This window comes from Chelon labrosus (genome assembly GCF_963514085.1).
Source record: "Chelon labrosus genome assembly, chromosome: 8".
Lineage (NCBI taxonomy): Eukaryota > Metazoa > Chordata > Actinopteri > Mugiliformes > Mugilidae > Chelon > Chelon labrosus.
In genome coordinates this window covers 14,565,613-14,851,302 of record NC_140358.1, presented here as the reverse complement: position 1 = coordinate 14,851,302, position 285,690 = coordinate 14,565,613, and the positions used below count along the sequence as shown (strand labels likewise).

The 285,690-nt window shown below is 42.6% G+C and overlaps 19 protein-coding genes and 1 long non-coding RNA gene across 24 annotated transcripts; 10 read left to right on the top strand and 10 right to left on the bottom strand.

The window, feature by feature from the left end:
- The first annotated feature begins 3,079 nt into the window (after positions 1-3,079).
- On the top strand, positions 3,080-5,095 carry adra2db (adrenergic, alpha-2D-, receptor b). Its single transcript, XM_084550369.1, has one exon. The coding sequence runs from the start codon at positions 3,182-3,184 to the stop codon at positions 4,451-4,453; it is 1,272 nt and encodes a 423-aa protein (XP_084406495.1). The 5' UTR covers positions 3,080-3,181; the 3' UTR covers positions 4,454-5,095.
- Positions 5,096-48,559: 43,464 nt separating this feature from the next.
- On the bottom strand, positions 48,560-59,154 carry slc34a1b (solute carrier family 34 member 1b; the record flags this gene model as incomplete). Its single annotated transcript, XM_084550482.1, has 12 exons — positions 48,560-50,871; positions 51,356-51,480; positions 52,614-52,730; positions 53,797-53,964; positions 54,115-54,190; positions 54,371-54,466; positions 55,674-55,869; positions 56,344-56,455; positions 57,880-58,023; positions 58,298-58,444; positions 58,820-59,002; positions 59,094-59,154. 12 exons carry the CDS (start codon positions 59,152-59,154, stop codon positions 50,278-50,280), a joined length of 2,019 nt encoding a protein of 672 aa, XP_084406608.1. The 3' UTR covers positions 48,560-50,277.
- A 9,298-nt stretch (positions 59,155-68,452) lies between these two features.
- rgs14b (regulator of G protein signaling 14b) lies at positions 68,453-78,502 on the bottom strand. 3 transcript variants are annotated; one of them, XM_084550563.1, is made up of 15 exons: positions 78,180-78,502; positions 74,978-74,999; positions 74,683-74,828; positions 74,493-74,585; positions 73,727-73,870; positions 73,467-73,625; positions 73,285-73,360; positions 73,099-73,172; positions 72,677-72,895; positions 72,333-72,409; positions 71,873-71,999; positions 71,366-71,447; positions 70,621-70,673; positions 70,360-70,450; positions 68,453-69,534 (listed from the first exon to the last, which is right to left on the bottom strand). In XM_084550563.1, exons 1-15 carry the CDS (start codon positions 78,300-78,302, stop codon positions 69,266-69,268), a joined length of 1,755 nt encoding a protein of 584 aa, XP_084406689.1. In that variant the 5' UTR covers positions 78,303-78,502; the 3' UTR covers positions 68,453-69,265. The 3 variants fall into 3 exon arrangements, with proteins under 3 accessions (XP_084406689.1, XP_084406687.1, XP_084406688.1); XM_084550561.1 differs by lacking the exon at positions 78,180-78,502 and adding an exon at positions 77,468-77,760; XM_084550562.1 differs by lacking the exon at positions 78,180-78,502 and adding an exon at positions 77,468-77,759 and having other exon boundaries at positions 73,099-73,169.
- Positions 78,503-80,285: 1,783 nt separating this feature from the next.
- Positions 80,286-82,740, top strand: LOC311491520 (uncharacterized protein). Its single transcript, XM_084549455.1, has 8 exons — positions 80,286-80,326; positions 80,467-80,574; positions 80,684-80,743; positions 80,865-80,906; positions 81,173-81,205; positions 81,313-81,564; positions 81,726-81,824; positions 82,541-82,740. Exons 2-8 carry the CDS (start codon positions 80,523-80,525, stop codon positions 82,627-82,629), a joined length of 627 nt encoding a protein of 208 aa, XP_084405581.1. The 5' UTR covers positions 80,286-80,326; positions 80,467-80,522; the 3' UTR covers positions 82,630-82,740.
- An 860-nt stretch (positions 82,741-83,600) lies between these two features.
- arl3l1 (ADP ribosylation factor like GTPase 3, like 1) lies at positions 83,601-86,851 on the top strand (the record flags this gene model as incomplete). Its single annotated transcript, XM_084549590.1, has 6 exons — positions 83,601-83,618; positions 84,333-84,476; positions 85,564-85,680; positions 85,990-86,040; positions 86,130-86,315; positions 86,499-86,851. 6 exons carry the CDS (start codon positions 83,601-83,603, stop codon positions 86,544-86,546), a joined length of 564 nt encoding a protein of 187 aa, XP_084405716.1. The 3' UTR covers positions 86,547-86,851.
- Positions 86,852-90,184: 3,333 nt separating this feature from the next.
- Positions 90,185-98,179, bottom strand: LOC311491831 (soluble guanylate cyclase 88E-like; the record flags this gene model as incomplete). Its single annotated transcript, XM_084549870.1, has 18 exons — positions 90,185-90,337; positions 90,451-90,588; positions 90,696-90,854; positions 91,394-91,483; positions 91,591-91,700; positions 91,773-91,929; positions 92,025-92,171; positions 93,365-93,511; positions 93,675-93,819; positions 94,313-94,430; positions 94,875-94,961; positions 95,299-95,383; positions 95,540-95,659; positions 95,749-95,872; positions 96,917-97,051; positions 97,187-97,326; positions 97,825-97,965; positions 98,060-98,179. 18 exons carry the CDS (start codon positions 98,177-98,179, stop codon positions 90,185-90,187), a joined length of 2,316 nt encoding a protein of 771 aa, XP_084405996.1.
- A 2,068-nt stretch (positions 98,180-100,247) lies between these two features.
- Positions 100,248-104,171, top strand: LOC311491505 (myozenin-2; the record flags this gene model as incomplete). Its single annotated transcript, XM_084549440.1, is given in 6 exon segments — positions 100,248-100,266; positions 100,269-100,373; positions 101,475-101,635; positions 102,353-102,506; positions 102,901-103,084; positions 103,905-104,171. Coding segments are annotated over 6 exon segments (807 nt in total). The 3' UTR covers positions 104,089-104,171.
- A 254-nt stretch (positions 104,172-104,425) lies between these two features.
- On the bottom strand, positions 104,426-109,830 carry rbm22 (RNA binding motif protein 22). Its single transcript, XM_084549818.1, has 11 exons — positions 109,501-109,830; positions 108,174-108,227; positions 108,043-108,072; positions 107,801-107,933; positions 107,586-107,686; positions 107,259-107,431; positions 106,944-107,144; positions 106,668-106,832; positions 106,144-106,232; positions 105,195-105,323; positions 104,426-105,101 (listed from the first exon to the last, which is right to left on the bottom strand). Exons 1-11 carry the CDS (start codon positions 109,552-109,554, stop codon positions 104,947-104,949), a joined length of 1,284 nt encoding a protein of 427 aa, XP_084405944.1. The 5' UTR covers positions 109,555-109,830; the 3' UTR covers positions 104,426-104,946.
- A 1,680-nt stretch (positions 109,831-111,510) lies between these two features.
- LOC311491696 (bifunctional heparan sulfate N-deacetylase/N-sulfotransferase 1-like) lies at positions 111,511-156,520 on the top strand. Its single transcript, XM_084549697.1, has 15 exons — positions 111,511-111,678; positions 142,048-143,063; positions 145,046-145,528; positions 146,257-146,344; positions 146,723-146,877; positions 148,088-148,273; positions 149,472-149,600; positions 151,010-151,192; positions 151,387-151,483; positions 151,780-151,903; positions 152,462-152,636; positions 152,735-152,905; positions 153,375-153,484; positions 154,217-154,319; positions 154,413-156,520. The coding sequence occupies exons 2-15, from the start codon at positions 142,518-142,520 to the stop codon at positions 154,530-154,532; spliced, it is 2,670 nt and encodes an 889-aa protein (XP_084405823.1). The 5' UTR covers positions 111,511-111,678; positions 142,048-142,517; the 3' UTR covers positions 154,533-156,520.
- A 2,136-nt stretch (positions 156,521-158,656) lies between these two features.
- On the top strand, positions 158,657-164,229 carry cd74a (CD74 molecule, major histocompatibility complex, class II invariant chain a). The gene is made up of 9 exons (XM_084549698.1): positions 158,657-158,849; positions 160,489-160,661; positions 161,701-161,792; positions 161,922-161,969; positions 162,061-162,144; positions 162,242-162,320; positions 162,861-163,061; positions 163,154-163,222; positions 163,329-164,229. The coding sequence occupies exons 1-9, from the start codon at positions 158,761-158,763 to the stop codon at positions 163,334-163,336; spliced, it is 843 nt and encodes a 280-aa protein (XP_084405824.1). The 5' UTR covers positions 158,657-158,760; the 3' UTR covers positions 163,337-164,229.
- A 6,172-nt stretch (positions 164,230-170,401) lies between these two features.
- LOC311492140 (putative UDP-sugar transporter protein SLC35A4) lies at positions 170,402-172,173 on the bottom strand. The gene has a single exon (XM_084550319.1). It carries the CDS (start codon positions 172,152-172,154, stop codon positions 171,177-171,179), a length of 978 nt encoding a protein of 325 aa, XP_084406445.1. The 5' UTR covers positions 172,155-172,173; the 3' UTR covers positions 170,402-171,176.
- A 541-nt stretch (positions 172,174-172,714) lies between these two features.
- Positions 172,715-174,271, bottom strand: LOC311492141 (SLC35A4 upstream microprotein-like; the record flags this gene model as incomplete). Its single annotated transcript, XM_084550320.1, has 3 exons — positions 174,214-174,271; positions 173,767-173,865; positions 172,715-172,912 (listed from the first exon to the last, which is right to left on the bottom strand). Exons 1-3 carry the CDS (start codon positions 174,226-174,228, stop codon positions 172,715-172,717), a joined length of 312 nt encoding a protein of 103 aa, XP_084406446.1. The 5' UTR covers positions 174,229-174,271.
- A 2,574-nt stretch (positions 174,272-176,845) lies between these two features.
- Positions 176,846-203,475, top strand: hmgxb3 (HMG box domain containing 3). 3 transcript variants are annotated; one of them, XM_084549945.1, is made up of 21 exons: positions 176,846-177,239; positions 177,818-177,980; positions 178,096-178,270; positions 179,340-179,846; positions 179,938-180,045; positions 180,192-180,326; positions 180,410-180,645; positions 180,950-181,062; positions 181,149-181,229; positions 181,459-181,541; positions 181,625-181,732; positions 181,865-181,999; positions 182,436-182,743; positions 182,841-182,968; positions 183,788-183,919; positions 184,013-184,197; positions 184,322-184,544; positions 184,699-184,832; positions 200,191-200,310; positions 200,491-200,700; positions 201,079-203,475. In XM_084549945.1, exons 2-21 carry the CDS (start codon positions 177,841-177,843, stop codon positions 201,673-201,675), a joined length of 3,858 nt encoding a protein of 1,285 aa, XP_084406071.1. In that variant the 5' UTR covers positions 176,846-177,239; positions 177,818-177,840; the 3' UTR covers positions 201,676-203,475. The 3 variants fall into 3 exon arrangements, with proteins under 3 accessions (XP_084406071.1, XP_084406070.1, XP_084406069.1); XM_084549944.1 differs by having other exon boundaries at positions 176,846-177,980; positions 180,953-181,062; XM_084549943.1 differs by having other exon boundaries at positions 176,846-177,980.
- On the top strand, positions 184,850-189,009 carry LOC311491885. Its single transcript, XR_014699197.1, has 3 exons — positions 184,850-186,568; positions 187,024-187,186; positions 187,462-189,009. It is a non-coding gene; the product is annotated as an uncharacterized lncRNA (long non-coding RNA).
- On the top strand, positions 193,504-199,770 carry LOC311491884 (uncharacterized protein). The gene is made up of 6 exons (XM_084549946.1): positions 193,504-193,623; positions 193,757-195,893; positions 196,053-196,106; positions 196,669-196,806; positions 197,032-197,166; positions 198,752-199,770. Exons 2-6 carry the CDS (start codon positions 193,769-193,771, stop codon positions 198,964-198,966), a joined length of 2,667 nt encoding a protein of 888 aa, XP_084406072.1. The 5' UTR covers positions 193,504-193,623; positions 193,757-193,768; the 3' UTR covers positions 198,967-199,770.
- A 758-nt stretch (positions 203,476-204,233) lies between the features above and the next one.
- On the bottom strand, positions 204,234-214,612 carry csf1ra (colony stimulating factor 1 receptor, a). Its single transcript, XM_084549746.1, has 22 exons — positions 214,497-214,612; positions 214,094-214,211; positions 212,241-212,522; positions 211,792-212,079; positions 211,562-211,698; positions 211,305-211,470; positions 211,008-211,209; positions 210,490-210,605; positions 210,269-210,380; positions 209,953-210,152; positions 209,701-209,792; positions 209,460-209,586; positions 209,241-209,345; positions 208,952-209,062; positions 208,676-208,838; positions 208,510-208,592; positions 208,025-208,128; positions 207,601-207,723; positions 207,385-207,496; positions 207,205-207,304; positions 206,026-206,137; positions 204,234-205,716 (listed from the first exon to the last, which is right to left on the bottom strand). The coding sequence occupies exons 2-22, from the start codon at positions 214,143-214,145 to the stop codon at positions 205,567-205,569; spliced, it is 2,937 nt and encodes a 978-aa protein (XP_084405872.1). The 5' UTR covers positions 214,146-214,211; positions 214,497-214,612; the 3' UTR covers positions 204,234-205,566.
- Positions 214,613-215,181: 569 nt separating this feature from the next.
- pdgfrb (platelet-derived growth factor receptor, beta polypeptide) lies at positions 215,182-239,354 on the bottom strand. Its single transcript, XM_084549506.1, has 23 exons — positions 238,870-239,354; positions 229,475-229,549; positions 228,672-228,989; positions 228,059-228,316; positions 227,395-227,525; positions 226,834-226,999; positions 225,573-225,756; positions 224,781-224,896; positions 224,468-224,591; positions 224,075-224,286; positions 223,695-223,789; positions 223,454-223,586; positions 222,737-222,841; positions 222,314-222,424; positions 220,845-221,001; positions 220,579-220,745; positions 220,094-220,206; positions 219,702-219,824; positions 219,397-219,508; positions 218,522-218,621; positions 218,325-218,430; positions 217,801-218,093; positions 215,182-216,704 (listed from the first exon to the last, which is right to left on the bottom strand). The coding sequence occupies exons 2-23, from the start codon at positions 229,521-229,523 to the stop codon at positions 216,557-216,559; spliced, it is 3,321 nt and encodes a 1,106-aa protein (XP_084405632.1). The 5' UTR covers positions 229,524-229,549; positions 238,870-239,354; the 3' UTR covers positions 215,182-216,556.
- A 4,365-nt stretch (positions 239,355-243,719) lies between these two features.
- LOC311492282 (homeobox protein CHOX-CAD-like) lies at positions 243,720-247,774 on the top strand (the record flags this gene model as incomplete). Its single annotated transcript, XM_084550518.1, has 3 exons — positions 243,720-244,035; positions 245,157-245,305; positions 246,993-247,774. 3 exons carry the CDS (start codon positions 243,720-243,722, stop codon positions 247,176-247,178), a joined length of 651 nt encoding a protein of 216 aa, XP_084406644.1. The 3' UTR covers positions 247,179-247,774.
- A 3,735-nt stretch (positions 247,775-251,509) lies between these two features.
- Positions 251,510-254,375, bottom strand: LOC311491830 (T-cell surface antigen CD2-like; the record flags this gene model as incomplete). The annotated part of the gene is made up of 5 exons (XM_084549869.1): positions 251,510-251,694; positions 252,041-252,151; positions 252,562-252,819; positions 253,014-253,334; positions 254,327-254,375. 5 exons carry the CDS (start codon positions 254,373-254,375, stop codon positions 251,510-251,512), a joined length of 924 nt encoding a protein of 307 aa, XP_084405995.1.
- A 2,653-nt stretch (positions 254,376-257,028) lies between these two features.
- Positions 257,029-259,869, bottom strand: LOC311491829 (uncharacterized protein; the record flags this gene model as incomplete). The annotated part of the gene is made up of 4 exons (XM_084549868.1): positions 257,029-257,204; positions 258,077-258,334; positions 258,526-258,846; positions 259,821-259,869. 4 exons carry the CDS (start codon positions 259,867-259,869, stop codon positions 257,029-257,031), a joined length of 804 nt encoding a protein of 267 aa, XP_084405994.1.
- Between the last annotated feature and the right edge of the window lie 25,821 nt (positions 259,870-285,690).

Below are 285,690 nucleotides of genomic sequence, written 5' to 3'. Positions count from 1 at the left end.
CAAGTCAATTTGTTTATCTAAGAAATCTACAAATGCAGGGTCCATAAGCCACTCTGGCTGAAAGCGCCATCTTGGGGGGTCTCTTACCAACTTATCATCTTCATATATTAGGGATATTGCTGCATGGTCAGATAAAACTATGCTACCATATTGGCACTCTTTAATTTTGGAAGCAAATAATGCTGAAACTAGGAAATAATCTATACGCGAATGAGTTTTATAAGTACTAGAATAACAGGAGTATTCCACTGTATCTGGTTTTCTGAATCTCCATATATCCAATAAATTCAACTCTTTCATAAAATGGTGTATTGTCTTCCTCGACCTGGTATGAGTGTTATCAAAACCTGAGGATCTTTCTCTTGACGGATCCAGTGTGCAGTTGAAGTCACCAGCTATTACATAGTGTCCGGAAAGATTTGAAATTGTTAGGAATAAATTATTAAAGAATTTTGGGTCATCCTCTATTTTTCATATTTAGATTTCCCGAGATCAGGCAAATATGTTTCTGTGATTGCATCAAAACAGTTGTGTTCTCATCAGAGAATTGACATGAGCCTTCCGAGGGTGTCCTGTGGTGTCTGGCAACACATTGTTGTTAGTGGGGGGCCTTTGGGTCCTATGGGTTGAGGAGAGGGGCCTCTGTGGGTCAGGCTTGTTCCAGTGCATCCCACAGATACTGATTAGTTTGGGATCTAGTGAATTTGGAGGCCAGGTCAACACCTTGTGCTGTTTTTTACATTTTTTGAGTTGTTCCTAAACTGTTTTTGTGTGTGTGCCTGTGTCATGCTGCATCCTGCTGGGGATGGCTGCTGCCATCAAGGAGTGGCATTGCTATGGGGTGGGGGTGCCTGATCTGGTCCAGGTGGGTGGTACGTGTCTAAGCAACATCCACACTAATGGCACGTCCAAAAGTTTCCCAGAAGAACATTGAACTGTCACAAGATGGTCGGTGTTATTAACTTCTCCTGTCAGTGGTTTTAATGTTATGCCTGATCGGTGTAAACGTATGGTGGTTATCTTTTCATGCATACTCTACAGATAATGTGCATAGTGACTCATTTTTCCAATAACTGTGAAATGTAGAAATGTGTGCATGTGCCTCTGTGAGTGAGCCCTGTATTACCTCACAACACAAAGACTACTGAAAAGTTTGTTCAGTGATATTTCACATTACGCAACTCTAAAGTCTATACTTATCAAAAAGCATTGTTCAACAAATTCTGTTCTTTCTCTCCTGAACAACTGTCTGCAGAAAGTGAAGCCAGCGCACAGACAAGACAAAACATGAGCTTGTTTTGAGCTGTGACTGGTCTCTGTCAACATCTGCAAGCTGAAAAGAAATCACAGTCCTCGTGTAATTTCTGTATTCACCCCAGTGAAGATGGAACGTGCAGAACACATCATAACAGAAAGCATTGTAGAACCAGCTGCTGGGACTTTTTGGCTCAGCCTGTTAGTTTTGGAACAAATCCACACATTCGTTAATGACCTTTAATGTTCATAAAAGTTGCACCACAGACAACAAAAAAGTGTAATTGCATCTCCCATCACAGACCTGCTCATTTGTAGTAATTATAATTATGTGTCATTTCTGCTCTCCCCTCCAAAGCCAGACACAACAAAAGCTGTTTTTCTGCTCGTGAAGACTGAGCTTGTGGATGCCGGTTACCAAGGTCAGTGCCGTGTCCGTTTTTATGCAGCAGGGAATGTCTACAAAGCCCTGATACGGTGACACTCAACCTGCAGGTGATCCTTGCTGTTTTTTTAATGTTCATCCTGTGATATAAAAATCACGGTGAGAAACAGCGAGACAAGATAACAAGGCGGCGTGCCTGGATCCTCCTCCTCTTTCAAATGCACCGCAACTCCTTCTTTTCCCTGCAGTATATGTTTTTCCCGAGGCTCCAGATAACTCACATACCAGGGTGAACATAAATCCAAGCATATCAGCAATATTAATGATGGCATCCTAGCAGCTTTGGCTGGACTAGAAATCCCTAATCAACATGTGTCCAGAAGATGCTGTTGATTTATACATTTTTTTATCTAAACTTAGTGAAGTGCATCTGGAGATGAGAAGAAGCAAGGTCAGATTAGCTCATCTGCATTTTTATTTCGCTGTTTACTTCAGTGACCCCACACTGGCCATGTGCGTGCATCTCTCTCCGTATCACTGGTACGTTTGTAGTCTGGTAAATATCCCCTGGCTGCAGTCTGGCTGCCTAACATAGCTGCATACATGTTATATAATCAAGCTGTATGAACAATGCCCCAGTGTGTGGAGTATAAACAAGTCGAGGTCGTCCTCGATTACACATGTACAACTGTACTTTTAAATTCGATCGATCGATCAATCACTGCTGCATTAAAGCCCCTTTTATTTGGAACACTGTGCCCTCCTAATTGGTAGCCCCGTGGGGCTGATAAAGTTCAGAGAAACCCCCAACTGTGTTGTTTTATCGTCATATCCATCAGTGACTCTGAACAGACTACTGACCAGAAATGATTGAACTCCTCCTATGTTTGTATGTGCTATATAAATGACTGACTGAGTGATAAACTCTTATATGATCATTTTAATTCATAACAATGTAAAGTCACTGAAAAAGACACAGGAAAGGAAAGAAAACTACAAAGTGTGAGTGTATTAAATCAAACACTGCAAGCCCAAATACTGTCTGAAGAGACACTCTCTCTCTCTCTCTCTCTCTCTCTCTCTCTCTCTCTCCTTTAAGTTTAGAGATGGGTTGGTCTTCGCAGTGATGTCACCTCACTTCTCTGAGGACATTCAGCGTACATCTACCATTCGTCTCCAAAGAGCAGCAGCCAGAACGCAAAAGCAGCATTACGCACGGCATTGTCACATCGGAGGAGACACTCTATTCCCGGAACTTCATGGATTGTGAACTCTCTTCCCTCATTTGTGATATATTCTGAATTTGGTGTACGTGTTAGAACTGGTAAATGACCCGAGATGAAGGGTATGTTATTTCAGAGGACCCGTTTTTGCAGCCTCTGTGTCTTATGCGGGCACTATGTTTGCACTGACCAGGAGCGCTGCGCGCAACCTACCTCCATACGTTAGCGGCGCAGCTCACGGCACCCAGCCTCAGCTGTCTCGGAAAGGAAAGGGGTGCAAAACAACAAAGATGATACGAAAGGACAATTTGCAGTCAGAATGGATTTAACGCAGTTGAATCGGTTGGTGGAAAACGCTTCCAACGATGAAAACACCACCGACGCACCGCTTACTTTGCCACACACGGAGGTAGCCACAGCACTCATCATCCTGGTGGTTACTGTGATCGTTTCGGTGACGATTGTTGGCAATGTGTTAGTGATTGTAGCGGTGCTCACTAGCCGGGCTCTCCGTGCACCCCAGAACCTTTTCCTGGTCTCTTTGGCATCGGCGGACATCCTGGTGGCCACACTGGTCATCCCATTCTCCCTTGTCAACGAGGTGATGGGCTACTGGTACTTTGGAAGCACTTGGTGCGCCTTCTACTTAGCTCTGGATGTGCTTTTCTGCACCTCATCCATCGTGCACCTGTGCGCCATCAGCCTGGACCGCTACTGGTCAGTGACAAAGGCGGTCAGCTACAACCTGAAGCGGACACCAAAGCGCATCAAGTCCATGATTGCTGTGGTGTGGATAATATCTGCAATCATCTCCTTCCCTCCTCTTCTCATGACCAAACATGATGAACGGGAGTGCCTGCTGAACGATGAGACCTGGTACATCCTCTCCTCGTGCTTGGTGTCTTTCTTTGCCCCTGGTCTCATCATGATTCTGGTTTACTGTAAGATTTATAAAGTGGCCAAGCAGCGCTCCTCCACCGTGTTCGTGGCCAAGAACGGCCTGGAGAGGCAGCCGTCTCAGTCAGAGACCTGTTTTGTCAGGAAGGACCGGTTCGAGATGGAGAGCCCCAGCAGCCAAAGCTCCGGCAGCCACCCGCAGAGGCAAGGGGAGTTGGATGACATCGACTTGGAGGAGAGCTGCTGTCAGTCGGACACCAAACCGCGCCACAATCGCTTCACTAAGCGAAGGAAAGTGGAGGGATCAGACTGCTGCCCCCCACAGAACTGCCGTCTCTCCTGGGCTTCGGCCCGGGCGCTACAGCTCTACCCGGAGCAGAAGAACCCGGCTGGGCGACAACAGCTGAACGCGGTCAACAAGACCAAAGTGGCCCAGATGAGGGAGAAGCGTTTCACATTCGTACTGGCTGTAGTGATGGGAGTGTTTGTGCTCTGCTGGTTCCCCTTCTTCTTCACTTACAGCCTGCATGCTATCTGCAGAGACAGCTGTTACATCCCCGACGCACTTTTCAACCTTTTCTTTTGGATTGGCTACTGCAACAGTTCTGTGAACCCCATAATATACACTATCTTCAACAGGGATTTCAGGAAAGCCTTTAAGAAAATCATTTGCAGAACTTCAAAACGCACATAGAGGGCTCTAATCATAGATTTTGTTGGCTTCGTCACTCAACTGTACTGTGAAGGGATTGTATTATTAGAAGTCGTTGTTCTTGGCCGACTATTCTGTTAACCCACGTTGCAAAAAAGAAAAAAAAAATCCAGTGTTGTGTACACATTTAAATGTATATAAATAAAATTCATAAAGTGGAGTAAAACTAAGCAAAGATATTTTAAGTCGCAGGCCTATTTATGCCAGGTGAAATATGAGGTGTTTAGCAAACTGTTTAAGTCTTGTAAACCTGAACAGGAAATCCCTGCATTTTAATGACTCCGGGAGGAAAGCGAGACCTCAGAGTAAAATTGTATGCAGCTTGATTCCAGAGCTGGCAGGTTATTCGCAGTGAGTCTTTTGTGTAGCAGTAAACAGAGGATTAATCTCTGCCATCTTTGGGGATAAGCAGGCAACACAGTATTGCCTGTTAGTGTGTGCCATGAGGGGGAAAAAAAAAAAAGAAATGTTTATCAGCAGGTGTGGATGTGCACTGAACCCCCCAAAATTACGTAAGAGCCTAATCTCACACTCCCACCACACCATCACACCGCAACAATAGCCAAGCCGTGGACTGTTTGTGAAAAACGTATTGGATAAATATCTGTATTTCATTTGAACACGCCAGGAAAGCTCAACACTGTGTCAGTAAATATTTAAAAGGCGTGACTCTCCTGCAAAACCTGGTCGCAGTGTCGCCAGATAGGAGTTTCAATCCGTGGTATGTTGTCCCACGAATATAGTTTTTATTAAATTATTATTACTTTTATCCTCTCACATATTAAATGTTTATGAAACGGCGAGAGAAATAAATTCAAATGGATTCGCAAGGTGCCACTTATGTCCCACCAAGTGACATCCCAGCACGCAGGCAGCTATTGCAAGCAGAGCTGGACTAGAATTTAGCATCACATTTTCTTGGAAACCTTAATATCTATGAGTCAAGCCTGGAGAGAGTGTAACCCTCTGCTTTATAAAGCTGCATTATCACAGGAAACGTCTTATAAATTATTGCTACAGCTCTTCACGCTCTTCCTACTATGTTGAAATATTATGACAAAGACATGCCAGTAAGATACACACATGAAAAAATAGTGTTTTCTTTAAACGCATTCGGCCAAATTTGACGTTTGCAGCACTTTCTGCACAACTTCTGACTCTGATCTGTGCGTGATGCATGTGGGATAAAAGGGCGCGCGTTCAGTGAGATGTTAAATATATCATGAGGCTCACATGCAAAGGCACGAGCTTCCCTGGGAAAACTTTGGTTGATGAGAATAAGGCTGACCAGTTATGTATCATTCTCTATTGTCTGCATGGGGGGTGCCGAGGATAAATACACTATATATATCCTCTTAGGAATGTCTTCAAAGCACTCCTGCAGCTCACATGGCGCTTTGCCAAAGATAATCACCAGGTCGGAGGGGTGCCACGCTCAAAAACAGTTTTTGAAAGTGTTTTTTTTTTATGTGAAGTAGCCTGAGCTCATATTCATGAGGGCGCTGGTGGTTGCACATTCCTCTTGACGCACACCGCCGCTTTATTTATGAGCCGAATTAGAAGCTGTGAGAGAAGTGGGACTGGTGTGACGAAGGAAACTTTATCTCAAAGGGATTCACAAACTCTTGAAACAAATGAAATGTCTGGACAGAGTCGCGCTTGCCCGCGAGTGGCAATAAAATGAGCTTTCGCATCTCCATCTTCATCGTCTTTAGCAGAGTGGGAGTTATGTTTATTTACGTGTAACTTAATAGGATGTTATTGGATTGACGTTACAGTACGTGTAAACTAATTTCCCTGGAGGGTCAATCAATCTGCGTTTCGTTAGCCGAGGTTTACATGAACACAGTTTCCTTCCTGATAGTACCCTGATTAGTATCTGACAAGACATGAAACTCCCTTGTTAAAACACACTTCCCGATTTAATTGCCTGTGTAATCAGCTGCTGTGCTGCGGCAAGGACAGAGAACAATTCTTTTAATTATCTGTAGTGTTTTGTGTTTCTTTCGTGCGTAATTTCTCCAGGCATGTCACCTCAAGCTCATCTCTGTTGTGCATTTTGATCCGGAATACTCACCGGGCCGTATTACTCAGCTCTTTTTTTTTTAAATTTTTACTATTATTATTCAGTGAAAGAAAGAAACAAAACAAAACGTTCCACACAGTCCTCCACTGTTCATCAGCTAACTGATCTGATAATGGCCTTATTATTCCAGACAAAGCTGGTGCTGTTTCGTGCTTTGTTTTTGTGCAGGCCGGCACTCTGCACTTCCATCTACCAAGTCTTTCATTTAGTCCAGACTGTAAACAAAGCTGGAGACTAGTTCAGGAAGAGAAACGGCACAGCGGTGACCCTCCACCTCCCCGAGCCTCTTCTTAATGAGAGCAACAGACCAAGTGGACAGAGCTGAAGCATTTCCTGGTGCTGGATGCTGACAAAAAAAAAAAAAAAAAACTTTGTTCAGGCCTCTTAATAGGGGAAGAAGAGAGGGGGGTTAGAGTTGGTCAGGGTCGGCGGTGCGGGCCAAGGCTATTTGCAGTCACTATAGTCACAGGGGAGACGGCTGTCATGAGTGTTTCAAGATGGTTGCAAGAGGGAAGAAAAGAGAGTCCGTGACGAATAGAGCAGTTGCTTTTTGTCCCCTGCTACATTACCTTGTTTGTCACACAATGCCGCATCTGAGGGTAATAGCTTTTTTTTCAATTGTCTCTAACAAGGTACGAGTGGGCGGCAGGCAAGGCCAAAACTCACGTCAATCCCAGGGAAGCCGGGCATCTGGAGAGGAAGCCCCAGTTTGTCATTAGTGTAAATCAGCGAGTGTCACGTCAGAGAGAACGAGGGACTGAGCTCACCGTCTCCTGACTAATCCAGTATGTCACACTGTTTAACACAACCAGTATATGACTCCAAGGGTCAAAGTCAGATTACTCCGTGTCGTTGCACGCAAGAACAATACAGATGTAAATCCTCCAGACCCCTTGGCGGGCCGAGCAAGATGAGAATTTACTTTTTCAGCAGGATGTTTGAAGTTGTCAGAGAGTGGGTGAGCTATTGCACAATGCTCAAAATGTGCTTTTAGTTTTATTTATTTATTTATTATTTATTTATCTGCTGAGAATTTTAAAAGTGAGGTGATAAGATGTAGTTTTCCTTCATGATGACGATGAATATACTGTAAATCAATGAACACCATCCTGCTGCTGAAAATACATAATAATAATAATAATCCTCAAATAACAGCCTATTTACTCCTATTTGAATAATTTAATAAATAAATGAATAAGTGCAGACTATCTAATATACTGTAGGCTGGAAGAAATTTGCCTTTAACACTTTGCAATTAAAGTATGCTTCCCCCTTATCTGTTCTTGCAAAGAAAGAAACAACTCTGAGGTGTGATTAATGACTTGCGCTTTGCTAGAAATCTTTCAGTCCCTAAAGGTGTAACTGGGATATTTAATCTGTGGAATTATCTCCTCTTTTGGTCTGCTGGCGGCCTCATTTGTTGTTGTCCTGCACTGGGTATAAAAATACCCCAAAGCCCAGACTTCAGACTCTGAACTCTGAGAGCTGGGTTTCCAACATTTTTGTTCTTCTTCATGCGGTAAACTTGCACTGTTCACCTACCAAGAGGATCTACGGTCTTATCAGTGAATGCCGCACACGTTATTGCAAAACTGTCTATTTGAGTAATGCCATAGTATATTAATGTGCTGCAGAATACAAATAACCGACGGCACAGGGAGATTCTATGTGGTCGTTTGGCCCTTGGTACTTAATGGCAGCAGATGTTCACTCTGCATTTTAGTTCATTCTTCACCCACACATATTAACGGGGGTTTAGTGTATATTTTTATATACGGTTTGTGATAGAAAGAGTAAATCCACTCCAGTCTGCACAATGATCCCAGATTTGGGCTCCAACATTTACAGAGGGATTTAAGAGGTGGCTGTGGAGGTGGTTCAAGAACGAGAAAATGACGGTACCGAGAGACTAGGAACCTCTGGATGTTTGCAGTACTTTTCCACCACAAAGAGCAGGGTCTAAATTAAGCCCTAAAGTTCCTGCTTGTGGCATAGTAGTACAGGAACTTGCAGCGATGAACATCCCTGGCTGGATGAGTGGCCTACTTAGTAGCTCACATTTAGTGCCCTCGTAAAACCGGCTTGCTTACTTCAGGTGTTGCATTTATGGGTGTTTTGAAGTTGCTTTGCTGCTTCTGCTGGTTTCAGCCTTTTGCAGAGCAGAAACCCATGATCGGCATCAGCATCGCCTCGTATCTTGCTTGCTGTTGTTGCAGTGTTGCCGCTTCACATGGCTGTGTTGTAGTTGTCTTCTGCATTACTGCCACCTGCTGGACTGGAGTGAAGTAGGCTGTTGTTCATGTACAAATGCAACCAACCAATGGTCTGAATGAACCTTTCAGTTCCTGCAAAAAGTTACGTTGGCTAAAAGGTCAGAGAACTTTGGATTCAGCTTTGGTAGGTGTATACTAGATATTCTAGTAACAGCTCATGCTTTTTACAAGAAAAAGCCTCCACAAAGTTCTGCCAATCAGAACAAAATGGGCTTTACGGAAAGAGGGCATTAAAGAGCCCTGGAGCTAAGATTTTATAAACTGAGCCACATCATACAGGGACAGTACAGATAAATACATATTTGTGGATCATACAAAACTACCCTCATGGAGTCCAGAATAAAAATGCAGTGATGAAAATTACTATAATACTGTATGTCCCCTTTAATGACTGTATGCTACATGTATGAAATTTTACTTTATCTAAGTGTTTTGTAGTTTTACAAAATGAACAGATGGTTTAAGCATCTGTAATTCCCATATTGCTGTTTATTGTCTTCTTATCCTGTCTTATTCTTCCCTTCATGGTATTTCAAAAAGTGTATGCTTCTTGTGAGATTAAATGATCTTTTGTTTCGATCCACTGTTAATGCTCAAGCTCCAGACGAAGCATTTGCACAGCTGATTCATTTCTTTTTTCAGGGAGATTTTTGGTGCTGCAGATCTCAGCTGGAAGATGCTATTCTTGGTTTCTGTGCCAAAGTAGATTACTGGGATGATAACACCCCGCTGGACCATAGTGCATCCCTCATACCCATTTATTATCTATTTCTATCATCGCCTGTAAACACACACATGCCCACACGCCCTCAGCACTCCACCGTGCGACATGGCGTGGCACTCCGCAGCGTGGCATTACGGTATAGTAACTAGACCATTAAAAGGACACCTATGACCTGTGATATAAGGGAACTCTGATGCTTAAAAACAGGAAATGGACTTGCATTGCCATTATATATAAGTATGTCACAGCAGAGGTGCACAAACAACATTATGGAGCAGTATTACCATCACATTGGTACGTTATTTCAGTCTAAAACCACAACAACCTTCTCGTCTCTCAGTCCTTTAAAGGACTGTTGCTCAATTATTATTATTATTTTTTTACAAATATCTTCCATCATTACATGCTACCATGTTGTCCTCCATTATATCCTGCAAGTTATCATTGTTAATGGAATCAAAAACAACATATTCACAAAAAATAAATGCTACCTACGTAACACAGAGATACAAAAGAAGACCAAAGACTTTTATTTATTTTTTTATTATTAAAGTATCAACTGCTGTACATGGAGTATTGTCCAAGTTAAAAGGTGTTTGCTCTTGCAGCAGGAATACATGTCTGCTAACTAATCGGAGCTAAGGAACAGGACTATCAGAAATAATCATAATGACAGTAACTATAACGAGTGTGTGTCATTTTCTCGGGCTGGAGAGATCAGCTCTGCTCATCACAACCAAAAGCATCCATCCAACGTATACTCTGCTCTGCCCCAGTTTCCGTGCGGAAGAAGGGTGGGTGTAAGTGCTGAGGGTATGATTAAAGCCTCCCCATGTTCGTCTTTGCCTCGCTCCTCCAAGTACGTGAGTGCACCCACGGGTGGGACAAAGGCAGAGGCTGCAACACTCCACAGCAGGGGGTGTTTTGATCATGCACGCTTGGAGTCCAATGTTCTTCAGTCTGAGAATCCTCCCTGCGTACATGGACTGAGATGCATATTTAGATGTTTTTTTTTGTTATGCTGTCTTGTGCTGTTTAGCCCACTCCCACTGCTTCCAGACATGACTGTACTGATGTTGAGAACTCCGTGTGAATTCTGAAGCCATCCTGTCAGATGAAGAAATGTCTGAAACTATAAATGCTGGTTCACTCAACAATACCACGCCAGAATTTACAAGTTTTTTTGACCAGGTTTAGAAGAGGAAAAGGCAGGGGATGAGATGAGGAGACAGGGGATGAAGGGGTAAGTGATGAAGGGGTCGAGGGGAAGGGATGAAGGGATGAAGGGGTCGAGGAGAAGGGATGAAGGGGTCAAGGGGATGGGATGAAGAATGGTGTAGAGACTGATGGTGGTCCTCTGAAGTCTGGATGTAAGAACAGGGGAAGTGAGATTCAGGGTGGGGTCGTATCTCCGGAGGCGTCGGCTCCTTGTCCCCAAAGTTCCTGCAATAAGATTGTAAAGGAGAAGAAAGAACAGAGAGGGTTGGGGGTTTGAGAACCGAGCGAAATGGGCGAGGAGAGGTTAGACAAGCGTATTTAGGTGCGGGAAATTGAGGCGTGGACTCGTTCCTGAACCTAAGTCATATCATTTCAAAAAATGAAGCAGCATTTCCTTAACCTGCAGAAGCTGAACATTCACAATCACATCCCGTAATGCTAGTGAGGATATCGGACAAGACGGAGCTCACGAAGCCATCAAATAGTTCTTACAGTTCTTTGTGTTTACTTTTGCAGACATGAAAATGTATTGAAAACAGAACAGGGAGCACTGGTACTGCTTTTGCTCAAGCCCGAAATTTATGTGCTACATCACTGCAGAGAAGGATTGAGTCTTAACAAGACAGACAAGCTCCCTGTTCAGTATTCTTGTTTTGTTTTTTGTTTGTCAAATTTAGAAATCCCTTCCAAAAAAGTATGTGTATGTGACTGACTTGTTGCAGACACCATCAATACGCTGACGCAACCCCCCAGTCCTCCTAATCCCAGAGGAAATATGATGGTTTTTAGGCTACTATGATAAAAAGATAACATGCTTTTAGTTCAAACCCAAAAAGAAGGATCAAATTCACATTAGCACACACGTTACATCAGATATTTAGAGGCTTAAATGTAAGACCTGTTTTATTTCTTTCTTATCCTTTGAGAATCGATCTCTCTTAAAGCATCAGAGCAGCACTAATCAATACTTTTAGCTATAATATGAAAGGACTGAACCCACAGGGAAGGGCCATACATCCCTCAGCTCTGTGGAGAGTTATAGCATCTTTCCGTGCATTATTTTGGTCTGTAACGGCTCGTTCCCATTAGCCCTGCTCCCAGTTATAGCTCATTTGAGCAAAACTTTGTACATTTGTGCCCGCTGTATGATTTATTCATTTTTCCAGCACAAAACAGCATGCAAAGTTACATCAACAACATGCTGGTGAACACAGAGGATCATTTAACAGCTAAAGAGACAGATATTTCCCCAAGGGGATGATACCAAAACAGAGCTGGAAGGGGAGCAAATATTGGACTTCATGTCATAAACATGACTCCAAATGAAGGATAAAGTTGCTCTAAACCTGCCAGATGGATAAATAAGCATCCACTATATCAGCCTTGTGAGATGATAATAGATCAATGTTTCCAGCCTATTGCCCCGTCCCCAAGGAGGTAAAAAGTCAATAATTGAAGGTTTCAAACATCTATCTGGTCTGGTTTAACCAGCAAAAGTAACAGTAACAGTAACAAGCAATAGTAAGATAAATATAATAGGATACTCATGATCCAAGATAATCAATTCAGATCACTGCAGAAAAATAAGCCCACACACACGGAGAGCGTTAAGCAACTAATTATAAAAGTCATTTTATGGCTTTTTTAGATATAAGATGTTGATTAACAGTCTCCCACCTGAATGGAAGACTGTGGATGATGTGGAGGATGATGAAGACCCAGCTGCTCAGACAGGAAGTGGAGGATAGATCTGGGAAGCATGGAGGAGGAGGATGATGAGGAGGGGGTGTCCTGGCCCTGACCTCAGTCTCTGTGAGAGTGAGCTGAATGGAGCCCTAATGAGGCCTGACACAGCACTACACTAGACAATCACCCAGCAGAGATTCGCTTGTTATGTATCTGCATCATAAGCTCATTCATCATCATGTGCATGGGCAGTCAAGTCTGATATGGAGGTTGTGCAATGTTTTAAGCATGCTGATCCAGATGCAACAACAGTTACTCAAGTTTTTCCCTCCACTCATCACGCCCTGAGGGGCCAACAATCAGTTAGGTTATTCAAACGGTAAGTTCCCACAGGCCTGCAACCTGTCCACAACCAGCCCGATCTCATTTTATTTTCCGTCCTGACGTTCATTTTTATCTCAGCCCCTGACTATTTTAGCTAGGACTTGCGGTCAGCGCTCCCAGCGAGCACCCGAGGAGCTGGAGTTTCAAACTGTGTCTACAGAGTCGGCGTGGATTTCAGGGACAACAGGAAGTAATAACTCAAAGCGAGAAGCTGATTGAAGGCGACTGCTGAAGATGGGACAGCTGGGCGAGATAGCGTCCCCACATACGTAATGGAGATTGTCACAATTCCACTGTGGCATCAAGCTAAAGGCAGAGGAAAAATGCAATGAGTATTGAAACGACTGCTGATGGCACCCTAAGGACATAGGCTAACGTCCCGCGGAGAGACCAACACAAACTAGTCCAAACAAGGGGACTGTTTATTTTCATGACATTTCACCCCTTGCTGCTGCATCTATTTGCCTCCATCTCTTTGCTTAGCTTAGCACTCTCTTCATCTATCCTTTTCACAAAATAACGCTTTCATTTCAGGACCCTTGCCTTGCATTAGCATGGTCACATGTGGAATTAATTCTGAGCCCAAACAGCTTATTGGACGTGAGAAACGAGGCAAATTCAGTAAATCATTTGAGCATTTTATACTTTTTACCTTAAAAATGTATCAGCTCAGTTTTTTTTTTACCTCTTCATTAATGCTTCTCAAAGGGAAATATGCAATTTCCCCAATATTCAAAGAATGAGTTTCATCATCAAAAGAGAAACTCTATTATTATTCATAATTCTTCTCTCAGAAGGTCCATACTGTGCTGAATAACAAGCCTTTAATAGAATTTAAACTCTGACCTAGCCTTCACATATATCAGGTCAGAGATAATAAGATTTATCACCTTACACTTGGCGAGCTTTCTGAGAGGGAAATTCATCTTCAAAAATAACCGCCGCCTCAGTTCAAGAAATAAACCTTCACAAGATGGATATCTAATGTTTAAAAAGTGAGGGTTTCCCAGATGAACAGCAGCTCATTAACTGCCTTCAGATAATCTGCATGTGTAGTAAGAGAAGGGATCTTTCGCAGTTACCTGCGACAGACGACGGAGCGCGGATGAGGCATCATAAGGTTATCTCTCCGTGGTCGTTGGTTTGACAGCACATCGGTCTATGTGACTGAGAGGGAGTGGAAGACGGAGGGAGAGAGTGTTGGAAGCGAGGTACTTCTTATCGATCTTTTATTTTGCTTACTTCTCCAAACTCTGCTTGAATGCAAAATGAGAACGCGACCAGAGGTAATGTCTTTGTGTTATATGCTGAGCTTAGTTTTATGATGTTCTGCCAGACTTTTATTTTTTATTGAATATTGACTTGTCAACCTAACTTTGAATACTGCTAAGATATTCAAAGTAAAAATACAGTGTTTTACTTATACATAAAAATGAAAGTCTAAAACATTTAACCCTTTATCAAATGACTTGACATGGCAGTGATTAAAGGGGAACTCCGGCGCAAAATGAACCTGGGGTTAATAACACATGTGTACCGAGTTCGACCGTTCTCTGGTATTTGTTTTCATGTATTTGTTTTGTTAGTCAAATGTGACCAGTTTTCTTGCAAACCGCTATTTAGCGTATAACGCTAGCCTTCGGGGCACACCGACACATAAAAAGAAACCGCTATTTCTATACCACTAACAAGGCTCACAATATCACCACACTTACACGGTAGCATAACTAGGGTCTCTACATGTAAACCGAAGCATTGAGAACTTTGCAGGCAGTTTATTAAAAAAGGAACACAATACCGTTCGCGTCTGGCTCGCCTATCCAGGCGGGCGCCATCTTGGGGAAACTGAACTGTCTGTTGCCGGAAGAAAGCACTGAGAGCACTGAACGAAGAGAGTTCAGTTTCCCCAAGATGGCGCCCGCCTGGATATGCGAGCCAGACGCGAAGGGTACTATGTTCCTTTTTTAATAAACTGCCTGTATACTTGCAAAGTTTTCAATGCTTCGGTTTACATGTAGAGACCCTAGTTATGCTATCGTGTAAGTGTGGTGATATCGTGAGCCTTGTTAGTGATATAGAAATAGCGATTTCTTTTTATGTGTAGGTGTGCCCCGAAGGCTAGCGTTATACGCTAAATAGCGGTTTGCAAGAAAACTGGTCACATTTGACTAACAAAACAAATGCATGAAAACAAATACCAGAGAACGGTCGAACTCGGTACACATGTGTTATTAACCCCAGGTTCATTTTGCGCCGGAGTTCCCCTTTAAGATGATCAGTGCCAGGCAAATCTCTGTATTCATTCATTCATTCATCTTCTGTAACTTCTTGTTCCTGTGAGCGGTCGCGGGGTCTGCTGGAGCCTATCCCATCTGTCATCGGGCGAGAGGCGGGTACACCCTGGACAGGTCGCCAGTCTATCGCAGGGCTAACACAGAGAGACAGACAACCATTCACACTATAGGCAATTTAGAACCACCAATAAACCTAACAAGTCAGAGTACCCGGAGAGAACCCACGCAGACACATGGAGAACATGCAAACTCCACACAGAAAGGCCCAGTCGACCCATGGATTCGAACCCGGGACCTTCTCTCTGTTTTATAGTGCAGTTAGTTTCAAATCTGATATTTGGAGCTAGATTCAAGCAGTGGTAGCTATGAAATTTACATCAACCCCCAACGATTGGTCTGCTGGAGCTGAAGAGGGCAGTGACTGTAGATCAAGTAAACTATAGCAAATAGGGAGTTTATGGTGGCAAAAAAATGTTATGAATGTAACTAAGGTTCTATGAATTCACTGTCTCTGGGAGCCAGGAAGAATGAAACAGAACCCTGTCAAACAACCAAGGAATGTTTCTGATGCGCCAGATAAAAAGTAACTCTACAAACTACTACAAAAAGAAAAACAGATTAATAACTACATCAAACACAGATTACCATGTGTTGTGGCTTGTGCACTGAACAAAGTGACACAGATGTGACCTTACAGCTCTTGGAAATTTTTAAATATGATGCATTTAACCTGTAGATGGAGTGAGCTACAGCAAGAAGAGGTATGGCATAGCCTAAGGTGTAAAAATGTTATGAATGTAACCAAGGTTCTATGAATTTACAATCCCTGGCAGCCGTGAAGAATGAAACCAAGAAAAGTTTCTGATGCACCACATAGAAAAGTAGGTTTGTCTTCAGAGAAAGGATTACAGTCTAAAAAAGAAACAGACTGACAACAAGGACAAACTCTGATTACCATTAGTTTGTTTTTTCCTTGTTGGGGAACACTATACTAAGGGACACAGATGTGACCTTACAGCTCTTGGACAAGCTGGCATTCGTAATATATTTTGATTAGGCTGTCTATTAACCTTCACTCTACATTAATGATGGATTTTTGTCTTGGACCTGTGGATATTTTTGTAATTATTTCTGAACGCGAGCGCAGGATTCGACATCATCGTACGACAGTATTTGTGTAATTACTCTCACTGCCAGAAGAGGAAAACTAATGTTCTGCACAGGTTACGATAAGCACGGAAACCTAATGAGACAGGTAATACAATCTGACAAATTAAAGTGACAAACAATGACACCGAAAGCATTAAAAGGCCATCGAGGTGTGTAAAAAGGTGATAAGAAGGAGCAGGAAAACTTGGGTGATGATATCTTGTGAGCAGGTGAAGCATAGCCTTAAAGAAATATGTTCTACATTCAGAATCTCAACACATTTCTCATATCTCAGCTCAACCACAGACTTCAGCCTTTTGGTAATGGAAACATGGATATGATAAGAAGATTTTACAGCTTCTCATTTCAGTATAAATATTCATATGAATGAAAACAAGCACAAAAAAGGTTACTACAATTTTACAGACCGATTTGCTTGTTGCGAGCTACTGACCTCTGTATTCTGTGTATTCTTCATTTTCAGTTAAAAGAAGGCTGCATTCCTCAACTAGTGAACTGGGACAAGCCTTGTGGGCCTGTTCACCAGAAATGTGAACTTCACAAGATCCGTCCCTTAACTGGGTCACAGTGTGTGGTTTTGAGGCACTCACCATCTGTGAACATTTTGAGACTCAAGAGTGCCTCACCTGTCCACCAGATGTCATCATGAAGTTTTCCTGCCCCTGCTGTACACCTTTCTGAACGCTGTGTTAGCCTTTTAGTGCATTTGGTGAGGTCCTCATCATTTTCATTGGTTTATTTTGTACGTCATATTGAGGAGTTTTGTTAGTCATAAAAAATAAGTACACTCAAACATGTGTCTGTGTGAAACCAGAGTAACTACACAGAACTCAGAACATTCATTCATCTTCTGTAACCGTTTGTCCTGTGAAGGGTCATGGGGAGGCTGGAGCCTATCCCAGCTGTCACCAAGAGTTGGGGTACACCCTGGACAGGTCGCCAGTCTATCGCAGGGCTAATATAGAGAGACAGACAACCATTCACACTCACATGCACACCTACGGCCAATATAGCTGTCGGACGATGGATTCGAACACAGAGCCTTCTTGCTACGAGGCATCAGTGCTAACTGTGCCGCCCCATAAAATATTCATTTTAACTCAAATCTTTTATCCACACTGTTTGCAGCATCGCCTGAACCTACGAGTAAAGTCCCATTTAACCACCCATGTCATGTCTGAAGAGTCTGCTTTTTGGTCCTGACCTAACCCGTCACAAATTGAGGGCTCTGCTGGGGTGACCATTTTTGTTGAACTCGAAAGACATTGTTTCACCTGCAGCAATGCCAAAACATAAATGCCCAACAAAACACCACTGGGCTTCACTTTGCACAGAACTCTGAACTCTAATCTATGTTTAACTCTTGGGAAGTCATACATTTTTATGTGTACTAATGAATATCTGGCAAAACACTGCAGGGGTTGAACGTTTGCTTGTTAGAAGGCCGACGAGTGCCTTTCCAGAGGACCTAAATTGGATATACTGGTTTATTACGCATGAGCGATTGTCATTAAAGCCTATATCAGAGGGCATCTGTGGCAGTGGCACTGGGAAATTAGGCTAATGGGGTGTTAGATATTATTGGTTAAAGAGAGAGTAGGAGTCTGTTAACCTCTCATGTCCCACATCAATATTACACTCACCCCCCCACGCACACAGCCCCCTACTGATACAGCATGCATTATCACTTGAAACAGGGGAGGACTTTGAGGAAGCATCCGTGTTATGTATGTGTCACATGTGCTTACATAACACAGTGAGACAGTTCAACTCCCTAAAGTCTCTGATTGGTCCCTGGGTGATTTCTTGTCCGCCTTTGTCATTTGTGTGAGGATGTAGGGAAGTTAAACAGGATAGCTCAGTCCAATGACCTGCACATGTGTATGAGTAGTGAATCGTGTCTTTGCATCCATATTTGTATGTACATGCGTGTACATACGTAGATGCATGTGGGTACGCACAAGATGTCACGAGGCCGAGCTATCCTGCTTGATTTATGTGGGTTAGTGTTCACATTGCCTCCCAAGGGAACCTATGCATACCATGTATATGAAAGGTCAGAACACAGTATTGGTGTCAAGTTGCTCTCAGGGGAATCTCTCAGGCGGTCTTGTTTGTAGACTTTTCAGCAAAAAAAAAAAAAAGCTTTAGGAGATCTGCTAGGTAATAAAAAAATACAGACATGAGAGAAGAGACATGGGAGCTTTGAAAATGACAGTAATTTTTTTGAAGCTTCACTTTTAGCAAGTGGAAAAGATCCAAAGTGGTAGGTTCTGTTGTTGAAAACCCAATTACACGAGCTGTGTGTGTTGTTGTGAAGTGAATGTAGGTGCTATGCTGGCTGGTAGCTAAATGAATAGGCAGAATCTCTGCCTGCAATTGGGCACCAAGCTCCATGATGGGGGAACAGGTGTAGGGAGGGGACAGCCTTCCCACTCCAAGAAGCAGACGGCGATGAATAGAGTTCATCCTGGACCAGAGACAGGCTGGTGAAAAGATAAGAGACACAGAGAGAGATGAAGGGCTGCGAACGGACTCAAGACACAAGTGATCGCGCATTAAACTGATGCAGGCAGATGATGTCTTGTTGAACGGGAGCGATAAAAGCCACATGATGTTTATAAAATATTCCTAGCCTGAAATAATGTATTTAAACCTGTGAGAACCACTGATGCATTCCTCTTGCTGAATGGTTTTTTGGATGAAAATCTTGTTGGGTCAGTCTTTTGTCCAGACTGTAATATCACATCAAGGTTTGATTGGATTTTCAAGCTATTTTGTATAAACATTCATGCTCCCCAGAGAAGCAAATTGAACAGATGGTTTATCACAAAGAAACATCTGGGAAGTCATTTGAAGAAGGGATGGACAAATGTATGTGATTGGACAAATCTTGTGTCCATCACCATTTATCATGATCTAAGCACAACTATCCTGCTAGCTATGTACTTAGTACGTCCTGGATGATAATTTCCAACTTTGTAGGGCAACGTTACACATAATACGTATTAAGGGTTGCACAATTTCCGATTTCCAAAATCGACTGCTATGTGATGAAAGTCGACACCGACTAGTTGCTGATGACGTCACTAATATAAACACAGTAGGAAGTAATGGTTTCCAACAATGAAATCTATATTCTTGACCTGAATACATGTGCTGAGAACAGACAGTTCATGTGCTCCCTACTGTGCGCTGCAGATATGTATAGCCTGTATAAAAACAGGCAGCAACTCAGCACCATCAAAAGCATTTAATAGCACTCCACAGTGTAGCTGTGTTAAAAAAAATATGTGTTATTTCTCTGAAGCCTTGTCCGTGTACTGCAGGTAACAGTCTAATAATTTTCACAATTAAATTCACCAGCAAATATTTGATGTGCAGTCTCCTTCTCTCTGTTACTGGAGGGCGTTTGGTGAAGTCGGTAACTGAGTGCTGTTGAGAAGATTTGGATCGTTCCTCTGCTAGCGTTAGTGGATGAGTTTTCAGATGAGTGTGCATTGCAGTAGTACTTTTGTTGTATTTCAGGACTGACTTACATAATGTCACAGTAGCATGGACTTCATCCTTAGTGAAGTATTTTCACACACTTTGCTGCAATGACCCACTGGACTCCACACCTGTCTTCTCAGAGGCGTCTGTGTTGTATTGTCACATGATCAGTCGACTAGTCGACATGATGCTTAGAACGTCATGGCACAGGAGAGAAGTTGACTAGTCGACTAGTCTGTACACAACACCATTATTTCTGTAGTCACACTTAAAACACATAGATTACTTCAAACACCATTTCACTAAAAGCACATAGCCCGAAGCTTGGCAAGATGGACTGTAATGTGAATTTGAGTGTAGGAAGAATCCTGCTGCCGTGCAAAGTGAGATGAAACCTTGATCTATAATTTGGTTTCTGACCAGGGGTGGTTTCTCCACTGCTCTGCACCTTTGGGTGATTTCGATATGACTGCAAATTGTTCGTATCATTCTCATAGACTCTCGAGGTTTTGTTTTCTTTTGCTAACCCTTAGGATCATTATGCTTTTTCTCATTAAGAAAGAGAGACGGCCAAGACATCATTTAAAAAGCGAGTTATGCGTTTTAATTCATTGCACACCCAGTGCCCTTTCACTCTTGGTAATTGTTTAGTTTTTATTAATACCAAGGTAATTTCCTTTTATATCCAAAAGTGGTGAACTGATAAATGGCAGCCATCTAGAGATTACTTGTGGTATCGATGCAATGTGACAATGTCTAGCCGGCTCGCTGTTAATTACCCACTGAACAAGTTGCCTGAGACATCATAGCAACAACTGCCCTCTCTGAGAGATCCTGACCCTTCAACCTGAATACATTCTCAAGATCAGTCTCAGCTGTACTTTGTGTTTAGCCAATCAGCACATGTTCTCATGCTAACATGTAGAAGATTCAAATATTTTTATTGTCAGTTCTGTACATTTTTAGGACATACAGAAGAATCGAAAATCTGTCTCTCTCTCACCAGAAAAAAACATGACAAGACTAAGAACATAATGAGCATGAAAACCTGCATTACAGTCTCTAAATATTCACACTTCTAAATGCCTCAATTGGATCAATTTTAAAGCGTCACAACAGTGTTAAAGTATGTTAGCACAAATCAAAATCTCATCAGTGGAGTATTGGGTATCGCGCTGAGCTTAAGAACGTGACCTTTAGTTAATTTGCCCTCAGTAGGTGGATCCATTTTCATTTCTAAAGAAAACCAAATATGTGTATCAAGGTTGTGGTGTGATGTTTGTCAAATATAATTTAAGAATTCTGACCTTTAATTACCGTTTCCCCACTGGGCCAGCAACCGGTTCGCCTACTACCCCTTCTTTTCTTCTTCCAGTGCCTTTTTTTATGTTTAGTCGGCTGGTGGGTTTTATCCCGATTGCCTGAACAAAACAATGGATCAGCTGACAGGCCGGCATTGCAATCCCTTGAGTCACACCACAGCTGGATTCAATGATAAATGGCAGTTACACAGATTAGCCACAACATTATGACCACAGGAGAAGTAAGTAACGTTGACCATCTTGAGACAATTCAATGTTCTGCTGGGAAACTGCTGGACCTGGCATTCATGTGAATGTCATTTAGACATGTACCACCCACCTAGACTAGACCAGGCATCCCCACCCCATAGCAGTCACTAACAACATTCTGTTGCCAGACACCACAGGACACCCTCAGAATACGCATGTCCATTCTCTGATGAGTCATAACTGTTTTGGAGGCACAACGAGTCCTACACAATATTAGGCAGGTGGTCATAATGTTGTGGCTGATCGGTGTAATTATGCTGACAGTAAAAAAAAAAAAAAAACTGAGTGTAAGGCTTTTCTTCTGTGTTTACACTCAAAACTACCATCAACAGGAGACAATGCTCCTCAGCTCCCCTGAGTTTATTTTCTTTTATCATCCTGTTCTTTACTGGCAGAGGTGAGGATTTGTGTCACATTGGCTTATTACGGTGATGGGTCCCTGTGCTGTGCCAATGAATTATGCAATACTTAGAGCACAATGCCACAATGTATGTCATTTCATCCACAGCATTCGGATTCAATTCAAAACCTTCCGACCAGGATGCCACCGCGGCTCGGGGAGCTCGTCCAGATTGGGTTCAGTTTTCCCACTGAACGTGGTGAGGAAAGGCTGGCATGTGGGCCATCTCATTTTCTGACACAATCAAAATGCATTTCTCTATTGACTTTTTCCAAAAGATTAATTTTGAAAAAATCCATTTCTCAAAAAAAAAAAGAAAAAAAAAAGAGAAAAAGGCCTGTGGCTCTGTTGTTGTTGCATTTACATTCAGAGAGAGTTAGTCAGACACAGTTCAGGACCATCGGGTTTTCTCCAAAAATATAACTGCCACTCCATGAGTAAAAAAACTGAAAAAAAAACAACTGAACAAACTGGATGAGAAAACTGGAAAAGAGAAACAATGTGAAATCTCCTCTGTCAACAAGTGAAGGTAGCCTGTAGCTTTCATTCCAGCTGAGCACTAGAGTTCCTGATTTTTTACTGATTAGCACAATGTTAACCAATGAACTGATGGAACTTAATTAACGGACTTGATTGCAGCTTGGTTGGAAGAAAACCATGACTTCTACTTTATACAATGCTGTAAATGCAATGAGAAGACACTTGGCCCCCTGTGAAGAGCCATAGCTGCTCAGAAATCAGTAAGACTGAAAGGAGATCTAGAGATGCAGGAGAAGTTTTAAAAACATAGTCCTTTAGTACATCAAAACTGGTTACTAATTATATGTTATCAAAGTATGGAATTTGTTTATGTATGTGCAAAGGGTATCACATAGTGACATTGTAATGTTTTGGAGTGGTGAAGTATGGTGAGGTAGGATCAAATAAGAATATTCACTTTAATGTGACTCACTTTGATGAAAAAGAGTGCTGCAGTCAAGGCAGGTAATGCAAACAGAGTTCAACAAGAGGTAAGCCAACATAAAGTAGCTGAACAAATGTAATCCGGAGATCCAAAAATATGCCAAAACGCAAGAAAAGCTGCAGGAAACGGGCAACTTGACAAAGATCGAAGGGGAAGGCAGGACTGTATCAGCACACATGGGCAGGGGGGTGACAAGACACAGATGAAACTAATGAGGGCAGAGCACACAAGGAGAAACCAATCAAACTATCAAAGAGGGAAAACACAGGAAGTAACGCAGGACGACAGAAACGCAGAGGAAGAAGCTTACAAAATAAAAACAGGAAACAAAAAGAAACCAAACAACAGAGGTACCGAAAACACAAGATCATGACAGCATAACCTTCATTTATCTGTAGCGTTTGGGATCTTTTACCTTACATAAACTGGTTACTTTCAGTTTACAAGCCACACTGTCACTGTTCACCTTCACTGCTTGTTGTCTTACTCAGAGTGAGAATTCAATCCATCATAGCTTTTGGAACATTTTTGTTTTACAGAGAGAGTCTGATCTGTTTTTCTGTGGCAGTGAGGCGTTGTACGAGCTCTTTGGTTCCACTCTCACCTGTAAAGGGAATGTTTTTTCCCTAGACTCTGGGGGAGCCCAAGGCAAGACCAACAATTGTCATAAATTTTAATTGTCGCTGGTCCATGAACACAATCATAAATAAAAAAGCAAAACTGTTTTGTTCCCCTGCTCAAATACACTGTGGCACCTCTTTGTTTAAAATATTTAAAGGGCCCGTTCAGCCTCTGGTGGTCCATCTATCCATCTATCCATCTAGCAAAGTGAATTCTATTCAGAGACTGCTGGTGCTCAGTCACAAAAAAAAAAAAAAAAAAAAAATCTGACTGAAGAGTCCGATTTTTTATCGTTCCTTTAGGACAGAGTGCTAAAAGTAGTTTGAATATTGAGGCCAAACATCAAGTGAATGCTAGTGTTTCTCCATAATTCCCGGGTAAGTAAATAAACAACGGCACGGCCCTCGGGTAATAAAACCACTTTCACTGAAGTCCTACTGAAATAAAGTATTCACATATTCAGAAGCCCCTGGCAGCAATTACAGTCTTGGGTAAGTCTCTACAAGCATTGTACACTTGGATTTGGGCAGTTTTAAACCATCCTCCCTGGCAGGTCCTCTAAAGCTCATTCAGACTGGATCAGGAGCGACTGTGTACCGCCAATTTCAGGTTGGTACTGCTGTGAAAATTATCACTGCTGTGAAAAACCTTGGAGTCTGGTTTGAGTCTGAGTTTTGAGCCCAATATTACTGGGCTAGTCCAAACTTATTTTTACCATCTGAGGAACATTTCCAAAAATCTGGGCCATTTTGTCTTTTAAACACACAGAGGCTATTTTACATGCTTCCTATCTTTCATCGCGTCTGGATCGTTGAGATACAGCCTTTCATCTATAGCCTTTTTACCTGTTTAAACACCAAATACATTTTACAGTTTCAAATGGACAAACACTCAGCTGCCAGGGTTTCAACCAGAACCAGGAAAAGGGATCATATCACTCCAGTTACTTTTAAAGCTCTTCATGTCCTTTCCCCGAGCTATATCACTGACCTTTTAGCACCGTCCAGGTCAGCACGTACCTTGAGATCCTCTGGCAGAGGTCTACTGTCTGTCCCAGGGGCCCGGCTGAAAACAAAAGGTGACGGGGCTGTGGAATGATCTGCCTGAGGAAATCAGATCATCTGACTCAGTCATCTCTTTTAAATCGCTACTTAAAATATAATTTTTCCTTGTTTTACTTGAGTTCTAAGTGAGTTTTAACTGAGATTTTAATTAAGTTCTTAACTGTATTTTTGTGTGTTTTATTGTTTTTTATGTGTTTGTGAAGCACTTTGTAATGTTGATTTGAAAAGTGCTACACAAATAAAGATTATTATTATAAGTATTATTCAGGTCTCTACATAGATATCTGACAATTTCTCAAACTGGATTATTATCACTCTCCAGAAACGTGATGACATTTTATTGTATTATATACTGCCTGGCCAAAAAATAAGTCGCTACCAAAAAAAAAACTCCATCCAGTGTTGCATTCATTTTTCACCAAGATCTTATATTGATGATGGGAAAGTCTGACCACTGTGCAAAGCCTTCTCCAGCACATCCCAAAGATTCTCAATGGGGTTAAGGTCTGGTCTCTGTGGTGGCCAATCCATGTGTGAAAATTATGTCTCATGCTCCCTGAACCACGCTTTCACAATTTGAGCCCGATGAATCCTGGCATTGTCATCTTGGAATATACCCGTGAACATCAGGGGAAAAAAAATCCATTGATAGAATAACCTGGTCATTCAGTATATTCAGGTAGTCAGCTGACCTCATTCTTTGGACACATAATGTTGCTGAACCTAGACCTGAGCAACTGCAGCAACCCCAGATCATAGCACTGCCCCCACAGGCTTGAACAGTAGGCACTAGGCATGATGGGTGCATCACTTCATCTGCCTCTCTTCTTACCCTGATACTCTGGGAACAGGGTAAATCTGGACTCATCAGACCACGTGACCTTCTTCTATTGCTCCAGAGTCCAATCTTTATGCTCCCTAGCAAATTGAAGCCTTTTTCTCTGGTTAGCCTCACTGATTAGTGGTTTTCTTAAGGCTACACAGCTGTTCAGTCCCAATCCCTCGAGTTCCCTTCATATTGTACGTGTGAAAATGCTCTTACTTCCACTGTTAAACATAGACCTGAGTTCTACTGTTGTTTTTCTTTGATTTGATTTCACCAAACGTTTAAGTGATCGCCGATCACGATCAATCAGGATTTTTTTCTGACCACATTTCTTCCTCGAAGATGATGGCTCCCCACTATCCTTCCAGTTTTTAATAACACGTTGGACATGGACAGTTCTTAACACAATTTTAGTAGTTTCTTCAGTCTCCTTAGGTGTTTTCTCTGCTTGATGCATGCCTATGATTTGACCCTTCTCAAACAGACTAACATCTTTCCCACGATCATAGGATGTGTCTTTCGACATGGTTGTTTAAGAAACGAGAAGCTACTCATTGCATCAGTTGGGGTTAAATAACTTGTTGCCAGCTGAAAGATAATCAACCATGCAGTAATTATCCAATAGGAGGCTCGTAGCTATTTGCTTAGTTAAATCCAGGTGGCGACTTTGTTTTTTGGCCAGGCAGTGTATATTGCCTTCCAAAAATAGGTCTTATCCCTTACTCTTGACCCTCTCATATGTCAAAAACATCAGTGTTCAATCAGCAGAATTAGAAGATTTCAGTGGCAACAGCAAGTACCAGAGACTCCAAGGTTCAACAACAGTTCAACATCTGCTCAACCTGCTCCATCTCTGTCATGGTTTATGAAGTCTACGTGCAGCCGTGTTACAGATTGTTATATTGAAACGTAATGCGATAAGGCCTTCTTCAGCGAGAACATCATGTAGCTCCCTGAAGACTTGCCTTTGGCTTTGCAGTGATGGGACGCTTACCTGGCTCTCAAACAAGTCTCCTCATCCAACCGAAAGCTTCTCCAAATGTTCCTGCTTATTAATTATTCTATCCTATACTATATATAGACCTGAGTGTCACAAACTTTTGGACTTAGTTATTGATGATGCTGGCCAGATGGGCTGTTTTTCCTCAGCACTTACTCCCTTATATAAGCTTCAGCAGAGATGTTATAAAAGGACAGACAAACCCCTTAAAGAATTCTGAATAGATATACTTGGGGAAAAAACAAATCTGCAATGCCTATCCAGAAAGAAAAGAAGTTGCACAGACTCTAAATGGTCAATGTCCATATGGGTTTTCTTGGCTTATCGTATCCTTGTTTAAGTGGAAAGAGACAGAATAAAGACACCGTGACTTGCCTGTGGGCGAAGTTTGGCTTCAGTGAACACGATATAGAGGCGAATGAAAGGTTATGATATGTTTATCACGTCACGGTGTCTTTATTCAAATCTGCAATTCCTTTGAAAAGCTTTTTCATTTGTTGATTTCCTTCATTACGAAATGATATGGCCTGAAGTATTTAAGCATTTCCATTGCAGTTACCTTTACCTGTCCAGCTGTTGGTTGGGCTTCAGTGCTCCGTCATTATATGAGACATCCTGTCACTAAAGAAGTGAATGAGTCAGTAACAGTTTGCTTGAGTGCTATTATCTTTACACTGAACAAACTAGAGCAGGGGTGTCAAACACACGGCCCGGGGGCCAAAACTGGCCCTCCAAAAGGTCCAGTCTGGCCTGCAAGATGTGCTAAAATTACACTGAAGACATTAACTGCAATTGTTCAATAAAAGTGACTGCTCTTCCTACTTTGTCCACTAGGGGCGCAGCAATGAACTGAAATTGAACTTTTTTTCAGTCGTTTGAAAAATGTTTTGTAAAAGGATAGCTCATTAAATGGAAACATCTTCATGATATACTTATACTTCTTTGCACTAAAGCAAAGGAAAATATCTGGCGCTGTCTTTAGTTATAGGTTATTATGCTATTATGTTACTTATCCGGCCCGCTTGAGATGAAATTGGGCTGTATTTGGCCTCAGAACTAAAAGGAGTTTGACACCCCTGAGCTAGTAGATAGTATCGTCCCAGTGTTACTAAGACAAGTGAACCCTTTACACAACTTCCTCCATTTCACAGTATCATTTGTTTATTCAGGAGAGAAATGGATCTGAGGAAATTCCCCAGAGTAGTGGAGGGCAAGTGGTAATTAAAAGAAGTCAAGTAACTAACACATTTATCATTTAGCTATGCATGACTTGAACCATGTGTTTGATACTGCGGCAGTGAGGCGTCACAAGCTCTTTGGTTTCACTCTCACCAGTAATTTTAACCACTATGCGGAACAAACAACGAACGAGCTGCACAGGTAATACAGTTAGTGAAGGAGGAAGCTGCGTACAATAAACAATCCGCCATGAACAGGAGGCGTTTGCCCGGAAACACACGCAACTCGTACAGTCTCTTTGCATCTCATGGTTATCAGCTCTCGCTCTGCTAGGTGACAGATGTGGAAGTAAGTAGAGACACAGAGCAGCTGGGGGGGAGCTCAGCTCAGGGCACAGGCCTTCTCCTCATCCTGACCTTACTCCCACATGGACATGCAAATATGACTGGGCTACTGTCCAGTGTCTGCATGTTCAGTTCATACAGTTCAGAAGGGACTGGCGGGGGTGTGTGTGTGCTGTGTGTGCTGTGTGTGGATGTGTCATGGGAAAAAAAAGAAATGAAAGCCTCTCGGTTTCCTCTGAGGTTATACAACAGGGCAAAGGGGTCAACAACAGGGTGTTTGGAAAGCACAACGCTCATTGCTCACCAGCTAGTTTGCGTTAATTTTACTGAAATTTAATTTGGGGACAATGTTCTGTGTGTAACACTAAACATGGTACAGCTATGACAACCACCTTGCTTCACTTAGTTGAGCCCCAGGTCAAAGGATACTTATAAGACTTTTGTGATGCAAATCTTGAATTCACATATTAAATCAAATAACCGCATAACAAATCTAGAGTCAGATCCATAATAGAAAGCTGCACATATTGTACACTGAGTGGGAGGAATGGGAGTGAAATTAGAGCAACATTTTACACTATGTTGCCAAGACAATTAAAGGTAATCAGAGACCTACAGATATACCTCTCTGCTGTTAAAGATGCAGCACTGTACTTGTTAATCTGATGTTTTTTATAGGCACAAGGAAAAAATAGATATTTGAAGTGCACATCCTTTACTTAGTCTTACCTTATCCTGTCTTGTGTAATTTAACAAGTGTTTGCCTTTTTGAGCCGTGCGCTGAATGCATGTAAAAGTGGCGAAACATAGTCACGTATCCTCAAGGCACGGGCCAGGTCAACGTAGCTGGCTCCCCGTCCCACGGAGCAGAAAAGGTCAAAACTATCACATCATGATGAAGTGGAGGCCTCAGAGCACGTCGTACTGAGGGAGACGTGCTGAAACGGTGATGGCTGCTGCTCCTGGCTGATTGGCAGAGGGGAGGAGGAGGTAGGAAATAAGAGAACATAACAAGCAGGATATGTGTGTGTGCCTTTGTCATATTCAGAGACAGGCTGGGAGTCAGGTGTTAAGCTTGTGCTGTTGTTTTTTCTAATGGGATGTCATTTTTTTTTTTAGTCCCATATCCCAACAACACTGAATAAAAGCTGCAAGAAAATATACTGTATTTAGATTTTTAGCGTCATTTCAGAGTGTTTGTATATACGTAAAGACCAAGTAATACTCGCCACCTGGATTTAACTAAGCAAACAGGTACAAGCCTCCTATTAGATATTTACTGCATGGGTGATTATGTTTCAGCTGTCAACAAGTTATTTAACCCCAACTGATGCAATGAATAGCTTCTCATTTCTTAAACAACCATGTCTAAAGACACATCCTGTGGTCGTGGGAAAGATGTTAGTCTGTTTGAGAAGGGTCAAATCATTAGCATGCATCAAGCAGAGGAAACATCTAAGGAGATTGAAGAAACTACTAAAATTGGGTTAAGAACTGTCCAACACATTATTAAAAACTGGAAGGATAGTGGAGAACCATCGTCTTCCAGGAAGAAATGTAGTAAGAAACAAATCCTGATTGATCGTGATCAGCGATCGCTTAAACTAACAGCTGTATAAAGATTGGACTCTGGAGCAATGGAAGAAGGTCATGTGGTCTGATGAGTCCAGATTTACTCTGTTCCAGAGTGATGGGGGCATCAGGGTAAGAAGAGAGGCAGATGAAGTGATGCACCCATCATGCCTAGTGTCTACTGTACAAGCCTGTGCTATGATCTGGGGTTACTGCAGTTGCTCAGGTCTAGGTTCAGCAACATTATGTGCCCAAAGAATGAGGTCAGCTGACTCCCTGAATATCCTGAATGACCAGGTTATTCCATCAATGGATTTTTTTCTTCCCTGATGTTCACGGGCATATTCCAAGATGACAATGCCAGAATTCATGGGGCTCAAATTGTGAAAGTGGTTCAGGGAGCAGGAGACATCATTTTCACACATGGATTGGCCACCACAGAGTCCAGACCTTAACCCCATTGAGAGTTTTGGGATGTGCTGGGGAAGGCTTTGCACAGTGGTCAGACTTTCCCATCATCAATACAAGATCTTGGTGAAAAATGAATGCAACACTGGATGGAAATAAATCTTGTGACATTGCAGAAGCTTATTGAAACAATGCCACAGTGAATGTGTGCTGTAATCCAAGCTAATTTGAATTTGCAAATTTGGAAAGCAAATAAAAGTGAAATACAATACAAAAATACGCACAAACAGCTCAGAGTGTGTTCTGTCCTCTGACTTCACAATGGCAACACGGGTCATGTTGACTCACTTAACGCTTTGAGCTTTCAGAGTGGGTTGTTCTGTGGAAAACATCAGTTTGACCCCTGTGGTTTGATTCCAGGTAGATGGACATGCAGGCTCCCTGTGCTGCTCAGGATCCAGTTTAAAGTTCTCACTTACGTATGGAGCATTACATGTCCGGGCTCCTGCACACACGGCTGACCTCAAGTTTAATCGCTTGGGTCAGATAAGTAAAGATGTGCTGTCAGTCCCAGGTGACTAAAAGCTCTGCCTGCACCCCTAAGGTTTGCAGACCATGCTGGTAAAAGGATACTGAAGACATATCTGTTCAGACAGGTGTTTGGCTACCATATAGAGCACATATAGAGTATACATATATAGTATTTCACATTGTTTTGAATTTGAAATTGATTTGCTGCCACACAGTCACTCGTGTGAGTTGTTAGTGACATCTTGTGACTTTGGAGCCAGAGTCTGCGCAGTACGGTCCAGGAGTGGAGCCATGCGGAGCCAGGTTATCGATGACCCGACCACACTTCCACCAGACTCACATGCATTTTTTTTTAAATTAATACTGCACTCTCCTCTACCTCCACCAGTTACAAGGAAATGTTGGATTGTACACTGCACTGAACTCTCACGGTCCCACGGGAAAAATTTACAGAGCGGTTGGCATGGCAACTGGTAGTCACCATTATTTGACATCCTGTTTCTATAACGAAACTTATCCAAAAAATTGACACCATGCATCAACATTATATTAACTACCTAAAATGACAGAAACCATCCTTGAAAAAAAAAATATATTTGACATGTATTTTAGTGTTTTAGTTTGATGCAAGTCCCATCCACTAACATGGAGGAGGCGGAGCTTATGACCTATACTGCAGCCAGACACCAGGGGGAGCTCTACTTGCTTTGGATTCACTTTTGAGGAGTTGTTCTGCCGTCCATCTTTGTTGCAAGTCAAAATGTCTGCTATAAAGAAGGTCTATTAAGTCCCTCACTTCACTGTTGGGCGTGGTCAGTAATGTCACAGCTCTACACACACCCATCAATCAATGTGGGATGGGATAAAAACTTACTTTTGTGCATTGACAAGACTGTGCAAAATAGCCTGGCTTTTGCTTTGGCAAATAAAATATGTGCAAGGACTAGCAACTAACTTTAGCTCGCTAAACTGTTCGTGGCTTCTAGGCGCCTAACAGTTGCCTAGTTGCACTGTTCTCATGACTTACAATGCGAAGTCTCTCGATAATTAGTTATGCCTCAGCGTAACTGTTGATCACAGCTTAAAGCAAGGTGCTACATAACATTTGACAACAACTATTCATGAATGAGTAAGTACAGAAAATTCCCATGCGATTACTAAAGAAACATAACAACTAACCACTCGGAAAGTGTTTGCAGCAGCAAGACACAGAGGTAAACCACTCACATCAAATAACAGCCGCCCCTCATTAACAAATTAGGGTACCTTTTAGGAGATTGCTGCAAATCGATTGGAGCATAGCGCTCGGTAGCAGTCTAATCAATCACGGTGGTGCGTGGCGTGAGGAACAAGGACAGGAGCACAGATACAATCAGTCAGAATGATAAGTGGCATGTGACACAGGTGTGGGAACCAGTCCTAGGGCATTTATACCAGGGATGCAAACTTCGGACTTGTGTAGTTCAGACTTGACAAGTTTGACTCTGGGGGACGGTATGACGCAGTACAGGCATTATGTAAATGGAACGGCAGCGATACCTGTCTACCCCACGTCCACACAAGTTACCTCCCAATGTGTCCTTCATAAAAAGGGTGGGGCAAGAACACATCCAGCCATTTGACCGTACTTGTTCAGCCGCGTACTTTGATGCGGAACTGTACCTGGGCAGCGATTCATGACCTTTCTAAAAGAACACAAGTACAGAGAATAATGCATATTGATAAAAGCTCCCTAGTCAGGAGGTGGCACGTATCAATCGCACATGTGAGTTAAAAAAGGTTAACCAGGTGGGAGGGAGATGCGAGGCCACCATGAACCGTAACAGGTAACCCTTGTCCTGGAAGTCTTTACTCTCCAAACTTCACTCTGAAATGTGTAGGAATGAAACAGACTGACTAGGCATCAGCAGTTTATAACTTTAACATAATGGGTGAGTTTAATATTTTAAGTTCTTTTAAACTTTGTGGGTGAGTTTCCATTGACATAATGCATAACCCTAACCATAACATGATAATAACTTTTACCCTGAAACCAAGACCACACACACACACACACACATACATTTTACTGTGGCTGTGACTGAGTACCCACAAAAACTCAAAGCAAAGAAACTGTTTATCTGTTACATGTGTCAGGTGAACTTATATGGGAGAGACTGGAGCATGAGACAAATCACTCAGGTCATAAAATCAAATTAAACATAACCTTCTGGTTTGAAATGTGTCTCGAGTGAGAAATAAAAGAGGCCCCGCACAAAAACCTCTGACGCAATGAATGATATCACGATAAAAAATTCCCTTTGCAATAAGTAACCTCACCTCTGAAAGAAATCTCCTCCTGGGTGAAAAAGATGAGTGTACTGCATGTATCATTAAAATCTCCAACTGTCGACCTCTGTGTCTCGCTCCTTTAAAGAGTTGCTCTCTCTCTGCAGTGCACTCCTGGCCTCTGCTTTGAACGATTTCACATATCTCATGACTCCATCAGCACTTCAGAGTGAGCTCAAAGCGCACACAGCCCTCTAAACCTCAGCTTATTCTTCAGCCAAGATGCTGTTTATGATGTTGGAGAAACGCAGTCTCTGTAATGCCACCCTGCAGAACGACTGGTGACTTGGACAAACTGGAACATCCTTGTAGGAAAGGATCCGTGAAGCAACGTCACTGCTGGTGTTTATCGCCAAACCTGCAAAATTACTAAATAAGTCTAGAAGAAAATGGCATATAAGATGAGATCCAATTCCTGATTCCTTTCTCCCAGTCAGACGGTCTTTATCACATGCATCTTGAATGCTTTTAGCTTATGGCAATCAGCTTCTTTATTTCTGTTCTCCAAGGTCCCACCCAGTAGAGCATTTAGTTTAGACATCTAATCATTCTAGCAGTAAAGACCAACAACACAGTTGGTTTCAAGAGAAAATAGTACTTGTGTCTGCCAAGTTTTCTCACCCACATCAGTTTTAATCCCTTAAATTGTGTCGTTGTGTTCATTGTACACCTCCTCCTGATCTTGACATCTTTTTTTTTTTCTGTGTCCTTTTACATTTCACATTCAATCTGTGATTCGCTTGCTGCTTGGCATCAGATTAAAAGTGTGCTTATCTGTTAGCCACGTTTTGTTTTCCACAGATTAAAGCCACCATTTAGAAAAATGCCCCTTTCCAGAAACAAAGCGACATGTTTCCGTATGTGGTGCTGTCCGTGACTCCTGCCCACTGAAGCGCGCAGTCCAAGCCGAATGAGTCCGTAAACACACTCCGACATGCAAGCTGTCATCTGATGGACAATTGGCTCTGCCTGTGCTCATTTGAAGCCGGGTTATCTGAGCATATGCATGTGGTAACAAACACACACTCTCGCTATTAGTGCCTGACAGTGTGATTCCTCATTGGAAGCCAAACCAGGTAGGTACCTCATGCATTACACATTGCACATAGCCAGGCCACAGTGCAACAGGAACCTGTCAATTAAAATGGATTCATCCTGCTCATTGTGCGCTTACTTCGAAACAGAAAGACGGGGAAGGAGGGAGGGATGGAGGGATGGAGGGAGGGAGGTAGGGGGATTAGGAGAGCCCGAGAGGAGAGGAGAGGAGAGGAGTGGACAGCGTTTTCATAGATGTCATCATGAGTATGTGCGAAAACACAGTTATTCACTAAGACACAGACCCACAGTGTGCACTTGTACCAGCGAGGCTGCTCTTAGTCAGGGTCCTTTGTGGAGTTTCACACATATTCACAATGACTCTGATGAGATCAGTACTGACTGCAAACTGGAAATGACTCCCACTGGGATCGTCATGGAAACCTCTGACCTTGTCCCCTGTTTGCCATCACCCTTCTCACCCATTAATATAAGCATCTAAGTCCAAAGGCAGTTACTACAGGTGTTTTCAGGATTATTTTTTACTGTTACAATGAAACAAAAATAAACTGTTGAAGAAGGGCGATCAGACATAACATGTTGTGTTGGTCCCCCATTTTCTGCCGAAACAGTTGTGACTCATCAGAGTATGGACATGGACCTTCTGAGGGTGTCCTGTGGTGTCTGGCAACAGAATGTAGTTAGTGGGGGTCTTTGGGTCCTATAGGTTGAAAGGAGGGGCCTCTGTGGATCAGGCTTGTTCCAGTACATCCCACAGATACTTGATCAGTTTGGGATCTAGTGAATTTGGAGGCCAGGTCAACACCTTGTGCTGTTCTTCATGTTTTTTTAGTTGTTCTTAAACTGTTTTTGTGTGTGTGTCTGTGTCAGGCTGCATCCTGCTGGGGATGGCTGCTGCCATCAAGGAGTGTCATTGCTATGGGGTGGGGGCGCCTGGTCTGGTCTAGAAGGGTGGTACATGTCTAAGTAACATCCGCATGAATGCCAGGTCTAAAAGTTTCCCAGCTTTTGGACCTGAGATGGTCAAGATGGTCAATGTTATTTACTTCTCCTGTCAGTGGTTTTAATGTTGTGGCTGATCAATGTACATACAAACACACACACCGTTCAGTGTTGAGGGATTTTAACGACTGAGCTCCTATTGTTTCTACTCTTTGGTCCTAATGTTGTTAACAAAAGGTTCGCCTTCTCAATCTGTTCTGAACACCATTGCTTATATCCTGAACAATTTTCCTTACTGGTGTTTGTATTTCCATTTCTTATCTGATTTAAGAGTTTTAACCACGCAAGATTTTAGAAATACTGGGGTCACGGTTTTGCAAAAATATCCCATAGGCCTTAGAGTTTATTTCTAAATATATGCGTTTTTTAATAATTACCACAAACCATGTGGGAGCCGGAGCAGAGCTAATTTTTGCCCCTGGGCCCCCGAGTGGGTCGATATGTTTCCTTTAAAATTACATTTAAAAGGTTGTTTGCAGTCATGTGGGAGCAGGACACCACTCTGCTTTTCCGCACAGGTGACATGAAGGTTAAAACACTCCAGAACGGGATGGAGCTGTGGCCAGCTGATCGAGGTAAATCCCCAAAAGAACAAGAATTCACATGCCTTTGAAAAAGCAGCCACAGGATACAAACAGTGCTGTTGCTTCTGTCTTGTGATGGTGCGGGTGAAAAAAAAAAAAAAAAAAAGGGAATTGCACTGCAGGACATGCTGTTCCTGGGGTAGAAAAAATGCCTTTGGCTTAAGTGCACTTCTCTGTTCCACTCAAATTAGAAAACAGCTGGAGTGGACTGATGCCACTAACAATTTGTGCTAGTAAATAAGAATGTGCTCATTATGTTAAGAGTGCAGCTTTTAAACAACATTTACTAAGAAATCTTCAACTTTTATGTTTTTTTATGTTCTGAACCATGAAGTTATTTCTGCTTTATGTACTTACGGATAGCTGTTTCGAGCATGCACATACATGCAGTTATAAATGTTACATTTATTACACAAAGTTATGCACGAACAGGACAGCTTTATCCTTAATTAATCATTAAAATGCACCAGAGTAATGAAATGTTCAAGTTGTCATAGCAAGCATGGGAAACTGTTTGAAAATTCACCGGAAACAGCGTTCTTTGGCCGTGTATAAAAAGTAATCTCCTTCAGTGGAGGATAATTTCAGTTTAGACATAAAGTGGAAAATGTCCTCCTGTGACATCTGGGTCGCTCTTTTTTGGCATAATTAATTAAATGCCCCGTCAAGCCGGAGCTGCCAAAAATCTGTCAGCAACAAGGAGAAAGGGACCCAAAAACAGCAACATGCTTGGACTGGAAAAGCTCACATTTCTGTCTCCATCTGTCTGTTCGCATATCTGCACGGAAATCTCCGACACAAAGGCAGCGGTGACCTGTCTGCAGTCTGTCTTCATTTGTGATTAAGTGGAGGCGGAATCAGGGCTCGAATTCAGTTTACACGGATTGTCTCAGAGATGCGTATCATTGTTGCACCGAACTATGAAATACATTACGTCAGAGAATGACTTCAGTCATAACAGAGTCTGTGTTTTACTTTCTGCTTCAGCACCATTTTCCTTCAATCTAAGTGAGTGAAATGAGCAGACACTTGACTTTTAAAGATCAAACACATGAGGTCCAACCTCTGATCCATTTGAATGAAGAGCACTCTGCGTATGCAGCCGCTGATAGACCCTGGATGATATAACAGCACTTCACACACTGCTGGATAAACAGAACTTAAGCGGCTAGAAGGCCATCAGAGTTATAGCCAGAGAGCACTTAAAGTGTCAATAATAATTTCATTACTTTTCAGTGTCTGGTCATTCAAATGGATCGTGACTATAATTATCCAAACATAGGAAAAATAACGTGACACACAAAGGCAGTGTTTGATGGTACACAAAATAGCTTCACAAAACCTTTCCTATCAACAAGATAAATGTTAAATGTGTCATCCACACCAGGCCTCACGTGTGTGCTTTATCACAGTGGGAATCCAAACTCACGACTCGGGTCTGTCAACAACCAGATACTCACCTGCAATTAGAGGATGCTGTTCAGATTTGTTCACAGTGGTTCTGCGGTGTGAAGCTCTAAAGACTCAAGGGGTGAATGGGTGCGAAACGTTTTGGAGACAAATGATAAGACTCTGCCGTAAGTGGCTTTTAAGTGGTGTCTCAGTCCGCCTCCCCTGCTCAGAGAAGGCTTTTCCAATTTTTTCATGGATTCCTTTTCTCCCTTTTCCTTTTACTGACCTTTTCAGGACAAGTTTTTGATGGCAATAGCATTTTAGCCCAAGGAGAGAGCTGGTTTGAAGGAGTTTGAAAGACAGAGTTTCTTTATATTATATTTTATACTGTATTACTGCATGTTGCCCATCCATTCGTTCACACAGTAGTGTGTACGCTTGAAGCAGTGGGCTGCTGCCTCTACACCCAGGGAGCAATTTGGGAATTAGATGCTTGCTCAATGGCACCGCAGCCATGGACACGGGGGGAGGCAAAGCTTCGGTCCCCAAGCTGCTTCTATAACTCCACAGCTCCCCTTTAATGTTACTGATAAAAGCCTAAACCCCCCACCAGTCATTAAGAACTGAAGAAGGCTCTTGGATAAGTGGTGAAACACCTTCAGGAAACCTCCAGGTCCAGTTGCATTAGTTTTAGCTTTGTTTTAGACCTGGATAAAAATAAATCTTCACAGTGTGAAATAACAACGCTACGAATGGGGCCATCTGAAACTCCAGCAGTGCTAACAAACAGTTATTGTTAGTAATATTATAAAAGTAGCATTTGATTATAGTTGGCCTGGGATAGTTTTTCGTCAAATAGAGTCACCAATGCAGTTTTGTTTTTGTAACTTCAATTCTGAACAGCAAGAAACCAAAATCAGTGGATATAAAGCCAACGAGGACAGCAGGGAGTTAGTAGTTCACCAACGGAGTCTGGATCCAGGCTATGAAAGGCTCTGGAAGAAAACCAACTATTTTGGTATGCTACTGTCAAATAAATGTAATTAACTGGCTTGGTATATTTGTTGGGGCATTTAGGGCACAGTGCAAAGAGGTGTCAAGTTCATTCAGACAAGACAGAGAAAAACAAGTCGAGTATCTCGGGTGAAAAGACAGACAGTTTTCATCAATTTTCTGCCTCTTTTGTGATTCTTTATTGAGCAAGTTGCCGAGCAGTTATGACAAATAAAGCATTTTAATCAATCAGTACTCTGCAAATACATCATTTTGCATATATATATATATACACACACACACACATATGGGATGACAATTTAGTTTGAAGCAAGAATGTAGGAAGAGCAGTCTGCAGTGAAGGGCGTCACTATGGTTCATTCATTCACCTTCTGTAACCACTTGTCCTGTGAATGGTCGCAGGGGGGGCTGGAGCCTATCCCAGCTGTCATTGGGCGGGGTACACCCTGGACATATTACTGCAGGGCTAACACAGAGAGACAGTCAACAGCTCACACTCACACCTACGGCCAATTTAGAATCACCTAATGAGTATGTCTTTGGACTGTGGGAGGAAGCCAGAGTACCCAGAGAGAACCCACGCAGACACAGGGAGAACATGCAAACTCCACACAAAAAGGCCCCAGTTGGCTTGGATTCAAACCTGGAACCTTCTTGCTGTGAGGCATCAGTGCTAACCACCATGTCACTGTGCCACCCACTGTTGTGGTTCTCTTTAAATTCATTAAATCCCCTGCAGCATTCTGAAGACTGCAAGCCACATACCGTGTATTGATAAATCTGCAGCCTCTGATTTGACAAGTGCACTGGGAATTAATGCAAATGACACCAAGATGGTACAAAATAACCCCAATCTCAGCAACACACATCCAGCTCGCCCCAGTTGCATTCTGCTGTTCAAGTAAGAGATGTCAGATTAGCGTCTGTCATGTCATTGCCTCCTTTCCATCTTTCCTTTTAGCTGAAGCAGCGGTCCATATCTCCGGTCTGGGGTAGTGGTGCATCAGTGGCACACTTCCACACAAAACACACATAAGCTGCAACTCTCAGCCTCATACTAGCTCCAGATGACAGGCATCATAATTGACTGTCCGTCTCTGTACACAGTCTCTAATTTAAAGGGAATTATTTAAAGGAGACTAGCAGTAAAATGCATTCATGTGGATGAATGTATAAGGGTTTCAAATAGTGTCAGATCTTGCAGGACTCTTTATCTTTATGATAATCTGCTGTATGTTGGGCCAGCTTGCTCAAGTCGCCGGAGATTCATTTAAACGTATATCCGTACATCCACGCTGGAAGGAGATGCTATAGTGATAAATATTATGTCCTAGAGGAGAGCTGTGCAGTGAGAACAGTCATTTGAAGTTTCCAAGATAAAATCCCTATTAAAGCTGGCGCCGGAACAAGCCTTGGAACAGCAAAAATACAACCGTCCTCCTGCAGCTCGCTCCTCTATGTCCCAAGGCTCTGCTTCCCGATAGGACACACACGGTACGTTATCATCTCGATCGTAATTGTGATCCAAGTGCAGTCATACTGTGGCAATAGGGGAAAAGGAGTCTTGTAAATCTATTTCTGTGGGGCTTTGCCTACTGTTAGCAATAGTATTAGCAATGATCAGCATAGCATCTCATTGCAAGCTTTAATAGTAAATCTTCCAAAACATCCTCACGAACCACTATAACAAACTTAGAAACTTAGTTTTGTAGTTAGCCACACTTGTCCAGGAGAAGTATCCAGTGTATGAGTCTGATAACATGACTTTTGGATTTCATTTTGGGACGTGTTTCAACTGATACGGAGACAAACTTGCATGCCTGGTATTGAAAACCCCCCACATTCAACTCTCTGGCGCTCAGATGAAGTTTTTATGAATATGTCACCATTACTCTTCTGTCCAAATAATCTGATCGGCTCGCCAGATCATTGCCGGGCCATAATTGGTTCCCAATGGAGTGACTTAGACCAGTGTAGACCGACAGAAAGTTTGAGGGGAAGTTTGTGTTAGCTTCCAGGCTAAAGGACACCAAGATCTGTCTCTTACTGTGTATAACAAAGGATTACCTATGTAGTGGGGTGTAAAGGGTACCCCAATCTTATCTCTGGTCCGCACCTTCCACCACAACCGAAATAAATCGTGCAAAAAGGGTCCACACGTCTCGATACCACGGTAGGCGACAGAAAACAAAAGAACAATCGAGCAGGACAACAGGCAGGGAGCAGAGACTGAGAGACTGAGAGTCTGAGAGCAAGCAGCAGCGAGTCAAGTGCAGGGGAAGGAGAGAGCGAGGAGCCTGTATCTGGATCCTTTTAATGTAGGCCCTGTGGTGGTAATTGGATGACCTGGGGCCGAATCAACCAATCAACAGGCCCGGGCAGACTTCCCAGGTGGAATCACTTGTAGAATCACCTCAACAAACAGAGGAGGGGGAGAGAGCCAGAGAGAAAAACAAGAGAAATACACTGGCAATGTCTGGCACGTAACACTGGCGACCTGTCCAGGATGTACCCTGACTCTCACCCGATGGTGGCTGGGATGGGCTCCAGCCCCCCCATGGCCCTTCACAAGACAGGCGGTTACAGAAGATGAATAAATGAATGAATGAGTTTCACTCTTTGTATCATTTTTGGGGTCATTTTTCTGTCTTCAGGCATTCAAGACAAAACATGATTCTAATCTGTGTACGCAAAAATATTCACTCATCAGCAAACAGGAAAAATTGGTGCCTGTCCTCGCTTTAGACAAGCAGCACAGAAATGAGGAACACACTGCTGGCGGTCTCCAGTTGTATCGGATCAATCGTGTCAAGGCCTTTGCTCAATGTCAATGCAGAGCTCTCTGTTGAATTATCATCCATCAATAAATTTTTTTAAATCGACTCGGTGAAACTGTTTTTTTCCTACACTGAAAAAAATACATGCCACCCAGTAGCTCACAGTCTTTTGGTTGCTATTTATTATAGCAATACTTTCAACGTATCATTCGAATCAACCAGCTTTTCCCACCGGGGATAAGTGTTGTTTTGATCTGAGGCATCTTAATACTCTGGGGTAGACAAATATGCAGCACTGATAATTTTACTATGCAGCAAACATTTGTATCCACGTGCTTTTGCGTGCCACTCTATTGTGTGTGTCAGGTCCGATTGTGACAAAGTGGCCATTTATTTCTGTTTCCTGAGGATAAACAAACACATCGCCCTGTTTCTCTTTCAGCAATTTGACGGATCATTTGGTTTGTATCGTGTATGTGTGTGTTTCCATGTTTTGGTATGCCTGATGGTGTGCATGTGATTAGAGGACTATCCACCAAAACAAATGAGCTCAGGAAGAGTCATCCGTGACTGCCGGTCACGACACCAAATAGAGGTTGGGGAGAAGTCCAGTTCACCCAGCTCGGGACTGCCTTTGATCTTTATTTTGAAAAACTGTCATCCCATTAAAGGGAAATTACCGTTTTTTACAACCTGGACCTTATTTCTGGCATAAAATACGATCGTTTACTCACTTTTGGTGTTATTTGGAGTCATTTGGAAGATATTTACATCCAGTGGAGCGTTGCGTATATCCATATAGTGGGAGTGACTGGGGCACCGAAACGCAGCCTCTAAATAACACATTATCTGCTGCAAAACTCGTTCATTTCACCAATATTTTGTTATGATACGCTAGTGCTATTCCCCGTTGAGTCCGGAGTTACCTGTTATCTATTCGCGGACATGCAGTGGTTTGTTGTTCTTGTTGCCAGCTGTTCCTCTCTCTGCTTCCACATCCTCCTTTCAACGAGCTCAATAGTCAATACTCTGCCTCAAAATGGTAAAGACATCCATCATAAACAAAGTCGTCGTCCACAACCTCAGAATCGGAAAAATATTCAGCCATATTGGAAAAAAATAGCAGTAGCAAGTTACAGGTAAACAAGCAGACCGCCGCGGGTGCGCACGGCGCTCAGAGATGACATCATTCAAGTCAGAAGTTAGTAGGTCAATCTACAGACCCCGGATGATGATAACAGGTAACTCCGGACTCAACGGGGAATAGCACTAGCGTATCATAACAAAATATTGGTGAAATTAACGAGTTTCGCGGCAGATAATGTATGCTGTGTTTCGGTGCCCCAGTCACTCCCACTATATGGATATACATGGCACTCCGCTGGATCGAAATATCTTCCGAATGACTCCAAATGTCCCCAAAGTTATATGGGTGAGTAAATTATCGTATTTTATGCCAGAAATAAGGTCCAACTTGTAAAAAACTGTAATTCCCCTTTAATTTCAAGATTACCTTGATTTTACAAAAGCTGAAAAAGACTTGGCACTTGCTGATGCCTTTGTTATTGCAAGCTGGCAAGAGCTCCTGTGCACATTATAGTTTTGCCAAGATCTCTGTGCCTGTGTCAGATGACTGCCGAGTTTTTCAAAATGCTTTTCAGGAGTCTTTTCTCTTACTGAGCTTGACAAAATAGTTTCAGACAAAATCTGGTCCTCAGACACAAGACGAATAGAGGCAGAAATGAGAGGAGACAAGAGCTATCCCATCACCATTGCTACAAGCTGCCATTCACACGCTGCTGAAATTAGTCTAGCTGAAAAGGTCATGACTATCGCAATGTCAGCTATGAAGCAATGCCCCGAACAAGTTACTCTGATCAGCACGTCCACGCTGCTTCATAAAACACGTTTGTCATTTAAGCCTCTCAGTGGTCCAAAACCCTTCAACATCACATATTCTAATGACTGATAAACACTTTAAATTATCACTAGGAGAACACGTTTGGCACGTATTTTGGCACACATTTTTACTGTCAGATATTTTTAAGACACTGACGTTGATGCGCAGCTTTAAAGACAGCTGGCAGTGGTTGAGTCTTTCTGTTGATCCTCAAAGACGGTCTCCTGCCAGCTTCAGGAAATAAAAACTGAACTAAATATACAGCAAATATTGAAAGTCACAAAGACAAATACTGGAAGTAGTGTCGATCTGGTAGCTCGCTTCTGTTCGCTTGAGGCATTCAAGAATTTATTGTGCCGCTGCTACGAAGACAAGACTATGTCTACTGTTTGATGTAGTTGGTTATTAGACCATCGGATGTAAACACTGACAAAGTGACACTTTTAGAGACAAATTTAGTCAAAACCAGAACACAAACTATCATCCACACTGATCAGCCACAACATTATGACCACTGACAGGAGGAGTAAATAACATTGACCATCTTGTGACAATACAATGTTCTGCTGGGGGTCTTTTGGACCTGGCATTCATGTAGATGTTACTTAGACATGTACCACCCACCTAGACCAGACCAGGCACCCCCACCCCATAGCAATGACCTGGCCTCCAAATTCACTAGATCCCAAACTGATCAAATGTCTTTGGGACGATCCACAGAGGCCCCTCCCCTCAACCCATAGGACCCAAAGGCCCCCACTAACAACATCCTGTCGTCAGACACCACAGGACACCCTCAGAAGGTCCATGTCCATTCTCTCGTGAGTCACAACTGTTTTGGAGGCACAACAATAGTAACACAATAATAGGAAGGTGGTCATAATGTTAGTTGGTATACATCTATGTGCTATAAATCCCTCAAACAATCTCTCATTACGTTTTCTTTCAGCAGCATTCACGCACCGTTGAAATGAGTCTAGCTGAAAAGGAAATGACTACAATGCTATGAAGCCGGCATTCATAGCTGACAGCATCATCATGCTGACGGCTCACACTGTAACAGAATAAATAATTCAGAAACAAAGACATCTGCCAGTGAAGGTAAATTAACTCCTTCATTTCGAGGCCAAATGGTTTATTAATGGTTCATGGTCATTGCTGCTGAGAAAAAAGTCAGTCAGTCAAATTAGTCAGGGCTCGTCAGATGGATTTTGGATTTGTTTAATGTGTCTTATCACATTCATAGCCCTCATTCTTCAAACAACAACAACATGTGGGGTCTCACATGTTTTGTCCAGTATTTTCCGACTGTCTGACTTTTTTTATGTGATTGGCTGATTTTGAAATTAGTTTATTTACACCATTTAGAGACGCTCATTCAAATGGGGAAGACAAATTAGTTGCAGGTCTTTGCAGAGCAGCAATGACATGTGTTTGAGGAAGGAACGGAGTCGAGGCAGCCTGTGGCCTTCGAGATACAGTCACAGTGCCTCTTGTCCATTTATACTTAGTGAAAGCAGCCGTCTAAAGGCATCTGAACACACACTGCATATGGGTGAAGCATTTATGACGTTAACTGTGACCCACTGCTCCATAGCTGTTCTTGATCGGTCATCTTAGACAGTAATTAGCCAGAGGTGAAACTTAAATTAAAACTGGTATTCTGGGCAGAAGGAGCAGATTTAATTTTATCAGGAAACAAGTCTGAGGGACCTTCCCTTTTGAAAGGCAAGGTTAATCAGTTACAGCCCGTAAACCACACTCCATCAAATGAGCACCAGGTCGATGAGTTTTATTGCTTGAACTTGTGACCTAGTCTCAGGTCCTGTACATGATTAATTTCATTTGTTTAAATGTGAAACATTCCTGTCAGTAAACGTGGCGACACAATATTCATTTGGAAATCAAATATGGCATGAGATTAGATTAGATTAGATTAGATTAGATTAGATTATGCTCCAGTGATCCCCATGAGAATTTGAGTAAATTACAGAAGCAAACTGATGGCACTGACACCGTTTACTGTGGTGTATTAGGTTTTTAGGTCACTAAATGAAACAGAGGCTTAGAAATGTTGTGTAACGTGTATTTTACCAACATAAAGAACAAAACATACGAAGATCTAACATGTTGTGTGACATTAAAATGTACAAAAGAAGTGAACACACAGAGCAAATAGATGGTGACTGGTGACTGCTGGTCACCAAAGGGTCTTGTTTGTCCTCCGGGGCTCATTTCTCTCTTGTTTTCAGGAAACCTGCCTCATGGTCTGAAGTTGTTTTCTACATTTCTTTCCAGCGCCGCTATTTATGTTCAGCCCTGTTTACATTCAGCACGTCATGGTGATCTGGCAACACGCACCGTAGCTTTAGGCAGAGTTTTAAAATTAGAAAGCACTTTGTTCTGCAGACTTCAGATTCTTCCCTTTTATTGTACACATTTACATTTCTGTTTATTCTGACTTTCAGTGCTCTGCTTTGTACCAATAGCTGTGTCCTCTACGGATATGCTCCTCGCCTATTTCTGGTCCTTTTTCTCTTTTGTTTGTTTGTTTGCACACTGTTAGCTGATCTTGGAGACCACCACAAAACAAATACTGGACGTACTGCAAAGTATCCACACACCATGCAAAATTTATTATGAACCTGTGAGATGAATTCCCGACACGTTGCAAAATAAGCATGACCTCGAGGTTAGTATATTCCAACCACACACACATTCAGTACCCACATATAAACAATATATCTGACGTCACAGCGACAAACACAGTTTTGAGATGTTGCTGTGTCTCCAGTGATGCTGCACGGTTTAAAATAATGCTCACAAATGGCTCAAATCGAGGATAATAACGCTGTTCAGCTTCCTCCTTATACAAATTACACATGCCATGTATGCTAAGTAACTGGATGTAATATTGCTGCGTTAGCCATCATTTAGTAACACCCTGTGTAAACTGGCTGCGCATCCTGTACATAATAGTAACAGCAGCGACACAGAAAGCATTAGTGCGCATATTTCAACCACCCACGTTTCCCTGCTGGAAGAGGTTTTACCCCAAAAACGCCATCTGTTTCTCTCTATAACTCTTCATAGAGGAGAAAGTGCGCTAATTTGTATAAACGGCATGACTGATTGTGCTTCCTCCACCCAGGTGCCTCGCTGAGCATGTACAGAATACATTAAAGCTTCCTCTGGTCTGAGCATCATTTGGCTAAAGCAACGATTCTTTGCCTTCCTTTGAGAGAAGATTTTGTTCAGGCTAGAGACTCTTGAAACTTGTGCTGCAACGGGAGACTGCAGTTGTCCGTGCTGGCAGGTGGCTCTAATGGGGCTCAGCTTCGTCCTGCAAGGCTGGCAGGTTTCAGATGATGTGCAGTTTTGTCATGTCGCAGAAAGGGTGGGAGTGGTCTGTGTTGAAGTGGTCAATCTTCTGTCTCTGGCTGTGTTTTTCACCCGGACTTGGCTCTTAACGGCTGGTGGCGCTCCCTGTAGAAGCCGCCCATCAACAAACAAGCGGCTGACCTCCAGTGGAAGACTGTACAGGGCTACAGCCAAACTGAATCTTGAGTCTCAGTAAAAAAAATGAAAGGTATATACACAGAGAGACTTGCGATGTGGATGCTCTGAAGGAACATAGATGTGTGGAGTGTAGTGTAAACACTGAACCATTGACTGCAGCTTTCTCCACCGTGGGGCGGGTAATTGATTGAGTGCTTCTGAATGTTGGGATAGTGGGTAATACAGGTGGTGAAATGGCTCAATTCAATGCGTTTCTGCCGCTTTAGACGTGATTATATGTGTGCAGCACACATAAAGAGGCATTCTGCTAAAATCCCACTTTTCTGGCTGATTTAGATTCATGTCATTTTTCATTTATGTTGACAACTTTGCAGAATGTCTAAATACTTCATGACATGATTGACGCGATGAGAACTTTTCAAACTTCATGAATAAAATGACCACATCATGTGTTGAAAACTGTAACCTTTCATACTGTCCAGTGTGATTTATGCAGACAAAAAAAAACGAGCAGTTCTTGTAATAATGGAGTTATTTAACACCCGCAAATGAAATTCAAGGAGGGTTTCTGCTGTAATTAGCTCCCTGTGTGAGGCTTTCATTTGAATTCTGGACGCCTGCTACAACATTTAACGTCGCTCCCAGTTGTTGGAGCACTGAGCGATGGCCTGGAACTCATTGCGATGCTCAGGTCTTCGCCTTTCCGCCCTCTGCTACCTCCACCAATTATTGCTCTTTAAGCGAAAAAAGAGCGTTTTTAAGTTCGACCCTTTACCATGCTTTGAATCATTCATCCAAGATCATCAAGGTCATATACTATGGCGGTGTTAGTATGTGCAGGCATGTTGCTCTATCATCTTATGGGACGAAGCTCTGAAAGCATAAGTCCTCATTCAAATGCATCCTCATGATTCCATTAAGCATGGCCATAACTTAATCACTAGAACATTAACTCATTAAACGTACATCTAATACTATTATACACTGTTTTGAAGCAGTAAACTGGACTAAGGCGGAAGAAGTAAAAGTACTTGTGCAGGTTTGGGTAAAAATGTTTCAGCAGCAGACCCACACACTACTAAAGACACATGGACCATTATCTGTTCCATTACTGCGGTTAATGATGGACAGGCTCTCGTAAGGTTTAGTAAAATGATCCATGAGCGATTTTGTTTTTTGTTTTGTTTTTTTAGAATCCAGTAGAGTGGAACTTTGGTCAGTGCAAAAACCTGAGTTATTACTAAAATTGCTAATATGAGCTGTTATCTGGCTTTTTTTTTCTTTTTTTGCTTCGTAATAATGGCACTATTATCATCATTAAGTGTTATTAGACCTACAGCAATTCAGTCTAATCGGCACAATAAAAATGTTTTCTGCAAAGAGCAAAAGCCTCTGCACATTCAAAGTGTGTTTGGTTTCGGGACAATATTGCAGAGTGACAATAGAGGACAGATAAAAGGGACATTTTTCCACTTCTGTCTAGATTATCATTTTGATTAAGTGTCTTCTAATCCCTTTGAGAAATGAACAACATCTAACACGGTACGAAATAGCTTCTGGTGAGTTTTTGCTGAGTCAGCACCCGGGTTGTGAAACAAAACGCTTCGGAAGCAAATTCCGAGGACTCAAAAGTTGAAAGAGTTTGTGAAATTAGCTATTAAAGAAAGTGCCGTGACCTCAGTTCTAAACAAAACAAGTTTTGCTTAAATGGCAGAAAGGAATCATTTGTTAGTCTCTTGGATTTTCTTTGCGCTGCACGCGTCATTTTTCTTTGTAATTGGATCACAGTAATTACACTGGAAAAACAGTAAGCATCGGAATTAAACACTGGGCAAAATACAGCTGTATGTGATGATCATGTGAGTGTTTGAAGGCCATTCTGTGTAAAACAGGCCACTCTTTATGTGATAATGTCGAGATCGAACAGAAGTGTTGAAAGCAGAAAGCCCTGGCAGCTCCGGGTCCCGGCTGTGAATTACTGGACACAACGAGGCTTGGCAGGACTGTGACCCCACCCTGCTGGACTCCAGCACTCGTCCAAACTGCACCCACACAAGTGACTATCAGCACTCAGAGCACTCTCGCTCACAGAAGAGAATGGGACTTTAAATTGGGTTTTTGTGCAGGAGTGAGTTTCATGATAGATTCATGGCAACGTCTCTCTCCCCTCTGATTTTCTTCCTCTACCTAACGCCCCGAGGCTTCAAATTAGCCTCAGAAAGATGATGCAAACGCAGTCTAGACTGCCATGTGTGATAGCGGATACCTGCGCATCCTGTTTTAAACACAAAAAGTCTAAGACCACGGCAAGATCAGAGGAATATGACGAGATTATGCTGCTTTTGTTGAAACAAAACACTGTCTGGAGTGTAAATTTGCAGATTAGCAAGGTCTTTGAACGGATAAAAAAAAGTCTTACAAAGAAGATGTCTTCCTGCTTAAAACTGCTTTCATGTGAGACGCACGAGAATGAATGAATCCGCCTTACACGGCTCTGAACATGAAGGTGCAACTTTACCAGCAGAGAGAATAGTAGTGCCGTTTCACGTGTACTTTCATCCTGTTGCAAGTTGCTCCTCGGTGTGTCATTCCTTCGTCTGTCACCTTAAAAGTGAAAGTGAGTCTTTATTGTCTCATTGCATCAACAGACTTCAGAGAGTCAACGTTTTTTTAAATGCGTGATCAATTGTTACAGAGAAAACAGCACATATTCACACATTCAACAACACCTCCCGAGTGTGCACACTCACCCACTTAAGACCAGCGTGCGCACACAAAGGCTGCAGAGTACACACACACACACACACTCAGGCTGCTACACATTCATACACATCTTAGCTAATAAGTAGCTAATGTGATGATACTTTGAATTCCTTGTAGTGTGTGTGTGTATTCAGTCGCCCACCATCACTTATATAACCAGTAAGTACATTGTATTTGAACAACAAATATTTATCATTTTGGTAATACGACTGTTTTATTTGAATAAAAAGAGCAGGGACTGATGCATCCTGTGGGAATTAAGACCTAATAACAATTATTATATTTTATAGTGACTCTAACATCATCATGGTCGCATAACTGGACATTTGGTCATCGTCCTCCTGTTGTAATGACGCTAAACTGTAAAACCATGGCGGCTGTTTAGGAACAAACACCTGTTAAATTATTTACTGGCAGCGCTCCTAGAAGACGAAGAAATTCTTTTTCTGGTGCCGGGCCGTTCGGGACCGTCAAGTTGTACCCCTGTTGGTGACTTTTCAGCCTGTTCATTGTGTCAAATCCACGGTGGAATGAGCCGGTCAAAGACAACAAGTTCAAAGGACGCACAGAAGGCTCTTTGTCGTTTTACATCGTCATCTAATCTGAAAATTAGAACAGACCAACATTTTCAACAAACTGTAGACCAGTTGATCAGCATCATTTGGGAAAGGTCAGCTCAGAACGGTTGCTTGCCGCTCTTCCTAGCTTCCCAACTAACAGTAACTCCTCCAGTCTCCCTTTGAATGGCGAATACAGACTACTGCCACCTGCTGGTAGAAGGAACTGATGCAGATTTCATGCAGGTGCAGAACATTCAGTGTGTACCAGAGTCTTTGTGGTGTGTGTTCAAGTGCAACTTTAAGGCAATGTCTGTGTTTCTTTGATGTCAGCTTAGCAAGACAAGTAAAACGTTGTGACATTTATACACATATCATTATTTCATGTAGTGGATCTGCCACAGTCTGCAACAATCCTATGCCTGTGTACAATGGTGGGACACCTGGACAGTGCTCTCTAAATGGAAAAATGCATTGATGTCTACGTGTTGACTCAGGATTTTCAAACCAGATTTTTGGAATTTCAATCTGTATTAATTAATATTTTCTGTCCTACCACATGATTGAGGATCATGTTAATTCCTCTAGGTCTGTTTACTAGCTGTTTATACAGTAGGAGTTCTTGATCATGCAAAGTGATGTTCATCAGCAGATGGCGTTTACCCAGTTCGTCCACTTCGGCACGGATGAGACGTCCTTAAAGTGCTCGCTAACGTCCACATTTCCATAGTGCCTTGCCAAATGTCATCGGCCACTGAGTATTATGAGGCGTGATTGACAGCTCCAGAATAGTTAGCAGGCTGTCCTCTTAAATTTCGGTTGTCTCGGGAGAGGAAAAGTCACATCAACATGTGAATCACAGCCCATAGGAGACTGCGGACTGGAGTCCACCGCGGAGCTCAGCTGAGTCTCAGCCAATGTTTTTTGGAATCAAATCTCATATTGGGCTCATGGTATTTAGCCTGGCTTTGGGAGACTCTTTCAAATAATCGGAAAATGGGTTTATTTCCAAAGAATTAAGAATTGACTTTTCTAAATCCTACTCCTCAGATAATATTAATACTAATAATAAGTGAAAATGCAGAATGACTCTGATTATGAGTCCAACTACAGTGGAGTGCTGTTGCACCTCTCTAACCCTTTTAATTTAAAAACCCGTACACCTGGCTGGCTCTCATCCAGGCAGTCCAGGACTGGGTTGTTATAAGCCAGCTTTAACTTCTTTTGATCAGTCTGGTTCTGCATATGGACAGAAGTCGCAGTCGTTGAGATGTGCTCTTCCTCTTCGTCTTCTTCACCCTCCTTGCGTGTGAAGCTGCAGCAGACAGTTACGTTGGTGATCAAGCGGTCCAGCGGTTTGAGAGAGCGCATCCACCTGGGGAGGAAGTCCCAGCTCTGGAGCACGGTGGGCAGGTGACGGGGGCTGCGGGCCTGCATCACGTTCACCATGGCGATGAAAAACGTAACGCCCAAGAAAGGAGCCCCGACGCCAGCCATGACGCGCCAGCCGGCCAGTGAGAGGCCCAGCACCAGCGATGGAAGGAGCAGGAAGCAGAGGAGCAGGTACAAGACCGCAAACCACCGGTACTTGGCAGTGCGCTCACCCAGGACACGAGCCATCCTTATCGGCAGGCGCATGAATGAAAGAGGATACCACAGCAGAATACCAAAGACGTTGAAGAAGAGGTGACACAGAGCAATCTGCATACAAAGAGGAGATGAATAGATGCAGAATGTGTTGAGCATAATTCACCACAGCCAATCTGTCATCAGTTCAATGTTACATCACCATAAAGAGTCTACAGGGCCTGTTTTATTATCATGTAGCATTCAAATATAATCCAATGAATGAGTGTGGTCACAGTATTTGTTGCCTAAAGGAGACGAAACGAACACACTGTTCAAAGACGCATCTACTCATATGCGTCCAAAGCCCTTGCGCGCATATTTATGCATAAGTACATACTCATGAATATGCATAGCATGTCATATTATCCACCATCTGTACAGATACAGATAATCCTCAGCAACTACCATGTTTTTTCCCCCTGTATGTGAAGAAGGCCGGTGGTGTTGCTTTCAGTGCCTCTACTTTACTTTTCCCAGTTTTAAAAAGTTTTAAAATGACTTTATCTGATACAAAAACATAAATAAATAAACAAATAAAAATAATAAATCCCCCTACCTGTATGGCAGCTGCTAATTTGTTCCCAGGACTGGCCAATGCTGCCAGCAGGGCTGTGGCAGTGGTGCCGATGTTGGACCCAAGGGTGAGAGGATAGGCCCGCTCCAGACTGATGACACCAATACCTGACGGGGATGACGGGCGATAGATGGCGGTTACACAAGAAAATATAATAATTTCTGACATCTTTCTGTTGAAATACTTGCAGAACATCCAGTACTTTATGCAATAAAAATAATTGTCGCACTTTGTATTAAATGCATTTTAATCAGCAGCTTTTATGTGCGGTTAAATAGACGAGAAAACGTAAAAAACTAAATGTGATGACAACCCTGCTGAGAGTCATAGAGGCTTTTCTCTGTGTGTCTTAAGAAAATTTGATCGACTTCTTTCACAGATAAAAAGACTAGTGACAACTGAACAAATGGGCGCTTGACTATTCGACTGTAGAAGTTACACACGTAGTTAAAAGCAGGAAATTTGGGCTTTCTTTCTCTTATTTGCTGGTTTGGTTTTCCGTGCATACTACTTCACGGTATTAGTATAGTTTCTATGGGAGGTCGAGCTAAATGTGGATTAATCTTCTGTGTGTATAGTCTCCTGCCTTTATATAGGATTACTTCAATCTGGTTAATTACTCCTGTTTAAAATGAGACATTATTCAGACCTCACATATTTCACTGCGTAGCAGACTGATGACTCAGTCGTCAATGATTTTACATGCTTCATTTAGCCAGCGGAATACAGTGTCGGTTATGCAACACGTTCTTACAAACTTCACATGCTTCCACCAGCAGAAATGAGCAGGTTCATGTCCTTATTTGGTCCGGTCTAGCTGGAAAATCAACCGTTAGTCAACAGGGCATCTTGTTGTATTTTCCCATTTGTATGGGAACAGAAGGTTATCAATAATTCGTTGAATGATTGCAGTAAAACTTTCGTCCATGAACCGTTGCCAATTTACTGCCCCAGCAGTAAATGTCTCTTTAGAGGTTGTGGTGTTAGAATTTATATCTTTGTACAGAAACCAGCGGCCTTGGAAACAACAGCCCAGTTTATGAGCTAGTAGATTACAGTGGTAATTCTTCCAGGTGTGATTGACACCAGAAACTCTGTTCTTTGTTTTCAGCCTTTCTCTAACAGCTTCTGCACTCTGAACTTAAAACTAAGTTACTTAACTACAGCAATTTTCTGTTTAGAGAATGTAGTGATACACTCTCAAGGTTCTTTCACAGGAACATAAGCATATGTTACTCACCTACTAAAGGAGTCATGGCAGATGTGAAGACAGAGCTACTCTGGACCAGAAATGTCACCCCTGCACCCACAAACATGGCGATGTATCCTGCCAGCCACCCAAACGGATATGGCAGGTCTGTTGGGATGCACAGGAGATGGAAATTATGCATGAGTCTTCAGTACAAACACTTAAATATTTATACCTTCTGCACGGTGAAAAACAGTGTTTGGTCATTTTTATGGGTGCCTCTCCATCTCTACGGTAAACATATACTGCGGTAACATGTGTCTCTCTTATGTGCTCCTGCTACTGCAACTTTATATGAGTATAATCACTGCACTCTGTCTGTTAATTGAGAATCAGAGTCAGCTTTGCCTGATTGACACAGGTAGCATAGGCGTGTTGTGTCAGTTCTGGTGCCAGCAGTAGCTTCACACCAGACCAGCGCGTCTTCAACAAGTGATTCTGCTCCTCAGCTCTACGTCGAGCTTTTAATAGCTTCATGAATCCCTGATGTAAATCTCTGTGTGTGTTTCTGTGTAACAGCCGTGTATGTACATCCACCTCTAGACAAATAGTAATCATGAGCAGAGGAAAAACATCGGCGGGGAGATAAACTCTAGGAGAACGATGGGGAACTGGCGAGGAGAATCAAGCTTTTAATGGATATTTTATCATTTGTCTTAATCAGATAGTATTAATAGTACATCCATATTTCGACACTTTTTGTTATTTGAGCTGTTTATCAAAATATGTAATAGGACACTGGGTATAGAAATGGTTGTAATTTCTGTTGCTGGATGCAAATACCCTTAAATTAAAGATGTACATAAATTCTTTATACGGCCGATAAAGAGCTAAAATAACAAAAATTGTATCAGTGTCCAAACATATATGGACACAGCTAATCTCTACACTGTGGAACATCCTGTCTGAACATCCTAGATAGTTAACACGGTGCCGAAAGACAGCGGTGGATGACGCACTCTGTTTCCTGTCTGGATCCACCATTGTTTCCCAGTAGGGACAAAAGACATCAACTAACTCTGTATTAACAAATCACGTGGCTGTATATCCCAACATGTCAAAACATGACTTTTAATGTTTTCTTGATTTGTCTTGCTCACTTGTACACAAAACTTGCACACAGGAGATGCAGGGCCACTAATAAAGAGCTCCAGCAGCTGAAACATGTACCCACCTGTGTTAATGACTCTATGGATGACCTTCGCTACTTGACCTTTAAGAAGGGAGTTGAGCAGCTTGACCAGAAGCAGCAGACATGTGCAGAGCACAGCCAGGGAGGCTGCCAGGAGAATGAGCCCCACTGTGAGGTCTGACAGCCCGGCAGACGCAAACAAATGTCTACCTGAAGAATGACACGACCCACAGTATTAGATTACTACACCCAAACCCAAAACTAAATACTAAAAAATCCTAGAAAGCTACAGAGGTTCTAAATGCATCGTATGAGTCAGAAGAAAGGCTGGATTACAGACATGATCGCGTTTGAACTTACACTTGACACGGGCTGGCCAAGACAAGTTGTAATGACTGACTGGGCTGCAGTTATCATTGCTCACATTGCCAGCAGACTGCACAAAGAAAGAAAGAAAGAAAGAAAGAAAGAAAGAAAGAAAGAAAGAAGCCAACTCTGATGAATACACAAATTAGCAACAGTTTTCTGTGGCAGCAGTGACAGGCTCCATTTGGCGCCACTGCGTGACACAATGCGTCTGCATGTGCAGGAGACAGCGGTGGAGACAAACCATTACCATAACAAGGTCAGGCTGGCACCATTCTTTCACCAGGCTCCTGTTCCTCATGTCCTCATTTCCCATGGCGATCCCTGTGATCACACACTTGTCTAGCTGAGGGTGAAAGGAAAAAGATTTTCAGCAACGGCTTGCTCCTTGAGGAGAGCTATCTGTTCAAACTGAAGAAAAAGACAAAAAGCAGGACTGCTTAGCTTTTCACTATGGTGTTATCAGTCAATAAGCCTTAAGAGGATGATTAACTAGAGTGTTTGGCAAATGCCACACCACATTTGCAGTGGTTTCAGACACAGAGCAGATAACGTTAAACTTTGCAGCTTCTAGCATGCCATGCTGGAGGTGAAATGTAACATGGCGTGGTAGTCAAAAATAATTATAATCATGTGTGCTCATTTTGTGAAGCTCCTGATTACCGCTGGAGGAAGTAAGCTCATGTGTTGGTTTTATAAAGTCAAAGCTTAAGCTAGATTCATGCCTCTATGTCGATCTATGCTGTAGGTACGCCTTAACTCCGTACCCTATACCCTACGCTGCAGCTTCACATGCACCTACATTTGCCAGACCATCACAGAAAATTAACCTTACTCCTACCTCCTATACAACATCTGCTCGGGCATCTTTTCTTCCTTTTCTGCCTTGCAGTGATTTCAGTAAGAAGAAACACATGCAGGCAACATAGGCATAGAAATGTCACAGCCCACTAGTGGTTTAGAGGAGTAATTACAGACACTGACACACCAGTACCGAGCTACAAATCAAATCAGATCAAATCAAATGAAGCACTACTGTCATTTTGACAAACATACAACTACAATGGAGACAGAATGGAAATGCATATGCATGTAGTAGAGTAAAGTACATGGTGTCTATCCTGGATCAGAGCAGCTGTTCAGCAGTCTAATAACTTGCGCTCCGGTATCGTCAGAAGAGTTGATTGAGAGCGTGAGAGGTCTTTGACAATATTTCATGCCCTGTTTCTGCACCGACTCTGGAAGAGTTCTTGGACAGGGTGCACGGAGACTCCAAATACTCTCACTGCTCACCTCACTACCCTCTGCAGGGGGTTCTTGTCTATCCTAACAATGCCAGATGCAGATGCTGTCATAATCTGTTACTGAAGCAGGAAATGTTTAAGTGTGCAACGTGTTTATGGAGCCTGTGTTTGTCATTTCAATTCTTTGGACTCTAAAAGAAGGCAGTGAGACTTACATCTATCTATTTATCTATCTATCTATCTATCTATAGAAATCCAAAGACCCACAGACCACAGTTACAAATCTATGACTGGACAGGACGGTTTTACCTGTATGATGAGCTTGGTGACGGGCTCAGTGATGACCTTGAGGAGCTCAGGTGCTTCCTCTCCAGGCTCCAGGCTTAAGCTGGTGACCACCAGGTGGGACAGCCGCGCCATGAGGCCGCTCGCCACCTCCAGAGGCAGCAGAACCAGGACCGACAGCCAGTTGAAGCAGTCGTGGATTGTTGCTCCAGCAAAGGCCCTGTTGAGGGTCACAGTAATCGCCCGTGTTACCCGAGGTCCGCCGTCAGGGTGATCAGCTACTCAGAGGGATTGCTGTTAATCTACTTTTCACGGCTCAGCTTTTTTTGGATGAGTGTGACGTAATGAGCATTTCAGTTTTGACTGTGTAATGAAAGGTTAATAAATTGTGTTTATTTTATCAGACACAGATTAAGTAACGAGCCATCTGTTCAGTGCCGTATCTTTTCATGCCAGAGGGTACTGATACGGGATCAGTGTACGTAGATCGGTGCCCATTACTGCCACTGTTTTAGTAATGGAGCCTGAAGGCAAGAGGCAACCAACAGCTGCTAATGGTTTCTCCTCCTGCACTCTTTACACTTTTACCCCCTTTTTCTTCCATCTCTCCACTTATCCACTTCACTTTTCCATTTCAGCGTCTTCTTCTCTCTGCCCCCACTCGCCCTCTGCCTCGCCACATTCCCTCACTCACCGCTGAAACTCGGTCCTCTCTGCCGCTTGCATCATGGCCACTATGGTGTTTGTGACTGACGTCCCGATGTTGGACCCCATGATGACCGGAACGGCCGACCTCACTTCTAACACTGGGAGGTGAGATAACACAGAAATGTTACATGGTCGTTTTGCCAGTTCTTGCATACATTTACGATTAAACGGAAACACCGCAAATGTGTAATGGGCGTCTGCCTTCGAATGCTAATGCATCGCCATATAATCAGTATGCGTGACCTTTCACATTCTGAATGCAGCGCGCATTTTAATGGGGATGAGAGGTGACTAATTTCCAAGTGAGTGGAGGCAGCTTTGTTGGGGGGTCATTGCCTGTAATGATGATGGCCTGGAGGAGACACATCAAGAAGACAAACATCCATGCCTCTGAATCTCTCTCTGTCTTTGATAATTACCTATAATCTTCCTCTTAGCTCCGTCATACAAAAGGCTTTCGAAGCGGAGCGGCGGCTCCTGCATGCTGATGCCATTCACTTTAACTGCACAGACCAAAGGTGGCAGACCCACATGTAGCTGTAACCTCGTCATGTAATTGATCTTCTGAGGCACGGAAGAGTAGACTGGCTGAGATTGCACGGTGTGAAAAGGGTTTGATTTGATTACCCCCCCTCATCCCAGTCCACCGTGCTACACCGCACTGATTCCAGGTTGCAAAAATGTCTGCTCCGGGCCACTCAGTGTGTGTAATAATCCCACCAGAGAAAGGTTACGTTATGCAAATGTTATGTTTAATTTTTTTACTCATGGTGATGAAAATAGATTATAATTTCTGTGTTTCTTCAACACAACCCCAAGGAAATAAAAAGATCAATAATCAAGGACTTTATGTAATGCACTATTTTCTTCTCCTTTGCTAAAACGATTAGCAATTATTTAGTCTTTTTTTAAACTATAATATGTAATTGCGAAATTATTGAGAGTGGGGTGGACAAAATGTTAATTTTAGAAGATAAGAATTTATAAAAAACATATGATTAATGGCAGCCATGACTTTCTTAACTACTGGAATGCATGCATGCACTGTTAAATAAATATACATAAGTAAATACTTCTCTGGCCTAATATTCAGTAATCTGATTGCAATAATGCTTAACAATAAAATTAACTCGGTTTAGCGAATACAGCATCATAATGTACTGTATCCTCCTTGGAGAATACAATATGTGATTGGGATTGGAGCCAGAAAACTGAGATAGTAACTAGTTCCTGGAAATTTTTTTGCTGTTATTTCCAACGATGCACCACGGGAGTTTCGTGTTTCCTGTTTGTATCGCTGTGTTAAAGTTTTTCTGATTATTGCAATGTGTATGTATGGAAAATAAAAAGCCTGCAGGGGATACCCCGACCCACAGTACAGTAAACACATCCACAGCCCGTACAGTATATAGGACTAAATGAGGCCAGGCTGGACAGCTTTCTCATGTCAGGGTTTTATTTAAAAACCTTCTCCAAACGTCTACGCCGGCACTCACGCATTTCCACACGTGTGCGTACTCACATCCAGAGGCCACCAGGCTGACTATTATGGAGGTGGAGGTTGATGAGCTCTGAACCAGGACAGTAACCAAGATCCCCACCACCAGCCCCGCCACGGGGTTAGACAGCACCGCATTGTCCTGGAAAATGTCCCCCGCCACTTTACCTGGTTAAATATTCCGCCCACATACAGAGAAACACGCACAGGCACAAAAAAAAAAAAAAAAAAAAACAGTGGTCTCAGAAATAACAAGGTTGCCAGGAGCAATAATAAACAGGAGTCAAACTGCTTGATCCAAAAAAAGGTCACAAGATGAAGCTTTGCGTGGCCCAGTGGGACGCCGTGAACTGTTCGCCAGTGACTCACGTATTTGTCAAACTTCAACTGGGTGAGTCACTGTGAGCCAGCTAAGGGGGCAGTGAGGGAGAATAGTACTTACCCCCTGCTAACTGGAAGGCAGAGCTCAGGGTGTCCAAGGAGCAAACAAAGAAGAAGAGGAGGATGAGGAGGAGAGGGATCTTGGATAGATTGATAAGGAGCTGCTTGGTCTTGTTTGGAAACCCTGCTGAGGTCTGAGGAGAGCTATCTGTTCAAAATAATAAAGCCAGGGAGGAGGGTTAGATTCACAAAGTTGACCGATTACTAGAGAGTTTAGAGCTGACAACACAGACTTTGGTGTATTTCTGGTCTCTTTTACAATCTGCGATCTCCGTGTTCTGGGTGAGCGAGATAGCCCCGCACGGCTCGCACACGCAGAGAGCAAAGCCATCTGACATACTACATTACCCATGTTCAGCCAAACACTGCTGAGTGACAGCAGGACCCGACCACATGGTCCCCGCTGGCATGTCCGTCTTTTGAGCATTTCCTTATCTAGTGAACATGGGGCTCGGCTTCTGCTGCTGCCTTTTCAAAGAGATCGGAGGAATGTGTAATTCGTCTCGTCGTGATTCTCTCGTACCTTCCTCTCCGGGGAGTCTCTCTGTCTCTTCAAGTGAAGGTTTGTTGGCGAGGCGGTTGATGTGTTGGCTGTAGCCCTCGACGCTATTACTGAGGTCAAGGGTGGAGCCAAGGCCAGACTCCCTGTCCTCCTCCAGCGCTAGTTTGGGCTGCGAGGAGAGCTGAGTAACACCCGTCCTCCCACCTGTTTACAAAGAGCGAGTGGTGAATATCAGCTTCGAAGCATTTTAAAGAAAATAAAAACGAAGGATGGGAATTGAAAGTGAAGACGTTACCACTGTAGTCTGTCCCCGTGGTCCGTCCAGAGGACACTATAGCTATAGGTCGAGAGGACATGGCGCTGTGAGTCCTGGGTGGAGATATATACAAGTAAATAAAACCACCGCAGTGGATGGAACAGATCTGAGAGCGGATGTGTCTATCAACCACCTGCAGCAGTGAAAAGAAGCCAAAGGCGTCTGTATACGAGCCCATCTCTAATAGAGGATAACCAATTAGAAGAGAACAGAGGCGACCCACATTGTCTGTAACTGGCAGCTATCCTCGATCTGAGCTCAGGTCTCAAACCACTTACACCACGAGCCATCATTCTGTCTCACAACAGATCAGTAAGAAAACATGAACGCAGCTTATCTCGTTCTCCTTTCCCCACAGCTGCAAGTCAACTCTCCACAGTCTATACAGCCGCGACTCCCTTCAAAGGTTGTCACGCTCTCTCTCTTGGTTTAAGGAGACCGTTTTTACCCCACTTTTCATGCCAGCCACTTTTGCCATATTTTGGGGGACTCCGGTAGTGGAGGAGGTACTAATGTGGGTCTTAAAAGCAAAGAGGATGGAAGTAATTACGGCAGCCGGAATTACAGTAATTAGAGTCACTGCGTCATTCTCGTTCTGTGAGGCATCCTCCTGCATGTTCTGATCTGCAGAGAGGCGCCGTTAGAACATATGTACGTCTCCGTATGTGGGAGAGCACAGCTGAACCAGCTCTGAATGTACAATGCTGCACTTTCCTTTTCTTTCGTGCTTGTTTACTGAACGTCCTCGGATTCCTCAAACCTAACGGGCCACTCGCCGGTCTCTCTCTGTCGGCCTGCCACCCTCTCCTTCTCTATTTTCGTACTGTTCCCAAGCACCGTGTTAAGGCTGTCGCTGTGACTCACTTGTACATGCCTATGCAGTTTAAGCTTCGCTAAAAAAACTCCTAATTGAGTTTCACTTTAAATAAAAATAAAAGGATTAGTGAAACATGTAGTGACTGTTTTCAGTGAGTGGCTTACTTGCCAACATTTTCCTAAGGATTTATGAGCTGTAAGTCTCTTGGCATAAGATAAAAGGACAACATTTGATTTTAAATAAATATTTCATCCCAGGAAAGCTGCAATATTGATAACAGTGCATATTAATGCATTGTGTTGGAACAAAAATTTGAATTATCATAAGCATTAGTGACATTTGAAGCCTCTTACCTTATCTCAAACAGCCTCAGGTGTTGTGTGTGACCCCTGTAAAGGAAAGCATCAGCCTGAGGAGTAAATCATCTTTAAATAAACTATTAAAGTGTCGAGGGGGACACCTCAACCCTTGGTGATTAACTCTCTCCAGCACAGTTAATCAATAACATAAAGTTAATGGTGCGTGAGTTGGAAAAGCATGTTGTGCTTTAGGTAATGAATGTTTGCTTAAGCGGCTGTTTTTCACCTGATCTGAGGCCGGATAAAGATTGCGGGATGAAGCGGCCTGTTTGGTGTGATTAATCATCAGGGTGGTTTGAGGGTTTTCACATCTAAGAGCAGGAGGAATCTGACACCTAGTGGTACGGTAGAAGATTATTCCTGCATTCTTTGCTTCGCAGTCTCATGCAGCTGTTTTCATCACGTTTTGAAGCCTGGCAGAGCTTAAAGGGAGGGTATTAGATGATCATTTCTTCCACGAGAGAAGCATTTCAAACATGCACAGTGTAATCTGCTCGACTTGTGCAGAATGTTCAGGTACTTAGATACTTTGCCAGCACTCAAAACTAAGCATGTTGTGATTGAAAAACGAGCTATTGGGTAGATTTCCTGAGACACACGTATGCGCACTCGCTTGCACACCCCACTACCCACAGGCAATGTCCTCCTCGCCATGGGAGACTTGGCCTATCTAACAGGGTAATAATTAGTCCAGCTACGGTTCTGTCATATCAGCAGTGCTCTCAGCCGAATCTGCCAAACCTGCTGACCTCAGACTTTCATCTCTGAACTCAGAGGAGCAGAACTTAATAACCCTCCAGAGTAAGTTGCTACTTTTCCAATATGTTATGAGAAATGGGAGCCACAAAGAGAGATAAGAGCTCTGTTGTTGTTGTGCAGGAGGCTGGGCTGGAGCCGAGGCTCCTGCTGTCTGGGGCTGAAATCCTTGAGAGATCCTCCGGTGCTGCATTAAGCAGAGAAAAAGAGAAACACTTGACGTACAAAGCACGTATGGACACACACGTGCGACCACTTATACACACTCGTGGTGATGGCTAAATCTCCAGCGGGGCTCTGGGGCTTTTGGGTGAAAAGCTCTCCATGCTGCCGTTGATCCCCTCTCCAGATGTGCAAGTCACAGGGAGGTTTCTGTCACAGGGATAAACCAAACGGAGGCTACCAGGTCACCATCCTGCCATTCAATACACCTGCTTACCACTGAGACGTGTATACCATCAATGCTGTACCTCTCATCACGACTGTGTTATCCTCTGCTAATCCTACTCTGAGGAAATGCCATATGGTGCGTTCAGGGGGCTGTGTTTTTGTTTCAGCAAAAGGGGTCATAACAATATGTCAGTTAATTATCTGTAGGCATAAGGAAGGTAATGTGCCTGATTGTGACGACAGTCTGTCACCGTTGTTTGTCCACCTGCAACAATTCACACACTTTTTAATTAAAACTAACGCATTCCTTTCGTTTTGGTTACTGCCGCACTCTCACAAAAACAGTTCTGTCACATTATATAAAGCCAAACAATGGATCCATTTATAAAGAAAATAAGAGTTGAATTTACACCGAAAATAAATGCAGCCCTGACTGGTGAGTAGTAACAGATGCATTATTTGTGCCAGGCGGCTTTTGTTGTATCTGACAGCCACTACATTTCACCATATTGTACCTGAATAGAAATGCACAGGGTGCTTTCAAAGAGACGCAAACACTGAAACGGTAGTTTTGTTCTCACATTCAACTTGACAGCATGGTTGGATCTCAGCTGCAGGTTTGGATCTCAGTACGCTTTCTAATTAATATTAAGGGGTGATCATTTATAATGGCGGCTGTGAATGAGGCATGAATGAGCACCCCTGCTGAGCATAGGTGGTCTTTGATGCGATCTAGGAAGCATTGCGTTCACACTACCAAAGGAACGCGGACACATGCGACCCAGACCACTTCCAAATCAGATCTCTCGAATGCGAATCTCTGAATGCGTCCGGGGGGTGTTCACACCTGGCTTATACGTGATCGGATCGCCCAGATCAGATCTTAGCGCAAGGTCTGAACAGGCCCACAGAGTAGTTGTGTGGGCAGGAAACAGATAAAGCTGAGTGAGCTGTGCGTCCGTTTCTTGTCACTGTGATCATGACCCCTCTGAGCAGACTTATGGCACATTTGGCAAATACATATTACAGTATTAATGGGAAAAAAGAAAAGAAAAAGGGTTTATAAGGAATTTTATTTTATATGTTTATGTGTACAGCATGGTGGGTGACAATTTAAACTTTCTAACTGTGCTTTAATGTGCTTTTGTGCTGCTTCTCTGTGTCAGCATGGGCATTTTTCACTCATTTCACATTTTTCAGATTGCATCATTAACACCGAGGCGGCCGATAAACGCCGTGAAAAGAATGAACCCCGTTTTTAACTGGTGCTCTCACTGGTTGTCATATGCAGGGTTCCTGTGTGCAACGACACCCTGCAAATGTTTTAATTGCAGACCACGGATGAAAACCGGCAATTTTCATTTTATTTGAAAGGCATTCGCACTGCAGGTACCCGTTTCCTGTCTCTGCCATCACCCGTGTCAACTCCCTGTGCACGGCTTCCTAAACGACGGCTGCTTTATTTAGCCGTTCCCCTGTAAGTGATATATTCCAGCGCTCCATTAGCCGTGAGTCGTTGCGAATGAGAGCAGAACAAAGGGATGGATTCACTCTTTATTGTCAGTACACATTCAGTTGGTATGTATACGCCACTCACAGTACAACGAAACAGCATCATCACAGGTGTCCATCGGTTTAAATGTCTCGGTGTGCGTGGGTGAGTTTGTGTGTTTGTATTCAGCTTTCAAATTTTCCTTCAGCTTTTCATTGTAATTAATGTATTACATGTTTTGTAACGTTCTCAAGTTTCTTAAACATTTTATTCGTTTTATGTTTATATGATGATATTGTAGTTTGATGTCAAATTTATTTTTTTCCAATCACTTTAGTTCTTCGGTGGAGGACGAGGGCGTGTCAGAGCCGTCAGGACACTCCTGCAACAGAGATGTAAAAATACTGCTCAGCTACAGATTTAGATTTCAAATAGACTTCCATTGGTACTTGGGAGGTGACAGCGAGGAAGCAACTGAAAAGGGAGTACTGTTGCTTCTGTAAATGTAGAAAAACAACCACACCTCACACATATAAAGCTCACCTTCACGTTGTCCAGTTCTGGCCTGCCTGGGAGTGATTTTTGTGAGGAAAAGGCCTGTTAAACAAGACACGACGCTCTGGTTAGATCTGATTCTCGACAGAGCAGTCGAGGCACTGCACGAATGTCAAGCTCCTGCTCACCTTCTTTGACTGCTGCACCTCCTCTGTGGACTTGGACCTGTTCTTCATGTGCTTCTGAGGGGAGGTGGTGGTGGGAGACTGGAGAGCGAGAGAGGGAGGATTGCATTAGACGGCGCCAGAGTGATTCAAATGTTATGCATATCAGGCTTCCAAGCACCTCATTTGTCTTCTGCTCCATGGCTGAGTTAAAGATTTTTTTTTCCTCAGGAGGAATTCAGTGCAGATGCTCGTTCGGGATGGATCGCCTCGTCCTTTCGCAAACTCTGGATCCACGACTGCAAAAGTTTAGAGAAAGAAAAAGAGCAACTTAACCTCCACGCATAAAATAACAAAGGTTAAATGCAATGTTCTTATAAATGGAAGCTCCGACTGATCCCCTCATTAATCCTGCAATGTTTGAAAATCACAAATCAATAGACGCTTTGACTGGCCACATTAAAACCATCACAGGGGTATTAATGAAGAGTCCAGGAAGCCACAATATTAACCCACAATGAACTACAGCATGACCTCCTCTAAATGTAATGCAGCCATTAATAAAAGTTGCTATGACGTGTCAATATTAGTGCTGTGAAGAAGGTCTAAGAGCGATCGCAGACAAGCTGATGAGTGTGCAGCTATGGGCTCTTCTCACTAGATGGCGTCTCTAACTCAGATATCCATCGATACGAACGTTGAGTTTAATGATTTTCTGGATTACTTTATTTCTTTCTTTCTGAATTTGGTGCTAATTTATGCACAAACTGCTTCTTCTGTCTCTGATTTTCATCTTGATGTGTAGCAACAGATAGATAAATACACCTTTTTTTACGTGACTGCAAGTCAACCAGACCTAGAAGATGGCTAAACCTCAACATCATACTTATTGTCATACAAAAATAAAGGATAAAGCTCCAAAAGGCCTCACACTGATAAACAGCGATTCCTGGAGAACAGAAATGTCACAGCGAATACAAGGCAACAGTCACAGCCAGAGCCGCAGCTGGCGTCAGGATCCCTGGTGGTCGGGGACAAAACACCTTTGAGTCTGGGTCAATGTCCAACAGACTGATTTTTACAGCCCAACAATCCCCCCGCCGATGTCTGCTATTCTCTGACATCCAGTCAGCCGGTGTGATCGGATCAACACACTTCCTGGCGTCTCAGTTGGAACGACAGGTTGAGTGGTTTCCTATTCTGATTCTCTGTCGAATGGAGGACGCAGCAGAGGTGGAAATCCTATCGGCGGGGACAGATTTGGCGAAGCATTTATGCATGACAGATGGCTTGACCAAAAAAAAAGAAAGAAAGAGGTTCTTTCGAAGTCTCACATAAAAAATCTCAACACTATCTGATGCTTTCACGTACATCTGTTTGCTGGGATATGACCGATGTGCTCCAGTTACAGTTATTTTTGTATATGACCACCTACTGGAATAAATATAGCACCTGGAATTCTCTATAATACTAACCATAAGTAGCTATTACTATAAAATCATAATTAAAGTAATCTTCGGGTAACATTTAGTGGGAGTTTGACCGTTACAAGATATCCATGTGGATACGGTTTGAACACATTCAACTCATAGAGACTAAATAAGCCTCCGTGTGCCATTTAAAGGATAAGTGTTGCTAAATCCTTGTTGATGTACCAAACAGAAGAATGTCACCTTTGTGCACTGTTTAAACCAGTCTCATTTGACTAAACGGAAAAGTGAACTGCACTCGTCCCCACCCTGAGCTCAAGTTCAGTCAGCCGCTCAACAGGAAGCATCCAGCCCTGGGCTCATAAAGAATGAATGGGAGCTGATCAACAGGAGGCCACTCGCCCACTGTGTTGACTGCAGGGGACTCCATTATAAAGTCCTACTCAGAGTGGAATATATGTGATATTCAAACAGTCCCTGCCTGCTAGCTAAGGCTTGCTAACACAAGTGGGACTGACCCCGCTGAGAGTTCACGGCTTCTTTCATGCACGGTCTATTACGACACGCATTCTGGTACTTTTGGCACACCCAGGGCTATACAGGGCTGCTCTAAGATGTGCATTAAAGCCCTATGAGGAGGACAATTCCAGCCTTGATGGCAGGGCAGGCATTCAGCTTGGCCCGGGTCGCTCTGACAGGCTCACTGAGGCAAATGACCTAAATGAGAGTGATTTGCTTGCCTCACTCTGTCTGCGCCCTCGGTCCCTGCATGTTCATCTCTGCGCAGACGAGGAATCCCTCCTTTGCAGGAGAAGCGAAAGGACAGAGGGCCGCGTAGGTTGAGGCGGGTGGAAGTTCAGCTCCTGCAGCCGAAGTGGAAAAGCCCTGTGGATTTGACTTCTCCATCGATTAATCCACATGAACAGTCCCACAACCACCAAGGTGACGCAGTCAAAAACATTTAACCTCTTTGTGGTATGAATACAAAGACTCGCAGAAAGCTCTCATGTATTATTACATGGACAAACTCGCACAAAACTCCTTCTGCAAGGATGGGCGAACACAATAAAAGCCTTCCCTTCCCTTCTCACATCCTATTGCCCGACTAAACTGGAAGAGCAAGATTAAACAGAGGTAGAAAAGTTTAATTGCCAAAGTACTTAGCCTTTACAGTCCTTGATAAAATGTCGGAGTTAACATCTGCTTTACATAAGAACCAAATCCGTTCTGGAGATTTGTATCCATAATGTTGGCAGAAGCTGAGACTGTGTTTGAGTGTTGGGTCAACACTAATTAACTTCTCAACTGAGAAAGAGACATGAAATCCCTGAGCTCAACTTGAATGTGTTTTTGAAAGAGTTTCACAGAAAAGATAAAAAAAAAAGACATTACTGTCAAGTTTCCTCTTCATCATCATCACTCCTTCTTTCTTCTAGCACTGGAAGACAGACCTGTACATCTGTCAAATGACTACCTTCAACCGGTGTTCATTCACTGATTCATTTAAAAATGATGACCGTGGCTCATAGTTCAACTCTTTTGGGAGAACTAACCCAGTCCAGAGGATGAAATCAGCGTTTGAGCTGCCTCGCCGCACCACTGCTGCTGAACATGCTGATCCCAGAAGCTCGCTGGCTCAGGATGTGTGCAATTACGACCACGCTGAGACGTTTAGAGCACCAAGGTGAGCGTGCGGCCAGAAATTTTACTGACTGCCCGAGTAAAGAACGCAGTGAAGACGGCTCGCAGCGTCAAGGACATTATGTCCCTTTTTTTGATGATGATGATAGGCCGTCTGGTCTGACATGTTCAGGTGTAACACACATACATATATATATATACAGCCCAGCCCCCCCCCCCCCCAGTCCCCTCCAGCTGGATGAATTCAGTCAGCATTCGCCTGGCACAGCTGCTCCCCGTCCAAATCACAGCTGAGCCATGTGCATCTCACCTGATAACAGAGTCACTGTTAATGAATCCACGATTGTTTTCATTTTTAAACACGCCGATTACAGACTCTGTCCGGCTGAGCAGGAGCTTTCTTTCTCCACACTAATGTGCATGCATTGATCTAGATGGGTTTTTGTTTTACAGCACTTATGTATTCCTCTGCAGGACGCTCAAAGACACAGTGAGGACCACTCAGAGCTCCCATTAGCAGGACTGAAAATAAACACTTTGAGATATTCAGTTACTTATCCCAATATAGAACGGACAAATTCATGATGCCAAGCTTAAACTGAAAGCAGTCAATGAGAACAGAGATGGGAGAAAGCTGTGGCACAATCTAAATGAAAATCTGAGCTTTTCCATGAATGAGAAAGAGGTTTATCGCAGGGGTGCATAAGACATTTCATCAAGCACAGTAATGCAGTGAGTGACAGACAAGAGGGAGGATGAATGATGGGAGTGACTGAAAGAAAGAAAGGGCAGGCAAAAACTGAGCGATCGCACCCCCCCTCCCAAAAAAAAGGAGATTAATGCAATGCCCGGGGTGAATTCAGACACTCACCTCCTTTTCTTCCTTCCCTTTTCTCCTCTCAGTACAGCAGACGTGCAGTGGAGTAGATGGCACTCCTCATCTCACTGCTGCTATGGTGTCTGAGAGAGAGAGAAAGAGAGAGAAAGAGAGAAAGAGAGAGAGAGAGAGAGAGAGAGAGAGAGAACACCCCTCTCTGCCCATTCATAGCTCCGCCGACGCACCACTCACGCATGGATGGAGACACACGGAGACACACACCAGGTGTGCCACTCATGGCTCTATATGCTAATGTCTCCACGCTGGCAGAGGAAGCTGTGGCTGCTACAAGCAGGTATCACACGCTGCACATTAATCTGGCTCTTATCATTTATATTTCAATGACAACCATTTATACAAGGTCACAGTATAAACAGGTAAGATGGTGAATGAGATGCTTTCCAAACTGTGTATTGCCACATACTCTGAAACATGTATCCTGCTGACATCATCCATGTGGAGTAGGCTATGACTCATCGCATTTGTTAACACATACAATAGCCAAACACACAGTCCTTCCAGACTCCTCAGCTGGAATCACCTTCCAGCAACAAGTCCACGGACATTTAAAGCCGGCCATTGGTTGCAAAGCCATCCTTGGAGCCAATCGTAGCACAGCGATGATCCCCATCACTGTGCTCAAATGACATCATTACATGACAGCATCTCCTTTAGCAGACACATGAAGGAATGAATGAATGAAGGTAATCAAAGCGCAGACTTGTTTTACTCTGCATGAGTCACAGAGACAGTCCACTGGGAGTGGGGGTTCTGGATAAACTACATGTAAAACCAAATCATGTATCATTTGTCAAGTCAGAAACTGACCTCTGTGATTCGTCCAATAATAAAAAAATAAAAAAAAAACACCAAGCTGAAACCTGACATGTTTTCTCCACAACAAATGCAAACAGAGAAAAAATAAAAATCACAGTTCGTCATGAAACACTTTAATTTAAGATATACACTTTAGATAAACACCCTGCAAAATATCACAGCATCGGTTTCACTACCTGTAATATCACATTTCTAATTATTGCTCTGGACCCTGAGTCGTAGTCTTAGCTGACAGGAAAACAGGACTTGACCAAGGCTTCTCAAAGTGCCATCGCAGCAAACTACATACTCTTTAAATGCCAGAAACACACAAAGCACACAAATGGCAAATATTAAAACTTAATTTGCATAAAACACTGATTGATCAAAGCTGAATTAAGAAAACACAATTGTGCAAAACACTTTTTAAAAAAAGCCCCAGCTGGACAGTCACTTGTTCCTGTGCAGAAACACATTTTAGCTTAGAGTTCAAAGAAACACGAGTGAAGTGATATTGTGAAAACAGCAACAGTGTGAAGGGTAAATCAAAATGTGTGCAGCATTAAACATTTAAACAAGATTCAGGCTGAAATGCTTAGCTACCTTTTTTTTTTTTTTTTTTAAATATACATTGATGGGTGTATCAAACAATTCATAGCAAACATTTTCCTGTAAGGATCCGTAGTGTTTTTGACACTATGAATGCTTGCCATGATCTTACTTCTTCTACGTCTTTACATTTTGCCTTAAAAGGCAAGAGACCAGCAGCAGAGATTGAACACACTGCTGTCTAAGAGCTTATATGTTTACTATTATAAAAAGTGCTTTAGAAATAACTTTTTGTTGTCTTCTGACATCATTCACAACCCGACGTTGTGAGACACAGTTTTTGATAATGTCTTTATATACAACTTTCATACTGTCGTTTCCCTCATGTCTTTAGATGCAGAGTCCGCGGTTTTATCCGCTGCTGCAGCTGAACTTGAAGCTGATGACTCCTTGGCCTCGGTTTCCGGTTTGGAGTCGTCAGTGGTAGAGGGGCTCGTACTGGGCTCGTCCGTGTCCTGTTCCTGGTCTGAGGGCACCTGCAGGAACGAGGGAATCTCCAGCTGTTCTTTAGTCAGCAGGCCCCGCTGGTCGTCAACCCTGCAACACTGAGCCTTCGTCAGCATGTCCAGAAACCCTGACACACAAAAAAATAAGAATAATTATGAAACTGCTTTCAGATAAATATATAAATAACACTGTGCTATTTTAATCTGACCAAGGCATTCACATTTTGCATGTGACAGCATGTAGGCAGTATGTAGAGGACATGCTGGACACTAGGGTTGGGAGATATGGACAAAAATCTTATTTTGTTCAACTTTATAATGCACGTGCAACATAACTTTGTATACTGTTAAGTTTATAATGCAACAGTTAATTACAAAATATTTCCTGGAAATTTTAAATATTTTTTGGATCTGCTGTGAAATGATTCAGAGCTCCAGAAAAGCTTCTAAATGCAGGTGTGGTGAAATTCATTCATTCAGTTACCGCTTGTGGTGAAATTATCTTAAAAATAAATAAAGTTCTCATTTATCTTGACACGTTATCGCCCACATCAGGGGTGCTCATTACGTCAATCGCGATAGACCGGTAGATTGCGATGGTAGTGTGGGTAGATCGCATGCCATTAAAAATGTTTTTTTCAGATGTTAGTCTAAAACATGTATCCGTTGCAACTCCAAAGCAAACAACAAGACAAACTTCCATCTTTATTTACTTTATATTTGCAACATGCCCTCAGTTCAGTGGCACACATCTACAGCCACGCACAACTTTATTATATATATCTATATATATATCTATATATATATCTATATATATATCTATATATATATATATATATATATATAGAGACACACACAGACACACCACTTTGACTCGGTCATTGTAAAAGTAGCTCGCAAGCTAAAACAGTGTGGGCACCCCTGGTCTACATGATACTGCTGAGGTGTCCTACCGTCCATTTCACGGTTCTTATTGGCCCGATTCCTGGGTCTGTTTGTCTGCGGGGACGATTGAGACCCCAGACCTGCGCTCCCTGTCCCTGCCTGTGATAAAAACAGATCACAGAATTGTTACTAAGCAATTTTTTTACAACATTATTCACAACATTATTAAATAATAAATAAATTGGCCACTTATTTCAGAAGCCACAAGAACATGTTTGGTTTCAGTCTCATACAGAAGCAATCCAAAGTTTCTTTTCTCATAGGCTCACCTGTGTGGCTGAAGAGGAAACATTGCCTCTGGAAGCGTTAGTCTGGTCTTTACCTGTATCCACACAGAGACAAATGAAAGACAAATAAAAAATAAATAAACAGTAGTTCTACTTCCAGAAGAAAAAGTCGTCAGTGAGCACCGAGATCAATTATATAAAATATTGTGGACAAGAAACCAAGTGGTCCTCGTGGGATACAACCACTCTAATCAAATCCACTTTGCTCTTCCTAAACGCAGCGAGTGGAGCCGAGGCGGAGAGCCCTGATCCAGAGTGAAGCTGGTTCTGGTTTCTTAGCGTTTGGGAAATGAGGTGAGTGAACTCAAAGTGACACAGCAGCAGAGAAAGAGGAACATGGAGGCAGACACAGAAAAACCAGGGCAGTAATGTGGACAGTGAAAAGACTTTCCTGCTACAAAGGAGTGGAAGACATAAATAGCAGAACACTTTCTTGGACCCATTAAAAAAAACAATTAAATAAGTAAAGAGGCTAAGGCAAGAGCAAAGAACACACACAGCGAGGCCGATGTATCACCCAAACAATCGATTAACAGCCGACGGAGAGCTGCACTGTGCCTTCAGCTGATTCGATTAAACTTTGATTTCGGTTACTCGTCAGGTTTCCTTTCATCCTGTGGCTGTTTTTCGGCAAGACGTGTAGCGCATTAGTTTAAATGTTGTAAACACGATTCCGCCTGGTTCAAATTAAAACCCATCACCGAGGCTTTTAAAAGGTCAAGCTAACCTTTGGCTTTGTCAAGTCGTAGCGTCTTATTGGCCAGTCTGAACACATTGCTGCTCATATTAACGGGCTCGTCACTTCCAACCTGAAACGAACAAGAAAATAAAATCAAGGATTCCGGTCGGGCACGTGCACACCCGGACAATGACTCGCACCATTTTGTGTGGATGAGGATGGATTATGTGAAGCCCAGGGAAAATTACATGCATTTGATGATCTCATTACCTGCTCCTCTACCAAAATGGTGAAACATCAACATTCAATTGACAGTAATCACATCAAAATAACACATTTTCCATAAATATTAAAAAGAACTTGGACGCTGTTGTTGCCTAGCAATGGCTGATGTAGGAAGGGGAGGCAAATGAGTGACTGAATTTCTTTAAAAGTAGTTTTAAAATGTCAGATAAGTGATTCATTCTTCAATTCCTGGACTATTGAGAGAAAATAATTAATCTGTCATTTACTTGCATTAATAACTACTCAGGCTACACATTGTTCCACACTCACCATGGTGACCACGGCCTCTTGTGGCTTGAGATGGTGCTTCTGCATCACTGCATAGAGGGCGTCTTGCAGTGTCTTACTTGACTTCACCATGATACCCATTGTCTTACCAGTGAAGGCAATCTCCAGCCTGAAACACACATGGATTTTAACAACCTTTCATCTCAAAGTGACTCAAACTGAATCAAGAAAAAAGTGGAACAGCAGTGCAGCAACATTGTCATGCACAGCGTGTACTCACTAAGAAACCTGCCAACCAATGAAATCTTAGAAGGAAATCCAAATTTGATTTAATTTGGCAACTAAAATGATTTCTGCCTGGAGAGCCAGACTCATGTTAACACAAGAACGTCACACTAACATGGTGAGAAGTGGTGACATGTTGTAGTGGGGATGTGGGTGTGAATCCTGCAGGGGGGGGAGGGGGGGGTGTCAAAAAAAAGGAAGTGAAGAAGTGACTCACGCAAACTTCACCCTGAGCTCGAGAGAGACCTGCTGATCTCTCAGTACGGAGCAGTCCTGGTCCAGTGATAAGGGTTGCTGTAAAGAGAGCAATGATGGATCAGACACAAAGAAAAGAGAGTGATTTTTGTAGATGTCAGCAACAACATGGAGCACTTGACAATAAGTTTCAGAAATGAAGAGAGAGTGAGATGAGGTAGTGAAAGATTGTAAGAACAGGAACCAAGTCATCATGTCTGTCTACTGTCCGTTAAAAACACCTTTGTGGTGTGGTACAGGAGGGCTTTTTGACTATCCTGATTTTAGGCTGAAGCTGCTGCTGTAGATAGGACAGGGGGGACACACCTTATCCTTGCCGTGAAGGTAAATGATGACATCTTTCAGTGGGAAGCCTCTCTTTTCACACAGGCTAGACAGCATGTCTTTGATCGGCTGGCCATTACGTGTGGGCGCCAGGGAGGCACTGCCATCAGGTAGGTAGACACAGCAGTAGCCCCCCTCCACCCCTAAACGAACACCAGCTCCAACTCCTTGCTCGGGGAAGCGGGGACTCGAACGGCCATTCTATATCACAGATAGAGAAGAGTGAAAAATATATTATAATAATAATAAAAATAATAATTCAGTTTTGAGTGAGATTTTTTTCTCTAAGCCAAGATTTAACACCTCAGTGTTTGCATCTTGTCATAGTTGTGTGCTTCAAAACACTGCTTTCCTATCATCCCAACCAGTTTCAAATGTTTTTTTCCCCCCACAAATGTACTGACCTCTTTCGGCCTGTAGAGGGAGCCAAGCTCCACACTGCTGGACGACTTGACTGACAGATGATAGTTGGAATCTACTGATATTGATGGGGAGAACAAAAACAGAAAAAAAGTGAGACAAAAGCCATAAAATAAAGTCACAGGATGTTCATCAAGACTTTAAACAGCAGGACAAGAACAACCATCTACCTCCCCAGGATTCTCTTTTGTGTTTCTCTGAGGCACTCTTCCCACCTGGCAAGCTGTTGGAGTCTGACTTCTTGTTCTGTTGGAGACAGGAAAAAAGAAATAATAAAAAAAAAAGCTATTAATGTAAACCTCCAAATCTTTCCCTTCCCTGTCCCTCAGTCCATCTACTCCTTACTACTTACAGTCCTTCTGGTGGCCACATTCTCCCAGGATCCCTTAGATACAGACCCTGCAGAGATCTGAGGTAGAGCTTTGCCTTCTACACATGCCAAGGTGCAGCTCTGGTAGAGAGGGGAGCGCACAAAACGCCTGTAGCTGTCCATCTTCATTAGCTTAAATATCTGACACAAAACAGGAAGAGTGGAGCACATGGTCATCTAAGGCACCAACAATTAATCACTGTATTCCTGAGCTCAAATGTGAATGTGGATAACATACAAACCTGTGTTTGAGCCTTGTCAAACATGTCAGGTGTGGGCTGTTCCAGGTCCTTCTCCTCCGTCTTAGCTGTGTCATCGATGTTGACCGAGTATGGAGCGCTTTCAGATAGGTAGGTGTTGTAGATGTTGCGAGCTGCTGCTTTCAGCTGGAAAACAACAGCAGCTCACTCAGACTGAATCATACTGAAGATGAGATATGACCTCAACTTTCGTAATGCTAAACTTTTCAGACATCGGCAAGAACAGACACAGTCAGTGACACACCGCGTTGATTACTTTCAGGGTTTCATTTGAGCATTTCCTATAACAACAATCAAATCAGCTCTTTCGAAGCATCCATACAGCAAAATTTACAAGTTTCTAAAGTGCAGTCAGGCCTGAGCAACCACAGAAACCAGTCTGATATGTGGATATATCAGTCCCATCATTTTCTGCCCCACTTGGTCCGTTACTCATATAATTCATTACATTAACAATTTTACCCCACTGAGAGGTACAAAATAGATGGATGTTAGCTTTTAAAACACCTGACCACTGAAAAATAAGGCAGAAATATAGCTTCCTTTGTTACTGAAGTTGACAAGAAAGTAATAAACCAATTATACACTCTACGTAAAGATTGGAACCTGACTAATATATTACTGGATTACAGCTGCTGTGCAGTGGTAGCTACAGGTCACTACTCACTCTAAACATTTAACGTCTTATCTGTAAAAATATACAAATGAAGCTAGTTCACTGTGTAAAAAGGTACAAGTGTATTCATACCTCATCCAAGGAGGTGGCTGGAATCTTTTTGAACGTTTCACAAGCCTGCCAGAATAAAATGTTCTCCGCACTCACTTCAGACTTCAAAAAGGCCTGTGATCAAACAAACATGCACAAAGCTTGAACACACTGTCAGAATCCATTAGACATTAACACTTAAATTGCTCCTGGACAGTTTAGTGTGTCTCACCGTAAAGTAACTGACACCACTGGGGTCCTCCAGCAGCTTCTCAAATGAGACGGCCCAGCCCATAACGCTGTTAGTGGCTTCTCCACCTGGAGTCCCTGGAAGGCTGGAGCTGCTGCCTCCACAGCCCCGCGCAGACATGTTCAATTCTGCAACACAGACACAAACACACCCATTTATCGGCACAGAAAATCTTGACAGAGAACGAGACTGAATCACGTATTTTCATGCACAGACATGCTCAGATTGTAGGACTGTGAAAGGTTTAGCAGTGTGCACGTAGACTGTTCATGCTTACCTCCATCTGACACTGCCTGGCTCTGTGAACAGAGAGACAAAAAAAAAAAAAAAAATCAGGGAACTTTATTAGACTCAAACTAAAGCTTATTCAACTAGTCTAGTCTTGTATTAGTTTAGAAACTAACTGCTTGAGTAACTCAGAAATAATAACTGTATTTATGTACATAGATTGTACAGTCAAATGTAAAGCACAGAACCGATGTTCATTTGAATTACATTCAGATAACTTTGTTGAGATATGCAGAAACATTTTTAACATTAGAGTACAGTACTTTCTGGCATGCACATAGGAAGTGAAATGTGAACAGCAGCTGCATGTTTTTCTCCTCTATGTAACTGTAGTGCAATCAGCCAAGGCTGTTTTCACAGGAAGTGGTTTCAACACTGATGACAATAGATCTCATTCAGTTCATTCAAAGCCGGATTCACATCTTGTACACGTTCTTTCTGTTTCAGTTCAGGCAATGCGCCAGCAATAGACACAAACCTGTGTTTGCATGTCACCCGGGCATCATGTCACCTATTTATTGATCCGTGAATGTACACAGTGGAAAGCTCCTGCTTGCGCATCCAGTTATACGAACATATTGTTTAAACGGGGACAGACTGCCTCGAACTGTTTTACACAACTAGTACTTCTGTTTGGCGAGTTCTTCTGTCTAGGTTTCCTCCGGGGGCTCTGGTTTCCTCCCACAGTCCACAGACTTGTGGGTTCCAATTCTAAAATTGCCCAGAGGTGTGAATGTGAGTGAGTCTGTCAGTCTAAGTAGGTACGTCTCTTGCGTGGCCATCTGCAGAGAGGGTAGGCTGGATGTAAGGTTTACAAATGTAGTAACACCGTCACCATTTGTGGTGAAAATGTCGCACTAGTGCCATTCAGATACATATAAGGTCACAGAAACTACAGTTCATTCTGCTTTATAACCATACTCAAAATTACATTTGGATTTTCACCAGCTGTGGCATTTGATAATAAACTTTAATTACTCCTCCTGGGTTAGCTTGCGGTGATGTTCTTTGCTTTTCTTTTTCAAATTTTGCCTTTCCTTTTGGTATTTATCACATCATTCTGTGCAAACTGACCTGTGCTTGACACCCCAGCTTTGTGTTACAGAGATGTCTGTACTGTGAACTGTTTTAAGATATTACGATTACGATTTATGTCACAGTCTTCGCACCCAACTCCTAGAGTGACCCACATCAAAAGGTACCTGAGCCAACTGTTGAGTCACGCAAGGCTGCTCTCTCTCAGTATATACTAATCAGACACAAAAACTTACAGTAAATCAGAGGGACTAAAACTATCTCCTATTTAGGAAACCCTTCAAGCCACAATCTAACCTTGCACCCAACTGAAAGTTTATAAGGCAGTGGAGGATCAGACGTGCGGACATAGCCACAACGCTCACTATTCTGGTGAGACGATATATATGTTGTGATGAACACGTAGAGGGTGCATTTGTATAAGCGCTCGACAAATGCTAATCTTTGACCATATAAGGTTGAAATGGGCTGGTGGTTTCTGCAGGTGTGAGCTTCTCTGTGACTCCACCTCTTTTTTTTTTCTTTTTTTTTGACCTACTGTGCAAATTTGGTTTCCAAACATCCCAACCCAGTGTCTAAAAATAAATACACTACCCAGGTCTGACTCAGGACCGAAGGAAGTAAACAGAAGAAGTCAGACAAACTTTATCCACTGTTTGTACCAGCCGGGATAAAAACACACGATTCTTCGTCGTCTTACTGGCACGGCCTTCGATCTCTGAAAGTCACTTTAAACAGATACAGGCATGTACGTATACTGCATGCAGGAGAAGAGTGTAATGTAGCAGATAGTAATGGTATATTTAAATTCATACCAAATGCAAACTGAAGAAACAACTTTTCTCAACTGCAGCAACATCCTAGACCCCTGTGCTTAAAAAAAAAAAAAAAAAACATTTATAGATACACTTTCACACCTTTTGCAGAGCAGAACTATTTCAAGAAATCCAACCGTCTCACACTTACAAAACTGTAGCCAGCTCAGCCTACACATGACAGATTGGCCAACAGGCATGGCTCAGTTTCTGCTTCTGGCTCAAGAAGGCCCAGCCTGTTTTCAATAGCAACCAACTGTAGCCACACCGCCTGATTGGTTCAGGCACTGTCGAGGAGTGGAGACAGACAATACGAGCCAACACAAGACAACTGCTCCACTGCACTCTTGATCCTCTGGTCTTGATATTATCGGTGCACTAACAACGCAGACCAACAAGGCTTTAGACTAAGACTATAAAAGGAGACAACATTTTCAGCTGGCACTCAGGTTGATTACAAAGCTACAACTCTGTGGTACTCAACTCCAACTGCTTCCTCTTCAATAAATTCCACTATGTGAGGGCGACTAAAGCCGCTTATATTATACTTCATGCGCATACACAAACCACTTGACCCGCAGGACATCTAAAACACAGACTCCAGCCTAACACGAGAGGTGCCAACTCACCATGTGGCCGACAGGAATCCCTAAAGCATTGCCGTTCTTCGCCATGGTGGCCCAGACGCCAGACTTAAAAACTGAGCTCTTCTTCACAGTGTTCACGGTGTCAGGGGACACAGCAGAGTGCTCCACCCAAACTTGATGCACACTCATACACACAGCAAAAACTCATCATTTGGGTCCTTGCTGTCACTTCCTGCCTGGAAGGGAAGTCTTGCCATAGCAACAAGCCACAAAAGAGGAAGTATGGTTACTATGATCAAACTGTTCTCAGCCTACGTCTTGAGAAACACTGTGATGTGGGGACACAGACAAGTCAGACATACTCATTCTGTTTTTTTAAAAACAGCCACCGCTCAGTTACTTCAGCAGCTTTCAACCATTATAAAACAAACACGGTGTCTGCAAAAAGTCTGCATTTAGTTTTGTTTTGTAGACATGTGTCATAGCTGTGTGGCTTTTCAAAACAGTGAAGTAATTTAAAAGTAAAACCACGAAGTGAAGTGAGTGCTATTCTCTACATTTGACATTTAATGAAAACCCTAATTCACTATTCTGGATAACTCACTAAAATTATAATAAACCAGTTTTCCATGATGTCTTGTGCACAGCAGTTCATAATTAGAGTATTAGAGTTACTACAGTGATTAAATGAATAGACCAAGTTAAACTACAACCACCCATGCACACCACACTACTTCCAGCCAAATTGCCATACCTTCTCGTCCACCGTGACGCCGCGAGCTATGGTGAACCATTTGTCATATCCCTTGTGTTGCTTCAGTGCTGCAACTTTTACCAGGCGGGAGAACCTGTGATAGAGTCCGATGAAAGCGACCATTTTCGGGTGAAAGGAGACACACCGTGAAACAAATGACAGACCTTCAAGTCAGGCCTGGAATTTAAAACCAGTCCGAGTCAATTAACACCTGCCATCTTTGATAAATCCTGACATGCGCACAAGCTACTGGCCAGGTGTGCCCGGGCGGTTTAACTAATCCAACACAATTTATCAGGGAACTAGCAACAACTGCACTTACCTTTAGCCTACTAGCAAAGCAGTTTTGGTCATGTTAGTTTCTTTGCACTTTTTGTGCAACTTAAAACATATTTGTCTTAAAATTTTGCATTTTATTTAACATTTAGTTTGCTGTGAGTGTTAAAAGTTCATGGCTTTGCCACAATATCACCAGTTAGGGTTAATAAATAACAACAAGAAGCTTTACACGGAAAACAATGTGAAGACTAGATCTGAGAAGTGGTGTCAGAGGAGGTGTTATTACCAAAATAAACAGCCCATAGCACTTTTCTGCATTTAAGACTCAAGAACGGATGTGCCTCATATCCTATGCCTAACTTGTAAATGTAACCAATCTTTTCTAAACCTTCCTCATTTTATCATAATGTAATGTTGGCATGTTGCAGTAGCCATTTTGGGTGCCATGCTGATATTTAGCATACAGAATGCGGTCACTGTTTTAGAGGCATTCTTATAAAATTAATATCTGACACGCAGGTATTTTAATCTGCCAATGGCACTTCCTCAATGAAGCATCAGGGGACAACTTTAGTGGAATATATCCAATCTATGTTTTACATGCATAACACTGACAGAGTTTAACTCTTTTACTAACTTAATTTCAAGCACAGAATGCAGGCTGATATTTCTCTAAGAAAACTGCTGAAATTAAAGAGAAGCTATTCCAGAAGATAGTTACTTTAAAATGTTGTTTAGGACCAAATCGACTAGACTTACTTCCCCCAAAAGTAGGCCGACTGCAGTTGGGGAAATCAGTGGTTGACATTCTCTCACACCTCTTCCTTTTCACAAGTTCCCTTTAATCATTCGGAAGATAAAAAAAAAATTTTAAAAAATAGTCAGTGGTGACAAAGAATTTAGAGACAGTTGTTGGCGTTACAGTCTTGAATTTGAAGATGTTCATGCGTCTCCAACATGACTGCTCACAGTAAACGTAAACAAGCTATTGAAAAAGCAGGAAACACAAATCGCAGGGGAAATAACACAGGACCACATTATGTATTGAATTATGTGACTGAAACGTGGTAAGGTGGCGCAGAGGTAATTTGAATCTACAAAACAGCTATTTCTGTGTGGACTTTGCATATTCATCTTGTGTATTATTTCAGGTTTCAATTCATAGAACGTATTCAGGTTCGCTGTTTGCATGTATGCTGTTACGTCTAAGGTTTTATGGTATGTTGGCACTCTGTTCAATATGTCTTGCTCTCAATGCATGCTGGGAAAAGCAAACTGAATGGGAAGCTTTATGACAAAAAGAAGACAGATAATCAACAGCACCCTCTACTGGCCACGGTGTGAATAAATAGTGTGTGAAAGCCATGCATGACTTTGATAAAAGATAATGAAGTACAATCAAGCTTTTATTCTTAATATCAATTCCTTAATCCCAAAAATTCTGATCAAACTTGTCCTTAATAAAATGATGTGACGTTACATGGTTAGTGCAGAGGCAGTGACGAGTTTGCATAGGTAAACCACTGTTTTCCTGATAACAGGCTTCATGCCTCAACTCCTCAGTGAAAGTATTTATATATCTGCTTCTTCCTCTGGCTATTTTTGCAGCTAAACTAAAAATTAAAAAAAGTCCCACCATTTAAGCCTATAACGTGTTCATTTTAAATAAAAGCAGCTTTTCTGTCACTTCCATCTCCAAAACCTACAAACACTTATTGTCTGTGCTGTGACGTTCCAGGAATGAACTTATTTGCATCGCTATCAGTGTTTATAATCAGTTTGCTGTGCATTTCCCGGTGCAAACGCCATTAGTTTAAGCAAAGCAGAAGAGGACATCGTTCAAGTCTGCGTGAGAAGAGACAGACCAGGTAAAATAATATCCTTTCATCCTTACAATATATAACTTTATAAAGATATTTCATGCTTCATGTGGGATGTTTAAAGTGTGTCACTGCTGTGACATTTACAGCTTCTAATTTATTTAAGTGTTTGTTTTTTTTCTTTCTAGAGATTCGCCTCATTCAGTTCTTAAACTGTTCTAAACTCCATCTTTCACATGAAAAAATGGTTAAGACACAGACGTATCTGGGTATTTTGTTTGGTCTTCTACTCATGGGTAAGGAGCCACTTAGCGTTTTGCAACTGAATATGCTTTTCTTATTCTCTGGTGCCATACATATGTCAGGTTCACTAATGATAATGTCTTCTGTATCCTCCTATTTTAGCTGATGTTGTCTCCTCATGTGTTCCTGATGAGTGCCTGAGATGTAACGCCACTCTGGGAGGTGGATAGAAAACAAAACCTGAACTTTGTCACATTGTCGCATGAACACAGCCAATAAACTGCAAAACGAAAATTCCTAATGCAGTTTTTCTCCCACTTCTTTTAATTTGTTTACCCTACAGATTCCTGTTCGTACTGTAAAAACGCCACTCAGTGTGTGAATGGTAAGTCCTCTCTTTCTTTCTACCTGTTTACTTTACAACCAGCACAGTTCAGTCGATACACAGGAGCCCAGTAAACCAATGTTAACTAAATTAATTTGATTATTCTGTTTGACCTAAATTAACAGTTGGAGTGGGCACAATATGTAGCATTTTAACCTAAAAAAATATATATATATATATTTATTTTTTATTTTATGTATGCTTTGTTGTAATTAAATGCTGAGTATGAAGAATTTATTGTTCTGTTTGTTTAATGTTATCTTAAGGAAAGCCAGAGATTCCATCAAACTGCACACGAGGTAACGTCTAACAATAAACGTCTAACATGTTCTGAAATACATAAAGCTATACCTGTCCAGTTATCTAACTATATTGTTGCTGCTTAAATGTTCCGTCTGGCCATTAGACTTTGAGGTGACAATAAACCCCCCTGGATCCAGTATAAAAGAGGGTGATGACATCACTCTAACGTGTGTCCACAACCTTCCCAATGTGATTTTGATAAAGTGGACCAAGGACGGGGAAGACGAGGACTCAAATAATAGTAGTCAGCTTGTTCTCACGAATGTGCTTTCGTCTGGGGAAGGCAACTATGCCTGCATTGTGAACAGCACATGTGGCCAGTTCAATTCTTCGTCACATGAGGTCACTGTAGAAAGTAAGTGGACATCTCCCTGCTACTCAGATTTTAACCAACCATTAACCAAAGGCCAGACAATTGTCAGAAATGAATATGAAGAAACTATAACACTGAAAGGAGTAATCACCTCCTCGGATGCTTCACTGTCTGTCTGTGGTTTTGTTTTTGTTACTGTCCAGGCAACGCCGTGATCATCTTGGTGATCTGTGGCGTTTCAGCTTTGGCTCTGGTTGTGATTATGGGAGCAGCTATGAAATACAAGCTGCGAAGGGACAATGGTAAGAGCTCAGTTTAGGCTGCTTGTGCTTAAAGAAAATAAATAAATCACCTCTCGTTTCTCAGATATATTTCTTGTACTGTATATTGTATGTCTATGGTATTCTATATAAATAAGCGAATGAGTGTCATTTTGAAAAATATGTTTGGTGAGAGGATTGATGACGACTAAAGCCTCAAACAGTGGACTACTGAGTCCACTGATTGAGGCTGTAATCAGCAGCCGATTAGATTATCTTAGCACAAACACTGAAAAATGGATAAACAGCTGGTCCCTGGAAAGGTAGTAAATCTGCCTACAGCACATCTAAAACTGATTAATAAAGATATTTTATCTCTTTCGACTAGGATTTGAATCGTAAAGTAAATTTGCATAAATATTCTGACATTTTGGAGCTTAGAGAGCATAGAGATGGGATGACACGCAGCAAAGGCGAGGGCCTTATTCTCAGTTTATGGGACGCTCACTCTACAAGAGAATTTGAATACTCCTCTCGTGTCTGGACATTCGATCTGAAACAGGAACCAGAATCCAGTTAGCTTCATGTTTATACTTTGGATTAAACAAATAAGAAATGACATGATAATCAGAGGACATGAGAGGTGCTGGTTGGTGGATATTCACCCTACAATAAGAGTGATATTGATTGTGGTGTTGAATCTTTGCTTACAGCTTGTACTTGACTTAATGTTCATTATCAATCTTTTTCCTCTGCAGCTAAACACAAAGAGAGGATGAAGCAGAGGGCACAGGCTGGACAGAGTGGCGTCCCGGGTCCACCTCCGTTCACACCAAGAGAGTCCTAAAAATTCAAATGATTCGATGAATGCTGTTGTTCAGTAATGTTGTAGCATTTTGCATAGAAATAAAAGGCCCCTGTCTATCCCTGTCTATGAGACAAAGTGTGCGCGTGTGAGTGGATTCATGGTGTGATGCGTCACTCGTGTGTCGAGATGAGAAAAAAAAAAAAAAAGCCTAGAAATGTTTTAATCCATTTGCAGGATGGGTATGCTCACGCTAATCCTGCTGAATGCTCTACTCACAGGAGTGCACACCACACGGAGCAGCTTTACAGTGGCTGGCATGTAATGGATATATAGACAGTAATGCCGTCCAATCTTCTCCAATAGTGGGATGTATGTGGGATTTCATAGTTGACTTTTGAACACAGAATTACTAAATGCCCTGGCTCAACAACATGCTGTAATCCTCTGAAGTTTATGTGTTAAGCTTACATATACTACCCTGACTATATTTGTTTTTTCGGCATTAGGAGCATTTATTTTTCCTCTCAGCCATATGGCGGTAACTTTTTTTATATCCGTCTGTGTGAGCGGGTCAGGAAGGACTGTTTATTCAGTTTCCTCCTATAGCAGGTGGCTAAGGGATAATCCAGGTAAAGCCACTGCAAAGTGGAGATGGAGGGATGGACAGAGGAAGAGGGGGAGGGTGGATGGGATGGCCTTTGCATGGATGACTATGGCTAATTCTGGCCTCCTAATCCCAGCCCCGTCCACCCTCCCCCTCTTCCTGCTTGCTAACTGTACACTGACACTGAAGAGCAATTGGCGGCCAGGTAGACGTTACTACCACATTATACACACACAGAACTTAACCCACTCAGGTTTAACGGGCAGAAAAAGAGAGAAAAGGCAGAGACGAAGCTACCTTTTCTGGATAGCTAACCTGGGCGACCTGGATAGCTAACACACCTGTGTGAGCTTCACTGGAGAATGTAGCTGCAGCCCTCCAGCCAAGCCACAGGAAACACACCAACATGGGAGAAGCTCAAAAGGTATGTGACCTGATCTGGGGCAAGAGGACTTATAAAACCAAATGTGAACTTCAATATCTGTAAGACACTTCCAGCTCGATGTGAATGCTTAGGATGAACCATATAGTAGCAGCATATAGTATTTCTATATGCAGATAGCTCCAAGCCATGATGGATTATCTAAAATCCTTGGATTGTGTCGACTCAAGATAAATATTGCAGTCCTAAATGGTGTCTAAGACACACACTCTCTGTCACATTTAGTCAAATGTTGGGGCCTCTTGTCAGCAGCGTGGCGGCCTTTGTGAACTGTCTAGAGTTGTGCAACCCTTCAGACTAATCACATTAAACGGTGCACTATTATATATTGAATCAAACCATAAGAATGGAGCGCTAATCAGTGCCAGTGCTTTACTAAACGAAGCAACAGATTCGTTCTTACAGAATAGGGACTGGTATGTATACATACAGTAGGCCCGGAGCAGAGCGCTGGGTGGAGTAAAATTGTAAATCAGCTGACCTCAAATCATCTAAACAAATTGTCTGGTTTTATTCTCGTCTGTCTCGTCTTGTTATTATCTCTGTGAATAACTCACAGAAAATTATCAGATTTGAATCCACCGCACGTTATAAGTAGTCCAGTATCTAAAAGTACTGCACACCTAGTACTGCCTTAAGCCTGCACTTTTTTATTTTATTTATTTTTTTACCTCACCCTTCTGCCTCCATACGTAGGGCTTACTCTCTGTCATAGAGAAACTGAAGGGATCCACAGAGCAGGAGGTCAGGATAGTACTCCTGGGGCTGGACAACGCCGGCAAGACCACCCTGCTGAAAAGCCTCGCCTCTGAAGATGTCAACACTATCACACCAACGCAGGTGAGAGGACGCCATGAGTCAGAAACTTCACGACCTCGAGGAAAGCCACTTAATCGCTGCTGTGATTGCGGCGCGACACGGACGTTCATCTCACCGTGAAAACCTGAAGCTCTTTTTAAGATAATTACCTGATGTTTAATTTTAAGAGTGTTTGATCTGCCAAGAATGTTCCGTCAGTATCTTGTTAAATATCAACTTACAACACTTTAATGTTTAATATAATTTGCCTGCTCGAGGCCTTTTTTTTTTTTTTTTATGATGATAAATTTCTCTTATTTGAATGTTGCTTCCACGAGATAATTTGTATTACCACGGTGCTGTTACCCAGCATTATGAAACGTGTCAGGATTCCATGTAATTTGGTTGGACCCGTACACACTTGCTCAAAGTAATGGGATTTAGATGAACTTTGATTTTTAGACACACTGTGAAATGAAATGATTGGCCTTGCGCCGCACACGGTCCAGCCGCTAATCAGTGAAATAATAACGCGAGGATGTCAGATCATGGTGTCGCGGCCTTGAATAACCTTTTTACCAGGAGTTAAACCGCGGCCTTGCGCGACCTTGTTGATTTGCACGCTCCAAATACATTTTCTGGGAAAATCCTGTCGTTATGGAGAGGTCCCTTTTTTATCGTTTCCCCCTGATTTAATTATCTAAGCTGTAATATCATTATCTAATACCCATTCATTACTCTACCAAGACAAGAGTACACCTAGTCCCAGGTCACGGGCTAGTGTGACAGCTCATCAGACACCACGCAGACAGGATGTGGTTCAGCACGACCTGGAAATAGTCGCCACAAAGCTAAATCAGACCTGACACGTGAACAAATACACTTCACTTGATCCTTCCAGTCTTATCCACAGATTTTCTCCTCAGCGGGCCTTCAGGTTGAAGTAGTTATACAAGTGCGTTATGAAAAAGGGCTGCAGATTAGCACGGTGCCCACATACTTACAAACCGATACGTAATGAGTTTTCTATATAAAGTAAGCGGACGCTAAACAGTTTTGAAGTTGACAGCATTGAGGGGGTAGCGCAGTGACTCCAGTTTTGTGTTGTTGTTGTTGTTTTTTACTCCAGGGATTCAACATAAAGAGTGTAGCCTCTCATGGTATGAAACTCAACGTTTGGGACATTGGAGGACAGAGGAAGATCCGACCATTCTGGAAAAAGTACCTGGAACACACTGACCTCTTGGTGAGGATTCACCATTTACTTTAAATTTTTACTGACCCTGAAGCACAACAATATGCGTCGATAGTAATAGTACTTAACATACAAAGAGTTAATACTCAGCTTACCCTATAGTTGTATTTTCATTAAGGAGCTGTGACAATTTTATGTTCTGTTTTTAATTTTCACAGATTTTTTTATACATTTTTTTATCTTTTGTGCTGAACAGGATTACACTAAGACACATTCAGGGGCTTACACGCAGACAGCAACATTTTGAAGTCAAAAAGAAAACCTTTCAGTAAATTTGGATGTGATTGCATTGTGTTGTAGATTTACGTTATTGACAGCGCAGACAAGAAGCGGTTTGAGGAGACGGGACTGGTGAGCTTACAAACGCATACATTTGTGTATTTTATATATTTTGTAAAAGGAAAGCCGTTAACAAAAGTTGCACGTGCACGTTTTTGCAGGAGCTGTCCGAGCTGATCGACGAGGAGAACTTAAAGGGCGTTCCTGTGCTCATCTTCGCCAACAAGCAGGATCTGGCCACAGCGTCGCCCGCCAGCGAAATCGCTGAGGGGCTCAACTTGCATACATACAGAGACCGCGAGTGGCAGATTCAGGCCTGCTCAGCCGTGTCTGGGGAGGGCGTTCAGGTCAGGTCAAACACTGATTTATTAACTTCTCCTTCAGAAGGGGCCTATTTAGCCACATAAAGGTGCTCAGTGTCTTCACGCTGCACAACACTGTGCTGAAAATCCGTTTTAAGGTCCTGCCCAGCTGATGGTTTTCTTCAGACTGTTCCATCTGTGACGTTTTTATTTCCATTTATTCAACAGGATGGCATGAACTGGATTTGCAACAACATTGTGAACAAAAAGAAGTGAACAAGTATCCCGAACAACACGGGCCGGAGTCAAACTGCAAAAACCAGCATCACATGAGGGATAGAAAAATAAAAAGATGTCATTTAATCAGCCGACCTGACAGAATCAGCTCCCCTCACAGATTTGATCGTCTGGTTTTTACGATTTGTATCATTTTTATGAACATTTTGCAAATGTAGCTAATGTAAAGAAACATTTTAGCTACAATAAGTAAATTAGGCGTTTACTAATTATTGTTCTATCCCAAAAAAATAAATGTATGTCTTTGTTCCTTTTCTTTCGAAGAATCTTTGTCTGGTGAGTCTTTGTGATTTCTGAAACACTGAGAAAAAAAAACAAGTGTGTAGCCGGGTAGAACTGTTACAGTTTGTCAATTACATAGACACCAGTCCTGTGTGAGTGTAAAGTATGTGTTTCGAGATTTTTTGACAATAAAATCATTAGTCATTTACGCCATTCTGTTTTCTTGTGTTAGCCATTTATCAGTCAGACTGTAACAAATGTGCACACGGGCACGCGCGCTAACGGTCAAATAACGGTTTTACAAATTGCCAGCGACAGACAGGAAACAGACGAGTGCGACTGTAAACACTTCCCTGAGTGACAGGGGCAACAATAACAAGCTGATTTGCTCCTGCTCGGCTGTCATCCTGCTTTATTTCCACGGCACGTCGACAAGAACTCACATTGTACAGTGAGATAGAGAGACTAATTGAAAAGCAAGAGTTATAGAGGAGACAATTACACCCTCACACTCCGTGGCGGAACAAGGTATCAAGTCTTCAAGGTGCGGCAGAACAAACAGTGCAGGAAATTACACACGGAGAGGCTGACTAATTGTCAGCGGGGACACTTATCAAGTATTATATGTTAATTCTGAGACTACTGCTTACTCTGCAACCCCATTGCTTCTCAGTTTCTTATTGTTCGGATCGTTCTGAGCGCTTCCATCGCCGGTTCATCTCTCCTGGGCGGACACAGCAGTCAGAGACACTAAAGGACTCAAGGCCCACGCGCCCCTGTGGTCATTCTTCACATACTTGTCCTTTAGACTGACCTTGGTGTAGGCTAAATCCTTCATTCAGACGTTTTGGCTCTGCAGTTGGATTTAATGGAGCCTTTGTTTCTATTCTCCGGAGCTGTAATTAACCATCTGAAAGCTCTCTGAAATCACATCAGCTGCCAGGCTTTGTTCCTCTTCATGAAATTATGTAAATTAATATATTTTTCTGGTTGTCTGGTATTGTCTGGTATTTATCAGTGGATGCTTTTTGCTTTACTTGGTAAGTGTTCAGAAAATGACTGAGTACTGGTTGAGTAATTGAGTCATCTCCATGGTGACTAAAAATTTGGTCTTAAAGCATTTTAGGCTTCGGCTTCTTTCAGGAGGACACAGCAGGGGTTGTGAAGACCAATTACAACTGTATTAAAGGCTCATTATGGTGGTTTGAAAGAGTCCACGGTGCACGGGAGCACGGAGGGTGGTGAGATTTAAAATGGATGGACAAATGCTGCTTCTTTTACCAATAGGTGGCAGCATTGGAGGGTCTGATCCATCTCATGGACTATTTGCAAACCAATGATTTGACCGTCTCTCATTTCTCTGATTTTGTTTGCAGTTCCAAAGCTCAGGTTTGACTGAGCTTTGGATTTAAATTAAAGCCTTGTTACAAATATATAATTCAGTGATTGGGCTGCTGTACGCATTTTAGACAAATTCTCCTCTCATTGGTTCAAAATCTCCAAAAACCTTCATTCGGAGACTATAAAACGCGTTGCTGATCTCTAGGTAACATCATGATGTCACTGCCATGCTCATGTCCCCTCAGCAAGAGTTGCCATGGCAACCCTCCCTGTTATTCGTGGTCCACCAGCCGCTCTTCTTCAGTCCAGCCTCCCTCGCTTTCTCTTGTCCTCCGTTTCCTTTCATTTGCCTAAGCTCTTCTTATCAAAGAAAACCCCGAGCCCTGCACAAAGAGACTGATTAACCACACCGCAACCACACGTTACAGGTAAGAACAAAAAAACACGTCTGTGTTTTGTCGTCTGAGACAAAGATAATTAATCCTCTTGCTTTTGAATGTACCACATTGAATGGTGCTGCTAAAATGAACGCTGACAGACTTTGTTTGAGAGACTTTGTGTTGCAAAAAATGTGATGATGTCAAGAGAGGGGGAAAAAAATCATTGTCATCTCTGTTTTCAACAGGTTGATTTGTTGTTAGACGTGATTACCTCGTTTTTAAACTTAAATAAATGATAAAATATGTTGTTGTTGTGTTTTTTTTGTGTTTCTTAAGCCTGCAACCAATTTTTTTCCAAAACCACTGAGGGAACACGACCTCCCATCATGACAGAACTTGTCCACCTGGCTTCCAGGAAGCCACAGTGGCACACAGCGACTCCTCGGCCGAGTTCCAGCGCCGGCCCAACACCTTTCACCCTCCTCACGACTACGCCTCTCCCACAGGAGAAGTTTTACATGGAACTGCACACCCTCCTCATTGTCGTCATTTTCTGTGTGGTCTGCCTCCTGCTGCTGCTGGCCTTCTTCTACGCCTTCTGCTTCCACTGCTCCATCGGTTCGTCACTTAAAGACCCTCGTACAGCCAACACATCCAGCCTGGATCGCGAGGACGCCACCTATAAGTGCAGCTCATCTGATAACCATTCAGTAGGGAATGTTGTGTGACTGCGACGCTGGACCAGGAAGTGTTATGGTTTAACTCCTGTGTTGAGTTGGTACTTATTTCTGTCTGCAGGAACTGTAAAAACTAAACAATGGCTACTACTGTTATGAAGTATTTTAGGAGATAGCAATGGTAGGACAGAACTGTCTAGGTTTCCTACTACTGTAAGTTTAAGTGAGATTCAATCTAACATGAATGTAAATACAATAGAAAACTCTAGTCAATACAAATGTGGAAAATATATTGAAATGTAAATGTGAGCGTGAATGCCGATGACTTTGAGTGACAAGAAAACAATAACAAATGGATCCACACGCTTCTCAGCAGCCATCTCGCTTTATTTTCACTGAGCCGACAAGTGATTTCATTGCGGCGTGGCTGTTTATTTGACTGACAGAGAAACGCGATATATGCAGGATGACGGAGCGCGAGGAAGGGGAACAAAAGAGAGATCAAGATGTCAAATCTACAACGCACAGCAGAACAAACAGGCAAACCGTGCGAGATATCACTGCACCAGCTGAACCACGTGGCAGTTAGTAGGTACACTGCAAAATTTATGTGGCAATCGCTCTGAAGGTGACTGATGTGAGGGAGGACGCGGAGAAGCTAAAATTAATAGAGATTTGATGGAGCTGCTATCACGGCAATTAACACAAACTATTTCTGTTTTGTTAGAGATTAATAAGCACTTTTAAAATGCAATTTAACACGACACAAGGTCACTAATTTCAAGCATTTGCGGTGTGGCCTATGTAAAACCATGTCGCCTGAGATTGCCTTGACATCAACACAATGAGCAAAAAGCCAAAATGACTTAAACACTGCATTCTATCTGCCATCTGGCCTAACATCCAGTGCTTTGAGACAGTTGTACAAAAAGCACTTTGGAAACAGTAACACATTAAATCACTGGCTGCGGTGTCGGCTGGCATCAGTCTGGGCACCTCACGACACAGAGCACATGGCGCTTTTGGAGCAGCGGGAGTCGCAGGAGCTGCTACGGGACTCCATGATGGAGTCTCTGCCATCGGACTCAGGTGAGTCCAGTTCGAGGTGAGAGTCCTGGAGGCCGCCCTGCAGAGCATCCTTACAGTGGGACTGCGGGAGGAAGATAAAGCAACTGTGAAATAACACTTTACTTTTACAAAAATCGATGATCTGTAGTTAAAGTTAAAGACTGGCAAACTACAAATCCCAGATGTCACTCTCACCTTATGAACAGACATCTCCTCCACCCTGCACTCCTCCATCGACTCCTCCAGAGAATGGCCCGAAATCTCCATTTTGATACGATGGGAGCGGATGGACTTGACGTCATCCTCGTCCTCCCCGGCAACCAGCGGGAACACCTGGGGGGCAAAGACAGAAGGAGCCTCGAGGCATAAGAGATGATGATGGTGACAATGAAGCAAATGAGAGAGCACACGATTCGAGCGTGTCGCAGCATAGGCTTTACCAATCCCTCCTCGTCCTCTGTGGTCTCGGGACCCGTGATGTTGGCCTTGCTGATGGCTTTACTGATGGTCTGGGTCTCAAACTGCGGGCACGCCGCCTGCGCATTCCCGTCCTTGTCCCTTTTCCCTTTCAGCCAGTAAGTCTCGATTTCAACATTTCCCTGAAAGTGGATGAAAGGAATAATAACAGAGAAGACAGATTTAGGTTTTGGCACAAATATTCAGCGCACAATTTCTGCTACGGGAGCAAAATGGCAGCTGCCAGACTTTCAATTCCCCGATGGGGGACGAATCACTCTTGCGTTTTTGAGATTGGCACTAATCAGCCGCCTCAGAGACATTCAGGAGTAACTTTGCTGGCATTATCACTGAATGTACGGGCTCAAAGTCAGGCCCACTGATAAAAGGAAAAATCAACAAGCAAGCTACAATTACCAGCTGTGAATACCAAGTGTGCTGATTCCCCAGAGCCAAAACATTGAGTTATTATTATTTTATATCTCTTTGAGGCTCATACATGTTTCTCCTGTTTTATTGCTAATACAAAAATCCTCCACGAACAAAAAAAAAAGAAAGCTTCAGCATCACACAGGCTGTGCTTTCTGTCAAATGATACTTCATAACATGTTGTTGTAACGGCTAATTACATGCAATGAATGAGATGGGTGTAGTTGCTATAGTGACAGCTTTGACCCTTGACCTTGATAGTGATGATCCCCCTCCTTTCGAAAATGAAGTGACTTCCTTTCAGGTGCTCATAGGTGGCACTGCTGAGCTGAATGTGCATCTCCTGAATGAGACAGCAAGCGTCACAACAGTCACAACAAAATCAGAGAGTACTTCTAAAGTCTTTACAGGCATTAAACTTTCCATCGTCATCATTATGTCCCTCTTTACCTTGCCATTGCTCTCCATGGCAGACGCAGTGTGGACCGTGTCGCCGTGCAGACCGTAGCGCGGCATCTTATGACCTACCACACCCGCCACGACCATCCCAGAGTGTATCCCTGCAACCAGAGCATCGTGTAAGTTCACCCAGTCGAACGTCGAACCGACGCGTCCACACACCTGCTACCCACCGACACGAATCTGTATGTTGTTGCCGTTAGACGGGTCTTTGAGGTGATCTATGGAGCGAACCATGTCCAGGGCCATGTCACAGATGTTGTGGGCGTGATACTTAGTCTTCTCCGGGGCTCCCGCAACCACCATGTATGCGTCGCCAATGGTCTCGACCTGGAAAACCCAGAGAAATCCGCCGCTCTTACCCATTTGCACTTGTGTATAAAGTACGTATGTAGCATTAAGGGGAAGAAACAAAACCCGCAAACCTTGAAGACGCGGTGCTTCTCGCTGAGCGTGTCAAACAGCGTGTACATGGTGTTGAGCATGGACACCACCTGCATTGGAGTGATGTGGCTGCAGATGCGAGTGAATCCCACCACATCGCTGAAGAGGATGGTCACGTCTGGGAACACCTGGCAGAAAAGGGATGAGAGAGTCATTGAGCGGGCAGGTCGTTACACACGGAGGGGAGGCGGGGAGGTTATTAATGGGCAATTTTTTTGTGTACACCCCGTTGCGCGCCATCAGGAAGCCACCTCAGTTAACACGGATTCGACTAAAGCAGAAAGCCTCCGAGAAGGATTTATGACTGTGAGTGTGTGTTCAGCTGCCTGGTCACTATTTACACTGCCTAAGTAAACAGGGAGTTCATAAACATTTAATCAGACAACTGTGTCATTTTTTAAAGTGCATCAGGATGTGCATGTGAGTCAAAATAAGCACCAAGTATACAGCCTGAAGGCATCGTGATTTTTCTCTAGCCCTAGCACAGCTGCAATATATCCAGCTGTTACAGAGCTGCCCTCTGTGCTCCCGTCTCCACCGTAGACTATCCTGACTTTGATCTCGCTCTCTGCAAGATTTAGTTAGGGCCAATTAAAGTGACCATATAAGGTAGGATCGTCTATTTTTCATATTATTGGTAAGGAACTGAGTTCAGTGAAGGAAATATGAGAGGCTGCTATATTAAGGGATATACACCGATCAGGCAAAACATTACGACCATCTTTCTAATATTGTGTAGGTCTACCTTGTGCCTCCAAAACAGTTATGACTCATCAGAGAATGGGCCTCTGGGGGCCAGGCTTGTCCCAGTGCATCCCACTGACACGCTGTTTTTCATATTTTTTTAAATTTGTTCCTAAACCGTTTTTGTGTGTGTGTGTGCCCGTGTCAGGCTGCATCCTCCTGGTGCTGCTATCAAGGAGTGTCATTGCTATGGGGTGGGGGTGCCTGGTCTGGTCTAGGTGGGTGGTACATGTCTAAGTAACTACCTCACGAATGCCAGGTCCAAAAGTTTCCCAGCAGAACACTGAATTGTTACAAGATGGTCAGTGGTATTTACTTCTCCCGTCGGTGGTTTTAATACTGTGGCGGATGGGTGTATAATCCCAATATTTACAGTATTAATCTATGTTTGTCCAAGTGTTCTGTCAATAAATGGCATGTTAACCTCCGAGTCTCCCACCTGTGGTTCCTGCATGTTGTAGAAGGACAGTACGACTCTCTAGCTGTACGATAGCTTAGATGTTTATAAAGATTACAAACAGGGCCTAAAAAAGCGCCTCAAGCTGCAAATACACACAGAAGTATCCACAGCCCTGACCTCACAAGTGTTTACAGCCGGCTCTCCTTTGCGCAGCCTTTTAGCCACTGGTTTGGGAATCATCCTGTACAGAAGGTCGTCAGTCTTCTTCATCTCATAGTCCAGCATCTTCATGCTCTCTTCCAGCTTGCTGGACTTCTTTTGCTCCTAAGGACACGGAATAAAAGTATTGTTTACTCTGCGTGTCAGCTCTGTGGGCTGTTACTGTTGGTGAACCGGGGCTGCTGGGCCGAAGAGAAGGGCCTCAGAGCAACTTTGCATAATGCAGAGTGACAAGTGAGCTCATCACACATATAAAATGCAGCTGCACTTTGGCACAGGGAACCTGTATGAGAGCTCTCTTCAGCTCCTCCGACTGCTGTGTGCCTGCCAGAACCAGGTCTCTGCTGGAGTCGTGCATGCTCAGGTCATTGATGTACAGGCCGGTCTTAAACATAGCACTCAGACTCTCCATGCTACATTTAAAGAGAGAGAAAGGAGATGGGGGTAAGGACAAAGCAAAATCAGTTAAATGATAATAGCATTATGTACTAAAACAGAAGATCAATAATGTAAGCAAGGCGTTGTGGCATTAATCATGGCAGCAGCACTGTCAATACGGGCATGAGGGCATTTTGCTTGCAAAACAAAATGTTTTAGAAGAGGAGGGAGATGTTTTGGTAATGTACTCTGTGGAAAACACTCTCAGTTGCAAATGGGTTCCCATTAGGCTCACAAGAGCTGCACTGTCTGATTACAAGCTAATTAGCAGCTCATTTCATGCATGGTAAGTGCTGTTAGAATGGGCCCCTGATTTGATTCACTGCCCAGGCTTTTATTTCCAGCCTCGTAATTCACTTTAGCTCTTGCTGCTTTTTAGAATGTTTTACTTTCCAACTGCTGCCTTTTAATAAGGATCTGTATCTATGTGTGTGGGTGGCTGGGTGGGTGGGTGGGTGTGGTTCGTACACAGGAGTTCCCAGGAAGATGATGGACTCCCACTCTGGCATGTATCTCATTTGTCCTTTTAGTCTGAGGCAGCGGCTGCCATCGCCCCAGCTCTCCATTGCATTAGCGCTGTTGCCGTCTAAAAAGAGGAGGCAATTAAAAGCCAAGAACAAACATTTAGAGAGGTGTTTTAGGTTAGACTTCAGCGGTAGATAATAACTGCGCTACGGGAGGTGCGATTTTCTGAAATAGCAGCTTGACATTTTGTGGAAGTTGCAATTATGTTCTTGTCAGCAGTTAGATAGAAACATAAATATGACGCATATCTATCTGGGTGTTCAGAATAAAGTTGGAGCCAGCATTCGATTAGCATAGCTTAGCATAGCAAACAGTGGGAAACAGCTGCCCTGGCTCCGTCTAAACTATTCATATCTTACAGCTGTTTGTTGTTCGAGACTTCTTCTTGGACAGCAGAAACTCACTGCTGGCTTATTGTTTCAGTCCCTTAGTGATAGTTTTATTTTCTTCAGCATCTGTTACCGGCTTTGCTACGTGTCTTTGTGGAAAACAGAGAGGTCGTGACCTTTGTAATCATCTCCAATGATGGACTGGAACGCCATGAGCTCCACATCAACGTCGGCGGACCGGTTGGCGTTTTCATAATCAGAATCTGCAGGAAAAAACAGGGAGAACTCAAGAGTCGCACGGGTTCGCATTTGCATCCCTCTCTCGTGACACACGGCGCTCGGATCAGTTCCACTCAATTCAGTCAATTTAGGCTGAATCAGAACATCAAACAACCGAATTTCAGCCACCCCAGGATCTCCTAAACTGTCAGCTTTAATCCCGCTCTGACGGAAATGAATGAATTTTTTTTTCTCTCTCACTCAAGAACAGACATTTTTTTAAAACTAAATGAATATCGACCACGTCTTGTGTGTCTGACTGCAGTGAATTTGATCGTAGAGCCGGCAAGTCATCTCCCGTCAGGCACGCCACACTCTTACTCTGGACTCTGTTGTGGAGGTTCCTCTCTCTCTTCACGGGCTCCTTGGACATGATCTCAAACAGGTTGTTGGGGTGGGAGATGATCTGCGTGCAGATTACTAAGTCAGTATTCTCAACACTCATCATCAATCTGTTTAAAACCATATTTTTTATATTGCAGTGTAATGAGGCTCTAATGTGAAGCAAAATTGACAGTAGTACTAAAACAGTAATGAAAATCGGGGCCTAAAATAACCTCACCATGTTCCAAGTGAACTCCACCAGGGGGCGAGCCAGCAAGAAGGCGTCAGTGATCTTCTTTCCATCCAGATCTGGGAAGACTGTAGCCAGGCCTGAGCCTACATTATGCACCACCATGTCCTGAAGAATTTAAAGGTTCAGCGAGTGTGACTTCATCTAATTTCTTAACTGCCCTTGGTTATACAAAGACGGTAACTCAAAATAATTACCTGTCTGAAGACGATGTTAAAGGGGAAGACCTCAAAGAAGAAGTCGGAGGTAATGGGCAAAATCTCCTGCTCTTCCTCGTCCTCCTTCATGATGTAGCGGTAGGCTGAGTTGTCAAAGTTCAGCCTGTGCACATGAATACTTATTTAAATAGTGAAAGAAGTGCACAAGCTTAAAGGGGAACAACTGTTTTTTTACAACCTGGACCTTATTTCTGGCATAAAATACGGTCGTTTACTCACCCATATAACTTTGGTGTCATTTGTATTCCTTCAGGAGATAGTTAGATCAGCGTATATCCATATAATGGGAGTGACTGGGGCACCGAAACGCAGCCTCTAAATAACGCATTATCTGCCACGAAACTCATTCATTTCATCAATATTTTGTTATCGTACGCTAGTGCTATTCCCCGTTGAGTCCGGAGTATAGCTGTTATCATCATCCGGGGTCTGTAGGTCAATCTACAAAGACATGGTGTCTTCTGACCTGGATGATGTAGTCTCTGAGCGCCGCGTGCACCCACGACGGTCGGCTTGTTTACCTGTAATTTGCTACTGCTAGTTTTTTTGCAACATGGCTGAATATTTTTCCGATTCTGAGGTTGTGGACGAACCACAGCAGTAGCAAATTACAGGCAAACAAGCCGGATGTAACGGGTGCACGCGGCGCTCAGAGACGACATCATCCAGGTCAGAAGACATCATCCGGGGTCTCTAGGTCAATCTACAGACCCCGGATGATGATAACAGGTAACTCCGGACTCAACGGGGAATAGCACTAGCGTACGATAACAAAATATTGGTGAAATGAACGAATTTCGTAGCAGATAATGCGTTATTTAGAGGCTGCATTTCGGTGCCCCAGTCACTCCCACTGCATGGATATACGCTGATCTACGTAATTATCTCCCAAAGGAAGACAAATTACACCAAAGTTATATGGGTGAGTAAACGACCGTATTTTATGCCAGAAATAAGGTCCAGGTTGTGAAAAACTATGCTGATATAAAAGCTAAAATTGTTGGTAAGCATTTTATGTTAAACCTCTATCCGATAAACTGACAAATAAATTTATCAGAATTATGAAGCAGGTAGGGTGTGGCGCTTTGAGCGAACGTGTTTACTTTCCGCCACTTCATTTAAAATGAGCTTTTCTCTGTGTGAGCACCTCATGGTGACATGGGAGTAGTCGCCGACCATCTGCTCAGACAGCACCTCCACATGGATGTCAGTGTCGTAGAACTGTTTCCCCATCTGCCTCAGCTGACCCATGGCGTAGTGCAGGTAGCCCTTGCGCTTGCTCCTACAGGTCACAGAGACAGAAGATTTAAGGACTTTCCGGAGAGATTAACCGCACAGCTTCCTCTTCGTTTTCCTGGAAACTACCTCGGTCTATCAATCCTCCCTTTCCCAACCACGCCCCACCCCCGTCACGGACCTGTAGTGGAGGGTGACTCCGGTGGCGGACTCCTCCTGGCAGAAGAAGGTCGGGGGCTGAACTTTGGGGTAGCTGAAGCGCAGGTACTCATGGAGGTTGTCAAGGCCGTTAACGAAGTCGCGTACATGTCGGCCCAGCACCTGAGAGCAGAGACACAAAGACAGTCGTGTCTGCTCTACTGCTTTCATATTTTTATAGCATTATGCACAAGTTATGAGTTACAGTATTATATGTAGTAACACATAATGAAAAATAACAGCTCATATTTAATCTGGTATATCTTTCATGTGCTAGGAGACCACAAATTTAAAATTCCTCGATTATGGAAAAAAGAATATCTGAATATTATCTTTGCCAACACCTCATATCTTTATTTCTTGAAAATAGTTAAACTCACAAGGTCGTATTCTTCTATTAAAGAGGTTATTCACTAAACTAAATCATCAGACTGTAGATAACGTGTGGACTATTCTCAGTGACATCCCCTGATTTTGGAAGACGTTCAAAAACTAAACTGAATCCCTTACTGACAAAACCCACCGTAACACATGGTACCCACAAATAATGACATTTTTAACAACCTCCTCAAATATCTACCAAACGACACACATTTCTGACAGCTTTGACTCTTTGCTCACCTTGAGGATCCTGTCGTAGCCGTATTTCCCCACGAAGCCCAGGAAGTAGACTCCCCAGGAGTTCATCAGCTCGTTGTAGGGCGTGCCTGTCACTCCACTGGCTGCCTTAGCAATACGGGGGATCACACTCTCGCTGTAGACCTGCAGATTCCAGCATTTTATTTGACATCTGGTTTGTAAAGTCTCAGACACAAATACTATTTTCTATTCATATGTGCCATTGCATACACTGTACCTGGTGGGTGACAAAAGAGTGCAACCTGACATCTGCTCTCTCCCTGACCAGCTTCCACACATCATCTCCATACGACTCCTTGATGAAGTCGTGCAGACTCTCACACAGCAGCCCGTACATTATTTCTCTCTGGATTGAAGCTCAAACTGAGCACTGTCAAGACGCCTCCCCGGCTGATTGACTTCCAACCGTCCTCCCAAAAGGTACCTGCGAGCGATAAGAAAAGTTCAGAATGATGACTTTTTTTTTTTTCCCACAGCGCTGCGAGCTGAATTTTAATGCATTTAGCTTTCAGCGTGAAGATATAAAAAGGCGCGTACTTAATGTTGCTGCTTCCGCTTTCTCTCGCTCTCAGCACTCCCGATGGGGTTTCATCTGAGGGCCAACAGGGCGAACGATTTTAAAGGTGTCCTAATTACCCAAGCCCTCCAGTCTGAATGGGCGTCTATTGTTCTTGTGTCAGCTGTCAGTGCCTGGTGGCTGTGCTCCTCTCTCTATGTGACATGAACATATTGCACGAGAAACCTCTCGAACACAGATGTCACCTATCATGAGAAATTGTTGACCTTCTCTTTTGTCTTTTTCTGTAAAGTTTTTTAAATCGCTGGATCATTGATAGTCACCTGCTATGACAAATTAATGTGTAATGAATATTTATAAGGCTCAAATAAACCTTGAGAGTTGATATTCTTACCATTGAAGCTGAAAACAGCCTACAACCTGCTCCTGTTTCCATTTACAAAGCTCATCCGGCGAAACAAACACCCTTAAATAAACATTTAATGGGTCGTAACTCTCCAACTTCTATTGTCTGCCTGCAGAAGATTTTCTGTGATTCAGGATGACTTCACATTTTCTCTCAGAGGCCGGAAACCTTCCCACTGGGAGATAGTGGTATTGTGGAGCAAAGGCAGGGGCAAAATCGATATCCAATCTCAGCAGGGATAAAGAAAATGTTTTTTTTTCTCCCTCTCCGGGCTCCTGCCGAGCTCAATGAATCAATTTGTGAGGGAAAAAAATTGCATGATAAAAGCTATCATGAGTTCAAAAAGGGCAACGGAATGTAAAGTTAAAGGTCGTTATTTATTTATCGTAACAAGAATAAAAAAGGATTTATGCAGAAATGCACAAGTGGGGATTCGAGAAATGAACGCACAATGGTAAAACCACTGTCCTGGTTTTTATTGCAATCTTTTCCACTACTAAAAACCTACTGAGAGCTTCACAACACCCACAGCTCACAAAGCATGTCAAAGGTCGTCAGAAAATTAAAGCGCAACCTGCCGCGGAGTTTAACCTCTGGCCCTGGAGAAGAAAACAGAGTCGACACCTCTGATCACAGAAGCTTCATCAATTTTACAGAAGCTCCCATAAAGCTTCCCGTTTGTGGGCGCACGCGTGTGTATAGGCAGAGGGGAGACCGGACGTCAAGAGCCCGGACAGCTGCTGTTATCGCACGCATGCACGGAGAGGGATCCGATTTTTATTAGCGAAGAAGCTCGAGGTCACGATGTAAATCTTTGTAGTTGCCCCTTCCCCTCAATCTGCCTTTTTATAACCCGGCCCCCCACAAACGCTCCCTCTGTCCGTCCTCACCCTCTTACCCCTTTGCTATAATAAACTCTGTGAGGTAAGCACTGGAGGCATCCTGAGATGAGTTTTATACAGACTGCTCCGTCTCGGCTGAGGAGTGTCAGAAGCATCCCAGCTCCAGTGCGGGACAAACCTCGCAACCTGCTCCAGCACCGGGCGTACAGATAGGACAGGAAACACAGGTAAGGACTGAGAGGAGGGGAGTAGATCTTCATATGGTGAGAATAAGCAATTACATAAGACACAGTCTGAAGTCACAACTATAACCAGAATCTTTGTACTCTAGTGAGATTTTTGCTAATTTTCTATATATATGGAAGGTTCACAAGTACTTTTCATTCTATAAACTTAATCTCTGTGCATTGTTTGTACCGTTCCCTGCAAAAGTCATGGCTGCACACTCTCTAAACAAAACGAAGGTGCCTTAAAATAATTTATGACTGCAACACGTAAGAGCTCGTGACTGTGTTTACCATCAACAAGGACAAGAAAGCAGTTTTTCTTGCTTTTGTCACAAAATAGGATTACGTCGACAGGATGCATATTAATGAGCGAGTGGTTCAGCACAAGCTCTGATTAGATTATGAATGTCTTTATGATCCTTTTGTCTGCGCCCATCAGAGAGAAGAGAAGACGCTGATGATGATGCATGCAGGCCTGGATGACATGACTAAGCAGAGGATGTTGCAGGCTCAGGCTTTGTCTAAGGAGGCCAGAGGAGGTGGGATGAAAACGTTCTTTTATTTCCCGTTTATTCCACATCACACGCGACATGCCGTGTGCGTACATATTTGGAGGTAAGCTGACATGAGTTCACGCGGTGGTTTGCACGCTGCATCCACATCTTGCGTGCATTCAAACCCGTGCTCTGTCTGTCATGGTCTGGGATCGCAGCTGGGGCTGTCAGATGTAACTGAGCCGAACATCAAAGTGTGTTAGCCCACAGCCCCGAGACAAGTGGACTGTGGTGCACCCAAATCCTCGGAGCGCCGGCGAGATGTTGAAATTCTGCAAACATTCCAGCAGGGACCATCCCTCTTGCTCTGTTTGTTTCCCACTGCTGTCCGCCAGCTAGGCTTTGAAACCGAGTCTCCTAAACTCAGCAAAATGCGACTCCCACCACTGAATTTTAAACAGGCCGATCAAAGGCAGCTCCTCAAGGGTGGCATATGCCCAGTCCTCTCCTAACACTTATCAGTAAGATGGCCATCCCTTCTTACATGAGTCTTTCATCCAGAGATCCTATTTATATGCCCAGTTACCCGTGCAACTCTGGACCACAACAAACATTACACACCACTTGACATCATCTTAAGGCTATTTGAGACCTTCCCCTGTGCCATGATATCATATGAGAAGAGACCCCGCGCAGCAAAGGCTGTGAGGACGCCAGCTTAGTGATGCTGCGCACAGTTTAAATTTTTCAAATCAGCCCCCCTCAGCTGTCGAACACTGACAGAAACGAGAAGACCAGCGGAGACGTTAAGATTTGCCGAAGGACCTAATTAGTCTTTTTCTGTTCCTTCTCCTTTACAAATGTGCTAAATAGGCAGTTGTGGCTCAGTAGGTAACGAACTAGAGGGTTAGCAGTTGAATCCCTGGTACATAGACCACATGCTGAAGTGTCCTTGAGCAAGACACTGAACCCCGAGGTGCTGTGAGTGCTTGGCAGAGGTGTATGCTTGTGTGAATGAATGGTTAGATGTGTCTTTGGGTACCAATACGCAGAAAAGCGTTGTACTGTATTACACTGGCTTCACTGTATCATGTGCAATTGCTCCTTAAAGCACCAGCCCCATTTGTCTGTCATGTTGGGTTGAAGGTCTGAACCTGGGGAAGAAGATCAGCGTTCCGAGAGACGTGATGATGGAGGAGCTCAACCTTCCCTCCAATCGGGGCTCCCGCATGTTTCAGGAGAGACAGAGGAGGGTCGAGAAGTTCACCCTCGAGAACTCTGCCAGCGGTGCTCACGGCGCCAACAATGTAAGGAGCTGAGCGATGGCCGCTGAGCGTACCGCAGCACGCACGCCAAACGTTATGAGCCCGCGTTTCTGACTTGGATTTAATGACAGCAGAATCCGCGTGCGCTGGCCGCACCCAAGAGCAACAGTGTGATTAATGGCAAATTAATCTTTCTTACAGTCTGCGGTCTCGTTTGTTTGGCAGTAGAGAACAGGCCTCAGACATCTGCACAGTAAGAGCTCCTTTCAGAACGGGGCATCCCATCTTATGTAGCTTCTCTAAGTTTGATGAATGACTGACATATAAACAAATTTGAACTGGACGGAGTTATCTGCGAAAACAGCATGAGAAGATATATGACAGTGATACTACTCCAGTAATTTACTTGCGTGCCCACAACTAATGCTTATGTCGGTTGACTAATGTGCATGTGAACTTCTCAATCTATTAATTATGTTCATAGTTGTTCATTTTGGTTGCACAATTTCTGATTAATGGATTATCATTGACTCATTTTAGTTGACGTACCGTATATTTTCCTAGAGAGAGAAGAGCAGAAGTTGTACGATTAGTTTTTCCAGATGTTGGAAAGTCTTCTATAACTCTTATCATAAGCAGAGTAGCACCCATAGTTACAAGTAAACTGACTTCATGTGCAGAATTCTTTGACTACCCTTTAAATAAAACATGTTTAAGTATTTGGGGAGTTGCAAAAACTCAACTAAGTATCTTTCCCAGGTTCATCTCGAGGCCATTCCTCCTGCGCAGATCGTCCAAGAGCCACAGGCAGGAAAAGAGAACCAGGCTTTCTCCATCCCTGGTAAGCATAGCCTGGTCATGAACCTTCAGAAGACTGTAGCAAAGAAGGGCAGTCCTGATGTCCTGGCTCCAGGTAAATGACAGAAGGATTGCCACAAGATTTTTGTTTTTTGTTTTTTTTGCAAAGCTTGGGCCAGGCCTGTGCTTGTGCAATGCACGTACACACTGTCACATGCTGATCTGCTAGAGCTCACCTTTCTCCAGGAGATGCACTGCACACACGATTTAGTGTTATTAATATCAGTGCCAGAAGAGCTGGCAGATTGTAGGAAGCAATTATCTGAGAGCATCTGAGTGCTGCTGTGTACTTGTCCTGACGGAAAGCACTGCTTACAGTCTGACTGACAGTGAGCTGGGCGCTGTTTATTATCAAGGATACACACTGACATTTAATTACAGTAGTTCCTATTGTTGACAGCAGTGACATATTTTAGTTTGTTAATAAACTGGATGTCTGTTTTCGTCAGGATATTCTGGCCCCCTGAAGGAAATTCCTCATGAAAAGTTCAACACAACAGTAATCCCCAAATCCTACAGCTCCCCATGGACCGAAGCTCTGGGCAACAATGAGGAGCTCCTCAACGCCCTTAATGCCCAGCTGCCACAGCTCCCTCAAAACCTACAGCCGGCTAACTACAGGTGCTTCAACAGGTAAATAGGTCTTTCAATTTCAATATCGGCTTCTCCACCCACTACTGATACCCCCCCCACACACACATAAATCAGCGATCGCTGAGGTCAACCCATCGTCATGACGTCACCCAGCCATTCATCACCATCATCCCCTCCTTCGGCTCCACTCCATCTTTCCACTGTTTGTAAATGAATCCGGTCCCTGGCTTGCAGCGCCTTGGAGGGCGGCTACGTGATGGCTATTTTGAACTCTGGCTCTTGAAAGATGATCCACCGTGGGGAGGGGTCAGGGTGCAAGCTTTGGAAGTACCCTCAAGAAATATCACGCATGAAAAGGAGTCACATTCCCCGTGGCACACAAGGAAGTGCGTCACATGGGCAAGGCAGAACGAAGGTTAAGCTCGGGCTGATGGAGAAATGGAGAATATCGGAAAGACAAAATCAAGGATTTACTCAATTAAAGATGTCAGTAAAATAGATTCTGCCAGCCAGTCTGGGAACTGCTCCCCCTGTGGAGGGATCTTTTTACACCCTTAAGATTATCACGAAGCCTTAATTAAATCTGAACTCAACTAATGGTCAGAGAAGCTATATGAGTCCAGAAGACCGAGTTCACCCCACACCCAGTTTGATTCCCTGGTGGTTTCCTCCTGTTAACGGGACCTTGAGTTAAAAGCAGTGATGACCAGATTAATATCATGTAAATGTTTTCCCCTTTATGGGAAGGAGTATAAGCCTTGAACGAGCATCAGCTTTGACACTTTGGCCCCTGCTTAGCCAGGAACTTTAAATACAATGCTTTTAGTCTGCTCAGTAACAACCCCTTCTTGTCTCTCAGATCTCCAATGCCATTTGGGGGCGTGATGGCGAGCAAGAGGGTGATCCCAGTGATTGGCTTTGAGGCGGTGGAATCCCAGAACCTTCCTGGCATCGCTCTGGACCGCATGTGTCGACGGCCCAACTTCAACAGAGCACCCAGGGGATGGGGACTAGATTACAGCCCTGAATCTAATGAACTATAAACTCTTTAAAGATAAGACTGAAGCACAGACCTGTGTTTGACCCTAAAAGATGATGGTACAGCATCACACTCCTGAATGATATATAAAGTAGTTTGACTAGCTCAAGTAAACTGAATGCTGGAATCATTTTATTATCACAGTCGAGCCCAGGACTGCGCTGCCAGAGACTGAACAGTGATACCTATTCTTTCGGTTTGTCACCCCTGGCAGTGTCAGACCCCATCAGTGTCTAAGTACCTGATAACTCTTTCGTTTCACACTATGGCTTCACATCTTATCCACTAACCAAACCCAACTTGCGACTGTTCTATAAATAACAATGAATAACACACAGAAATGACAAAATTGAGTCATTTTAATGACAAGTGAAAACATTCAAAGAAAGCCTTACAATAAACACCAAGTCATTATGCTGTGGAATATTAAGATGGTGCCAAATAATAAAAAAAAAAAAGTCAATGTTACCGGAAATTAACAAGTTTAAAAATCTCCTCAGAACTCCATGAGACAGTAGACACAATATGACAAACACATTAACCTAAAGAAGTAATTTTTATATGTACAACTGCTCCAACCACCAGAGCTCTCATGGCCCTCATCACATTAACCAGTACTCTCGTGTTTGAGGTCTTTCATTATGTTAAGTTCCACTGTTTAGACGCGCCTCTGGTACATTTTAACCACGAGCAGTGACAAAGTCATCCCGTTTGTCGTCTCCGCAGACTCGGGGGTTGTTTAGTTCGTATAACTGTTGTCTATGCAGTTCTCTTCTCCCTGAAGAAGTCTGCATTTGACTTGACCAGGTTTAACATATGTATAAAAGAATGACATCTAATCAGCATGATTTCCGTCTGGGAGCTAATCGCCGTGACGCGAGCCATGTGCAGCGTGTGCACCCATGCGCTGAGGATCCTGGGAGGGGTAGTGGATTTGACCTGGAGGTCTCATGCTCATTGGAGGGGGCATAGGCGGGGCCATGGGACCCATAGGGTGAAACATCGGAGGGCCAAAACCTGAGGAAGCAAATGAAAAGAAAACGTTAAGCGTCTACTTAGACTATTACTCGCGCAATGTCAAAATAATAAAGACATAAGTTCTAGTTTTACCTGGAGGAGGTGGGTTAATGCCGGGAGGTGGGGGCAAACCAATGTTCATGACAGCAGGAGAAGAGCTAGGGTCTAGGTTGAAGTAGTTGGCAGGAGCCTCTTCATCTAGAGCTGGTGGTGGGGGCAGGGCTGGTGAAAAGAGGAACAGAATTTGAGAAACATATTAAGGAAATAGTGGCGATGCATTTTTAAGGTCCGATTGTGAAATGTTTCACACAATTCCGCATACGTACACTGGTCAGCCATAACATTTTGACCCCATCGCTCAAAAACGTTGGTAAAACGAATAACGGAGACTATCTCATTATCATTGTATCTAGCCCTCAAAGTTGTTGTGTTTGAAGTAGGAAAATGTGAAAGTGGAGGAAACTTGACTGTCTTTGATAATGGCCAAATTGTGATGGTGGAGGATTGGGTTGGGCAAAGTTGCCCAAAAAAGGAAAAGTGGTGAACCAGCGACAGGGTCATGGGCGGCCGTTGCTCATAAATGCACACGGGGAGCAAACGCTGGCTTCTTGTGGTCTGATCCAACAGACAAGCTACTGTAGCTCACATTACCAATGTCGTTTGCTGATTGCGCGTGTGTCACTTATGGCATATTGCAAATGGATGCAAGGAACACCTCTTGCTGTTGCTATGCGAGTGCTTTGCTTGAAAACAATACTGAGGTGGTTTCACGTATCAAAGTAAGCTTCACATAAATACCAGGACCCGAGTTTCCCAGAGCATCACGTGGTAGTGAGATCATGAATGTTATTCACTTCACAGGTTGGTGATTTTAATGTTGTGGCTGGTTGGTGTAGATGACAAAGCACATTCAATCATACAGTGGGCCTCAAACAGGTAATAACATGTCATTAAACAGTACTTTTCTATTATACTTCATTCCATTTTGAGGACAAATAAAGACACACACAAATCCCAACTCTCCATGTGTTTGCAAACTCACCTCCAGGCAGTCCAGGTACAGGATCAAGTCTGGTACCCATCTCACTGACACCATCTTTGATACCCTCCTTCCCTCTTGCTGCCTGAGACCTAAAAAGATACAGCATACAAGTTAGACACGATGACGTGACTTTGTGAAACACCACAGAAAATGTGTGCAGCAGCAGAAACTTCCAGCTGAGAACATTTCTAGTGTCCTGCCTGGCACAATTATTGTGTCAATATCAAATTCTTACTGTGTCAGTAATTTCCTTACAGTTGTGACAGTTGTGGTAGCATTACTTCAGGCTATTAAACACTCATGCTCTCAGAAAACCACCTGGAGATTAATAAGCAAATTCTCACTGTACATATTCCTCCAAAGTGACTCTGCTTGGCGGGGCTGTGTGAGAGATAAAAATCAGCTAGTGTGATGATTTCTTCTTTTTCTTTTTGGTTGCATCTACCCAGGGTACTTTTAATGGATTCTGTGTCCTTGGTTCTGGTTGGTGAAGAACAGATTTGCCTTCCTGATTAACATCTTACCTTCCCCACTTGACAGTGAGTCTCCGTCCATTAATAATGAGTTTGTTGAAGGACTTCTCAGCCGCCATTTCAGCCGACTGTCGCGTGGCAAACTGGATGAACGCACACTGCTGCCTTTGGACTATGGTGATGGTTCGAATCTCACCAAACTGGTAGAAGTGACTCCTGCAATAGCACAGATTCAAGCTCATTAGGCCCAAAATAAGAAAACGTACACAAGTATAAAGTATAAGTAAAAAGATTTAAATGACTTTGCTATGAAACGGAAAGCCTTACTTGAGATCTCCATCTGTGACAGTATCTCCCAATCCCCCTATGTAGAGCGTGGTGATGGACTTGTCCTCTGGGGGATCCAGCCGCGGCATAGTCGAGGCCCGCTTCAGCAGCTTGTCAGCTACTGGATCATTGATGCCGTAGTAACGATCCTTGATGTTCTGGTCGGCCAGAGGATCATCAGGATCTGTGGGCTTCTCGTGTCTGAGTGAAAAGGATTACAATAAATAAAGGGAGACTACAGTCAAATTGGCCCACAACATGTTGAAATCAATAACAACAGATGACACAGTCATTGCAGGACATCATGCCACTGACCTGTAGGGACACTCCTCTCCTCTCTTGCACTCTCCCTTCACCCAGAAGGAGCAGATGTGTGGTCGGTTCCTCTTGTAATAAGGTGTGGTCCGGGCCAGTTTGAGCAGCATGTCACTGGAGCTCGGAGCTTTCCCAAGCTGACCCACTGGCCGTGTGCCGTCAGAATTGGCTATCTATAAACACACAGGTCAATGACAGAAAAATAACGACATTACTAAGATTCTTAATGTAGTTTGTGATGTTCCTATTTGAGACCATTTCACCAAAATTACAGGTAAACCAAAACCACAGCACCTATATTTTACAGTCACCAGAAAGCAATTATACCTCTCTCTCCATGTTCTGTGTGTAGTACTCTTTATTGACATCCGACTTGGGAACCTCATCTTTAACAGAGAGCCCGGTGTCTCGGACCTGGATGGGCAAACCTGCCAAACACAAGATGCAACATGAGGGTTAAACTCAAGAGTTTCGTGATGCAGTGACTCACACAAATAAGCGCACACAGGCCGAATCGCGAGGAGGCAATCAGAGAGACTCACCAAACTCCAGATCGAGCAGACATGTCTGACAAACATTCTTCATTTTACTGCAGGTCTGACAGACTTCTGTCTTCTTGAAACGCATCCGTGTCCCCGGACACCACCGGAAAACAGTGAAGGGTCGAGCGCAGATCTGATGGGACAAGGAATGAAAACTGATAAATGTTCTTGTATTAAAACGGTATTACAGGTGTAAGCTAAAAAAGTGTGCGGTATAAACATGATATAAAAGCAAAACATACCTTGCATTCCTTGCCATACTTCTCCTTGGTCTGCAAAAGAAAGTATAAACTGTTTTGCACCTGCACAACTATTGGTATGCAAACACTAAAAGCAAATCCACTTCACTATGAAAACAGGAATGCTCACTCACCATACGAATATAAGGATTTTCTCCTAAACATGTCTGACACAGAATTGGAAAGTCCTGGAAAAGAAAGAAAAAAAAACATATTTATGTTTATTTAGTAAATACAAAATACCTTGTCTGTTATTCAACGGCCCCCGCCGGCGCAAGTCATCCGAAGCAACAACATCTCTGTTTCACCTTCAGCTGTGGGCACCTTGGCAAAGTCACATGTGTGAATACAGGGAGTGCTACAGGGCTTGCTCACTCCTACTTTGCCATCTGCTGAAGGATGCCGTTTCAGTCCAAGTGCTAGCTGCTGAAAATGACCTTGCATTAATCCATCCCGCTGACAGCATCAGCCAAACGCCTAAATATAAGAAGCTCTTGTGGCTCAAACGTCAACGACATATTCTAAGGTTACAAAGTTGGGTGTCTTACTAAAACCAACACTGGTCAAATGCCCTGTTGTAACATGTGAGGAAACATTTTTTGTTGCCTTATGTAGAAAAGTTACAGACCTCAAAAACACAGCTAGTCGATGCACAGTAAAAAAAAACTGAAGGGTTCACGTTTGCTTGAAATATGGAAACTTCATTTTAACTAATATTAGATTACAACAGCTCCCGCTACAATCACATATTTATCTATAGTGATGCATTAAGTGTCACTATAGACACTGACATAGAAACAAGGTTCAAATTGCATATAAAAACAGTGTAAATAACTTTTAAATAGCCACTTTACAGACCACAATTCTTCTGATGGGCCGACTATAACGTTAAAGCTATCATACCGTATGACTTCATCTATTAAGGTTGCTATGCTAATGTTAGCTTTCCCTTTTAATGTAAACATTAACCATTACTTGGGGATTACATAATCCAATAAAAGAGACTTTTACCTCGCGGCGTCTCTTCCGTTCACTGTATCTATTTACGAATTCAAACTTTTTGCCTCTCGTTTTAGTATTGTTAGCCTGCTAACGCTAGCCTTTATTAGCATTGAAAGCTAACTCTAGCCCAGTATCTGTATAAGATAATCTAAAGACATTTGTTTCAAGGCAGGCCCCGCTGATCGTTATTGTCAGATGAAGCGGAATGAGTTTTATATTAAGAATCCATCTTAATACTGTAGATCATTACGCTGCGTATGCTAATACAAAGATAGCAGCCACGCTTCAACAGCTAGCTAACGCTAGCTAACGGAAGGCTAACTAGCAACCACAAAGCCGACCAGATTAGTAGCAGGCTGGCAGAGCTTCTTCTTCTGTTAATTCATAAAATTCACCAGGGAAACGCAGTGTTTCGGGCATACTCATTGCTCTGTTAACTATAACGCCAATTAAACGTACCGCGTCTTCCCAGTTCTGTCTGTTGTAGGTGTTGGATCCCAGGGACGTCGCCATTTTGCAGAGTGTGAGCCAAACGGGCCAAAGCGCTAACGTCCCATAATGCACCGCGCAGGAGAGCCACGTCTCACCCTGGTCTCACCTTAGGGTGTCGCCCTATTTCACGAAACGAGCATTTACAAAATAACCAAATTAAACATTAAGTGGATAAAAGATTAAACGAGGAAATCAACAACCATGCACAATAAGTAACTTCTCAGTATTTGTAGTGTGTTTTTGTTGTAGGTCAAGTTTTACTGCACTGATTTTAGCCTATCTGACTGCAATTATTCATGTGCTTATACAGATTAAGACTTAATATCCAATAATCAGCCTATTACAATGTGGAGCTGGGTTGCTGAATAGCCCTAATCAATCACTAACAGATTTCCACTATAATCCACAGAGGGAGGCCGATTCTAATGACAAGTACATTTACTTTAATGCTTTACTGGCTGAATTTTGATGGAGGAATTAATTCAGAAATAATTTTATTATGTCTACACTGTGATGGTGACAGTACTGCTTTGACTCATAGTAAAGGATCCGAGCGTTTTTTTCCACCACAGTGTGCCTGTGAGAGAGAGAGAGAGAAACAGACGGACTGCTCGGCTGGTGTGTGAGAGCGTGCTTAAGCCAATTGTGTTGGCCACTTACAGTTTATCTATCCACCTGTTCCGATTCAGGTCAGCGTGTCTTTGCTGTGTGAAACTCCAATTAGTGGCGTGAGGGATATTGAAGATTACAGATAGGCATTAAGTCCCTAATGTTTAGTTAAGGTCGGGGTGACGATGTGGAATCAGAGGGCAGGGATTAGATGTGCGGGCCTGTGGAGCTGGCGTATCTTTCGGTGTGCAGCTGCCATTAAGCAAGTCAAAAAATATGCTGTACTTTCTGGCTCCTTCCAAACAGAAAGTATTTTCATATCCTGCTGCTTTGTGTGTTATGCAAAGTCAGTGGATTTCCGTTATGAATCAGTTGCATTATGTTTGTCAGGCCTGTGATGCTAATTGTCAGTCACCGACTCTGACGGCCTCCTACTCTTGTTTTCCGTCCTCGCCCGGCACACAGTCTGACGCTTGCCCTGCGTTTAGCAGGACACCAAATAAAGCTCCTGTGCGTCGCCGTCCTCGTCTTAATGAGTCGCGTGACCCTGTCTCCGCTATCATGTGATGGGGATGAGACAGCCAGACCCGTTTTGAAGGACGGCTTTGTCTTGGGTTTAGCCACTCTGTAATCAAAATCGGCAAACCTCATGAGTCACAAGGTCAGAGGCCGTGTAGGTGCATCGAAGCTACTCCATGTTTCAGAGCTCCATTCAAGAAAGGAAATTGTCAGGAGGCTGTTGAAGCTATTCTATATAGTCTATAATATATTTCCTGCATTCTTGTTTAGTAAAGGTCAGTTTATATAAGTTTTTAAATAAATCACATCAAATATTTATCCCAAAATATGATTTAAAAAAAGCTCAAATAAAGTTGTATTATGAAAATAAACCACATGCTTCAAGAGGATTTGCAGCAATGCTGTTATGAAGACATTATGACTGAATAATGATAGTATTATATGATATTAATATTCATTAGGAAACGGAGATTCATGACAAACAGCACACATTATGCACCGGGGCCTTGTTGTGTAATCTGAATGATGTGGTGACTAATCATAACTCCTTCCCTATGAATCATAAAAACGTAATAATTTCAATATCATTGCACAATCGCTGCGACAAGAGTCCCCTATAGCACACACATAACATCAAGGCCGTATGTTCTCAGCGCTGGAGTGCACGGATGCAGATGAGCCCCTGCAGGGATATGATCGCACAGTGATTTCTTTGAGGAGTTCTCCAGCAGGCTGCGCATGTCAGAGAAGAGAGAGAGAGAGAGAGAGAGAGAGAAAAAAAAGTGCCTCGCTGGCGCCTCCTGACGACAGTTATGAGCTACTGCTCGGTGCACAGAGCTGCAGAAAGAGAGGGGCATTCTCACATTTCCCGATTTCTCCCAGCCGAGTCCGCCGTGCCGCTTCCACATCACGGCCGACAGAGAAGCCGACTCGACGACATGCGAGCAGCGTGCTTCAGCCTCGCATTCGTCCCCACCAGCCTGCGCCTTTCCCCAAACCCACGTACCCTCAAACGAGGTGAGTACATCGACAACGCGACGCAAGTCTCGTCGCGGCGCTTTCGGCTTCTTGTTTGGAGCACGACCGACAGCCCCGCCGCTCCGTCTCCCAGGCCAGGCTAGTGTATAGTGTACGTTGTCTGGCGCAGACGGGAGATGAGGCCAGTCTTTCTTTTTTTTTTTTTCCTTTCTTGTCGGCCCGACTCTCTCCCCCATAGCTGGGAACATAAAGCCCCGACGCTGCGGTGGCGGCTCGGCGGTGCTTTCGGGCTCGTCCATACGGCAGCAGAGGAAAAGGAAGCCGCCGCCGCTGTTGTTGTCTGAGCGGGTCAGGTCGAAGTTTGTGCTCAGGATAGAGCCGTGTCCGGCTGCTTGGGCTGCGTGATTTTAACATTCCTCTATCGAGTCGGGTCCTGTTATGCAGCCCCCCCCCCACCACCCACCCCCGGTACGGGCGACCACCGAGTTACTTGGTTTTTGTAACTTTGCAGCTGCTGCGGTGTGTTTGTGTCGCTTCGAGTCAACCACCTGACCACAGAGTAACCATTTACCTGTTAACAGTCTAGTCCCGCAACGAAAAGGCCAAGCGAGTTTGGTGTGCAAATTCAAATTAAAGGTCGATACGACTGTCTGCCGCCTAATTTAATGGCACTGCATGACAGACGTGGACAAAAGACTAGTAGCTACCATGGGAATGCTTGAAACATGTCCACGTTTGTCCTAATGATTTTGGGCAACTTGGGTTAATTATTAGCTGTGATGACAGGCTCAGTGTTTTTATGTGATGCATCTGGTTGATTTGCAGCTACCTGTTAAAGACTCCTCTGCAGGAGGTTGATTATTGCAAATATGAATACTCAGCTAAATTACCAGTTTTGTCCTAACAATGAGCAGTGCTTATATATGCAGACAAACAGGACCATGTTGCTCATTCCTTTGCCATTTTCCGCATTAAGTTTTTTTTTCTCCTTTTGAAATCCTGTGTCAACAAAAACACCCAGCCATTCAGTTTTTATGTGTTCCTCATATGTGGCTCATAAAACATCTGTGTCTTCGCTGTTTGTGGTGCAAACGTGTGTCTCCACCTCGAGCTGCATCTATTAACTACTATAAACACTTTGACTGTGCTCTGTAGAGGAGAAAGAAAAAAAAAAAAAGGGGCAGTCCAGACCTGCCTGAAATCTGTTGCCTTGGGGGAGCGCAGGCGTGCACCTATGTGAGTAAGAGATCACTGAAGAGGAATGACTCACACACTTCGAATGTGTTCGAAAAGTCGTAAGGACTTTCCCTGCGTTTCATTTCGCCCCAGCTGCAGAAAGCATTCCTGTAACTGCTGCAGAGCGCAGTCCCTTGCATCATGAGATTTATCTGACCAATGCTTAACTTTTTTTTTTTGCTATTCCCAAGCCATGTGTTGTTTATCACATGTTCCACCCTGCATTTGTGAAAAAAAAAAAAAAAAAAAGCCAGGCTTATTCCATTTGCAGATTAGATTAAAAAAAAAAAAATAGAGTGTGGCTGCTGTCATGTGTTTGTCAAATTTGTGGAGAGCTGAATCTTAAGTTGCGCTCTATTTGTCGGTGCCAACTGTTTGTCTGGTTTGTTCTAACCCTCCATCTGACTGCTCCCACTAGCTGCCAAGCATGCTGTGATCTAGCGCTTTCACTTGATGAAGGCTGCCGCAGCCATTTGATCATATATCAGCTTCTCTGCGCTTAGATATACCTGCGAAATGGTGCAACCGGGTCACAATGCCTACACGCAGAGCGCTTGATAAAATGTTGCAGCTATGATAGTATATGACGGATAACGTCACCGGGCAAGCGTTTTGCTGTTTGTCAGAGTGAGACATGATCACGGACGGTCCGTCATTGTAGATTTTGGGTTTGCGCCGCATGAGACAAGTTGTCAATCAGAGAGGTTTATTGATTCTTCTCGAAACGTGGAGGAAGGTGGTTGTTTAATTGTTTGCAGTATAACTAATACCACTGCTTTTAAAGCTACACTATGTATTTGTAGGACGCTCCAAGGCCTAACAACATGCCAGCGCTTGTATTTTTCCATGTCGGTGCCCCTTGCAGCCACTCTCAGTGTGTGGGGGGCAGACCTCTCTTTAAGTGTGGCTGAGGCCAGGCATCTTTCCAAAACTCGAGCCCCCCCAATCTTCTCTGCTGGGTATAAGCACTGCTTTGTGCCACAGTACTGCTCCCTATGGTTCGTATTCACATACTACTACAACATCACTGGCTCCACCAGATACTGGAGTCTACAATTGGAAGTGTCCCCAGAACAGCCTGCTGTTTGACAGGCAAACTCAGATGTTTCCTCATTAAATCAAGCTTTTTGGATTAATATGCCAGAATGCGAGAAGCAGATTGTAGCCTCTAAAGTAGTTTGTATTGAAGTGTCTTTTTTTTCTCTCTCTCTCTGTCTGGAATGTGGCTGTGGCATATTTGGCTTAGGCTGCTCAGTCGTAAGGGGTATTGGAGAGCAGGGGTGGAGTAAATACATTTCAAACAGCACAGCACAACCGAGTATTAGCAAATGATCCGATAGCATCTGTAATCCTCGGGAAAACCTGGAGAGTTGTTTTTGAGTGGTGCTAGCCTGCATCAGACAGTTGGCAGGCACTCGGGGTGTCCACATGTGTGACTGAGTGGCTGGCTAGGCTAACGGCGCGGCTGAACGCAACAGTATGCAGGCAGATCAGATTACTGAACGATTAGCCATGGCCTCCTATCCCCGGCCCAGGGAAATGATTTTCCACTGTCATAATTCCCTAGACTGAATTACGCAGGCCAGTGACTCAGAGATACTCAATACTACAGGCCCGAGTACTGCGGGGCATAACTGTTGCTCTCTGGAGAGAGGAGATATGTTATATCATTGTTGCAGAAAATAGTTTTCTTATTTGAATTTTTTGGTTTAGTTCTGCTGCTTGTTTTGAGCGTGGACGGCAATGTGGCCCAGCAGTAGTTGAGCGAAAGGCAAAGTTCACTGTGGTGTTTACTCTTTGGCTGGAGCTGTGACCTAAAGGAGGCTGCAGGAACGCGGTTACAAAGCTCTAAATTGTCCTGTGAGACACGAGTCAAATATGTGAGCACATGTCAGATGAAGGAGGTCGAATGAAGCAAGCCTCTGGTGGAACTTTGCTGAATGGAAAGACAGGCAACGGGGGGGGGGGGGGGGGGGGGGAGGCCTGCTGGCGGAGGTAGGGCCATGTTGTTTCCAAGGTGCATACCCCCCGAGGCAGGAATCTGATACATTCCAGAGGCTCCTGTATCCAGACGAATAATGGTGACTGGGGTGTAGTGTTTCATCAGGTGACACATGATTGGACCGTAAGTGCTGGGAAAGTAAGAGCTATGTCATAGGCTCAGAGGTAGCCAGCTCTGGTTGCCTGAGGGATCAGGAAGTATGCCAAAAGAGTGGGGCAGGTTATGTGAGATATGGATTTATCCCTAACACAAGATAGCCTCGCTTTTATAGCTGCTTGGCTTATCAAACCCAGTGGCCCCCTAACTGTTCGGATAGAGACATTTACATAATTTTAGACATTTAGGTGACACTGATCCAAAACAAGACATAATGAATGGAGGAGTAAGAAAAAAAAGTCAATTATCTTTAGTACTTTATACTCAACTGGATTCTGATTAAGCCCACAGTGGCAGTTATACTGAACAAAGATTGTAGCGAAATTACTTTTTCATGAATTAGAGCCTGGATGGCTACTCCCGCAACAAGTTATGGCAAGAAGCTGTTTCTTGAGAAATGTGTGGCGCTGCGCTTCATGTGGGAATTTTTGCAGCTGGTTCGAGATCAGCACCTGCCGATCCACGGCTTTCATTTTCCCCTCGACTTCTTTCCGGTGCCCCAGAAATTTGTGCTCCCCAGCCCCAAAGCTAAAGGCTATTTATACTGCAGACACAGAAAAGTACCCTGTTTTATTTAGTGGTCAAAAAAACAAGCTGTCTGGTGTTAATGGACTTCACCTCAACCCATTCCGGCGGACCCTCGGGGTGCTGCGCGTTCATACGCTCGGCAAGGGAGCTCTCGGCACTGGCCTGTTAATGAAGCCATTTTCAGAGATGGAGAGATGCAGTAATGGGAACGCACCACTTCACTGCAGGATATTCTAACCCCCGTCCTCATCGTAAGTGCTATCAGTCATCGGATATGATTAGATTTTTTTTCTCCTCTGTCCATTTAGCTATTTGGATGGCTCTTTAAAAAAAAAAAAAAAAAAAACCTTGAGTTGGTAACGTATGTCTGTGTGTTGCGTTGGGGTTGCATGTTGCTTTTAAACTGAGCATGCTGTATTGGGGTGAAGATTTTTTTTATTTATTTTTTCCACTGAAACAGCACTTTAAGGCCGTCCTGCCAGAGTAAATGTTCCTCTCCACCTGTTTACATCTTGGACATTCGCGTTACGTCACCAGACGTATGGTTTGGTGCTAAAACACTCAGTGAATAAGCACAGAGAGGGGTCTCTATGTTTATCCAGTTGTGTGGTGGCCTCGGTTGCACTGCAGATACCACACACAGGCTCTCACCCTCTGTAGAAGTGATGCGTGTTCACCATCACTCATGCAGGCCTCAAGTTGTCTACAGTGTTGTTGCAAAAACTGAGAAATACACAACAGTACTATTTGTAGCTCAAGTTAAATTGCTAACGTTCTGCACAGACATACAGAAATCCAATAATTTTATTGTATATCATAACGGGAACTTGTTTAAAGAGTACATGGCATGCAATTCTCACTTTTAGTAGGGTGTGGAGCGTGTCTGCCAGCCATTCCAAATTTGAGCCACTTCTGACATAGATCGTTTGTTCTGAACATAAGACCCGCCCCTGAGCCCTGTTCCTACTTGGCTACAGACCACCCCCTCCTTCCCCTGTACGCAGGTTGTGGCACTGATAGCGAAGCCACATTTCGTTTGAGGAAGCATCAGATACACATCAACAATGAGGCAGTCCTGGCATGTAAGCTGCTTTGTGCTCGGCTGTAAAGGCTCACAGGTATCATTACACCAACTCCTAGCCTCGGGAGAAACGAGAGCGAGGTGGCATAACTTGGCGTACATATTCCGGAAAATCTGCTTATAGTGACCGTTAACTGTACCATAGACGTATGGCATAGCTTCCAATAAACAAGTAATCCTCGAGTTGGCCACTGTTCACTACAGGGTGGGCTAACGAACAGCGGCTCAAGGTAGCATTAATTTCACCAAACGTTTAGAAACATCTTGTTCAAATCTTTATTGTCGAACTTCTTTGGGGGTCTCCTGTTGTTCTGGGTTCAACTCTGGTACAAATCGATGGACTGATGTGGCTTCGGAGTGCTGCATTGCCGTACTCTACAGATATGCTGAACGGTTGCCAAGGCAACACTACTAGAGGGGCGGGGTTACAAGAGCTCACGGCACAATTATTGAGAATTCTTAACCAAAGCATGAAAGTCATGAAAGAAACATATCCAGCTTGTGGAAATGGATATCCGATGTCCACTTGAAAAACTTGTCCAGATACAATATGAAAATCATTTGTTATACAAGAGTGCGATCTACTTGAACTACGCAAGTTTTGAGTTCACAACAAGTTTTAATTTAGTTCAAGATGACTACTCAATGCATCTACAGAGCTGTTAATGTGCGTCTCATTAAGTCTGTCATGCATACAGCACCATCAGTCTTCAATCTGTGGACATGTTGCTACAATTTTAGCACGCTCAACATGCAACGTAAGGCATTGTTATCAACGTGCAATGCTGAAAGTGGCCAACAACAATCTCTGGGTTTTCTGACTTGTTGTTGTGGAACGCGGTTCAACTGTTTTCATGTGTTTATAGAGAGGTTTGATCCATCTTTAGGTTCATTTTCATAGACAGTTGTTGTGCTTTTGTATTGTAATGCATTATACCAAGACATGTTTCTAATGTCCCAATCAAATTTTTTTGCCCCAGATTAATTAATATTGAATATCGGCTGACCCTAGTCTTGATGAAGGTGATTATCTTTTGCATATTATTTTTTTGTGCATATATTTTAAATAAACAAAATTCTCTCCCTGGTCATTTATAAAGGCTTTTCTTATATTACTTGTATTCACTTTGATCATGTGTGCACTGTGCAGCTGTATTATGTACAATAAGCTTCAGAATCAATCCAGTGTAAGCCTATATGTTTGACAGTTCAAAAGCTCTGCAGTGCGTTAAGAAAAAAAAAAAAAACCTGCCTCCAAGCTATTTCTTAAAGATTTTTTTTATTCCACAACAGCCTTCTTTGTTGTGAGAAATACATAACAGAAGATGAACTAATAGTATATTTGCTCTTATCACAAAAAAAACAAACCAAAACAAAAACACCGGATGGTTTTAACAAAATAAATAACCAGCGAACAAATGTCTTTCTAAGTAGCTCTGTGGCATATTGCTTAACTTAAGCGTCCACGCTGTGACAACATATACCAAATCACAGTTCTGCTTAGGCCAGCATTATATAACTATTCAATGGAAATGTTTTCTCAGTTTCCGTAAAGTACTTCCAGACAGCAGACATGTTTAGTCACGTTCTCTAATGTTTGGTTTTGGTTTATACAAATACAAAAGATCAGGCTTGGCTACGTGCTCAATCCCATCCGATCATTTTAAAAACGCCACAACTGGCCCCGATACCGATCTCAACGTCCTATTGGAATCACATTTCAGTATCCAGCAGTGCGTCAAACTACAGCCTCTAGAATGACCGCAAACTTGAAACTCTAAAGTAGTTCAGACAAAAATGGAACATTATGACCTTGACAAAGATAGCAGTCATTGCAGAGCTTGCTTACATTCGTTTAACTTCGGTTCCTGTTAACTAAAGTATATTCAGTGTCCTTATTTTGTACTTGTGGCAGTCTTTCCTTGTATTGTTTGACTGTTTGTTCCCAAACAAGATCACAGCCTTGACCTGATACTGTCAGGAAACCCATGTTCTGTGTTTACCGACCAGAGTTTATGTTTACTGTGCTGTCCTGATGAGCAGCGATCCTGTAAAGAAGGCGAGGAGTGAACGCCTACACAAGGTCACGCAGAGGTTCCAGTTTTCCTTTGTTAGCCTGCGTCGACAGAGACTTGTTGTTAGCTGGGACGACAGTACAGCATGAAACCGGGCTTCATCTGCTACACGCTCTCTCTCTGCTCATTGTCCTGATCCTTGAGAGTAGAACAGGCCAGTGTCATGGCATCCCACCAGGACAGCAGGACTGAGTAAACTTCAGCAGGGCATCTGGTGCCCAGTGCCTCTGTTCCCTTCTCTTTTCCCAGAGCAGACCACCACACCACACCACACCAAGTCATCTGGTGACCAGTCGGCTTCCATCTGTGACTGCATTTGACTTTGCTGCAAACAAAGCATGTGGCACGCAGTCATCTGTTAAAGCATCTAAGCAGCTCAGCCTGACTATCTACCCCAATCTTTGGGTGGAAACTATCTGTGCATTGCCAGGGTTATGGGTCATCTCCATTACAGTTGAGTAAATTGTATCGAGGCATTGAGAATCCACCATAACGAAGTGGCCACAGCTGATGGCATGCCTCTTCTCCATTTTGAATTGCTGAGGTGGAAAGAATTGTAATGATGCCGACCCAAGGTTTAGCTTCTGGCAGCTCCAAGTGTACGCCTCCACTGATCCGAGGCGTTGCCGTGTCTGCCCAGCCTGCTGTCTCTCATCCATCGTGGGTGGTACAGAGGTGTGTGTGTGTGTGTGTGTGTGTGCGTGTCTGTCCCTTTCTGTGCAGGACAGGTGTTGGCAACCCCGGGGTCAGTCCAGACACAGCTGGGGCACCTAGACAGAAGGGTGGCTGGAGGCTGCGAGTGACAGCAGGATGAATGAGCTTTGTTTTGCCAGGTTCTGGCCGATTTTATTCAGAGGCTGCAGCTCTTCGAGTGGGGTCAGTTGTGGCGGTCAGGTGGTGTAACGGCTGGCTGCTCTCAGCACAACGGGCTACAGCAGCAAAGCATTTGGTCCTCGCAGAGAGTCTTGGAGGCTGTTTGGGTAAAGAAGCTAAACTAAAGGAACTTTAGTGGGGTGTGCAAGCCTACAAACACAAACAGCACCCTACCCCCTCTGAGAAGTGTTAAGTGGCCGGATATGTTTGTTGAATAGGACACAGGTGTCTGGGCCGGGCTGTGTGTGGCTGACCAGAGGTCTGTGTTTGTTTTCTCTTGGTAATGGCCCCCAACTCTCTGCTGCAGCTCGACCAGAGCCCATTGGCTCTCAATGGGCCGGGGGGGGAGAGAGAGCCCCCCTTCATTTATTTGACTGTGGGACTGAGCAGTGGATGAACCTGATTCAAGAATTTGATAATGAATTTCATGCTATCCCGCAACACCGTGTCATGGCTCGACACAGAGCAGCACTGGTGCTTCGCAGATTCCTCTTTCTTTGTTTCTCCGTTCCTTTATCCTTCCGCTGCCTCTGATCTGCCCCGGCAAAGAAGGCATTTGAAGTTGTCAAGGCTCGGGCTTTACTGTTGAGTCCTCAAAGTGCTTATGTGACAGGTAGAGAAGAGCTGGAGGGGAGTAATGTAACTCCACCGCAGACCGCAACCTCCCCAGTCTCCATCTTCCACACTTACCTCCCGCACGCAGCCTCCATCTCCGTGCTGACGTCACTCCTCTGAGCTCGTCTTTGTGGAGTAATGACCCAAAGGTGCGCTTTGGGCTTTGAGGAAAGTGCACACACATCACCGCAGCTCCATACTCGCCGCGCCTCCCCTGGGAGTGCAACAGGGTGAGGTAATGGGTTGTTAACCCCTCAACAACCTCCATGTTTGGATGTTGTACCGTAAGCAGTGGCCGCTATCGCCACCCTGATCTGACTGTTTGAGTAACCCTGTGGCCTCTCCAGATGGTCAGGCCTCAGAGCTGGTTTATGATAACCATACAGTTAATATCTGGCCTACGTAACACTCTCCCAGCTCCTTGCCCACCCCCCCCACCACTCCCCTCAAACCCTGCTCCCATTTCTCCCCGCCACCCTCTGTGCTATTGTCTCTGACGCCTTCTCCTGAGTGCCCTGTTTTATTTCTTTATTTCACTCATCTTTTTAAATTCCAGAATCCATTTCTTTTGCCCCCAGGCACACGGGGGGACGGCTAGAGACAGTATAGCAAATTAAATTTGGTCTCCCTTTTTATTTTTTTTATTTTTTTCGCTCCCCTTGGACTCAGGCACGATGGAACAGCAGAAGGAGAATGGGAGCAAAGGAAGCTGGAGGAAAAAGCCTATTTCCCATGCATTACTGTCTCTTTCCTCAGGGTCTACCGTAGAGTAACACCAACGCCTCTATTGCTTTTTTTTTTTTTCTCACTCTTTAATTTTCTTTTTCTAGCTTGATCTCATTGCCGCTGTTCTCTCTCTCTCTCTCTCTCTCTCACACACACACACACTGCCTAACCTGAAGGTCTCTCTGCTCTTGCCACCACTGCTAACACAATCTGACCCAGTTTATTAGTTTGGGTCTAGTGAATCATTAATCGAGGTTATCTAACTGTTCCTGTAATGATTCCGCTGTGACTTGTGTGTCAGTGCCTCTCTGTGTTCGTAGCCAATCAAGCTGTATCTTCATGCTTCTTGCCTTACACATTTGTACTCTATCATAGCCATCCTGGAAAAAAGAAAAAAAAAAAAAGCATTCTACCTCAAGCTAGACTATATGTTTAATAGGTGTGCTGTGCACTGTAATATGTCATTGTGTCAGAGCACAATACGAGGACTAAGTGCACTGAATGCAAATTAATCTTGTGGGATGGCAGCAGCTGAATAGAGTGCGGTTTTGGGGAAAGGGAGGGACAGAAGGAGGGCTAATAGTGGCGACAGAGAAGAGAGGGAGAGAAAAGAGCATGTGAGGAGGAGGAAGGAGGGGGGGTGGGATGTAGTCATCGCCAGGCCCATTCATCATGCAATGCCTGCTGGGATGCGCTGGGGTCAGTCCCGCACAACACAATTACAGCCTGTTCTGGTGTGTTGTGCTCGGCTCCACTGTGTTCCGACTATGTTCTGTTGTCTTTTGTTAGATTTCTTCTGTTTTCTAGCTCTCTTGTTTCCCCCCTCTGCGCGTTTTCTTCTGTGCTCTGTTTGCCTCCCTTCACTGGCACATTTCACATCTCTTTTTTTTTTCTCTTCTTGCATATTTTTGAACTTGCTTGTCTCAAGCTATCACTTAAGCAGTTGTTTGAGCTAAACATCTCAATTAGCTGCACATTTGTTGTGTATTTGTCTTGTCTTTGAGCCTCAAACTTTCTACTTTGGCTTGCAGCAGATTGCCGTATTCTTTTGGCTGCCCGCCGCGCTTATACCCTCCATTGCACGGCATCCTTTCATCCGCTTCTGAAACTCGGCAACAAGCCTGATTCATGTGATTGGCAGGCGTGGTTAGCATAGGGGTGTGAGATGCTAGTAAGCATGATGTTTACCCTGCCTGCCTGACAGTCCTCTATGAGCCTACAGATGTTTCCAGAAAGCTGTAAATATCTGCCGTGCGCTCTAATGTCAGTTGACAGCATATCCGTTCATAGGGATATCTCTGTCTTCCCACCCGTGTCTGTTCTTCGTGCGGTGAAAAGGAGTTTTTCCCACCGGGAACCTTTAGGTGGTCTGAAGGTCTAAATGAAAACATTGTTCAAGGATCCAGCAACAGCAACTTTTGAAGGCTGAGCCAGATATTTTTGTTAACGGTGTGCATGGCAGGACTTGGTGTTGGAGCACATTCACCTGATCTGACTCTGGCATGCTCTGCCACACATGTTTAGATGTAAGTATTTGATTCTTTAAGAAACAAATGTGTTAATTCCACTTTTCTTTCTTAAAGATGTAGCTCGTATTTGAATTAGGAAGATCTGTTTTTTACAGTTTTTTTTATGTAACATAAAAAAAAAACGTTTATATTTCTCTGTAATGCCATTCAAATATAGGCAATCCCATTTATTTTAATCAATTTTCAATTCAAGCCAAATCTTGAGTCAATAAAAAAAGAGGGACAGTATATTTTGGCTGTTAGTGCAGGTCTGTGTGGCCCTCCATTGACTCCTGTCCTTTGCCCACTGAACTGCAAATAATGTGGGTCACCGTCTCGGGGAGAGAAGCAACAAAATGTGTCGCAGACAAAGTAGACTTTTCCATGTAATTTATTTCAGAATCTATTTTTGTTCAGGTAACTGGAACTGTATGTTAATTGAACATTTTCTTTCTGTATAAAAACTTCTGGTTTCGGTAGAAACACTGGGTTGGGGGGGGGGGGGGGACAACCTCCGCCATGTGGATCTCCAGCAGGGTAAAACAACCTCTCGTCCAAAAATGCTGGTGCAGGTCTTCGGCCGCAGCAGAGCTTGTTGAAGTTTTGTACAGTGCTGCAGTGTGTGTTGGTCAGCTTGAATGTATCTGTGTTGCTATTCAAGAAATACTTGACATTTGTTCTGCAAAGCAAAATATCAGGCCCTTTTCGGATTAGTTCAAATTTTTTATAGTTCCTGTAAGTGTTGGACATATTACCACACTTTTTGTGTCTTAACAGGAAATGAAAATGATTGTTGTTCTTCTTGTTTTAAAGGTCTTTTTTCGATTCTTACTTTAAGGGAAGGTACTTTCCCAGAACAAGCCTTGAGTGCCAAGAGTCTTGAGTGAAATAATTGACTCTTTGTTGGTCGTCCGATTGGTCTGCTGACCACTAACTAAAGGAGACCTACCCCTAACGGTTACAACGTTGGTTATATGGTAGCTGTGCAAATATTGGTGACATAAGCTAAGTCCTGTTGCTGTACCAACCATAAGCTGACTGTTGTCACTTCTTACAGGGGTATGAATGCAAACCGCAAACAGAATCTCTTGCAGGTATGTAGTTCTCAGGGGAGCTCCCCCTGCGGATAGTTACTCTCTTAGAGTACCCAGAAATGTTTGGTGCAAAAGCGCCTTTTGAATCCAGAATGGGCCCTAACACTTTCTGCATTGTGCCTTCACACTTTTTTCTTTCTGCCCCAAAAATGTTAAGCCTACCGTTATGTGTGACGAAGAAATACAGCAAACCTTCACTTTGAGGAAAATGGAGCAGCCTGCTGTTTGGAAAAAGAAACAGTAATTGTTTTGTGCTTTATAAAATAGACTATATATAATAAACGGCCGTGATGTAACCGAAATGGCGTCAGCGGTTATTAATAGATCAGACTTGCTGTCTGGTGTAGTTTTTGTGTGTTGTTGGTAAAGGCATCATAGTAGGCTGCAGTTCAGTGTGTTCAGTGTTACTCTGATGATGAGCCTGCTACTCTTTGGTTTATATTTGAATGACTCACCCTTTAATCAACAGCTGGTTGTATTTTATAATATATCAAGTTGATTATGCCAGAATATTATGCAGCTTAACTTCCTGTTTGGTTTTCAGACGTTTGTTTTTAAGCCACATGTATTCATGATGATGAACCTGCTGTGAAATGACATACTCTTCTAGAAATGTTTTCTTAGCATAAAAAAGCTGTTTATTAAACAGCGCTTGGACCATAGGGAGGAAGTTTTTCTTAGTTTTGTTTCAGAGTGTTGTGCTCTCTGCATAGATTAATTTTCCAGGAGTTTTTTAAAAGGAATCTTTGTAACAGAAGAAAAGACGAACCCACCCAGAGTCGCCAGAAGTTCACTTGCTCACTATGCAACCATGCTTTGGGTGGTGGTTTGGCTGACGCAAACTAATAGGAAGCTCCAAGACTGACTGAAAGAATGACAAATTATTGCCAGAAAATGCAACAGTTTAAAAGTATGGAGCGTCTGGAAGCAATTTGAAACAATGGATTGTCCTCAGATGGCTCTTTGTCAAACTGTCTAAACCTTCTGTTTCCTGGTTTCCTTGAATTTAGGCCTCCGGAGGCAACTCCAGCTCATGGATGATTTAGGAAGATTGACTTGGCATTCTTTAATTTCATATTCGAAAGTCATCATGGATCCTCCTTCATATTGAAATAGTTCTGGTAGATTATCAGACAGGCATGTTTGTGGATTTTATAAGCAGTTATGGAGAACCCTGAGAAAGTATTTTTTAAATTCTGTTTCCAGTCATGTGAACTATGGGTAGTGATACCCAGAGCTTTAACAGAATACCAATCTAATTACTAGTATATACTGTTGGTTAAACCCTGATATGCAAGATCAACACTCCCCACTGTAAACACTTCAGAGTGTAGTTAAATTAATTTCAAAATGTTCATTGATGAGGTAGTCCCAAGGTATAGACGAAAGTTGTAACAATTGCTAGACATCCTGGTACTGCTCAGCTCAAACCTTAAAAGGCTGCGTCAATGTGAAGTGGCCTTTGAGCTCCTTTAATAGCCTCTACTACCAACAATAAAGCTAGCCATATTGTATTGTCTGGGACAAGTTCAAACTGCATCCCATGGCGACGGGGTTGCTAAGTACACCTGCTCGTGTACATCCCCAACCTGCAGGCGCAGCAGCGCGTCTGTCGTCAAGTTGTCTTTTGTGCGCCCTAATGAAGCCTGGGAGATGTGACGACATGCCTCACATTTCACTCCTCACCTAATTGCGTTGATGCGGAGGCCGATATTAGTGTTGTGGTGGTTAATCTTCCCGGTGAGAGGAAACAGCGGAGTCATCGGGGGATATGACACAGCTAATTAGACTCGTGCACGCTTCCATGTGTGAGGGGAGATTTGAGGAAGTGGTGCAAAAAAAAGAAAATGGCTTTTTTTTTTTCTGCCCTTGAAAGTTTATATTGATTAAATAGGTACTGAGAGCTTCTCTAAAATCCCACCTTGAATATGTGGTATATTATTTCAGTGTTATCCTGCTCAATGGCAACATTCACTTTCTGACAAGGGGCACAATGGAGAAACCTCAACATTCATTACAGCCTGACATTTTACCCTCTCAACAAATTTTGAACAGTCTGAAATTAAAGTCATTTTAATCTGCACACACAGCAAATGCCGTATTGGTACAATGATTCAGTTTTTGATCCCGCCCCTCCAAAAGGAAAGCTGTTAGTAGGACTGACTGATCACAGTGACTGGCTCACAATTAGACAAAAGACAAAGCTTGCTGCTGGAAAATCTGAAGTAATGAATTAGTGATAAAGGTTTTAGGGACAACACCATTAAGGGAGCCTTCAGAAGGAGGTGGACTGCTTTTCCGTTGCAATTTACAGCAGGTAGTTTGAAGTCTAAAGGAATACAAGGATTTCGTTTTCATTTTCTCTTCTCTGCTTGTCTTTCTTTCTCCTGCCGGCAACCAGTGACAGTAATATTAACCTCATCTCCGCGGCAGTGACCTGGAAGTCATCTCTTGTGAGACGTGGTCAACTGTTCTGCTGCTCGGGGTCTTGAACCCCCCTGGAGTTTGTAATGCATTGTGAGTCCTTCGCTTGAGGGTGGGCAGATCAAATAATATATTAATATTATGTTGTGAGCTGTCACGCCCCACTAGGGTTGAGAAGTACTATGCCAGCACAATTTTCTGCAGTCATACTCCGATGGGCCTCTTTTTCAAAGCCAGCCTCAGGCCTCCTTTGATTTTTATTTTGAATTCTAACCTATTGCCAGTGACATCCACACCACTCTCCCCCGATATTGACCGCCATAAACACACACGGCGCCCATATTTCTCGGGCTGAGAGTGGCACCGTTTGCCACATTCCCCATCTGCTTGTGTTCATCTCCGTTAGTGCGGGGAGATCAGCCCTGTCACCTGAGGGATAAACTGTATGGTGGAAACTTGTATCCTCTGAGGCATGCAGTGCAGGGTGGATGCAGACCCTCCCGTTGATTCAGCTGTTGTGCCCTGCGCAGACAGGGAGGGCAGAGCATGTCTCCGTCTCTGTTATTGGAAGCGTTATGGGGCTGGCCGACACATTTACTGTTTGCAAGGAGGCTTTCACGCCTCTTTAAATCTAAATTTAGGCTCATGTTGGTCATTTTGCAGGGGCCAGTTTATTCCACAATGTATTAATTCATTTGCGTTACGGTGTCCATTTTCAATCTCTAATATATTTCACCGTTTTTATTTCCCTCCAAAAACAAACAGACAAACAAAACAAAATACGGGCTTCTCCTAAATGGTTCCATCTTGTGTATTTTTTTTTTAAGACACTGGTTAGTGGTTGAGGTTTTTATGGCTGTGGCGGCTTGTCTGAGGTCAGCTTGCTTGTATTGCTGACAACAGAGTGCCAGTTGTTTTCCCCCCTCCATATCGAGATTTAGATTTGGTCGTATTTTGACCTGAAACTATCTGACAGTATTTGTGGGGTGGCACGCTCGGTCAATAATGAATTTCAAGAAGTCACGACAATTCTTATACGCCAATCAGGCATAACATTACGACCACCTTCCTAATATCTTGCAGGTCTCCCTTGTGCTTCCAAAACAGTTGTGACTCATCAGAGAATGAACAGGGTCCTTCTGAGGGTGTTGTTAGTAGGGGCCTTTGGGTCCTATGGTTTGAGGGGAAGGGCCTCTTTGGATCAGGCTTGTTCCAGTGCATCCCACAGATACATGATCAGTTTGGGATCTAGTGAATTTGGAGGCCAGGTCAACACCTTGTGCTGTTTTTCATGTTTTTTTTTAGTTGTTCCTAAACCGTTTTGGTGTGTGTGTGTCTGTGTCAGGCTGCATCCTGCTGGGGATGGCTGCTGCCATCAAGGGGAGTCATTGTTATGGGGTTGGGATGCCTGGTCTGGTCTAGGTGGGTGGTACATGTCTAAGTAACATCCACACAAATGCCAGGTCCAAAAGTTTCCCAGCAGAACATTGTGTTGTCACAAGATGGTCAATGTTATTTACTTTTCCCCTCAGTGTTTCCTCTAATCGTTGTGCTTGATGGTGTAAAAAAGAATAATTCTTACTATTAGGGCTGAACGATTTGGGAAAATAATCTAATTGCGATTTTTTCCCCCCAATATTGCGATTACGATTTAATATGCGATTTTTTGTTTATTTTTTATTTTATCCTCTTTTTTTCCCAACAAAACATAACGAATGATTTAAATATGAACACAATATTAGATACATTTAGTGTAAAATGTTCTTTCCCATTGGCTGGGCCTATTTGTTTCCAATTAAAAGATGTATGACTTGAAATAAATGACATTTTTATTTCACTGCTCATTACAGAAACATCTGTGGCTTTGCCTGAACTGAAGAAGCTACTCGGATGAGTGGTGAAACGTCTTCTCAAAAAACTCTACAAGTCCAGTTGCCTTTTTTGAACCTGTTGGCCACTGTGCATTTAAAGGGAAACTACTATTTTTACAACCTGGACCTTATTTCTAGCATAAAATATCATCGTTTACTCACCAATATCACTTTTATTTCATTTGCACTTGTTCAGGAGATAATTAGGTATGTGTATATCAATATTTTGTTATGATACGCTGGTGCTATTCCCCCTTGAGTCCGGAGTTACTGTAATCGTCATCCCGGATAATGTCTTCTGACCTCTGAGCGGCGCGCGCACCCGCTACGGTCGGCTTGTTTACCAGTAATTTGCTACTGTTATGGTTCGTCCACAACCTCAGAGTCGGACAAATATTCAGCCATGTTGCAAAAAAACTAGCAGTAGCAAATTCCAGGTAAACAAGCCGTCCGTCGCTGGTGCGCGCGCCGCTCAGAGACATCGTCCAGGTCTGCCTCGCTCGCGTCACGTGACCACCTTGTAATCGTGCAAGTTGCGGTTAGAAAATCGCGTTTTATCATATCGCGATATTATCGCAAATGCAATTAATCGTTCAGCTCTACTTACTATATATAAATAAATGGAGTGTATTACAGGAATGTAACTGATTCATTCTAGTGTAAATCCACTGATCTTTTATGAACTTTCAAAGTCAATGTTTCTACAATATCCTTTAATTTCTGACCTTAGTGCAGAGTTTGACTCAAACCGTTGCCTCTCCTGTCCTTGCAATACAGAAAAAGCCTGCACGCTGTGTTTCTGGTTGTTAAGCTTTTCCCTCGTCTCAGAGGTCACTTAGTTTCATCAAACAGCACAGCACTAAAGGCCTGGCACTTCACTTAGAGCGCATGTCTCGGTGATCTGGGAGTGAAGTTCACAAAACCACCTCTACTTTCTCCTTAACCTCCTCCATTGTTTTAGAAAAGCCTTTCTCGCTTTGTCGGCAGAAAGAAGAGGTGACAGTGAGCCCAGTGATGGGATGTTACAAGCTCCTGTCGGTACAACGGTGACAGAGAGCTGTCAGTGACACCTGGATAGTGAACATCACACTGTCTCTCTTACAGCCATCACTTCACCTTTCCGCAGCCTCGCCCTTTTCACTTGATACGGCGGTGACATCACTCTTGCATAATGGAATCCGGCCTTCCTTCCTTCCTGTCCCTCTTTGCTCTCATCGGTTGCTTGCTCTAATTAGATGAGGGTGATTTCAATAAAGTTACTGTCGTCCTCACTCCATTAGTTATATTAACACTCGGATTCCTGCCCCGAAGCCGTCTATCTGTCCTCCGCCTTTTACCGGGGGGGCCAATCCTACTCTTTTCATGGATCTGTGTAACCTAGTTACTGAGGCCCAGCAGGGGAGGCCAATCAATTAATGAACAAAGGAGCCCGCTCACTGAGCAGCGGCGCAAGTCTGGGACTATAAACAGGGCGCTCCCAAAACACGGTCGCTGTCAGTTCAGTGCTCATCTGATGGATGTTGTTTTGCTTTGTTGTTTTGCCCGCGTGCGTGTGTGTCTGAGCCCACTATTTCAGGAGAGTTTAAAGCCAGTGGATATCTGTTTGAATGCACTACCAGACAACACTTAGGTATCCATTAGCGGGAGAGGTGAAAGAAAGGGATGATTTCCAACGGTTTTGTCAGGAGAGCGCAGAGAGCCTTCCATCACCATTATGCTTCAACATATTTGAGATGTACGGAAATGGGCTGTGGCATTTTCTGCCTCTTTGTTGTGCGAAGACCAGAAGCACTTTAGGTATTGTTTAAATCATCTGTTTACCTCTGAATAAATGTGGAGCCGAGCTAACAAATCAGGTATGTGGCCCAAAGGTTAAACATCCATATTCAGAGGTTTATCCCCGGGCAACAGGCAGATTCGGACGGACAGCCCTCCTCTTTCTCCTGCTTCATCCACCTGTGCTCGCTCTCTGTCTTTCACCACTTTCTCATCCTTCCCTTTTCTCAATACCTCTTTTCATACCAGTAAGTCCTCCTTTTTTCTCCCCCGACTCACCTTTTTTCCCCCCATATCCCTCAGGCCCACCCCTCATTCTTTTCTATCTTTCTTCTTTCCAGCCCGCTAGCCGCTCTGTCATCCCCTTTTTCTTAATCCGGCTATTCGTCCCCAGTGTTCCCCTCCCTGGAGTTTCCAGCCCTGTCTCCATGTGTGTGAGATCAGGGAACAGGCTGTTGTAACAAGCTGTTGAATAATGTAAGCACAGGGCCATAGGCCAGAGTTTCGGTTAACCCTTTGATCTCTGATCACACGGTGGGTGAGGTGGACACATCATAAATGACAGCTCCAAAGCAGCCTCAAGGCCTTTTCTTCCTCTTCCGTCTTCCTCCATCCTTTACCTAAAGGCTAAAGATCTCCCATCCGGTTTCATTGTCACGGCCTTTGTAGGGCAGAGCACAGTGAGCGTCCTTAGCCTTTGTTATTCTAACATTGATGTATAATTAAAGGGTTAGAAAAGGCAATGCTGAATAATTGATAGTGGAGCAAAGATGTCGTGGCAACCTGAACCTTATCGTTCCCAGTATTTTTACTTGTGGTGCAGATAAAAGATTTACCAGTTTGCTTTCTTTCTGGTTATCCAGTTCGGTCTGCACTGATTCATTGTGGCACAATGCTACGCTCTGCCTGAGGAGCTCAGTTCATTCAGCCGTACTCACCTTTGCGTATACGGTCAAAACACAAGGCCATAGACTTAATGGTGGTAACTGCAGTGATGTTGCGCCAATGTGTGTCAGTTAGCCAAGTCATGCATTTCCAGTCTAAAAAAAAAAACGTCTCATTAACCCTTTGTAATCAATACAGATCCCCCTCTCCTTAAGTGCTTCCAGTTGGCTTTTGAGCCTCATATCCTGAGGCGAGGGCGTATTGATCTGCCAAACTGATTGGAAGTTTCCCTTCAGGAGGTGAAGGATAGCAGTGGGACTATGGATGTTTTGGCAAGAGTGGAGTACGAGTGTGTCCTCAGGACTGGATCAGCTTACCCCTTCTTACCCCCACCACACCTGTTACAGCTCGCAGGAAGAAAAACCTATCACCAGTCTGTGTGCATGTGTGTGTGTGTGTGTGTGTGTCTGTGCAAATGGATTGTGTGTGCGCAGAAGAGTGGCGAAAGCTGTTTGTGTGCTCTGGAGAGCAAATGGCTGAGAGGCGTATCAAATGAGAAATGTGTTACATAGGGTTTATGGTGACGGCGTGTGCCTGAACCGCATTGACTTTGGCAGCTGCTGGCCTGTTATGGATGGGTGGCAGGAGACAGATTTTACATTTTACATGGCTAACACACTACGTGACAGTCTGCTTTTCAGATTAGGCAGTATAGGACCAATGACCCGCTGGCGGTTTCGCATGCGCGCGCTCTCAAACATAAGTGTGCGCACTTCTACACGCATGAGCGCACATGTACACACCATTAAACTGTCAGCCGCTATGTGTGTGTTTGTATAGGATGCTGCGCAGTGACGTTTAATCCATAACTCCGGCTGGCTTTCCTTGAACGGACGGGAAAAACCATAGCACCCTTCCCTCATAAATACACTCACCACTTTCTCCTGTTTGCTTATTTTCTTCTATAAAAATCATGAAATATTGTTAGTGTTGTGTTCCAGGAGATAGACCAAACATGCAGCCCTGTGAAGGCTTGACCCTGCTAGACCTCAAGCTACCCCCTTCTGTAAACCGATATTTGTGTGTGTGTGTGTGTGTGTGTGTGTGTGTGCGCGTGTGTGTGTGTCTGGTGTCACAGTCGGATACACAGCAGCTGTAGAGGCGGCAGTGAAGAGGGGAAATGGGAATAGCCAGCACAGTAGACAGAGCCCAGATAGACCTGTCAGCTCTGTGACACCCACACATGCCTCACCCTCCGGTCCAGGACGAGAACAGAGGAAGAGGAAGAGAAAGAAGCTTGGCTGGGCGCAGGTAGAGCGGGAGGGGTTGAAATAGACTTCCGAGCAGTGGCAAAGTCAAGACTAAAGTTATGAAACGGATAATGGTGAGTTGGGGCAGAGCTGTGTTTATTTTGGGGTACGCGAAGAGACCTTAAGGGAGAACGAATAGGAGACCTAGCAGATGCAGTGCCTTAAAAAGTATGTACCTTCTTTGTTTTACGGCGAATAAGATTCATCACCGATACTTCTTATGTTAAATTAAAAAGAAATCTCCACATATGAGCCTAAGTTATGAACAAATGTTAACAATATTTACCCACTTCACATTTACAAGTAGCTTCAGCAGCAATCGCAAACTAATTTAGGGAAGTCTTTATCTGCACAGATTGACCTATCAAAGGAGCTGGCACTGTGAGTCCTGCTGCTAATTCTAGATTGGACTGAGGTCTGGCCCATGACATGATCCCTTGAGTGCATTGTTGTGTTGAAGCCATTTCTATGTGACTGCGCTATACGTTTAGCATTGATCCTGAAACCCGGCTCAATGACGTTCATTCAAAACAGGTCCTCCGAAATGACTTCCCCCTCTACCAGCTCCTCCTGCATCTCCGTCGGCAGTGACCAGACTAGATGGTGGAGGAGTTATGATGTTGGTCTATACATAGTATAGAAAAAAATATTTGATTTTGGTCTCATTTAAAACCTACTTCAGCTTTGTTCCAGATTCTCCCACATGCCTTCTGGCAAGCACTAGCTGAGATGTCATCAGTTTTTAACAGTGACTTACTTTTTGCCAGTCTACCATAAAACGGAGCGGTGAATCATCCAGGCAACAGTTGTTGAATGTACATTGTGTCCCATCTCTCAGCCGTGACACCATGTAGTGTTGGTGGGCTCCATCGTGCTTGTGTCCTTCAGCGTAGAGCTACTCATTCTTATTTTATTATTTTTGGATGGCCTTCTCCAGATCCAGCTATACTGAATTCTGTCCTTTTTTATAATGATTCATTTTCACTTTAGTGTATTACTCAGGGTTATTTAGAGTTTTGCCAGGAAAATATTCATTGTTATATCACTCAAATATGGGTTGCTCACAATTGAATTTATAATCCCCCTTGAAATCTGCCTGTGCTGTTATGTGTCATTTAAACTTGCAGCGACTTGTACGTCAACTACGTAAATACGTCGCTTTGTGTGGAATAAGTCGACATAACTACCCAAACATCAAAAGTGTGGAAATTAAACAGAGACCCTGATGCTTGAGAGACGCTTGTTGTTGTTAATAATTTTATCCTGCAGAGGGCAGTAATACAACCAGTAGCTCAAAACTGCCAAAATTCTCCCAAAAGGAAGAAACTGCTTCCCACCGTAGCTGAACTACTAAGTTTTTGGACTATTACAGTGAATTTAATCAGATTGTTGGTGGTGCTCAGGCCCCGGGAGTCGTTGTGTTCCTAGCTGTGGTTCGAGCTGGCGCTAATTGCGTAAAAGCAAAAGTATTTCTGCACATACCTATAAACTTGGTGGTGGAAGCAGCTTTTAGCATAAAGGTTTTAGGTTCCAACCTGTCGGCCGGCTGGTGTCTTTCTATGAGTTTACATGTTCTCCATGCGTCTTGTCTTAGTGTCCCGCGTTTCCTCTCACATAGACATGTGCGTTAGGTTAATTGATTGATGCTAAATTGGTTGTAGGTGTGCATGTGAGTGTGAACGGCCCCTCTACCCTCTCCAGGATAAAACGGCACCGTTTTCAATTACAATTGGCACAGGTCGTTAAGTGAAAATCTTTTCCTAATTACACAGAATGAATTTGAATTTCTGTGACGAATAGTATCATTAGGTAAAAGTTTAAAATGGGTTTTTAAATTATAGATTATGATAAAATATGTTTATTAGGGGAAGTTTTGTTTATTTTTTTATGAATTAATCAAAGGATTCATTGAGTACTTAGAAAATGCTCTACAGATTAATAGGAAAAAGTAATGCAGCCCTAATCTACACATTTTTCAGTCAATTATTATGACTTTCATGACAATAATATCACCAAATCGCATACAGAGCTAATTCAAACTTAATGTTATGGAACTGCAGCCTTGTTGAGACATCTTGAATTTTTAAAATCTTACAGCAGAGACACTTGTGGGGTTTAATGCTGCCACGTTGGAAAACCGGGGTGTAAAGCAGAGCTTGACTGTGGTCGTGCATTTTAAAACCGCGACTGTGGCAGAAAGTATGAAAGGGAGAGAAGAAAAAAGAGCTGGAGTCGAGGCTCAGTTTCAGAAAACACACAGCATTTCTAATGTTATTCATGACTGGGCCTACAGCTGGGAGTGTAATTATTGTTATTGGGGTAAGCCAATCATGAGCCTGGCGATCTCGCTGCTCTTGGAGTTTTTACACCTTTAGTTACCCCATGGGGGGCATGTGTCAAGTGTGTGCAGTCTGTTTACGTAAAACACACTGCACACAAATATCCACTTCCACCTATTTATCTGTTGTTCTTGATTGTGCTTTGAAAAGCAAGCTCATGATTACGGGTGTGTTTTCATGCTGGAGGAAAAATCCTATCTGTTTGATCTCGCAGGCAAAAATATGGGCAGCACAACAGAATCTCATCTCTTGTGTCAGCTATTCTTCCGCACTGTGATATTCCCATGGGAACCTATTTCTGCTGCGCGAATCACAGACAGATCAGTGCGGGCCGTTTCTTATCTGGACATGAAAGAGGGGAGAAGATGGAAGAGGGAGGTGTAAATGTGGGGGGGGAAAGGAAGAGGAAGAGGAGAAGAATGGCTCCCACGGGAATGATCGTACCTGAAATTCATTGGGCGGCCTCTTGAATCCAGCTCATTATCATTTCATGAGCAGGTATTGTGCTGGATGCATCCTCAGCTCGCCTAGTTTCCCTGCATCTCTCCTACATTGACTGAGTGCATTAGACGGTTATATTGTTTATGTGTGTGCCACAGTCTATGTAACAGCAGGCCCGGGGATTTTATTATTAGTTTGATTGTTTTCTTTTATTTGTCTGCGGTCATCGTGAGCATTGTTGTTGTTTGACGGCATCTCTGGTTCACGTCAGGTCTGCAACTCTGTTATTGCTGCTCCTAATAAAACTGCTGTGCTCCAGTCAGACGCACTGCGCGACCCTACATAGGTTTTCTCAGCTGAATAGGCGTTTGATTTGATCGGCAGACCCCGCAGCCTGAAACCACTCCGCAGAGTGCTGTTATCTCTACTTGCCCCTTTCCACTCAAAAGCCCCGCACTCCCACGCTCGCCCTCGCGCTCGCACACAGGCGTGCCTTATCCACGAGCAGTATGACTTTCACCTCTGACTGATGTGTATTGTCTGTATAAGGAGAGACCCATTACAAATCCTAGGCCCCAATGGAGACATTGTGCAGCCCCGCCATGCTCCCTTGTCCTTCAGTGGCGTCCTGAGATGACAGTAGATAAACAATGGGAACAAACAGTCACTCCCACCAGCATTGATCTGGCTCCCTCGGCCCTCCCTGCTTTCACCAACACCGCCACATTGATTCCACCTACACTCAATTTATAAGAAAGCCCCCCGTGCCCCACCTCCCTTTTTCTAGCGGGACTGACAAAAATGATAAATGACCAACCCCTTCCTCCCTCTGCCTCACGTTGGCAGTTCGAGGCACTACAAGCCTATTTCTACCCTTAGAAATCCAATAGAGCGAGCTTCCCCTTTTTCTCAGAAATGTGTGTGTGTGGGTGTAGGGGGAGTTATTCATCGCTTCAAGTCCTTCTTATAATTTCCACACATAAACATGTCACTGGCATAATTTCAGCTCTGCTGGGCATCCATATGCATGATGTCAGATCATCAAAAAAAGGCGAATGAAGGAAATTATTGTGCATTTCAAATGTATTTCACACACACCATAGGATCACCTCTTCTGTGGCTGCTGCCTAATGGTCTGCAGTGTCACTCAAAGCGGAAGTCATATGCGCAGTCTCTAAAGTGAGGTCAATTATTTCCTTCTTCGCCTTAACCAGTCGGGTTCTCTCGTTATGTGATCGCGACGCGGCTGATCGGGTGAGACTGTAGTTAATTCTTTGATCAGTTGTCTGACAATGATTTGACTTTCCGTCCCTAATGCAGCTTTTCATGTTTCCGTTGGTTTTAATTATTGTACAGATCCCGTGTCCAGATGCCTCTAAATGGGGCACAGAGGGTCTATAAATAGATATGCTGCTGGTAGTTACCAGCAGGGGAGGTTTGTGTGTGGTTTCCATGTGTAGCGTGGAGGTGATCGAGGCTACCGACGAAGGTGCTGGTTCCACTCTCACCACTCTAGCCCTCGGCCCAGGGGAGTAATACCTTTGAGGAAAGTCTCCATTTCACGTCTGAGTTAGACCGGTCCCTAATGACCCTTCCCCACTCTGTCTCCACCAAGCCACGGCTTCCCATGGCTCCCACAGCTCATCCACACTGTGAGGTAATCCATTTTACACTTCCTGATGCTCTCGGATGCCTCTGTCCCTACAGCTCTTGCTTGAGATCTAAAGAAGACAGGAGGTTTGGGAGCTTATCTGAGATGAAGATGACTCAGAAGTGCCACGTGTGTTTTAGTCTCTGCTCTCCTTGTTGTTATTCATCATTCGTCTTGGTAGTCCCCGCCTAATATGAATGTGTAATCACGCCATTATGCCCGTGCCTGCTTAGGTTATCTTCCTGGAGGGTGATATCTGTGTTGATGGGATTTGACATGATATCTCTAATGCTAGCTAAAGGGAGGGTTCTTGCCCTGTGCTATGCTGGAATTAGAGTACAGCATTGGTACAAAGTCCCCCCCAGTTGCTGCCTTCCCATTCTGTTCATAATTGCTTGTTGAAAAGGCCGCGCTCCCTTGTCTGTATTTGAAGATAATTCTCTCCCTCTTTGTCCCATTACTGTGTCAAAAAAATAACATTGCAATCATTTCAATTATGGCGGTGCTGGGATCGAGGTCTTCAAGTAGGGCCTTGAGATGAAATTGGAGGGGCATGGGCGAACTGAGGAAAGGCATTTTTCTTCTGTGAAATTGCCTCAGTCTTGGGGACAGTAAATTGAGGTGCTGAAAAATGATGTGATAATTCAGCCACATGGTTCGGTCGGGGAAATTGTCAGAAAGTCACTTTCCGGAGAATTAGAAGGCAAAATTCCGTTTCCCTCCCGAGTCCTCTGTCCTTCACGCAAGGGGCATGAAATGAATTGATGAGACAGAGGGAGAGGGAAGTGTCGGTGTAAATGTTTGCAGCTAAAATGAAGCTGCCTGCTTGTGCATTCAGATTGGCTGAAGGGTGGGAGGCAGAAGCCGGAGTGAGGATGCCGCGCCTCGTTCCGTGCTATTTCACGGCCTAAGCCTATAATCGCAGCAGCCACAATGAATGCATAAAACGAAATTCAAATTTCAGATTGATTGATTCTATATTGATGAATGCCAAGGCCGGCTTAAGGAGGGGGGGAAGAAAACCTGCGACTGTGGCTTTTAAATGGAACCTCTTAAGGAAGGCGAGCCCATGCTTCTCTCATGTGCTTGTTTGTTGCTTTAGATGTGCTTCAAAAGAAATGTGAAAATTCTTGCTTTTTGAAGTTTAATCTCTCCCAAGAAAGGGTAGGAGGCTGAATGCAAATGCAAAAATTTGCTTTAGCTTTGCTTCCTTCTGCTTGTGGTGGGGCGTTCCAACTCATTGTAGCCGTCGCCACCTCTAAAAGGGTGGGTTTGGAGCTTGATTTAAGGAAAGTCTTTGAAATTAGAAACGTCCATCATCCTAAAACAAAACTAAGTAAAGTAAAATAATAAACTGTGTTGTGTCTCGTTTCTTAATCCTTTCAAGGCATCTCACACAGTAACATAGCTAGCATAAGCACATTTGGTGCTGTTTGCAGTGTCGAGATTAACAGGATTACAGATCTGGGATTACGTTGGCGTCATTCTTACCCATTTAACCTTGACCCACGGCCCTCTAAAACATTTCATACGGTCAGGCTGAACTTGTTTTTGTGCTCGAGAGACCCGAGTGTTTGGACAAAAGCTCAGCGACATTGTCCGTGAATAAATACAAACAAGCCGATCTGCTAATGAGTCTCCCTGGTCCGTCCCCGCCGCCGCCGCCGCCGGGCCGCTTTGCTAGGTCCACATCAATACAAAGACAAAGACAGCAAAGTGACAACAACAGTAGCCTTTTGATGAATGTCCTATGTAATACTGCCCTCACTCTATTTCCTTCGGCGCCGTTTCCATGCCTCTGAACACATCGTATCTTCAGCGTTTCCATGGAGAACGTGCGGTTGCCAGGGCCTGTGGCGATTTGAACACAGAGGGTCATCGTTTATTTCTGTCTGTCAGCAGCAAAGGGGACAGATTGGAGAGTGGAGCAGCAGGGGGAGACGGGGGCACTGCTGGGTCCTGAGGGGCTGCTAGGGTCCAGCTCTCCTTTTAAAAGTTTATTTGTCCAAGGGATCACCTACGGGTAGCCTGACTCTGGTTGATGGTGTTAATGTACTGACTCTCCACACAAATCCCTAGGACACTTAGTCTTATTCACACTTTAAAAGAAGTGCAACAGCAGTGTCAGGGAGGGAGGGGAGGGAGGGGAGAGGCGGGGGGGCCAGGACGTGTGAGGCTGCATATGGCCAACCCTAGCGTTGTTTATCCAGAGGGTTGTTACAGCTGACGACCAGCCTCAATCCCCCTGCTCCTCTTCATCTCTCATTAATCTAGCAGTGTGGTTCTGGCCTGCTTCCCATGCTGCAGAGCGAGCGGGTCTGAGTGACCACCCACCCAGTGGAAAAGCATTAGCCTGTCCTCCCGGCCATCACCTGCTATTGTTTAGGCCTCCACTTCAATCGGCCACCATCTTTCAGCTGCTTTGAAATAATCAAAGGGAAAGTGTTGTAATTGAGGATTTTAGAGCTTTGAGATTGATGGTCGACCTTTTGGAAACATTTCTGGATCACTCAAGATTTCAGTCGTTGATCAGCTCGTCCCTGTACTTTGCTTTTGCGTCCATTTCCACTCAATCCTTTTCATTTTGCTGCTCTTTTTCCACTTATTGGCCTGTCTGCCACCTCTATTTAGGGAGACTTTTGGGCCACATGTGCAATTACGGAGCTCTTGCTCGGCGTGAGCTCTTTCCATCACTGAGAATGAAAAGGTTGGCTATCAGATACGCATTACTCTCCATCTGCCTCTCCTTTATGCATGAGTTGAGACACTGACTCTCTTTGGCAGACCAAAACCCTGGTGTCTACGAACCTCTTGGCTGTTCTTCACCTTACCAATATGTCTGCTGGCTATACCGCTCATCTGCTTCTGCAAAAAAACATGAAATATTCATGTTCTCTTTTCTTCCTCCTCTGCATTTTTGCATTTATTATATCGGAGAAAGGAGAACAGACACTCACAGCTATGTCCTGACTCCTTCTAAGGTATACGTAGCGCATAAAATAGAAGACCCATTAGGTGAGATGGGCATGAAGACCTTTCAGATCCATTAGCCATATTCTGTTCAGTCAAGTGCTATATCCTCATCTCTATCCTACTCTGATGTATTGTACTCTCTGTTTAGCAGCTCTGATCTAACTGGTTCGCAGTCTTTACTTGTATCTCTCACTCTGCCTCACCCTTCTGTCCTTCCGTCCTCATCTATAGCTCTCAGTATCGCGATCTGAAGGTCAGCATTAGGAGGCGGTCGTCGCTGCTGTGAATTGGACTGGAAGTGATGTTTTCGGCTCCTCTGCTCTGTTTCTGTTGTGCCGCCATTAAATCTGCTCCCGAGCCATATCAGCGGGGTCATTAGAGTCACAGCAGAGCTTGTTGTCTTCCTGCAGACGTCGGCCAAAGATAGCACGTCTTCAGTCTGATTAGTCATTAGCAGAGAATGGCTTTACGTGGCATCTTTCCTGGAGACCAGGACGGGGCAATGTTGGTAAAATCAGTGGTTTCCGCTTGTCCAGACTGAGGATTCATTTGTTGCTTTTCTGTTTCGTGCCATTGTGAAATAAACAGCCCTCATCACTAGTTTCATGAAAGTCTGATGGCTAAATCACAACATTAATGTTATACCTACTATGTACAATTAAATAATGTTAAAAAAGATGAATCCTGTCGCAGCCCCAATTGCTGCATATCTACTGACATATAGCAAGCAAATATGCAGTCTACTGCACAAATCTGAACAACAATAATACTTTTTTTAACATTCAATTTCTCTGAGTTAATACTTGAAGCGGCTGCATAAGCCTTTTGCTCACGATTCTTGATAAAAACCACCCGTTAGGGCTTGGTGTCATGTTAAAAGTTGTCATCCTGGTCTCGTCTTCTGCTTCACCGTTTCCAGCAGGAGTCACTTCCTGTGGCTAATCATACTTTGATATGCCGTGGCACGAACCCTGGCTCCTTCAGAGACGAACAAACAAAGCGCCCGGGGGATCTTCAAGCGACCAGCGCCGTTGGTTTTTGTCTGCTCCGCCGTGATACATTCTCCGAACGCCCACCGTTCTTTCACGGCCTCTCTTTACATTAGACTCTGCATCCCTGTGAAGAGGGAAGTTGGACGCGATTCAGAGAGAAAAGGAGTGTGATTTCTTCCACTGCACTCGCAGGGAGATTTAAGGCATCCTGTTAAGCTTAGCTGGAAGGGTAGAGGGGGCAGAGACACTTGCCAGAATGCTGACCTTGATTACATTAAAGGGACACTCTCCATGTAGCGCTGTGTGTTCGTAAATGATAACTGCAACGGTGAAAGGATTATCTTTACTCTGTTCTGTAGAAATAATGCAAGGATTATTGTAAGTTTATCTCCCATCGGGTCGTAAGAAAATCTGAATTCAGTGCGCCGAGCGTAGAGTGGCCACTCAAGGTTTAATTAAGGCTTGGTTTATAGTGTTACTAATAAACCCCTTGATGGCATTATTACATCTATTTTATGTCCATTTTGTGTCAGAGTCTTGATGGGTTTGGCGGTCACTGTTTAATGTCTTTTGGTTGAGAAGAATGTGACTCTAATGCAGTGTCTAGGGTTTTATAAAGGGATGTGTGCGTGCACGCGCTCTGAGATAACGCTCCCGCTTAATGGTCGGAGCATTTCCATGCAAAGGTAATGATGCTCCGTCTCATTTCTCCACCAGGGCTCTAAATGGAGAAGCAGTGTTTTTGTAAGTGACTGGCTCACACCATTCTCATGCTGCGTCCGGTGCAGGCGCACTCAGCTCGATGGAGATTGACTAAAGTGCAGATGTACGCCGATCAGGCATAACATTATGATCACCTTCCTAATATTGCGTAGGTCTCCCTTGTGCCTCCAGAACAGTTGTGACTCATCAGAGAATGGACATGGTCCTTTTGAGGGTGTCCTGTGGTGTCTGGCAACAGGGTGTTGTTAGTGGGGGGCCTTTGGGTCCTATCGGTTTAGGGCCTCTGTGGATCAGGCTTGTTCCAGTGCATCCCACAGGTACTTGATCAGTTTGGGATATAGTTAATTTGGAGGATAAGTCAACACCTTGTGCTGTTTTTCAGGTTTTTTGAAAAGGTTTCCCAGCAGAACGTTGGATTGTCACAAGATGCTCAATGTTATTCACTTCTCCTCTCAGTGGTTTTAATGTTGTGGCTGATTGGTGTATAATATTAGGTCTGCAGAGCGTATGGAAATATATACTGACTTGTGGTGAGGGTTTTATTTTTTTCCAAGACTAAAGGATCCTATTGTTGCCAGGCCTGTCTGTCACTGTCATCCACTCCTCTGCTCTTGGATTGCATCCCTTTCCATCAGCTTGTTTTTATTTCCCTTCTCTCCATTTTGGGCTGGATGCTGTGAGGATTTGAGGGAAATAGAAGACAAGTGTCCCCGCGGGTGATGGCTTCACTTGTATGCAGTCGCGCAGTTCTGCTGGACTGAATTGGGAAAAGGCTTGCCCTGAAGCTTTGTTGTCGCTAAAATCCATCTTATTGATTGTGCGGAGGCTGTGTGAGCGGGTGATTTTTGTCTGTGTGTGTGTGTGTGAGTATATGTTTGCATGCTCAGGGGTTAGGTGTGTGTGTATATGTGTGTGTGTGTGTGTAGGGGGGAATTGGCAGCTCTTACTTTGTGTAGGTGAATGCAAGGACTACTTTGGAGTGAACTTTTGGAGAGTTGGCGCTGGCAGTGTACACACATCTCCCACACACCACCAAACCCACACAACAAAAGAACGTGATATGCTGTTTGTTCTATAGGAGTTGATGGCGTTGGATTTTTACGTTATTTTCTTTTGCTGTTTCTTCTAGGTCAGGAGATTTGATCGCTAGGGAATGGGACTCTTGAGATGACCTGTGTGGCCTTGCTTTCCTCAAGAGATTATTCTCCCATCACGACAGTGGAGCAAAGTCTAGCCCGGACATGGTTGACAGGCTCGCATGATGGACAGGTGATGGAGTCTTCCATCATCTTTCTCCACCAGTGACTCGGCCTGCCAGCCCTCCCCCCAGAGGCATAAGTGTGCACCAGCGGTCCAAGGCCCCCCATTTCTTTGCCATGGTGACATAAGCAGTGCTGCAATATGAGGGAGAGCCAACGTGAGACCGTCTCATTTCTTTCTCCAGTAGCTGCTGCAGCTGCTAGCTTGATGCCATTTGTTTTTAGCGACACAACAAGACTGACTTCTTTGTGAATAATCCTTGCTCACCGGTCACCAAGAGAGACTGTCGCCAAGGCGACGTTGCTGGGCCAGTGGGGCGGAGCGGTGTGGTGTGAGACGATGCTGGGATGCGTGACACGCGTCCGTCGGCTGGTCCGTCTCCTCCCCCTGCAGACCTCCCTGCTCCTCCTCTTCCTCTTCTGCACGGTCAGCGTCTTCATCTCCGCCTACTTCCTCTATGGCGTCAAGCGGGAGCTGGAGCCGTCGGGAGGGGGCGTGTCCGGAGCCGAGGGAGCATCTGCTGACTCCGACGACCCGAGGGTCACGCCGTCCCGACTGCTCCCCGTGCGGAGCGTCTCAGGGGGCCCCGGGGCGGATCCCGGAGGGGCCAGGACGGATCCCGTGGTTCTGGTATTTGTGGAAAGCCAGTATTCTCAACTGGGACAGGAGATCGTGGCCATCTTGGAGTCTGGCCGGTTCAGGTACCGGACTGAGATCTCTCCTGGTAAAGGGGACATGCCCACACTGACGGACAAAGAGAGAGGGCGTTTCACACTGGTGATTTATGAGAACATCCTCAAGTATGTTAACTTGGACGCCTGGAACCGAGAGCTGCTGGATAAATACTGTGTGGAATATGGAGTAGGCATCATTGGCTTCTTCAAGGTTAGGACAACACTACACTCCCTCTGCCTCCCTCCCCCTCTCACTCACACCTTCTGCCCTGTCCATCTGGCTCCACCGTCTCTAAGGAGATGGGATTCACAGAGTTGGAAAGTCGGGCCTGGTTCAATATCACTCACTGCAATGTCTTATGTTATGCTTCTCCTATGTCCTCTCTCTCTCTCTCTCTCTCTCTCTTTCTGTTTTTTTCTTTCTCTGTCTCTCTCTCTTCTCTGTCCTTATTTCCCTTGCTTTGTTTTAGCCTCTCTAGCTATTCAGTCACCTCCCTCTTTCTCACTTTATACGTCTCATACACCCTCTCTCTCCTCCCTTGCTCTCTCTCTCTCTCCCACTAATCCCTAGATGCTTCTGTTAGCCCAAGGCCAGTTTTCAGGTCATATGGTTTTAATCACCATCTCTGAACCACGGAAAGAATATAGAAACACGTGGAGACGAGGATGATTCTGGAGAGATGTGGGACAGTGTAGGTGAAGGTTAGCCTGGTGGGATTTACTGTCTATTGGGAGAGAGAGGAGGGAGGAGAAAGCTGCTGCTCTGCACATGTGCACGTTGATAATTAACAAGATTGTTTTAAAGCAATTTAGAAGCATTATTGACATATGAATGTATTTTCAACTGCCTTTAGTTGCCACTTCTTTAATAACCAAATATTTAACTTGACATCTTTGCTGTTTAATGATTTTTTTATAGTTTTATGAGAATCCAGTGCCATCTTTTAGAAGTGCGCTACCTCCACTACATTGGAGTTTCATCTGCTATATATCTGTAATTGGCTTTGACCGTACTTTTCATGCAGCGCTGACCGCCCAAAGCCTCACTAAGTCTCTTTGGATGGCTGCTATTTGGGTTTTATAAGTTCGTTCTTCTGCATTAGAACTCCGTGGCATCTACTTGACTGCAAAACATTATTACCACCGCCTCTGTAGGATCACGTAGTCTGTTCTTTGTCTGTACAACATAAAGAACATGGAATCTTTCTTTTATTCTGGTCGTTTTATATCGACCCTGAAGTGTGCATTCAAAGGAAAAGAAGGATTTTCAATATGATCAAACAAATGATAATAATAATTACTAGGGATGCACCGAATATTCGGCCACCGGAAATTCTTGGCCGAAAAGACTTTTATCACCGAAACAACACGGCCGAAACAGGATGTTGTGATGAAGCAAGCAACAACCACAGTCAGCATGGGCATGTCTGCCGTGTGGACGTATTTCAATATATAAAGTATTATATAAATATTATATAAAGACCCACTGATAGCGATTTGCAAAATGTGTAATGCAAATCGCAAATTTATTCTCGGGGTCTCCATTTTCGGTTTCAGTCAAGAATTTTCATTTTCGGTGCATCCCTAATAATTACTGGTTTCATTTTTGCAACGATTGCAATGTCTGCACCCACAGCAGTGGGGTTTATGGGACTTCAAACAATGAGGAAACAATGGCAACATTAACAAAAGACGATGGTTAAAGCATACCCGCTCGTGTGTTTTATTGTTTTTTTTTTTAAATGTCAAACAATGTTAGCAGAACCCAGTCTCTTTCCTTCGCACATCAGAATGGATAAACATCAGCAGCCGTCATGTGGACACATCCCTGCACACACACCCACACTGGTGAAATTCAAGCAAGAGCTGAGTGCAAGTAAAAGTCAGAGAGGATCTAAGAACGACAAGTTTGGGAAGGAAAAATTTCACTGAGTGACCACTGAACCCTTAGTCTTGAAGTCGTGGAGGACATAGCAGGAGGTTATTCATTTTGACTGCAGTCACAGAGCATAGCAGATTGAACATAGCAGGTAGAAGCTGCCTCATGCCTTCACGTTTGAGTAGGCCCGACATTCCTTATTTCACACATGACTGCAGAAATTGGGGAATTATATCCAATGCATTTCTTGTGCTCATCACTCTGGTGTATGATGAATCTGTGTGATTTCTCTTTTGTCCCTCTGTGTCGATCAGGCCAATGAGAACAGTCTGCTCAGCGCACAGCTGAAAGGCTTCCCCCTCTTCCTTCACTCTAACCTGGGTCTGAAGGACTGCACAGTCAACCCCAAGTCCCCGCTTCTCTTCATCACTCGATCCGGGCAGCCCCTGCCAGGTCCCCTCCCTGGGGACGACTGGACCGTTTTCCAGTCCAACCACTCTACATACGAACCCGTGCTGCTGGCCAAGACCCAATCAGCTGAGAGCGTTGCGTCGATGGGGCAGAATGCTGCTCTGCTCCCGTCCGTGGTGCAGGACCTGGGGCTTCACGACGGCATCCAGAGGGTCCTGTTCGGCAACAACTTAGCCTTCTGGCTGCACAAGCTGGTGTTTGTGGACGCTGTGGCCTTTCTGACGGGGAAGCGGCTCTCGTTGTCCCTGGAGCGCTACATCCTTGTGGATATAGATGACATCTTCGTGGGCAAAGAGGGCACCCGCATGAAGGTGCCCGATGTAAAGGTGAGTTTATGCATTTGTTTCAGAGTGGGGGAAAGCAACTTATCTGTTCATCAGTCAATGTTTTCAACTGCCCTTTGCTAAAATATAAAAACTGCCTCACACATAGCATGTGCTATCCTCTGCCAGTCACGCAAGAACCTCTTCTTCGCGCTCCTCTTCTCCTTTTGAATGCATTCGTCCCAGTAGGCTGCTCAAAGCTGACAGGCCCCAATGCTCGCACTGTCACAGAAGCTCCACAGCGATGAATATTTCAGGGGCCCAGAGACATACAAAGAATGTTGAAAAGCTGCTGCTTGCGTCCCCTCAGAGCAGAACAGGCTCCGCTCACATGTGGAGGCGGACGGTATGCGGAAAAACTCATGGAAGAAGCATCAAGGCCTCCTCACTGGCAGCGCAACGGCTTTTAGGAACGAACCGTAGCCGACAAGATGGAGAAATCTGAGGGAGAGACGGGGGTGGGGGTGGAGGGGGGTGCAGGGAGTCTCATCCAGCATGGAGATCAAATGAAACAAACACCCGAATCAGAGAAGAGCAAAATATCAAACAGAATGAAGGAGAAGAGTTAGGCTACTGGGAGTGGATGTTGGATGTTTACCGAAAGAAACTTGCAGGATGAAATATGTATGTGGGCACGCGACCGCCCGGGCGTTCACGCTTCCTTATTAATGCACTCCTGCAACCGTTTGCATCGTGTATTGACTCATTCTGCTTTCCTCCCACCGTTGCAGGCCCTGCTGGAGACACAGAGGGAGCTGCGCACCCATGTGCCCAACTTCACCTTCAATCTGGGCTTCTCAGGGAAATTCTTTCACGCTGGTAAGGTGCAGCCGGTGAAGAGAAGCTTCGGTTGTTTTAACTTCCTGCAGAGATAAGAGCATATGCTAAACTGAACGACGTGACACTTCTGAGTTTGTAAAGTTTCATATCCTTTTTGGTTCTCTGTCATGCTCCTTTGTTTTTTTTGTCACTCATTTCTCACATGCTTCACTCTAATATTTGAACTTTTGCCTCGCTGACTTTCATTTCCTCTCTTTGTCATCACTGGCACAATTTCACCTTTGCCTCTTCTTTGGCTCCGTTTATATCTCTTCAATTTCCTGATAAACACTTTTTTTCCCCTGTTAAACTCCTTCGTCTCCCTCCTTTTCCCTCTTCCCTTCCCGTCTGATTGTCCGTCCTCTCCGTTTTGTCCAGGATCGGATGAGGAGGACCTGGGAGATGACCTGCTGCTTTCCTACGTGAAGGATTTCTGGTGGTTTCCTCACATGTGGAGCCACATGCAGCCACATCTATTCCACAACCAGTCTGTGCTGGCTGAGCAGATGTTGCTCAACAAGAAATTTGCCATGGTGAGTCATGGGGGGTCAAAGGTCACATCACAGCTTTAGTTGAGCGCTGTGATCGGCGCTAGCCCCGCTCACCCCATCACTCCGGTTTAAATGAGCAATCTCAGGCAAGATGTAATTATAAAAGATGTTGTAATGTGTACGATTTCCTTCCTGGTTGATTTAGGAATTCCTGTGGTTACCGTGGTAACAGCAAGTGTGGTTTAATACTACAGAAAACACAACTTGAGCTCCGTAATGCAACAGAGCAGCTGGTGTATCTCTTTACAGCCCAGATAAACAAACTTGCATAATTTAAATTAAGAAGTCGGAAACAATTTCAGCCTCAGTCAGATGTCGTGCTCCTGACAACCCAAGTAGTTTCCTATCCCCAAGAGGAAGCGGTGAAATGGGGTTACTTTCCTGCCAACCTTTAGTTAAAGGTTGTTGACCATATGTCCACCTAACGGTTCACTGTGGCTGCTCCGTCCTGGCCCGTTCGAACTCTTGCTGCCGAATGTAATCAGCTCACTGGAGTTTACAGGACCCCTCCCATATTCTATTTCCTGAGTTTGAGTGGTTCCCCTCAGGACGCAAACTTTGCTGTGCAGGCTGCAGGACACAAAGAAGGAGGGTGACCTTCGTGGGAAGATGACCCACTTAGAGGCACGGATGCGTCAATACAAACTTAGAAATGATTAGCCTTTAAAACCGCACAAATGCACGTTATAATTGAAACACTTCATAAATCATTTGGGAATGTTGTACTGTACGTGCTGGTTGTGTCCTTTTTGCGTCTATTGATTGTGATTGTGTCTATTTTTAGCTGCTTTATGCCCTTTTAAATTGCCCCTTTGGCACAAATAAAGTGAACTGATTGGATTAGATAAATTGAATACTTCCTTGAAAAACAAGTTATTATTCCCTAACAAAGAATAACAAAAAATAATGTTCTGTACACGCATTTTGGATTATTTCCATCTGCTCTAATTGTGTTAACTTGCACGCTAGGTTTTCTCTAGCCCCGTTTCTTTTGAAAACCTTGAAAGTAATGCAGCAAAAAATGTTGAGTTTAACATGAACATTAACTGAGTGGGGATCTGGCGCACTACCAAGACTACAAGGGATAAAAAGGTTTTATCAAAAATCGTTTTCCTGTCGATGCTTCCTGATTTCAGGATTCTTATTTTGACGCCTCTGCCTGTCTTCTAACTCGTGTATTTTCCTCCTCCAGGAGCATGGCATCCCTACTAACATGGGCTACGCGGTGGCTCCTCACCACTCCGGCGTCTACCCTGTCCACATGCAACTGTATGACGCCTGGAAGAAGGTGTGGGGCATCAAGGTGACCAGCACAGAGGAATACCCACATCTGAAGCCGGCTCGCTTCCGGCGAGGTTTCATCCACAGCGGCATTAGCGTAAGGCCTCTCTTCACACACTCAGGCATTCACAGAGCCTCATTATCGTTTTACCTCTGGCCTGTTGCTTTCTCAACACTTGGTTTCTCATCATCTATTACCTTTTCAGCCAGTAATCCCTTTCACGGCTCCCCTCCATCATCTACATATTCTGTCCTTCATGCAATAATTATATCTCCATCTCTACCTCCTCCAGTTCCTTTGTGTTTATTCCTGCCTCATGGCCGGCAGTTTTTCTACATCCTGCCTTTGTCCTTCAATCCTTCATTCCTCTCCTCTGCTTTTCTTAAGTCTTGTCCCTAAAGACGATGAGCAGAGTTTTATTTTCATTTATCATATTTTCACCAAGGCAACAGAAGTCCCGGAAAAAGGCAGTCATCTCATTAGTCCTGTTGGGCTGTGGTGTTCCATCTGTGGAGTGGGAGATGATAATGTAGTCAAGAGAACCAGTCTTGCATGAGACACCTGTCTGGGTAGTGCTGCCTAGCAGGCCTCGGCACCATAACGAAGACTGACATGTCTGGCAACGGCATAGCAAGTGTCTGCTCACAACCGATCACTGAAATGTCAACATGCTGGGAAAAAAACAATAAAAAAAATAAAAAAAAACTGGCCTTTATTCGACGTCGCGGCCCGGTCCTGAATAATACAGTTATGAGAGCAAAATTATTGTTGAATAGATTACATTCAAGAGGTGCAAAAGAAAGAAAACATCTTATCCATTTCTTTCCCAGGTTGACCTTCAGCGCTGATAAGAAACAGTGCAGCCTCAGTCCAGTCCTTTTGTAGTGCTGGTATTTCGGGCGGCCTGTGTGGTCTCAGAGCTCTGTTCCCGTCCTTGAGATAGCGCCGTCTGAATGGACAGTCTCCACTGCTTGCTTACTGATGATTGATATTCAGTTCCCTAGACTCTCCAAACTGTAAATGCATTTCCATGAATTTCCATATAGACTCAGAGTGAATAAGAGGTTTGCTTTGGCTAGATGAGCTGCATAATATGAATGTTATTGAAAGCAAACAATGTGTGGGGTAACTGCCTTGAGTACTGACGGCTCGGCTCCGCTCTGCTCTCAGCGGAGCTCTGATACTGTGTGTGTTTATTCGTGCGGATGCATTTCTTTGTGATCTTTTTTGTTATGTGAGAGTGTATTTTTCTTCCCCTTTCAGTTTGGTGACTTTGTGTCTGTTCGTATCACAGGTGTTGCCCAGGCAGACGTGCGGTCTTTTCACACACACCATCTTCTATAAAGACTACCCAGGCAGTCCGAATGAACTGGACAAGCTCATCAATGGAGGAGAACTGTTTCTCACTGTTCTGCTGAACCCTGTGAGTCAATTGCACATCCACACAGCGCGGCATTTGTCTTGCACACTTGGAAACCCATTTAACGGCTGGTGCAAATTGAAATTTAAACAAGGGAGAGGACAATGACTTGTCAGTGAGTCATGCAGTGATGTCTGCATCGAGCGTTTCTCTTTTTCCCCCACTACTGTGAGAGGCTTCTTTTATCGGAGCCAAAACACGATGTTGAAAATTGCTTGCATTTGTCAAGATGTTTTGTTTGAAATGGTATTCAAAAGATCGTTTAAAAGTCTTCAGATGATATTGTTAGAAACGTCTTCAAAGGAAGATATGTTCAATCTGTGGAATATGAATTGTTTAAAAAAATGTCATCGTTGTTTGGGCTTTCCTCCATTTCTCTACATCTTCAAGACGGTTAATTTAATCCTAAATGGAAAGTACTCGTCCATTCAGCAGGACTTAATGAAGTCCCGTTATATAAAAATTGATATTTTTGTTTGTGACTGGGTATCCCTACAGTTTTGAAGAGCAATTCATTTTTCTTACCTCCGTTATGAGTCAGTTGACAATTTTACAAACACAGCTACACATCAGTAAAGTGCAGCAACACAAGATGTAGCAGGTCAGGTAATGCTTACTAGTTCAACAGCCTTCTGTCTTACAGACTTTTACTCAGTGAAGCTCTCATCAGCGACTAAAATGCCAGTCACAGTTTGAATTTTGCTCGGCCTGCCTTTTGGTCATTCTCTTTTAGCTTCTTCTTTAAGTCTAGGCATGCGCCACAATGTCTGAATCGAGAATACAGAGTTACCTTCTTCTTACAGCTGTCTGAAGACCCATAGTTAGTGATGTGTGAAGTGGCGCACCCTTCTCATGGGTGGTAGTAACCAAACCGTGCCAGAACAGGTGTTCAGAGCGCTGATGAAAGAGACGTCATTCTCTCTGTAACAAGGCGGCATAGTTATTTTTGAAGCCGTTGTTTCAAGGTTAAAATAACAGATGCTATTGTTTCTTTAGCGCGGACACTGCCTCAATGCTGATGAGACAATTAAAATTCATTATGCTCAGTAGTGTTACCAGTGGCAGAGAGAAAATGAGGCTAGAAACGGGGAGATTAGTTCCCTTATTGAATCATTGATTTTATTTTATTGTGTAAACTACTACTGAATATTTTATAAAGTCACAAAACTTGAGATATACTTTGATAAATGGCAGCAGCATATACTTCTCACTTTACAAGTAGTAATTATCTTCATCTTATTCTCTATTATCAGCTAATTGTTTTTATCTCCAGTCAAACTCACATTATTTCATGTGTTTTTAATGGTGCACTATGTAAACAGGTCTTAGCACCTGTTCCCAGTTTAGGCCATGTTGAGTTTACCTCCACCCCCTTTTGTAAACCGCGCTCTGCTTGTTCATTGCATGCACAGATCAGCATCTTCATGACCCATCTGTCCAACTACGGGAACGACCGCCTCGGCCTGTACACCTTCAAAAGCCTCATGATGTTCGTCAAGACGTGGACCAACCTCAAGATGCAGACCCTGCCTCCTATTCAGCTGGCTCAGAAGTACTTCAGCCTGTTCCCCTCAGAGAGAGATCCCCTCTGGCAGGTGAGAAGACGAAGATGTTGCACAGTACAAGATTCGCGCGTGTTCACGCCGTCATCCTCGGCCGTACAGCAGATTGCTTTGTGATTTGAGTAACCCCAGTTAACCTGCTTTTATCTTGTACTTTTTAAAGGTACATATTGGGTAAGACTCCCGCCTAAAACGAGCTGTTTTTGTGTGTTTTTGTGGGGCTATAGGATCCTTGCGAGGACAAAAGGCACAAGGACATCTGGTCCAAAGAGAAAACATGTGACCGCTTCCCCAAACTGCTCGTCATCGGGCCTCAGAAGACAGGTGAGACGCGGTACTTCAGCACCCTCTACAGGACACACGGGGAATTGATGAAATAGAAATGTGCCATTCAGTTCAAAGCTGAAGTTATTTCTTTGAAAAGTTGGGACATATGTTGCTCCTGTTACTTGCATTTTACTTTGTACATCTTCTTCTCTGTTTTCTGTAAGGCTCCTAGCGACAATTTTGATTATTACTGATGATGTTAATAAAATTAAACTGAATGTCATAAATTCCCCTAAAACCTGTTTTTCTTTATCTACTTCTCTATGTCGCTGGCCACCTCTTCCTCCTTTTAGGAACGACTGCCCTTTACCTGTTTCTCGGCATGCACCCTGACCTGACCAGTAACTACCCCAGCAAGGAGACCTTTGAGGAGATCCAGTTCTTCAATGGACACAACTATCACAGAGGCATTGATTGGTAGGAAAACGTACCTTGTGTTTTCTGCCAAGATCTTTGCCCTCAGACAATAATTGAGAACACAGGAGTCTATAGTTAGAGACGTAATAAACAAATGTCGAGTACTTTTCCGCACTGTTTTTCCAAAGCTAAATGCAAATGATGCTAGGACTTCACAACAACACCTCTCTTTAGAAGTGACACTCTTAAGAGCCAGACCAGCAACACGGTCAACACCTATTTAAATATATATATAAATAGGTGTTGTTTTGACTTTTCTGTACGTTTAATTTCATTGATTTCAACTTTGCAAAGCTTCACGCGTCACAGCACGTGAAAACAATCCAACGCAGAATTTACTTGGCAGGCTGGACGTTGCTGAGTGGGCTGCCCAGATATCAACATTGCATAACACTATACAATGTTAGATTTTTTTTTTTTTGGTATGCCTGGTGCCAAGATGTTGTGCATGGTCGCTCACCCACGCAGTGAACACAGAAAGCCTCCTTATCTGCGGAGAGCAAATTGAATCAGCTGTGGCTGCTTGTAACACTTATTTCTGTGTTTGTTGTGTTGTAGGTATATGGAATACTTCCCTCTGCCCTCCAACACCAGTTCAGACTACTACTTTGAGAAGAGTGCCAACTACTTTGACTCTGAGGTGGCTGCTCAGAGGGCTGCGGCTCTCCTGCCCAAAGCTAAGATCATCACCATCCTCATCAATCCAGCGGACAGAGCTTACTCCTGGTACCAGGTCTGTCACGGGCAACCTTAAACATTCCTTATCGGTCTGTTGATGTGTCCACCTTTTAAATTAAGGTCACTGAGTTCGCTTTTCTGTGCATTCAACAGCACCAAAGAGCCCACGACGACCCAGTGGCGTTGAAATACTCCTTCCATGACGTCATCACTGCCGGTCACGATGCTCCAGTCAAACTACGGGTCCTCCAGAATCGCTGCCTGGTGCCGGGATGGTACGCCATCCACCTGGAGCGCTGGCTCAACTTCTACCACTCCAGCCAGGTATTACTTTCACGCATTGTGGTTTGGCAGCACGCAGTCGGCGAACAAACAACCCAAAGTCTCCTCACGTCGGGGTGTAAAAACAGTCAAGTGTTTGTGGTAAAGGTGAATTGTGTTTTGTATTCCTTGAAGTCAGCGTATTAAATCCACTCGACCTTGAGGGAAGGTAGCTCTCTTTTAAAGACGCTTAAAAATTAAAACTGCAAACTGGCCACAAATTTGTTAGCTTCAGGATCAAGTATGCCGCTTTATTAAACAATGATATCAATAGTAGTCTGTTTGAATTAATAAAGGTATAGTTTAGCAGATCTTTTAATTCAAACTTCAGGTTTTCATTGAGTTATTGTAGTAATAAAAAGCTAAATTAATTGATGAACCGGGAATAGAATTTAAATGGTTGTGATAATGATTGCTTTCCAGGTTTTACATGCACAGCTGGTCCTGTTCTGATGTTTCTATTCTTTCCCAGTTGTTAGTTTTAGATGGACAGATGCTGAAGACAGAGCCTGCCTCAATCATGGATAAAATCCAGAAGTTTCTTGCCCTCACCAACATTATCAACTACCACAAGATCTTAGCGTAAGTGCCCCCCTCTCCCCCCACGGGATATTGTCTTCTGCCACCAAGTTTATAAATGAATTTAGAGGCTGATTTACAGCTTCACTGGTGGCAAATGCAAATGCAGGAATCGGTTTCTCTTCTCGTATAAACCAACAATCTTTTCCACACTTTTCCCTCCATTTGTTTCCTGCCATCACTTCACTGCCACTCTCTGAAAATGGATCAAAACGTATTAAATGGAAATATTTATATACAGTTATTGACAGTCTCCTGCAGTCGCGCATTTATTAAATCGCTCCGCCCTTTAAAAATGCATTTTGTCTCATGGATTTTCCATAAAAAGGTTAATTGGACTTCTAAAAGCACATCAGCTGTTCGTCCTTATTGAAATCAATATGAATGAATATACAAATATTGTTCGGTTTAACAGTTTATCCACTCAAAACAAGATTTCTTCCACTTCCATTTCTAAGTGTGATTATCACACTTCTATAAATTGTATATTGGACTTGTGAAGTGATAACTCATGTTCATACGTAGACCTCCTACAGTTAGTTTTATGGTGGGCTCTCCAGCAGATAAATGTGAAAACAGCCTGAAAGTGTGAAACTGAAAACTCGTAAGACGGTCAATGAAAATATGAAAAATACATATTTATTAGTGGAAGAGGACTGGAAATACATTTTTATTATTAGGCTAAGATAACTGCGGGACATCTAGTAACTTTAGAATGATCTCTGTTGTGTTCAGGTTTGACCCTAAGAAAGGTTTCTGGTGTCAGCTGCTGGAAGGAGGGAAGACAAAGTGTTTGGGAAAGAGTAAAGGACGCAGATACCCAGATATGGACCCTGAGGTATGATCATTTAGTAAAATATCATCTGCAGAATAAATGCACTATATATTTAATCTCCTGAGTTTTTACATCTTGCTTCTTTGCGTCTTTCAGTCTCAAACGTTCCTCAGGGAGTACTATAGGGATCACAACATTGAGCTGTCCAAGCTGCTCTACAGGATGGGTCAGCCACTGCCCAGCTGGCTCCGAGAAGAGCTGGTCCACACCAGGTAGCAGCACCGCGGAGGGAGGAGACCTCAGCTCCACACACTGAACCACTGCTCTTCCCTGCCGGAGGCCCCCGCTGGCCAACAGGCCTGAAATGTTGAAGATCCCAAATAGTTTCGGCAGAGACTGGAAAATGTTGAGATTTGAGGATACCAAACTAGAACTCAAAACTTAACTGTGATCTTCCCAAACAGGGCAACAGTGGACAAACCAAGAACATTGAAGCCCTAATGTCCTGAAGAAGAAACAGGGAAGACTCGGTGACGCACATGAGGGACCTTCAGTGCTTGATAATCACTTCTCTGTTCTACTTCTCATCTTCGACTACTTCCTGGAAATCAAAGCAAGGAATAAAAAGTAGAAGTGAAGCTTGAGCTGTCTTCGGTTCTGGAGAAATGGGTGACAGAGACGGAAACGCTTTCACCTTTGTCTCCGGCGATGAGTTGTGGCGTTCGGAGCAAAAAAATCGAAACGGGCAGCGCAAGTACTGACTGTAACAGATGGCAGCCTGGTTGACGGAGAGGCCCTGGTTGCAAATGCATTTGATATAAGCGTCTGTGTGAGAGGACAGTCTTGACTCAGGCTGCATGTTGTAGCCTTACTTGATAGGCCTTGGTAGAATCTAGTTATCGCATTTACAAGTGCCAGGACAGAATCTTCATTAAACTATTACCACATGGACTTTCGAGGGTTCTTTTTTTTTTTTTTTTTTTTTTTTTTTAAAGTTTTGTTTCTTTTACAAGTTTTTTTTTGTTGTTGTTCTTTTTTGTTTTAACATTTCTAAAACGCGGACTGCAATGTATTATTGTAGAATGTACCAAAACTCAAACATCTTAGTCGTTTTCATATAGGCCGGGTGTACAGTGCTGTTATTTATACAGTTGTTATTTGGCTCAGCCTGCTCTTTAGTCAGCTCCACGACCACTGTACTGGCTAAAGCGAGGGACGGTAAGGACAGGCGTCGAAAGCACAATATTTTAGTGAACATCGGTTCTGAACATACTGGAAAGCACACTAACAAAACGGCTCCTACAACAATCTGTGAAGAAGACCTTAAGCTAGCTACTGTATTAACTGAACACTCTGGTTTGATAGTGTACAGAACAAGGTTGTGCATTACAAAAATCTGTTCTCATTGGATTCCTGTATATTTTGTCTTCTGTTCTTGTTTCATTTCATTTACTGGAGGAGTTTTAAGTTTCAGGTGGGGAGAAAAAAAAAAAGCTGTCTCTGGGTAAAATAAGCTGTAACGTCACCAGGCTTACAGACCGAACGCCCAGAGAGACCATACAGACACGCGGTTGTCGGTCGAGGTGTTACCACTGCAACTAGATGTCAGGCATAGATAACAAAAAGCTGCTCTTACTGCAATAGTTTTGTACAATGTTCTAATATAATAACGACGCACACGTCGGCCCATTATCTCCTGACTTTGTAATGTACATAAACCCTCGGTAGACCTAAATTATTGAATGTGTTTGGGTTTACACTCTGCATCAGCCCGTTCTCATGGTGTGAAATGTCAGTGCTGTTCTGAGGGGAGTCTGGATTCTTTTCATTGTGCGGAGATGTGTCGCTAAGATGGTTTCCTCTCGTGTCCTCTCACTGCCAACTATTGTACAAAGGTACTGAGTCTCTCCATATAAAGTATTAAGTGATAACACATAACAGCAACGATGGTACTAATCTCCTGGACTGTATGATAAAGATTTGTAATTGTTGTCAATAATTTTTACAGTGTAACTAATATTGTCGGTGCTTTTTAATTTGCAAATAAAACACCACTGTATTTTTCACAAGTTGGATCTTTTCTTCTACTCATCTGAGCTTCTGCTTCTATAATACGCTGCCCGGCCAAAAACACTCTAATATTTCCGCCTTTAGCTTTGATTACAGCACGCATTCACTGTGGCATTGTTTCAGTAAGCTTCTGCAATTTGACCAGATTTATTTCCATCCAGAGTTGCATTCATTTTTCACCAAGATCTTGTATTGATGATGGGAGAGTCTGACCACTGCACAAAGCCTTCCCCAGCACATCCCAAAGATTCTCAATGGGGTTAAGGTCTGGACTCTGTGGTGGCCAATCCATGTGTGAAAATGATCTCTCATGCTCCCTGAACCACTCTTTCACAATTTGAGCTCCATGAATCCTGGTATTGTCATCTTGGAATATGCCCGTGAACATCAGGGAAGAAAAAAATCCATTGATGGAATAACCTGGTCATTCAGTATATTCAGGTAGTCAGCTGACCTCATTCTTTGGGCAACATAATGTTGCTGAACCTAGACTTGACCAACTGCAGCAACCCCAGATCATAGCACTGCCCCCACAGGCTTGCACAGTAGACACTAGGCATGATGGGTGCATCACTTCATCTGCCTCTCTTCTTACCCTGATGCCCCCATCACTCTGGGAACAGGGTAAATCTGGACTCATCAGACCACATGACCTTCTTCTATTGCTCCAGAGTCCAATCTTTATGCCCCCTATTAAAGTGAAACCTTTTTTTCCTGGTTAGCGTCACTGATTAGTGATTTTCTTAAGGCTACACAGCTGTTCAGTCCCAGCCACTTGAGTTCCCTTCATATTGCACATGTAGAAATGCTCTTACTTTCACTATTAAACATAGCCCTGAGTTCTACTGCTGTTTTTCTTTGATTTGATTTCACCAAATGTTTAAGTGATCACAGATCACGATCAATCAGGATTTGTTTCTTACTACATTTCTTCCTCGAAGTCAATAGTTCCCCACTATCCTTCCAGTTTTTAATAATGCGCTGGACAGTTCTTAACACAGTTTTAGTAGTTTCATCAATCTCCTTAGATGTTTTCTCTGTTTGATACATACCAATGATTTGACCCTTCTCAAACAGACTAACATCTTTCCCACGACCACAGGATGTGTCTTTCGACATGCCTGTTTAAGAAATGAGAAGCTATTCATTGCATCAGCTGGGGTTAAATAACTTGTTGCCAGCTAAAAGATAACCGCCCATGCAGTAATTATCCAACAGGAGGCTCGTACCTGTTTGCTTAGTTAAATCCAGGTGGCGACTTTTTTTTTTGGCCTGGCAGTGTATTTTTTGTTGTTGTTGTTTCACGGGTCAGTGTAAATTCAAAGCAGGAAGGATAAGGGTAAACGCTTTTTCCTGCAGAGATTTCTGGAAGCCTTCCCGATTATTGCCGTCTGGTTTGAGGGTGGCTGAAGAGCAGACTGGTTTCTCATTTGGTTTCACTTCATGATGAGGTACTTTCGAGAAACAGACAGCTTGAATACTTGCCAGTAAAGTACCAGTCTGTTCAGCAACAAAACAAACGTAACAACTCTTTAAGTCCCTTAGACTGATGAATAGATTAATCTAAACTGGACCTGAAATGTATTGTCGTCCATTTAACTGCACAAAAAAACAAAAACAAAACAACAACAACAAAGAAGCCTCTTCTGTTGTACCAGGAAATAAACCGCTGTCAAACTAAATAAAGATGTCTATTAATCTATTTACTGCAAATCTCAAATGTGAATGGAGGTACCTGTATGAAAAGCATATTTTTGATTTCTTAAATATTTTTTATGGATGTTTAACCAAATCCAAAACAGACAATAAGTGTATGCTAGTGCATTTTAATTTCCTGTCAGGGAAAACACACAAGCAAAGCTGATAAAGAAGCCTCGTCTCTTCTTTCAGTAAATAAACAGTGTAAAGAAAGATGACTGGTGCATAAAGAAATTATCCTAATAGACGTCAAATATTATATGTGCATTCATATATATGCACAAATATTTAGTATTTTTCCTTCTTACCTTCATTTACTTTCTTTATAAAGCAATGGTAAGTTTACTAAGATGTAAAATAACTGTTGAACTATAAAATTAGCAATAATATTATTACTGGAGTATTATCTACATTTAGAAATTCATTTTATGAACAATGCTGGCTTATAAGTAATGAAAACAACAGAAAGTAGAGTATTACAGAAGGAGTTAGGGGAAAAAAACAACAACCAGACAAACTCCTTTCACTGTAGTCTGCCTGTGTGAACAAGTGACGCTGTTAAAATTCGACCAATCAGAGCTCTCTCCGCTCATCCATCCCACAGCGTCTCTCACCTTTCTCTAGAACTTGTTCGGTGCTCCTTCCTCATTTGAGTCACAATTTAGGTGGTTGATCTGCCTGGCTTTCTCCAGTTTGTTGCTTTGAAGAAGACACTGAGAGAAACTTAAAAAAGAAGATGGAGCAGCATGCAGAAGATGTCCCCCAGCGCAGTGGGAGCCTGACAGGCAGTGAACAGGCCCTTCTTGGACCTGCAGCACCAAGAGGGTGAGAGGAGGCTGTAGAATATATTTGTACTAGCAAACGTGTTTTGTTTTGCTGTTATCATTTTGTTTATTTTTTTAATATTTGTTTTAGCCAAATTATAAAAGAGAAATCACAGCAAAACTTAGACTTGAATTTATTTTTATTTTTTTCATCTGAAATTAGTAGCAAACACTCACCAGTAGTTTCCCTCCATTTCATTTGGCAATTAACAATTTAATCTTTTAAATGTATCTATTTATTTTAATTCACATCTCTACTATTGCTAGTGCGACATACAGGGGCTTTCCATCTAAGGAGGAGTCTGCCTAGTAACTAGTGACGCTCTCTTTGGTTTTGTTTAATGACTCAGTACAAATTTTTTTTATCATTGGTCGGTTTTCTACATTTCACGTTTAAAATATTTAAGAGTCATGAGCTTTATACTTTAACTCTCTCTGGAAAGTGTTAAAATATTTGATCGTGGAGGGTCGGTTAGTCATGTTTGGGAATTAAGGGCTTCCTGTTTCTCTGACAACACTGACTAAATGGTTGTTATAGATGGATTTGTCATTAATAATGCTTTCTCTGAATCAGATTTATTTATTAAAGCGTCTGATTAGTCATTGTTTACATACGCACCTATACAAATGCATGCATTGGGTTGAAGTTTCACTTTTGAATTTAACAGAACTGAAATACGTCAGATATAAACATTTTGAGCACGTTTTGAGAGAATATATTTTTTTAACACCTGTATATGTCTAAAGTAAGGTCTTGGTCGTAGCTGAATATCTACTTCCTTGCAACATCCGGGAGGAGTCTGCCTAGCAACTAGTGACACACTCATTCTATTGGCTGAAGCTGGATAATAATTAACTCTTTTTAAGTTTCAGTTTTTCTTGTGTGTTTTTGTTCTTTTTTTAATATAAAACTAATAATAATCATATCCCAATTTTATTTAGATGTGGTGTTGTAAAGAACAAAATACTTTTGTTTTACGTGTTCTTCCACATTCGCTTAAAGACACAGAAACACAATGCTTAAAACTATTTATTACAGAACTAACAGAATTCAAAGGTGGATTGTGGAAGTCACAGAGTAGTTAGTGTGGATACCATTAAGGTTGACAATACCCTCAGCAGCAGCTGTGTCCTGGTTTGTCTCTGATGGAGCTGGCCATGCTCTCCTTACTTATACTGTCCATCTCTTTGCTACAGTTATCTAATAAAGGTTGAAGGAATTAATATTTATTTTAAAAAGGACATGTTAAACCAAACGACAGTAATCAAGGGTGAATGGAAGGAAAAGACAGAGGCTATGTCCACAATCAGTAAAACTATTTACTGATTACTGACCATTTTCCACGTCATCATAAAATGTGTGGGACTGTTGGCAGAAATTTCTGACCATGCCCTTTAAGCTCTTTTGCTGTCCCGGACGGTCGATATAAATCACCCCGCCTTCTGGCTGCACTTTTAGAAATCCCCCATGATCACTCTGATACCATGGAATTTATTCTAAAAGTTTAAACTACATTTTTGGCTGTTCTCAGTTTTGCTATGCATCACGTTGCTCCCACCTTCCACCCCCGCGCACAGACTTCTTATCCCATCTCCTGCTATTTTATCCTCTTAAACATTTTTCCCTTTTTGTCTCCCAGGGGCTCCAACAGCCGCGCCCTGAAGGTGGCCGGCCTGACGACCCTGGCATGCCTTCTGCTGGCCAGCCAGGTCTTCACCGCCTACATGGTGTTTAACCAGAAGCAGCAGATCCACACCCTGCAGAAGAACTCAGAGAGGATGAGCAAGCAGGTGACCCGCACGTCACACGGAGGTAAGAGGGAATTGAAATCTCAAAAGGGCAGAGAGAGCAACGGTCAAATAGGGACGCCTCTTTATCAGCAATAGTCTTCATCAGCGATAGTCTTCATCAGACAGGAGGAAGGAGAAGAGTTGGAGAGGGAAGTGAGAATTCGTTTTACAGAAGTTGATGTGAAAGCTGGTCTGGAAACCGAAGTGTTGTGGTGATATCATTGTTCTAAGGTTTCAAGATGTGACATCTTGATTCTAAAATTGTATTTTTTTTATTTTTTATTTTTTTACTGCATTGTTAACTGATTCGAGACCAAATTCTCGACACACAAATAGCTGCACAAAACAACACATACAGCAGCCCATAAAAACAACCTGCGTTACGTATCAGGTCAGTCCGTCTTTAAATTAAGGTAATAACGCAAATATTGGATTTAGAGACAAATAGCAGCAACCTGTGCAGTTTATATACAGGGAGACTAAACTGAATGCTTTTGATAAGTAGTATTCTATGATCAAATGTGTGTCAGATTAAATAAATGATCAATAGTTGACTTTCAATCTAACTATGTATATATGTGTATCCTTGTATCCATGTCCAACTTATGTTATGTCCTTTCTTATCCTAATTTGTACAGTGTCCTTGGGTACCTTGAAAGGCGCTTTTTCTAAATAAAATTTATTATTATTATTATTATTATTGTAAAGTTAAGCTAGTTAACGTTTCGTTTCCTCGTTTCCTTCGGGTTTTGACCTACTCTCTTTAATTAATTTAAATCTCCATAGTCTGAAGTCAAGAGCACAAACATCAGGTTTTAAATAGTGGTGGTAAATTTAGTGAACAACACAAATAGCAAGAGAGATACTTTTAAGGGCAATAGGAAAAACATCACAAGCACAGTGCTGTTTGAAACGTGCAAAAATATTTCCGATTCGTTATGAGAACACTGTATGGGTAACACTGCTTTCATTTACGTCCAGATTATGTATTTTTATGTTGTTTTGACCAAAATAATACTAAAATACTTCTGTTTGATTTTAACTGTTCAATTGTCTTTCAGCTGTTGCCCCAATGAGGATGGCCATGCCCATGAAGACTCTGCCTCTGCTCATGGACTTCAATCCTGAGGAGGACGCCAAGAAATCCTCAGAGGTAAGTGTGTCTGGGTGTCTCCCACAAACTGTAAGATTTTAAATGAGTAGATGCTCACGTGTGAAACTTGCACCTTCAGTTTCTATATAGATATACTGTCTCACTCCTCTCTTTCCTCTGTAATTGCAGGACACTGCCGTCGTCAGTGTGGAGAAGCAGCTGATGGATCTCATGCAGGTATGTTGCAATCATCATCCTCCTCTGAACCATCCACAGTTCTCACATTGGTACACCGCTGTCGCTATAAACGCGGTAATGTCTTGTGCAGGACTCAGAGCTGCCCCACTTCAATGAGACCTTCATGGCCAACCTGCAGAGCCTGAAGCAGCAGGTCAATGAGAGCGACTGGAAGGTGAAGCCTCACATACACTCTCATGAAAAGTAATATATCTTAAGATAAATCGCACGAGCTTGTCAGTCATGTTTATTTCATGTTTTGCACTCTGCAGAAATTCGAGTCCTGGATGCGTTACTGGCTGATCTTCCAGCTGGCACAGCAGAAGCCTCCAGCCCCACCTACTCAGCAAGGTTACTACAACTTTCTCTTTCTCCCACATTTGTTCCATAGCATCGGATGCAAGTTGCATTTGTGCTATCCTAAGCTACCAGCTGCTGGCCTCAGTGGTGATCCTGGGTTCTGGGGGACCCTGGGCAAAGATATATGTTCAAATTCCATTAACAACCAAATCAAATATACCGAACACAGGCAGTCCAGACTAGCAAAATCTGACATGCGATAGATCGATAGAAGGGAGCCCCTAGAGGCGATTGTGAAGTATTTTCAATCCACTGTAGGGCCTTGATAGGTTTATGGGGTATTATGGTTGTTATTGTAAAGACAAGTCATGGGTCCCCACATGATTGCCTTTCCTCACGGTGTGACCCCGGCTGACCTTAGCTTCAGATTAACTCTTAAACAGGACCAGATATAAACTAGGTGTTAATCTTTACATTTACATGAATTTGTTTCTTTTTTCTCCTCTGACACCTGCCAAATTATGCCGTGCAGTCAGCATTATTTAATAGCCTTTTAACGCCCCAATGTTCTCGCCTCTTCCCGTCGGTTAGCCCCTTTGATCAAGACCAAGTGCCAGATGGAGGCAGCCCCTGGAGGCAGCAAGATCGGCTCATACAAGCCCCAGTGCGATGAGCAGGGCCGCTACAAGCCCATGCAGTGCTGGCACGCCACCGGCTTCTGTTGGTGCGTGGACGAGAGCGGCAACCCCATCGAGGGCACCAGCATTCGCGGCCGCCCCGACTGCCACAGAGGTAGGGGGCGCAGATTCAGAAACCTTCTATGCGAGGACGTTATGGATGATGGCTGATTGCGTTTTTATTTATTTGTTTGTTCTTAATTTTAGCATCACCCACTTTCCGCCGCATGATGGTCCCACCCATGCTCATGCAGAAGACCTTCAACCCAGAGGAGGGTGAGTGCGTTGGGTTAATTCTTTAACCTGACTTGTGCTTAGATCTAAATGATTCGTTTAAAGCTTTTCACACATCGTCACTTGTTGTGTTTCTCTTTTTTTCCAGATCACTGAATCAAACGCAGCAAGGCGTGACACAAGGTGTCTCTTTTCATCCAGCAATCAAGAGCAAACATGACAAATTGGTTATAATAAACGTATTGCTTACCGTCACATTATGACAGTTTTGATTCTTGGTGAGCTTATCTTCCACATAATGCCTTGATTTTAATCATTTTGCTACTTAGCTGCTTGAAATCAAATAAATAGAGGCCTGTTACATGTTAGCGCTTTTAATCTTTTTAATTTTTGTCCTTTGTGGGAAATTTATTGTGGGGTGTGTTCATATAATCTACATTAAAGTATGTGAGTGTTAAATGTGTTTGTTGTAAAAGAAAGATTAAAGGGTCAGTTCACCCCAATCACACAAAAAAAGAGGAAGTAGTTCCAGCCTCACTTGCCGGGCTTTGTGGAAATGGAAGATTGTTTCATGGCGAGTGCAGCGTTGGGAATGTTCATTTAAAAAATACACAACCAGTCATAAACAGCTTTTTCCAGAAATGGTGTCCCCACTCTGATAATCCACAGCACTTAAAAAGTAGTTCAGAGTGAAAAACTGGTCACAGTGAGGTCTGTGGATTGTTCAGAGTGGAGGGGACACCGTTTCTGGAAAGAGGTGGGGCTGTTTGATTTTTTTAAATGTCTTCAGTGTCAGGAGGACCACAAATGAACATCTGCTTGGGCGTGAGAGCTGAGAGGATTATTTTTTTTTAATGTAATTTGGGTGAACCTACCCTTTAAAGAATGTAAACATGTGAGAAAGGGACTCTGACCTGAAGGAGTTTGTGTTAAGAAGGTTAAATAAAGTTCTCCTAACAACACAGTTTGCACTCTTTGCATACGCCACGCTGTGTGGATTTACTGTTAAAGCTGTAGTCATAACAAGGCCTGAATAAACTTTAACCTGATTCGCTGCAGTGAGATGGTTCATTTATGGATTATGTGGTATCGTTACCTAGTTTTCAGAGAAGCGTACAAGACTCATTCAGTTTTTTTCACTCAAAGTCGCTCGGTTCATTCTTTGGAGCTTTAATTCTCATTCACTTCTTCCTGCTCGTACAAGAGAGACACATTTTTAGCATCAGATAACAGCATCCTGCTTCCTGTTTGCTGTTCCTTGTAGAGATAATGTGCGAAAGACTCGACTGATGTGACGATTTGGAGGGGGGGGGGTTCCATCACTCGTGGAGGAAATGTGTGAAACAGAACAACAAGTGACAGAGGTGTGGATGATGTTGATTTGGGGAAAACACTAATGGCAGAAAATCCTTTTGAGAATCATTCGTTTATTGAACAAGTGTTAAAGTGGCTGGTGGTTAAAAACTGGACGTTTTCTGAAGATGTTTCGCCACTCATCCAACTGGATGATCACATATAAGCCATCACTAACAACATTAAGATTTCTCATCTTCACAGAGGGAATAAAAGTCTATTGACAGCTTATTAAGCATTTATTCATGGATTCATTTATTGTAAACATTTATAACTGCAACAGGATTTTCTCAGTCTGAAAATTGGTTCATTTTTAATGGTTTATAGCTGATCTGTGATTAAAATGGAAACCAATAAATGAATCAGCTTCTAACGAATTTAATATGTTTTTATATTACAACAACGTCACAATGACCTAAAAAGAATTAAATGTGTGTGAATCATCTGTCAACTGCATGTTACATGTCCTAAAATGATACCAACTGGATGTTATTTCTTAATGAACAACCTAGATGTGACCTCTCGGCTTATAGTTGTAACTCTACGCTGATCACTTAGACCAGAGAAAGTATTCAGCCTCATTAATGATTCATCCCACTGAAAGGAAATCCAGGTGAGACAGCGGCAGAGCTGTTTCGCATACGCACATGATGGCCACTGTAAACATGAAAGCACCTGTAAGTATATTTTCGGCTGCACGGTGTATGGGTGTTTTGTTTTTTTTACACTAGTGAATGTGTATAATGGCAGAATACTGGAAAAGATAATGAAGTCTTGGTTCGTTTGAGTCTTTGATCTCCAACTTTCAACAGACAGGTGAGGGATCTGGAGCACTAAGAGTGGGAGTGTTACTTACTACAAACCCAGGTAAAGCAAAAACAAATAACTGTAAATGTGTCATGCTCTTACAGGGGAGTTGCTCAAGTTTTGTTTTTTATTATTATTTAAATACACAGAGTGTAAAGACAGTGTGGTTATTTGTAAGGAAGGACGTGGCGTTGACTACAAATCAGCAAAGGATGAGGTAAAAGACTAAATTAGTTTACAGCAGTTACAAATCTCTCTGTCCTCTAAAGCGCTACTTAAATGTGTTTTATTATCCAATCAGGATGCAAAGTCCTTCTCATTTGACCAAGTTGTGACTGCTGATAACATACAGGTAAAGAGCTTCCGACGCCTGCATGAGCTACGCCAAACCTTATATTTACCGGAAAATGTTGTGATGAGCTAAACGTCTGAATATAAATCTGCAGAGTCTGCACTCTGAGCTCCTGCAGCCTCTCACTGAGTCCATATCCAGTGGGTATAATGCAGCACTGGTGCTATGTGGCGCCTCCACAGAGGTGATGACAGCTCTGACTGACTGCAGGATCATCAAACAGGTCGAGCCCCAAACCAGACTACACGTAATAGTGGCAGATTTGATGTTTTTGCATTATTAATCTTTTTCTTGACTCTTTTTTCAGGTCTTGGCAAATCTGTTTAGTTGCATAGCGTCACAAGGGAAAGAAGAGTCATTCATTTCTGCCTCATTTCTTCAGGTTTGTCCATTTAATAACATATGTGCATTATAGACATAATGCAATATATGGATGATGCCTAGTGTTGTTTAATGTCAGTTTTATCCAGATGGCGGTGCAGTGGACCTGCTGAGCCTCAACAAACAGACTCTTCAACCTGTAACACATCCAGTCCTCGGAAGGTGTGTCACAATGAAATATTATTTATGTGACAGTTAAAACTCATGTGTACCTTTAAGGGAATGTCAAAAATCGTCTTTTTTGTTTTTCTCAGTCTTGTAGGAGGTCTTTGTGAGGTGTGTGTGTGCTCAGCGGACGAAGCCTACACTCTGTATGAAACATGCAGGGAAACTCTAAAGACGAATGCAGGGCTCATTTCCAGCCGGTAGGCAAAAAAAAGAAAACAACAAAAAAACCTCTGGTCATGTAATCCATTAACTGAATTACTTTCAATGGATTAATTACAGTAGTTAATCTCAATAAATTAGAGTGTATTACTGTCGGATTGTCGCTTTTACTGATTGTTCTGCCTGATGTCAGTCAGCTCTGCCTTTCTTGAAATTTCTGTATGGATGAACTTGTTACCTGCTCACGGTGTGCGTTTCTCTCAGATGCAGCTCCCTGTTTTCAGTGGCCGTTGAGTGGAAACTTCATCCAGAGGAGGTGGAGTCAGATGTCTGCCGCAGCAGATTGCAGCTGTTCAGCCTGGCAGGAGGAGCCAGCAGGACTGACCTCAGAGGGTCAGTGAGATATAGTGAGCTATCTATTACACGGGCCGGAGGAGCTAATAATGAAGTGACCGACTAACTTCCAAAGCATTATTCTGATTGTGGTCATCCATCAGTCACATCGTTTTATCTAGAGAATGGAAAAGAGAAGTGAGACCCATTACCCATTAGTTAAGAGATAAGAGAGATGCAGAAGGAACCAAAAAAAAAAATAATGAACGGGCCGTATCTGTGGGCCAGTAATGTGACATTAATGTTATTTCTGACAGTCAGCTCCCGTGGAAGAGAGTATTATGGAAATACAGAATAACTACAGTGTTAACTTTAAGCTCAGACCTTGTTTCTCTTCACAAGGAAACATCCCTTTAAGGACTGCAGAGTGACAATATTAACGTTATTCCAAAAGGGAAGCCAGACTCAGAGAAAAATAATGTGGATTCTTCGGAGGAGGTGTGCCTTTTGAAATGCTGTCAGTAGCAGTGGCAGCGGCAGCGGCAGCAAGCAGCGGCAAGGCTTTTTAGTAAGAGGTGTGTGCAGGCGTGTGGGGAAGTAATGAGCAGAGCAGCTTATACGAGTATGATTAAAGGGCGTACTGTATATGTTATAGGATGGATATGTGTGGCGTTGAAGGGGTGTGCCATGTGAAGGCAGCAGCCTGCTGGCTTCACCTCATTAATAACAACCATCATTTTCTTGCCGTGAAAACATTATTTGCTTCCAATAAAGTTGTGATTTAAAGATCTTCCGCCATGACTTTTGTTTATGTTTTCCAGTGTCAGCCCACTGGTGAAGGTTCTGGACCAAATCCCGAATTCTACCGCCACGATCAACGTCAACCTCCTCCCTTTCCTCCTTAATGATGCCTTAACAGGAAACAGCAGGACAGTCCTCATCTACTGCATCAACCCTCAAGGCAAGAGGTTCTCTGAGCCAAATGCGTCACATGTTTATCTTAGAAACTGGTGTTGAGCTGATGTGAAACAGATTTCTGGTTACCTGACTACAGGTCTTCTAGATGACGAGACGCCTTGCGCCTTAGATTTGGCCCAGAGAGTGAGGCGTTTGGTAACTCAAGCAAGCGCTGGTCGCTGGAGTCCAAGAACAACTGAGCGAGAGATTCGTGATAACATTGCAGATCTAAGAAGAGTGATAATGTCACAGGGGGAAAGTGAAGTTCACATTTACAGGCTTGCTGAGCTGACTCAAACTCTGCAGGTAATTGACACAATGAGACTAATACTGAATAATGCTTTCACGGCACACGTCACTTTGGGTCTATTTGAGTTTGTAGCTGAGAGTGCTTTCTGTGATCGCTACGACAGGTTGTGAAAAATCAGTCATGGGAGAAGAGGAGGGAAGAGTCAGACAAGATAAAGGTCTCAGTCTTATTTATTTACCTTAATTTGCAAGCTTAGCGTAAAAAAAAATATTGTTACATTTGTGTGAACAGATGACTTCCATGTTTTACATTTATTCTGCAGAAAAACAAGCCACTGAGTAGCAATCAGCAGTTTTCTGGAGATCATCACACTGAGCACATGGAGAGCACAGAAGCAGTGAAATACCTACAGGAGCAGCTGAGACGGGAGATGGAAGAACACATCAGAGGTAGCCTGCTGCGAAAATCTCAAAGAAATCTCACTTTATGTGCGTAGGACCAGTCATGAGCACCATATTCTGTGTGTTTCTTACATTCACAGAAGGTAAAGGGAATGTAGAAAAAGTCCAGGAGAGGGTGGCAAGAATCCAGCAGCTGAAGGAAGCTCTCAGAGAGGAGACGCTGAAGAGTGGGGCCGTTGGGGGGAAATCTCCGCCCTGTCAACAAGTAACGCACGTTTTAAACTCTCTGTACTGTACAGTATTCAGATGCCTTCACGTTGAATACTATATGTTTCTTGCAAATGATGCAGATTTAATTTGAATGGGTAAAATTGCTTCTTCTTTTTTTAATCTCCCATCATACTAAATTGCTGTAATATATACATAAGTAATATTAATTAGAGATTAAAAACTTAAGTTTCCCCTTCATTCAAGAATCCAGACTCTTCCACAGTCTCAGATTGTTCCCAAGGGTATCTCTGCATGTGTCTGGAAAGACACTCTCACAGTTGCCCCTGCTGAGAAGTCACCCTTTAACATGATGCTGTCACCACCATGCTTTACCCTGGGGATGATGGTGTTAGCAGGTGCTGAGCAGCACTGAAATTTCTGAAATTTCTCCTTCATTCAAAAATCCAGACTCTTCCACAGTCTCCGATTTTTCCCAAGGACATATCTGCATTTGTCTGGAAAAACACTCTCACGGTCCCTCTTGCTGAGAAGTCACCCTTTAACATGATGCTGCCACCACCACCATGCTTTAGGGATGATAGAGAGCAACACTGAATGATGAAGTGCAGTTGGGATGGTAGTCCTTCCCAAAGGGCAGCCACATAAGAAATAGCCCTGACACGTCTAAATTTCCATTATTGAGATCACTGTGCTCAAATCTTTAGAGAGTTTATACACACTTGCCCTGGAGCTACAGTGAGTTTTTTAGACTTGGTTTGTTTTTGGTCCTCACATATAAAGTCAATCAATAATGTGTAGAAAAGGTGAAAGGGTTGGAGAGTTTTCTGAAATCACTCTGTAATTATGGTCATGAACGTTTGGTAAATGTGTTCACAAGTCTGTGTCGATTTTTTCTGAAATCAATTTATCTGTACCAGAGTTTTCAACCCACGCTAAGATGTTGATTTTGCCAATTTAATGATTAGTCTCAGCTGGAATACAGCAAAGCAGAGGAGCGGAGGAGGCTACTTAAGGAGGACCATGTGAGATTAATTCGGGAGGAGGTGGAGAAAATGGAGAGAGAATTGGCACAGGAACAGCTACCGGTGAGATAATGAGATACGCCACTGTTCAACATTACTCCGTTCGTGATCTATCTTAGCCGAGTGCTGATGCTGAGTCAGTTTAAATTCACGCGAGGCTGGATTCACGGTGGGCAGTGGGAAGACTGCATTTGCAACTTAATCCTGTTATCACCCTACATTTTTCACGGTTCGGATCCGTTCCCCCGTCAGACAGAAGGCCCTCAGAGGGAGCTGCTGGTGCTGACCAGAGAGAGGCAGGTCCTGGTGCTGCAGATAGAGGCCCTGCGTGCCGAGGCCCAGCAGGCTGAGAGAGACCTCCAGGATCAGTATCACAGGCACCAAGCAGAGCTGCACTGTCTGCGGGAGGAGAGCCTGCAGGTGAGAGCTAGTGTGCTTAGCAAAGAAACTTGCGTTAGATGTCACCTATACATTTTATTACTAATAATTATTTTTACTGTCTTACCAATAGATGCAAGAGCCATTTAGTAAATATATGTCTGAATTACCTGTGGTGTTAAAAACTGTTTATAACGTACATTTTTGGTTTCAAGTAACAAAATGGTATCAGGATATTTCCTACTGAAGTTGCGCCTCAGTTTCTGATAGAACAAGCTAAATGCACTCATAAAATACAACATGTAGAAAGTTATTTCACTAAGTAACCGTCCCTTTCTTCATAACTGGCTGCTTGATAAAAGCTTACATGAAGTGTCTTTCAGCAGATGTCCATCCTGCATCGCCCCTATGTTTTTGTTGTCGTTTTATGGCTCTGCAGGTGTTCAGAGTGTTTCGTCAGGTGAGTGAGGAGCAGAGAAAAATCTCGGAGAGCAGATACAGGAGCGTGCTGCTGGAAGCTGTGCAGGATGCTATCTACTTGTCCGCCCAGAACCAGCAACTGCAGGCTGACAACAAACAACTCCGTAAAGGTTAATATATGCCTCTTAACCTCTACTAGACAGGTGGGTTGCATTAAAGATAAGAAACTAAACTCTTTTTTTTTCTTCTTTACAGCGCTGGGAGAGATAAAAGATACTCTAGCAGTGCGAGGTGATCCCACGGCTGACCTGATATCCCAGCAGCAATGAATATATGATTAGAATGTGTTTGTGAATCAAAGTACGTATAAACAATGAATAAATGAATAAACTTACTTTTTGACCATTTATTGGTTGTATAACACTTTGTCTCTGGCTTTGTTCTGGCAGAGAATGTGATACAAAAAAAGTAGCAGCACTTTTTCAGAAGAAATGTTCGATTTAAGATACAATATTCACTTATGAAATATATTTACTGCAACAGTGTAACATAGTAACTTTAAATTAACTTATAAGATTCACTCTGTCAAAGTAGGCATCGGCTATATTATCGTTTGTGACTAATGGTAAAATGGTTACAAGTCAAACACATGTGTTGGAATCTGAGTGAAAAAGTCCAAGGCAGATGGAAAGAAGGCAGAAAATAAACCAAACCCGAAGGCCGACTGTACTGAGGGCTCTTTGAGGGTTAAACTGGCCTCGTGGTTCCTTTGATTAAGACTCTACTATCTGTAATAAAGGTAAGCTGCCAGTCCAATCATTGTAACAGGTAGGGGGAAAAAAGGAGTGAGCTGCAAACCTAAGATGGCCCAAGACAACAGAGCATTAACCAGCATGGAAGAGGAAATGACAAACAGTCTAGTGATCCCGCTGCCATGCTTGAGAACCACGGACATCAGGAGTCCATTAGCCGCCTGTCCTGCTATGATGACCCACACCACCCACGAGTAGCCCTCCAGGAAGCTCTTGTCGCTTGTTGCGGAAGAGAAGGAGGACAACCCATTGATAGCCACTCCAAACATGTAGAGGTAGATATTCTGCAGGCTGAGGGGCAGCTTCTGGCTCTTCAGCACCCTCTCTGTGTAAACTGCCGCCAGCCCTGAAAGAGAGCAGTACACCAGCACAAGGAAAAGCCCCCAAGCTGTGATGTGAACCCTGGGGTCTCCCTCAGATTCACCTCTCTCGGGGGCCTCTAGATCCAGGCTGCTGTAGCTGTGGAACAACCCTGCGACCATGAGGAGCCCCAAGGCAAACCACTGAGCGGGCCGGAGCCTTTTGCCCAAACAGAGGGAGTACAGCAGGGCAGTGGAGGCAATTTTAAGATTAGAGAGTACTTGGTACGAGCTGGGATCCATGTAGGCCTGCATAATAACAACCAGGTTATTGTTGAGGGCGTAGAGTATAGCGGGGACAGCGTAGGGGGCCACTAGGACTAGTCGCGGAGGAGCATGTAAGGCTGATGTACCCGCAGTTAGAACAAGCGTCGCCAGAGATATGAGGAGTTTAGCTAATTCAATCATTACAACACACGAGGAGGAGCTGAAAGGGACTTGACCTTCTACTTTGGTGAGAGTGATAAGTGGTGCGTGAGAGCCATAGATGAGGACCATCAGCCCCAAGAGGACACCCCACTTAACCCTTTTCACCCACTGCCTCTTAATCCTCGATGGGGAACCAGGCCCCACATTCTGGATCACAATCATCCCTGATGATTTGCAACTAACACTTTAAATATCTAGAAAATCTCAATGCTCACTACAGTGCAAAATAATTAATTTAAGCTATTTTGAAACAATAAGCAATTTCAAGCATTTAAATATTCATTAAAACACTTAATGGTGTATATACAGACATACTATTCTCTGTTTTAAGCTGAAAAATAAACGAAAATATCTGGAAATAGTGTCTATTTTAAACAGGATAGGTTCAAAATCTTGTGGTGATAAATCGCTGCTCCAGGCAACAGAACTGAGACAGGTTATGAAATGTGAAGGACCAAACCTTAATACCTTGTAGGCACAAACTCTTACATGTCTGATATGAACACTGCACAGATAAAAGCGGAAAATGAAACAGCGGTATCCTTAACCAGAAAAAAAACATAAAACAAACAAACAAAAAAGGTCTTTTTCACCGAGTTCACAGTAAATTCCAGTTAAATGAAAACATCCGTGATCCCGTCTACGGAGGAAATCTTGAATTCCGACCTGTCACGAGAGACAGCAGCTGCACGAGTGTTTCTTCTTGTGACGGTCAGCCCAGATTACTTTGGTCCTTTTTTGAAGCTGTTCATTAACTCTTTAACGGTCCTTTCAACGTTGGGCACCTGATAGTTCTGTGCCGCGTATATGCCAGAGAGTGTTCCCAGCAGCACGCCCGCGATGGCAGAGGACCGGAGCTTGGCCACCACATAGCCGGCCAAAAAGCCCTTCAGAAACGGAGAGCCCAACACAGAGCTTCCCTACAAGAGCAGAAACTACAATAAGTCAACTAGGAGACAGCAGGATTTTTAGCGCAGTCCAATTATCTTGCCTGAGGAGACATGTAATATCATTTAAATAATAAAAACATGTGTGAATGAGGGGGCTCTGTTTCCCTATTTACCTGTGTAACAGGGGTTATGCTTCTTATTAAATTGTACAAAATGTATTTTTTTTTTGGTTGTTTGTTTAACATACCTGATAATTGTGAGCTACTTCCCCTCGGGCGGAACCTCAGTTAGCCTGTGTTCCTTTTTCGGGGAACCCCATATTTCTATAAAGGCCCTTGTACCGCCAAAACTCTCCCTCTTGTCTTTGGTTTCTGTGAGAGAGGTGATCAGTTTCCTTCTTTCCATATGTTTTATGCTTTACTGGGCCTCGTTTCATGGGTTAATGTTAATATATCTATCTGTGTTATGTCTACATTTTAGGGGCTTGCTTGAGGGAGATCGAGCTGATCATCCATTTGTTTTTATTTCATCTTTGTTATCAGAGAATAAAGACCATTGAAAGGACATCAATACGTCTCCCTCCTTCACAAAAATAATAAAACATAAAAAAAGAAAAACACAACGCAAGATCACACCGGTTACACATGCATTCCAGTGCGGATTATATACTGTATTTTACAAATACAATATGTATTTTAAACAACTGAACATTGCTGTATTGAGTTAGTTAACTAGATCAAATTTAAATGGATAGTTAGGTTTCTTTACCTGTCCATAATCACTGTATTACCTATAGTAGACAGTGATCAGAACATCTCCAATTTACAATCTATGTGTACAAATACACCATACAACCCCACTTTAAAACATCTGTAATAACTTACCTGGGGGATTCCTGCAGAGACCTCGTTCTCTACTCGCCTCTGAATCTCCTCCAGCTGACTTTTGAGCTGCGTTAGATCTTTCAGCTGTTTCAGAGGATCCTAAAATAAGAGCATTTCGACAAAACTATGAATTAGCAAAACAGTATCATCCTGAATGTAACTATGACACGGCTGACTTTGCTGTTAAAACCTAATAAACGCACTGACAGCATTCCCCTGAGGAGCATTTCTAGTTAGTTAATCAAATACCTACAATGTTCCCTCGAACTTTTCTGCTTAGCTGCTAGCACCTGAACTGAGCCAGCTCACGGGCCGATCGGCTCTGTTTATTTAGTGAACTTCGCCACAGTAAATCAGTTTTAACATGACAGACCTAAGCGCTGCCAAACGTCAGACGAGACACGTGAAACTAATAAAATTCAACACACACCGCATTCACTCACTAACCTTGTCATCCGCCATTTTTGCTCAGTGGGTTGCTCGGCATTCGACTCATACGCCTGACAATACTAGCTTCGTCAGCTCGATTAGTACGGCCTGAAAAGTTGCTGTTCGCTGTGTCTTGTAGGAATTAGATAGATAGATAGATAGATAGACGACTTTATTGATCCCTTTGGGAGGTTCCCGCAGGGAAATTGACATCTCCATCGCAACCAGCACTTTCAGACATACATGTAGGAGACAGTATAAAAAGCCCAGAATACCAATACACCCAGTGAAGAATAATAAAAATAGTAATACAAAAATAAATATTGACTGTACATGGTTGTTGCATAAATAGAGAAATAAATATTGTGACTGTACATGACTGTACATACACTGTTATTGCACTTTACTTTACTATTGCAGATTAGTTAAAAAAGTCATTCAGGCCCTTTCCTTTTTGTCCTCCTCCCCCCAAGTGAGTGGTGGTTGTACAGTCTGATGGCACGGGGGACAAAAGAGTTCCTCAGTCTATTTGTCCTGCACCTTGGGAGGAGCAGCCTCTCGCTGAAGGTGCTTCTCTGGTTACTGATGGTCGTGTGCAGAGGGTGGCTGGCATTGTCCAGGATACTTGTTAGTTTTTTAATTACACGGCCCCGCTGGTAGTTAAAAGCCAATGGTTTTAGCGTGGAGGCAGCTCATGGAGAGGGCTCAGGGAATGCTTGTCTTCCTGTTTGCATACCCATTATCTTTTACTGTAAGTCATTACCGATGACAGCAGTGTAGTGTGTTGTTTTCTATTAGAGGTCTTGTGTCCGAGTCAGTCCCCTTGTCGGGATGTGTTCCCCGTTGCCCCGCCCCCTGATAACAGCGCATTGGACGTCAGAGGTTGTATATAATAATAATAATAATAATAATAATAATGAAAATAACATTGAATTAACTAAAAATACTAATATATTATAATGTAAATGAATACTGTGCTTTAGTAAGCTTTGATTTCAAGCAAAATGTGGCCTGTTGTTTTAGATCTAGGTCTTTTTTGTTTTATCTATTCCTAAATTTTATGAACCCGCTCTATTGGTTCCTGTGAAGTCTGTTCTTCATGGTAGTCTTGGATAATGATGTTTCTATCATGTCTGTCTTCCCCCGGCTCTGTGTTCTTTACTTCCAGATGTGGAGTTGAGCAATCTACAGCCGTAGATTACAGTTTTGAGAATGACACAGATGTTAATTTTCCCAAAGTCTGCTGCCTCATTTTTTTATGATGCCAATTTGCATACTCCACAATGTTATGAAGAGAGATCAGATGAACTGCAATTCATTGCAAAGGCCCTCTTTGCCATGAAAATGAACTTAACCAAAACATCCTCCAAGAGCAACTTCTCCCAACCATCCAAGAACAGATTGGTGACAAACAGTGCCTTTTCCAGCATGATGGAGCAACTTGCTGTAAGGCAAAAGTAATAACCAAGTGGCTCGGGGAACAAAACATCGAAATTTAGGGTCCAGGAAACTCCCCAGACCTTAATCCCTTTGAGAACTTGTGGTCAATCCTCATGAGGCCCGTGGACAAACAAAAACCTACAAATTCTGACAAACTCCAAGCATTGATTATGCAAGAATGGGCTGCCATCAGTCAGGATGTGGCTCACAAGTTAATTGACAACATGCCAGGCGAATTGCGGAGGTCTTGAAAAAGAAGGGTCAGCACTGCAAATATTGACTCTTTGCATAAACTTAATGTAACTGTCAATAAAAACCTTTGACAATGAAGCACTTGTAATTATACGTCAGTATACCATAGTAACATCTGACAAAGAAGATCTAAAAACACTGAAGCAGCAGACTTAGTGAAAACCAATACTTGTGTCATTCTCAAAACCTTTGGAATTATATTACGTCTGACCTTCTTAATGAACTGGCAGCTGAAGGTGACGTATTGGCAAGTTCTGTGAGTAATCATCAAAGAGGCGATGCTAGTTTCTACGTCTCACTGATGACAGCATGCAAGTTTCTACTTTCCTTGACCTGCACACTAGAGGCCAAGGTTTTTATTTTGAAAGTGAATTTCTGCATATATCACAATATCTGCAATTATTCACCTCTTCCCAAACTTCGAAATTTGAAAATGTCACACAGGTCTGTATCGTTTTTGAAAAATTTCCCACCTGCAGGTTTGTGGAGTAGAAAGCCTCCCCATGTCTTAACAGTGCAAGGGTCAGCATAGGGGTCTTCACTGTCACCATAGCCTCTGCGTCAACTTAACGCAGAAGTCTAAACCGCCTATTAGTCTTGTCAGCTCTGTCACTTCATTTTTTCTTCTTTTTTCCCCAAAATACAAAGAAATGCACTGATTTTACATTAGTTTAATTCTAAGTCTGTAATACAGTTAATGAATAGTGACCTATAACCATTACTTAGACCAGTGTATCTACTTTAGATAAAGATAAAGCAAATATTTATCCTGTAATTAATTTTCTATTATTATTAGTTTAATATTTACATTTTATCTCTTGTGTGCACCGCCCCTTAAAGTTTAAACTGTATGCTGCAGCACATTTCCCCAATATGGCATAAAAAAAATAAATCCTATCTTATCTTCTTACCTCTTATCTTATTCATTACTTTTCCTCAAATAAGTGGCTGGCTGATATCCAGAGAAACCTATATTTTCCGTTGTGTTTTTCAGAGTGACCAAATTGAAAACTGCGCCGACTTGTGGCCCCAATTTATACTACATGGGTACATGGGACGCACACGTTATTTTCACGTGGTAAAAACGTCTTCGATGATTGGTCCACACTTGTTTATTCCGGGATGTGATTGGCTAATGACCATGGCAACAATCCGCCATGTTTCTTTTTCACAAGACGACAAGAAACGAAGCTACTTTACAGCTTTACTGGCACTTATACACCGCAAGGTCTTGATTAAAACATGTAGAAAGGGAAAATATTAGTTTTACTTGTCGTCGGCACGATGTGTGACGTTTCCGGCGACTTCTAAACGTTGTTAAGAGTCGTTTGTAGCTCCTCGGGCCGTTGTAGGTAAGGCTTCAATAAGAAGGCATTTCATTGGATAACTGACGGACTGTGCGGTCAGTATTGACACACGCAATTAAACCTGCGTTTAAAGCAGGGAATGAGTCGTGTTTTTAACATGTTAGCGCTCTGGGTTAGTCTCCCAATGAGGGACATGCACGGCGAGCGGGCAACATGCTGTTTTTGCAGTGTATTGATGATGCATTAGCCTGTAGTGACACTGTCCTACTTTTTACAGCTTTTATTAGTTACAGCTTTTGTGAGAATCTATTTGTCTCTCGTCCGCTGAAACAGGAACAGCCAATGAGCTATAATAAAGTTGAGAAACACTGTGATTTCATTAGTCCACAACAGAGTGGCTAAGCATTCCCCACTGTTTAGACATTCAATTGTATGTATATTATGGTACTAAATTAATATTGTTACGCAATTTAATATGCATTTGTGTATATTTGGTTGGTATTGTTGTGTCCCCTTTGTGAGGGGATGGTAGAGAGGGTACAAGAGTCTGATGCAGCGCCTCTGCACCAGATTCTACCTTCCTTAAGGTTGAAACATGAAACTATCTCAAGCTATTTTTGAAGTTTGTCCTAGATCTTTGGAGATCATGGAGAAAGTGGAGGTCTTGGAGGTAGTGAAAGTGACAGAAGAGGCGGAGAGCGCCTTTAATCAAGTGGAGGCGACCACCCCAAAAAAGAGGAAGAGCAAAGCTCAAGAAGACAATGTGGAGAAACCCAAGAAGCCCCGGTAATGTACATAACTTAACAGGCTTTCAGTCTGTTCTGAAACACTGACTGTGGCTTGAAAAATCGAAACCGTCCCTCCCTTTATCTCTCATTGTTGAATTTCTTGTCTTTCCTAGATCAGCCTACCTGCTTTACTACTTCGATGTCCACCAGGTTATGCAGCTTGGAATCCCTAATATGCCGCAGTCAGAGATCAACAAACGCATCAGTGAGAGCTGGAAAAGACTCAGCGTGGCTGAAAAAAGCTACTATCTGGAGAAAGCCAAGTTGGAGAAGGAGGGCATGGACACAGTAAGCTACATCCTCAACCTCCTTACATTAGCTGAAACCATATTTTTATCACTTGAATCCTCAAATAAACCTCTGAACCTTCGTCCATTGTCAGGGCATCTACACATTTTTTGCTTAGAGTTAAATAACATTTTCCGTAAGAATCTCAATGACAGTTGGTACCAAAACAAGCTCGTCTGTGGCTGACACGTGTGGCATCAAAGAGACAGTTATCGGGTGCTAATATTGCCATTCCTAGGATATTAATGACAATCTGAATTTTATGTGTATCAAGGCCAATGCTCCCCTATAGTTGACAGCTTGGGCCTTCTTTATGTCAAGTTTGTCATGACATTTGTATTTTAAATAATGTCAAAGCCTTGTAATCAGAAACGCGTGGTCCCCTCTTTTGTTTCCACAACATTTCACGATTATAATTTCAGCATTTTTAGCAGTGCAGAGCAGCAGCTTGGAAAAGTCTTGGAAGTGATAAATGAAGCGGATAAATGTGTAATCTTAGTGGGCCTCCTTTCAGCCACTATTTCATACATATTAGATTTGTCTAACAGCAGAAACAGAAAAAGAAAAAAACATGTAAATGAGAACAGCTTTATTGTGAATACGCCAGTACCAAAATATACTGTATGTGAGCACAGCAACAAGCTAGAATTTACTGAATGCTCTCTCTCCTTATCGGTCTCTTTTATTAAATGTAGGGATTAATGTACTTTCTTACAAAACTGTTGCACCAGCAGAACCAACAGCAGTAAATTAATTATAGTGCTGTGCAGTCAGCCCAACCAAATCCTTTTAAAAGATTTGCCATGATAGAGAGCTTGATCTGGTATCGGCTCTTGAGTATATCAGAGGCCTTATTAATGATTATGCATTGCTGAGCACTTATGTCGTAAACTCAATTGATTATTTTTTGCAATGAATAGGGCTCATGGCACAGTTTTCCAGTTGTCCCAGTTTTCATGGCACAGACAAAGCAGCTGTTTATCTGAACAGGGACCTAATTGATTGTGTAATGTAAAAGTGATTTCATGGAAAGCCATGAACAATTTTCTTGTTTATGCTCTCCCCTCAGTCGTCTCTCAGCCCCTCCAAAGACCTGCCAGGCTTCCGCAAAATCCTTCCCAGAGCCAGTTACTTCCTCTTGTCCAAAGGCTCCTCCTCAAACCAGCAACCAGGAGGCTCTCAGTCGGAGGTGAGCGTGGAGTGCCTGGATAGTCCTGTTGACGGAGGCCTGCCCTCGGTTTCCCTTACCCAGGAGCCTCAGTTCACACCCCTTGGGTTTGCTGGGGAGGTGGAACTTTCTGAGCACCCCATTGTTGCCGATGACATAGCAGAGGAAACAGCTGTGGTGTCTCGTTCCATCGCCCTCCAAGGGATCCCATCATCCTCTTCCTCCTCATCCTCCTCATCCAAAGACACGCCCTCCACAGACACATGTGTCCCGCAGGCCTCTGCTGACTTTACAACAAATGGAGTGACAGGAAATGAGACAAGAGGAGCCAGCAGTAGTTATAGTGGGGCGATGGTGCAGCAGACACAGGGGGAAACCACACAGGTGGTCACTATCATACCCACCCAGGTAAACATCCTTCTACCAGATTGTAGAATGATCTATGTTTAGTCACTATTTTAATCACAGAATATTTTTACTCATTTCTCCCTCATTCAAGAACCTGCTGGAACCAAAGTCTTTGGCAGGGGTCACCTCTGTGGGCTCTTTGATGATGGTCTCTGTAGGAACCAGCTTAGAACAAAGTGCAAAACCTTCATATAAAATGGTAAACAGCCACATAATCACTCCAAGTTAAAAATGTTGATCCTGTAACCTGTACGCACACGTAGAAAATTAAGAGATTAGATTGTAGAAATCTTTTTAGTTGGCGTTGAGAGACATGCAATTATATATTTTTTTTGTTTTCTGCAGTCTGTGAAGACGTACACAAGGAGAGGTCGAGGGAGGTGTCTCAATCCTGGCTGTTCTTTCGTGTATGTCACCCGCCACAAGCCGCCTACGTGTCCAGAGTGTGGGAGCCACTTGGGTGGAAAATGGATTCCTGCTGTAAGTGTCAGTGCATCCTGAACAAACATCTGGTTTTATTTGCGCTTCATGTCATAACCTTTGGCTGCAATATTTTAAATCAGGCAAAGAGGACGCAAGAGAAAGAGGCAGCGGCATCCAAGCAACGGCCGCAGGGAGTTAGCGAAAGCTGTGCAACCACCCCGCCGCCTGCTCAGGAGGCGAATGCGGATGTTGGTAAAACAAACGCCGCTGGGAGCAACAAAGAAGTTCAGGCTCAGCGGTGCAACAGGAAGCAGCGTGCAGCTTCATCTGGAGTACCACCAGAGGGCAGCAGCACCAAGCCACAGGTTAAAACAAAGTGAGTCTAAAGCCATAATTTGTTACCAGCACACAGTTCTGAGTCTGAGTGTGCGTGGTCTGCAGTAGCTTAATCTAAACTGTGCTGATTGTGCTGTACCTCATTTGCAGATGGCAGCATTAGTTTCACATGAATAATTACCTTGTCTTATCTTTTTTATTTTTTTAATTCACTGTTTTCCACAAAATAGGGGCGGGAGGATTACACTGGCATTGACAATGTTTTAAAAGCAGCTGTTTATTGCAAATTAAGTTGTGAGTTTTTACATTTTTGTATCTAACCTGACTTTTCCTCTGCCGTTAAGAAGACAAGTGAAAGACAATCCTAAAAATGCCGTAGTCCAAGGAATGGACAGAAACAGTGTCTCTATGCTGAGGAAGCCTGTGAGGCCCATCCTTCCTGCTTGCTACAGCACAGGTGAAATGATATGTGTATATATATATATAAGAAGCTTGAAATAAGCTTCTACCATATTTACATGCTCGCTTGTGTTTGTGTTCTAGGCCGTGCTTTGTTTCAGGTCATAACCGTCCCACATGACAAAGGCAAATTTCCAGCTGCACACAACAATAAAGAATCCCCTGGTACTGTGCATTTGATTTTCTGTTTATCAAGTGTGATCTTTCGCTTTGGGGTTTCTGTTTTCTGTTCTTGTTATTTGGCATACTCAGACATGCTTTGTTGACAGAGCGGAAGACGGTGATCTATATATATCTATATCTATATATATATATATATATATATATGTGTGTGTGTGACTGTACTTTCGGAAGTTTCCGCACTCAGCTGGTGTGGTTGTTTTTCTAACCACAGTGCCTCAAGAGAGTTTCTCAGGTCTGAAACCCAGCACTTTAAAGCAGCTTGGTCAGATGGTCCCAACAACCACAGCCAGTCAGGTGAACACACACACATAACTTTAAAGAACATACGAGTAGAAAACAGTGAAATTGTAAATTAAGTCCATTCTGTCTCTCTGTAGGATTCTCTAATCCCCGCAGACAGAAACCAGCCTGTGTCTTCACTGACTGATAGGAGACTGAACCTCTTGTCAGTTGTGCCTTTCAAACAGCACACGGTTTCCAGCTTTGTCAGTATATTCATTGCAATTTAATTTGCTCCAAATCGTATTAATTAGACTACGCACAATGTTCAAACTGTAATTTTGTTTCTGGATATTCTTTTGTCATTGGGGTATTTGTGCTGCTCTTTATTCCCTTAGGACTTGGGGCTGTCCACAGCACGAGGCAGGGGTCGGTGTAAGAACCCATCTTGTGACTATATGTATAAGAACAGGCACAAACCTGCGGTGTGTCCTAAATGTGGCTGTGAGCTGACCCAGAAAAAGGCAACAAAGGTAAGGGAGACATTACTTCCTCCAGGTTTTGTTTCAGATGTTGTAGGATTAGTTTCCAGCTGTAACTCTGACCTCTCGATCCCTTTTATGAGCCTTGGCACAACCTTGGATCCCTGAGCAGTTGGCTCTTAAATCTAGACTTAACACTGAATACAGGGCTTTGATGTTTTCTCTTCATGGTTTTTAAGCAAGTAGAACTGATTACTGATATCTTTTACGTCCTTAACACCTGTTTCTTCACTCTTTGTGTAAGTGTTTTTGTTTTATTAAAATCTTATATGTCTGTTTTTAGCTATCCTCTACTTCATGAAGTATTCTAACCTTGTTGCAGCTCATGAACAAACCTATAAACACAAAGCTTTATTCATTGCAGCACTATCTAAAAGCCTTCTTTGACATCATTCAGTGTGGATAAATTGCGCTCATTATTTTTCAGTCAGAGACCTTGCTGGATCCGTACCAGCCCCTGACTCCTGCCCAGAAAGACATCCAGCGCCAAAATACTCTGCAACTACTGCGCAGCTCCCTGCAGATTCCCGAGAGCGAGACTGAGCTTCAGGAAACATTAACCCTCATCCAAGAGCTAAACAGTCTCCAAATAGTCTTGGTTCAACCGAGTGACCAGGGGCAGGAAAACACAGCTGAGACAGAGACATTCGTAGAGTCTGGGTGGCCTCAGTTCTATGAATCGGCAGCTACTCACTGCGGCCTGTGTAGCTACCCACTCTTCAAGGGAGGGCAGAAGTGAGACGATTTGTTATGTCTTATGATTTGGTTCTATGGTTTTTTTTTGGTGTGTGGTTCACTAATATATGCTGCTGTGAATGTTTCTACCTTCTAGCACCGTAGCGGGACAGGAGGACTGCTGGCTGCTCACTGAAACGCTGATGCAGACAGCCTCTCTGCAGCTCAAGGTGTGCCTCAACGTTCAGTGTCTGGCCCTGCACAGCTTCACTGACCTGCATCCAGGTAAACGGAAACACCAAACAGCCACAACCAAAAAAAAAACTCACAGGAGAAGTAAATAACATTGATCATCTTGTGACAGTACAATGTTCTGCTGGGAAACTTTTGGACGTGGCTTTCGTGTGGATGTTACTTAGACATGTACCATTTACACACAAAAAAACAACATGAAAAACAGCACAAGGTGTTGACCTGGCCTCCAAATTCACTAGATCCCAAACTGATCAAGTATCTGTGGGATGCACTGGAACAAACCTGATCCACAGAGGGCCCTCCCCTCAACCCATAGGACCCAAAAGCCCCACCAGATACCACCAGAATGCCCATTCTCTGATGTGTCACAACTGTTTTGGAGGCACAAGGGAGACCTGCACAATATTAGGAAGGTGGTCATAATGTTATGCCTAATCAGTGTACAGCATTTCATTAAGCACCAATGCCCTTACTTTGAAGATGTTGTATTTTACTGATTGGCCAAAAGGGGGCACCATAGCTGTAAATTATGTGTACACAGCATGTAACCAGTAAAATGCGCTTGCCCCCTACAAACTCATTTCTGGAGATTTATTTATTTATTTTTTTTCAAATCTCAAAATGTAGGTCCTTTTTTGAAATGCAAAACACAAATAAGTCATGGTCATCATTATTTATCTTCAGTAGCTTTTTGAAACATAAGAAATGGTTAATAAACGGCAGCTTTGCACACTTTGTGCACTGTTTCATTTATTTGCAAAAGATCACAGACAGCAGGATTTTCTTCAAGCTCAAACAAAACTCAAATAAATCTTCTGAGCTGTTGTCCTATTTATTTATTACAAACAGGTTTGTTCAACATTGGGAACCGACTCCTGGTGAGTATTGACCTGTTCCTGAAGATCAGAGCCACCATCAAACTAGGCCAGTCCCCCTCTCAGGCAGTCAGGACTTTACTAGACCACGTCCCCAATCATCCTGGTAAGTGCTGGAGTAAACTGCAATTTATTCTTCAGGTTTGGTCTAGGACATTTTTTTAATAGTCCATCCTCTCTTTGTGTTTCTTTGCCTCAGTCCACACTCTTAGTCCAGAAGAATCATCTCAAATTCAAGAGCTTCTCCTGAGCGGCTACTGGGCCTTTGAGTGTGTGACAGTACGGGATTACAACGATATGATCTGCGGCATTTGTGGCATCGCTCCAAAGCTTGAGATTGCGCAGAGATACACAAACAACGTCCTCGAGCTCAAGAATGTCGAGGTGACAGACTAGCGATGCAATAAAAATGAGAGCTATTAAGCAGTGACTGTTTTACAGGCTCCTGGGGTGTTTGACTGCGTGCCTGTTTATTCCACACTGTTGTGACGTCTTTCTCTCTCTGCAGTTTACCTGGCCTGAGTTTTCAGTCTCAGATGAAGTTCACGTGGACGACTTCTGGCTGACGATGGAGAGTGAGGCCATCGAGCAAGCCGCTTTCCCCACTGACATCCCTGTCACGCGGATGGACGCTTCCATCATCGCTCCCTTCACCCCTCCTCTGATGAGGGGTCCCACTGTCATCAACACAGAGAAGGACAAGGTCCTGTCACACGTACAGCCTCCTTCAGGTACATGCTGTCTGTAATTCCTGTTAACTCAAACCTTTTACATGCATCCACCCCGTGACTGTTATTATACCATAATATCAGCATACAGAACATACGTACATGGAGAATATGTAGCTACAGGAAAGATAATTACACTTGATTTACTGTGTTTCAGGAGATCCATCTGTTTTGGTTCGTCTCATTCATGATGGTCAGCTCAGACTCGACAAGATAGAAGATCACAGTGAGGAGGAGTTGAGAACAATACTGGAGCGCTGTGGGACAACCATCACACCAGGCTGCACCAAGGTGTGTGTGTGTGTGTGTGTGTGTGTGTGTGTGTGTGTGTGTGTATGGGTGTGTGTGTGTGTGTGTGTGTGTGTGTGTGTTTGTCTTTATCATATTGTGGGGCCACGAACCAGTTAGCACAGTCACAGTGTGGGGTCCAAAATTTTTGTGGGGTCCCAAAACCCGGACCCCACAAAAATAACCTCAGATTCAGTGAAAAAATGGTCAAAACAATGCTCTGTCAAAGTTTCAGGCTTAACCCCATTTTGAACATGTGCCAACTTTTTGTGCTTAGGTGTGTTTAGAAGGTGTAACTCACTACCGGCCACTAGTGGCAAAGCGAGGTACTGCCTCAACACACACTTGGACACACACTGAGGTAAACTGAGCATGTGCGAGCAACTGACTTCCGGGAAGGCTAAGTCTTTGATTAGCTGCTAATGTTACGTTATGTTTAAGGTGACTGAATGGACGAACTCCAAAAGACAGCCTAAACAGTGCCATCACACAATAAATGTAGGTTTACTGACAAGGTAGGAACCATATACTTAATAAATAAAATAAGTAAAAAAAAAAAGTTAATTTGAAATTACCCAGAATCCTCCCATGAGCACCTGCTCATGGGAGGATTCTGGGTAATTCTTCAGTGACCACACGGTAATGAAGATAAATAAATAAATAAATAAAACTAATAAAACTTAATAAACAAATAATTAAAAAACAAAAAATAATAATTTTAAGAGCTGCACTTTTAAATGTTTTACAGTTCTAATAAAAAAAATCCAGTTTTCTGTCTTTTTGTGTATGGCAGAGATGCTAAAGCTAAGCTAAAAACGTAGCCATGCCAGAATATATAAGTTGTTTAATCAAGAAAAGCTACTAATTAATAATCAAAATAATATAATAACATACTATGATATAATACTGTAAATCAACCAAGGGGGATCTTTTTAACCTCTATTATTAAAAAAAAATTAATTAAAAAAAGTTAATTTGATATGACTACATTACCCAGAATCCTCCCATGAGCAGGTGCTCATGGGAGGATTCTTCAACGAGCACACGGTGATGAAGATAACGAGGAGAGACGCAGAGACAAGTTGGAGAAAAGTCTGCAAATGGTGTCGTGTTCAGCATAAGGTAAGTAACCCATACGTTAAATTAATTTGTTTTTGTAGCGAAGTTAGCTTATTTGGTGTGATTTACATGCACCATTTGGTCAAAATAAAAAGTAAAAAGAAGCGTTTTTATCTTGTGCAAAACACGTTATACCGTTCTGAACATGAGCCACGTCGGTTAAATTTACATTAAAATAAACATCACAGAGTTTTTGTGCGTTCTTAATTTACAAAGCAACATGTTTTGTGCGTGGTTTATTTTAATCCGTAACGTGAGTGAAGTGATGCTACGTAGGCTAACTGCGGTCGGCCATGTGAAAAAACGTGAACAGTCTAGAACTTTAAACCACGTGATAAACGGGATTTTTATTTTTATTTTAAAGAAACTCGGTTTCAAGTGTAACCTGCCATCTCTCCAAAAGAAATGTTAAATGTCCTACGTGAAGTTCGTGTTAAAAGTTGGATCATGTTAAATATAGTTTGACATAAATTTTGATGACATCTCAAATATGATTATAGGATTACCAATGGCTGCAATGAGACGCAGGAAACCTCCACAACAAGATGCAATAGAACATGCAGCCAAGGCCATCGACAAAATTGCAGAGTTGGAAGTGAAATACATCAACTCTTTCAAAGGTATGGTGTGTGTGTTTTCAGTATTCATTTATTTTGTTGTTTGGTAGCTCTGTCTCTGCTTTTCTTTTACTTGGACATGCTTTTCCTTTTTGTAAAGAAAAAAAGACAGCACATTTTGTTTTTCAGGCCTAAGATAGTAAATTGTTGTTTACATGTGGTCCTATCTCAATAATGGAATCCAGTTTGTGCATTCATTACTAAGGTATGCAACTGTTAGGAATTATATGCTGTCTTGAGGTTATTAGATAGATAGAGAGAGAGAGAGAGAGAGAGAGAGAGAGAGAGAGAGAGAGAGATAGATAGACAACTTTACTGATCCCTTTGGGAGGTTCCCGCAGGGAAATTGACATCAGCATGTAACATCAATTTCATATAACATATGAAAGGAATAAGTTCTACTTCTCCAGCTTTCTGTCACATTAAACAGTCTAATGGTATGTTTCTGTGCTCATCAGGTCGTGGAGTGTTTGCCAAGGCCCATTTTCAAAAAGGAGACTTTGTGGTGGAGTACAGAGGGGAATTAATAAATTCTGAAGAATCCCAGAGAAGGAGGAGGACATATCATGCTAGATGTGCTGTCTTCATGTTTGACTTCTACTGGCAAGAAAGAGCATGGTGGTAAGGCTAAACTGTTTTGTTTTAATGTGTTTCGTTTTTCAACTGTAACAATCAGAAGGGTTCCTGTGTGGCATAGATTACCTTGATGAAAGGCCTGAAGTTAGGTTATTTATCTTAAAATCTATCTAATAACAGTAACTTCACAATTGTCATTAAAAAATAAGATCAATCTTACTTGAAGTTTACTTTTTGAGGGCCGATAGTAAGTTTGTGAAGGATACAATTTATGATTTAATATTATGAAAACTAATCAGTGATACGATATTTTTTTGAAGTATTGATGCAGCTCTAGAAGATGGCAGTCTAGGAAGACTAGTCAATGATGACCACAACCATCCAAATTGCAAGATAAAGAAGGTCATCTCCGAAGGCAAGCCACACCTGTTTCTTTTTGCTCTGAGGGACATTAAACCTGGAGAAGAAATAACATATGACTATGGAGGAAGTGACTGGCCTTGGAGGAAAAAGGTATGAAACTTAATGGACGAAGGTCAATGTAAAAGTGTTGTTCAAGAATGATATTCTGTTTGTACTGGTTTAAAGGTGCTTTTAATAGCCTAATAATGTTTTGTTTTGCAGGAGTTTTGAATATCTGCTCAACATTTATTGCTTATCAAATACTCAATAGTACTAACTTGAACCTATAAACTTTGAGTCATATACAGGAAACTTTTCAATATCTGCTCTACACTCATGACTGTTGTCTTGTGTGACTGCTTATGGTTACTGTTAATGGACTGAAATATTGTTACTGCTGATCAACTACTCAATAGTAATGTGAAACACATTTTTCAGGCTGCAGAACAATCAACCCTCACTGAGTGTACTGAAGCTGACATCTCCACAACCATAAGACAGGATGCTCAGAAGTCTGCAGTGTCCCAGAAAGAGGTACTACTTTACATTAATTGTTTTCATTTGTTTATTTGTACTTCTAAAGTATTTCCTGTTTGATTAGATACTGAGGTGAGGTTATTTGAGGTGTATCTCTTAAGTCATAAGAATGCTGTCAATTACAATCTGGGTTTTGTGATTTCATGGGGTCCAGGGGTTGTGTGATTACACCTGGACCCCATGAAATCGCAGTCTGGGTTTTGTGACTTTATGGGGTCCAGGTGGATTGAGAAGAGCAGTGTTCAGTTGTAACCACTCCCACTCTTACACACTCCTGTCAGGTCTATCCTTGTTGTGGGGACGCCGCTAACTGACTGATATTGTCTCAGTTTAAGTACATTTATTGTGTCTTGTCTACCTTTAAACATGAACACACATCATGTATGACAGGTGACACTGAAGTCAAGCACAGTTTGATCTCTACTAGACATACCAGATATTGGCCATAGGTTAAATTCCCTCTGCCAGGCACCACCCTTGCTTGTTCCCAAGTCTAATGGTTCCTGCAGTGCTACAGCAGGCAACATACACTATGACAGAAGTCAGAACTGACTTGAACCTATAAACTTTGAGTCATATACAGGAAACTTTTCAATATCTGCTCTACACTCATGACTGTTGTCTTGTGTGACTGCTTATGGTTACTGTTGTTGGATTGAAATATTGTTACTGCTGATCAACTACTCAATAGTAATGTGAAACACATTTTTCAGGCTGCAGAACAATCAACCCTCACTGAGTGTACTGAAGCTGACATCTCCACAACCATAAGACAGGATGCTCAGAAGTCTGCAGTGTCCCAGAAAGAGGTACTACTTTACATTAATTGTTTTCATTTGTTTATTTGTACTTCTAAAGTATTTCCTGTTTGATTAGATACTGAGGTGAGGTTATTTGAGGTGTATCTCTGAAGTCATAAGAATGCTGTCAATTACAATCTGGTTTTTGTGATTTCATGGGGTCCAGGGGTTGTGTGATTTCACCTGGACCACATGAAATCGCAGTCTGGGTTTTGTGACTTTATGGGGTCCAGGTGGATTGAGAAGAGCAGTGTTCAGTTGTAACCACTCCCACTCTTATACACTCCTGTCAGGTCTATCCTTGTTGTGGGGACGCCGCTAACTGACTGATATTGTCTCAGTTTAAGTACACTTATTGTGTCTTGTCTAACTTTAAACATGAACACACATCATGTATGACAGGTGACACTGAAGTCAAGCACAGTTTGATCTCTACTAGACATACCAGATATTGGCCATAGGTTAAATTCCCTCTGCCAGGCACCACCCTTGCTTGTTCCCAAGTCTAATGGTTCCTGCAGTCCTACAGCAGGCAACATACACTATGACAGAAGTCAGAACTGACTTGAACCTGTGAACTTTGAGTCATATACAGGAAACTTTTCAATATCTGCTCTACACTCATGACTGTTGTCTTGTGTGACTGAAATATTGTTACTGCTGATCAACTACTCAATAGTAATGTGAAACACATTTTTCAGGCTGCAGAACAATCAACCCTCACTGAGTGTACTGAAGCTGACATCTCCACAACCATAAGACAGGATGCTCAGAAGTCTGCAGTGTCCCAGGAAGAGGTACTACTTTACATTGATTGTTTTCATTGGTGTACTTCTACTTCTAAAGTATTTCCTGTTTGATTAGATACTGAGGTGAGGTTATTTGAGGTTTAACTCTTAAGTCATAAGAATGCCGTCAATTACAATCTGGGTTTTGTGATTTCATGGGGTCCAGGGGTTGTGTGATTTCACCTGGACCCCATGAAATCACAGTCTGGGTTTTGTGACTTTATGGGGTCCAGGTGGATTGAGAAGAGCAGTGTTCAGTTGTAACCACTCCCACTCTTACACACTCCTGTCAGGTCTATCCTTGTTGTGGGGACGCCGCTAACTGACTGATATTGTCTCAGTTTAAGTACACTTATTGTGTCTCGTCTACCTTTAAACATGAACACACATCATGTATGACAGGTGCCACTGAAGTCAAGCACAGTTTGATCTCTACTAGACATGCCAGATATTGGTCATAGGTTAAATTCCCTCTGCCAGGCACCACCCTTGCTTGTTCCCAAGTCTAATGGTTCCTGCAGTCCTACAGCAGGCAACATACACTATGACAGAAGTCAGAACCGACTTGAACCTATAAACTTTGAGTCATATACAGGAAACCTTTCAATATCTGCTCTAAAGTCATTAATGTTGTCTTGTGTGACTGCTTATGGTTACTGTTGTTGGATTGAAATATTGTTACTGCTGATCAACTACTCAATAGTAATGTGAAACACATTTTTCAGGCTGCAGAACAATCAACCCTCACTGAGTGTACTGAAGCTGACATCTCCACAACCATAAGACAGGATGCTCAGAAGTCTGTAGTGTCCCAGGAAGAGGTACTACTTTACATTGATTGTTTTCATTTGTTTATTTGTACTTCTAAAGTATTTCCTGTTTGATTAGATACTGAGGTGAGGTTATTTGAGGTGTATCTCTGAAGTCATAAGAATGCTGTCAATTACAATCTGGGTTTTGTGATTTCATGGGGTCCAGGGGTTGTGTGATTTCACCTGGACCCCATGAAATCACAGTCTGGGTTTTGTGACTTCATGGGGTCCAGGTGGATTGAGAAGAGCAGTGTTCAGTTGTAACCACTCCCACTCTTACACACTCCTGTCAGGTCTATCCTTGTTGTGGGGACGCCGCTAACTGACTGATATTGTCTCAGTTTAAGTACATTTATTGTGTCTTGTCTACCTTTAAACATGAACACACATCATGTATGACAGGTGCCACTGAAGTCAAGCACAGTTTCATCTCTACGAGACATACCAGATATTGGTCATAGGTTAAAATCCCTCTGCCAGGCACCACCCTTGCTTGTTCCCAAGTCTAATGGTTCCTGCAGTCCTACAGCAGGCAACATACACTATGACAGAAGTCAGAACTGACTTGAACCTATGAACTTTGAGTCATATACAGGAAACTTTTCAATATCTGCTCTACACTCATGACTGTTGTCTTGTGTGACTGCTTATGGTTACTGTTGTTGGACTGAAATATTGTTACTGCTGATCAACTACTCAATAGTAATGTGAAACACATTTTTCAGGCTGCAGAACAATCAACCCTCACTGAGTGTACTGAAGCTGACATCTCCACAACCATAAGACAGGATGCTCAGAAGTCTGCAGTGTCCCAGGAAGAGGTACTACTTTACATTGATTGTTTTCATTGGTGTACTTCTACTTCTAAAGTATTTCCTGTTTGATTAGATACTGAGGTGAGGTTATTTGAGGTTTAACTCTTAAGTCATAAGAATGCTGTCAATTACAATCTGGGTTTTGTGATTTCATGGGGTCCAGGGGTTGTGTGATTTCACCTGGACCCCATGAAATCACAGTCTGGGTTTTGTGACTTTATGGGGTCCAGGTGGATTGAGAAGAGCAGTGTTCAGTTGTAACCACTCCCACTCTTACACACTCCTGTCAGGTCTATCCTTGTTGTGGGGACGCCGCTAACTGACTGATATTGTCTCAGTTTAAGTACACTTATTGTGTCTTGTCTACCTTTAAACATGAACACACATCATGTATGACAGGTGCCACTGAAGTCAAGCACAGTTTGATCTCTACTAGACATACCAGATATTGGTCATAGGTTAAATTCCCTCTGCCAGGCACCACCCTTGCTTGTTCCCAAGTCTAATGGTTCCTGCAGTCCTACAGCAGGCAACATACACTATGACAGAAGTCAGAACCGACTTGAACCTATGAACTTTGAGTCATATACAGGAAACTTTTCAATATCTGCTCTAAAGTCATTAATGTTGTCTTGTGTGACTGCTTATGGTTACTGTTGTTGGATTGAAATATTGTTACTGCTGATCAACTACTCAATAGTAATGTGAAACACATTTTTCAGGCTGCAGAACAATCAACCCTCACTGAGTGTACTGAAGCTGACATCTCCACAACCATAAGACAGGATGCTCAGAAGTCTGCAGTGTCCCAGAAAGAGGTACTACTTTACATTAATTGTTTTCATTTGTTTATTTGTACTTCTAAAGTATTTCCTGTTTGATTAGATACTGAGGTGAGGTTATTTGAGGTGTATCTCTGAAGTCATAAGAATGCTGTCAATTACAATCTGGGTTTTGTGATTTCATGGGGTCCAGGGGTTGTGTGATTTCACCTGGACCCCATGAAATCGCAGTCTGGGTTTTGTGACTTTATGGGGTCCAGGTGGATTGAGAAGAGCAGTGTTCAGTTGTAACCACTCCCACTCTTACATACTCCTTTCAGGTCTATCCTTGTTGTGGGGACGCCGCTAACTGACTGATATTGTCTCAGTTTAAGTACATTTATTGTGTCTTGTCTACCTTTAAACATGAACACACATCATGTATGACAGGTGCCACTGAAGTCAAGCACAGTTTGATCTCTACTAGACATACCAGATATTGGTCATAGGTTAAATTCCCTCTGCCAGGCACCACCCTTGCTTGTTCCCAAGTCTAATGGTTCCTGCAGTCCTACAGCAGGCAACATACACTATGACAGAAGTCAGAACTGACTTGAACCTATGAACTTTGAGTCATATACAGGAAACTTTTCAATATCTGCTCTACACTCATGACTGTTGTCTTGTGTGACTGAAATATTGTTACTGCTGATCAACTACTCAATAGTAATGTGAAACACATTTTTCAGGCTGCAGAACAATCAACCCTCACTGAGTGTACTGAAGCTGACATCTCCACAACCATAAGACAGGATGCTCAGAAGTTTGCAGTGTCCCAGGAAGAGGTACTACTTTACATGAATTGTTTTCATTGGTGTACTTCTACTTCTAAAGTATTTCCTGTTTGATTAGATACTGAGGTGAGGTTATTTGAGGTTTAACTCTTAAGTCATAAGAATGCTGTCAATTACAATCTGGGTTTTGTGATTTCATGGGGTCCAGGGGTTGTGTGATTTCACCTGGACCCCATGAAATCACAATCTGGGTTTTGTGACTTCATGGGGTCCAGGTGGATTGAGAAGAGCAGTGTTCAGTTGTAACCACTCCCACTCTTACACACTCCTGTCAGGTCTATCCTTGTTGTGGGGATGCCGCTAACTGACTGATATTGTCTCAGTTTAAGTACATTTATTGTGTCTTGTCTACCTTTAAACATGAACACACATCATGTTTGACAGGTGCCACAGAAGTCAAGCTTTTTTTTACTAGTGTTTTCGTAGTGCATGTAATATCCTACATTGTTTACATTTTTCTTTATTAAATTTCATCCCGAAATCATGTGAATATTAGCCGTCATTTAAAGTACCATTATGTCATTTTTGGGGATTTTCGGGTTTACTCGACTTTATTTTTGTCACCTTTGTATGTTATAAATGTTTTTAATTCTAAGTGCCCACATTTGTTTTGGACTCTCCAGGCTACGTATGCAAATTCTGACTCTGATTCTAGCCTCTCCAAAGAAGACCAAGATTTGATTCCAAGGCTGAGGAGGACCAAAAGCATACAGGTAAACAACACACATAATGTTGAGATAACACTGATGCATATGGGAAACATTTATTTTCTGGTAGTGTGAGAAATTGTGCAAAGTAAATATTCAATTAATTTGCTCACTTTCATTTACGTTTTCTTTTGTTAAGATACACAACCAGATGGATTTTGATTCAGATGAGCTTTTTGATCCAAGCTCAGATGACAGTGAAGAGGAATATGTTCCTGACACTTGTGGTGATGACTCTGATGGTACAGACACTAGTGATGTAATTGAGCCAGTTCATCAGAATCAGCGCATGCTAGGATGCCTAGAAAGAACAATGGATGACTTCAGAGATAGTTGTCTCTCAACAACAGAACTCAATGATGATTCATCAAAACAGAGGCTTAACAGAGGACGCTCTCCCTTAAGAAAAGGTAGCTCAATCGTGAGACATAAAAGGCAGTCTTCCAACAGTGTATCCTGGCATACAGACACAGTGGCTCCTGGAACACCTGAAGCCCCAAAACTTTTGGAAAACTCAGAAGCGGTTCTTGTCCAGAATCTTCCTGATAGTACTTCTTCCTCATGTGATGGTTCACTTTCCATAGTTGCTGTATGTAAAAAGGAGGATGGGTCAAGAATGTACAACAAAAAGCAATACTGCTTGTACTGTAAGTTGGGAGTTGGAAAAATGGCAAGGCATCTAGAGCGTGCTCATCACAACAAGCCTGAGGTTGTACAAGCTCTGTCCTTCCCAAAAGGCTCCAAGGAAAGACGAATGCACCTGGAACATTTGAGAAATAGGGGAAACTTTGCTCACAATGTCGAAGTACTAAATGCTGGCATGGGAGATCTTGTTCCCCGCAAGCAGCCCAAAAAGGATTCCCAAGCGCAGAATTTCCTGCATTGTATATACTGTCAAGGCTTTTTTGCGAAGAAACTACTTTGGCGGCACATGATGATCTGCAAGTTTAAGCCTGGTGCTCCAAAAAAACCTGGCAAGACCCGTGTCCAGGCTCTCTGTGCATTTGCGACACCACCACCACCTGGTGTCAAAGCAGAATTTTGGAAACTGCTAAATAACATGGTTCAAGATGATGTTTATTCGGCAGTCAAATCTGATGTATGTATCTTGGAATATGGTGAGCATCTATATAACAGACTGGGATATGATGTTGGCAAACATGAATACATTCGTCAGAAACTACGAGAGCTGGGAAGACTTTTGATATGCTCAAGGAAGACCACTCCTTTGAAGACCATTCAAGACCACATCCAACCTGCAAATTTCATGCATGTTGTGGAAGCAGTGAAACAAGTGGCAGGCCATAACAGTGAAACCAATACATACACACGTCCAAGTCTTGCTCTCAAACTTGGACATAGTTTGACAAAGATTTCAATGCTTGTGGAGAGCCGTGCAAATGTGCTGAACAACTACAGTGCAGCGAAAGATGCTCGTACATTCCGCAAAGTATATGAAACCAGATGGAATGAAATGGTATCAGCTGCATCACTGAGAACACTTCAGGAATCAAAGTGGAATGCCCCTCTTTTGCTCCCATTCACGAAAGATGTCCAGACTCTTCATTCTTATTTAGATGAGCAGCAACAACATATTCACAGCAAGTTGTCCACAGAGACATCCCCCCAGACATGGGGACAGTTGGCAAAGATCACTTTGACTCAAGTCATTTTGTTTAACCGACGAAGAGCAGGGGAGGTGTCAAAAATGCCCCTTTCTGCATATCTGTCAAAAAATCCATCTGACCCTCTGGAAGATGTGAATTTAGCCCTCTCTGACCTAGAAAAGAAACTCTGTCAACACTTCAGGAGGGTAGAGATAAGAGGAAAAAGGGGAAGAAAAGTTCCTGTGCTTTTGACTCCAGCAATGCAGCAAGCACTGGATCTGCTTGTCAGCAAACGGCAGGAATGTGAGGTTCCTCTGGAGAACATATACTTATTTGCAAGACCATCTGCTCTTACCTGCTACCGTGGGTCTGACTGCCTTCGACACTTTGCCAAGGCCTGTGGTGCAAAAAGTCCAGAAAGTCTCACCTCTACAAAACTGCGCAAACAAACAGGAACTTTGTCTCAAGTACTCAACCTCAGTAATACAGAACTGGATCAGTTAGCGGATTTTCTTGGTCATGATATAAGAGTGCATCGCCAGTTCTACAGACTTCCTGAGGGCACCCTCCAGCTTGCCAAAATTAGCAAAGTCCTCATGTCGCTTGAAAAGGGACGTCTGGCAGAATTCAAGGGAAAGACTCTGGATGACATCAACATTGATCCTGAAGGTATTAATTATTCATCTTCATCACATTTCTGCTTAAAAGAAACAACAAGCAAACTGTGTTTCTAAGGCTCTTATATTGTTGATGTATGTAAAAAATGAATGCAATGCATTTAGCCTTCACTAACAGTCATTCTCATTCCTTCTCTCATCAAACATACAGAGAATGTGCACCTGGACAGTGATACTGAGGATGTTTTAGAGTCAGGTTCACAAGGTAAGAGTTTTATATGGTCTTTATTATCACCATGATGGACTGAAGGATATTAATTTCTCTAGGGATGTCCCTATCAAGTATGTTCTGATCTTGATCAGAGTTCTTACTCATTCCTGCTCACAAGAATAGGTTAAATGTTATTAAGATTATTGCAAATAACTATTTTGTTGAGAACAAGCAGCCGATTTACTCTTATATCTGGTTATCTACCAGAAATAGCCGTTATTTATGTTAAATAACAAAATTTACTGCGTATTAAGTTCATCGCCCTTACAAATGGACAAAAAAATAAGTTGATTTATTTTGTCTTGATCAGAACGTTCTTGCATACAGCGGACATAGTATTCAATATACACGAACTCATGAAACCAATTTCTTATTAATGATTAGACTACTATGGATTAGACACATCCATAACTAAAAGCTGAATAAACACAGCTGTGAATAAATACATTTTTGATAGCGATGAAAATCAATAAATAAGTGATGTAATAAAAACCACAATACGAAATAATTCCATCACAATTAATAACTTTGTAATTATTTTTCTTCTTGTTTAAAGAGAGCCAAGCCATATCCAGTCAGAGAGAGCAGAACAAGACCATAAGACCAGATGTGAGCCATAATGAAGCAGCACCACACAAAGACACCATGACACCTCCACCACCCTGTCACCACAAGTCATCAAAAAGTGAAAGAGGTAGTTTTAAGTTCAAGATTTGTTACTGTTTGCCCCTAAATTGTTGATGCAATGTTTTATTGCTGATTTATATACAGCTGCATAGTATCAAATATATACTCACAGCACTGTTAAGCACCTGTGAGGTTACTGGGAAGCACTTCAAATATTTTAAGATGTGTTAAGAAGTACCTTTTATTATATCTCAACTGATAACTTTGTAATTACGTTTCTTCTTGTTTAAAGAGAGACAGGCTACATCCAGTCAGAGAGAAGAGAACTACACCACAATACCAGATGTGAGCCATAATGAAGCACCAGAGAAAGACACCATGATACCTCCACCACCCTGTCACCGCAAGTCAACAAAAAGTGAAAGAGGTAAAGTTTTAAGATCAAATTTGTGACAGTTGTCTCTGCCAGTGTTGACACAATGTTTTATTGCCAGTATGTCTAAACAATATGTTCACTCATTTCTCACAGAGAATTATTCTGTTGAAAACAAGACAAATGATTGGTTTGTGAAGGTTCAGTCAGTCATGTTATGGTATATCTAAAAAGGTTAAAGAATGGTAACTGGACTTGTAGTGTCTTCAGTTTTGAAGGACTGGTGGGAAGTTGGGGTTTAAATAGGAACATCTGTGGATGTTACCCATCAGAAACACGCCTGATGTATGTTAATGGCTAGATTCTTACCTGTCATGAGATTGTATTGTGAATTGATGGCAGATTATATCTCAGTCCACCTCCTTTGTTCAGTGTAGGATTTTCCAGTTTGACATAGATGGCTTCCTTTACGCCTCTTTCAAACCATCTCTCTTCTCTGGCTAAAATTTGGACATTGTTGTCTTCAAAAGTCCTTGAGGTATAGGTGGACTGCTGAATTGTTTCCTCACGAGCAAGTTTCTACCTCTGTGTGTTACTGGATTTGAAATTAACAGGAATGCAGTGCTTCCTAAAACAATATCCTCCTGAGTTTCTCCGATACGCCAGCTACATAGGGGATGACAATGTTCCTCCTCTTGTTGTTCTCCTCCTCTCCATTTTCAGATATCTTTTCACGCAGAGTGAGGTTGGTTCTATCGGCCGAGATGTCATCCTTTAGTAGTCTTTCCCTTGCTACTTTTGTGACTTCTGTGGTGGGAATACATGGGAATAGTTAAGTAACATCATAGGATACGATGGTTTCATCTGGATCCAATTTGTCCCAGTAGTTTTCAGTGTGGGGAGTTTTCAATATCAGTATTTCCCCAGCTCCCCACCTGTCTTGTAGAACTGAATAAGCTACTTGTTTGAGTGGTGAAATGTCTTCAAGAAACTCTACAAGTCCAGTTGCCGTTCTTTAATGTTTTTGGACGAGACTAAGGTTTTGATATAGTGAAGATCTATCTGCACAGCATGGCCCTCTTAAAACTGACAAGTCTTTTAATTTGTGTAGTGTATTGTTACACCTTCTTAATATTTTAATATATAAATATATAATATATAAAAATGTATCCAACTATTTGATGTTGTGCTAAATACACTAATTATGAGAGAGTTTGCTTTATGCAAATATGTTATTATCCCAAGTCCAAAACAATTAATTATTCTCCAGAATTACTTCAAAGGTACTGCATGCTCAGAGGATATGCTGCATCTGTCCAGTGTTTGCTTTGGTAAGGGGGAGTAGAGCTCTCTGCAACTGCTGCATGCAATGGGTGATATTTGGGACTCAATGTACTCTTGTAGCAACTTGATTCTACATTGCAAGCAGGTGGCTTTGGTGTACCTGTGATTATGAGCTTGGCACTCAGAGACCTTTTTATTCCTGTTTGTCCTTACCATGCACAGCACTGCTTCCACATCACTTCTTGATTTTCCTAAACTACAGTTCTAGCAATCACACACACTTTTGTCTTTCCAGTAACATTTTCATTGGACAATACAGAAATATTTGATATTATTTGAGTTTATCTTTTCACAGGTCGCCAACCTTTCAAGCGAAGGATGTGGGAAAAAGAGGAGATTCGTGCTGTTGAGAAGCACATGATGTCCTTCATTACTTCATGTCGTGTTCCAGGAAAAAGCGACTGTGATAAGTGCCTTCAACTCGAAAAAGAAGCACTTCAAAACAGAAATTGGCTGGCCATAAAATTCTACATAAAGAATAGAATCACAGCGCTAAAACATAAAGTTTAAAGAGGACATTTAACATTGTTATGTTAAGCTGTTATACCAGATACATTTCTGTTATGTTAGATTCGTGCTGTTGAGAAGTACATGATGTCCTTCATTACTTCATGTCGTGTTCCAGGAAAAAGCGACAGTTCCTTTAACTCAAAAAGAAGCACTTAAAAACAGAAATTTGTTATATATATATATATACTGTTATGAGCAAGAACAAACTAAGAACCAACACACAAACTTTAGTTTTTGATTAGTCAATCAATTATTTTGGTATACGAGTTATCCTGGCCATAGAAAATGTGGAGCCAGTGACTTTTCTTTGTTGTAATTTTTATTTTTATTAATTCATTTTATAAATTAATAAACAAAAACAGGTTGGTTTACTGGAAAGTGAAAATAAAGACAAAGAATTTAAACCAAAAGCCTGAGTCTGTTGATGTTGCCTGACATTTTTCATTAATTGTTACCAAACCAAAATTTATGGCTGCACAGCACTCATCTTGGCAGTCAAAGGTGTTAAGTGATTCCCAGTAGTAAGTTTAACCTGAAACTGTTAAATGGTACTCATGATGGAAGAAAAACCAGAAAGTGTGCATATATTGGTCTCACATGTAGCTAAAACCTGACAAGTCCTCAGAAAGCGGTTCCTGGTCTTGTCTGGGAACTCAACTTTGTCTGATTGATCATTTGAGGTGACATGTGTGTTTACGCCCCCTTCAGGATGCTACATGATTTTTTTCAGTGCTATACAACCCTCAGAAAAGGTGGTTCCCACAATGCATCGTCTGGTCAGGTGTCCCTACAATACAACAAAGACAAGGATGTGTGTGTGTGTGTGTGTTTAAGAGAGGGAGAGAGAGTGAGGGGCATAGAGAGGAACATGTGCCTTCGTGCTTATTATGCTGCGCATTTCTGCTTTTGTATGTTAATGACTGTAAATATAGCGATTGCTAATACTAGCTAGAGTATGACTCTTAGAGGAAACACGCTGATCATGTGATAAGTTCTTGGTTTGTAGAACAGAAAACCCTCCTCCCCTCACCCTCACCCTGGGGCTGCTAGACCCAGTGTCTTGCCCGAGGCAAGATGCTTTGCATGTGAGCTTTAATTTAATTGCAAAGATGATTTCCATAATTACTGCTAATTTGTGTTTTTACTGCTGCTTATTCAGTGCTCTCATATCTGTGTGGCAGTTTGTATTAATAAAATTCGGCTTTCTGTTTCCCTCTGTGTCAGAATGAGCTGCTAGCCTCTTTGATCTCCCTGTACTCGGTTGTGCATAGCGGCCTCGCCACTGCGCCTCAACCCCCTCCACACCTCACCGCTGGCAAGCTGTCAAAGGTCTGCCCCCACAAGGTAAAAACAGCAGCCCTGTCATTGTTAAACTAGTTACACAGTCATGAGTGAGCCAGTCATGTTGAAATAAACTCAATCAATCAATAATTAGTTTCCTCGCAGGAACCAAAAACGCAGATGTCCTTGTGTTTTTGTAAAGACTTCACCGATCTGCACTTTGTCTCCTGTACCTGTCCCCAGGTGGTGTGTGCCTCTAAGTACTTGGTGAGAGGAGAGACGGCTCGAGATCACGTCGACTTGCTGGTGTCCTCTCGCTACTGGCCCCCAGTCTATGTTTGTGACTGTGCTCGACAGGTGGCACTGTGCACTGACTTGCAGTACCCAGAGCTGGCAACCCAGATGTGGGGCAGGAACCAGGGCTCCTTCTCAGACCCCTTTGAAAAGACAGAGGTGGGTGATTTCAGTCTAATCCAGTTATCTAGCAGAGGACTCAAATATGTCCTGGAATTAAATCAGTTTAAAGTCCAATCAGAGATTATTTTAATCTACAAGTATATTCACAAAAAATAAATCATACATGACTTATATAACGTCTTATATAAAGTTTATGACATTATTAATGTGACCACTTCAATTTGACAAACTGACAGTTCAGGTTGAGGAAAAGCAGTTTTTTATTCTTGTTACTAGGATTTCTAGAGAGAGCTACCTCCTTGTTTGCATCTGGATCCAGAATTAACCTCATTTATTAGTGTTAGACACAAATATGTCTATTTGTGTTGCAAAAAATTGGCCCTGCACAGAAAAACTCTCCTTTTTCTTCTTTAGTTTGTGTCATGTGCTGAGCTGCAAGACCAGCCATACAGCGCCGATCTGTCCTTGGCAGCAGAGAACCAGCAGGTCCACCCCATCACCAAATCCACTTCTTGCTGGCTGGTTCATCCCCCAGGAGTAGCCCAGGAGCCTCCTGCTCCAGAGCACCACTCCATGGCCCTCTGCAGAGACCTGGAGCCTTACGTCAGCCTGGTGGCTGAGCTGGAGACGGAGAAGGAAGAGGAGGATGATAAAGGGCCAGAACAGAAAGATCAACCAGATACATCTGCGACTGACTCTACAGAAGAAAAACCTGAGCACTGCACATCAGTGAGCCATGCACGTAAACAACCAATGGTTTTCAACAACACCGCTTATTACTACCTGTTCAACCGGCTGGTAGATTTCCTCACTAGCAGAGATATCGTGAGCCAGCAGATCAACCAAGTGGTGAATGCCTGCCAGCCGGGAGAGGTGGTGATCAGGGATGCTCTGTACCGACTGGGAGTGGCGCAGATCAACACGGAGAAAGAAGAAGGTGAAGGGAGCGGGATGGAGGGACAGACACAGGAGGAAGGGGCAAAGACATGTGAGCTAGTCCTGCCTCAGTGAAAATGTTGAGACAGTCAGATAAATCAACAGGCTGGCAGAAAGACTGACTGAAAATAAAAAGAGATGGGTGGAGTGAGGAGAACAGAGGTGGTATAACAAGAGATGCAAGTGTTGAAGATAGAGTGGTTTACCTGACAATAGTGAGGTAGCAGAGTAATGAGGATACTTAAGTTCTGGAGAGTAGTTCACAGCAACACACTGAGATACATGTTTAACAGGTTCATGTGTGTTGAAGTTTTCAGGTGTTACTGTAACAGCTGTGTGTTCAAATAACAAGTTACAGTGTGGAGCCATTTTAACCGTCTTTAACAAGCGAGTGTGAGAATAAGTCAATATGTTGGAGACGGAACGTCAAAGTAATCATTCTCAAATGACTAAAAGAATGTAATGCATGCATTTTACCAAGAGTCAGTGTACTGTACATGTGAGGATAACGTGAACTGCATCGTGTGCTTTCCTCTGACGGACGGAATGTAAGCAGGACTTTATTAACTGCTTCAAATCTAAATGTAAATATTTAAGCAAGAATAATTTATTGATTACCCTTTTATGGCCAGAGAGACATTTCTGCGTTTTACACTCTTACCTCTTAACTGCCACTCGCTGCCTTTTGGACTAATGTTTGCTTTTGGAAAGCGAGGAAATACCTACAGTATTTATGTGTTGATTGTACTGTACCTTAATGTGGTCGTGGACCTTTTGCTGGCGGCCTTTGCTTGAATTTTGCTTCATGTCACCTTCTTGGAGATCAGTTGTACCCGTCGGCCTCGGAGAAACAACATGTTCAGTATAGCTGCCTGCATGAACTACTTCAGAGAGATTCCCTTTTTCAGTTGTTACTAGTAAAGGCTATTTATGCTTTTAATATAAAATAAATGACGGGCTTTCATTGATGCTGCAGTAGAGACACCTGTTTGTGAAGAAACACTCAAGCTGCCATGTATATTGTGTAGATATAGTATTAATATGTATGTAAATTAAGCCGGTAATGTAACTAATAAATATAAAATTGATAATAAGTTCAATCTTTGTCTGTGACAGACGTCTAATGTTGTCATAAAACCAGATAGTCGTAATGAAATAATAGTGATGATTGTCTGACATCACTGAGCGCTAACTAACACTGTGTATAAAACCCTAAAGTGTGACAAAGATACTTGACTATAGAAATGTTCAACTGTTTCAGGGGGAGCGGGGGAAACACGCAAACTCATGTAGCCAAGTGACTTGAGTTTTATTACGCATGTCTTCATGGAAACCACCAACCACAATCAGTATCATTCTTATATCAGTCACTGTATGACAGATGCTTCAAATATGATCAGTGTTATCTTTAGTGGAAGATTTCCAGATGATGTGATGAACAGAACAGGCAGCTTTATGGCATCAAATGATATATTTTACACAGCAAAGACGGGCACACGCAGGATTCTGTCTAAGTAGCTTCATGAGGAGTGCTTCATGTTGAATCAGATCACATTTTAAAAGCCTTTGCTTCACAACCTTTGCACAGCTTTTCTTGTTTTGTTTTTTTATCCGTTTGTTTAGACACGTAAAGCTGCTACTTCTGTATTCTACGAGTTTATAGCGTCAGTTTTATTTTCACTGAGGCTTCCTGTAGTTGCCCGGGTTTTTGCATGAAGAGTCTTTTTAATTGTGGGATTATTTTTTTTTTTTTCTTCAAGAAAAGTCTTTAACAGTAGTGGATTTACAGTCACTACGTGATCAGGGGATGCCACTGTGGTTCAAAGGGAAACACTTTGTTATTGCCTCCGTAACAGGACTTTCAAATTAGTTTTTTTTTTTTTTTGTTTGTTTTTTTGCTTAATGAAATAAGCTTCAAATACGAAACAGTGTCTTGATGGTTAATCTTTACATTTACTTTGACTCAGGACAAAAACAAAGACAACTATCAGATACGCTAGAGTTAGTTTGTCATACATGGTTTAAATACAAAAAAATAAGAAGATATAAACCATAGGAGGAAACTACAACACAAAACCTAGGGGACGTTTTTTCGCGCCGTAGCTAACAAGATCATTAAACTATCAAGTGATCATCTCTGGACACGCCACAGTCACCAGAACAAATGAATTCTGAGGCGTCTGTGAAACAGCGTTTTACACTGAGCAGCTGACAGAAAGAGGCAGAGAAAGCACTCAGCGGGGGTGATTTATGCTTCGCTCAAACTAGTAATGTAATATCGCCATTTCTTGACAGACAACGGAAACAAGGCTCAAAAGCGCACTTTTGTCTGCAAAATGAGGAATAGCATTTACACTTTCTGTAGCCTTGGTGCCAGGAATATACTTCCCTACAAAGATTTCCGAGTTGCGCAATGTTGACAGATACTGTGGGAAATGTTCCAGGGGAAATGCAGATTGGACGTTGTCCAACAAAAATAGGAAGTGAAGAGAGTTGAAGACCACATAGTTTCAAGACGAAGTTAGAGACAAATAAAAAAAAAAAAAAAAAGCTTATATTTAATGTTCTTGCAGAATATGATCTTAATATAAACATCAGAGTCTGGAGTGTCAATGATAAAGCTTTATTTAAGGCCTCTGCAGGTTTTCAGTGACTTAATTTGGAGCTTTTGCATTGATTGTCTCAGTCTCACACCAAAAAAACAAAACAAAAAAACACATACCATATATGATGTACTTCAATCTACAACAGCGAAAATAGTTTTTGATTTATGTGATATATACATTATTAGACACCTCGCTCGTGTTTCATTCAGAGGCAAGCACATTTGAAATGCCTGGAGTCATGCAATTTTGCAGTGTGCATCTCTCCTAGCTTATGAATAATTCTGAAATCTTCATACAGTTGGCAGTGAAGGCTGACTGCTACATAGAACTGTTGGTGAAGTTGACATTTTAACGCTCATCTAACTCTACAGGAAATGAGAAGATTGAGTTGTGCCAAACAAAAAAAAAAAGAAAAGAATCGAAAACGTTCACATTGTCAAACATAAAATATTGTTCATCTGATCCACAACGGATCCACAGATATCCCTGCTCGGTTCAGTTGTATTCCCCCGCTCCTAAATCACCCTGAACACTGGTAAATTAATTCGATTGCAGTGGAACAATCACATGTTGCTGCCGACTGACAGCTGCTGTAAGTGTGTCACAAGAAATGCAGCTATGACCAAAGCACAGGAAGGAAAACAACGCAGTCGTTATTTGGCCCCGCTACGCTCGATTTAACGTGTTTGAATCAGGGGGGGAAAAAAAATAAAAAATAACATTTAAGAGGTCCAGTTAACATGATCAGAGTACAAGACCTAAGTTGTCAAGCCAGTATTTGTAACTGCTGGGTTGCTTCCTCTGAGAAACCATACATGCAACAAACTGATGAAAGGGAAGTGAACCTGCTGACAAAACGGAGTTAAATCGCCACAAATATAAGGCATTCCTTCTCGTGAGGCAGTAATAAGAAATGCTAATAAACATAGCGTACAATAGATAATTAAAAACACATTCATAAGAAAGAACAGGGAGATTCTTCTTTGGATAAAGTGTAACACATAACAGGAGGAGCGATAAACAGTCTGACAGGGAGGAATATTTAGGATAAGGTACAGCTTCGGACGTATGTGTGGTTTGTCATGTTTGTCGACATGTTTCCTCCTTTCATGTCTGCAGTCAGAGATAGACGTGGCAAATTCTAGTCATGGTCCGCAAAGAAGCAAGTCACATGCTTGCCGCAGCTGCTTGTCTGTCTGGAGAGCAGGCGCAGCAGGCAAAAAATAGCTGAGAAGGCGACTCTCTGCGACTCAGTTCGAACAAGCCGGGGTGCTTTTGGCCACGAACTGAAGCTGATCCCACTCTTCCTGGCGCCTGTTGACGAGCGATCCGTTTACTGACTGATTGGCGGCCGGGGCTTTCAACAAAACTGGTAGTTGTTGGTCTTCATCAGAGGCTGCTCCTCTTCCTCGTGGTCACAAGACTGGTCACAGGGCCCGTCGTAGCACTTCTGCTCGTTACACTCTTCACCCTCCGTGACCTCCTGCTGCTGCACATTCTGGTAGATTAGCTGTGGAGAGGCATCGGCAAGGTGGTGAGAAGAAAGCCGAATGTCTGTTTCATCCAGATGCAATGCTGCGATGTGCGAAGCATGTGCATACTGACTTAAAATACTTTTCAAAACATCTCCTTTGGGAACAACACCCAAAACAGATTCTACCACAAAGAAATCCAATTAATTTAATTGGTTGGCACCACAGCTAAATCTGGTGTCTCTTTGGAGAGAAATTAAGTGAAACAACCAGGGTTTCTTGAGGACATCTTGGTGGGAGCATTGCGTGTTTCGCTCCTTGGATTGTTTAAAGTCGCACCAGCTCACCTGTTCCTGCTCTGGTTGGTCTCCAAGTAGTCTTTCTATCATCTGACTGATCTTGCTGAACGTCGGACGCTCCGTGGGCTCCAGATTCCAGCACATCTTCATGACTGAGTAGCTGCAACGAAAGTGGAACCATGCTTTAGAAGACAAAATTCTCTCAGAGAAATTCAGTGGGCAGATGATAGCGCTAATGGTATTAATAATAATGGCAAAGTGTTTTCAGGGATTTAAATGGCAAGCTGTGCACTGTGCTTGAAATGTGTTAGGAAAAGTTAAGCATTTCCACAATTAGACAAATAAGGGGTGGTTTATGGAGGTGGTGACGCAGTTTCATAAGAGAGGCTCGTTCATAAGAACCCCTGCCCCTCCAGTCTCATTTGGCTGCCGTGAAATAACAGTTACATGGCTTCCTAGCTTCGAGATCATGTGGCTAACAGGCAGAACTGGGGCCTGACTCACAGCAGAACAACAGATGATTAGGCCTGACTCTGATTCAGTCCCTTCCATTTCCACAGCTATTCCGAGCACTGTGACAGCCACGCCAAATCAGCGCGCACAGATGTTACGGCCGTTCGAGCGACTGGGGGAAAAAAAAACGCTCTCTTTATTTTTATTTTTTCATTCCGGCACCTTGTTGAGTTCGGAGTTTAGGCTTGTTAAGTTTTGAGTGTCGGGTAAGGAAATAACCCAGAGCAAGTGAATTAAAATCAGGAATAATGGAAGTGCTTCATGAGGTTACCTCACGTGTCAGTTATTTCAGATCAGCTAGATAGGCCGAAGGACTACAGAAGATAAAAAGCATCTTTGTTCAGTGGTGATGAACATTTGGGAAGCAGCGTAGACTTAACACTTTTTAGAAATCCATTGTTAAAACTCATAACTTTTATGCTGATGTCACTGCATGTTCTTGAACAAACCCCTCGTTTCACAAGTGTGACACAACATTACCACCAGCAGTGTGATAAACTGATGCTAATTTCTAACCAGCTGAGGCAAAAGGCAACTATTACCACTGACTTGTAAAAAAAAAACAAAAACCCTGCTGATAGTCACTTGATATTCCAGTAAAAACCAAGTGATAATCAGGTGACATTAAGCGTGGCACTACTATTGGCTAGAGCAGAGAATAAAGTGTTAATAAAAGGAAGGCTGATCCGTCTTTGAATGAGTGCTGAAGCTTACATCTCAGGTGGAGCAAAGTCTGGTTGAGACATTTGGTATCCGCACTTCACCATCTTGTAGAACCGCGAGTCGACAGCCATGCTCGGGTACGGGCTCTTGCCTGGAAGGGAACAACACTGTAAATCACACTGCAAGCGAATTGTAAAAAATATTGTAAGGGACACGTGCATTTGTTCTGACCTAGAGAGAAGATCTCCCACAAGAGGATGCCATAAGACCAGACGTCACTCTGGACAGTGTAGACACATTCAAAGATGCTCTCCGGAGCCATCCACTTCACGGGCAGACGAGCCTTCACAAGCAACAATGTCCAAGTTTTAATCAACTCATCACTCGTGTTGTAAATATGTATATATGTAAAAGTAATAGTTGGCTATAATCTACTCGAACGCTTACATTGCCCTTCACGACGTAGTTGGAGTCATTCATGATGTCCCGTGCCAGGCCAAAGTCACAAATCTTTGCCTCTCTGCGGTTGGTCAAGAGGACATTCCTCGCAGCAACGTCTCTGTGAATACACTGAAATCACAAGCACACAGTTTGTCTCTTGTACAGTAAAAGACAATACAATCCATAAAATTACAATCAGATGCAATGCCAAACCATGAAGATAAGTAATAGAGGGAAGTGTCCCTCATAATCCATGCCCTCCTAGCACCACCCCCACATGATCCATTTCATACTATTTTACTACAAATTTACCCTTTTCCATTTTTTTTCATGCTAAGCAGGCATTTCTTTTTCTTTTTTTATCCAGTGCGACTGTGTAACCTCTCAGTGTTTTCTGTTTTCGGTTTGCTCATTCAGTGAAATCACTCACATTTTTGGCAGCCAGAAAGTCAAGGCCCTGAGCTACTTGAAAGGAAAACCTCAGCAAGTCATCAATGTCCAGCGGCCAGTCCCCCGTCTCCTCGCACACAGAGTCTAGCAGGGACAAGACAGAAATTATATCCCAGGTTCATTACAAAGGGATGGGTACATTAGAGGGACAGCTCACGGGAGATGGTTTGGAGATAAAGTTAGAGAGGCAAGGATGAGATGGTTTGGACATGTTCAGAGGAGGGATAGTGAATACAGTGGTCCTAGGAGGCAGGAGGTCTAGAAGAAGACCAAAGGGGAGGTTTATGGATGTAGAGAAGGAGGACATGGAGACAGGTGATGCGAGAGACGAGGATACAGAGGATAGGGTGAGATGGAAGCAGATGATACGCTGTGGTGACAGTCGAAAGGAGAAGAAGAAGAAGAAGGAGGTAGAAAGTAATGCTGCTGCATAGTAAATACATTCCTATTTGGTGATGAGCTTACCTCGAGATGATTCCATATTTAGCATCTGGGTGGGTCTCATCTCCAAGTAGCTGCTCGAGGATGTACTGGAGATCCCACTGTCACTGTAAAAGGGAAAAGAGAACACGGTTTCAGCCGAGACGGGTTATGATGAGTTGACATTTATAACACATCCTTGGTGCCGTACCTTCGAATAAACTGCTTCTGAATGCAGACGTTCTTGTAGTCATTAGAGGTCTCCATGATGTCGGGGATATTCATAACGTAGTTTACAAATGTCTCTGCCTTCGTTCGAAGGAAGTTCAGGAGGTCGCCCAAGCTGCAGTACTCAGTGATCACAAACACTGGTCCTGATGAGGAAACACATTATGTTATGACGAGCTTGCATGGACATTACTTAGTTGTAGTAGATTTTCCACAAACGGGATGACTGTGAACATTCATAAACATTTCGCTGTCTGACCTCCGTAAGTGCAGGCGCCGAGCAGATTGACTATGTTCTTATGGTGACCAAGGTGACTCAGGATCTTCAGCTCAGACATCAGAGCCTCCCTCTCATCCGAATGTGCACTGGCTGCAGAAAAGAGATTATCGTCACACCATCATCCCAAGTAATAAAGTGAGACAAAGCGTTTTGAAGTGCTTCCGTAGACGCATTTGTCACGTTATCTGGAACAGTTGACGATTTGTCAGTCATTATGACTTGTGTAGCATGTAGACAATTATCCGTCTGTTAAACTGAACTTATTAACCTTTTAACATCTTAACAGCCACGCGCATCACATTGTCTTCCTTTCCCAGACCAATCGCCGTGGCCTCGACAACTTTCCCAAATGCACCTGCTCCCAGGATCTTTCCTGGAAATACACAGAGAGAGCATTTTGAGTGAAACTTCAGAAAATCCAGTCTATATTTGGATTAAAATTTGTTAAGAGTATGTATTCAGTTTAAAAAAAAAACATGTGTCCAACCGAGTTTGAGCTTGTCTCTGGGGAACTCCCACTTCTCATTGTAGGGCAGCTGAGTGGGGTCAATAAAGGTGTAGTTGTTGCCATCCCTTGCTTCAATGATCTTCCAACGGATCTCGTATCTTGGTTTCTGAAAAGCAAAGCAGAACCGAACGGCACAAGTGCCATGTTGCTCACCTTGGATCTATTTGGACGTCTGAACCATAGCTTACAACTCAGTTTACGCTTGAAGATTTGATCTTACCTGCTTGTATTTATAAAACATAAAAATCAGCAACGCCAGGAGGATGGCCAGAATGCCTGCTGCTCCGGTCAAGGTGGAAGTAAAGAACTTGTCTGTCCAACCAGAGAAAGATTAATATTATTACACCATTCAATTCACATGGACTAACTTAACAATTTATAGAGAAAGAAAATCTTGGATGTGAGCTATAACATTATTAATGTATAATAGCAATCTGAGAGGCCGTGGATGGACGTATGATTAAATTCTCACCAGTAACGTCCACGGTAAACGTGTCACTGCTGACGCCGACAGCGTTGAAGGCCACGCATTCGACCGTCATCCTCCGGATGGAAGGCCCCACGGTGAGGACGCTCTCCACTGCCACGGTCCCGTACTCCTCCCTCTGGACCTCCACCGTGGCAGCCTGGAGAGGGATCGCCATCTGCAGCCCTGTGGTGTTTTCATTGCACCTGCCTCATCATGACACATGCACAGTCAGAGAAAGGTAAAGGGAAAACAACCTTACAGTACAGGAAGAGTGTCATGATGTGTGCTGAACACACACATACTGCACAGTTATACTTACGTGGCTCTTATTCCAAAACACTGATACCAGATGATTCTGGGGGCAGGATAGCCAAATGAGGTGCAAGTAAGAGTGGTTACATTTTCCCATCTCACCACAGCGACAGGTCTCTCTATCAGTGAAAAAAAAGAAAAATGAATGGTCAACACATGGCTAAACTTACGTATCAAACCATAAAAGCATTGAAGTGTTTACTGCTTTGTGTTCATTATGTGACTTACGATACATTTGCACTTGAAATGTGATGGATGCATTTGCCAAGTCACTCCCAGCATAGAAGGTGTACTCGCCCTGCTCCTGTGCATTCATTCTCTTCAAGTGCAGCGTGGCATGGTATCTAAAAATAATTATAAAATAGGGATCTTTAAGCCGAGCAAAAAAGAGGAATGTCTACAAATTCAGAAGTGACTAATTGTTTGGAATGAATTCAGACCGGGCCTATGCATCATCGACGAGTCCGTCAACAAATAGAAAAGAGGACATCACTCTTCCTTCTCGCAGTTTCAGGGCAAACGGAAATGTAATGACCTTAGTGTTCCCTGTCAGATTCACCCAAAAATGCACCGACAGCATGTTTCAAATGCAGAGAAGCTTCCCCTTCCTATAATAGGCTAAACTTGATTTTAATTTTTGTTTAAACTGTACATCTGAGACCCTAAAACTACGAGGCTGGGCACTGTCGGAGCTTCTTTTACACGACATGGCATCTACCCCTTGTGACTAGGCCTTGTTGCTGTACCTGTTGTTGTATCTGATGAACTTGTGCTCCTCTGTGGGTGTTCTGGGGGATGTCGGCGTGTGCCATCTGTGCTCTGTAATGTGGGGGTACGCCTCGATGAGCACGCTGAGCTCCAGATCTTCTCCCTCGTTCACCTCGACTGAAAGACCCTTGTGGTTCAGTTTAGGTGACAGCTGCGGCGACAGCCTGATGTAGGGCTTATCTGTTGAAAGGGGATCAGAGTATTATTACCGGATGGTTAACAAAGATGTTTCAAACCTTTCAGTTTGATGGGTGTGGTTGTTTTCTGTGGCGTACCCACAACCAGCAGGTATGTGGTCGAACTGTTCACCCCCGCTTCGTTTTCGCCGATGCATGAGATATTCCCTGTGTCTGCGAGGTCCACAGCAGGGAAGGTCAGTATGCTCTCTATGTCCAGGCGATTTTCTCCACTGGAACGAGCCATCTCCTTTTCTATTGGTTTCTGAAGTTGGAAATAAAATAATAATAAAAAAACAGTTAGCTAAAATCAGGATTGTTGCCCCAGTTAAACTTTAAAGATGTGCTGTACTGACTGATTTGGTGGTGTATTTCCAGGTCACGTTGTAGTTGAAGTTCGGATTGTGTGTTGTGCAGCGAATCTTGAGTTCTTCCCCAACAATGCGCACGTATTCATCTGTCTCCAAGAAGACGTACGGAGGGAAACGAAGCTCTACAGCAACAGGAAATCACACACAACTGTTAAAACGGCGCATATCACTTCAAATGGAGACTTCAATTAATATTTGCGCCCAAGTGATCTCACTTTGAATGACGTTGAGGGTAAAGGCTTTGGAGGGCTTCTCCACTCCGTCGAGCTTGGCTGTGCAGACGTACTCGGCGTTGAAGCTGGGGCGGAGGCTGTGGATGAGAATACCGTGGTGCCTGTGGACGGTGAAGTTCATTCCTGGTGGCACGGTGGTGCCGTTCTCCATGCGGAGGCCAACGTCTGTGGCTGCTGGGTCGGTCAGCAGGCAGGGCAGCAGGTAGTCCTCACCCTCCTTACTCACCACCCGCAGGGACGTGCTGCTGGTCCAGAACAAACGGCTTGGATCTACAAGAGGGAGAGAATTTATTAAATAATAAAACACTTAACTATAATGAGATTTACACAGAGGAAACCTACAGAAATGGACAATCAATGTGGACAAAGAACAAAGAACAAATCAACGTTAGGAAACTTGGCCTAGAACAGTTTTATTTGTCCAGTCTCACCTTTGACATACACATGCACTGAGGAGGTCAGCTGCTGTGAGCCCGTGGTGTACACACACTTGTAGGTTCCGGTGAATTCCGCAGAGGGACGTTCCACCTTGAAGGTGCGAACGTTCCCGTTGTTCTTGGACACGTAGCGTCGGTGTTTGGATAGCCTGGTTTGCCAGTTCACGGGCCCGTCCCCCTCACATCTCAGATCCAGAGAGTCCCCGGGTTTGATCACCACTTCAGAATTCTTCACCACCTTAGAGTTGACCTTGATCACCGGACGCCTCCATTCCCCTGAGAAGGAAAAGAAATATGAAGTCTTTAATTAATGCTGATTTTGTTAGGTAATGGAAATGAATAAGAATGTGGATAACTGGATCAAAACAGACTTTGTTGTCTGAGCTTCAGAGAATAGTTTTGTTCCTCTATGTAGCTTTTTTTGGTAGTTATTTCATCTTCTCATGTGTTCCAGGAAACAGACAGAAGACTCTGGACCCTGAAAACATCTATCTATACTTCTCACTTCTGTTTTTCGAATTGTGGCTCCCAACGCTGTGGCCATAAAACTGGAATTATGAATAGCTCGTAATTTTGGATAGCTTGTACTGCTGTATTTTTATAGAGCCCCTCGTGTTAGACACCAAAAATAAGACAAGATACACATTCAAAAAATTTAAACACAGCAAAGGGGGTCATATTTTACAGACATCTTTGCGGGAGATATTGCTAAAAAGGACCCAAACCCTCGGGGAAATGATGAAGCCAGTTTTTGCCACAAAGAACAGTGCTCTCTTTGATGGCTTTGTTAAGATTTGGAAGTTTGTAGAATCACAGCTGGACAGTGTGCTCCGTCTAAATTTTGTTAGGACCCCTTTTGAGAAAATCAACACCGGAGGAAGTGTTCCCGTCAACCTGAAGCTTTTTGTCATGCTAAGTCTCTGAACTTTCAGTAAAGGGTATAATAGTTTCTATTTAGGTTTTCGGATGGTGGTTTGTTTTACATCCTGAAGCAGAACTGAGAATCCACGTTCAGCATTTCTTCTATTCACCACAGAACACAGTTTATGTAACTTCAATCAAACCTTCAATCAGCATTTCGCTTCTGAAACGCCTGAGTGTCAGCACAAACACTCACCTTTCCCCCAAAGTCCTCGTTCAACCGTCTAAACGAACTATTCGTCCAAACTCAAACTGACCCCGACTACACCTCGCACAGTAATCCAGCAGGAAGCGGGGCTAATTGATTCGGTTGTAATTGAACAAAACAACAGAAGCTTTTGTTGGATGTTGTGTTCAAATGCAAATACATGAAATTGCAATTTGATGCCCCGTGGGTGATACCCGTATATGCGATGCTCAGAGTCAAATCAAAGTACAGGGGAAAAGAAAGAGTAGTATCACAAGAGTGACCCCCAAAACAACTCATGATGCTCATGACAATTGTCCTGCTCATTAGACACAGTAGTGTGTCAGATCTCCACTGTACACCACGAGGGTATGCATGAAATGTACGACAGAATTATTAGAGTTTCGCACAACAGTAGTTCTGTTTAACAATTTCAGTATTATGCAAAGAGATGTGGTTTAGAAAGACGCATCATTGAATATGTTGTAATTGGATGTGAATTTAAGGAACCAAACCTTTAAGAGCTTTACGCATACTTAACATATTATCAGATCTCAGTTTTCAAGTTTGTGAGTGCTTTGCCTTTTTTTAGATGCGTCTTTCATTTCTTTGGTTTAATTCAAGATTGAAAATAAGTTCTGGAGTAGCTGACGAAAAGACAACGACAAACAACTGATTTAGAAAGAAACAAAATCCCTACAGCTTCAGGTTTATGCTGTCTGTGTTTGTTGGGTCTTACCTGGAGCAGCGCAGGCCACAACCCCCAGCAACAGCACAAGGTAGGACTTCATCCTGGATCAACTCCAAACCTGCAGTTTGAAGGTTGATACTTGCGTGTGCTACGAAACGCTCCTTGTCTGATTTGTGGCATTGGAGAGGGAAACAAGAAAACATGCTCATAAGTTCTGTGATCACTCATCCCTTCTTTTACTTCTCTTTTCCTCACAGAGCCTCTTGACAATGAAAATGTAACTAAACTGAACAACACTTAGCAGATCATGCACATCAGAAACTTTAAACACACTGATGTGAAGTGATTTGAGCAAGTATTTCATGACACATCCAGCAGATCAAAAATGACAACAATTTAAAAAGCAGCTGTTTTAAGCATTATGGAGCTCGTGTGTTTCAAATGAACTCACCTGGAGAAGTCTTCAGCTTGACAGCGGGGTATAATAACTGCCCTGGGTGTGAAGTTTCCAGCATCCAGAGCTGAAACAAGAGTCCCCTATTCCCGCTCTGTTTGCTTCTGCCCTTCTTCTCCTTTCTGCTTGTTTACAGTCTCTTCGCCACGGTCACACAGCAAACACGGAATCTTTCAGAGAGCAAGTGGAGGAGGAGGGTGGAGGGTGTTTGTGGAGGGAGGGGGGTGGCTGGAAGGTGGGAGGCGGGGTGGTGGGGTGGATCAGCACATCACGCTCTACAAATTAATGAGCCGGTGCCAATTTGCCACAGAAAGGCGCTATACTCCCAAGACATCCACAGAGGTGAGGCTAATCACTTGCATATCTGTGGAACCACTTTCAGCGTGGAAGAAAGAAGGACGGGGAAGGAGAGCTGAGACATTAAAGACGCTGAGAGATTTGAGAGTACAGAGTGAGAAAAGTCATTGCAGATATATGTTGGACAGGCTCTGTTCTGAGTGGGACATCATGAAAGCAGCTTCTTCCAAGGAAATTAAGTTATAAGCTTGAAATCTGGGAATATGCCGGACAGTGATTTATTATTTAGAAGTTTTCTTTCCACATTTTTAAGCAGTTTAAAACATTGGCTAGAGAAGGGGATCTAGATTCACACGATTCATTGAAGACTCCAGAGATCCAGAAATACTACGATAATACACATTTATTGTCACATTTACAACATATAAAATGGCACATATAAAAAAATACATTTGTAAACGTTAAGAAGAGCTTTGGTACCATAGCGTGTGATACAGTGATCTTGTGCATTTTACTTTCGGCTACACAAAATAAAAATGTGCTGTATTATACGGTGGGGTATGTACTGAACGTTGAAACAAACGTGTAAGTGAGTGTCTACGAAACGCAACAGAAGACTACAAGCATCCTTTGTACATGAACACATATGGCTATCTAGAGTTCTGGAGTACAGTAGCCCTTCATATCTGCGAGTAACAATAGCTGCAAGACACAAATCCGTCCACAGAGGCACTCGTGTGTGCCATCTTGTGCTAAGGCAGTGATACGCTGTTCATAATATTTTCACTTGACTTTCACAGAAACTGGAAAATAGAGTCACCGCAAGAAACCCCATATTTTAGTCAAATCTGACGATCCTCCGTTGTACCTTTCTGTCTTTCACATAGTGTAAGTTTATAGAAATAGGTATATATCCACATTATTTGTTTTTTTTTCCTTCAAAATAAAGTGCAAATCTGGCACAGAACTATGAATTAAGGCTACGTAAAACAACTATTCAAAAGTCACGAAGCTAAAAAAAAAAAAATACTGACGCAGAGGCAAATGAAACTAAAAGGAAAACAAATCTCACATTAAAACAGTGCACGTGGAATATTTCTGCATTTCAGGTATCGGGAAAATCTGTTTTACAAGAAGCTGTAAATAAAGATTGTATTCAGTCATCAAATTTCCATTCCTGGTCACCGTTTAGGACATCATGTCACGTGCACAAACTGAAATATGAACTGTTTTTGCATGGATCATTTTCTTTCCTTCATTTTTACCTTTTTTTTTTTTTTTTTTTGTTAATAATTTTTATATTCCCCTGACTCAAATGGAAGTTACCAAAACAAGTCACCCGTTTTTCAAAGAGTTGGGGATATTCAATGATAACAGCCAAACATACATATGGATAGATACATAATAATGCACGTGTCTCTTAAGGCCTCATAGTGTAGGTCGCCAGCTACGATGGACAATACGGTAAACACGTCTCTATTTACTGAAACTGACTAGGAGTGTGATTAGAGTACCGTATTTATGTTATGGCAGGCTATAGAAGATAGCATTGTGTTCATTATTAGTTTGTAGTTAAAAAAAAAAACAACTCAAAGAAGGCACAATGTTACTGAGTGCTTAGTGGAAATACAGAGATTGCTGTCTCGGTCTCAGTTTTGCTACATTTTAGTTTAATCACTTCCCTTTTTCAGGCATGTTTTTATTTAAAAAAAAAAAATCCCCAGAAAGGACCTCTGTTTTCTTAGGGTTCCTACGAGTGGCTACAGGAAGCTGTCTTCTACCTCGGGCGTCCCGGAGCAGCCTAGCAGAGCGTCTCTCTCGCTGGTCTCCTCCAGCCTGTCCTCCTCTGGAAGAGTGTCGGCAGTGTCCTGAGACAGAGAGTCGGTCTCCTCCTCCAGAGCCAGAGAGCTGAGAGGGAAACAAAAAGCACAACTTGACACGGAGCACTCAGTCATGTATGACTCACAGCGAGATGTGTCTGTTTGTTCTTCCTGGTTTTTCACCTTCCCCTAAGCAATCACAACACATCAATATACAATCTTGTGATTTGATGCTTTGTATTGTGTATTTTAAAGAACAACGTGTATTTCCTGTGTCGGCCATTTAGATGTTAAGTGCTCCTTGTGTTCTTACTCTTATCTATTCACTGCTGAACTGATCTGATGTTTTTTTTTTCTGTTACACAACGCATCAGTATACAGTCCTCTTTACTTTTTATAGGGTGGAAAGCATCATTTGCCCAGCAGCAATTCATTTGTGGATGATCCAAGTTATTGTTCAGTGAATAAAACCTCCCTCTTTCAGTGGCACCAGCTGCATCCTGGTGAGAAGTGACTAAATCAGACTGATTCAGATCATCACAGAGAGAAGCTGACAGTCTAAAAATGTCATCTCTGCTTAAAAAAAAATAGGTCCTTGAAAATGAGTCGATTATCACGCTAGTTCTGTCTTCTGTCAGTCCGCTAATCGATTCATTGATAAATTATTTCAACTCCTGCTGTAACGGTAGATTGTTAGAAGATTAGAAGAGAGATCTTTGTGAAAATGATCCCCAACCAGCGGTTTACTCTGTTGTCTCTCATGAGACCAAAGACCTCAAACCACAATGTTAAAGGCCAAATACAAGCACTGCCAACACTCAGTTTTGCGTCCTGAATAAATCACTCCTAAACTGACTGACGCGGCTTTCAACACAGGATCAGGATTCATGTTTAAGAAATCAATCAACTGGAATAGAAATAACATTTTTGAATTTACATGTGGATAAACAGTACTTGTGGTAAGTTTTCATTTAAATCCTCTGCTTGGCTGATTGTTTATATATACTATAAAAACACGTCTCCATGTCCGTTTAGCAGTACAGCCGTTGTCCTAACTCAACATCTGGATGAGTGGGAGTGTGGTGGGAAAAAAAAACCAAACCCTGCTCTTGTGTAACAAATACATATTCATCTTTCTTGTAGGTTTGGCTCATAGCTGCAGCGTCTTGTCAGCGGCTCCGTACCTCACAGGGCTTCCTGACGGCTCGTCAGCGAACACCTCCTCTGGCTTCGGGTCTGGGATGGGAATGATGTACTCGTTGTATGAAGTCACGACTTCCTGCGCTTCCGCCTCTTGCCCGAAGTCTCCGGGCCTCGGACTCTGGTCGTAGGGGCCCGGGGAAGAGGAGCGGGCGGTGGGAGTCGGGGAGCCAAACGCTGGGTTGGCGATGGGAAAGGGTGAGGAGAGCCGGGGTTTGGTGCGGGCGACTGCTGGGTGGTCGCTCTTCAGGAAGTTGTCGTTGACTTGATTGTACCTCTGTCGACAGGAGATAGGAGTTTGATTATCTGAGCAATGTGGTTAAAAAACTGCATGATGAGCTTGTGTCTATTATTTGACCTGGGACAACAAAGGACACACAATACATACCTAAATATATTACTGTACAGTCATAGCTCATATGACGCACTTTATTTTTATGCATTCACCACCAAAAACATTGCTCCAAAAAAGAGCATCTAGCAGCTCTCCAACCAGCCACCAAAGTACCTTTTTGTAGCTGTCCATCAACATATTCCCAACGCTGTGGACCAGAGAGGAGAACTCAGGCCTCTTCTCGAACTTTTCGTCCCAGCACTTCTTCATGATGTCATAACTACAACATAAGCGACATAAAATTAGTTTGCTTCTCGGTCTTTATGTTGGACATCAAGGCTCGTGGCACCAAAGTCGACAGCGAGACTCACACGTCATCGGAGGCGTGAGAGGGCTTGGCCATCCGGTAGCCTCTCTTCAAAGCGCTGTAGAATAACTCATTCATGGGCAAGTCCGGGTAAGGTGTTCCTCCTGCACAAAGCATTTCAGATAATTCAAAACCTAAACAGCCGCGCACAGGCTATAAATCAAAATTAGTTGTAACCTCGACTAAATGAATTATCTGATATCATGCATTGCTGAGTAAACGTCTCGATCTACAAGACGTTTCCCAGAGTAAATTAATTTCATTTATTTTCCAAGAAGGACAACACTGATTATCTGAGCCACGTTTATTGTGCAGTAAAGCAGATATTCTGACCCAGATGTCCAAGAAAAATAGATGCACGCAAAGAAGAAGCACAGAGAATCTTTGGTTATCGCTCACAGAGGCCGGATTGTGAGTTTGTTTTCCACCTCTCAGGCTTATGCTGCATAAGCTATTAACTGTCCCCTTTGTTTGCATGGTAGTTTAAAAAAATCGTGGGAAGAGTAAAAGAAAAAAAAAGAAAGCTCACAATACCCTGAGCAAGGAAATTCGGATATCAAAGCTTGACTGTGCCTAATAACATTTTGACCTCATATGAGCCTTCAAACACACTGCTACTTCCATGACTTGCAGCCACGCGTACAATTATACATTTTAACTGTTAACAGTTTAACAGAAAAGTGAAGAAGGAGTCCGGAAGTGATTTGACAGGCTGATTTGTCAAGCTGTTGAAATGTGTTCAGAATAATGTGACCTATATAATCGACTGCAGGATTTTTTTTTAATCCCTCATGGGGGGTACGCATACACCACTTCTGATTCTGGGTAGGACCTTTTCATATAGTTTAGGTGTGTGAATATGTGCGTGTTTGTACTGACCCAGTGTGAAAATCTCCCAAAGGAGAATGCCGTATGACCACACGTCACTCAGGGTGGTGTACAAATTATGAAAGATACTCTCTGGTGCCATCCACTTCAGGGGCAGGAAGGTCTGCATGAGGGAAAAACACACTCTGTCTTAGAAAATAAAGAGCTGTTACGAAACACTAGACATTTACTTTTCTTGTAAACTACAAATTTATCGTATAACCCGTGCATTTTATTCACTCGGATGCTGCTTTTATCCAAAGTAACTCCCTACAAACCGTCTCATTCTGGATCTGTGCACTGGCTTTGTTACTTACGCTGCCTTTTGAGATGTAGTTTGAATCATGCATGATGTCTCTGGCCAGGCCGAAGTCACAAATCTTCACCAGCTTGCCCTCACAGATCAACACATTCCTGGCAGCCAAGTCACGGTGGACACACTGTGGTGGGACAAAAGAAAATGCCATCAAATCCCACCTATTGTCAAATGAACAGGGGTCACTGAATGAGCCAGACTTCATCATGAGGTCAGCCAGCCAATCAGCAGGGACTTTGTATAACACACACAGTTCATTTTATAGATATGGTATAGATTAAACAAAGTCCAGTCTTAATGATAAGCCAAGCTAACAGGCTGCTGGCTCCAGAATAAGTGTATTTGACAACTTGGTAAAATATTTTAGAGCCAGCGTTATTTTCGGCAGCCTACATTCTTAGAGGCGAGGAACTCCATCCCCTTCGCCACCTGGTAGCTGAACCCCAAAAGGTCGTCGTAGGTGAGACTGGGGGTGTCGCTGATCGCCAGGTCCAGCCTGCCGCCACCTGAACGGGACGACCAGGTAAGACAACAAACAAGGAGAAGGAGAGAAGGTGATGAGCGTCTCATGAATGAAGACACTGTCTCATTTTATTGGGGGAACTCCAGCTGTCCTGTGACTGCATGGGCTAAAATGAAGCTGTAAAACTTGCCTGTATGTTCCCTGCAGTGTTTAATTGAAAACACTGTATTCGTTAATTTGTGAAGCTAAGAAAAAATTAACTGTTCATAAAATTCAAATTCTCGTTCTTCTGTGTTCATCGTGCTCAATTCTTTATGCATATTTTCTTTGATAATGCTTTAAAATTGATTGTTGCCTTAAGTGTCTGCAGACTGGTGTTAACGCAGAAACAAAATCAAACAGGCTCAAATCAAACCTTGTTCCTGATAGAGGTCCTGCTGGTAGGGAGACTCATACGGAGACGGCTGGATGTCGGCATACTTGATGGTGTCTAAATGCTCCTGCATGGGCACGTAGACCGAGGGCTCATCTTTGCTCATGTCCATGTATCCTCCGTCACTCTCACTTCCGAAAGACACATAGCTGGAGGGAAACACAGGTGTGAAAAGAGGAGAGATTTCTAAATAAACAACAACACATTTTATAAAATAGTCTCCCTGAAAGACTGTCTGCTCCTCTCACCCTTTCCTCTGACTGAGAGGGGTGCTTCCTCTTGAGATGAGGCAGCCGTCATCCTGGTTCTTCTCAGCGTAATACTGCAGGAAGGTGTGCTTGTTCCTGTGCAGGTAGTCCACCAGGTCGCCGTAGCGACAGTACTCAGTCACCAGGTAGAGAGGGCCTGATTGGAGGACCAGAGGAAGTGAGGAAGAAAGAAACAATCCTTAATTTAAATCTATAGTGTTATTCAAGTTACTGAATTATATACGTCTGATGTATTTTTCTGTTACTAGTAGAGATTAGCCGCCATTAAACAACTGGCGCGTTCTATTAGTTTCCACGTGTTTCCTGTAAAAACAGAGCTGCCCAATCCCGTAAACTCTCCTCCGAGCGCTCAGATCAGAACCCGAGCAAAGGCAAGCTGAAAGACGAAGCCGTCCGTACAGCTGACATGTGAAAATTCAACAAATACATGACCCCCAAGTGCAGGATGAGTCATCAACATTTTTAAAATGTTTTCCAGGAAATGAGAAACTCTAAAATACCTTAAATAAAATTACTTTATAAATTTATAAATTAATTATAAATTACTTTATTGTCATAATTAGGCGATATGGGATATAGTGTATGTGTGTAGCAAAAAGTTTCACATAACACACATACACATAAACATAAATTTTGACTTCATAGGAACTTTAATGAATAAAAAGTAGTATATTATTCACATGATATGGGGCAGCTGAACTGATATCAGTGATTTTCAGTCTATCAGCATCAAGTTTAAATATGGGACAATATAGTGACTGGTATATTTAACTATTATGGATAATGTGTGCTTCTCTACTGCTGCCTCTTTTTGCAAAAACAGGATTTCTAGATGGAAATTGCAGAAACAAACATGTTGAGCATTTATGCATACAGTAACAAAAGTTAAATGACTTTACACCAAATGTTGTGCAACCGGTATAGTTTCTAAGATGCTAAAATCACTTGAAATAGAACACATTCATTATCCAATAATGAAATATATGCTTAAGTGTATAATTAAAAAAATATTAGTGCACAATAAATGCTATTTTAGTGTGAACAAAAGCTGTTTCGGGATTATGAGAAAAATTCACGTCTCTGCTCAGTGTTTCTCAGACAGTTAATCTGACTATTATCTGCTGTCATGTTTTTAAAGAGGACACTTTGAGCACGCTTGTCAGTGGGTGGTGAGAAATGAGTTTTATTTTCTTCCTTAAAAGCGTTTTGGCGTGCTTCACCACTGTTTTATACATTCCATTCCCTTTTACAGGAAATTATTGCAAATGTGTTCGAGGTTAAGGAACGACAAGAAGACTGGACCACACAGTCTTGGCACTTTGTGTAATTTCCCATAAATATACCAAAAGACATTAAGTACTGTTAATATATCAACAAAACTTAACATTTCCCAGTGTCCAAGTGTATGCAGGTGTATGTGTAGGACTGTTGCTCATTGGGAGACTGACCGTGTTTGGTGCAAGCTCCTAGCAAGTTGACAATGTTGAGGTGAGGACCCAGGTGACTCATGATCTTCAGTTCTGACATGAGTGCCTGAGTCTCACTCCTCCTGGCTGTAGCTGGATGAAAGACAAGAGAGAAAGAGAGAGAAAGAGAGTTGTATAAAAGCAGGGCAGTGTGAGGTAGGTATGAGAACGAGAATACAGAAAGCCGGACACACTGTGTCCCTGCCAGACTGCTCAGTGACCTGTGAGCTGAAACTTGAATCAGGCTGGCAACCAAACAAAAGCTCAGCAGGCCGCTGCCCTCTCTTAGCTCACAGGAATATGGAACTGGTGTCACAATATTTGACAGCTACGCAGGGGTCGCCGTATTGCTCAGACAAGTCGCGCACATGGCTTTCTAATGTGTTTTTACATTGTGTGTCTTACATTTCAGCATTTTCACTGCCACTTTTGTGCTGGACTGGGAATGCGTGAGACCGTAAGCAGTTGCCTCGACCACCCTGCCAAACGCTCCTGATCCAAGAGTGCGACCTGAAACACAAAGCAGGGCTCAGTGGGACACAGTGTGAATGAAGCTCACATTAGACCTGAAAAGGAAGGAGGCGAAAAAAAAACCCCACTTGTCTTTGTTAAAATATTAGTGTAAGCATTTCTTATTACCATCCCACAAAATGTGAGATCAGAAACTCATTCACAGCCTTTTATGGAGAGGCTTTCAGATTAATTTTCTGGAGCAGAGGTCTATCTGAGCACGCTTGAGAATTGTCCTGTTTGCGGGGGAGCAGCTGACTACCAACAGCACATCATCAGACATAAAAGTTTAAAAGGAGCTTTAAAAATGAGGGCGAGTTGGAGCCAACAAAAGAAGTTTAAGAGACTTAATTTAGTATTCAAGCGAGAACTGTGCCCAGACGACCCAAACCACCCACTGCACTAAAGCCACCTAGTGATAGCTCCACTTTAACATGTCTGTTTGTGTCTACGGAACAAGCATACTACTGTCTGAGAGTCTGTTCTAACAGATTAAATAAAATAAGGACTAACAACGAAAAGGATGCAAGACCTCTAAATTTGTGTATGTTTTCTTACTGACCCCTGTCTCCACACTATCATCTGTCCCCTTTTTTTTGCACGAGGACTCACCCAGCACCAGGTGGTCTCGGGGCATTTCCCAGGCCAGGTCATAGGGCAGGTGGATGGGGTCCACGTAGATGTACTCGTGTCCGTCCTGGCTCACAGATTCTATCACCTTCCACCTGATCTCGTAGCGAGGTTTCTGAGAACGCAGGAAAAGGAAAAGTCCCACATGAGAACGAAGCCAAGATTTTCATTTGATTACAAAACGAAAAAAAAAAAAAACAGCTCCCGTTTGAGGTTGTCCTACCTTCTTCCATACAGCAATGAGGATGATGGTAGACATGATGGCGATGACCACTAAGGCTAGAATAGCAGCCATTAGTGTCACCTGAGAGTACAGGGCTGCAACGTGAGGAATCAGAGCATTAGCCACAGTACAGTGTATAAGACAGTAATTCACACAGAGGACATTTAGACAAGTTGTCTCAAACTCTCAACAGACATAAAACTTAATTTATAAATACTGTATGATTTCATGAAAACCTCACTATGTGTTTCTTAAGTCTAAACTATCAGACTGTGATAATTGTGTTTGTGATTTTTAACCCAAATGCATCATAAGTTTACTCTTTATTATCATGTTTTACTTAGGTAACAGCAAAGATACATTATTCACATGACACCTACCGCTGGACACCAGTTTGACGTCCCTCCTGTCGACGAGGCCCGCTTGGTTGCTGGTCTCACAGCGAACTGTGACCCGCTGAGGCTTGTGGAAAGTCACCTGGCTCCGCACCTGGCTGGTTTTACGCGCCGCGCTGTAGCTTACATTGTGCCGGATGCTCAGAACCTCCGGCTCTGGTATCAGCGGCTGCCACACCTCCGTCTGGTTGCTACACCTGCAGAAGAGACGCCGGGAAAATAAGCAGGTGGACGTCGCAAGAGCAGCACCGGCTGAGTGCAAAGCCAAAGCAGACGCTGTAAATTTGAAAGTGAAATAAATCTGTGTGTAGTCAGCCCCCTAGTGTTCCCAGCGTGACACTTCAGTGATGAATGGGTGGTGGTGGCGGTGTGACTTACTTGAGCATGCTGTCACAGCTGTACCACTCTATGGTCGGGGTTGGGACCCCCTCAGCTACACAGGTCACCAAGTGTCTGTTCCCTGGGAGGTGGTGGTCGGTCAGGTCTTTAATCTGAGCGGGAACTGCACACAGGAGGGAAGCAGTGGCCATTAATCTTTACTGACTTGGGAAAAAACAAGAATCTGCCTTAAATTTTTTTCTGTCAACAAACGTTACTTTCAAAAAGTCCGGTCTGGGGTCTGGATACTGAAAATAAGCAAGAGCGTCCCGCATACTGGGATCATTTTAAGCTTCTTTAAACATCCTCTCACCTTGGACCTCCAGGTCAAAGGTCACTTGCTTGGTGTCGTCTCCGTTGGTGACATGGACAGTGTAGACGCCCTTCTGCTCCGTCCTCACCCTCACCAAGGTGAGGATAGTGACATACCTGAGGCAGAGAAAAAATAAAAGAAACAAACCTATCACTGATGTTCTCCTCTAATACTCAAAGGCCAAATATTTCTCACTTTATATCCAAGATGTTTGGCAGGAGGCCATGAATTATATTAGACCTGATTTAAAATGCAGCAAGATAGTCTGCAGGGCCTGCCAAGTAAAGTCTAGGGACATCTGTGGGATATTTAAGGAAATTAAAAAAGGGCTTTTTCTTACCGTTTTGAATTAAAGAAAATCTGCGTCATGAAATAATGTTCCCTGTTTTAAAAAGACATATTCGTTTCATTGTGTGTAATTGGTGCTTGCTAACAGAGAGCCTGTTTCTTTCTTTCTGTGGATGAAATTTCACTTTTTTGGGATTTTTATATGTGTTGGCAGAAATGTGAAATTGTGGACCTGTACTCAAAACTTTGTTTGGCATTTGTCTAACAGACATTTGTGAGTTGTGACAGGTATTTCGTGTTTATGGTTCCTGTGTGAGGAATGATAGGAGTCCTTCCCCCCAGAGAGAGGATAGGGTTTCTCTCCAAGGAGGCCTCGTCTGCTGATGACTGACAGGAGCTGGATGCCTGTGGAGGCTGTCACCCTATCACCGGTCCGGTGCTAATTGTTTAAATGTATCGACGCCTACGAGGAGGCGCCTTGTGTTGCGCGGACGGGTGCTCTACCTTATTTCATGCTCTTGTTGTCTGATTGTGGTGGTTTTGTCTCCCCTGATGATTTTGCCGTCTTTGGTCCAGCGAACCTGAGGTGGAGGGTAGGCCTCGATCTCCACTCTTAGCTCCACGTTCTCTTGTAGCATGGTGGAAATGTTTTGCTGCCGGGCAGGCTTCACGTCCACAAAACCGTGTTCTAATGAGAAAAAATATATCATCAGTAAAATGTACTAGGTATATTTAGAATTATTTTGCAATAAACTGTTTAATCATCCAGGTAGCCAGACACTAACACAATACTGACATATCACCTTTTAGGGGAAACAGAAGCCCTGTCTATCACAAGATACTGAGCTGCATTAGCATTCATTTAGAGTTCTGTTTTTGGCAGATGACTGTAAAGCCAATATTCACTCTCTTTTAGTTCTGTGTTTGCTCTCTTTCAAATCCAGAAGAAACGACCCAGCTCCTCAGTCCACTCTGTTTTAGCAGCCAAATACCTTCACCACAGAAAATAAAAACCTAAAAGATACAATAAGGTTGCAGATATCTGAGTGGATTTGCAGTCTGATGACAATTCTCTGTTCATGAGCAGTCGCACATTTCACAGTTTATATAAAACTATTTATTATGCTGTTTTAAATTTGAGTCTGCTCAATGGGCTTTACTAAAGACAGTGGACTGTGTAATGCTTCTGTTCATTCTGTGGCCAGACAGTGTCTGTCTTTTCCACTGAGATTTCCACTGTGCACCACCGAACCTGTCCCGTCATCCTGTCTCTTGGCCAACGTTGCAGTTTGAGTCATTCGAGGATTTTATAAACATAACACACCTCGCTGCAGATAGAGTAAGCATTCAAAGACTCAGAATGCATTTAGTGACGGTCAAGCGACAGAGCATGGGAGAAAAGTTCAGTACGGTGACTCCGGCTTCTACTGGATCTCAACCCGCTGCTTTCAGTTGCTTAGATAGTGTCTTACTGTATGTTAATGTTGGAAGTTAGACAAACACTTGCAGTCTAAATATAATGTCGTACCCCCTGATTTGAGGTTCTATTTTTCAAGGTATCACTCAGGGCATCCACACCGTGTCAAAGGTTTATTACACACTACGAACAGAAATAAATAGTTTCTCCTCATTTCCTTTAAAATACAGCACCTCTGTCCTAACAAGCAGGTTTCTCTGTGTCAGCAAAAGGCAATAATAATCTGAGTAGCGCCAGTTTGTTTTAGTTTGTGTGTGTGTGTGTGTGTGTCTGGGGGTCCTTTCTAACCGAGCACGGTGATGTTGACGCTGGCGGAGAAAGACTGGCCTTGGATACTCTCGAAGACACTGCAGATGTAGTTTCCGCTGTGGGCCACTGTGGCATTAGGGAAGATCAGGTAGGAGCGCATGCTCATGGAGGACAGGAAGTCTGTCAGCGGCTCAACCTCTGTGAGCTTGAAGAGAGAGGGAAATTAAATGAGATGGGATGGGACATTTTATCATCACGCTGAGTATCATCAAAATTTAATGGATCCAACATTTGCACAAAGAGACTTAATGGAAATTAGTGTAATTGTAGTAAAGATCACATGACCAGCTCAGTAGTAGTCAGTGTCACCGAAAAACAAATACGAAACTGATAGACTGTTTTCAAAATTATCCAAAAATGAAGAAGACCCAGTCACTGCAGCGCAGAGACACCATGCACTGTGAGTACAACTTTACTGGCGGATAAAAATTGAGGTGTGTCTCTACATCTTGATGCAATTTGGGTTCGGCCGTGAGGCCTGAGAGCGATCACAAAGGGAAGGCTGAACAAAAGCGCTTGTTCTGCTCCACTCCCACTCACCTCTCCGCTGGGTGTATCCCAAGAGAAAAAGGCCAGCTCCGCTCCGTGAACAGTGCAGTTTACCGTCAGCGGTTCGCCCTGCTTCAGGACGGTCTTTGAAGCGTTGATGTAGGCGTCGATGCCCTCTGGGACTGGGATGAGAGGGGAGAGTGCGGGGGTGAGGGGGACAGACGATGATGATAAGATTTATTAAAACAATATGTGGAAAAGTCTACTTACCAAATAATCTACTGTTAATTTGTTAAAAACTGTACCAAAACTGAAAGTGGGGGCTAAAGTCCAACACTACCCTGTTATCTTCTTGCAAAAAAATTAATCCTCCTACACATTCTTGCACCAGTGTTACTCTAGGATGACTAAAGATCAAATACTGCACGTAAAAAGAAGAAAAGATCATTTATATTTCTGGAATACTTTGGTTAAGACACTTATAGATTATGCTTCACAAGCTGTTTTATGGCTTTTTTACGTCACTTAAAGATGAATCACTAAAAGATTCATCCACTTTATTAGTTTGGTCCAAGATTGAAATAAAGGGGGCCAGTGCTGTGTGTGTGTTTCTGGGTTATCCGGAGTTGCAGCACACATTGGGGATGAGATGATAATAATCACTACTCTTTATATTTTGGTTTCTCCAAGCAAACTCTTTCGCCTGAACACCTACCAGCGATACTGAAGACGTAGAAGGACTGAGACTCTTCCACCTTCCCGTTCAGCTCTCCGCGGCACACATAGTTCCTGTCCTCCAGCGATGCCTTGTAGCCCTCGCTGGGGACATACAGCCCCCTGATGGGCATGTCAGTGTCCCTCTCATACAGGGTGACATTGATGCTCGGGTTGGTGACTATGCAGGGGATGGTGCTTTCCTCGTTGGTCTTTGTTACCATGCCATGGGATCTCTCTATGAACCACACATTAGGGTCTGGACACATGACATATTTCATTATTTAACAGCTGGTTCAAACAGTTGTCTCATCGTTTTTCTACGTGGATAGCATGAGAAAGCAAAATGTTTTTCTAATGATTCAGTGCTTCTTCCTTTTATGATCTTCCTGGAGGTCTCGCCACACAGTTTACAACAGCTCACACAAAAAGCTCAACTCTTTAAACTCTTCTTTAGTATGAAGTTCTTTTACTTTGTAGTGGAATACACACCAGAATGTATTCTACCAAACAAAATACTGTAAAAATGGTATTTTATTTTTTTTTCGAAACACACTAAGACTCAACTTATCATTGATGCAAAGCCAGTTAAACGTTAACAAACCAGGCCCTACCTGGGACAAACACAGCCACCTCCTTCGCTTCCCCGGTGTGTTGATCAATGCACTGATACACGCCTGTGTGCTTCCAGCTCACACTATACAACGTCAGAGTGCTAGATGTGGCACCATTGCGCACAATCTGGTGGCTTGGACGGCCGTTTTGAACTTGTTCCAACTGAAAGAAAGGCACGTCTTCTTTCTTGAACGTCCATGTCGGCTCGCCGGATCCGGAGCAGGTGAGGTTGACAGTGGAGCCCCGAGCCAGGACGATCTCCTTGTCGTCAGGCGTGATCTCCAGGCAAAACACTTCGGTGCAGAAATACAGGAGAGCTGCGGTTTGCAACAACAAGGAAAGAGGTCAGGGTGGAGGTCGCAGAGACAGCCGCGTGAGGTCAAAGGTTAAATCAACAGTGTTGGTCGGATCCTGTTCTATCTCTGAACGATGAAGGATATGAGTTGTACGGAGCAGATTTGTGGGAGGATAATGATGCCATGTCAGTGACAGATGTATTTATAATGACCGAGATGAGCTTGAATGCGTCAGTTGCGCTTAACGTCAAAGTATTGTGTTATTTCACTGGAAATACAGTGTATAATCCTAGTTACCTCATTAATATGATCTAAGACCCCTTCAATCATATAAAGTATGATTTGTTAATAAGAAAAAAGTCTCAGATTATCAGTCTTATTGTGCTTGAGCTGTAAAATACTCCACCTAAGCTTGGCATCAAGCTTTACGCTTCCTTGCAAAACCAATGTGTGTTCACAGATTTTCACTTTTTGTTGGTTGATTGAAACTAGAACTCAGTTCTCACCTGTAAATGCAACTGCCAGGTGAAGCGTGAATGCCGTCACCATCCTCATGGTGGAAGCCTTCAGACGCCTTGGTTCTGCAAACAAACAGACATACTGTCTTCGTCAGCAGTTTACGAATCCAGATCATTACGTATCCACAAAATGTTCAGTAGACTCAGTCAAGATGAACAAAACAGGAAGTTCTGATTTCGCTAGAGTTAACATCTGTTCGTGAGAGATGATCTTCCTGTCATGATGGATTGATTCCTGCCCTCGCGAGCTCCAGCAGGTCAGTAAATGAATCACACTAAATGTCAGCGTAATCTACAAGAAAATGACACAAAACTATGTTCTGCTCAAACTAAAAGGAAACAAAACAAAATGTGATTAGTTTGTTGTCAAGATGCTTTCTTCATGTGTCGGCTTCTGGCCGGCACATGGAATCTGAGGTGCAGATGCAGCTCGTTCTGGAGGTATTTGATGCCTCGCTGCACCAGGACAGAGCAACAATGTCCGGCTCTTTTTGTTGCCGGTTCACCGGCATTCTGCCCGCTAACAAACGGGTCACTGTGTGCGGCTTTGCAACATGCTCGCTGGCAACAATACTGCGTCCAAGCTATTTTACAGCCATGCTGAGCCATTAATTGGTTTTGGCGTAAACAAAAGTGAAAATGGGGGCATTCGCATAAGCTGCTGACAGAGGAGTGTGCTCAGGGTTTTGAAAGGTTACTGTGGCTTTGCACTGCTAATGGGGTATCATGTTGTATATAATATCCAATGTCAGAATCCCAGAATTTGATTTGCCCACCTATCAGGGTCAAAGTTGACAAATGTTCACCATTACCAGCATTTAGAGATTGAAGTCCTAATTTCACAGCCCAGTTAGAGGCCGGAGGAAAAGATTGAGGAGGGGTGGGGTGGTTTGTTGTTATGTTTAGGATGGGGGTTAAGGCCTGCAGAACACAGACGTCTGGAAATAGTTAAAGATGGATAACAGGCCTGTATGCAGGAGGGTGGGAAAGAGAGAGAGGACGGAAGAGCGAGTCTTGGGAAGAGCGAGGGTGGAGGAGGAAGAGAAGCCAGTGGAAAAATTGCGAAATCTTGAGAAATCTAACCCCATTTGTACTTGATAATCACACTCCGATTTAACAATCACCTATTTTAAGAAACTGGCTTGACTTAAGGCATTATGTAATAGAACACAAGTTTTGAAGATTACATTTCTTCATCTTATCTTGACCTGCATCCATCAAGTTGTAAAAAACTGTTTTATATTTTAGGACGTAAAGGAGCTGAAAGACCTGATCAATTTGTCAGTGGTGGTGAGTCACAAAAAGTTCTGTGACTAATCTAAAGTTACTCAAACCAGATACATGTTGTCTAGATTAACTGCCTTTGGCACTTCCGCTCCCAAAACGAAAAGCTCAAAGCTCCTGAGTTGCTCCAAAAACATGACTAGTCCATTTCCTCCCCCGCCTCCTGGTTCTAATAAAAAGGGGTGAAGGAGAGACGGACAGAGAGCAAGACAGGGGGAGATAAACTTTTTTCTTTGCACAGCAGTTCATACACATGGATAGAAAAACATTCTTACTGGCACATAATGCACGGAGCTCGCACGTCCTGTACACACAGACACGCGCTACAGCCTAACCCCCCCATCCTCCAAACACACGAACACCTCTCTCCCCCCTTTATCCCTCTTTGTCACTGGTGTCCGTGTACAGTTCACGTTCCCACAGTGTTATTCTGAAACTTTCCCAGGACCGCTGATACGCTTGGGACCCCGCTGGTGATGACGGCAGAAGTGAAGGGGTCACCTCATCCCTGGGGGCCCCAGCAACAAGCGACGAGGCCCTGTCCGCTGAGGAAGCCATACATCAGCGCACAAGTACCAGTCACCTCAGTGTCAACGAAGATGACTTTGAGCGGCAACAGCTAAGCGCAGTGACGCCAAAGGCATGTGTCATTTGGCGGCATAAAAACCAACATATCATACTTTGACGAGCTGCTGATTTGACATTTGATAAACAAGCCAAGCTGCTACAGTGAGGGCTACTGCAGGATGTGGATTTACGTCTAAGCTCTAGCAGCAGAGAAGAGAATCTTTGTTTAACAAGAGTCCAGGTGTTTTTGTTTCTTTAAAAAGGGAAGGAAAAATAATGTTTGGCTTCTGCAACATGATAAGTTGGGCATTGGGTGACCAAGAACAGGGGCCTTTGAGAGGGGATCTAAAACTAAAAATGGGATGTTCTTTATAGGATCATGGTCCAAAAAAAGCCAGAGGACTTCTACAAAATATTATTCAGCCGTCACTATAAGTGGATGATCCTGGTCCTGGTAAGGACGTTAGACGAGAAGGGAACAAACAATGATTAAGCATTAAAGGGTCAGGACCCTAGTGAATCTGCCAAGATGCTTTGGCAGCATTTCAGTGACTTTAATAAAAACACTTGGTAGCAGTTTGATCCCTGAACCGCAAGGCTGCTCTTTGTCTGAGCCACAGAGACAACAGAGACATTTACAGTAAGAAATGTCTACAATATCCATAAATCAAATCAAGTTGAGTCAAGTGGTTCTCAATCTGAGGGTGAGATCCCGTAAAGGATGAGAACTTTTAGGGGGACCTTATAGGAGCTGAGAAATATTTTTCTAACCCTGATGTTTATTGACGTCTTTTTAATCTATGAAATTGGATACTGCGTTCCCGCGGTAATCTTGGAGGTCTGAAAAAAAACAAACGTGTTTATGTTAGCGATGGCACAGTAATCACCACGAGGGATAAACTGTTATCACTCTGTATGAGTTTTCCCACAGAGGCTGGGAATCTGGTGGCTGATTGACCCTTCCTAGTTTTTATAAACAGCCCGGCTACACTCAAAGTGTCGCCAGCTAACAAGGAAGACTGCTAAAGCCGACCTCAGCGGGGTGCACGCAGCCCACGCTAACCCTCAGGATACAGCTAGTGCGTGTAAACGCCAGTCCCTCGGCAGCCTGTAATCCCAGCGCTGGGTTTATCTATGTATGCTGTAGCTGCATGTTTCACTTAAACATCTGGCAGTGATAAAAGAATCCTCAATGAGGTGGGAACTACTGGCTCAACTACATTTGCAGCCAACTGTTTGCTCGAGTGTATCCCATGGGACAAAAAGCTTGTACTTGGAAGAAGTGCAATCTACAACAAAAGAGAGGAAGATTTCCAAAAACCCTCCCAGAGTACAGCTGGAGAGCTCTGACTTCCTGTATGGGAACATTTTCTAGCCACGAGTGGGTGTGAAGCAGCGATGCCTCACTGGCACAGCAGACCATCACGACCACTAACCAAATGCTTACGGAGATGCCACAATGAATAGGAAACTAAATCAATGCAACTTCAACAAAGAGAAAAACATCTTTAAATAACAAGGTGCACAGTGAAAAAGAAAGAATGTAAACTCAGAAACAGGAAGGAGGAAAGACAACAACAAGGACAGAACAAAACAAAGTCAAAAAAAACAACCAAACGTCAGCGCAGACCAATTAGACCAATGACAAAGCATGACAAACCATCGACACACCGCAAGAATACAGCACCAGACAGTGGAAAAAAAAAAAACATCACGCAGACGTACGGGATATACTTTATGGGAAACACCACATCAAGGCATGGAGTGGGGCAGCAGAAGGAGCACAGTCTTTCATCACAGACAGTGATGTTTACTCTGCTGAAGTGTTCAGGAAGTTACGATCAGCAAAACAATCAACTCCAGTTTAGTGGTCACTTCTTTCCAATGCAAACAATTATAGCTCAGATACGACAGAATCTGGCCTGTGACTGACGCTACGCGCTCTTTCAGGCGTATCAGTAGACTAGCTAAATATACGCGCCATATTCGTCTTTTTTAGTTTTCTATCTCAGACAGATGCCAGGTTTTCTTGATGTATCTCAGAACAGTGGGCCTTTGGCAAGCTGTGTGGGAAATAAATGACCCAGCGTGTCTCTGTTAAAACAAACCTCCATTTTTATCACTTGTCTTTGACCGACCATCCCCCCCTGAGGAAAACCTTCTGGTCCCTCGGCCGCAGATCCGTGACGCACTGTTCTCACCCCATGCGGCCTAAGTGTCCACCAACTGCAGCATGACTAATACGCATGCCATATATCGCCGGAGATGTAATAATGACGAATAAAATGCAGGCCCATGAAAAGTTCTGCTGCTGTCACGAACATATAAGAGGGAAAAAAACATGCTGTCAGAATCTGTTACTGAAGCAGGAAATGTCTGTGCAAAGTGTTTATAGAGCCTGTGTTTGTCATTTCAATTGTTTGGATTCTAAAAGAAGGCAGTGAGACTTACATCTATCTATCTATCTATCTATCTATCTATCTATCTATCTATCTAGGTGTGTGTGTATGTATCTATATCCCTTTGGTCTGTTTGTTTGGAAAAGTAATCTTGGTGCTTGGGGCCAGCGGAAACAGGCACTACACACAACAAGACTTTCACAATTCCTGTTTTCAAGCAGTCAGACTTGGCAAGTCATAGACTCCAGACTCCTGGAAGAATATTGCACTTGAAAAGCAGCGTACCAGCAGCCCAGCTGAGCTCTGATCATAACACAACTTAGTATAAACTTGTAGGACAAAAAAAAAATACCATTTTGTAGCCAACTTTTATCTTGGAGTAGGAATTATAAATGTGACAGACATCCAAGACAGACTATAAATACCCAAAAAGGGCTTGACCAGATAAGACTATTCTCACTTGGGATGATGGAGGACACTGACCGGCCGGGTATCTCCAGAGCTGTTAGCTGCTGAGATTAGCGGCTAGTCTCGAGCTCTTCTCACAAAACACCAGAGAAAACGCTAAAATTTGTGTGATAGTGATGTAATATTCCTAGAATGAAAACTAAAACGACTTGCCAGTGATCCACCTCACATCTGAGGACCTTACTCTCTTACCATACCACAGAGCATTGCCTAAAGCATCATCATTAAAACCAGTGGAGCAGGGATATTTCCTGTTGTTTGATCTGTCCTTGGCTAGAAGCGGACTTTGAATTGGCACAGTACTTGTTGTCTCAAAGGACAGATGGTAATTCAAATAGAGAAAATGTACTACATGTTGATATGATATACTCTAGTTGACGAGGCAAACTGGTTGGAAATGACTTGCTTATTCACAATATGGAGCATCACTGGCATGTATGTGTTGCAGGCCAGCCTGCAAATGATGAGTCCAATTTCCACTCTCCTTTTAGCTCTATTTTTGGTAAATGCTCCATTTCATTCACCGCCCCATATATCTCCACACCAGAAATCTAAAACCACACAATATCTGGCTGATAGAAAGAGTTTGTCGAGATTTGTGGCTTGCACCGACCCTGCTAGGTTTTATTGTTGCACAGCTGGACGCTGAACTTAGTAGAGTTCTGTGTCAGACAAAAACTGCTTGTATGCTGTAACTCAAGAGGCAAAAGCTGAATTAAAGCCGTGTTAAGTATCAGCACCACAAAAGCCAACTGTTATTCCTGTTCATAAATCTCCAACTACTTTCTTTTATTTCAGCGTTTTGGATACAGTGTATGGGGGGTCTTATCTCAGAAACTAAAGTGACTCTGTGCTCACGGAAACATGTGTTTGGGAAACTGTGGATTCTGGTTTTCTCCCTTTGAAACAGAGTTGTAAATGCTGTTTGTAGTGGCGGCGGGGGGGATGTAAGGGGCTTCTGGGTAAAACTGAGGGCTATAGAATGACAGCCTTAGATGTGGTTGGTGTTTGATATCAGTTTAATGATCTAATTTACTATTCGTTTAGGAACCTAAATGAATGACAGGGCATTTAGATGTAAAAAGCTAAAGCAGCTTCTGTGACTGAAGTAAATTTCCCTCCTTTCTGAGCACTAAACTTGTGGGTTGCTACCAGCTCGAATCAAGTCAAGTCAGATCCTGCTCAGTTCTCCGGGGACTTTCAGCATATACAGTTTAAGCACACATATTTGCTGACACAAGCCACACTACATGCACGGGCTTTTCTTCCGGGACTTTTCCACCCATCCTCGTGGTGCTGCTCTCATTTTTCCTGCTCTCCAGCAATTCCAATGAAATTGTACGAACGAAAGCCCCTCGAGAAACAGATCACGCCTACACACGCTTCTAGTTCCTCCCCTCTTACACAGCCACAACCCGCATAAAGACACAAAATGGAACAGCTGAATGCAATTACGAGTCCCTGTCTTTAAATTTCATTTGTTTTCCGGGACTTTAAGGAAAGCGGAAATGAACAATATCAGCGACACATCCACGTGATAATTTATGCTATTCGACCAATTCTGCTAAGGTTTAATACCTTGTATAACTACACCTTATATAGGGTAACTTTGAATGAAGCTGAGATAAAGTTAAAAACTGAACAGAAGTCGACTTGGACACTATTTTCAACTGTGCAGAATATTCTTATCTTGTAAAAGCAGCAAGTTGCTTTTCTTTGTCCTCCTCTTCCCCCGCACTGTATCACCATTTCCAACATGTTTTTATTGGAGAGAAGACAGCGCAAACTCCAGAGAGAAAGTGTGGCGCACAAAAGAATCTGGTGGAGACCAAAACTTCCTGCTATAAATCTTTTTGTTCCAACAACATCTTTCTAATATTATAGACGGGTGGAAGAACAGTCGAGGCTTTTACCTGAGAAACTGTAATGCAAAAATACTTCATATACACTGTATGCATGCGGTTTGATCATATGTGATGAGCAGTGGTGTGGACAGATCAAACAAGAATGTGACATTGTCGTTTTCCGGCTAAGCCCCGCCCACAGAGGAGAATCTAAATAAATTAACTTTCCGCTAATAATGACTCAAACTGTGCAGATGACACGCATATAAACCTGACTTAAGAAATAGTTTTTTTTAGAGCCTTTAGAGCCAAATTTACTTCATATAGTAAAAATAAAATTCCCAATATGCATTTTTTATAAGCTAGAGTTTGATCACTCATACTGAAGTGTAAACATTTAAAGAACATTTTGATTTTGTAGCAACATGAGATGGCTATTAGGATATAATAGCCTATTATATTACCCCTCAGTCCATATGTTTGTAAAAAGTTACACCTTTCTTTATATAGTATGTGTGATTCTCTCCTAAACGTTTTGTATTACAGCAAAAGAAACAAAATTAAATAAATGCTTCCTGCAGGACTTGTCCAGCAGGAGTGGCTGTGCTTCCTGACTTAAGATGAGATGCAGCTGCCTGTCAGCTCTGCGTGAGTGGGAGGGAGGGAGGGAGAGAAAAGGAGAACGAGCGGGAGGCCAGATGGACGAGCAGCCGTACAGGATGCTTTATTGCAGCACCACTTAGTGTTTTTTTTTATAAAGCTGAATGACCCAAGTATAAAGTTTAGGCAGTGGCACGAGGCTGAAGGCTTTACAATGAAGCTTTACAACAGCTCAGCTAAAATTATGCCCTCTGAACCAGAGAATAAGTGACCACCAGGGAATGAGTCACAGATTTCTACATTTATAGAAAAGATACACTCATCGATCAGTGATCATGTGGTGACACTTCTCTAATTTATGAACTCTGACACTTTATGAACACTGTTTTTCGGCAACACGTAAACGACACCACGCTAGTTTTCAGAAAGCGGTTGTTCAGCAGCTGCGTGATCAGCTCATGGCACGGAGGATAAATCACGAGCGGACAGAATGGGATCAATGTGTTTCAAAGCTCACTGCCGAGCTCGACTGTTGCATATCGGCACTCGGGATCACATGTGAGCTGAATCAGGCTCCTGGCATGTTTTCTGCATGGTCATAATTTGAAGCACATTTTCTCATAACGCCTGGCATGCAGAGAGTCCGGAGAGCCAGGAAACAGCTGATGACGAAGGATTAGGTCTGGGCCAGGGGAATGGAGCCGACTGGGCTGCGCAGCATCAGGGCTGGGGAGAAGAGCTCTGCTGCACTACATACCAGCGGCCTGACGCACAGCGAGGAAAATCCCCACTGGCCAGAAGAGAAATCAAACGACGCTTTGCAAATCATTCTGTAAAGATTTGTCAAAGCAAACGTACTGCTTTAAGCGGCTGCTGGGATACATCCAGTGAGATACGTTCAGCAGACGGTGAAACTATGAAATGAACGCAACACAGTCTAATACCGCTGACGGCAAAAGTATGACATGAATGCAGTTTTAAAGCAGCTCATCTGCAGTCCTTGACAATGCCCGGACCAAAATACCCACAAAGCCAGAGGAGATCAAAAACTTCAAGAGGAATCTCCTACATGTGGAGGAGGAGAACAACATACACAGAACACATGCCAACGTTGTTTTGACTGCAACTGATGCTCGATCCGATACACTCTTATCAAACGGGTCATCTGTATAAAGAAGATGGATGTGCAATTAACCGACCCAACTTAAATACCACAGCAGCCATATATGGCCGCGAAGCGAGAAGGCTTTCAGGTGCAAAACATATGGCAGATTAGAGTGAATAGACATGCATGCCACATGTGTCTCAGCCATGAAATAGCTCTACAATGTGACTCAGGTACTAAAAACTTCTCCTGTGATGAACATGAAGAGATGATTCAACAGGCTGTTTACGTCTCAGCATTCCTCAGACTAGACCACGTAAGTCGCTGGTTTATGAGAGGAGCACCTTACAAAAGGGCGACCAAGTCATAAAGCTTTAAATTGAAGCTGCTACGTGTTGTCACTAAAAGGAAATCCATCTACAGTTGACGAGGACGCCGGCGACGGTGACCGATGGCAGGTCTGACACCAAGGCACAGCCACCGGCTTTTCAGCCAGCTTCCCCACGTAGCTACGCAGAGAAGATTAATTCTGTTAGGACCATTCACAGGGGAGGAAAGAGACTGATGGTGTAGCGGTGAGGACCGCCAGTTCACTCTGGGTGACTGAAGAGGACTGTATAAACAAGCCCCTTTAGCAGTGAAGCACAAAGTGGAGCGCATACAAACAGCAATAAACCCCAGTGTGTGTGTGTGTGTGTGTGTGAGTGTGTATCCGAGACCCCGGGACACCTTGTCAAGCGCATTCTCTTAGCGAGAAGACAAACACCGTTGAAGTTGTACTACGTAAAGAGCGCAACTGTGTCTATGTACAGAGATGCAAGCCGTCGGTGTGTTGATGTTTGAACAGGTTGCTCACACTCACTCATTGTAATGTCTGGTGTGTACACAGTCGAGTATGCAGGCAACAAACACCACCAGCAGAGGCACATTAACATGACACAAAACAAACCAGCACTAAGCAACAAGTTAAATGTGATTATCTCATTATTTTAAATTCAAGAAGGAAATCAGTTGTCACACCCATGTAGGGTAACAACATTTTCACCACTTGGTATACTACATCTTCACTAACAGCTGACAAACAGCCGTGACTGACAGAGAAGTATCACCTCTTACCTTCAGACTGATCCTAGAAGCATAGATGAGTCTTCCCTCTAAGAAAGTTTACCGGCCGGCAGCAGGAAACCAGAGGAGAGATTTCCAGCTGGCTGTCTCTACAGGGGCTGCTGCTTGAAATGTATAGATCCCTCAGATGTTCAGAGCCTGAGGTTAATCTCTGCTGTCCCAGGAGTCTGTTGGAGGAGGTACCGCACTGAGCCCGGCTGTTTGTTTAGTCAAATCACAGCACTATGGTTTTCTCTCTCCTCTCTCACACTTCGGAAAAGGCCTGCCCACCACTCAGAAAGAGTGCTGAAAGTAAAAAAAAGGAAAAAAAAAGCAAGCTCCCAGTGGACACATGCACTCCTTCCCTGACAGATTCACACAGAGCAGAGTGTCAGTGGTCCAGCCCAGCTGAAGCTGAGAGAGAGCGGGAGAGGGAGAGGGAGAGGGAGAGGGAGAGGGAGGGGATGGAGGGAATAGTGAAACAGAGTTGAGCAGAAAAAGCAAGAGAGGCAGGTCTCGGGAAAACTGAGAGAACAGACAAACGGACTTCAAAACACAGATCAAGTTCTGCTTGTTGTTCTTAGGTAGCAGCTCAGAGGTCCCAAGCAGGAGTGATTTGTTTATGAATGGAGTGGCAAGCAACTGGAGGTGAACTGAGACAGTCTCTGTTGGCAACGGCAATCTGGACCGCGTCTAACCCCTCCGCGAAACAACAAACACAATAAAAAGGAAGAGAAAGAGCGAGAGAGTGAGTGAGAGGTCCAGGCAGGAGAAAAAAAAAAAAGAAAAAAAAAAAAGAGGGTTTTTGGCAGAGCTCAGCGTGGCCTGCTTTAGAAACAAACACTGAAGTTTCTCAGGAAAAAAAAAAGCGTCACTTATATAATCACACTGCTAGATTCAGGTGTAAATGTGGTTAAACAAACGCTTGTTTTTCTTACATCTTATTTTCTGTTTTATTTTATTTCCTGTCATCTATTCAAGATAAAATAACTCAACACCTCTGACTGTCCTCCCTCCCTCCCGTCTCTTCTTTCTAGGTCTGTCATCCTCCTTTCTTTCAAACATACACCATGCAGACATCTCTCTTCTCAGTCCTGGCTCTCTTCCTAATTTCATCCTTTCCCAGGATATGAAGGGCCCGGCTTGAAATTCATAATGCGACCCCGCAGCTGACGAGTCCTCTGTTCCCTCTGAACAGCAGACAGAGGGGAGGAGGGAGCAGGGGCTAAATTGGACAGTAACATGTTCTCCTCTAATTGTGAGGGTAAATCTAAAAGGCCTGCTAGGAGTAATTAGAGAGCTGGTGAAAGCCGAGTTATTAGTTAGGGTGGGGAGCACCACCACACAGGATAGTCCCACCTTAACGTCTGTCTAATTCTTTCTGTGTAATTAACACTTCCTTGCAATAAAGCTGCTCTAAATCCACCCCATGCATCTATTCATGGGTGTTTTGGTGGTCAATTAAAAATGTAGGCATAAAAGATAATCTCGCAATTATATATATTTGTAGATACTCAACACACGAACCTTTATCAGGTGGAGACCTGCATCCTGCAGCAAATCACAGCTCAAACAAGACTTCATTTAAAACTCTCAGGAAGCTTTCGCATTTTATTATCTCATATAATTTTAGCACATTGTTACAATAGAGTGCAAGAGAGAGAGAGAGAGAGAGAGAGACACCACAAAGGTCTAACTGTCTATTGCTGGCAGCAGGCCCGGTGTATTGCAATACAGTGGTACAGGCCTTAACAAACTGAATTCCAAAATGTTCTGCAACAACAATACTGAGCCTATTCAGCCTATCCGAGGAGCTAAAGGGTGGTTTCTCTCACCGCTGATCTGAATTGGTGCCATAGCTGGCGAGCAACTGTTGTTCCCAGTTTTTGTTTTTCTTCTCGGTTTCAGATAAAGCTAAATGTGATCTTGCTCTGTCCCCAACTGGCTGGGACCCCTATAGAGGTCAAAGCACCGAGGCCTGGACCTGGAGCTGAACCCAACTCACCTCTGATAGATGAAGATGGATGAAGGCTCGACTTGTTTGATCTGGGGTTAACAGCCATTTTGAGTTGGTCTGATAAGGGATAAATGAGTCAGGGGCCCCGCCAGGCCTCAGTTCAGGTAACGTCATCCAGGGCTAAACCTGAAAAAGAACTTAAAAAAAATAAAAAAAGCGTCATCCCTGATGAAGAACAACAACACCAGCAATCTTCACCTCTCAGAAACTTTCAACATAATTCAAACAGGACAGAAAAATGACATTTTGTGATGGATCAACTGAATTACTTTAGTAGTTCATCCATCTTTCATATTCCCCTACCTCAGATTCTCCAGTGCTGCTGTCTTTGTCTAGCGTTTTCAGAAAGAAAGAAAGGAATTTTACATTTCAGAAAACAACTAGCAGATTTAAAGACTACGAAAACAGCAGTTAGTCAGCTAGACTCCATTCATTTATCTTTAACTCCTTAGCCTGTAGATGGCGTGGATGGAAGGAGCCCCAGGAGAGAAACTATAAGTTCTTTAATAGGATTAAAAGCTGAACAGTCAAACCATAAGGGCTGTCTGGTGAACTGTGCGTTTAAAACACTGAAGCAGAGGTTAAATGCACATTCTCCATTTGATTAAATTCAGTCAGATCAGAATCTGACTGAGCTACAATAGCTAACCTAGTTGTTTATTCCACTGACTCCATCGGCTTGTATGCAAATGTGTGTATGCAAATTCCTCTATAAAAAAAAAACAAGTGGTAGCATACACTCACTCACACGTCAGTGACTGTCTCATGGGGAGGCAGAGTCTTATGTGCCATTTTCATGTTATTTGTGGACTGTAGTCGGTCTCACATGAAGCCTGACTGTGGAAGGTGAAATGCTTCGGTACACCCAGAAGCTCTCCCTCTAACACATGTGAGCTGTTAGAGTTGGTAAAAACAGGATTCAAGCCTCTTATTAGTTCCCCCTGAGTGAACTTTAACATCACAAACGCTCCACGCTGCACTGTTTGAACTGAATCTCTATACACGGATCATAAATGAACCCTTCATTTAGATAAATAGTGAAGATGGATTCATAGAGTCCGGCTCAGCTTTTCATTTCAAGCAGAAAGAAGCAGGCACTCGCCTAAAGCTGCAGCTATAAGCTTCCTGTGTAGGTTTTAAACATGTAAAGGCCGTTTTAGTTCAAGGTTTAAGGTAAACATCGGAAAAGTAAACATCAGAAAAACTGCACACTCCAGTTTGTACATAAATATATGTCCTCATGCTGTAAGTGCTAAAACCACATTCCTTTATTCTCAGCCAAGCTGGATTTACTTAGCGGCCATTGTTGATGTATTTCAAGCGTTTGCCGATATGTTTATGATGTTTATGTTGCACTTTCGTTAATGTTCGGGCCAGCAGCGCTCTCATCTCCATTAACATGCTTCTTGCTAACAGCTGATTGTTGTTGATGATAACTGTTTTGATCAACATATTCCCATGAATCATTTATGAATGCTTGCTAGATTCAGATGCAGCTTGACAAGTTTGACGAGTGGAGTGTATAGCATAATGCATGATGTCAACTCAGTGTGGGAAAGTCACAAAGACGGGATGATGAATTAACTTTGCGTGTATTATTAGTAAACAGCAACTTTATGTCAAGGACGCTTGACCTGGAAATGTACCTGTCCGTAGTCATCGTTTTGCTGCCCTCCTGTGGAGGTTTTACGCCATGACACTGTGGACGATAAAGAGCGTTTTCATTTTGCCATTGCTAAATCAGTTTATTTAAACTTTAAGTTGTGACTTTCTGTATTCGACAAACATTATGTCAGATTACACACTACAAAATATATTGCTAAAACGAATCAGTCTTCTTGGAGGTTGGAGGAAGTGGGCTATGATGCTGCCTTTAAAAATAGAGTTCACTTTCAATGCGGAACTTAAATGGGGTTCAAATTAGTACACAAACCTGTACAGTTTGCTGAACCCTGCATTAGTGCCTCATTAAAGGTGCATTACAAAAACTCGTTCAAAGTAACTCTATATAGCTCCTAAATAAATAATAAAATAAATATATGCAAATATTTATTTATATACCTAGGACAAAAAAAGATCACATGATACTTTTTACTGTACGGCCATGTTCAGCCATGTCTGTCATTTAAAATGGAATTAGTTTTATGAAAACAAACACACAAAATGCAACAAGTCAGTCTTAAGCAGCAGTGCAGAAAAGAAAACTTTAGGCATTGATGTAAGAATTACAGAAACTATTCTAAAATTATATTAATACATGCAAAAGTTGTAGCTTCTTTACTTTTTTGCACTGTGAATGAGGTTTTTCAGGTGTTTTCTGATCGGGTGTTTTTCTGAAGCCTAATGCTATTGTCTGACAGTCACATAGGTAAACTCTTGAAGCTGTTTTACATTGCAGTATTGCCTTTAACAGACTCTTTTCAACAACTTATCCCGCTAAAACTGATTTACAACCTCTGTGCTGGGCATCACATGAGCCCCGCACACAGCTACGTGCACAGGTGCGTGCACAGACGCGTACACCGCCCAAGATGGCCTTATCAAAATGGTCCATGAGGACAGCCCGGGTATATCAGGGTCATTGGCCATGACGAGCAGGCAGGTGGGTGTCAGGTAAAACGTGACGTCATGATGATACTTTTGAACTCGTTGGCAGTAAATCCATAAAGGTGTGTAGTCTTACTGCACAGGTAGCCGGGCAGCAAAAAGCCTGAACCTTAGACTGAAGAGAAAACGCCGCGGGCTGCTGGGTATAAACACAGGGGGGCCCTAACATGCACCAGGAGGTCTGAGTCGCCGTGGTCTACCTGAGAGTCACCCCTACCTGTCGAACGAGGACACCGGGATGTACCCCAACTCCCTGAACAGTCAGTACATTCCGCCTCCGTATGACTTCGCCGCTTACCATCATCACGTCTCGGGGGTCGGTGACCCGTCGACGAGTGCTTGGAACCCCGTTTACACCCCCAGGGAGGAGTATCCGTACAGCTTCTCGGGGTCGAGCCCCAGCACCGGGCAGGTGAGCTTCACCTCCCCGGAACTGAGCGGCACGCCCACCGCGGCTGGAGGGGGGTCGCTCACCCCGTACAACTTTATCCCCGGACAGGACCTCTTCAGCTCCAGGAGGAGACCGCATGAGTCCATCAGACAAACAGTTTCAGGTGGGACTTCACTTCATCATAACATACAAACTACATACAGCCTTATTATCTTCAGTGTACATTTAATAAAATGTAATAAATACACGCAGCTATACATCTAAGCACCTGAGTAGGCCAAGGGGTGCTTGTTTCATGTGTTAGGCTATTTGAGGTAGTGTGAACACATTTTCCGCTTTGCCTTGAGGTTGATCACATGTAAGATCACTTAAATGGTAACAAACAGGAAGAACACAATCTTGATAACAGTCAGCTTAACACAAGATGCTCAAACGAACATCTTAGTTATTTGAACTCGATGCAGTCGCACCTCAGAACAAACCTCCACAGCTGAGCTAATACATAGACAACAGAGAAAATAATACACCTTTCTCAGGAGCGATTTCAGCATGAGTAAAGTTTGACTGGTTGCACACACACACACACACACGCATTCATCAAAATGTTCGCCTCTCCCTTCCGCCTGCATGGTGTGAGATGTCAGTGCAAAGCTAATAGTGGAGGCCGTGGAGTCACTCCCCACCCTCTCTGTCCACTGGGTGGGTGCAAAATGGTGACAAACTAGATAGATAACACTGGCAGCGCAGGAAGTCTGCAGAAACCAAATCTCCTGTGGAGGTGAAACCTCTGGCATTATTTCTGTCTTATGTCCGTGCGTGTGCGTGTGTGGGTCTGCCTTGATCGATGCTGTCACATGGCCAGACCTTCAAATCAATAACTCTGAGTCACACTTTCTTATGTGTGTCTATGTGTATGCGAACATGCGTGTCGATCAATAGCTGCCTGTGTAAACACCTCTGTAAACACCACTCACAGCGATAAGGAGAACTAGTGATGCAATGTCGTGGGGACTCTTTACATTAGTTATAGTTAGCATGATTAATAGAGTTGATGAGGCTTTAAGTGGCGCCTGAACTTGAACGTGGCACCAGACATCTGTTTGGCCACGACTCCGACTGCATGTGACTCACTGACACATTAATTCCTGTTTGTATTGCAGGGAAGAAGGGAGGTATGCACGCAAATAGATAACACGCTTACTTATTTAAATCCAGTCAACAAATTATACAAATGTGTGTTTATTATTTCTTTTCTCTTATCCATATTTGTTTTGTGTGGTTCAGGGGGAAAGACCCGCACTAAGGACAAATACAGGGTGGTGTACACTGACCACCAACGGCTGGAGCTGGAGAAGGAGTTTCAGTTCAACCGCTACATCACCATGAGGAGGAAGTCCGAGTTGTCAATGGAACTCAGCCTCTCTGAGAGACAGGTGAGAGGAGTGGAGCAAATGAACGTTAAAAAGTTAACATAGAAAGTTGAAAGGGCGCAAAGGAGGGACAAAGTGCAGGGAGGCTTACAAGCAGCATAACTGAAAAATGCATGAATGAATGTATTTTTATGTGTTGTCCTCATCAGTATTTCCTGGGTCACTTAAAACAAGATAATGTTACTGTTAAGTTAATCATTTGCTACTATCATTTGTGGCTTTTGACTACGTCTTGAGGTCTTCCCGTAAGCGCCATCTGCAAAGGAAATTTGTGTTATACAATCAATATTGTGTAAGACTGAATTGTATCACCTCTTGCTGGCCACTGGCTGCAGTTTTTGTGGTGTGTTCAAGTGCGACTTTTTGAAACTCTTTATGCAGACCTTAAGGCGACGGCAAACCGCTGAGTGGACTGTTTTAACACTCATAAAATGCATTTATGAGAAAACAGGAATCATTATTTCCCCTTTGAGCAAGTTTCACTTAACAGAGAACTGGTGTCAAGAAGAAAGAAAAGTACATTATTACATAAAAGTCAGAAAATGGTGGTAGTGTATTTTTTTCTTCATAGAGCTAACATTGGTGATATTTTAGATTTACTGTAAAACATCAAAACAACAAGTAATCTATGGGCACAGTGCATGTGGACCAAGCAGTTGCTTGGTTGCTGTATGTATGTATGTTGTGATACTAACACGGCAGCACACATTAGCAGAAACTTCTGGAGTCCCATTTGGAAAACCAGCTTTGGAAAAAGACCTCTAATGGCGTTATGTGGCCAAACACATAAGTAGCATTAATGGTAAAACCCTCAGTGTTGCTTTAATGATGCTCTAATAGTTATTGTTGTTTTGTCCATCTACTCATTCAGCCTGTATAACCCACAGCTGAGGGTAATGTTTATGGCACCAAGAGGGGAAAGTAACGGATTATGAAACTTAAGCAGCAAGGATACTGTATGAGGCAAGGCAAGAGAGATTTACCACAAGAAACAAAACTACTGTTTGAGAAACTTCCTCTTAAAGAACTAATGTAGAATATAGGAAACAGGTGGACACGAATCCAAAAATGGTCAAAGAGATGGAGGGTTGAGGCGTGCTGCTAGAAAACTGTGTCAATCCCATCCTGTTGCTCAAAGGTGTTTCCCCATTCATTTTTAGTTTCAAGCTTTAAAGCAATTTCAACACAGTCTGGAAGCCGGACGAACTTTACTGCCCGCAGTGTTTTTTTTGTGGCAGAAAGTTAAGGCTTTACGTAGAGAAGTAACATTGGAAGAGTAATATTTGAGCACTGTGCAGTTGTAGGGATATCCAATTGGATGAAGAGGTGTTTTCTTTCCTCTGCAACAGTCCCGTGAAATCCAAATGGCGTGTTACCAGACTCATATTGTGATGAGAATTTAATTTTAACAGGTGATTTATATAAACATTCACCCCGGTATAATTGGCAGAAATGGGGGAATAAGCTATAAAGACCGAAACCAAGTTGTAAACATGTTTATTTGTGCTATAAAGTTGGGCGTTTTACCGTGGGAGGCGTAGGAGGATTGACTTGCTTTTGGAGCCAGCTTTAAGTGGCCATTTCTGGAAGTGCAGTTTGCATTTTGCATTGTATTTCAGCTGTAACCTCACTGCAAAAAGCCATTAGGGTTCCGTTTCTAATAAATATGCTTGTGATGTCCGCGTTTCAGGTGAAGATCTGGTTTCAGAACAGACGTGCCAAAGAGAGGAAAATCAACAGGAAGAAGCTGCAGCATTCCCAGCAGGCCTCCACAACTACGCCTACCCCACCCGTGCTGGGCGGACCGAGTGACGGCCACATTACCACCAGCCCCAGCAGCAACATCATGACGGACAAGATATCAGAGGAGTACTAGGCGGAGTTCATATGGAAGACTGATACAGTATCTGTGTAAATAGTTTTTTTTTTTTTCCTTTTTGCTTTTCACCACAGAATGGATGAAGATGATTCACATCAATGCAATGTTTGAATTCTGCACTTCTCACCTTTTATAATATGAAGCACCATAGTCACATTCATCATATCCAGTGGACATTTACCAAGTGCCTTCCGTCCTTGGGTTAATACGGATCATTGTCAGCTTCAGCATATTAATTTTTTAAAATCATTTGTGAAAATGAATGTCCTCTTTAAGAACAGATGGCTAACCGACAGTGAAACAGCATTATTACACTGGTTAGTGGAATGATAGTTCTTGTTCATTTTTGTCAGATTCAGATATATCAAAAAACAAAAGCCCAAATGCATATTTTTGAGGAAGTAAAATGAAACCAATGAAGGGAAACTTGCATTTACAGGAAACGGAGAGAGCAAAGAGCCTGTTTTTGTTCATGAAAGTAAAAAAAAAAAAAATCATAAACAACGGTTTTAAAGTTGTTTCTGCTGAAATATTGATTTAGTGTGTGTAATGGAAATGGACTGTTAAAGACGTACTGTATGGGTTTCTTTCAGGAAGGCGAGGGAAGAAAAAAAAAAAGCAGCTGTATATAGCATAAGCCGCAGAGTGAGTGCACAGAAATGTCAAGTAAAACCAAGAAATTGATGTAAAAAAAAACATTTTGTCAAGTGGCTTTTATTGTTGAACAGGTGTGCGATGTGACATGGCAATACTTTTTAATACATTCGTTTTATTCTGGTATAACACTGAGCAAGCTTGTCAAGAGCAAGGAAACGAGAACAACATGTTACCATGGACAGGGTAGCCACATCCTGACAAACAGCTGCACATTGCTCAACAACTCGTGATGCAAAGTCATTTTTAAGAGACATTGATCTCTGACACGAACAGGGATGAGTATATTAGGTAAGAATTTGTGGATATATATGTATATACATATATACATATATACATATTAAAAAAAATGTTAAAACATACATTATACATGATAGTAATGTTATCTCACTTTGACTTTGACTGTTAACTCACTTCTTGTCGCAAGTATAAATAAAAAAGAGGAAGAAGAAGCGACAAGCAAAGCTATGGAAATTTAGCTGAGACCAGAGTCGGTCAAGTATCGCAGGAAATAGGTCTCAAAATAGTCATCCCTACTGCACGTTTGTGCACTCAATGTAAATCTCAACCAAGCATGACAGTGAAAGAATAATAACGTTTCACTTATAGTTTGTGCCGTGTGTTTGTGAAACCGCTGAACATTATACTGAGAGCAGCTCAGCACAGAGGTTTTATTAATTAGGCCATGGTCACAAGCTGTGGGTGTGCCGCCACAACGCAGTGTTGTATACTGGCAACACAAAGTTTCACACCGCTAATAAAGAAATGTAACTAAAGCATAATGCTCTGCTTGCCAAAGAGTACTTATCTATGTATTCATTTTAATGTAGCCATGACCTAAGTTGACCTTAATCTTACAACACAAGTTTTTAAGGAAAATAATACAGCTTACAGTACATTTATATCTCTAAATACTAATATTTCTTACATTCACATCGTCCCACAGTAAACAGCTACACTGTGCAAATGCTGAATATGGATCAAGAAGACAGAATTGGCATCCACCTCGGTTTTATAATTAAACGACTTTGGCATTGCAAGGTCACATCACATGAAAGTGTCACGACATTGATAACATCACCTGATTTTTATGAGGAAAAAATAAATGTTTAATTGAGGCGCATCCAGTCAAGCGTTACAAGTCTATAACCGTCAGGTCTCTCTTAGGGGTTTCCTGTGTCGCACAGCCTTGCGTCATTTAGTTCCACAAGAGCTGAAATACTATTAAACAAGCTGGTTCCCACACAGTTACTGTAGTGTACAAAGCAGTATTGACTGACTGATAAAAGGATCACCAACGAAAAAGGATCTCAGGTGGTTATTTAAGGACACTACAGCAATCGCGGATCATAAACATCAGTTTTATTGCACTGTGAATCAGCTGAATGGTAGTCTATGATCGCCAACCTTTAACCCCAAACTTTCAAACCAAACAGGCTACGTCTATCTGTGATTAAACCCCACAGTAAATAAACATCCAGACTTCTCAGGTCAAATTTAAGTACAGGCTATCATAAGCTAACTGCAAAATAGTGAAGGATCATCTAAATGTACAATTCAAGAAGTATACCTATTAGGAAAACCACAGGTGGTGGTGAAGAAGAAGAAGAATTAGAAGAAGTACAACAATATAGAGGAACTGAAATGCTGATAAATAAAGTTACAGAAAACCAAACCACGCCAACATGACAAATGTCTTTAAGAGCTTCAGAGGGCGATACTCCTGACTATGCCTGAGGATCAAAGGTTTGGGTGATACGCTGCCACTGAACGGGTCCACACCCACACCAAAAGGTGGTTGGCAGGTGATTATATTTAACTTTGACCTGCGTCCGTTTACAGCTGTGACAGTGTAAAACGTAGCTGTCTCCAAAATGTTGACCATGACTTCCTCTCTTTATGTCTGTGCCATGTCACCTAATGCATGCGGCTTTGTTCAGTAATACATTACGAAATTTGTGGCACACGGAGAGTCTGTAGAGAGTGCTCTGTTTAGACTAGTGCAGAGAGTATCTCATAAGAAGATGGCTCTGTGGTCTCGCATTCTTATAACTCCATGGCTGAGAATCTGTCCACAAAGTACACGAAACATTTCAAATACTGAGAGTTATTTTGTGCTTCGTCGAACCTGACTGAGGAATTTACTGTAAATGAGCATTTTTAATGCAGACAGTCATGCTATGTAGAATGAAGTGATCAAGCTCTGCGTTACAGGCAGCCTGTGCAGCCGGATGCATTTGCTGTTTCCTATTATTGACTGTGTTCCTCGTACATTCATCTCCACAGCGTACAAATATTTAAAAAAATGAATATTCAACCACTACCACTTAGCTGAAGTTTCACTCATGGCCGTACTATTTATTTCTAAACATAAATCCTCTTGCTATCTGCTATTGATATATATATATACACTATAAACAGTATATATTACTTTGTGAACAGTAGTTCACGTCTTTCTATTGAACTCAGTTATGAATATACCCAATCCTTGAATTGAAAGTGTCTGAATTCTGAAATAAAGTGATTGAAAAAAAAAAAAATCTCAAAATGTTTGGGTGACAGGTATATCTCTGTTTTCGCATGCATGGAAACCACATATACATAGGAAGTGCGTCAAACTAAATATAGAAAACCTAACTTGATGGTGTAAAAAGATAAAACCATCCCTTACACACTGTCTAACATTTTCAAACTACACGTACCTGAATTCTTCACATACATTATATTCGTCCCTTTCCTGTTCTCCCCGTTTGACAGGAAACGAGGGGATCAATAAGAACAACACACTCTGCTTAAAATACAATAAGTGTTTCTTGTCTCTTCTCTTCTCTTCTCGCTGTTTTAAAAATCAAACAGGTAGAGGTGTTGTTTCAAATTTCAGCTAAGGCAACGCAGCCTGCTCACATTTTGACCGAATCATTGTATCAAGGGGACATTTTACAAAGAACCGATCCAAATGGCTTGGATAGCCCGTAATGCCACCTCAGCCGACTGACAAGCTTTGTGCAAATGAAAGCCTACAGCTAATGAAAAAGCAGAAGTGATTTCATCATGGAAACAAATAACGGTGAACTTCCCAAAAGGCATTTCTTTATAACTTATCTTTAGTCAGAGGAAGCTTTTTGAGACAGTGACTCCCACACACACTAGCTAACCTTTTCTAAGTCTTTATAATACCTACACAAATCACACTACGCCTGAATGAATTTGATAAACTATGGCCTTCAGTGGACACATTCGCGTCTGTTTAATGTACATGTTTCAGTGCACAAACACCATTATTTTAGCTTCACGCCATAAAACTAAAAGTAGCCGTTTTAAAGGAAGTGTAAACACAGACACCATTTCATCGTCTGCCTGTCATTAGAGTAATAAAGATGAATAGTAAAGAAAGTTACTGTCTGCTGTATTATATATATTATGTATGGAGCTGTATTCTACTACCAATCCTAGTGTAACCTCCTTATTTGGGAATGGCAATGTAAAGTCTGAACCTCACCTAACTGGATGCTCTGATGCAGGGATATAACAAACAGAAATAAAATAAAAAATAAAAATAATAATTCTGGACTGTGATAGCTTGTATTTTTCTAAAAAAACAAAGACATGTTAATATTTCTTTATCCCCCTACCCGCCTTCAGTGGTTTCAGTCTATGTAAAAAACACCTTTAAATCACCTGTCTTTACGGACCATGGCATACACACAATCATCTTCTTTCGGTTCAGTCTGCCGGGGTCGTGCTGAAAACTTGACTTGACCGTACTCCACCTCCACATTCGGCCTTTGCTCAGCCTGCCTCCCCTGCTGCTTCACGACTCTGACATCAGCGTAGGTTAATTCCTGGTCATTTTCTTCCTCTGCAGAGAAGCAGGAAGGACAGACACAAGCATTGTATACTCATTAATTATTGAAGAACAAGTTTTACATTTTGGGAAATACACTTATTTGCTTTATTGAATAGATTCAGACAAAAATATTCATGTACTTCAACGTCTGCAGTAGCAACAGCCAAGTTAACTGTTTTCCTCTGTTTCCAGTTTGTGTTAAATGATTTGCTTCATATTTAACTAAGTGGTATCAACATGTTCAATCAACTCTGGGCAGCAGCAGATAAGTGCATTGTCATAAATATCAAACTACCTTTTTAAAGTATAATTACAACAAATGATAGAACTGTGAATCCAGTGAAGTTTAGTTTTGTACCTTTAGGTTTGTTGTTTGTTTGCTTTTTCTTCTGAGCCCAGATGACTGCTAAGCCCACAACCAAGAAGATGACCAGGGCTGAGAGTACACCAGCCATTAGTGGCAAATATCCTGTTTGAAAGATACAAGACACAAGAAACAGGGATCATAAGTCAGAGAACACTACATGTGTTTTTAGGACAAAGAGAGAAAGAGAAAAATCTGTCAATGAATCCACTGCAGCAGAGTAAGTTTTCACTTACTAATGTACCATGGTTCATCACTGGTCAAAGTTTGATTGGAGGGTTTATTTGACACTATGACAGTCTCCTTACCCAAACTAGTGTCTGGGACAGTGGTAGGGGCAGTAGTTGGTTTAATACACAGTGTGTTATTGGCTTCAAACACCCACTCTGATATGTGTGTCCCATTGGAAGTGCAGTTAATGAATATGAAGCCTATGAACAAACAAAGATCATTTATGACTGATGTTATGACACCAACATGATGAACAAGTTATTTCTCATCATGTTGTCACTCACCACAGGTAGAGATCATCTCTTCTCTGGAGACACTACTGATGCGATTCCTGACTGAGCAGACCAGATGTCCTGAGACGTCTTGTTTCAGAGTGATGATGTTAGTCTCATTATTTCCAGAGAAGAGCTCAGCGTCTGTCACTGAGTGTCTATTCAGAGTCCAGCTGTACTGAGGACTGTCCCCTCCATCAGAGGAGCAGGACACCCTCTTCTCTCCATGGGACAGACACTCAGAGACCAGACGGACAGAGGACACAGGAGCTGAGAGAAACACACACACATGATTTGAGATAATTGGAGAAATTCTCCCTTTTCATCTCTGATAAATAATCAGATAGAAACAAATTACAGACACATACACAACATGGAATATATTATGTAGACTCTCAATACAGTGTGAGAAGTAAATCTATCAATATGACTTCATTTCTCAGGAGTAGAAGAAAAATATTTACCTTGAATAAACAACTGTAGAGTCTGTCCTGATGATGCTGTTCCATTTGAATCAAAGCATTTAAGATTATATTGACCACTATCATTCCTGCTCAGGTCATTGATCCTAAATGTTCCATTACTGGGATTAAAGAGAGATCTGTCTTTTATGATATTAGTTAGAATCATTTTGTTTCTCCATCTTAAAATTAATGATGAATTCTTTATCCATTCCCATCTAGCTATTTCTGAGGCGTTGTCCATCAGCCTGATGACCACAGTTCCTCCCAAAGCTCCATAACACTGAGCTCCACTCTGTCTGCCATCACAATAAGTTTCTCCACCTGTGAATTGAAATAAAGAAAAGAAAGCTCTCAATTTCAACAAGACGATTATTGCAACATTTTAATAACATGTAAATATTGACCTAACACTGAAATAGTGTATTTTCCTCGTTCAGCTATGCAAACAAGCATGTCATGTTTACTGTGCAGCTCCAGCCAGGAGTGGAAAACCTTTAGTGTTCAACTAACACTAATTTCCCTTTGAGCAGAAGCTGGTTTCAAAGGCAATTTTGACATCAAGCAAAGAAACCACAAGTGTAAATGATTAAAGTAATGATAGCTGAATTCTGTTGAGCTGCTTTATCTTCAGGGTTATGTTGTAGTGTTCACTGTTTAAAAGAGCCACTGTTAATGTTGTTAGTAACAACCAGGCTTTTCTATGAAAACCTTCTAAAGTATGCATTGAAAACATCTCCATATAATCATGAATTTATCTGCTTGGCCTTGATCCAAATATATACAAGATTATGCAAAAACACACTGAATATTTAGTTATATTTTAACTGATACTGTAAAGTTGTGCCTGCAAACATCATTTAGCTACAACGACAGAGGTCATCTAGTGTTTGACACATTTTAAAGGAATATAATAAATATATGAACTGTAAATAATGTAAATATTCCATGCTAACATGTGTTTTATGATTTAATTTTCTTCTTTTTTTGCGTAACTGCAGAATGAAATTCAAGTACATATATATGTAAAATAAATAAATAAGAAGCCATTAAAATTGATTTTAAATGTGTCATGAACTACAATTGTTTCCAACTGTTTCGAAACTGAATTTACAAAAAGAAGTGACGAGAAAAGAAAACAGAACCTACAACTGGTGTTTGAGTATTGAATATTTGAGCTGCTTTACACGTCACTGAGAATCCAGTCAAACTTTATTATTGAATACACTTGATCCTATTGCTGCAAAACATGTTACCGGTATACGTTTACACTCCAGTATTGATTAAGTGCCTCATGAAAAAACAGAATATCTCACCATGAGAGACTCCAAGTATCATCAGCAACAGTCCAACCACAGCTTCCATGTCTCCTCTCTGTTCAGACTCTGTTGAGTCACTCAGCAGCTTTCAAACTTTATCTAATTACCAACAAAATTAAACGCCTGCTCTGTACAGAAAGCAGTCAGCGATCAGCATCAGAAAACGTGGAAACTTTGACCAAGCAGAGCGATGAGCTTTTTATACAGTGAGAAGAAGAAAGGAAGTGATATCAGTTTTACTTCCTCTTTTAGCCTAGCGTACAACAAGTGGACTTTTCTGTGTGATGGTCTGAGTGGAAGAGAGGGAAACATCCCTCTATACTGTACGTACTGAAAGAGGAATTTAGACAGACAGCTGGTGTTTCTACATTAACAACCCATGTTACAGTACTAACAAAGTAAATAATTACAATCATATGTCCAGGTTATACTCATTCATAATGATCAGCTTTTTAAAGTCTGCCTCTGACAGGTTAATGTTACACAGAAGAAGTATTGACACACACTGAGTACTCTGTATTTTGTCGACAGTGAAGAGTTTCACACATTTAAAAACTAAATAATTCAAGATTACAGAATATTGTGTGTATGAATTCATGTATAAATGATGCTGTACAGAATGGAAAAAGTTCAGATAAGCTTTGAAGCTGCAACACTGAAGACTAAACAGATAAAATCTTGAAGATGAACTGAAAACAAAAACATCAGTCTGATTGTGAACTTATTAGTATCATTGATCTGAAAGGTGCAAACTTATGCAATACTGTATACGTAGAATAGAAACAGACAATTAATGGTCAGTCAGCATCAGACTATACTTGTAATACTGGCCTGATTCAACTAAGTTCATTTAAATCTTAGTGACAAAACATAGCATAAATCATCCCCTGACTCTTATAGTGACACCAAGACCTTATAAGAGGAACCCACAGGAACAGCTGTGTGTGCTCAATAGTATCTGAGCACTGTTAAACCTCAGATTCTCTTTGGTCAAATCAACTTAAAGGGAGTTTAGTGTATTCATTTGTTATACTGACAACATGTCATCCCTCCCTGACTAATGGATTGACTGAACAAAGCCATTTTCAGTCATCAAACTAGGATGTGGGAATGCCATGTGTTCATGTTTATTTGTACTGGTGATTAGCCAGTTTAACACCTGTGGCTGAATTACTGATCATCTTCAGAGTGGCCAACTGTTTTTATAATGTGATATTTTCAGTTCTCCACTACATCAAGCTGTCAAACCCAGTGTTATAACAAAAGCTTTTTGATGTATTTTGTTTGCATAATTGTTGGTTTGAAGTGTTGTTGTTCTGTTATTCACCACATGGCAAAGAAAATAGATGAATTACCTAAAAGGACTATTTCAGTTCCTCTCCAGAAATGCACTCTGTTGTTACACAGAGGTCTAAACCTGATGTGTTTCTTTTTCTCTGTTCCTGTCTGAGGATCAATCTAAATTCTCATGTAAACTTCCTCTCTCTCAATGTTAGATAATGTTACATGTATGTTTACTATGTGTTGCTGTTACATTTACTATCTACCGATCACGACGGTCCAAGAAATATTTTGCAGGTTTCTAAAAAGGAGTTTAACATGGGATTGTAAAAAGCCAGAGTAACTTCTCTGTCAACCAGCAGAGGGAAACCTCACACTTATGATGAGTTTTTGTTCAGCTCTCAGCAGACATTAAAGTTACAGTCTGTGTTCAAAATGTCAGAGGGTTAAGAGATGATTACTCAAACAAACTGATGACGTCTCACACTGATGATTTACTGACAGCCTTTAAATACATAAAACACAAAGCTCCTGCCAGGTCTAAAAGTTTCCCAGCAGAACATTGTATCGTCACAAGATGGTCAATGTTGTTTACTTCTCCTGTCACTGGTCATAATGTTGTGGCTGACTGGTGTATGTCGGTCATTAATGACCTCTCTTTCAGGAACACAAACTCCTCTGTTTAGTCACTTAGTTCTCTGAATTAAATATTCATTCATTTATTTTCTGTAACCGCTTGTCCTCTGGAGCGTCGCGGCCTGGAGATGGATGAGAGGCGGTCTACACCCTGGACAGTCTATCAAGGGGCTAACACAGAGAGACAGACAACCATTCACGCACCTATGGCCGATTTTAGAATCACCAATTAACCTAACAAGCATGTCTTTGGACGGTGGGAGGCCAGAGTACCCAGAGAGAACCAACGCAGGCAGAGGAGAACATGCAAACTCTGCACAGAAAGGTCCTGGTCTCCTCTGTTACAGTATAGCCTACTACAAAACCGAGCTATATTTCTTTATGTCAGTGTCAGTGTCAGATTTGTTGATTGATAAAAAAAAAATTGTTGCGTAATGTAACATGTGGTATCAGTAAATGTGAGTATCAGTGATCATCCTATAGACAGTTAATGATGATCACACAGTACTTTGGGTGAAGTTCTTACTTCCTTGAAGCTACAGTGAAGATCTTTTGTCTCCCTCTTCTGGCAGTGAGAGGAATCAAACAAACTGTTGACAATTGCTTTAATGAATCTTGATAGTTCTTTTTATATTTACAGTATATGTGAGATTAACCTTTATTCAGAGTGACTCTCATTGTGCAGTTCTTTCATTTTGTTTTCTTCATACAGTAACATGTATATTGGGACAGCAGAGCCTTCAGCATTTCCATCTTACTGTTTTTCAAAGCAAAACTTTAAATCACCTGTCTTTACGGACATTGGCATACACACAATCATCTTCTTTCGGTTCAGTCTGCCGGGGTCGTGCTGAAAACTTGACTTGACCGTACTCCACCTCCACATTTGGCCTTTGCTCAGCCTGCCTCCCCTGCTGCTGCACTCTGACATTAGCGTATTCCTGGTCATTATCTTCCTCTGCATGGAAGCAGGAAGGACACAAGCATTGTATACTCATTAATTATTGAAGAACAAGTTTTACATTTTGGGAAATGCACTTATTTGCTTTATTGAATAGATTCAGACAAAAATATTCATGTACTTCAATGTCTGCAGTAGCAACAGCCAAGTTAACGGTTTTCCTCTGTTTCCAGTTTGTGTTAAATGATTTGCTTCTTATTTAACTAAGTGGTATCAACATGTTCAATCAACTCTGGGCAGCAGCAGATAAGTGCATTGTCATAAATATAAAATTATCTTTTTAAAGTGTAATTGCAACAAATGGTAGAACTGTGAATCCAGTGAAGTTTAGTTTTGTACCTTTAGGTTTGTTGTTTTTTTGCATTTTCTTCTGAGCCCAGATGACTGCTAAGCCCACAACCAAAAAAATGACCAGGGCTGAGAGTACACCAGCTATTAGTGGCAAATAGCCTGTTTCTGAAAAATAAAAGACACAAGAAAGATGGACTTTAAGTCAGAGAACACTACACGTCTTTTTAGGAAGACAGACAAAGAGAGAAAGAGAAAAATCTGTCAATGAATCCACTGCAGCAGAGTAAGTTTTCACTTACTAATGTACCATGGTTCATCACTGGTCAAAGTTTGATTGGAGGGTTTATTTGACACTATAACAGTCTCCTTACCCAAACTAGTGTCTGGGACAGTGGTAGGGGCAGTAGTTGGTTTAATACACAGTGTGTTATTGGCTTCAAACACCCACTCTGATATGTGTGTCCCATTGGAAGTGCAGTTAATGAATATGAAGCCTATGAACAAAGAAAGATCATTTATGACTGATGTTATGACACCAACATGATGAACAAGTTATTTCTCATCATGTTGTCACTCACCACAGGTAGAGATCATCTCTTCTCTGGAGACACTACTGAAGTGATTCCTGACTGAGCAGACCAGATGTCCTGAGACGTCTTGTTTCAGAGTGATGATATTAGTCTCATTATTTCCAGAGAGGAGCTCAGCGTCTGTCACTGAGTGTCCATCCAGAGTCCAGCTGTACTGAGGACTGTCCCCTCCATCAGAGGAGCAGGACACCCTCTTCTCTCCACGGGACAGACACTCAGAGACCAGATGGACAGAGGACACAGGAGCTGAGAGAAACACACACACATGATTTGAGCTAATTGTAGAAAATCTCACTTTTCATCTCTGAAAAATAATCAGAAAAAAAAATACAGACACATGCACAACATGAAACATATTATGTACACTCTCAATACAGTGTGAGCAATAAATCTATCAATATGACTTAATTTCTAAGGAATAGAAGAAAATTATTTACCTTGAATAAACAACTGTAGAGTCTGTTCTGATAATCTTGATCCATTTGAATCATAGCATCTAAGATTATATTGACCACTGTCATTCCTGCTCAGGTCATTGATCCTAAATGTTCCATCACTGGGATTAAAGAGAGATCTGTCTTTTATGATATTAGTTAGAATCATTTTGTTTCTCCATTTTAATATTACTGATGATCCCTTCATCCAGTCACATCTAAATATTTCTAAGGCATTGTCCATCAGCCTGATGACCACAGTTCCTCCCAAAGCTCCATAACACTGAGCTCCACTCTGTCTGCCATCACAGTAAGTTTCTCCACCTGTGCATTAAAACATTGAGAGCATTTCATTTCTACCACTATAAAGCAGAATTGTTGCAATATTTCCATCACATGCATTGACCTAAAACAGACTTCGTGGGTTTTTCTCTCTCAGACTAAACAATCAAACAAGCATGTATTTCTGCTGCTGAGCATTTCACCGGTCTGTGACTGTAAAACTGTTGTGATTCATTTAACAGCATTAATCTTTTAAAAGGAGTTTTTAGATGAGTTGAATTCAACCAGTAATTACAAACCTGTGTGTGTCAAACTGAGTTAAACCCACCAAATTATCTGTTGGTTCATATTTTGAATAAATATGACTAAAATGATAAATAATGTAGAATAATCTGGAGCAGTAGTGCAACCAATAAAAATAAGAGATGTGAATATTTCACTCAGAGTGGGTAGGCAGTATGAAGCTACAAGGAAGTGTTGGAACAAGGCCATAGAAGGCATTATATCTGTCACTGGTTTTGTTCATCAGTTTTATTCAACAAAGTTATAGAGGCTCAAGGCCACATGAAGCACAATGCAACAGCAGAGTTACACCGTGGGAATGTAGCTGATTTATCCACCAGATAGTCTAAAGAAACTCTGTCAGTGTTGTCAGATATTACAACGACAACATTAAAAACATCAAAAAGATCATGGAAGAAACTAAAGCCGTGTGTATAAAAGACTATCATGTCATCTTCATTGTCCTCAATCAAACTGTTTGATAAACGTGTGAGACTTTCAAACCTCCTTTCAGAACCAGTTAAGCTGGTCACAAGTCTTCCATCACAAATATTGATGAATTAATGCAGCTACAAGATCAGTTATAGTCAGTGAACCTTTAACATGTTCTGGCTTTATTTAATCAAACTGATTCTGTTATTTTTTTTTTTCTATTTTCTTTAGAAGTTCATCATTTCACTGATCCACTAAACCATCTTTATAAACCTTAATAAAGTACCACATGAATATCTCACCATGAGAGACTCCAAGTATCATCAGCAACAGTCCAACCACAGCTTCCATGTCTCCTCTCTGTTCAGACTCTGTTGAGTCACTCAGCAGCTTTCAAACTTTATCTAATTCCTCCCAAAATCAAACCTATGTACCCTGCTCTAAACAGAAAGCAGTGTGTTGTGGTAGTGATCAGCCTCGGATGAGAGTGTGTTAAATGTGCAGGGCGTTGCTTCGATCTTCTTGTTATATTAAGAAAAAAGAAAGGGAAGCAGTGAAAAGCAGTGAAGCAGTAAAAACGTGACCCAGCAGGATGTTGTGTCTTTGTGATTCTGAGAAGAGGAACTGATGTTTTGAGTTTTCTACCTCTTTTAGCCTACAGTACAACAAGTGGGCCTTCATGCATGATGGGCTGAGTGGTGGAGAAGGAAATATCCCTCATTCTGACACTGACAGCTGACATTTCTAAGAAATCAGCATGCAGCCGTATCTTACACTGAACAGTCTGAAACGTTCTGAAACTTGGTCATTAAATCACCAAAAAAAGAAACCTCACAGTATTTTCAACATCCAAAGAACCTGCCACCACTGTCAACCTGGTTGACAAGCCAGATACTAAGTAAAACATTTATCCATTCAACAAAGCTATAGTCGACCATTAAACTGGATCTTTTGAACAACAACTGATAGTCAACATGTAGACTGACTATTTTTTATTATGGGGAAACAGGTAGAAAGTCTCTCTTTCGGTCACAACAGAAAGCTGTCAGGTGGAAATATATTATCCTCATTCCTTTTTCTGTTTCTGGATGGCCACAGGAAAACATTTTTTAACGCATGTCAAGTTATGAGGACAACAGCACAGCCTTTATGAACCAGTAGAGGGAAACCTCAGACCTACTAATAGGAGCCAAGAAGTTTTATTCAAAGTTAAAATAATGTTCAGCAGTCATTAAAGGTACAATGTTTGATTATAAGGGTAGCTCAATCATTTTTAAAACACAAAGATGAGATGAGGAAGTTTCAGGACTTTAACGTGTCTCCTGAGAGGAGATTTCATTTTCTCCCACTGACTGTGTGGGTTTTATCCAGGTGACCCAGCTTCCTTCTACAGTTCAAATACATGCATGTTTGGTTAACTGCTGATCAGTCTCTTTATATGGTGGAGGCCTCTGTTACAGTATCAAATGAGTGAACCTCTGTTCAGAATTATTTCAAAGTGATTATTGAAAATGTTTCACTTACAGAATCTTAGACTTTCAGTATGTGACAGGCAAACATATGAGTGTCTGTAAATGTGAACAATGACTCTTTGATTGGACACTGCTATGTCCCTAGGTGGGTCTAGGGGAATTTAGGAACGGACACAGGACAATCACGGAAGTTGAGTCTGGACGTCAGGCAAACTTAACAGGATTTATTTCAATACAAAGGTAACTGAAAACCTGCTTGAAGCATACACAGTGGGGAAGGATTGGACCACGTGGTTGTGTCAAATAAATGGAAACAATATAACAAAACTAGACCTGGCTAATGAACAGGTCTAACTGTCTATCTATCTACAAAAGAAAGTATAATCAAAAGTACATCAGTGGCACCAACCAATAATCCTAGTGTGTATAAACAAAAGGTTACCTATGTGAGGTGGTGTAGAGGGTATCACAATCTCACCTATAGTCCACACCTTCCACCACAACTAAAATAAACAGAACTCATAAGTCCACTCGTCTCAGTAACAAGGAAGGTAACAGAAATCAAAATAAGCAGCAGTCGAGCAATAGCACAGTTCAGAAGCAGCAGGAGGAGAAGGTACCATGGACGTAGGGGGATCTGAACCTGTGGCCTCATGGTTGTTGAATTAATGACATATAATTTATTCCATCAGAGCGTTCAGTGATAAAAATGCAGAAAACACTGAGAAATATTTGAGGGAAATTATAAAAAGATGCTAAGCTGTAATCAGGGTCTGATGAAGAATAGAAACAGGAGCAGAGTTTCACTCTAAACCCTATTTTCTCACACCCATAAAGACACAAATCACAGCAGGTGAAATGTAATGCTAGTTGTTGTTTTAAGATGCAGAACTTCTCATTTCAACCATCATAACAGAGTTCTCTGGAGATTCCAGTGTTAGCGGGACAGCAGAGTCTTCATCTTTTCCTTGTTTCTTTTTCTTCCAGGCAAAATAGATGGGAATCCCAATGAACAAGAGAATTACCACAGCTGCTTTCAAAGCAAGTAGGACCAAGGACACGTGACCTGTTCAGAGACACAAACATCACATGTCAGGTTGAAGCTGTGACAGGAGAGTTTTCATTTTACTGAGTAAGTTTTCACTTACTAATGTACCATGGTTCATCACTGTTCAAAGTTTGATTGGAGGGTTTATTTGACACTATGACATTCTCCTTACCTAAACTAGTGTCTGGGACAGTGGTTGGGGCAGTAGTTGGTTTCATCTCTGATTAATAATCAGGAAAAAAAATAATAAATTAAAGTCACATACACAACATGAAATATATTATGTAGAGTCTCAATACAGTGTGAGAAGTAAATCTATCATTATGACTTAATTTCTCAGGAGTAGAAGAAAATTATTTACCTTGAATAAACAACTGTAGAGTCTGTTCTGATAATGCTGATCCATTTGAATAATAGATTTTAAGATTATATTGACCACTGTCATTCCTGCTCAGGTCATTGATCCTAAATGTTCCAACACTGGGATTAAAGAGATATCTGTCTTCTGTGATATTATATAGAATCGTTTTGTTTCTCCATGCTAATATTTCTGATGAAAAGGGCTAAACCTTACTGTATTACACCATAACCAGCTACATTAACTTCTGTGTGGATTCAGTAATTGGAACTAAAGAAATTAAAATATATCCAAATAATAAACCATGGGTCAGTAAGGAACTTAACATCATCTAAATCTGAAGAAAAGAGCCTTCATACAGGGTGACTTGCAAAAAACAAAGGAGATGACCAAGGAAGTTAGACGGCAAATCAGAAAAGCCAAATTGGACTATAAGGACAAAGTTTAGGAGAAACTGAAGACAGGTAATGCTAGAGATGCATGGAGAGGGCTGAACAAAATGATGGGTAGGGAGCAGAGACAGACCTCTCATTGTGATGACCCTGTCCAACTTGCAAACAGTCTGAACATATTCTACTCCAGATTTGACAAATATGATTTCCAAAGTGAGTGTGACGCTGTTTGCTCTGGACTGACCTCTGACCCAATGATTATTCAGGAGGATAGAGTGATCTCCATACTGCAAGGGCTTAATCCTCACAAGGCCCCTGGTCCAGACGGGCTCAAAGGGTGGGTATTAAAGGAATGTGCAGCCCAACTGGGACCAATTATCACCAAAGTGTTGCAGCTGTTCCTGAACTCCAACTTTTACCCCAAGGCCTGGAAGACAGCGACCATCATACCTGTACCAAAAACCCCTCATGCCAAAATAAATAATGACTTCAGACCCATTGCTCTTACACCCATCCTTGGCAAATGTATGGAGCGCCTCATACGCAATGAACTGACCCACCAGGTAGCAGGATCACTGGACCCCAGGCAATTTGCCTACCAAACCAACAGAGGGGTGGAGGACGCCACACTCACCCTCTTGAACAGCATCTACAGTCATCTGGACAAACCCAACACTCATGCTCGTATTCTTTTCATGGACTTCTCCTGAGCCTTCAATACCGTTCAGCCACACCTCCTCCTAGGGCGCCTTCGTGACCTGAAAGTCAGTGGTGGCCTGATCCTCCTCATCAGGGAATTTTTGAGAGACCGGCCCCAGCGAGTCTGTATTAAGAACTGCCTCTCTGACTCTCTTGTCCTGAACAAAGGTGTTCCGCAAGGATGTGTATTATCCCCTTTGCTTTTCTCCATATACACTAGAGATGCACCGGATCCTGATTTTTAGGATCCTGCCGGATACCGGATCCACTGCTTAAGATCCTGCCGGATCCGGAACCGGATCCGGATCCTACTCCGATCATCAGCTTGTACATTATAATGCAGTAAAACAGCGGAGATGTTGAGTACACTTTAACGTTTTTACCTCGAGACAAACTTTGACAGCAAAGCGTGCATATCGCATGACTTGAATCTCCCTCTACCAGTTTAAAGTACTGCCACACAGCACTTTTTCGGCTCCCTGCTTCCATTTCCGACGAGGACTGCTAACACAATGTAGTGGGTGGCTTCTCTAAACATTAACCGCGTAATCACGTTCTTCCGGGTCCGGATCCGGTTGCCACGCTAGGTATCCGGCAGTAACCGGACCCCATAAAAACGCCATTATCCGGCCGGATCCGGATCCGGAACCTGGATCCGGTGCATCTCTAATATACACAAACGAGATACAGTGCAACAGTAGTGACCTCTCCCTCATTAAGTATGCTGATGACATGGCTTTAATTGCCTGTCTTCCGGACTCAGACAGCTCTCCCTACCTGCAGTACATCAATACCCTGACTTCATGGTTCGACAGCAGCTTCCTGGATCTCAACATCTCCAAGACCAAGGAGATGTGGCTGAGAAGCAGCAGGAGAGGAGGTAACAAAGACTCTGGGCCTACCTTCAAGCCAATCAGCATAAAGGGTCAGGAAGTGGAGCTGGTCACTCAATTGAAATACCTGGGAACTATTATAGATCACCAACTACTATTTCAAAACCATATGGACTACATATTCAAAAAGGGAGACAGCGCCTGGCCCTTCTGAGGAAACTCAGGAGCCTCAACACCAGCCAGCGCACAATGACCATGGTCTACAAGTCACTGACCAAGAGTGTGCTGACGTTCAACATCGTGTCATGGTATGGGCACCTCTCGGTCAAACAAAAGAACACACTGGCACAAATCGTCAACCAGGGTGGAAAGATCATTGGACATAAACAACATCAACTCTCACACTTGTATTCACAGATTTTATTAAAAAAGGCATTACAGGTTTATCAAGATCCCACTCATCCCCTCCACTGTGCTTTCCAGCTGCTGCCATCAGGACGGAGATTTGCAGTCCCAATGGCAAGGAAGAATGGCAACAAGCGGTCGTTCATTCCATCAGCCGTGACCATCCTTAACAAAGAACTGCCCATGTTCAGATAGATGTATGCAGTTAGGCACTTTATGTATTTTACTCATTATTTAGTTACATATGTTACTTCTTTATGGAGCAAACTGGACTGATTTTAGAGTTTTTTTTTACCTATATACTATATTCATCTATTTATTGTGCATAGTGCTGTCTGTGATGTGTGTGTGTTGCTTGTATGTCTTTATGCCACTGTCAAAGACAATTTTCCATTATATGTAAGTTTTATGGACATTAAAGAAGTCTAGTCTAACTTAAAGTCTAAGTCTAAGTCTAAGTCTATCCCTTTGTCCAGTCACATCTAAATATTTCTAAGGCGTTGTCCATCAGCCTGATGACCACAGTTCCTCCCAAAGCTCCATAACACTGAGCTCCACTCTGTCTGCCATCACAGTAAGTTTCTCCACCTGTGAATTAAAACATTGAGAGCATTTCATTTCTACCACTATAAAGCAGAATTGTTGCAACATTTCCATCACATGCATTGACCTCAGGTGTGACTGGTAAAGGTGATTAGGCACAAGCCAAAGACACTTGCACAGCCAGTGGAGGAGCAGAGGGGAGTAACAATCTGAAAGGTACAAACTTATGCAATACTGTATACGTAGAATAGAAACAGACAATTCATACTCTGAAAGAATAAATGCTGAGAACTTTCCAAACTTGGGCGGCACAGTGGGGTGGTGGTTAACACTGATGCCTCACAGCAAGAAGGTTCTGGGTTCGAATCCTGGCCGACTGGGCCTTTCTGTGTGGAGTTTGCATGTTCTCCCTGTGTCTGCGTGGGTTCTCTCCAGGTACTCCTGCTTCCTCCCACCATCCAAAGACATGCTGGTTAGGTTAATTGGTGATTCTAAGTTAGCCGTAGGTGTGAATGGTTGTCTGTCTCTCTGTGTTAGCCCTGCCATAGACTGGAGACCTGTCCAGTGTTGCCCAATGACAGCTGGGATACCCCCCCACGACCCTTCACTGCTCAAGCGGTTACAGAAGATGAATGAATGAATGAACTTTCAAAACTCTGCAGTAACAATACACTCATATTAATTTGTTATACTGACAACTCCCATAGGATCGAAACGTAGCCTGTTTAAAATAAATAAATAAATTGCACTTGGAGCATACACAGTGTGCAGACCATTTTTCAATATATATCCTTTTTGTCTAGCACCTGAACTATTTTATTTGGATGTGCGCACCCGGATCCACTTTTAAACTGACAACATGTCATCCCTCCCTGACTAATGGATTGACTGAACAAAGCCATTTTCAGTCATCAAACTAGGATGTGGGAATGCCATGTGTTCATGTTTATTTGTACTGGTGATTAGCCAGTTTAACACCTGTGGCTGAATTACTGATCATCTTCATAGTGGCCAAATGTTTTTATAATGTGATATTTTCAGTTCTCCACTACATCAAGCTGTCAAACCCAGTGTTATAACAAAAGCTTTTTGACTTATTTTGTTTGCATAATTGTTGGTTGGAGTGTTATTGTTCTGTTATTCACCACATGGCAAAGAAAATAGATGAATTACCTAAAAGGACTATTTCAGTTTCTCTCCAGAAATGCACTCTGTTGTTACACAGAGGTCTAAACCTGATGTGTTTCTTTTTCTCTGTTCCTGTCTGAGGATCAATCTAAATTCTCATGTAAACTTCCTCTCTCTCATTGTTAGATAATGTTGCATGTATGTTTACTATGTGTTGCTGTTACATTTACTATCTACTGATCACGACGGTCCAAGAAATATTTTGCAGGTTTCTAAAAAGGAGTTTAACATGGGATTGTAAAAAGCCAGAGTAACTTCTCTGTCAACCAGCAGAGGGAAACCTCACACTTATGATGAGTTTTTGTTCAGCTCTCAGCAGACATTAAAGTTACAGTCTGTGTTCAAAATGTCAGAGGGTTAAGAGATGATTATTCAAACAAAGTGATGAAGCCTCACACTGATGATTTACTGACAGCCTTTAAATACATAAAACACAAAGCTCCTGCCAGGTCTAAAAGTTTCCCAGCAGAACATTGTATCGTCACAAGATGGTCAATGTTATTTACTTCTCTTGTCAGTGGTCATAATGTTGTGGCTGACTGGTGTATGTTGGTCATTAATGACCTCTCTTTCAGGAACACAAACTCCTCTGTTTAGTCACTTAGTTCTCTGAATTAAATATTCATTCATTTATTTTCTGTAACTGCTTGTCCTCTGGAGCGTCGCAGCCTCGAGATGGATGAGAGGCGGTCTACACCCTGGACAGTCTATCAAGGGGCACAGAGAAACAGACAACCATTCAGGCACCTATGGCTGATTTTAGAATCACCAATTAACCTAACAAGCATGTCTTTGGACGATGGGAGGCCAGAGTACCCAGAGAGAACCAACGCAGGCAGAGGAGAACATGCAAACTCTGCACAGAAAGGTCCTGGTCTCCTCTGTTACAGTATAGCCTACTACAAAACTGAGCTATATTTCTTTATGTCAGTGTCAGTGTCAGTTTTATTTGTTGATAAAAATTGTTATGTAATGTAACATGTGGTATCAGTAAATGTGAGTATCAGTGATCATCCTATAGACAGTTAATGATGATTATACAGTACTTTGTGTGAAGCTCTTACTTCCTTGAAGCTACAGTGAAGATCTTTTGTCTCCCTCTTCTGGCAGTGAGAGGAATCAAACAAACTGTTGACAATTGCTTTAATGAATCTTGATTGTTCTTTTTATATTTACAGTATATGTGAGATTAACCTTTATTCAGTGATACAAATGCAGAAAACTCTCAGCTGCTAAGCTGCTAAGCTACAAACAGGATCTATGCAGAGTGAAAACAGGAGCAAAACACTGAACAGTCTGAAATGTCTCCTGTTACTGGTCAGCCTCAGATGAAGCATGCATGCAAACGTTGTATGTGGAGAGACAACAAAGCAACTAACCATAACTCAGCTGAAGAAGGAAACCCACAACACATACATCTTCCTCTCTGAGTGACTGTCATTGTGCAGTTCTTTCATTTTGTTTTCTTAATACAGTAACATGTATATTGGGACAGCAGAGCCTTCAGCATTTCCATCTTCCTTTTTTTTCCAAGCAAAACATTAAATCACCTGTCTTTACGGACCTTGGCATACACACAATCATCTTCTTTTGGTTCAGTCTGCTGGTGTCGTGCTGAAATCTTGACTTGACCGTACTCCACCTCCACATTCGGCCTTTGCTCAGCCTGCCTCCCCTGCTGCTGCACGACTCTGGCATCAGCGTAGGTTAATTCCTGGTCATTTTCTTCCTCTGCAGAGAAGCAGAAAGGACAGACACAAGCATTGTATACTCATTAATTATTGAAGAACAAGTTTTACATTTTGGGAAATACACTTATATTCATGTACTTCAACGTCTGCAGTAGCAACAGCCAAGTTAACTGTTTTCCTCTGTTTCCAGTTTGTGTTAAATTATTTGCTTCATATTTAACTAAGTGGTATCAACATGTTCAATCAACTCTGGGGCAGCAGCAGATAAGTGCATTGTCATAAATATCAAATTATCTTTTTAAAGTATAATTACAACAAATGGTAGAACTGTGAATCCAGTGAAGTTTAGTTTTGTACCTTTAGGTTTGTTGTTTCTTTGCTTTTTCTTCTGAGCCCAGATGACTGCTAAGCCCACAACCAAGAAAATGACCAGGGCTGAGAGTACACCAGCTATTAGTGGCAAATAGCCTGTTGGAAAGATAAAAGACACAAGAAAGATGGACTTTAAGTCAGAGAACACTACACGTCTTTTTAGGAAGACAGACAAAGAGAGAAAGAGAAAAATCTGTCAATGAATCCACTGCAGCAGAGTAAGTTTTCACTTACTAATGTACCATGGTTCATCACTGGTCAAAGTTTGATTGGAGGGTTTATTTGACACTATGACAGTCTCCTTACCTAAACTAGTGTCTGGAACAGTGGTAGGGGCAGTAGTTGGTTTCATCTCTGATAAATAATCAAAAAAACAAAAAAACTAATTACACATACACAACATGAAATATATTATGTACACTCTCAATACAGTGTGAGAAGTAAATCTATCAACATGACATAAAATCTCAGGAGTAGAAGAAATTTAATTTACCTTGAATAAACAACTGTAGAGTCTGTTCAGATGATGCTGATCCATTTGAATCATAGCATTTAAGATTATATTGACCACTGTCATTCCTGCTCAGGTCATTGATCCTAAATGTTAAATCACTGGGATTAAAGAGAGATCTGTCTTTTATGGTATTAGTGATAATATCTTTGTTTCTCCATTTTAATATTACTGATGATCCCTTTATCCAGTCCCATTTAATTATTTCTGAGGCGTTGTCCATCAGTCTGATGACCACAGTTCCTCCCAAAGCTCCATAACACTGAGCTCCACTCTGTCTGCCATCACAGTAAGTTTCTCCACCTGTGAATTAAAACATTGAGAGCATTTCATTTCTACCACTATAAAGCAGAATTGATGCAATATTTCCATCACATGCATTGGCCTAAAACAGACTTAGTGGGTTTTTCTCTCTCAGACTAAAAAAGCAAACAAGCATGTATTTCTGCTGCTGAGCATTTCACAGGTCTGTGACTGTAGAACTGTTGTGATTCATTTAACAGCATTTATCTTTTAAAAGGAGTTTTTAGATGAGTTGAATTCAACCAGTAATTACGAACCTGCACTCTTAGTCCGAATTAGTTGAGATTACTAGAAATTTGCGTGGAAACCGATTGCCTTAAACCACTTTAGTTTTTACACATGGTGAAACTAAACATGTTAAGTTGTACAAGCATACATTCTTGATTACTTGCAGCTGAAAAAATCTAGTTTACATTAGTAGTCTTTACTTAAATGAAAAAAAAATACAAATTTAAGTTACTGCTACTTGTAATCATTTGTTGATATAAATAATATTTTCTTGTAATTACACTATTTTGATTGAGACTGAACCTAGAAAGGAAGAAATTAAACACAAGTTAATACTTTAAATAACCAATTTATTGTATTGCTGCTGGGGAATTGCAAGTCAACACTTAAAGTAGTACTGGGGCAAAACAAACACGTCAAACAAAATAGAAGCTGAAATATTACAGCATCCAACAACATCGGGTTTTTATTATAACTGGACACATTCAAAACACATTAAAATGGGATAGAATCCTAAAACTTTAACTTGCTATAAAAAGTACAGATCAGTTGTTGTAAATCAACTATATTAAATCACCTGAGCAAGAGTATGGAGCCCCGAGCTTCTAGAAGTGAGATATTAAAATATTAATATTAAATATTGAAATGTTAAAAACAGCCTGGCAACATTTCCAACCTGTCTGACAGGTTGTGAACACACAACTTGTCCCTCAATTATGACTTTTACTGAAGCTGGACTGATGTGGAGGGAAGGTTGGAGTACAGCACCTTCCCTTTCAACGAGGATGATCCCAATGTCCAGGTGCTGGAAGGCATCATCATCAGAGTCCTATTGATATGAGAGGACAATCATGGCATTTGTTATTAAATAACCATCAGAGAAATTAAGCTATATAATTTAATCACGAGAAACGTCAGATGCATTAACCCATTTAGGCCTAAAACGCCTGCTAAAAAAGGCCTTTTTATGCCTAAATACTCTTCTGTAAACCCCCTCTCAAAACCTGAGGTTTTTCAAAATATGTCAACGGTTACTAAAACCTTAATTTCTCCGGCTGTGTAGCAGATAAAAACATGAGATAAAAAGCATTTGAGAGCTTACTTCTTTGGCTTTCAACTTGACTGACTTGCTAGGGCATAATCTTCAAATGCATTTTTTTTTAAAAATCAATAAACACCAAACATTTTTAAAATTTTGAAAATCAGTAAAGATCTATTTTTTCAATTAGCCTACTTCGTCAATATCACTTCCTTCACTTGAGTCAGCCATGACGGATCGCTAGCATGGTGTTTAAATTTTTCAACCAAAACATACTGCACGTGTAGGCTTATTTCGACCAATCACAAAGCGTTTTATTAGTCACATGAGTTTAAAAAAAATCCCTAAGCATCTCTGTAGGCTCGTTTGAGATGTCTGCGCCTGTCTGAGGCTGAGGTGCATACGTCAACGTGAACTTACGCCGACTGTAGGGGTGGAGCATAAAACGGCTGCAGACAAGTCGGACACGGTCAACTTCGTGTAAACAATGGCGGATCTCGCTGCATTTGCATTCGTTGTTGCCGACGAAATAGAAGCTTTGGAGTTACCGGAATTCATACCCGTGTTACAACAAGCATGCTGTATGCAAAGGATTGTGAATAGCAGCAAATCTACTGAATAAGGATTAAGTAGCATAGTGCTTTGGTCTCCAATCTTGGCGAAAATGAACTGCTGATTAGGCTACTTATTTGAATATTTACTTTTACACCCAAAGTCGTTTAGCACCTGTAACTCAACCATGAAACGAATTCACAGAAAGATATTGAGATGGAGATTAAATGCCATTTGTTTTCATTTTTGGACAGACAGGTGTGAAGAAGAACCCCAAAAATCTACTAACCGTTAACAAGATTTGAACTACGGACGGCCGATCACCAGACTGACGTGTTACCCACTAAACCGATTTAGGATGATACTGAAGAAGCAGTACTACGATATAAGTAAAGGATAATGGACGACTTGGAAAGGAATAGTTACACTGGAGGAACGTCTCTTACAGCCAGCGGCCGCAACTAAATAATAGGTAAGCAGAAAACCTTTTTAAACCAATTTCTGCATGTCTTTCGAGACATTCTTTGGCTGTGAGAGTATGATCCGACAGTAGTGTCGTTTTAAAAGAGCTATAAACGTATAATAATAATTTGTACGGAATAGAGATAAAAAGAGTTAAAGAGGTGGGTTTAGAGGCCCCTCATCTAGATACTTAGGTTTGAAACTACCTGACTGTTTGGATGTAAAAGCTCCCCTCAAGAATAAAGAAAAGAGTTAGAGGTGGGTTTAGAGGCCCCTCATCTAGATACTTAGGCTTGAAACTACCTGAGTGTTTGGATGTAAAAGCTCCCCTCAAGAATAAAGAAAAAGTTAAAGAGGTGGGTTTCGAGGCCCCTCATTTAGATACTTAGGCTTGAAACTGCCTGGGTGTCTCAATGTAAAAGCTCCCCTCTGTGTAGTAATAAGGAAAAGGCCGAAGGGGTCTGATCAGCCCCCCAGTCTAGCAGCTTGGGTTATATTTCCCTCGTTTAGGAAGGGTGAAAATTTGGGTGTGGGATGTAAAAAGCTCCTCTGTGGAGTGTGTTGTAATTAAAAAAAAAAAAAAAAAAGGTGCTACTAAATGTAAAACAACAGGCATATGGAGGTCACATGATAGGAGGATTGCATCCTCCTCTACCTTACTGATGATGTTATGTGAAGAAGGACATAGACGGGGACATCAATCAGGAAGAAGACTTACTGAGATGATAGGACAAAAATGGTGGCATCCCTATCTATCAGAAGTGTGTAAATATTTTGTAGATACGTGTTCCAGTTGCTCTAAGTTTAATCCTCGAGCGACTCTTAACATGGGGATGGGGGCGTTCCCTGTCCCAGACAGACCATGGCAGGAAGTGGTGATTGACTTTACTGACATGGGGATGAATCAAAGAGTAAAAGGCTGTAGACATTTGCTTGTTTGTGTTTTACTCGACTGGTGGAAGCAAAACCCACCAAAAAAGAAACAGCTTAAGAAGTCATCAATTGGATGATTTATGACTTGATACCTCTCTACAGTGTCCCTGAATGTATTCGTTCTGATAATGGGACACATTTTACAGCGGAGTCCTCGAAAGAAGTCGAGAAATACTTTGGAATTCAGCACCGCTTTGGGTCTGCCTACCACCCTGCATCACAGGGGCTGGTACAGAGAGCTAATCAGTTAATTAAACAACAACTGGCTAAAATATGTGATGAAACAAAAATCTGAGGGGATAAAAGAGGGAGAGTGGATCTACAGAAAGAAACCTTAGAGAAATCTGAAAGCACCTAAGAGATATAGGCGAAGAAACAGGAAGAATAAAATGTTGACCTTTGGGTCGTGGCCTACGCTGACCTGTTTTGCAGCGGTAGGTCTGGCAATCGTCCTGCAATTTCTATGGCAGAATGTGATAGATAAATTACAAACTCAGTCAAGTGATGTGTTACCAAATCTAACCATTCCACCTGGAACAAATATCTCAACAGGGGGACTCAAAATTCGATTGTTGATATTGGCTGACAGAGGAGGTGTCTGTAGCATGTTTGGAGAAATGTGCTGTACGTTTATCCCCAATAACACCTATGGCCCCTGACGGATCTCTGACTAAAACCCTGAGAGGCCTCAGAGCCCTCTCAAATTAACTAAAAGAACATTCCGGGGTCTCTGATCCCTTAATTGGTCTGTTTGATAAATTCTTTGGAAAATGGGGCAAATAGTAACTAGTGTAACCTCGTCATTAGCCATTGTATTTGTAGTGTTTGCTCTGTGTTGTTGTTGTTGCATTCCCTACATTAGGGTTCTCATCGTGCGATGCATTGACAAGGCGCTGGGAATGTGGAGTTAAAGGGAGCGCCTCCAGCCTATCAGATGAACCTGATTCGAGCGAATACACCGAGAACCAGTAGAGGCCGTTCCATTGTCCAGGATCTGACGATGATGAACTTGCGCTGGAAGATGTAGTATGAGTTAGGGTCTACAATAACTGATCTCACATTGTTAGAATAGTGTTTTGCTTTGCTGCTTGCTTTTCTGCTTTAGGTTTAAATATATGCATATAAATATATATCCATTTTTATATACACATAGTCAATGTTAGTTGATTTTCCAGGCTGTTACATACACAACCTGAGTCTACCGGAGAGATGGCAACGTGTCTGGGGGAGCACGTTCAGGTTACACATATAGGTTACGTTGCATCCATACACCCGCTTTTATGATTTTATATGACAGGACTAGATAAGGGGTGGCGTGTCCTTAAGGCACGCCAACAGGGGGATTTGTTAGATATAAAGGAGTTATGGGAAGAAACAGAACAGGACAGAAAGAAGTGTTCTTCTTTTTGTCCTGTTCAGATACGGGATTATTTACTGCTTTGCTTCAGCTTGCTCACTAGATAAGATGCACCACACTCATATTTCACCTTGAAGATACCAGTTAGGGCCGGCCTCGGCCACACATAGAAAACCACTGACACACGAAAGGCCGCGCCCTCCTATTATACTCGGGTGGAGCCCAGATAGAATAAAATCTGTGTAGACTTAGTTGGGGGCTTCTCTTGACACATCCTTATGGTGGTTAAGTTGAAGTCTCAGCGATGACTCTGTACCTATTCTCTGCGTGTCAAATAAATTGTTGATTGGAGAGAAGTTGTCGGGTGATCTATTCATAGTCAGACTAACCTTCCAATAGGTATAAAGTACTTGGGCTGAAGGAGAGGAAAATAGTCCTCCTTCGACAATAACGAAGCGAGAAACGTCAAAATCGTCATGAGGAGATTCCTCCCAAACTGCCCAATCACGTCTTTGAACTGACGTCATGAGGGCGGGTTTCCGGTCGTGCAGTTTGTGGAAAGCAACTGCAAGATCTGACTGCAGGCGAAGACTCCCGCGATATTTTAAGGTCATGTGACATGGTGACCTGATGGTAAGTCCCTCCCCCGCTGACACAAGTCGGACAGGATTTCTAACCAGTATGCATTGCGTCCATCCCAGCATGCATCACGTCAAGTCAGATCTGCATAGATCTGCATGAAGTCGAACGAGCCTTGTCACTCACCCAAGAATATTTCAGCCAATCACAGTGCATATAATTGGCCATGTGCCTCGAAAAAGACGACAACGCTCAAAATGACACAGACGCGTTTGCCGGCCTTAATGGTAACTACGCATAGATGCGTGATCCGGTCTTAAAGGTAAACACGCACAGATGCGTGATCCGGTCTGAATGGGTTAAGGTAGGAATGGTTGGTTGACTGCTGGAGTTGATTAAACATACAAATCAACCAAAGAAGTTGGAAAGAACTGCACAACTAAGTTTTTAGCATCAGTAAAGAACATGTTTAAAACTATGCTCACATTTTTTCTCAAACACAGGAACTGTCAAACCAATGGGTTAGTTCAGATATTTTTTTTAGAAATTAAAAGGTTACTTACAAAACCCGGCTTGAAGAAATATGCTGGGTTGTCTCTGAGGAGAATAGGAGGTCCTCTGAGGACCAATGTCCCATCATCAGTTGGCTCTTGAGTCTTTTGGTAAAATGACAACACAAGTTCCAATTTGAAATTAATGTAAGGAATCTGGATGAATAATGTAAAATGCATTGCACAGAGTATACACTAGAATATTTAGCGACATCATTACATACATGCTGTGAAAAAATACAATGCAAATGTACTGTGGATAAGGACCCACCTTTGACCGCGGTAAAAGCTGAGCTAACAGCTGCCTAGTGTTGCCTCTCTTAGATCTAAATATCTCAATGAGACGAGGACTGTGCTGATCAATGCCACTGTAGAATTCCTGTTTGAGGTTCTTCCCCACACCTGAAAAATATTAAACACAGAGAAAGCACAGCATTACATTTAAAAATAAAGTGCATAGGACACCAGATGAGGTGAGCAATCAAAGTTAATTGTGATTCCTGCATCCAGTTGTCTTTGCACTCACATATCATGCAGAGAGAAAAAAAAAAACTAACATTAGATTTATATCTCCATTGGTTTGATCCGTTGGTCGGAGACTGAATATGTGGAAAACGTGCAGACACAGAAACACTATTGTTACTGTTACTTGCCTTTTCTAAAAGTTGATCAGATTTCTGCAATCTGAGCGTCACCGCCATTTTGTGAGCGCTAAAAACTTGGTGGACATGGCCTTGACCCCAGGCACATAACCAACCCCACCACCTTCCCTGACACATACACAAGGAAACGTCGGATAATTTAACGAGCAGCGTCATCCCTTACTTAACACCAAGAACAGACAATCGTTCGTGTGTAGCCCATGCTAACACAACAGAATGACTCAATTTAATATTGAAATAGCTAAAACGTTAGCTGGGTTAGCGTTAGCCAATGGCGCAAGCAAACACACTTTTTTCTCTCTGGACGCTGGCTGGACCGTCAAAAACAATGATGGTAGCTATAACTTAACTGCACCCTACAGCCACGTTTGGAAACGGATTATGGCGAACTAAACAGTACGAAGAAATAATTATTTACACTCACCTTTCTGCTCAGCGCGGTCTCCCTCTGGTTTGCAGCAGCAGCAATGCGGGCAGCCCGGACGACACATGTTCAAGCCCCCCTCCCCCTCTAGCAAAAACCTAATATATCAAGTTATAGCTGCTGAACATGATTATTTCACTGCACATTCCCGTGGAATATTAGAAACTACTAATATGGTTTAGTTGTGTGAACGTTTTTTCTCAAAAATATGAAAGAATAATTAATGATAACTTAAAAGTTTAATTACAAACAAATTCCGTGTTTACAGTGTGTGTGTGTCAAACTGAGCTAAACAGACCAACTTCTGTTGGTTCATGTTTTCAATAAATGTGAATAAAATTATAAATAATGTAGAATTATCTGGAGCAGTAGTGCAACCAATAAAAATAAGACATGTGAATACACTCCTGATCAAAATTTTAAGACCAGTTGAAAAATTGCAAGAATTTACATTTTGCACTGTTGGATCTTAAGAAGGTTCTAAGTAGTGCTTCAAAATGCAAAAAGAAGAAATGGGAGTGAGACAAGAAAAAAATTTGAGTAAACAATTTATCAGTTGATCAAAAGTTTAAGACCACAGCCTTTAAAAACCCAAATCTTCGCAAAAATGTGGATTCAGTGTCATTTTCTGTCAGGTACCCACACTGTCATGACCTCCTGATGGCAAAGGCAAAAAAGCTTTCTCTCTTTGAACGCGGTCGGATTGTTGAGCTGCATCAGCAAGGCCTCTCGCAGCGTGCCATTGCTGCTGAGGTTGGATGCAGTAAGACAGTCATTTTAAACTTCTTAAAAGATCCTGAGGGTTATGGGGAAAAAAAGTCAAGTGGTAGACCCAAAAAAATTTCACTGGCCCTGAGCCGGAGGATCCAATTGGCTGTTCGTCAAGACACGTGACGATCCTCTGGCATCTGCAAGAGAAGGGTTTTAAGAACAAAAAACGTCTTCAAAGACCTCGTCTCCTTCAACGGCACAAAATTGCCCGTTAGGAGTTTGCATGAGAGCACCAAACATCGGACATTGAAAGGTGGAAGAAAGTTTTATTCTCTGATGAGAAAAAATTTAACCTTGATGGTCCTGATGGCTTCCAGCGTTACTGGCATGACAAGGAGATCCCACCTGAGATGTTTTCTACACGGCACAGAGGAGGGGGCACCATCATGATCTGGGGTCTTTTTCCTTCAATGGAACAATGGAGCTTCAGGTTGTGCAGAGGCGTCAAATGGCAGCTGGCTATGTGGAAATGTTGCAGGGGGCATCCCTCATGACTGAAGGCCATCGTCTGTGTGCTGACTTGGTTTTTCAACAGGACAACGCTGCAGGTCACAATGCCCGACTTCTTCCAGAGAAATAACATCACTCTTTTGAACCATTATGCGTGTTCCCCTGATCTAAACCAATTGAGAACATTTGGGGTTGGATGGCAAGGGAAGTTTACAAAAATGGACACCAGTTCAGTGGATGCCCTCCGTGAAGCCATCTTCACCACTTGGAGCAACATTCCCACTAGCCTCCTGGAAACATCAAGCATGCCGAAAAGGATTTTTTTTAGGTGATTAATACGAATGGCGCAGCTGCTCATTACTGAGTCCTTTTTTGAAAATTTTATTTCTGTTTTAGGGGTTTTTTTTTTTTTTTTTAGATGTGGTCTTAAACTTTTGATCAGCTGATGAACAGCCTATTTCGGTTTAATGGTTGTTTGCAATAAATTGCTTACTCAAATTTTTTTCTTGTCTCACTCCCATTTCTTCTTTTTGCATTTTGAAGCACTATTTAGAACCTTCTTAAGATCCAACAGTGCAAAATGTAAATTCTTGCAATATTTCAACTGGTCTTAAAATTTTGATCAGGAGTGTACAGCATTTCACTCGGAGTGGGTAGTATGAAGCTACAAGGAAGTGTTGGAACAAGTCCATAGAAGGCATTATATCTGTCACTGGTTTTGTTCATCAGTTTTACTCAACAAAGTTATAGAGGCTCAAGGCCACATGAAGCACAATGCAACAGCAGAGTTACACCGTGGGAATGTAGCTGATTTATCCACCAGATAGTCCAAAGAAACTCTGTCAGTGTTGTCAGATATTACAACCACAACATTAAAAACATCAAAAAGATCATGGAAGAAACTAAAGCCGTGTGTATAAAAGACTATCATGTCATCTTCATTGTCTTCAATCAAACTGTTTGATGAACGTGTGAGACTTTCAAACCTCCTTTCAGAACCAGTTAAGCTGGTCACAAGTCTTCCATCACAAATATTGATGAATTAATGCAGCTACAAGATCAGTTATAGTCAGTGAACCTTTAACATGTTCTGGCTTTATTTAATCAAACTGATTCTGTTATTATGGTATTTGATATTTTTCTATTTTCTTTAGAAGTTCATCATTTCACTGATCCACTAAAGCATCTTTATAAACCTTAATAAAGTACCACATGAATATCTCACCATGAGAGACTCCAAGTATCATCAGCAACAGTCCAACCACAGCTTCCATGTCTCCTCTCTGTTCAGACTCTGTTGAGTCACTCGGCAGCTTTCAAACTTTATCTAATTCCTCCCAAAATCAAACCTATGTACCCTGCTCTGAACAGAAAACAGTGTGTTGTGGTAGTGACCAGCCTCAGAGGAGAGTGTGTGAAATGTGCAAGAAAGGGAAGCAGTATCAACTTTCTTCCTTTTTTTAGTCTACAGTTTAACAAGTGGGTTTTTCTGTGTGATGGACTAAATGAAACATCCGTCCTTCTAAGACTGACAGCTGATTTCTAAGACACCATCATGAAGCTGTATCCTACACTGATCAGTCTGAAATGTTTCCTGTTACTGTTCAGTCCCAGATGAAATGCTGAGCTAATATTTTATGTGGAGCAGAAAAAGGAAGTGAACACAGTATGGTCCAAATCTCAAAGACCAAATCTCTAAATGACCTTCGGTCTGCACCTGTCACCTGGTCAAATACGCTGATGACACAGTTCTCCTGTCTCTGCTGTCGGGCCCCTCACAACACCACGGACCAGCTCTTCAGGAGTTTGTAGAGTGGTGTGATAGCTCACACCTGGAACTGAACGTCAGTAAAACCAAAGAGAGGGTAGTGACCTCCTCCAAACAACAGAGGGATCTGGCTACAACAGTCACCACCATCATCCATGGGAAGCCAGTGGAGCTAGTCCAGTAGTTCAAATATCTGAGCACCTTCTTTGACAATCTGCTGAAATTCTCCTCCAACACAGAAGAGGCTATCAGGAGGTGTCAGCAACGGCAATACCTCCTTAGGAAGCTCAGCTCCTTTGGAGCCAGCAAAAACATTCTACAACCTTTTTATTACAGTTTCATTGAGAGCATCATTACTTTCTCCATAACCTGCTGGTTCCACTCAAAGACCCCTCAGACGTCCTCCACCCAGGATTTGAGCAGCTCTGCTGCCCCGCCTGCAGAACTCAGAAGAGGAAGCCACCTTCATCCCCAAAGCTATCCTGCTCCTCAACTCTGCCCCCACACACTTAATATCGCTCTCTGACTCTTCTCTAGCGCACACACAACCATAGCACATTCACACCTCCCCACCCCCACCCCCCTAACCACACAAACAACAGACTCTTAATTGAAGACTTCTATCAATAAGCAGCCCACAGACAGTCCTACACTGCACAGTTTTTAAAGTAGTTTTTCCCAACCACTGCCTTGGTGACATTGTCTGATATCTGATATTTCTAAGACACCAGCATGCAGGTGTGTCCGACACTGAACAGTCTCAAATGTCTCCTGTTACTGATCAGTCTCACAAGAAAAACTGTGCAAACCTTTTATGTGAGACATAAGAGACAAACTAAAGAAATGACTTTAATCAGCTGAGCTTCTTCTTACCTGAGTTATTGGCGTTTCTCACTTCTTTCATTTCTTTTTCTACAGTCACAGGTACTTTGTTACGTCACACCCACGATGAAACTAATCAAGTGAATAGTGCTTCATAACCACACAAATATGGATTAAAGGTGTTTCACTAGTCCAGTGCAGTGCCATAGAGAGAGAGAGTTGCGACACTCCCATAGACCTCCGTTGTAAAAAATGGCGGCGCTTTTAACCGCCTACTTCCGGGATTTGAAAATCGGATTAGTTCCAAACACTGTCATTTGGGCGTTGGACCTCATTCACTTACATTGTTGCGCATCGGGTTGTTCCAGAGGTAAGTTGCTGAAATATCGACCTCTTTTGAATTGTCAACTGTCTATATTGTATCAGAGGCCCTTTGCGATGCTTATACTGGTCTTCATTTGTATATGCATTAATGCATTAATAATTATTTATATTTTATCTTGGTTGTTTCAACCAATTTTCTAGCATTGCGTGCTAGCTAATTAGCCAGTGCGACTTCCCCTGCTGTGAAGGTAGTTCGGTAATGAATCGCTACCACCTTTATAGCAACTTTTATTTAATTGAATTTTGGGATATACTAACTTTTCATTATGTGATGTGTTGGCTGTACTTAATTTGTTGTACTGTTCCTGTTCCATGGCTAGTGTACAGTTTGCCCAGCGCTACTTGCTGATGCTTGATGAGATGCTGATAGGTTGCTATCCCATGCCATGAGCTCGTGATCAGGGTATGTCAAGGCATTGTCGTGAAGGTGATTTGAGCGAGGGTTATTTAATTAGTAATGACGGGAATTTTAGGACTGGCGAGTTTGGCGTTGTGGTCCTGGGGGTGGCCACTCATCAGAAGAAGTGAGCTAGCTTCTAGGCGAATTCTGAACGGACCGCCATGGCAGACCTCTTTCCGTTATCATGAAGGTAGGCTAATAGCTGAATCGGAATTTATAAGCAAAATCACGGGAATCAATGGCCTAATACAGCCCAGTTGTGCTCAAATGAATATCATGAGACGTCTACCATCAGATGAATGATATGGAAAAGTTAAGTTAGAGCCTCTAAAGCCAGTGCTACTACCCATGCGAACATGAACACTAAGCTGTAGCCTAAAACTTATCTAAGTAAGTTTTTCGCTGTCACCCTGCCTCTCCAAATGCAAAACTGACATTAACAAAAATGCAATAATGTAATAACAGCTGAAAAAGTACTTGGGTGTGGGTTTTATTTTATATTTACCGTTCAATAATGCAATCGCTGCTGTCTGTCCCATAGAAGAACATGACAGCCAGCGTATGTTTAGGAACTAATTGGGTTTACATGTGACAGCCATAGCGGCGACATCAAAGAGTGTCGCAACTCTCTCCCTCTATGGCACTGGTCCAGTGTATGTGGGGTTAAAGGCTGTGTTACTGTTGTAGCATGGATGTGGTTTATGTTGGTCATTACTGATGTGGAAGCTGTGGTCTGTACCACAGCTGCTTTTAAAGCAGGTAGGAGCAAGGACACGTGACCTGTTCAGAGACAGACACAAACATCACATGCGTTGCTTCGATCTTCTCGTTATATGAAGAAAAAAGAAAGGGAAGCAGTATCAACTTTCTTCCTTTTTTCATCTACAGTTCAACAAGTGGGTCTTTCTGTGTGACGGACTAAGTGACAGACTGATGCCTGAAGGTGTGAAGAAGGAAACCCACAAAGCATCTTCTTCTCCGAGTTGTCATCATGACTCAGTTTTTTCTTTATTTTAACTGCAGTCATGTGTCTGTGGTCACGTCTGTATCAATCCTAAATCTAGCAACTCAACAGCAGCCCTGCCACAACATCTCTGTAGCTCATGATGTCGACATTTTGGTAACATGATCTGATATGTGTAAATTCATGTACATTGTTAATTACTGAGTTCATAGTCAAAGATGAACATGATGCAGTCCAGTCCAACCCAACACTAACTATGACCTCAGTGCTATAACACATATGTGACAGTGTGGAAAACATGAGCATACTAAACTAAATATAGGAAGACCTTCTATGTCCATTTCCCTATAATATTATTAGTCCTGCTGCTCACGACCAAAGACAAACCTATGTACCCTGCTCTCAACAGAATGCAGAGTGTCTTGTTAGCGATCAGCCTCAGAGGAGTGTGTGAAAACTTGACCTAGCAGGATGTTGTATCTTTGTGTTGCTGAGAAGAGGAACTGATGCGAGTTTTCTACCTCTTTTAGCTTACAGTACAACAAGTGGGCCTTCATGTGTGATGGACTGAGTGGTAGAGAAGGAAATATCCCTCATTCTGACACTAACAGCTGACATTTCTAAGGCTGCGTTCAGACTGCCAGCCAAAATCCGATTTTTAGCCCATTCAGATTTGAATCGGATCTCGATTTTGAAGTCTGAACAGTGACAGATCACATGAAATCCAATTTTTGCCAAACGGTTGCAAACCACATCCAGAGGTAGTTTCATATCGCATTCGTATCGGATATGGACAGATGCGTCTCAGTCTGAACACCTCCCAACACTCAGATGGGTTTTGACTGTCCGTGACGTCACTTACGCGACGCCAGGCCAGAACCAATGCGCCAGACCGCGTGCCTATTTCCGTTGTGGAGGAGCCACGTTACGGCCACGGACAGTGATATTACAGCTATCACAATGGAGGAGGACTTTGAAAACAATTCGCCTTGGACAGAGGAAGAAACTGCATGCCTTATAAATCTTTACACTGACGTGACGTACATCCATCGTGTTGTTTGTTGTTGTTTTGCTTGTCGCTGTCGCAATTATATGACGTCTGACAAATACACGTGCTGAATGACGCTTCCGCTCGTTGCTACAGCAACCTATCAGACCGGTGAAGAATGTGGCCCAGTCTGAACAGAACCATATCCGATTTGGACACTTGCTAAAGGCAGTGTGAACAGTCAACCCTAAAAATTCTGATATGAGAAGGAATCAGATTTTTAATCAGATCCGTCTGCAGTCTGAACGCAGCCTAAGACATCAGCATGCAGCCGTATCCTACACTGAACAGTCTGAAATGTCTCCTTTTACTGATCACCTTCAGAAGAACAGGTTTAACAAACACTGAACATAGAGGCAGAAAAAAGGACGTGAACATAACTTGGTCATTAACTCACCAAAAAATGAAACCTCACAGTATTTTCAACATCCAAAGAACCTGCCACCACTCTCAACATGGTTGACAAGGCAGATACTAAGCAAAACATTTATCCATTCAACAAAGCTATAGTCGACCATTAAATTGGATCTATTGAACAACAACTGATAGTCAACATGTAGACTGACTATTTTTTATTATGTGGAAACAGGTGTAATGTCTCTATTTCTATCACAATGGAAAGCTGCCAGATGGAAATATATTATCATCATTTCAAGATAAAAAACTTCTGTTTCTTTGTTGTAGTTCATTTTCATCCTTTTTCTATTTCTGGACAGCCACAGGAAAACATTTTTAACTCCAACATCACATGTCAGGTTGAAGCTGTGACAGGAGAGTTTTTGTTGTGGCTTGAGTGCAGGGCGGACCCAAAATGCAGAGAGAACGGTTGGCAGGTTTAACAGAGGTGTATTATCAGCGTCCTCAAAAAGGCAAAAAGTACAATCTCAAAAAGTCGCTTAAGGTAGCAGTGCACACAGGCGGCCGCGACCAGAGGCTGGCAGACAGCAAGGAAACTGACGTAGCTTGACAATGGAATCATCTGACATTGGTGTTGAGGGTGAACCGGGCTTTATGGGGTGGTGATTGCAAGATGGAACTCAGGTGTGCTCTGCTGTGATCCTAATGAAAACGTGGGTCAGCCACGCTCCCGAGCCACCACCTGCACTGCTGGAGAGAAAAAGGAAAACCTGAACACGGCCACAAACTATGAAGACTATAAGACAAAAACTCAAACCATAACAGTTTTCATTTTACTGAGTCAGTTTTCACTTAATAATGTACCATGGTTAAATGGGAAATTTATTAGAATTTCATGCATCGCCCGACATGAGGAAGGAGAGGAGCCCTCATCATCCACTGTTTATCTGGGAACTTGAAGTGGAAAGGGTGAGCAGCTTCAAGTATCTAGGCATCCACATTACCGAAGACCTCACCTGGGCACTGATCACCACACAGCTGGTCAAGAAGGCTCAACAACTGACAAGAGTTTAGAATCATAGACTAAAAATCATGGACTACTTCATGCCATACAATGCCACTTTTTCAGCTTCCATTTACAGTTTTTCAGTTCATTGTTTACATTCCCATTTGCACATCGATAGTTGCACTAGTTATCTTATTTTGTACTATATGTATCTTTTATATTTTATTTCTAAGATGTTTTTTATATTGTTGGACGGAAAAAGAAGATTTTCATTGAACAGGGAAGCATGTTTTTACACTGTGCACATGACAGTCTTCAGGGTATACCCTGGACAGGTCGCCAGTCTATGCAGGGCTAACACGGAGAGACAGACAACCAACTTAACAAGATAAAACAAGAAACTCAATACAGAACCATGACACTCTTTGAGTCTTGAATGGGAAAATGGTTGAATCTGATCTGATGAAATACAGTAAAAATGCTAAATATCACTACTTCTCTTCTAAATGAAATGCTAACATTACAGAATGCATGGTTTTATGCTGTAATGGCTTTGAGATTAAAAAATGTGGTTTGAATGGAAGTCTATGGGGCATGTTTGGCCACGAAGGTGTCCAGAGGGAGTATCTGGCTCTACATAAAAAATACTAAGACAGTGAAGAATTTCACACAATAAAAAACTAAATGATTCAAGATTACAGAATATTGTGTGTATGAATTCATGTATAAATGATGCTGTACAGCATGGAAAAGGTTCAACTGAGCTTTGAAGCTGCAACACTGAAGACTAAACAGATAAAATCTTGAAAATGAACTGGAAAAAGTCTGGTTGTGAACGTTTTCGTATCATTGATCTGTGTTACGACCTGGCTCGAGAGGCGCAACATAAAGTGGAGACGCGTGACGGAGATAGAAAAATAAAGGTTTATTTAATTCAAAAAAAGATAAAAAGACATCAGGTCAGACATAGCGAGCCTCAGTAGCTGAAAAGTGATCCTGGTAGGCCTCTTCAACAAGGCCCTTTATTCATTCTTCTCAGGTGTGACTGGTTAAGGTGATTAAGCACAAGCCAAAGACACTTGCAAAGCCAGTGGAGGAGCAGAGGGGAGTAACAATCTGAAAGGTACGAACTTATGCAATACTGTATATGTAGAATTGAAACAGACAATCAATACTCTGAAAGAATAAATGCTGAGAACTTAACAAACTTGGGCGGCACAGTGGAGTGGTGGTTAACACTGATGCTTCACAGCAAGAAGGTTCTGGGTTTGAATCCCGGCTGACTGGGCCTTTCTGTGTGGAGTTTGCAAGTTCTCCCTGTTTCTGTCCTCTCTCTGTGTTAGCCCTGCGATAGACTGGAGACCTGTCCAGTGTTGCCCGGTGACAGCTGGGATAAGTCCCCCCCCCACGACCCTTCACTGGTCAAGCGGTTACAGAAGATGAATGAATGAATGAACTTTCAAAACTCTGCAGTAACAATACACTCATATTCATTTGTTATACTGACAACATGTCATCCCTCCCTGACTAATGTATTGACTGAACAAAGCCATTTTCAGTCATCAAACTAGGATGTGGGAATGCCATGTGTTCATGTTTA

What these genes read in the sequence shown, in the direction of transcription:
- csf1ra (XM_084549746.1), bottom strand. Translation starts at nt 214,145, where the DNA reads ATGAAGTCCTACCTTGTGCTGTTGCTGGGGGTTGTGGCCTGCGCTGCT. An exon ending in GTTTACCGTGGACGTTACTG is followed by an intron (nt 209,793 to 209,952) that starts GTGAGAATTTAA and finishes CTGGTTGGACAG; the next exon opens with ACAAGTTCTTTACTTCCACC. An exon ending in ACTTTCTGGCTGCCAAAAAT is followed by an intron (nt 207,724 to 208,024) that starts GTGAGTGATTTC and finishes TTGTGATTTCAG; the next exon opens with TGTATTCACAGAGACGTTGC.
- LOC311491520 (XM_084549455.1), top strand. Translation starts at nt 80,523, where the DNA reads ATGGTTAAGACACAGACGTATCTGGGTATTTTGTTTGGTCTTCTACTC. An exon ending in GTTTGGTCTTCTACTCATGG is followed by an intron (nt 80,575 to 80,683) that starts GTAAGGAGCCAC and finishes CTCCTATTTTAG; the next exon opens with CTGATGTTGTCTCCTCATGT. An exon ending in CGCCACTCAGTGTGTGAATG is followed by an intron (nt 80,907 to 81,172) that starts GTAAGTCCTCTC and finishes TGTTATCTTAAG; the next exon opens with GAAAGCCAGAGATTCCATCA.
- cd74a (XM_084549698.1), top strand. Translation starts at nt 158,761, where the DNA reads ATGGAGCAGCATGCAGAAGATGTCCCCCAGCGCAGTGGGAGCCTGACA. An exon ending in ACGCCAAGAAATCCTCAGAG is followed by an intron (nt 161,793 to 161,921) that starts GTAAGTGTGTCT and finishes CTGTAATTGCAG; the next exon opens with GACACTGCCGTCGTCAGTGT. An exon ending in AGCCCCACCTACTCAGCAAG is followed by an intron (nt 162,321 to 162,860) that starts GTTACTACAACT and finishes CCCGTCGGTTAG; the next exon opens with CCCCTTTGATCAAGACCAAG.
- pdgfrb (XM_084549506.1), bottom strand. Translation starts at nt 229,523, where the DNA reads ATGAGGATGGTGACGGCATTCACGCTTCACCTGGCAGTTGCATTTACA. An exon ending in CTACGTCTTCAGTATCGCTG is followed by an intron (nt 227,526 to 228,058) that starts GTAGGTGTTCAG and finishes CTCTCATCCCAG; the next exon opens with TCCCAGAGGGCATCGACGCC. An exon ending in CTTTGACCTGGAGGTCCAAG is followed by an intron (nt 224,592 to 224,780) that starts GTGAGAGGATGT and finishes TCCTGTGTGCAG; the next exon opens with TTCCCGCTCAGATTAAAGAC.
- LOC311491884 (XM_084549946.1), top strand. Translation starts at nt 193,769, where the DNA reads ATGGATTTTGATTCAGATGAGCTTTTTGATCCAAGCTCAGATGACAGT. An exon ending in TTTAGAGTCAGGTTCACAAG is followed by an intron (nt 196,107 to 196,668) that starts GTAAGAGTTTTA and finishes TCTTGTTTAAAG; the next exon opens with AGAGCCAAGCCATATCCAGT. An exon ending in GTCAACAAAAAGTGAAAGAG is followed by an intron (nt 197,167 to 198,751) that starts GTAAAGTTTTAA and finishes ATCTTTTCACAG; the next exon opens with GTCGCCAACCTTTCAAGCGA.
- LOC311491696 (XM_084549697.1), top strand. Translation starts at nt 142,518, where the DNA reads ATGCTGGGATGCGTGACACGCGTCCGTCGGCTGGTCCGTCTCCTCCCC. An exon ending in GCATCATTGGCTTCTTCAAG is followed by an intron (nt 143,064 to 145,045) that starts GTTAGGACAACA and finishes TGTGTCGATCAG; the next exon opens with GCCAATGAGAACAGTCTGCT. An exon ending in GAGCTTACTCCTGGTACCAG is followed by an intron (nt 152,637 to 152,734) that starts GTCTGTCACGGG and finishes TGCATTCAACAG; the next exon opens with CACCAAAGAGCCCACGACGA.
- LOC311492140 (XM_084550319.1), bottom strand. Translation starts at nt 172,154, where the DNA reads ATGATTGTGATCCAGAATGTGGGGCCTGGTTCCCCATCGAGGATTAAG.
- adra2db (XM_084550369.1), top strand. Translation starts at nt 3,182, where the DNA reads ATGGATTTAACGCAGTTGAATCGGTTGGTGGAAAACGCTTCCAACGAT.
- hmgxb3 (XM_084549943.1), top strand. Translation starts at nt 177,790, where the DNA reads ATGAAACTATCTCAAGCTATTTTTGAAGTTTGTCCTAGATCTTTGGAG. An exon ending in CTTCACTGACCTGCATCCAG is followed by an intron (nt 182,969 to 183,787) that starts GTAAACGGAAAC and finishes TATTACAAACAG; the next exon opens with GTTTGTTCAACATTGGGAAC. An exon ending in CAAAGGTCTGCCCCCACAAG is followed by an intron (nt 200,311 to 200,490) that starts GTAAAAACAGCA and finishes ACCTGTCCCCAG; the next exon opens with GTGGTGTGTGCCTCTAAGTA.
- rbm22 (XM_084549818.1), bottom strand. Translation starts at nt 109,554, where the DNA reads ATGGCGACGTCCCTGGGATCCAACACCTACAACAGACAGAACTGGGAA. An exon ending in GTCACAGATGGAGATCTCAA is followed by an intron (nt 106,833 to 106,943) that starts GTAAGGCTTTCC and finishes GTGCTATTGCAG; the next exon opens with GAGTCACTTCTACCAGTTTG. An exon ending in CTCACTGTCAAGTGGGGAAG is followed by an intron (nt 106,233 to 106,667) that starts GTAAGATGTTAA and finishes GTATCTTTTTAG; the next exon opens with GTCTCAGGCAGCAAGAGGGA.
- rgs14b (XM_084550561.1), bottom strand. Translation starts at nt 77,614, where the DNA reads ATGAGTGTGCATCAAGTTTGGGTGGAGCACTCTGCTGTGTCCCCTGAC. An exon ending in GGATTCCTGTCGGCCACATG is followed by an intron (nt 75,000 to 77,467) that starts GTGAGTTGGCAC and finishes CTCTGTTCACAG; the next exon opens with AGCCAGGCAGTGTCAGATGG. An exon ending in ACGACTTGACAAAGCCAAAG is followed by an intron (nt 70,674 to 71,365) that starts GTTAGCTTGACC and finishes GTGTGGATACAG; the next exon opens with GTAAAGACCAGACTAACGCT.